This window comes from Ictalurus furcatus, chromosome 6 (genome assembly GCF_023375685.1).
Source record: "Ictalurus furcatus strain D&B chromosome 6, Billie_1.0, whole genome shotgun sequence".
Taxonomy (NCBI): Eukaryota; Metazoa; Chordata; class Actinopteri; order Siluriformes; family Ictaluridae; genus Ictalurus; species Ictalurus furcatus.
The window spans coordinates 3,626,093-3,868,656 of record NC_071260.1 but is presented as its reverse complement, the minus strand read 5'-3'; the positions used below and the strand labels follow the sequence as shown (position 1 = coordinate 3,868,656).

Genomic DNA, 242,564 nt, shown 5'->3' with positions numbered 1-242,564 from the left:
TGAAATTTTGGCTGATTGTTAATTGCCATGCAAATAATAACAAATTACACTTTCAATTCAACTGAAATTGTTTTGAATGGCATGGTGTACATTGTTGCCAAAGCAGCACGAAAATAAGTGTGACAACAAAAACAAGGGAAACATAAAAACAATATCAATAAAAATAGAAGTAAACATGAATAATAATAATAATAATAATAATAATAATAATAATAATAGAAGTATCAATAATTTTAAAATAACAGTAAAGCAATAGGAGTACTCTGCTGTCCTTATGGCACTAATACAAACGTTACAGAAGTATACTAATGCTAATGCTAGTACACAGCTATTTATTTCTGAATTCATTTCTGTCTGCCTAAAAACATGGCACAAATATATATTAACTAGAAATATCTATTTATCCATCTATCTATCTATCTATCTATCTATAAGCACACACACACACACACACACACACACACACACACACACACACACACACACACTCAGCAAAAAAAGAAACGCCCCTTTTTCAAGAATTTGTATTTTAAATAAAATTTTGTAAAATCCAAATAAGCTTTACAGATGTTTATTGGAAAGCGTTTAAACGATGTTTTTCATGCTTGTTCAATGAACCAGAAACGATTATTGCACATGCACCTGTGGAACAGTCCTTAAGACACAAACACTAAAGAGACCTTTCTACTGACTCTAAAAAAACACCAGAAGAAAGATGTCTAGGGTTCCTGATCACCTGCGTCAATATGCCATAGACCTGCTGCAGGGAGGCATGAGGACTGCAGATGTGGCCAGAGCAATAAACTGCAATGTCTGTAATGTAAGACGTCTAAGACGGTGCCACAGGGAGACAGGAAGGACAGATTATCGTCCTTGAAGTGGAAAATTACGTGTAACCATGTGTCCCCCCAGACGTGATCGAGAATTTGGAAATGCCTTGGTAGAAGAGTGAGGGAACATCTCACAGCAACAACTGACAAATCTGGTGCAGTCCATGAGGATGAGATGCACTGTAGTACTTAAAGCAGCTGGAAGCCACCACATACTGAGTGTTAGTTTTAATATTGACCCCCCCGGTTCAGGGACTCATTATAACATTTCTGTTCCTCAAATGTCTGTGAAACTTCTTCAATTAATGTCTCAGTCGTTGAATGTTTTTATGTTCATACAAATATTTACACATTTTAAGAAATTTGCTGAGTATATATATGTTGCTATAGCAAAATAATCAAAAAGGAGATCGTGTGATACTACCCCGAAGTTGATTATTTTCCTGTAACAGCACATTCCAAGGTGTTTTATTGCTCTTATATCAATTTTTATGCATTGTATATACAAATGAAATGTTGTGGGGGTTTTTTATTATCTATTTATAGGTACAGTTGCTGTGGACCATCCACAAAATAAGTTAGTTCTTGTTATTAGGTTACTCATGTTATAGCAGCTACAAACTCGCCAGTGTCTCTTGTTTCTCTCTTGAAGTTTTTCTCTGTCTTGAAGACTCTCTGTCCTGAAAAAAGTGCTGACACTAGAGACTCCTTCCATGAATGTTAAATAAACATCAGATAGGTACACTATATCAACAGTTATAGGTATTTATTCATTATATAACATGTTTTTAATCCATTTATGATAATCCTTAAATTATGTACCAACAGAGCTGCCATTTGACCAATCAGATTCGAGAGCTCAACAGCACTGTGGAATAAAAATTATTGGTACATGACAAAGCATAATAGTTCATACTGTAGCTCAAAGGCTGGAATAAAATTCTGATTATTCTGATAATTCAAGAATAATGATTAGAATAAGATTATGCAGCTGTTTGATTCTTTTAAATGTAGTGTGTATATAGCTTAAATATCACAATATAGGGTCTATAGATGTTTTTTAGCCTGCGCATGCAATTATTCTATGTACATTTGCAAAAAACTACTGCAGAATTTATTAAAGGTTTATTAAAGGCCCATAGCATATGAAAATTCCCAGAAACCCTTGTGCTTTATCACAGAGTGCCTTTGTGTGAGAATGAACACTTCCATTGTACAGTACACTTCAACACATCAGCATCAGGCTCAAATGTAGCCACTCAATCTTCACTCTCATTATACAAAAAAGATGTGAAGAATGATATATTTCTGTCATAAAGAAGAACGACACAATGTTGGAAAGAAAGAGGAAGAGTTACAGCTCAAAGTAAGAACCATACTCTATAGGTGATAGATGATGAAATATGTATACATGGGGCATCAAGAATTTTCCAGAAAACATTGTAAAGCAGTAAACTGCAAAGCAGTGGCTGTGGTACAAGAGCATTCTTTGGGTTAAAAGTGGAAAACAAGAAAACGGACAATTTCTTTTGGGGAATGTTGGCAAGTTTGCCTGCAAATGTGCAGTTGCTGGAAAATGTGCCCCTCAAAATATCATGCTTGAAAAAGAAAAAAATTCTGAGACTTGCAGCTTCAATGAGTTGCGTTGTGGATGAAAGCTATTCCTCTTCAATGAAGTAGTGATGTGTTGTTTGCAAACAAATCAACTCTTTGAGTCAGCTCTTTTAGGTGACTGTTGGGAGCTGAATCTCTGAAGAGCTGTGATGTATTTCATGCTTTTGCTAAGATGTGTTTTTATTCTGTGTTAATGATTCCGCAACACTTTTAATGGCATACCATACAAAGCATCCAGTGAATTGAAAAAAATTCAGTGAATCGTATAGTTGTTTGCACATCATAACATTTTAAAGCCAATGCTAGTAAGTGTGTATTAGACTGTTATCTGTGTGTGAGCGAAATAGCATAACGGTCTGGCTCATTATACCCTAATCTTGTATGTAATGATATGATATAGATGCAGTATAATCGTCTGAATCAATACTTTTATGAACGATAAACAGAGACAATATGATATCAGTGCAGAAATGCTGTAATAACAGCAACAGATTTTATTATTACTATAATGCAATGTAAAGTATAATGTTTTTTTGTTCAAACTCAAATGGTGGAGAAGGATTTTAATGAAACATTTAACCGATATCTGGCAAAAGAACAATAACTTTGGCCGATTACAAAAAATATGCTAAGGAGTCTTTTAGGAATCAGTGCTTATTTGACTCACTGAAAAGACATGGAATTCCCAACACTAGCATGAGATATAAACAGCTAAAATTTTCCAGCTGGGGGTTGGAGGAAACTAAGACATTACGTCACAGAAATTGTGCAACAGAGACAAATCTTAACAACAAAAGGAAACAGCATCTGCAAAGAGTTAGAAAATCATATATTGTTATTTTAAACACACATTTGACTTGAGGATTTTAAAAATATTAGCTCTCTGCCATCAGCAGTGACATGACTGAGTTCCTCTTATAGAAAAAAAAAATCATCCATCTCACATCTGATTATATTTTGTTCATATGAGATGATGTCATCTGTAATCACATGAACATCATGTGAAGGTGAATTTTACCATAATTTTCACTGAAATTGCACATTTATGTAAACACGTGTGACATCGTGATTTACTGTGATCTGATGTTAAAAAGATCACCTAACACGTGAAAAAATTATAATAATGTGAGATAATCACATGTACAATATAAAACCACATGTCATGCATGTGAACTAATATCAAACAGTCAAACAATGTCAAACAACATGCAGAAATAAAGTAATAATATGAGAAAATGTGAAAACGTGAACAGTAAATGCATAATGCACAACATGTGAAGAGTTAACACTTGAAAACAAAATAATAATGTTTGAAAATCCATCCATCCATCTTCTATACCACTTATCCTTCTTCAGGGTCACGGGGAAACCTGGAGCCTATGCCAGGAAGCATGGGGCACAAGGCAGGGTACACCCTGGACAGGGTGCCAATCCATCGCAGGGCACAATCACATACACATTCACACACAACGGACACTCTGGACATGCCAATCAGCCTACCATGCATGTCTGTGGACTGGGGGAGGAAACCGGAGTACCCGGAGGACAGAACATGCAAACTCCGCACACACAGGGCCATGGTGGGACTCGAACCCCCGACCCTAGAGGTGTGAGGCGAACGTGTAATCACTAAGCCACCGGGCGCCCTGTTTGAAAATCACGTGAAAATAAATAAATAAATAAATAAATAAAACACAAAATGTGAAAGTTAATTAGATGTGAGAAAAGTTTAAATTGGGAAAAATAGAAATGTGTGAAAATATAAAAACTCATGCAGTACACATGAAAAATTTGTGAAACTTAACGTGAAAATGTAAATTTGTGTGAGTTTCCTGTAAGTGTCGGGCTGGAGGCTCTCAAAGGGCTGTGCGGACAATAATATGTCTCCACACTAAGGACTACCCACATTTGCAGAGTACTGTACCTGGATTATATATATATAAGATAAAACATTTCTCAAAACTGGACTTTCAATCAAAACTGGATTGAAAAGACTGTGGTACATCCGAAAACACTGGCTGTGTGGTTGTGCTATGAGAAACCGCCTTTTCTGCTTTCCCTGCCTTTTGTTCTCAACGAGTGACAATGTCTGGCCTACAACAGGATTTTGTGACTTGAAAAATATATCAAGAAGCCTCAGCAGACATGAACTTCAACTACTCACATTCCGAACAGCGGAGACTAAATATTAGCGCCCACAATGCTAAGGTAAAGGAAAACCGAGAGATTTTAAAAGACCTCTTTAATGCAACTTGCTTCCTAGCCAAACAGCAATTAGCATTTCGTGCTAACGATGGGCGTACGACCTCTTCTAATCGTGGCAGCTATGTAAGAACTATTACAAGCTTTTGCTGAGAAAGATGATAGGTTAGCTAGACATTTAGGGACATTCACTGTGTTTTCTGGCTTATCAAACAGAATTCAGAACGATTTAATTGAAGCAATAAGTGATGTGATTAGAAATGATATAAAAAAGGAGATTAATGCAGCCCTATTTGTTGCTGTAGAAGTAGACGAGACAACGGATGTCACAAACAAAGCCCAGATCTCTGTCATTTTGCGTTATGTGGCCGAAAGTGAGGTGGCCTGTAAAGTGAGGGAGGCGTTTTTGGGATTTGATGATGTGAGTAATGACAGACGAGTAAAGGTAAGACCATGCATACACTGCTGTACAGTCCATGACAAAAATAAAAGACCAGCCCTTTTTTTTAATAATAACTTTTTAAATTGCAAAAAAACTGCATTTGTCTTTTCGTTGTGGACTGTATATACTTTCATTTGTATTGAATGAGTATGAATTGTGGAATTGTGATGGCAAATTAAGAACCCACGGAGGGCGCAGAGCAAATGCGCTCTCTCTCTGAGCTGCTATAAATTTAACGTTCTTCTTTGGCCAAATACGTACCTTACCTACGTGTGTGTAAAGAATGCTGATATGGGATATGAAACATAACCAGTAGTCAATGTGCAAGCAGCCAGTTGAATGGTGAATTTATGCTTCTCTGTTGAATTCATATATTTGTAAATCTGACTTTGAAAGAGAATCTCCCGGCACGTCACTGACGGCCTGCATGTTTATCTGGGAGGGGGTGAGGCTCAAGTAAAGTGTCATGGACCTGTGTAAATACTGGGGTTCGCACTACAGTAAAATCTTTGTTTTTTCTTTCATCATCTCTATTTGTTTTGGGGTATTTGTAAGAGGAGACCACATCTAAAACAGTAAATGACACTGTTGGTTTCTTAATTATGGTTAAAGGCAAGACGTGGCGCTATAGTATTTGCTTCATTTATCTTATGTAAAGACAATCTGCAAGAGCAAACGTGTTTACAATAGACACACACAATTAACACGAATATTGCACTAGAAAACAGTGTTTTGTGCTTGTGCTCCTGTCAATCAATAAACACCATTAATTGTATGCAACTAGTAAAGGAGTGCTTTCTGCTTCAACATATATGTTCACTTTCAGGCAGTGTAATGTCATTCCATCAGTTACACTGTGCAGTGCTGAAAATTTTAAATGAGACTGTTTATTTGAAAAATGGCTGTGAACTCAATGCAGAAGTGAAAATAGTGGTCAAAAATTGAAAGTTGGCCAGGATCTTTGTCACAGATTTCTATATTTTGGTTTGTGCCTTAAAATATTTTACATTTGTTTCAATCAGTAAATACTACTGAAATGTAGTGAGAGACATTCGCAAAATCTCTCTTTGGTGATAAAGGAATGCACTGCCTTTTATAGTACAATATCCTTGTCACAGTCAATGCCTTCCTTGGGAGGTATTAACTGAAATTAACAACTAATGTAGAGTCAGTAGAATTAGTTTTCACAAAGGCAATAGCCAATATATTTTTTCTTATATATTTATTATATTATTATCTTATATATATATATATATATATATATATATATATATATATATATATATATATATATAGATATAGATATATAGATATATATATATATTCCCAACCTTGGGATATTTGTAACATCAAACACCAGCAAATTACTGTTGGTTTCTTCATTTTGGATAAATGTGGGGTGCAGTGCTGTAATGCTTGCTTCATTAACCCTTTCTATGAGAAAAATTGTACATGAAGAAGTCTGTCACATTTCAAAGATGGTTATGGAAGCAATCGCAGATTTTCAATGTTTTATTATATAAACCAACCAAAACACAAAGGATACTTAGACTGATGCAAAACACTGTGGTACAGACTACACATAAACTAACTACACCAAAACACAGTAACATGGAACACAGTAGTCTAAGACAAACGTAAGACAGGGGAGCAGGGTAAACAATGGCTATATATATAAGTGTGCTCGTTAACAGAGATGTGATTCAGGTGCAGGTGGTCATGTGACATATTGTAGTACAGTGCAGTGGCTGGTGGGAACTGAAGTCCAGAGTTACTTCCTTGATATATGACAAAGTCTATGGGTGAATCTACAACTGTGGCGCCATTTAGCTCTTGTAACTCTTAAGAATTTAACTTTTTGTTTTTTAAAAAATATATATTTTTTCAATATTGAATTTAAGAAAAGGCACATTTAACTATTAAAATGTCTCCATGATTTCTTTGCTTACAGGCTGAGTAACAGCAAAGTAACAGGGTGGAAGTTTTTTCTTTTTTTTTTTTTTCTTTTTCTTTTTTAAAGTATAGAATTAGCAAATACACAAAATGTAGTTAACTATCATCCAGGTTGTCATGAGGACATTAAGGACATTCTACTGACTGTTTTTGCTATTAATAATTTACTTTCAGTCTATAATTTACGTAAGAGGGCTGTACATTCAAATGACCTCATGATGCAACCTGAACCTGCAAATATTCCAAATACTTTATAGGGGTACTTGTGTTCAGGTAGGCTTGAATAAATGTTGTAGGATACTAAAATGTACATCTTTCATATAATGTAATAGAAGATTCAAGAAAAATAATGTTTCAAACACGAGATGTTAAATGCATTCATGCAGTAATGCAAAAATAATAGGATTTGCGAATTAACCGATAACAACCGATGAATCTAAAACACACATAGGTTGTTGTGAAAGTTATTTAACCTGTCATTATAATGTCTTTTACCTTTAATTTATATGCATATTTGTAACTGTAATATCAGTTGTACACAAATGGCACCTGAATTGTGGAATCATCCCTATGTAAATGTCACCTATTTCCTCAACAGTAAAGCAAATATGAGCACCAAGGCTACAGACCATGTTAAAAAGGACATAACATTGTAAGCTAAACTGAAAAATACAAATATACGCATCCAAGAAGTAGCTTTATTAAGATTATGCTCTATTTTATAGTTTGTTACTCTGTTTTATGTGATGGTGAGAAATGTATAGCATGCTCCCCCTTGTGCCAGTACTTCCAGGAAGTGGTTTTATTAGACCGACATCTTAAGACTAATTCACAGAGCAGATCTGTGTGCTGAGGTCACTGTCAGATATGGCTGCAGAGTTTCATACCCTGCAAGCTCAACCCCCTTTTCAGAAAAGCATCTATCCCACACAGTTTGCTGTTCTCTCTCCATCTGCAGACAGAGCAAATCCAGAGTCCCTCATTAATCACAAACTGTAGAGGGGGGAAAAAAAAAAGCTGTTTGGGGAGGAGAAAACAATCTGTCCAGAATGACTGCTTAATGTTTACATGACTCAGCGCAGCTAAGTGTTTCCTTGATGCAGCAATGCATACAGTTTAAAATAAAGTACTTGGGGGTTATGCTGTTATAGGAAAATAATCAAAGAAGGGGTGATGTAATATGTCCCTAAGTGAAGAGGAGTTAGAAATTTTCCAACAATTATAATTATTAATTAATTCATGAACAATATTTAATGTTTTTTAACCATATATTGCTACATTTAACATTGTCGAACATCCAAAAAAAAACAAAAAAAAAAAAACAATGACTTCCTCTAATTGTTAGCACATTATAACAGCTATAAACAGTCATTTACCAGGCTTTTATTGTTCTTTCTCTTGAAGTTTTTTTTCTCTCTTTGAAAAAACACAGCTTGTCATGTTACCTAGACACTGTAACAAAGTACTCCACAATGAAGACTTTCCTTACTGACTGTTACAAAGCACTGACACTGAAGACACTTTAAATAAATATTAAATAAACATCTCATTACAAAAATCTTCACCATCTTAATGATTCTAGTTTTTATTTTGACCTGTTTATTATTAGCCTTGGATTATGTGCCGCATTCACTGTCCCTGTGAATGAGGTATTAATATAGAAACAATACCATATTGGAAAGTGTGAATTAATATAAAACTGTGAGTTGAATTATAGCCAGCACTAACGTCAGAGCTGCTGTTATATAAACTTCTGTCCAATCTCATTCAAGATTTTAACAGCGCTGTGGTATAGAGTATAAATATAATAGTGACAAATTTTGCAGGGTTGTATTTTGGTCAATTTTTGGTTGTTAATGTATTTTCCAGGGGAGCGCTGTGGCTTAGAGTTTAGCATGTTTGCCTCACACCTCCAGGGTCCGGGGTTCGAGTCCTGCTGGGGCCCTGTGTGTGCGGAGTTTGCATGTTCTCCCCGTGCTGCGGGGGTTTCCTCTGGGTACTCTGGTTTCCTCCCCCAGTCCAAAGACATGCATGGTAGGTTGATTGGCGTGTCTAAAGTGTCCGTAGTGTATGAATGGGTGTGTGTGTGTATGTGCCCTGCGATGGACTGGCACCCTGTCCAGGGTGTACCCCTCCTTGTGCCCGATGCTCCCTGGGATAGGCTCCAGGTTCCCCGTGACCCTGAAAAGGAGTAAGCAGTAGAAGATGGATGGATGTATTTTCCAGTTAACACTGGACATTTTCCAGTTAATACTGGCTAATCTGCAGTAATGGAGCCCATGTATGTTTTGGGGAAAATTCTATCTTTTTGTTAAGTAGAAATAGTTGCAGAAAAAAACATATTGCACTAGCTTCACTGACCATGCAGGATTTGGGGGATGAAAAGCCCTGCCATGCTCCCAGCATTGAAAAATGCGGATTATGCATGTAACATGTATCACACATGTCCGATCCAGAGAACAGTCAATCAGATAGCAACTTGAGCAAAATAAACAAGAATGCTCAATTTCAAATTTGTAAATGGCTGAAGTAATTTCATGCCGAATCACTCAGAAAACTTTGCAGAACTGCAATGGAAAGTAGAAGCCTATTGTAAGCTTCAAGCGAAGAAAGGAAAGCAAACACGTTTAACATGTAGGAACAGCGACTGGGCAGAAATGTATAAATAACACAACTAGGCTGTCATTACTCAGGCATCAGTTATTTGTAAGATAACCTGCTTGGAGCCACCTTTCATCTGTCTTTTCCTGTCAGTCAACCTCCTGAAGACTGAAATAACATTCTGCTTAAGATTTTTTTTTTTTTTTTGCATCCGTTTGCAACTGCATCTGTACAGACATGTAAGGCAGTAAAGAAGATCAGCATCAAGGATATAAGCTCTTGATATGTAGATTTCAAGTCAAAGTAAGGAAGGCAAATTTTTCAATGATAGCACGAAAATAAGTACATTAGACTGATTTTTTTTAAAAAAAATTTTTACAATGTAGGGCATACAATTTTTTTTTCCTGCTTTGGCTGTATGTTTGTTCTGGAATCATGTCATCCATCCATCCATTTTCTGTACAACTTATCCTACACAGGGTCACAGGGAGCCTGGAGCCTATCCCAGGGGAATCAGGGGAAACCCTGGACGGGGTGCCAACCTATTGCAGGGTACAATCGTGCACTCACTCACACACTACGGACAATTAGAGATGCCAATCAGCCTACAATGGATGTCTTCGGACTGGGGGAGGAAACTGGAGTACATGGAGCAAACCCCTGAAGCATGGGTGGAACATGCAACCTCCAAGCATAAAGGGCAGAGGCGGGAATTGATCCCCCAACCCCGGAGGTGCGAGGCAAACGTGCTAACCACTAAGTCACCATGCCCCTATCATATGTGATGTAATTTAAGAAAACCTTTCCTTTTCTGCCAGTTCAGTTCACCAAAAAGTGTCGTGGGGAAATGGGCAGTGATGCCATGGTGCCACCCACGCATCATTTATGATTCGAGTGATTAATTATACCCCGACTCCAATGGGAATCACATATATAAGACATGTGGGAAAGGGGGAGCATCTGGAATAAACCAGTCCACATTTTTTTCTGATGAGAAGGAGGGGAGAAAAGGAAAACCTAGTGGTTCAATTCTTCCACTGTAAAAGCATGACAACTGCATTATGCTAGGTTGTTTCATACCCTGTGATTATCATGGATTATTGACTTTTTCTTTAGCCTGGGGGATGTTTTCTCTTTTCTGCAAGTTGAGAGTCGTGCAGTACATTTACCCCCAGAGGCAATCAATCTCTCTCTCTCTCTCTCTCTCTCTCTCTCTCTCTCTCTCTCTCTGATACCCCCCCCCCGCCCCGAATTTTGATGCATATGTTTAAAGCCTGTATAAAATGCACAAATATTTCTGCAATACATTGTATATGACACAAAATAATTCATTTTAATACATTTGTGTCTGAGTGAATTACAAGTTGGGGTCGTGAGCTCAGGTTACTGACTGTCTGTGTGGAGTTTCACATGTTCTCCATGGTTTCCTCCGTGCTCTCCCGTTTACTCCTACCTCCCAAAAACATGCAGGTAGATGGACTGGTTACGCTAAATTAGCCCTAGGTATGAACGAGTAAGTGAATGATGACTGATGACTGAATGACTTACATGTTGGATAGAATTCAATCCAAAACATAAAGGTAAAATCTAGAACCCTTAAAGGTTCTTCTCTTGTCTTTCTGGGGACCCTTAAAGCTCCTACACATCGACTGATCAGAAAACAGTGTGAGATAGTTATAGGGAGAGAAAAAAAAAGTTGTTCTGAAAATTGTAGTTCCAGGAACTTTCCAAAAAAAAAAAAAAAGGACAGTTGGAAAATTCCATCTGTGACATTTAATGTATTTTCTCAGTACATTTTTATATAAGGTTTGTAAATGTCAGTGTTTTTAATTGTAAAGATGCCAGCACAGAAGTTTCCATATTACTCTTTATAAAACTGGGAAGGTTATGATGTACATAATGTTGTGAAACTAACCATTTTTACAGCAGAGGTCTTTTTTATAGACCATTACAAGAGTATTATTTGTGGAATGTTACAGCCTTAACTTTTTAGACACTGTTGAATGCTTACTGAACTTTCTAATAATGTTCTCTGATAGATGGGTAAATTCAAGAGTTAGTGTGATGCTAGTACCCAGGCACTACACTCATTATTTCATACATTATTCTAAATTTATAGTTTATAGTTACATTTAATTGAATTTCCATCTTCTTTTCTGTCTTCTCATTGCCCTTTCTTTCCATTGCTTTGTTTTTCTCATGTATAAAAAAGGAGTTGAATCATGATGATGATTAAATTCTAAATAACAAGCTGAATTCCCATCAGCGCACGGTGGCTTAGTGATTAGCACGTTTGCCTCTAGGGTCGCGGGTTCGATTCCCACCGTGGCCCTGTGTGTGCGGAGTTTGCACGTACTCCGGTTTCTTCCCCCAGTAGGCTGATTGGCATGTCTAAAGTGTCCGTAGTGTATGATTGGGTGTGTGGGTTTATGTGATTGTGCCCTGCGATGGATTGGCACCCTGTCCAGGGTGTACCATTGTGTCCGATGCTCCCTGGGATAGGCTCCAGGTTCCGCGTGACCCTGAAAAGGATAAGCAGTATGATGGATGGATGGATGGAATTCCCATCATATGTAAGATATACATTCATTTATAGCAGTGTTTTCCTTACCAGTCTCTCTTTTTTCTCTTTCTTGAAGTTAATTAACCAAAAAAAATATATATATATCAGCTTGTTATGTTAATAAGAATCCACTAAAGAGCAAAGCCTTTAGCACATCCTGAAGACTTCCCATGTCTTAAAAATGTAATAGCTTAAACTTGGAGACTTCTTCCAAACATGCTAAATAAACATCTCCTTAGAGAAAGCATCACTATATCAGCAATAACACACTTTTCTAATCTCTTTTTGTAGAGCATCCACCATATAAGCTATGACATGTAAGCTGTTACTATAACTACTTGCAGATAAACTACTGAGCTGCTGTTAGAGAAAATGAATCAACACCTTCTGACCAATCAGAACTGAGCATTCACCAGTGCTGCGGTATAAAACAACGTATTGTATTGTATATGCAATATATTACATGCATGCTTGGGCTCCAGAATGCTTGGGCTGGTATGCCAGATTAATTAAAATCTATGAGTCCAAGTATTTCATTATCTTTACTTCAGAGGACACGTCAAAGCCTCCTTCAATTCTGAGTTAGAAGTTGGTTCAGCAGCCAATTCCTGACAAGTTTCAATGTGAGGCCTAGGGAACATGAAAACTGCTTAGAATGGAGATTTTTCCACTTGAGATGCTCAACGACAATTCACTGCCATTAACTATTTCAAAGCTGTAGCATATTTGTGGCATATCTTCTGTCTCTAAGAAACAAAAATGACATGGATATTATTAACAGATACTCATTAATGACAGTGGTTAATTTAAATGGAGCTGTACTTAATATTTTGTACTATAGATGACTGTACATAATGTTTTCTATCAATTTTAATCACATTATACAGTAAGATGTGTACACCCTCTTATAGCCCCAGTTCATTCATCTTGCATAAGAAATAAACCACTTCATGACGTACTGTTATAGAATGGGGTGGGATGAGTATTTTCCGTTAACAGTATGCCCAGACATGTTATATTCCTCTTATACCACAGCAATTTGTCAATGATTTTTTTTTTTGTATAACTTATTACTTACCAAGACATTTGAACTTTTTAGAGTTAAATTTATTTTTGCAGAACCTCTGCAAAACAAGTTATCACTTATTCTCTAACAGCTATAAACATTCATTCCATCATCAGCCTCTTTTTTTTCTCTCTTTCTGTTAATAACACAAAGAAAACACAGCTTGTCATATTACAGAAAAAAAAAAACATAAAGCCTTATGTCCTGAAAACTTTCCTGTGATGGAAAGAAAGCAGCAGAGTTATCTCAACAGTTATAAAGTGCTGAAACTGGAGACTCCTTCCAAAAATGTTTACATATACTTTTCAACAATACAAGGATTACATGTTTTTTAATCCGTTTATTATTAACCTTACATTATGTGGAGCGTTAAAGTTAAATTGACCTCCCTCCTACTTAAATGTTTAAAAGTATCTTTAAAAGTCAGAACACCAGATAGTTGCCTATTACAAATTATTCATATTCTGGAAACACTATACATTATGAGATTCAGAGCTACGGGCCACTGCAACTGGAATGAAAATTTAACTCGGATAAGTCTTGCTCCATCATATTTTCCAACCCACAACTGCAAGCTCTATAGGCGTCTGAGTGGAAATGCGGCTGGTATCCTGAGACAGATGTTAGTCATCATTCCGTAGTTGAGTCTCAATGCATGACACACATTGCTACTGCTTGTGGGAGACATGCACCCATCTACCACACTGACTTCTGTTTCCAACTGAAAATGTGCTATTAAACAAGAATGAAAAAACTATAGACTGCCTTTTGATGAGAAGCACACAAATGTGTGATCACACAGGGCTTTCATCTCTCTTATATCCAAATTCTTTAGGTTTCAGACTTATTTTTGTAACCTCTTGCAGAGTCTCTGTTGAACTGCAACTGTATTTAAATGTCAAACCTGACCTCATCTCTCTGTCTTTTCCGAAAGCTCTGGAAAATCATGTTCCCTCTTGCACTCCCCCCATGGAGCCTCCCGGCCGCACTGTCTGGAAACTAAACAAATGTCTCAGCACAGCGTTCAAGCTAAAGACCACCAACCTCCCCACAAAACCAGAGATATCTCAGGAGTGAGTCACTGCCTAGCCATCTTTCGTCTCCTGACAATTTCCAGTAGGTGTAAATTATCCCCTGACCCTGTAGAACCAGTTTCACTTACCTTAACCATAAACCTCAAAGGTATTCACCCCCTATATTTATTCCCAGCTGATTTTATGTTCACTTCCATGATATGCTGAAGTCAGGAAAATTAAGTTCGTTCAGCATTTTCTTTCTTTAAAGGGTCTCCAATTTTTTACGTGAACTATTATTTCATTTTTCTGATCTAACGTCACAAGTGTCTGATCTGAATATAACACATCAGCAATGTCAGTGCCCTCCAATTGCATGGCTGCCTAATTACCTTATACTACTTATTATCTACAAAAAAAAAAAAAAAAGTTCCACTAAATTCCCGAAGTCTCAAAGATTCAGGTCAAGTTTTGAACCTCTTATATTAAAATTTTAACAAGAAATGTGTTCATGTTAAATCCTCTGAAATTAGAAAATCTAAATAAGAAATAGGTATAAGCGAATGGAGAAAAAGTTTGTGTCGATCTGGAGAACTAGACACTTGTACCAAAAGTCAAAAAGTCTTTCAGAAGACATTAAGGATCTTGGATTTATTAAACTGGAAATAAACAAAAAGCTTTAGAATTTTTTTTTAAATGTTAAACAAATAATAGAAATGTTCAATATCTTGAATATTCGATATTTCTAGGTCACTAGCTCTTACAGGTCATATTGACCATGTCAAATTATTTGTGCAAGAGGTCAGATGTTCCCTTAGACTTATCCCTTCCACTGAGGTATTCCCTAATTTCTCCATTTGGGGATTAATAAAGTATTATCTTATCTTATCTTATCTTATCTTATCTTATCTTATCTTATCTTATCTTATCGTATGTGTTCAGATTGATTAGATCTAAGATGGATTACCGGGTTTTATACAAACTATTGGAGTCAGTGCCAGCTCGAGTTCACACTATCATTAAAACAAAAGGGGACGCACCAAAGAAATTCTGAGACTAATGTAAATAAATGATTTTACTTTTCACTCAAGTTATTGCTGATGATATCGTTTGTAATGAAAAAGTTTGTATTAAATTAGAGAAGAATGCAAAAACATTTTCACTAGTGCTCTTGGCCTTTTGAACTCCGCTGAATTTGTGTTACAGTTACCGTAATATCAATTGTATAACAAATCTTGGCTTACTACAATAAATTACAGTCTCACAGTAACTGCTTCACCAAATGAGTGCACTCACCTTTAATAAAGCACTCAGTTAGAGTCTTATTACAATCTGATAGTTGATGATGAACCAGTCCTTACATACAAAGATTTAGGGATTTGATCGGACACGTTATTTTTTCCTTATTTAATAAATGCAGGCCCTTCTTAATATTGATAGCTCAAATCTAACCTATATTAATAGAGCTAAGATCTGGTGCCAAACCCCTAACAGTGATGCTAATCTCCCACTCTACTGCGTCAGCATGTCCTAAGCTGTCCTAAACAAAAGGCTGTTTTGATACCAGTTTATCTCACCATCTGTCATCATAGACAGATTTGGCCCAGTGTGTGACCAGCTTGCTTCTAAGACGTGTCATGACGACACCCTGGGAATCTGTTCCGAGGCATTAATAATCGTTAAAAGAATTTATGATTGAAAAAATCCACTTGTACAGAAGGAATTCCCACTCTTACACCATTAACACGAGTTTACTGTAGCCTTTGAGGCAAATGAATGGTCCATGAGTACCAACAAGATAAATTACAGTTTTTATATACATGCTACCATATACATGGTATTAAATACATTAGACATTGCAAAATTGTAGAATACATTGAGTATTTCCTTAGTGAAACCTCGCTGGCAGGTAAAGAGGGGTGAAAGGCTACCTAAAAGAAAATGTGAGACGACTTACCAATGGTCTTAACCAATGAAATAATTTGAGGCACAAAGGTACACAAACCCTGAACACTGAAAGTATTTATTGTTTTCTAAGGATTTTAGCCCAAGGACCTTTAGCCCTGTGAGGTCATGCTAGACACCCATGCTGGTCCATAAATGAGTCCATACATCATGATTGTAAACATGTATGTTTTTATTTTTAGATTAGTGATGGATGGATGACATTTCAGGCAAATTTACGATTTTCAAAAATAACTACTTTTTAAAGTATTATTAAAATGCTGTCAAATATTTGAATATTTGGACTGTCTTCCACACATAAACATACAAACAAAAATTTATGCCACAAAACATTATGCTTTTATTGTCTACAGTGTAAGTGTGGTCCTATATAGCACACTAAGTGACATTAGTGCATTAATGTGTGCCATCACTTTTAAATGTAATTTCATTTAACTTACAACTGTCGTCTGTTGTACTATGATACAGTCAGTCGTTTACACACAGATGATGAGAAACCAAAAAAAACCCCACCATTTTCTCATGGAGAGTGAGCCAGTGGTCCTGCTCTGGATTTCATGCATTGCAGCTGTAATTAAAGTTTTATCAAGCCCAAGTTTGACCCCTTTCAAAACTCAAACACTAAGACAAACAACAGTAACATATGTGGTAAGAAGTATCTGAAATAGTATTCCATTTGTAGCACAGAATAATTTACATTTACCAAGATCTAAATTTACCAAGGGCTAAAAATACTGCATGGCAATGTGTTAGCAGTATTACAAAAACACTATTGTCCTATGCCTTTTTGTCATAAACTGAGATGTGTTTTCATGAAACTGCATCTGGAAAAATTAACTGTCTGTTTAACTTGAACTTTCCTGCAACTGTACTAGGCATGCAATTATGTGATGACTAATAATAATGTTAAAAAATATGGATTCATCCTTATTTTAGTTCATGTTTCACTGTATTCATATTTGTCTAGTTATAAAAGGATTCACAAAGAAATCATGAAGTTTCGCAGTATGAATTTGCTATTTGAATTATTACTCTAGAATTCGGTAAATTTATTTATTTGGCTGATTGTATGAAATAAACAAAATATTAGCTAAATACTAGGTAGAATAGTTAATTCTTTGTTATAGAATACATGTAAAAGTTAGCTACTTGGTTAAAAGTCCCCAATGTGAAGAAAAAAAAAAAAAAAGAAGAAGCTACTTTTACTGAATTTTACTGGCTTAAAAAAGTGGGAACAATTTAATCATTTCAGTAACAAGTAGCTTTTTTCTCTTGGTTGTAGAAACCTCCTCTGTGTGCCTGGCATAAAGTGGTCATATGTACTGGAAAGAGACCATATATCACAAAGGCTTCCTCAACATGTGCACCAGTGGCATGCAACTGGAAAAAGACAACAGACCTGTGAAACCTAATCGGGCCTCAGAAACTGTGATCCAAGTCTTAAATGAAACAGCGTGAAAAAGCAACTCAGGCTTCAGCAGTTCAGAGAATAACTGAATAACCACCAATAGGGTTTAGACTGGTTTATAACTTGAATCCAATTGAACAAGAACAGGCCAAAATCACACCTGAATACAGCGGCCCATTCATTTTTTCATATAGGAATCGTCTTGAAGCTGTCATTACAAACAAAGGCTTCTCCACTAAGTATTAAATACATTTCAGTTAGCATGTTTAATACTTTTTTTCCCGTGTCATTCCACTTTATTACACATAACTTTATTTTTGGACTTTAATGTTGTGAATTCTTTATATTTCCAGATTTCTTGGGTAAATACTGGTGAAAATTTCATGTGAATAGCCTCATTGGAAATATATTTACTGAAAAAAAATGTTGACGCATCCAATACTTATTTCCCCCATTGTACATAGTAAAGTCACAAATGATGTACACTTGATGGTATGACCCCAGAGACAAGGAAAAGTACAGCTTGGTAGGTTAAGTTTTGAGAATGTGTTTGGATAAGCCACAAGCGTGGCTCTGACGCAGAACCCATGCTGGTTCATGCTTAGAAAAGTAGAGGTGTGGAACTATTTCCAGTTTTTCCATACTTTAATTGGGTCTGCTACAGTATTTGTTTGAGTTCTTGGTTTGGTCCACTGAAATATTTTCCACTGAAATATTTTCCTGGCTATGGATTGTTTACTGAACAACAACAACCATAAATGTTCCAATACTATTTATTGTTTAATGGACTATTCAAATAAAGTGTTCCCATGGTAAACCTTCAATTTTCTTATATGTTGAGATATTTCAACATACTGTGTTGCATTTTCGACATACAAGATTAAAAAATGATTTAGTCTGAATGTTTTTTGGTTGTTATCTTGATTTCATGCTTCCCTTGCTTTTTGTTTCATTTGGCTTACATTTTCTGAAGCTACACCATGACTGGCAACTATGACTTTACCAGAAGAACAAACTCCGAGGCTTCAGCACCGGATGAATAATTAAGTGTCTTGGTGGGAGAGCTCCACCATGTGCAGAAATACTTAGTGTGGAAGTGAGCTTGATGAGCACTACAAGCAGAAGATAGTGTGTAGGAGGATTGAACATAGAGGAAGACTATGTTCAAAATGTACTTAGAATTCATGACATATTTTGACAAAAATACTCACTTTCAAGTTCCAAGTATACTCAATAATAAGGCCATAATGTGATATTCTCTTACAACAACCTATTTCCTTGTCTGGACCCTGGGGCACAGTATAAGTAATACACTCTTGGGATATGTAATGATGAAATGTCTTTAAATTTAAGTCCTTTTTTTTTTTTTCAATTTAAGGTCTTTTGTTCTTTCATGCATTTTAGTCACACATATGCAGCAGACAGAACGCAAACATGAATTTGAGTTCAAATTATATTCCAAAGAAATCACAGGAAGGCAATAGCATTTAAAGCGTAAAGTTCGTTTACTCTAAAAGTATTAAGAGCTGTACACAAGAATTTACCATAGTTCTGGTGTTTTCCACCTATTATGGAGTGTAAGCTCGGGCTGCTGAAATTGTGCATAGCAATATTTGGCAGCTGTTTCCATAGAGACAGACTTTACTAATTGTTTCCACCCTCCGTAAATCTAGTTACAAAAGCATCTGTTGAGGGACTTGTACTTGATTAAAGGTAACTCTATAGCACCGCCGCTAAATGAATACTGAGGTTTGATTCATCACATGCAATTTTAAGTTTATAAGGCTCATTTAAGTCTAAGAAATATGGTCTGTTATAAAGGAATGGCTACATTGTTATTATTATTATTATTATTAGTAGTAGTAGTAGTAGTAGTAGTACGTTTGTCTCACAAATTTAGGTTTCAAATCAAGCCCCGTGTGCATTCTCCCCATGCTTCGGGGGTTTCCTCCCCCAAGACATGCATTGTAGGATGATTGGCATGAATGTTTGTGTGATTGTGCCCTGCGATGGGTTGGCACAATGACCATGGTGTCCCCCACCTTTTGCCCTGAGTTCCCTGGGATAGACGTCATGTGAGGGTTTCTCAAATGGTTTTCAAAAGGGTTTAGTTAAAGGTTCCTAGCCTCCTAAAAGGGTTCTAGTTTGTAAACCTTTCTGATCGGAAACCTCTATGTAGTAGGGTTCAATATAAAATTTTTAAAATTCAGAGTGACAACTGAAGAACTCTTAAGCATTCCAGATTTGACCTTTTTTTGTTTTCTAAGAGTTTAAACATGATCACTCCTGCTGACTGACCAAACTGGGTCATTAAGGCACGTTAAGACACAGGAAATACACAACTGCCAATAATTTCCTACAGACCAGACATTATTATTGTAACAAAAGCTTCCCAATTGTCTTCCTATGGATTTATTTATCTGTTCTCTTTTCTTATTTATTTCCACAGGCATTTCATATGATACAAATGAAACTTGTATAGTCTCCACTTCTGTGTTTTATAAACCTCTCACTGAGATCATCTCTAATTAGTTATAATGATGATCATGGAGCTGTGTAAATAAAATGCCCAGCTAAGTTATAATTTGACATCATTCCTATGTCCTTGGTTTGTTTCAAAGCTAGTGGAAATGCAAACAAAGTCATTATATCGCTCGAGATTTTTTTTTAAGACTCTTGGAGGATGTATGAAATTAACCTCAACTCGAGCCATGATATACATGCTGTCCCTGTCTGTCTTGGTAGACCAGGAGCTCCATTTTTTCCAGTAGAAGCTTTCTATTTAATTGTCAACCTATGTTCCTGTCCTCACTTAAGCTCACGAGATGTGGGTCGTGACCGAAGGAATAAGGTGGCAGTTACCATCTGAGATAGAGTAAAGAGCTGGACGATCTTGACAATTCAGAGTACAGCCACTGCTCCTCTGAATCCAGAGAAGTCAAGAATACCCCCTGGTTACCTGCCACTTAACGGAGAACTCGTGGCAGACCAAGGGATTATATCTCACAGTTGGCTTGGGAACATCTGGGGATCCCCAGGAAAAGTCTGGACTGATACCACCTTCTGTTGCCACCACAAATACCGCCAGAAAAAAGTGGAGAAAAATTAAAATTAATTAGAAAAAAATCAATATACAGTGCCCTCCACTAATATTGGCACCCTTGGTAAATATGAGTAAAAAAGGCTGTGAAAAATTGTCTTTATTGCTTAACCTTTTGATCTTATCTTCCAAAAATTCACAAAAATACTCTGCTCTCGTGGATATTAAATATTTGCAAACACAATACAGGTTTATCAAAACAAGTTGTTAAATATATGTGTGCAACAATTAAAAATAATAATTCATAGCAAAATATTAATTTAAAGTATATTCCCATTGCTATTTTACATTTTTTATACACCTGGGGACATGAAATTGTTCAACCATAAATTCCTGTTTCACAGGGGTATAAATATGAAGTAATACATACGCTAAATTCATAACAATGGGTAAGACCAAGGAATATAGCTTTGATGTGCGGCAAAAGGTTGTTGAGCTTCACAAAATGGGAAGTGTCGATAAGAAAATAGAACAAGCATTGAAAATGCTCATTTCCACCATCAGGGCAATAATTAAGAAGTTCCAGTCAACTGGAAATGTTATGAATCAACCTGGAATGGGACGTGTGTCTATATCGTCTCAACGCACTGTGAAGAGGACGGTTCAAGTGGCTAAAAAATCTCCAAGGATCACCGCTGGAGAATTGCAGAAGTTAGATGTGTCTTGGGGTCAGAAAGTCTCCAAAACTACAATCTGAAGTCACCTACATCACCACAAGTTGTTTGGAAGGGTTTCAAGAAAAAAGCCTCTACTCTCATCCAAAAACAAACTCGAGCGTCTTCAGGTTGCCAGACACTACTGGAACTTCAAATGGGATCAGGTTCTATGGTCAGATGAAACCAAAATAGAGCTTTTTGGTAATAAACACCAGAGGTGGTTTTGGTACACACAGATATATAGCCATATGGAAAAGTACCTCATGCTCACGGTTAAATATGGAGGTGGATCTTTTATGTTTTGGGGCTGTTTTTCTGCCAGAGGACCTGGACATTTACATGCCATCATGGACTCTATCAAATATCAACATGATTAAACAATTTTAAATGAAAACCTGACTGCCTCTGCCAGAAAGCTTCAAATGGGCCGTGGCTGGATCTTCCAGCAGGACAATGATCCAAAATATACATCAAAATCAACACAAAAATGGTTTACTGACCACAAAATCAAGGTCCTGCCATGACCATTCCAGTCGCCTGACCTGAGCCCCATAGAAAACCTGTGGGGTGAACTGAAGAGGAGAGTCCACCAGTGTGGACCTCGAAATGTGAAGGATCTGGAGAGATTCTGTATGGAGGAACGGTCTCAGATCCCTTGCCATGTATTCTCCAACCTCATCAGGCATTATAGGAGAAGACTCAGAGCTGTTATCTTGGCAAAGGGAAGTAGCACAAAATATTGAGTAAAAGGGTGCCAATAATTGTTGAACACCTATATTTAACAAATATATTGTTTCTTGATAAGCCTATGTTCTGTTTGCAGTTGTTTGATATCCATGACAGCAAAGTATTTTTGTGATTTTTTTTTAACAAAAGATTAAAAGGTTAAACAATAAAGACAATTTTTCACAGCCTTCTTTGCTCATATTTACCAAGGGTGCCAATATTAGAGGCATTGTATGCTATGTGACCTGGGAAAATGGAACAAGTTGTGCAAACTTACCAAGCTAAAATGTTCCTAAAAGTATCTAGTGGGAACATGCATGATGCATTCAAATAAGTGCATAGTAGCAAGGTCGAGACCTGGACTTGACTCCCTGACAATATCATAATCACCCCAGTATTCATTTCTGGTCTTCTGTTCGTGTAATCTGTTTACTCTGGAAAAGTCAGGAAACTAGTCAGTACTTGAGCAAGTTGGGCTTCTCTCCAGATAAGACATTCCTCTCCATAAATCAGTCATTGTATTACACTGGACGGTGCAATGCAGTGTTCAGGAGTTAACAAGAGCCCCAATTCCTCTTGTGGATGTTTGGTTTGCTTTCCTTTTGTTTTTCATCAGTGTTTTCATTGCAGTAATACTCACAGTCACTGCAATACATAATAAAGGAGCACTGATCTTCATTATAAGCTAGTTCAAGTCTCCGCATGATCTGTTTGTATTCACACTTGTATTTCTCATTGAAAGTTCAAAAGGACTGCTTCAAAGTTTAAGTGCTGGTATAAAAATCGCCAAGGTGAATTTATTAACACATTGTCTATTGCAGTGGTTTTACAATGGCAGTTTCACAAAGAACACTATTTTTTTTTTTTTTTTGCAACTTAACGAGAGCCAAAGCAGTCCAAAAGATCTGGGAGAAACCAGACAAAAGTGCATGAGAACAAAAGAACACTTCATAATCCATCCTGATGTCTGCCTCTGTGGTTTCTACCTTCCCTCTGGCTATGTTTTCTGATGACCAAGTGCCTGGCAGTTTTGTTAAGCACTGTTATAAAGGTCTACCATTCCTCTTGAAGGAGAGAAAATAAGGCCTTTCCTTGCAGACCATGATGCCTTGGGCTGGCTATAGGCCACACCATTTATGGCCAGAGCTTGCAAGAGCACAGCTGGCTTTCCATTCAGAGCGCCCTCCCCCCTCCTTCCCTTGTTCACTCCGAGCACTCCGCCTCTCTCCCCTCTCATTTTTCCTTTCCCCCTGCATGTGTTACAAGCATTCTGGTTGGGGAGTAAATCACCTTACTCTCGAGGCACCCAAAAAAACATGGCGCACAGCTGTTTCCTCTCCTTTTACCTCTGAGATTTTAAAAGTGTTCACAATGACAATCTGTACAGTGAATCAGGACTAACTTTTTAACTGTTCCTATTTTAGAAGCTTCTAGAAAAATGCTAACCTAAGATTTATACCAACCCCTTTTATGGTTTTACAGTAACGATTTGTTCCGTGATCTAGAGAGGCTCTGACTAAACATAAAGTTGTTTGTTTTTTTTTTGCCATCACAAGCTTTTGTTGTGTCTCTATAGTTTGAATTAAGCTTGTTGAAACTTGTGTGTAGTAACCAGACAATATAATATGACAAAGAAAAAGCAAAGAAAAAAAAACCAGCCAAAGTTTTCCTGCAGTAATAATCACAGCCACATGTTCTACACAGATGTTTTAGTGAACCACTATCAGCAGATTTGAAGCCGCTTTCTTGCCTATTAGTCTGTTTGCTGAGTAAAATGAATGCTTTTGGTTTGCTTGAAAGATTCAGTTACACACTGCACCTTATTGAACAGCAACAATAAAAAAGCATTTGCTCAGCGGTGAGTGGAAGCGGGCAGGGCTAAAATCTCCTTTTTTTCATTGATCATAAATATGGAGATTAAAATTTTAAGCAAACTTGGCACGTGGGGCATGGAGCATGGAGAACACAAGGCTGATGCTAAATAAATGTTTAAATATCTCAATAAATCATCAGTAACTATATCTAAACTTTTCCTCGGAGGAAAGGGCTATCTGTCCTCTTCCACATACATGAACTCGCAGAGGTCCACAAGGTCCTCAATTGTTGCTGTGATTTACAGGGGAGAGAAAGAAATGCCATACCTTTCACCCAGAGAGCATAGCCAATTTGGCTTTCTAGGACACCCATTCTATAAACAAATTCCGACCAGGTTTTTTCAAGTAACCTATAAGAATCTCTGCCCTATCAGTCAACACTAGCCAATCATGGGCATCTATGAGCTCATGCATGCAGAAGTGGTCAGATAGCACTTGAGTGGGTAACACTGCTTACGCGACTTTGTATGAGCAGCAGTTTGAAAACATGCAGATGGTTTCGCATGCCTCGGCGGATGTACGCTAGCCTTTGCCCTCTCTGGCTGGTAGATGTTGTGTGATAGCTGGCTGGTGTGTGGGAATTGGCCAAGACTAAATAAAAAAACGTTGCAGATCATTCAAATTTAGGAGCCACTTCATGTTAATACACCTAACACAGTTTTCCATCTGTGGGAGGCCATTCAAGCTGAATGGAACAACAATGACATGTTCCATGTGTAAAGGGCTGTCTGTAGGTTTGCCCCAAATACTTCATTATTTGCGAAATCTAAAGGAAAATCTATTCCATATTAACCTGCAGTGGTGCTTGAAAGATTGTGATTTTTCTATATATCTGCATAAATATGACCTAAAACAACATCAGGTTCTCACAAAGTTCTAAAAGTAGATAAAGAGAACCCAATTAAACAAATGAGACAAATATATTATACTTGGTCATTTATTTATTGAGGAAAATGGTCCAATATTACATATCTGTAAGTGACAAAAGTACATGAACCTTTGCTTTCAGTGTCTGGTGTGACCCTGTTGTGCAGCAATAACTGCATCTAAATGTTTCCAGTAACTGTTGATCAGTCCTGCACATCGACTTAGAGGAATTTTATCCCGTTCCTCAGTACAGAACAGCTCCAACTCTGGGATGTTGGTGGGTTTCCTCACATGAACTGCGTGCTTCAGGTTCTACCACAACATTTCTATTGGATTAAGGTCAGGACTTTGACATTCCAAAACATTAACTTTATTCTTCTTTAACCGTTCTTTGGTAGAACGACTTGTGTGCTTTGGGTCATTGTCTTGCTACATGCCCCAATTTCTCAGTTCTTGAAAAGATATCCTGATATTATCCTTTAGAATTCGCTCTTATAATTCAGAATTCATTGTTTCATCAGCAAGTCGCCCTGGCCCAGATGCAGCAAAACAGGCCCAAACCATGATACTACCACCAGCTTGTTTCACAGATGGGATAAGGTTCTTATGCTAGAATGCAGTGTTTTCTTTTCTCTAAACATAACACTTCTCATTTAAACCAAAAATTCTATTTCGGTCTCATCCACTTACAAAACATTTTCCCAATAGCCTTCTGGCTTGTTCACATGATCTTTGAATTGCAGACAGGCAGCATTGTTGTTTAAGGAGATCAGTGACTTTCTCCTTGCAACCCTGCCATGCACACCATTGTTGTTCAGTGTTCTCCTGATGGTGAACTCATGACCATTAACATTAGCCAATGTGAGAAAGGCCTTCAGTTGCTTAGAAGTTACCCTGGGTTCCTTTGTGACCTCACAGACTATTATAGTGATCTTTGTTGGTTGACCACTCCTTGGGTGGGGAACAGTGGTCTTGAATTTCCTCAATTTGTACTGTTTGACTGTGGATTAGTAGGGTCCACACTCATTAGAAATCATTTTGTAACCATTTCCAGCCTGATAAGTCTCAACAACTCTTTTTCTGAGGTCCTCAGAAATTTCTTTTGTTCGTGCCATGATACACTTCCACAAACATGTGTTGTGAAGATCAGAATGATAATTAACTATCAAAGTCTGATATTTTAAAACTAACTGCTAAGCATATAATTTAATAATTAACTGCTAATCTTAGAGATTCACATACTTTTGCCACTCACAGATATGTAATATTGGATCAATAAATAAATGACCAAGTATAATATTTTTGTCTCATTTGTTTAATTGGGTTCTCTTTGTTTATTTTTATGACTTGAGTGAAAATCTGATTATGTTTTAGGTCATATTTATGCCGATTTATAGAAAATTCACAAACTTTCAAGCCCCACTGAATGTTGCACATTGCTTCAGTCTGGTTGTTTGCTAGCTTTCAATTAATTGATAAATTCTAAAAACACATTTTCATGGATAGCTTTAAGATGCTTAAAAAGAAATAGCAGGTACACTTAAGTTGTTTTGACACCTTAGGTCATGTCAATGTTGATATAGCTATGTACAGTTCACTCTTTTGTCTTCACTTTAAGACTTTTAGGACTTTTAGGTCACCTCTAGCAGGGACAGGGACCAAGTCAGTCAAGCTAGCTGGTGATGCCCAAAACAATTGGGGCAAGGCCCTGTATCATGCCTCCTGTCCTACATTTACATTTCAGCATTTATCAGTCCCTCATCCAGAGCCAAACACAGAAGTGTCTTGTAGTCTATATCAAAAACATATATTCCCAAGCTAGTTCACTAGGTCAGGGACTAAGAATACCATCAAGCTAAAAACCCCTGGAGAGGTTGGAGAGGTAAGACAAGGGATTTTTAAATAGGTCAATTCAGGCACATGGTGAAGAGGTAAGTCTTTAGTCTCACAAAAGACAGTCAGTGCCTCAGCTGTTCAGACATCCAGGGAAATTTCCACCACCTGAATATGCATCAATACTTGCAGAGCAGACAGACAAAAACTCACAACCCCACAACTTCCTCAGTTAGCACATTCTGAACTACACTGGAATGAGGGTCAGACTGCCAAAAACACCTACCTTGACCAAAACACATAGGTACACAGATTGAGAAAGAAAAGTTTTACTTGCGTCCTTTTTCCCCCATTAGTAGTGAAACGTCTGAATTAAAATTGTACATATTCAAATATTTACAACTACATACTTATTTAAATGTGCAATAATGTGAAGACAGCTGAAAACAATTCTGCTCTAAATTGCTAGTCTAGACCTAGTCATGGTCTAGTAGTTGTCAGATTCGCACTGAGAATTCAGCCTGCCAGTGTGTTTTTTGTCGCAGCTCCACTGACCTCAGCAGTAAATGGCTGTGGTGGGGCAAATTCTATATTGTCCCTCAGCACCTCTGTGACAGTCTCTTTTCCTAAACAGATGTTAAGGAGAACTGCACAACAGGTAATAATGTCAGGAACAAAGTCTGTGTTTACTTCCAGGGCTTTAAAAATATGCTACACCACCTTGTCTTCATCATCCCAAAGATTCTTTCAATGAAGCAGCATGCCAGCATGACTGTGGTTAAGAAGCTGGATGATGTTCTACACTTGTCTGCTCTATGCAGTTAAAATAAAGTATCCTTTTTTGTGTGTGTGTGAAGATTGGACTGTTCTTTAAATCTCTGGGTAGCCAACAAAAGTGTTAAGAAATGTATTGTTTCTAACACAGAAATCCAGGAGATGACCTGAATAAAAACCATTGCTCTCACATTGTGACCTTATGAAAAGCCTTGAAGATATTTGTATTTGGCATAGGATACAACACTGTAGAATTCTCCATGTATGTGCTAACCATTAAAGAAAAACTAGATGAAGTTACTAGTAATGACTCAGGTCTTCAGGTCGTCCACTACATTGAAGTAAAACCTAAGAAGTGGCCTTAAAAAGATAAAATACATCAATAAATATATATATAAAAAATTAAAAATCTGCTCTAGCCATGTCTAAAGAACACAAGTAAGTGATGAATCTAGTCTACTTACTCAGGGGAAATTCATGATGTGTTTTGCAATCAGCAAAATCAACCATTTTAATCTTCAAGTCCAAATTCAAGGCAGTGGTGGCTCAACAGTTAAGGCTCTGGGTTACTGATCAGGAGGTCAGTGTTCAAGCCCCAGCTACGTCAAGCTGCCTCTTTGGGCAAGACCCTTAACCCTCTCTGTGCTGTATCATGGCTGACCCTACGCACTGACCCCAGCTTCCTAACAAGCTGGGATATGCAAAGAAAAGAATTTCACTGTGCTTCTGTGTCTGAAATTCCTTGATATTGCATTGTCAATGAACGGAATATCCAAACCATTAAGTCCTTGCTATCCCTTGTGGTTCTGAAAGTACAACTTGATCTAGGAAGGGGAGAACCTGAAACAGTTGTGCGTACTCCTGTGTACCTCCACATCTTTAATTTAATTGGGTGATGATACAGATCTAATCTGGCATTAGATACACTTAAACAAGTTGAAGTTTAAGTTAATTTGGCACGTAAAGAGAGTTATACAGTGTATAATTCTTGCAGTGAAATTATTAATTGCAAGTTCCCGAATTGTGCAAATGTTACATTACAAAAAGAAAAAACACATAAGGCAGAAATAACTTTCTCAGAAAATCCCTTGTTATTCTAAAAGACATTGTTGCAGCACTTTCCTTTTTGTGTCTCATCAAACATTCTTTGGACTCACCATTAATTGATGAGTAGAGTTGAAGAAACATATTGTTTATGTTGTCTAAAACAGCCATAGAGATCAGCTTCTTCTGCTTGAAATAATTTTCCAACACATTTTATTAAAGAACAACTTTTTATTCAAGATTGTTCATTCAAAATATTGCAACAACAAAATCATATTTTAAGGACTGGTATGGAGCAAAAACCCTTAAGCCGAATACCATGGGCCACTTTTTTGTGTTTTAACCAAAAATAGCCAGCAATGTCCAGTCCCTCCACAGTTCCTGTTATGAATATGACCATTACGCATCAAAGGTATCTATATATGTTAGAATCTGCTTGCCAGCAATTCTGGCAATTTTTTCACTCATATTGGTCGCACCAACATAGCCTCGTACATGGCAAATCTTGGTCATTGTTCTTCTCAAGTGCATTTCTTTAATCCTAAAATACTTGGGGTAAATAACTCACAGAATACAATTAAAAGCTACAATGATCAACTTGTTCTGGACATGATGGCTCAAATATTTAATTTGCCTTTCAAGGTCTATTATAAGATCTTTAAGAATTGGATCACAGCCTGCTAGTAGTTCATAGACTGTCTGAAACTTTCCACTGTATGTCTGATCCAAAGTCTCACAACATCCTTAAAAGTCTTCAGGAGGACAAGGTAAAACTAACATTCACAATGTGGTCTTAAACATTCCACCAATATGGGCAGCTTTTTATTCTCCCAGGTGGTTTCCACTTCATAAGTTACACAAGCTCTCACATGAACCTGTAATTGTATTTGCTGCCAAATCTCTAACACCCTAACATTACCCATGCATCATATCCCTGCCATCTCCGGACAGCACACAAGGCTCACAATTGGCACTGTAAAACTTCAGCGAGTATCAGCCAAGTAAGTGAAATTTTCATTTCAATCTTGGTGGTGCTTATGTGGAAACTTTTAAAAACAGATTGGGCATTACTCCATCACAGGGCACCACACAGGCACACATTTACACACTCATTCACACCGAAGGCAATTTAGCATAGCCAATCCACTTACCTATATGTTTTTGGGATGTGAGAAGAAGACCTGCAGATCCTGGAGCAGCAATGCTACCCACTGCACCATTGTTATCACCCAACAGACAAACTTAAATAAAAATGTGTTGACTGTCTTGGTGTTTGGGAGATTTTTGTCCTGATGTCCATACAATATTTTCTTGGTTGTGTACACCTGACTTTTAACATGGGAAGCTTGCAGGCCAATCTTATTATCCTCAGTGGATTCATGCTAATGATTGGGGTGTTTACAACTACAGTAAGGTCAACACATTTCTTCTGTGCATCTTTTCGATCCTCTAACCACTAAGTGCCCAATTCTGTATACAGACGCAAACAGACACCTGTGTTTAGCTAGCATTGCTCCTATAAATAGAAAAGCAAATCAACCAACTACAGATGGCCGTGTCAACTTTGGGTTTCAAACACAGCTACAAGCTAGTACACCTACAGAGTCAAAACATACTGCCTAGCAACTGTTTACTTGGATCGGATTAATATTTGGTCTGGTAAAATAAGAGGATTACACTGATTTCCTGAAAACCCACTTTGATACATTGAATGAACTACATTTGATGTTAGCTAAATAATGAATATATCATTTTGCAGTGCTGCTAATGTAACTGATGTAAGCTAATGGTTGGAGTATATTATTAAGCTATTGGAACTACCCATGAAATACAGCTAAAATAAAAAAATAAAAAGAGTGATATAAGGGGTCCAATAAACATGTAAAGTAGTCTTATTAGCCCCAGTTACACTAATGCCGTTCATCAAAGGCGTGAAAGGGGGGTGGGAGAATTAAGCATAAACATATCCTTAAATTACAGTGTTAATTTACTTTTAAGGTAAAAAATACATTAACCTAACCTAACACATTGCTGTTGAATGCTCGATTCTGATTGGTGTTGATAAATTTTCTATAACAGCAGCTCAAACAGTAGTTCTGGTTGCAAGATTTATATTAATGTGCTCATTCTAATATATTTTCATTTCTATAGGAACAACTTACTTGTATGGGAAGTCTCCAGTGTCAGTGCTTTGTAACAATCAGAGGTAAAGCTGTTCTGACACAAGAACATGTTTAGAGTTTACTTTGTGGTTTCTCAGTAACATGACAAGCTGTGTCTTTTATTTTATTAACTGCAAGAGAAATTAAAAAAAGGAGGCTATTGAAGGAACGACCATTTGTAGCTGTTATAAAATAAGTGATAACAGGAAATATTGTTTCACATAGCATGTTCCACATCATTAAATTTAACTATACATGGATTAAAAATGTGTCATTCTTTAAATAATAATAAAAATGTCATATCACAGCAAACCAGTGACTACATTTCCCATACTGCACAGTGGCCTACAAACATGGCCGACATGGACTGCAATTCCCAGAACACTCACACACACACAGAGAGCAGTCACACTCATTCTAATCACACACACCTGCATCCAATCTCACACACACTCACAACAACAGTATATAAGAGACTGTTCTAACACTATGACTTTGTGAAGTATCACATGAGTTTTCCATATACCAAGCATTTGTTCTCGGTTCATGTGGTTTTGTTTTGATCTCGTTCCTGCCCTCATTCTTGATTCTGCTTTTGCCTAGTTTATGCCTGTTTGGCAATGCCTGACCTATTGCCTGTTTTTTGACCACATTATTGTCTGATGATTTGGATTTGTTTGCATGCCTCTCTTTAAATAAAAGCTCTTATCTGCATTTGCGTTCATCTTAACGTCCATTACGTAGAATCTGTGACAGAATACTTCGACACACCATGGATGCAGCAGTAAGAAGGAAGAGACATAAGGGACATAAGGGTAATAAGGGATACCCTACCAAGACCTGAGTATTTTTTGTTTGACTGCCAGTTGCATTTTTTGAGCCTGGCACACCCCAAGCCTGACCAGAGGCAGTGGCTAGGGTTCATACTCTCCCGGCTCGTTGGCCAAGCGGAGCGTCTGGCCCGTACAGATTATAAGGAACAGTACAGTACAGTTTGTGGAACTATTAATAAAGGAGTTTGGGAGTCCAGAGTACACTCCCTACCTGGAAGAGTGTTTGGGGAAGGCCTGCCTCATAGATAAACCTTGCATGGCATTCGCCACCTATTATGAGCAGGCAAACTGGGAGGCCTCCTCCCCAAAGCTCCTGCCTAAGACCCACTAGGTGGTCTCACCTGCCGAGCTCCAGTTGGAGGTTAACATGGCGACCTCATCTCCAGAGCCCCAGTTGAAGATCAACGTGGCAACCTTCTCCCCAGAGCTCCAGCATAAAGTCAAGTTCCTGCTAGAGGACAACGAGGTGACCTCTCAAGCCATGTTCCTGTCTGAGCTCGACAAGGTGACCTCATGTCCAAGGTTGACAAGGCGACCTCCCATGCCACATTCAGGTCCGAGGTGGACAAGGTGACCTCCTAAGCCATGTTCCCGTACGAGGTCAACGAGGTGACCTCCCATGCCATGTTCTTGTCCAAGGTCGAAGAGACGACCTCCCAAGCCATGTTCCTGTCTGAGGTCAATGAGACGACCTCTCAAGCCAAGTTCCTGTCCGAGTTCGAAGAGATGACCTGTCAAGCCAACTTCCTGTCTGAGGTCAAAAAAAGGGCCTCTCAAGCTAAGTTTCTGTCCGAGGTTGAAGAGGCGACCTCTCAAGCCAAGTTCCTGTTCGAGTTCGAAGAGATGACCTGTCAAGCCAACTTCCTGTCTGAGGTAAAAAAAAAAAAGGGCCTCTCAAGCCAAGTTTCTGTCTGAGGTCAAAGAGATGGCATCCCCAGTGAAGTTTCTGTCCGAGGTCGAAAAGACGACCTCTCAAGCCAAGTTCCAGCTAAAGGTCAACAAGGTGACCTCCCACGCCAAGTTTATGTACGAGGTCAAAGAGGCGACCACTCAAGCCAAGTCTGAGGTCGAAAAAGGGTCTCCCAAGTCAAGTTTCTGTCTGAGGTCGAAAAAAGTGCTTTCCAAGTCAAGTTTCTGTCCGAGGTCGAAGAGACGGCCTTCCAAGTCAAGTTTCTGTCCCAGGTCGTAGAGACAACCTCTCAAGCCATGTTCCTATCCAAGGTCGAAGAGACAACCTCTCAAGCCATGTTCCTATCCAAGGTCAAAGAGACAACCTCTCAAGCCAAGTTCCTGTCCGAGGTCGAAGAGGGGACCACCCAAGCCAAGTTCCTGTCCAAGGTCGAAGAGGCAACCCCCCACGCCAAGTTCCGGCTAAAGGTCGACGAGGTGATCTCTCACGCCTCTCTCATGTCTGCTGACACGGACAACCAAGTTCTGCTCATGGCCGAGTCTGCTGACACGGAAAACCTTGTTCTGCTCACGCTTGAGTCTGCTGACACAGACATCCGTGTTCTGCTCACGCTTGAGTCTGCTGACACGGACAACCGTGTTCTGCTCACGCCCGAGTCTGCTGACACGGACAACCAAGTTCTGCTCACGCCCGAGTATGCTGACACGGACAACCAAGTTCTGCTTACGCCCAAGTCTGCTGACACGATCAACCGAGTTCTCCTCATGCCTGAGACTGTGGCACGGCCAACCAAGCTCAGCCTGCAAAGTCGATGGAGAACGAAGCTCAGACTCTCTGCGTGATGCCACTCAGCATCCCTATACAGCTGAGGATGCAACTCAGCCACCCTGTTCTACTGAGGAAGTTTCTCCGCCTCCCGTTGCAGCCAAGAGCTCCGCTTTGCTTCCCTACTCTGCTGTGGATGCCACTATGCCAAGGTTCTATATGGACGTCGCTCTGCCTTCCTGCTCTGCTGAGGACGTGGCTCTGCCTTCCTGCTCCGCTGAGGACGCACTTATCTTATCTGCACTTGCGTCCATCCTAATGTCCATTACGTAGAATTTGTGACAGAATACTTCGACACACCATGGATGCAGCAGTAAGAAGGAGGAGACATCATGCCAAGGTAATAAGGGACACCCTTATAGGCCTTATTACCCTTATAGGATTCGTGACAAAAAAATGTTTTAGCATGGACAATTTCCTATGGAATAAGGTGAATAAAACATTTGGGGATGTGCTGTTATTGGAAAATAATAAGCTTTAACATCTAAGTAACATTGACACTGTTTCATGTTGGCCCTCATCACACCACCCTGTCGTTGATTATTTTCCTATCATAACACACCCCCAGGCGTTATATTCCTTACTTAATAGTGTAATGTAATGTTGATTTAGAGCGTGTTACTACATGCTCCCTCCAGGCCATTTGCAATAAATAAAGTAATATGAATTATTGAATTAGCACAATCAGTAGGAAAAGAAACTGACACTTTACATTTGAGTTGCATGCAAAATATCAGGAGCTGAAATTAGCTAAGGATAATTATTAGGTACTATTATATGTATTGTACTCTATACATTGAGAATCATGTTTATCAGTGGATGAAAACAGTAAATTAATGCACTGATCAATAATCATCCCAGAAGAGATTAGTTGACGGTTCTTTTTTTCTAGTGGCATCAAAAGTGAGAAAGAAAAAAATGACAACAAAGTAGAGCGATACATAGGAATACATTCCTCAGATGAACCCAAAAGGTCAAAATAAACTGCATGCTTGATCTAAATATATGTGATACACATCAGCATTTGCACATTTGCTCAACATATGAGGTATGGTTTATACAATCTGGAAGAAGATTCCACAAGATTCACAATTTTATTTACCATACTGACTAGATTACAAATTGTAGTGAATTTATCTGATTGTTGAGAGGAACAATGAGCTAGACTCAACAATCCACTATTGTGGTTTATAGTTTAAAAAAAAAAAAAAAAAAAGCCTACAGAACAAAGTCATACAAAACAGACAGCTCACTGGGAACCACAGGAAATACCTGCAGTCATTTCGCATTTCTAGCCACTGATATAACATTTTCATATGTTATATTCATTCTTGCTTCCTTTTTAACCTTTTTTTTAGCCAAATTTGGATCTGAGCTCTATTCTTGTTCCCTCATAAGTTGTCTGTCAGCAACAACTACGTTTGCTGCCATTAAGATGGTCATAAAACCAGTCTACAGTCCTGCTTAGTAACAATTTCTGTGGGAAAAAATGGTGCACTCTTCAAAATGATTAGTACAGTATGTTAAAAGTATCAGAATGTTAAACCTGTTGTTTCATATTGACATTTTTTTAATCTAAAAAAATCTCACCATTTATTTCACGAGGAAGAATTGCTTTGTGAACAGGGTTCAGTGTGACCACACATGTCTGTGATTGGATGTTTATGAGAGAGCACTGACAAAAAGGTGTGGAAAATTAGGGTGGTCAGCATTCTTCTTATTTGAAGTTGTAAAAGAGAGAGAGAGGGAGCGCGAAAGAGAGAGAGAGAGAGAGAGAGAGAGAGAGCAAGAGAGACGGCACAAAGTTGGGCTGGGTCTGATTGCTCCTCAGAGCAGGAAAAGCCTCAGTCTGTCTTCATGGTGCAGCGATAAACGTGGACTCTTTTACCCTCTCTCCCCAATTTTTTTTGCACAAAAGGAGGCTCATGTCTTGGATATAGACATGATGAGCTTTGTGCATTCCAGGATCTTCTTATTTTTGGCTTTATCACTGGCACAAGTACTGTTCGTGAAATGCCAAGACGGAAACAGTGGTAAGTCAAGCTAAGCTAAAAGATGTACTGATATAATTTTCCTGCTTTATTATTATACGTTATATAGCTCTTGTATGATGAGACCTGTGATGAGACGATTTACCATGTAACAATTTTCAACTCCACATAAGTTGTTCATTTCTTGGACGTGCCTTATCACAGAATTGTCTTAGAACGACTCATGAATGACTCAGTGAAAGAGATGCTCAAATGTGTTCATAGTTGTTTTATCAGTCTTTCTAACTGTACGTTGGTTTTACCACTTTTCATGATGGTTTTCTCAAAGAGAGATGGCTTGTCAAGCACATGTCATGGATTCGGGATCTTCTTGTGCAAGTTAGAACTGTTGAAGAGAGTAAAGCCTTTTGTGAATTCCCCTAATTGTGAATAATTATTCTCAAACAGTTTTATCATTTTCTTCATTTTTACCAGTCATGATGTTGAGGTTGACAAGGACTGTGTGATGTGAAATGGAAACAATGCAAATGGCAATGTTAAAGTCTTTACTGTTCTTTTTTGCTGCCCACTTCAAGATAATTATTTCCCCCAGAACACTCCCCTGACATCTGCAGAATGTATTATAAGGGGTGTGAAACTCCACAGAGTGGAACACAGAGTACTCTCTTCCCTAAATTCAACAAATGACGTCCTTAGGAATTAAACGATGGGTTGGATTCAATGTGTTAAATAAGCTAAAAAGAATTAAATGATTTATTGTGGCCTTCACTCTTACTCTTAAATTTTTAAAAGAGCACAGCTTCCATTCTAATCTGGGGCAGATGTTGTGAGAGACGTGCAGGATGAGAACAAGCAAGGGAAAGGAAGGGAAGAGAGAAAGGGAGGAAAAACACATCTGGACCCAGAACACCTGAGCACTATTATTTCAGTCACGCTGGGTGTTTAGTAGATGTGAAACATATGACGTCATTTTTTCCCCCTGGCTGATGTCACTCAGTCTACCCTGAGTTTTTTTTTTTTTTTTAAACAGAGGCCTGAATTTTGAGCCTTAAAGATGACATGGTATGATGTATGGACGCACACTGAAACTGATGCTATTTTATAGCTAATTGTAATTTTTGGAACTGGAAATGAATATAGTAGTACACTGCACAAAGTGCGCCACCTGGTGGTCAATGACTGTAACCGAGGTCTGTTTAAGAACTGGCAGTTTACATACTGTACATTTTTAAAGGAAAGGCAGAATAATCTAGTCACCATTTTATATCAAGATAATAATCATATTAAAGACATTATTTTCTTCTTGAACATACAGTATATGTTCCTTTGGCAGTGGAAAGTTTTGTGTTTGTGAATGTGTTGTGAACAGGTCTATAAACATGAGATGAAACAAGATCAGACTAGTTTTCATGTCTGTGGTGATCTTTTGTGCAAGATAATTTCATTTAATAGCTCATTTTCAGCACTTGGTTGCCTGTAAAGTTATTTGCCAATGATGTACAGTGAAGTACGATTTTTTTTAGACTCTTTTTTTTTTTTTTTTACTCTCACCTTAATTCTCTGTTTAAACCTCAAACTGTTTGTCCTTTTATTTGCACAGCACTAACCATAATAACTACTTTCTAAGTCTTGTGTCACTTCAGAATCAGAATTCTAGGTTAGCAGACTTTTTTTTTTTAACTGGGTGTTCTGAGAAGGCTTTCTCGTAATGTTTGGAAATGTTACTTCAACATCTTTAGCTGCATGAACATTAACACTGACACGCTAACCGGGAACGTTGTGTGAGCACAACATTCCCAGTAACAATAACATTTTCTGTGAGATGGGATGTAATATTTTAAACATTTATTTTGCACGCTTGCTGTTGGGAATTCCTGGTTCAGTCGCAGGAACATCATAATTAATGGCGAGGATGAGCAGTTTGACATTTTAATCTTGAAGTTCTGATGCTGATTGAGTGTCTCTAAACTCACAAAATCACAACACTGAATGCTGTTGATTGTGGTTTCGAAGACCGTTTTTTGACATAGTATTTATGGACCTAGATAAGAGGCATTATGCATGATGCAAGTCTGAGCAAGAACTAATAAGTTATAATAAGTTGCAAACTGAGACTTTATATGGAAAATGGTGGATAGGAATCAAGAATGATTGCATGCTACAAGTGAAGAAATGAAAACCCAATGAAAATAAAGTATTGACCACAGCTGCCATTGAGCTTTTGGACCACAACAGTAGCATTTATGTGTTTGAAGTAAAAGAAATTACAGCTAAAATGTGGTTGTGGGAATCTGGGTTCTTTATAAATGCTGAAAGTTTTGTGGACGAGGCGTAGGAGGACTAGGAACAAAAACAAGATGCCTGTTCAGGCATACAGCTGTCTTAATATTATTTAGCTATATAATTATATAAAATTATAGGCATTTTAAATGACATGCAACCAGAAAGCTTAATGAGGAACAATTATGTAGATCTTTTTCCCCATACGTGGCATTTACATTCTCTTCATTATTCATGCATTATATTTCAGTTCCAGACTTCCTCATGAGTCATGCCATGATGCCCGGAAATGACTCCGTCTCATGTTGGCTGAAGTGGAATTAAATCTGAATGCTTCCAAGAAACTTGCACAGCTGAAAAAGTGCCATGTTACATTTGTTAGCGTGATATCTAAAGCAAATAAGGAGTGAGGCAGAACCCAAACTAAACATAGAGCTGAGAGTTTGATGGTTTAAATCCTTGTTCAGTGGCCCAACAGTGGCCAGCTGGCAACTCTGGGATTTATCTGACAACCTTCCGGTAACTAAGCACAGATCCTAAACCGCTGAGCCACTGCCACTCCTCCCACACCAAGAACATTTAACATGAAGTAGCACCTAAAGATTTTTGTGCAGTAAGTCTGGATTCTATTAATAAAGGATATAGAAAAAAAGTGAAAATGTTAGAAATGGTCCATCTAGTGAAGTTGGTCTGCTTATGATTGTTAGAAAAACCTTAAGGACAGGCATAAACATTCCATCCACACTTTGGATTACAGCCCTAATGACTTCTTCATTGTCTCTTTATCATCTTCAGCTCTTTACTTAGTATAAAAAGCACTGTAATCCTCTCTATTTCAGCCATCTAATAGTCACAAAGTCTGTCTAATAGTAATACCACTCATAAAGTGATACAATTTGTGTAACATATGGCACCATCTTAACCATTTTTGTATACATGAGATATCAAATTCCTAATTCCATCACCGTTTTTTTGATCCTCAAAATTGGTTGCAGTCGTTGTTACTTTACTTTACTTTAGTCTGTTCTAACATAGCTCAGCGTTCAAGTATGCGAACTCAACCAGGTCTGCAACAACGCGCTGATGGAAAACATGTGCTGCATTTTTGAGCGATGACTTGATGACTTGCCTCCTTTGCTTCCACCAGAAAAAAAGCTCACCACATTGGAAAACGTGATCTTCAGCTCAGCCTGAACTGGAAAAGTCTTCACATGTAACCCACAGTATCTATCCAAACCTACTGCAATACCCCTCGATGTCTGAACGGCATGGATGATAGATGTTGATCCTGTTTATGAGGCTGCTCTATGGGAACGATTTTTAAAGTAAATAAAAAGCAGAGCTGGGGGATGACTTCCAGATGTCCAACTGGTTGCTTTGGCAGTTATTAGAAAACAAACGATGGCTCCCAAAACTCAATTTGGGAAGAAGTTGTACTGCTGATGTTAGAAACATTGTGTCCGAGAACAACCGAAGTTGGAAGAACATGAAAAACCCAAGCGTGTTGTGGCATAGTCAGCTGGAAAATGGTGGAAATTATTGTGAGCTCCTTTATCATGAGCAAACCAGTCAGCTTTTGCAAACAAACCAGAAACCAATCCACTGCCCCTCCTCTCTGTATATCAAAGGGAGTGATAAGTTTCTGATTATTCACAGCCAACCATTTAGGATTATAATGTGCGAGAAACAGATGTCTAGCGAGCCATTGCCGAACATGTAAAGGTGGGTGAAAGGCAAATGGGGGTGTTAAGCCCCTGTTAGACTGATTCACAAGCTCTGCGTGTTTACACAGCTGTTTTCATTTGCCTGAAGATCATGTGGGCTTGTCTCTTTGAGTAGATTAACCATATCTAACTGTCTTTTAATCCACCACATCACCAACAAAAATTCCATGATAGATCATTTTTTGTTCCACATACCCAGATTAAAGACATCAAGAAGTGACGCGTGATCATCAGGAAGGGTGTAGCAGCACATTAACGAACACCTTTAATGACAGATATGACCATAGCTCTGAGAATCTACCAACATAAAACCAACACTTACCTTCCAGATAGCAATTTTATGTTAGCAGAACATCTTATAAATGCTATGATTCTTGGATCTTTGCGTACAATCTGTCAAATTTTCTAGGTGTTCTGAGAATGTTCTTAAACAAGACATATATCTACATTATCGAGTCAGTACAAAAACATCTTAGACTTCCAAACATTAGTTTTCCAGCACAAAATTAAATGTTACAGAAAAATGTTCGAATGTCAGTAAAGAAAGCAGTACATTATGTAAGAGACCACTTTTCAGACAAAAAAAAAACAAAACCCATAATGAAGGGTGCTGGGTTTTGATGCAAAAAAAACCCAAAACAGTTCAAGTCTCCAGAAGAACTGTGGCTGGTTCTGCAAAATGCTCAGCAAAACTTACCAGCTCATTTCTATGCACAAACTGTATCTTAGACAGTTTTTTGGTCCAACATTTTTAGCTATAGGAACGTTAATGCTAATGTTTAATGTTTAATTAATGCTTTGTGTAACTAGGAACTTACATACTTCGTTTGTGCAACTGGGTTGTGTGTCAAGGTGGTAAAAATACTAAATTTCTCAAGAAAAGCACACTTTTTTTTTTAAGTTAATTGACTTTAAGTTACTGATAGTAAATTAGATGGTAAATCAAGGAACTGATGAACATGTGAAAAGATAGCGAAATAACAGCAACTATGTCTAATCTCTCAAATATTAATTAGCATGAGAAGAACTCTGACTGTACAAATGTAGTGTAAAAGACAAACGTTTTACCTGCAAACAACACAAGTAAAGTACAAATAAACGCTTTGCATTAAGTTACTTCACACCTCCTGTTGTGTGAACGCTCTAATAAGATTGTTAAGCTAGCCATTATTACATCAGACATTTTATAACATTGCAGGAAAGTTAATGCCTAACCTTCTTCGAACTTGTCAAATACTTACTGAACAGTCTAGTAACATACTTTGCTAGCTGTTCTTCAAACTAACTTCTTTAAACCCTTAAAATCATGACTAAGAAAAGTGATTGTGCTAGTTGCATTAGCATGACACATGAGTCAGCAGAGCTGGCATAGTTTCTTATTCCTTTCCGCAGAGTCCTGTACTCGGTCATTATGTGTTCTGGATGCTGTTTAAGGAATTATGTCCTTTTCCGCTGCTTATGTGGACATGGGATGTAACTAGCAATTATCCCAATTCCTTATATCCAGTTTTGGGGACAGAGCAGAAATTTATTCTAGCTGATCTGCCAATATGTGCCATATACATGATTCAGCATTTATGGAGACATGTTGAGTTTTGCATACAGGGATGTAGGTTAGCGGTGCATCAAGAATGCTAATGATCCCCAACGTAACGATCATACTAGAAGCTAGAATTGCCAAGCAGCACATGGTGCCTTTGGTTGCACTAACTCCTTCACAAGGCTTGTTTCCCCCCAAATATCAACTGAAAGGATTACCAGATTGCAGAGAAAAGAGCTGAACTATATAAGATAAGATAAGGACAGGGAGTGAGGGAAGGTAGTATCAAGAAATTCCCTACAGCTATTCTCCATCATATCTAGCTACTTATCATGAGGGGGGAGTTTAGAAACTCAGGGTCCTTGAGATGGGCTTACAAAGCTTATACTTACAACAACAACAACAACAACAACAACAAAAAACAGGGTGAATCAAGAACCCTAAAACAATAATTATTTCCTATAGACTGACTTTTGAAGGTTGTATGTAGAAGAGTGTTTCCAAAAAGGGTTCCAAGTAAAATCTCTTTTAGGAAACCAAGAACCCTTAAGAATCCAGAGAACCAATGAAGAACAGTAACACACATATACACATGTACCCTTGTGTAGCTCATCCAGGGTTTCCCTTATCTATACAATATTTACAGGTTCAGGTTGTGACACATATTGAACACTACAGTCACTGTATTTTTAATGTATTATAAAAAAAAAATCTTCTGGCAATAATAGCAATACTGTTAGTACATGGGGATTATTTCAACACAAATGATATCTAAATCAAATTTACACTCATCATTTTAAAACTATGAACAGTCCTAAATTACTTATTGTGGAGAATTGGACAGGGAGTGAGGGAAGTGAGAGGAATCATCAGGGAGTGTATCCTGATTATTCTTTTTAAATTTCATTTTATTTTATGGCATTTGGCAGACGCCCTTATCCAGAGGGACTTACATTTATCTCTTTTATCTACAATTATTAATACCCCCCCCCCTTTAATTTTTATAAGCAATCTATACTACTTTGATTTCTCTTTCATTTATTTTATTCTTTATTATAAAGATGTCAGTTGAGGTGCCATGGACTGTACCAACATAAATATAAATATAGCAGATGTCTGCAAAGTACATATGTTTAGGGATTTTATAGTGTGGTCGTGGTTCTTGTGGATTTCATGGGCTGTAAATGTGGATGAGGATGTTTTTCTTTAACATTCAGCATCTGTTACAGCATGCGCTAAAGTTCATGTGACAAGCAAAACGTCTGAATTTAAGGTCACTGTTAGATAAAAATGATGCATTTAAATGATAACATCGATGTGGGGTCAGGGCTTGTGCAAGGTTGCTTTTTATTTTTGCCAGTTTCTAATAGAAGACAGTTCCCCAAATATCCTTTACAATAGCATCTGTGTGATGTTAAATATGTTGAATATGATGGAGTGTTCTGTCATAAGAAAATAATCAACAGGCTTGTTTAACTCCTTTAAACTGTTACCACCCCAACGTCGATAATATTACTATAACAGCATGTCCATAAGTGTTTTAATCCTCTTATACTACAGCCATTTTTATTTATTAAAGAACATATAATACTTTTTATTTGTTTATAGTTACATTTGATGTTGTGAACCATCCATAAAACAAGTTAATTCCTGTTCTTCTTACATTATAGCAGCTATAAACACTCTTTCCCTCATCAGTCTTTCTTTTTGTTTCTATCTTGAAGTTAATAAGGCAAAAAGCACAGCTTGTCATGTTACTGAGAAACCACAGAGCCCTACGTTCTTAAGTTTCCAGTGTCTGAAAACGTTATCTGACTGTTATAAAATGCTGACATTGGAGATTTGTTTGAGAACTGCTAAACAAACATCTCCTCACAGAAGCCTTCGCCATTACAATGACACAATAATAATAATAAAAAAAAAACTGTTTATTGAGTGTCTAAGTTATTACGATAAAAACTAAAACTTATTAGCACGAAAGCATTAATATAAACCTGAATGAAACAGTGCTGCGTTATTAGAATTAAGTTTTATAACGTTAAAATTTCAAAAGCAGTGCTACTGATGATTCTGAATTTAGCCATACTGTTTGCACCTTCTGAATTATTGTACAAATGTAATGGTTCAGTCTGCTTTCAGATGACAGTGATAGATCAGGTATCTTCTGTTGTCTGACTGACTGAGTAAAAAAAAAATTGATTAGCATCTCACCAAACTAAGTTTTACTATTGAATTCTTTCCTGAAGGACTTTGACATAACTGTAGTGTAAATGAAACAAACTGGGTGTGAAATCCCACACCAAAACAAAAATCACTCTCAAAGTCTGACAAAAACTCAGAGAGTGTTTTGGAAATGCAGTAAATGAAGTCATCTAAACACTTTAACACTGTGCGCTTTTTGGAATTGTAATGAGACTGTGTTGCAAATCATGGACCCATCTCGAGTCCCTCTGCACCAGACCGGTTTATGTGGAAATGTCTGCATGGGTTAGTAAGTTTTGGGCCAAGGCAGGTTTGATGGTGTTACCGTATGGAAAACAGCACTGTGCTGCCATGTGTTTTGACTAGAGACATCTGCCGTAAAGTAGAACACTCATCTTGTATTTAAGTTATAAAATTACATTTAAATCGAGTAACACATGTCTTGTTTTTAATTTGCCTTTTGTTCTTTTGGCTGAAAGTGAAGAACATGTTCTTGATCAATACACTCTTTAAATAGAAATCATGGAAGGAACTAGAAAACCGGGGCTCATGTATAATACTCTGGTTTTGGGGAAACACTTGGAAAAACCATCCATCCATCCATCCATCCATCCATTCATCTTCTATACCACTTATCCTACAGGGTCTTGGGGAACCTGGAGCCCACCCTAGGGAGCATCGGGCACAAGGCGTGGTACAGTCTGGATGGGGTGCTTGGCAATACCTTTATAAGTTATTCAGAACATTGTGGTGTGGTGTGTTGTTCATGCTTATTGGGCGTATTATCTTTTATTAAAATGCATTTAAAATGAAATCAGTTGATGCTTCTAATCTGATAAGTACAACTGCCACTTGTGATCCTAACCATATTTAACCTAACTGCATCAGTGGTACATGTGAGGATCTACATTTATTTTTTCCCATTCACATCTATTTAACCATGGACCATAATAGAACTGTTTTTCATAGAATCCAGTTTACTGTATTCTCATTTATAGGTTTATTGCTAATGTGCTATGAGGCAAAAGAGACATAAAGAGAAACCTAAAACATCTGTCCAAAGGAGGACATTCGTCACTTTGTTAGTAAGCTTGTTCTCGAGTTATCTGCCCTGCAGGAAGTTGACCGGTATTTCCTGTGGGCAGAGGGATGTTTAATGTCTGGGTCTGAACAGGGACAAATTCCCATGTGCTTTTTTTTTTTTTCCTCATAGTGCAAGGTAATAAAAACGTAACATAATTCTACATTGTACAAAAGCAATATTTTGCATAATTAATTTTTATCAAGGATGAAGTTAGCTTGCAAGATCTTATTTTGATTCCTTCAACCCTTGCCAATGAATTGGAATAATAGTTCTTACACATGAGCATTACAGCTTATCAATTTTCCTTTATTTATTGACATTATTTCTTGTATAGTTATATATTGTTATTATAATGTTGTTCATAACTAGTGCATAATATGCATTACGCTTATAATAAATGCTTGATCTTGAAATAAAGTTTATAGAAGATATACACTAAGGCTACATTGTGTGCACAACTTCCTTTACTCATAATGGACATTCATGAAGTTTGATTTTTGACTAAAGTTGAAAAACCTTCTGTTGAAATAATAAAAAAAAATGTTAGCGTTAGAGAGGTAATCCCTTCCATCCGGAATAAGCTTCTCACACAACACGCCAAACCAGCTGCTCATGACTATTAGGAAAAGTATGCATAAGCTTAAAAGAATACACTGTTTCTAGATCATGAAAACAATCAAGCATGATCCTCAGCAGCACAATTTTCACATTTTTAAACACTGTTCCATGCACGATGGACTACACTGACTAGTTTTATGAATTACTGCAAATGATAAGGTTTCCAATTTGGATGAAGACATGTCCTAGCATTTTACCTTGTTTCCAGATTGCAACATTTGTTCAGCAACATGACCTTGTAGATCAAATGAAAACACAGAGCTGTTACTTGCCGCCTACAACATTCCCAGCATGCAGATGCTTTTTTTTTTGTATGATTTAATTTCCACAGTCGAATCATGGGACCAAAAGCTCCAATGTTCACTGTCCAAAACGGTATTTAAAAATTTTGTCAACAATGTCATTCAAAGTGTGGACTTTTTCTATAAGACAGTGAAAAAGCAATTTCAGATTCGTGTTGCCATACATTGCCTTCTAGATATACCTTCTGTAAAATACAGAAAAAGTGGAGAGGCCTCTTTTTGTTACTATGCGTCATGTAATATCGGAGAAGGACTAGAAACAACATTTCCCATCAGCCATTGCACCATGTCACATGTCTCAATTCACCTGTTTCACGTTTAGCTCATTAGCAGTTGTGTGTATACAGCCAAGTTCAGCACTGCACTGTTGTCTTGCATTGCTTGTTCTGTCCCTATGTATCACGTTATGCACGTCTTTGTTCCATGTAAGTCTTGTGTTGTGCTTTGTTTGTTACTTTATTAAACGTTTCACTTATATTCTGCAAGAACAAATAAATAGATGCAGCAGATTTTTTTCAGCGTGCAAGAGGCCAATTTAGAAAGGGAAAAACCGAGGTGGGAGAAGGAAGGGAGATTCTGCCTGATCAAGGCCAATTGGGAATGACTCGACATGATGTACTACCTCAGGGAGTAGCTTGAGAAGAAGCCTTCCAGCCAGGCTGAAACCATCTCCCACCCTCCCTGCCCCACTAAGGACATCGATCTTCCTCCCTCCCCCACTGTGGATCTCGTTCAGCCTGCCAAGTCGATGGAGAATGTTGTTCAGCCTCCCTGCTCGACTGAGGACGCCGCTCAGTCTCCTTCTTCAGCTGAAGACGTTGCTCCGCCTCACAGTGGGGCCAAGAGCTCCCTTTTATTTCCCTGCTCCGCCGCGGATGTCACTACGCCAGGCTCCACTTCAGACACCGCGCTGCCTTCCTACTCCACTAAGGACGTAGCACTGCCATCCTGCTCGGCTGAGGATGTAGCGCTGCCATCCTGCTCAGCTGAGGACGTAGCACTGCCATCCTGCTCGGCTGAGGACGTAGCACTGCCATCCTGCTCGGCTGAGGACGTAGTGCTGCCATCCTGCTTGTCTGAGGACGTAGTGCTGCCATCCTGCTCGGCTGAGGACATCGCTCTGCCTTCATGCTCTGCTGAAGACATCGCGCCTTTTCTTTGCTTTGCGCTATAGGTCGCTCCCCCTTCCTGCTCCACGGAGGATATCACTCCACCCTCATGCTTCACGGAGAGCATTACTCCCCCTCTGGCCTCGCAGAGGACTTCGCTCCCCCTTCTGGCTTCGTGGAGAGTGTTGCTCCCCTCTCTAGCTTCATGGTGAATGTCGCTCCCCCCTCGGGCTCTGCCTTGAGCTTCGTTCTCTCTGCCATCACTCCGAGCTCAAGCCAGGCTGGGGATATCATGTCATCTCTCTGCGGTGCAGAAGAGACAGATCTATTTCTGAACCTCAGTGAAGACGTCAAGTGTTCTCTATCCAGCCCTGTGAGGGAATGGAACTCTGACATGCATAGGGACATCTGGTCTGGGGTTCCAGGACCCCCTCCTGAACTAATTACACGCTTGGGGAGCCGTGTGTTGGGGGGGGGTTCTGTCACGTAATATCGGAGAAGGGCTAGAAACTACGTTTCCCATCAGCCATTGCACCATGGCACAATTCACCTGTTTCACATTTAGTTCAATAGCATGTGTGCGTGTGTGTGTGTGTGTGTGTGTGTGTAGCCACGTTCAGGACTGCACTGTTGTCTTGCATTGCTTGTTCTGTCCCTATGTATCACATTATGCTTGTCTTTGTTCCATGTAAGTCTTGTGTTGTGCTTTGTTTGTTACTTTATTAAACATTTCACTTATATTCTGCATTTGCATCTACCTTTAATTTGAATTGTGACACTGTGCATCAAAACAGAATACCTTTTATTAAGCAGTCAACCTCTATAAACTCTGTTAAAAAAAGATTTGAAAATATATATTTTTTAAATATAGCATTTGATCATTTTGGTATTTATATTTAATTTGGTATTTATTCTTTATTACTATATTATTTATCATTTTATTTTATGCTCATTTTGTATATTCATATGATACATTATTAATGTTATAATTATAATTATTATGATATGTATATATATATATATATATATATATATATATATATATATATATATATATATATATATATATATATATTGTTATAATATAACAATACGTTATTATTAAGCTTAAACCAAATACTGACTAAATTTACATATCAAAGTATTAATGTTGTACCTTTTAAATAAGTTTTAAAGCTCCACTACATTACTTTTCCCGGGTAAAAGAGACAAAAGGTATAAAAGGGTACCACTCCAGTGACATGCAGTCCAGTTTAATCCCTGCATAATGTTTACTTGACCATGGCTTGTATAAAATTTGAAAATTTCACATAAGTGCCCTACCTCCACCCCCTAAAAAACTGACATCATTGGACCATGGCAGAGCTTTATGGCATGCTCGGGCCTCTTAAGAGGCCCCTTGAGAGTGCTGTGCACTTCCTTAGCCTTCAGAACATATACCTTGTGTTTGAAATGTTAAAACCAGAGGGCTCGGGCCTCGGCTTGTTCAAAATCTCTTTCTTTTTGTCTTTGTATATGCATTCTGTGAGCAAACAGCCACAAGTACCATGTGCTTTTCAAGGTAGAGAGGGACAAAGAAGCGCTAATGAAGTGAAGGGGAATCTGGTCAGCTTGGAGTAAATATTTATGAAAGACCTCCTCGTTTTGGGGCTGAGCCTGCAGGCGTAAGCAAAAGAGTTGTGGCAAAACAGCTGTGGGGACTCTGTGAGTTGTCACGTACAGACTTATTAAACAGAGAGGGTAAAAATCGTGAGAGTGGAAAAAGCACTGCAGGAAATATGGACTCGGTTTATATCCGTCAGCTGGAAAGAAATAAGAGGCATGTGTTTTATGAAAATCTAGACTGGACACATTGTATAAATGTGAATGCTTTCTTCATTGTTATTTCTTTTGTTTTTAAGAACTGCTGTAATCATAAAGACCTGTGATCATCCTGTGCTCATTTCAGCACAAACTTAGTACTGCTTGTCTTTACTCTCCTACACCTGTATACTGTACTGATTTATAATCCCACTGTCACTCAGAAGAGGAGTCTGGTTTGAGTCTGGTTTCTCTCAAAATTTTCTCCTTATGTCGCCTTAGGGAGATTTTCCTTGTCCCTGTCACCTCTGGCATGCTAATTAAGGAACCGGAATGTACATCTGGATTTCTGTAAAACTTCTTTGTGACCATATCTACTGTTAAAAGCACTAAAGAAATTAAATAAAATGTAATCAATTTTATTGGATGTTCCTATCAGGTATTTTATGTGGTTATTTTCAGACAAAAAAATACGACACAGTGAAACCTTTTTCTTGGCATATCCCAGCTTGTTGGGAAACTGAGGTCAGAGCACAGGGTCAGCCATGATACAGTACCCCTGTAGCAGAGAGGTCTTGCTCAAGGGCACAACAGTAGTAGTTTGACAGTGCTGCGGCTTGAACCCCTGACCTTCTGATCGGTTAACTAGAGCCTTAACCATTGAGCCTCCTTTTTATTTAAAAATAAATAAATAATTTTTAAAAAAAAAATGCTACTGGAAGCAGAAAACATAAAATAAAATTTTGTTCATGGCATTTTTGTCATGGCACATGGACAGTTCATCCTCCAATATCTGTACCATATTTGTATAAAGGGCAACAGTACAGGCTATGTAAATATTAATACAACCCAGTGGATAATAGAATGAATTATTTTTGGTTTATATTCAGCATCAACAGACAAAAGAGGTAATCAAATATTAAAGTGCTTATGAGACTCAGATGCATAAGTATTAAGACAACATTTTAAAACCTAAAATAACATTTATGTTCTCAAATAAGTTATGCCGTTTGAATAAATGTTTCTTAGATGTGAGGTGTACAAAAGTCTCTTATTCCCTTGTGCCTAAGCTTTTTTTTCTTTGAAGGTAGACTCTTACTGTGCTTGTATACATTCATTCTTGACATACTTAGTAGGCCTGAACTAATATGTCAGGGATAATAAGCTTTCTCAGAGCATATAAACAAATGTCGTGGTCTCAAGCGTGAAGCATAAACAGCTTACAGAGAGAGAAATGTTGTTGATCTGGGATGAGCAAACGCCACGATGCAGATTGTCTATACATTCTTGGAAGATGCATGTGCATGCGTCACATGAGAGGATATGGAAAACAAATGTTTGGATATCACCAAGACTCTCATGCACAATATGGCTGCAGATGAGACTGTGAGGATAGTCTAAAACATTTCAGACAAGTGTGTTTGTGCAGATGGATTCGATTGAGTTTTAGCTTTTGTAGTTTGGAGTTTTCTCATGAGTAAAAATACCAGTGGTATAATTTTTATGAGACAAAAGTGGGAAGTAAAAGTGAAGTGAATTTTTGTGTCTTCCCAGCGACTGACTTTTTAATGTTCATTTGAATGATAAAACTGGGCAAACAACCTGTAATTATGTTGGACTTCTGAAAAAGTTAGGGCATTGTGATCACGACCAGAAAAGCAGCAAAATTGCCACAGATGGCAGAAGAATAACCACTTGAAGATCTATGGTGTGCTTTAATCTTTATCCTGGTGTTTATTTAGAAATTCTGTAATGATACCATAGATTACATGTTATCTTGACTCAGTGTTGGAATAACTATAATTTATTTGAGAAAAAAAAGCATCAGTTGCCTGGTTATAGGGCACCCAGACTATAGTCTACATAACCACAGTGGCCTACAATAGACTGAGACTTTTCAGCACTTTCTCTCCGGTTTTTCTCCAATTTTTCTGTCCAAAATTCAATTTATTAGACCTCAAAACTGGACCCACAACCATGTCATGTTTTTGAGAGTCAAGGAGACTCTTTCCCACATATTTTACCCAATCACAGTTCAGCTGACCTCGAAAACTATTTGGTTCCAGATGCTTTGTGCTTTTTAGCCCTTAAAGTGTGTCTCTAATGAGCACAGCCACCACATGTGCTTTATTTCAGAGCAACGCACCTCCTGTTTATTGCAAAGTTCAAGGCGTAGCAGATCCTACACTGATTCCTCTCAGAGTAAAAGTAAAGCTGACAAGAGTGGGACAGTGGAAAGAAGTCTGTCCGCTAACTGGTAGAGAACTTCTGCCTTCAGGGAGTCTCAGATCACATTCAGGGAGGCTCCGGAAACTGCAAATTAAGAATGAAAGCCTGCAATGTGTCCAGAATGCGAATCTGTGTATTTATAGCTAGAATATATTGAATCTGTGTATTTATAGCTAGAATATATTGAACAGTAGATGTGTGGTAGGCCTGGCAAAACCATGTTTATTTATGTGAGTAGATGTGTCAAATGTACATTATTGACAGAAAAACCCAATTTTACATCATTATAGGCTTTTTGCCAGAATTCAGTTGCAGTGACATCTAACAGGATATGCATAAGCAATATAGTAAAGGCAAAAATATGTAATACAAGGTTTCTGGTACAACAACAGAAATGATTCCTTGTCTCTGAGTGGAAAGAATGGCATTACCTCAGTGTCATTTAGGATAATACTAGTTGATACTAGTTTATACTAGTTGAATGATATAGTTGATACTAGTTGAATGATACTTGTTGGTATTAGTGAGTATTCAATCTGCCTGTGACATTGCAACCTTGTAACATAAGGTAGCTTAAGTCTTGAAGTACTAAAAGTACAGTAGCTGGGGTTAGGAATTGGCAAATCACTCAAATTGGAAGAAAATGGGATTCAAAACCAGAAAAGTAAAACAATATGCAGAAATTTTAACAAGCTACATGGATTGGGTGGCTATTTCAGGTACATCACCCCCTTGGAGGAGATTATTAGACTGGGGTAACATGGGGTTATTGTCTTTGAGCAGGATATTCGGACAGCCTTTGTAAAACCTGTTACCCTCTCTATGGTTAATGTCTCATTTCCGACAGCACATTGATTTTCTTTCCTTGCTTCATTTTTCTTTCCACAGTGCTAACCATGTAGTTACCTACCACCTTGCTTGTTTTAAAACACTTTTTATCATACTGAAAATGCTTAACTTATCTGTCAATTTGAAATGACTCTTCCATACAGACCAGGCCCTAGTTTCCTTAAAGCAGTGTACTGTTAAATTCATCTTAAATGGTAGAGACTGTTCATTGTGATGCTCATGCTACAATTTATGTAGTGAGGTTTTTGGGAAATTTAGGCTTGGATATATCTGGGTACTTTTTGGCAAATAAGATTTTTTGCCAGAATTCAGTTGCAGTGACCTCTAACAGGATATGCATATGCAATATAGTCCTGGGGCAGGCATCTGAAAATCAAGACTAACTACTATCCTAGAAATGGTAATCAGGTCCATTTTCATTTAGGATTGGCTACTACACCTCAACATGTATCCTGTTTCCAAACCAGAGGGACATGTAAGGCTTCTTAAACCTCAAAGATGTCCAATTTCTATGTCTAAATCAGCACTTTAACCTCTGAGAAACCAGCCTGTCTTGACCAAGGAGATGGAGGTTTTGGTATAATCATAGGCCTTAAAACCACATGAGCATTTGCTGTGCACGGGAGTGTGGATGACTGAGCATCTCATTCATACACGTCTCATCTCTGATAAAAAAAAAAAAACCAAACAAACAAACAAGGGAATGTGTCTCAAAGAGGGAACATAAAGAGGTGAGTGGGTCAAGAACAAGTCTGTGAGTCCGATTATGTTAGGTCAAAGTTTTGACTGGTACACGATGTAGGAAAATATGCACATGTTTAGTTAGAATACCATTTAAGAGTTCCTCAAGTGCTGAGGAATAGTGAATAACAATCAATAGTTTGAAATATTTATGATATGGAAACACTCAGCTGTACTATTCTGCAAAGAACCTTTAAAGGTTTTCTCAGCCCCTGCAGAAGTATAGACATAGTCGACTCTTCTCTCTTCCTATACTCTTAAAAATTCTTAAAAAGTTCTTTAGAGCAATGCCATAGGATAACTATTTTTTGTGCCTTAAAAATAACCCTTTGGACCAGTCAGAACAAACTTTGGAATAATTTCATACCTTAAATGTTTATGCTTTGTTAACCAATGCAGTGAAAGGTTCTTTTGGGAACCTAACAATGGTTTTCAAGGCCAGTGGTTCTCAAAATATCAGAATAATATAATCATTTTTGAATAGTTGGATTAGTTTAATAAAACAAATATCTGTACTGAGGAGTCTATTTTACAGCTAAAAGTTGTTTGAGAACTCCTGGTCTAGCCAATTGCTCTGTACAACAGTTTCTGGCACCTTTATTTTGAAGTGTATTGTACATTCTTAGATAAAATGTTCCACAAAGCTTCTTCTTCTTTTTTTTTTTTTTTTTTTTTATATTTAAGGGTTCTTTGATTCCTAGAGCTTTCGTTCTCTTTTGAAATATGAACCTTATTTCTAAAAGTGTAGCATTTTGCCCGAGCAGTTGCTGCATAATCAAATCAAATTAAAACTAAACATCTGCTATAATGTGGACAAAAAAATGCAAGGCCCAGTGAGCAATAAATGTGCTTCATCTCTCTCGGAAACATGTCTATAGCTGTAGTTGGAAAAGCAAAATCTGTTAAATGAGTCACTGTTTCCATAGGCTCATTTTCTAAACCTTTAGAAACTGGGGCCAAAGAGAAATCCCTGAACACAGTACATGAGCATTCCCATCCTAGATGGGAAAAACACATAAAGCAATACTTTTGTTCCCCCTAGCCTTATGCAACTGCCTAATATGTTTCACCATTTATCCCCTTAGGTTCTGCGTGTTTTGGTGGAAATGCATGAAGCTGGAATAGCACTGGATTGTGTTATCTCAGGAAGCTAGAGTGTGAGGGTGTGGGAGTTTACACAGCAGTATAAATCAAATCCCAAGTGTGTTCCCTTTTACATTTGTAGTTCAAACAGGTTAAATTTTTGATAAGCTGAGCGCTTATCAAAAATTTAACCTGTTTGAACCACAATTTTTTGTTTTTTTTACAGTTAATTTATTAGACAGTCACTACCAAAGAATTGTGACTGAGCATCATTGTCATAAATTAAGTGTTAAATCTTTTTTGTGTGCGATTTTCAGGGGAAGTGACCGAAGGCTTCATTTCTTTAGATTGGACTCAAGCCCTGGACTGACACAGGATTAATTCGGAGCATAAGCAACAGTTAAATGGGCATATCAGCAAGCTGGAAAATCAGCATCAGGAGAATCGCTTAAAGGGTCATGTGCCCACTGCCGTCAGTGCGTTCAGACACGTCGGTTAAAACTGCAGGGTCTGCAATGAATTAGGGGTAAAAAAAAAAAAAAAAGTAGATTTCTCAGAAGCCCACTGGTGTGGTTTTCAGAACTGGCTTGTGAACTGCACTTCTCTCCACATAAATTTCTAATGCTCCTCAAACTCCTCTCAAAAAACACCCTATAGTGAGACAATATGTTCCAACTTTTTTGTTTTAGTTGTCTACTTCTCTGCTTGGTTTTCATTCTGTGCCTTTAAAAAAAAGACCCTAGATGTACATTATATCCTGATTACAATCAGTTGTTGTTTGATTTTAAGTCTTAGTCTACCTATATGGCACCATTGTCTTTTGGTTAGTGCTTGCATTTCAAAGTAGACATTTGCCCCCCTCACCACAAAAAAAAAAGACAGGAAATTAGAGTACACCAACATTTATGAGTCTTTAATCTGGTCTTGGAAAAAAATTCTAACCTTTCATTAATAAAAACAAGGATTTAGTCACAGAACCACTGACTCATGTGAAAACACTATAAATCATTCAGGTCAGATTTAAATATAAAACTGGTAGGGTAAGTTCCTACCAGTTCTGTGTGTTTGTGCATATCCTTCCTGGGGGGTACTTTTGGAGCATATGGTCCTTCTCAAATACAGCAGATCTCAATCTGGAATTTGGCATGACTCATGCAACATCCCAAAAACCCTTCGGGGCAAAAAGGAATTTAAGCGAGTCCACCACTTTTACACATGCAAATTAGCCTTTCACTGCAAAACAGTGCTTTATACAGCCATTTCCTGGATTTTCACTCACGGTATCTCCTGCCCTGGTTGTCTCTTGCCCAGGAGCACTTAAATATGATTTAATAATCTCAAGTACCTGTAGCTTTATGAGTTATATGACTGTTTGATCTAGTTCCCAGAGGGACTGAGAGGTATGCCTTTCTTATCAGAGAGGGCCTAGAGGGCTTTTAAAAAGTGCTGTGTTTAGTAAAAAAAAAAAAAAGTGGCTTCACTGGAAGTAGTTTACATTTTATTGGATTGGGGGTTGATCAACTCGTTTATTAGCAGCATGTTATGCTAATTTATGAACTGGTGCAAAAGAAGCACAATGCTGCACAATGTGCCAGAGCACCTTCCCGGACAGAGATGGCGGTGGCGGTGGTGACCATAACAGTATGCACAGTACTAGAACCTTATATTCATCTCCATACATACCTTTTTATAATTAAAAAAATAATCTGCTGTTCTGACAACAATAGAGTGTGGACACACCAAAAGTGTAACTGTACTTCTATATCCTTTCATTGAAATAGCTGTACTTTTTAACAAGTGTCATCAGAAACAATTATTCACTGCTGCTTTCTCTCATCCCGTGAGCCTGGAGCTGCAGATGAGATGCACATTTCTGTGGTAAAGGTACCAGTAAAGGTAGAACAGGAAGCTCATGGATGCCACCTGCTGTTTATATATTAGCTGTGGTCATTTTATCATTTAATTAAATTTAAGGTGTTTGAGATGTTTATATAGGGCACCAGATTCAGCAAATCTGTACTATTTATAGTCGCATATTCTAATACTGCAGAAATAAGCATTTTAATATAGCGTTGTGTGTTACTGGGATTTCAGCTTGCTATGTAATACACAATGTAGCAAAATAGTAATACATTATTATTAAAAACCCTATGAACTCTTCAAAAATGGTTACTTGGATCATGCTCTTATGAATCAGTTTCAGTCTGTGGAGAAAATTAGAGCACATCTACCCATTACCATTTCCCAGAAAACTTTTTTCCAGTAATTATTTTTTCTCACTTTGGTTTGGCTTTAAGAAAATGCTACAGAAAGAATATGTGCCTGTCCGATCGATATAAAAACAACGTTTCACGCTAGACTACATACTTTTGAAGCAATAGAAAATCTGCTGACCTCAGATGGTCGTTTCTTTTGTGCAGGAGATGAGCTCAGCTGCTTTGAGGACGGGCAGGTCTACACCAACCGAGACGTGTGGAAACCTGAGCCATGCCGGATCTGTGTGTGCGACAGTGGCACCATCCTGTGCGATGACGTGCAGTGTGATGAGGTGATCAATTGTGAGAAGGTCATCATTCCTGATGGTGAATGCTGCCCAGTGTGCCAGAGCACCTTCCCGGACAGAGATGGCGGTGGTGGTGGCGGTGGCGGTGGCGGTGGTGACCATAACAGTATGCACAGTATTACAACTTGAAATTAGTAATAAGAAAAGCATGCATCTATCACAGTTCTCAAATTGGGGACTGTGGACAACCAGGCGTCTGTGATTTTGAAAAAAATATATATATATATATATATATATATATATATATATATATATATATATATATATATTAATACAAACCTCAATGGAGTGCTATATAGAATGTCAACTTGTGTTTCTGTGGGTGGAAAATTCTTTATTTATTTTACACTTAAAAAGATCCTTGGCTGAAAAAAATGTGCGAGTCCCCATCTGTTACCATAGCTGAATATGATTTGATTTGATTAATGAACATGACGGACTGACCTACTTTGTGTCATGTTTTCATTTTCAGGCAGAGTGTATAAGGTAAGCTTTTTTTTGTTTTCCTGGAATCATCCTTAGCGATCAACAAATTTTGCAAAGCTGTTCTGTCCTGTTTTGTGTACTGTAACCGAGTCATCTTTCTTTTCAGGGTCAGAAGGGTGAACCTGGAGATGTACCAATTGTATGTATGATTTTGAATTATATATCACATCAACTGCATGCATAAGCTGATGTGTTGTGACATAATGTGATGTCACATTGTAAACAATACCATAATATATGTGATATCTTCCAGATAACGGGACTTCCAGGACGACAAGGACCTATGGTAAGCTGTCATTAAAAAATATTAATGGATGTCCCATGGAGAGAACTATTGTAGATGGCATATGATAACTTACTTTCATACTTTTGCCGTACATTACCGGTATCTTTAGTTCTCTGGAACACCAGATGGCACTAGAGCACATGACAACTTTATTTTCTCCAAACAAATAGATTTTCTGCTCTCTAGCAAATTAACTTGCCCATTTATGAATGATCATAAATTATAACGGACTAATCCACAGAAAACATCATAACAGACATTATTTTTTTGTTCTTAATTTGCCTTACTGATATGTCATTGACAGGGACCACCAGGTTCCCCAGGATTCAGGGGAGATCAGGGACCCAAAGGAAGACCTGTAAGAAACAACAGAAACATTTCTCGCACTAATCCAGACCATAACTAATATGGGCACATGTGAATGCAAAAAAGAAAAAGAAAAAGATTTTTTATTTTTTTTTAAATCATTCCGTGGTTGTAGGGTGTAAGAGGTCCACCTGGATACGATGGAGAGCCTGGCATTCCTGGACAACCAGGAGAACCCGGTCCACCAGGCCATCCTCCTGGAGTGAGTACTATATTATATACAGTAAATAATGCAATAAGTGTTTGCTTGCTTTTTTGATTTAAAAAAAAAAAAAAAAAAAGTCCATTCAGACCTGATGTTAACATGGAAGTTTATTAAAAGGTCTTTTTGGAAACTTTCATTACCACATGTGAAAAATTGTGGGGAAATTTGAGCAAGGCTTCTAAAAGCTTTAAATTAAGCCAGCATGCTAACCCACGCCTTTGAGAGAGTACAGCAGACTAATTCAATTATTTAAAGTAAGTGTGGCCAGTATGCCAACATAACATAAATGCCATGATTAATACTGTTTTCTGTCACTGTGATGTCACTGGTATTATCAATAATTTAATAAACCTTAATTTAAATAGACATTTAAATATAATTTAAGTAATACGTTTTATGAAACTTAAATGTGTTTATTGTTTGTTGCTTATTATGTGTTTTTTATGTACTGCATATTTTGCCATTTTGCCCATCATAAAATTCAGCTACATTACATAAATGCGTGTTTTCTAATTTCCTGCATTTTTTGTTTGCTTGTTTATTTGATCAATTGTTTGTTGACTTTTCTAGGGCCAGCTGTCCTCTCAAATGGCAGAAGGATTCGGAGGTGATAAAGCAGCAGGCCAGCATGCCATGATTCCTGGACAAAGGGTATAAAGCAGTGATTCAAACCCTTAAGTCTTAAACAACGTGAAATTTCCCTTGTCTAAAAAGCAGGTACAGGGCTAGAAAAGAGTTCATCTAAAGAATCTTATTTGACCCTGAGAAATATTATTTATGTTATCTTGTTCAAAGGACCAGTCACATGTCCTCCTAGAGCAGATCAGGCCTTGTTCAGTAGCTGACAACTTTGAGCAAACCCATGTTGTCCAAGTAAATAGCTGAGTTACTTTTTGGTATGTTTTTTAAATGATATTTTTAGGGGGAGGCAGGTGCAAGAGGACCACCTGGGCCCAATGGTCTAGCAGTAAGTCTGAAGCATGCAAAACAAAACAAATATATCAACAAAATATCATCAAAATATCAATGAATTATTAGGTTTTCAAGTTTACAACTTCTATTAACTCCAATTCTCCTTGTCTTCTTGTTTAGGGGCCACCAGGACCTCAGGGAGCCCCTGGTGAAGCTGGAGACACAGGACCTATGGTAAGAACTGTCAAACAGAAACTGGCAGTCGGCGTTCTTTCCGCTCACATTCATATTGTGTTTCAGATTGCGTCCATAATTAGTAAGTAAAGCGACAGGCCAAGCCATCCATAAAAAAAAAAAGCTTTTAGAGTGGTTTTATATATCCAAATAAAATGTCTTTAAATGTAAAATGTCTTAAACATCTTGACACCGCTTTTGTAAGAGAACTTTCAGTAACTGTTTCACCTCAAATCCCCCAGCCAGACCACCGTGGAGGCAAAAATCATTGTCTATACTGTAGATCTTCAATCTTTTTGTTGTGGCAAGCAGGGGCTACACCTGAATCCACTTGTCTAATCAATATATCTTGGTCTTCTCACAAGTATTAGATATGGATTTTATTCAGCTGTTATGAAAACCGGCAGCTACACAAACTCCCTGAGGTTAAGCTTGAAGAAGATTGCTTTAGAGCATCACTGCTTCTCAGTTCCTTCAGTGAGAGAGATGCATTTTACAATGAACGTAGAGATATAGGTCTAGCTCTGTTGTCCTGGGTCAATATTTTTGATCAAGAAATTAGAGCTTGGCCTGAGACTGGTGAATTACACATGGCCTCTATAGTGCTAGTTTGTTACTGGGTAGAATTCCCTTCTGTCATCAAAAAATTTAACACATTTGTATGAAAAAAAACAACAACAACAAAAAAACAAATCTATCGTTTTGTAAAGCGTGTGTCTTTACTGTTGACCAGGATATCCTGCTTACAGGTGGTATATCAAACATGTAGTGATAAGGTCCTTAAGCAAAATCAGCAGCTTTTATGGATATATATTTTAGATCATATATTGATTTAGTGTCACCAGAGTTTTATAAAATAATGTTCTATACAACAGCACAAAAACCTCACTAAATAATCAAAGAATGTTCCGTTATATTCTCTATTCTATAGAAAGAGAAAGAGAGGTCAGTTTTTTTTTTGTCCACCATCTTGTAATTGATGTACCGAAAGATGATTAACATGCTTTTTTCATATCACGGCACAGATAACAGCATCTCTTAGTCTGAAGTTTGAAAACTGCAGGAATATTTTATCAGCTCAAGGCCTTAATGCTAAAGTGCTAAAGGAGTTAACTGCATAAAATTTCACCAATTCTTCAATAAGTTTGACAGAATGAAAACCGCTATTACACTCCATGCCATCAATCACTCAGACCTAAGGAGAGGATATTTATAATAATAATAATAATAAAAAAACTGCTTACAATATGAAGAATGTGTCAGTGATTCCACAGATCTCAGAAAGGTTCTTGTTGAACTCTAGGGTCCTGCTGGTCAGCGGGGACCTGAAGGTCCTCCAGGAAAGCCTGGGGAAGATGTGAGTGGAATATTTACATAACATTTTGTGTCCTACACATGTGCCTGTATATGGCTATAATTTAAATGATTTGTTGATGTGTAACATTAGAGAATGTAAAGAATGTCGTGTACAACTAAAAATCTTGTCTAGGGAGAAGCGGGGACATCAGGAAGTACTGGAGAGACAGGATTCCCAGGATCTGCGGTACAGTTTAAACCATCTGTCATATCTACATTAAGGCATTACTGTTGAAGGGATATTTATAACTACATACAGGCATTAATCTTTTTTTATTATCTCTGGGTTTAGGGAGCAAGAGGTTTTCCTGGGACACCTGGTCCTCCAGGTCTGAAGGGTCACAGAGTGAGTAAAATGTTTGGATATCATCAAATCACTCAAGCCACTGCTTTACCTTTAATGTATGATCACAACAGCTTCTCCAAAAAAAAATAAATAATAAAAATAAAAAAGCTTTCTGTTCCTGTTAAGTGAGTTTCATAACTCAATTTAAAAGTTACTAGTTAATAAAAACATGGGTGATTCCATGATTGGGGTGCCAATGCCTTGTAAAAAGACATTTTAAATATATGTAGTGTTCCTTTTTTTTATGTTTGCCTGTCCCAGCCCATTAATAACTAATACATTACTTTGAAATATAATTATTAAAATCTCATTTTTACGTTAATGTGTCCAGACCATCTCAGGTTTGAAACATACTTTTCCATGAGTTGTCCATTATATGTTATGAAAAAATGTACATTTTATTTTCACTCAACCGTGCTACCTGAACGCATTCACCCCTATGAAATATTTGGAAATTTCCAGGTCAGATATTCAGTGGAAAGCTGCCTCATCCAATTTCCTGAAGATCGTGAGAAGAAGATTATTGGAATCCTTTCTTTCTTATAATCAATAATATTGTGACTGACAAGGTCACTCAACCGTACAAACCTGCTACCCAAGTTATAGACTGAAAGTAAATTATTGATTAAAAATGATCGTTTTAATAATTTAGAATGCCCTTAACGTCTTCATGCCATTAACACGGGTGCAGTGAGGCACACTTTATACATTTGGTAATTCTATACTATAAATAATTAAATAAATAAACAAACTCAACAATGTTACTCATTTAAGAGCAAAATGCTGCGACTTTCAGCCAATGCAAGTGTGTAAAAATGAGATGGGTTAACACATTTTTTGAATGGTTAAAAGCATGCTTTCTTTAATTCAATGTTGAAAATTCAGGGTTAAAAGGTTTACAAGGGCTGAATTCCACTGCAATCATAGAATCACCCAGATAAATGTTCCAGGAAAGATCAATACATTTTTACACATGCAGAATGTATACATTTATGAAACCAGATGAACACTAACTACAGCATTTTATTCTTTGTAGCAAATTAAGTTGATCAACAGTTTTGCCATTTGTTTTTCATTGAGTTACATCTGAGGAACCAATTCAATGGCACAGCATGACGTGCAGCCTAGTGGTGGAACTAAGGAAACTAAGCTTGCTCAAAAAATTTAATGTAAATCATCTGTAAGACAGATTTTTCTATTATAATGATGTCCTTTCTGTTTTACAGGGACACCAAGGTCCAGAAGGTCTAAAGGGAGAACGTGGAGCAGTTGGATCAAAGGTATAATTTGTCATTAGGTGTCTTTATTCACTGTCATGTTCAAACGTGTTTCTGGCACTTATACGGTTTGGCTGAGAGAACAGCAACTTGATTATGTTTGATTATGTTATGGTCTAATAAATCGCAGGATATTTGCTCAGCATTCCTCCATTAACATTTCATTTGTTTGTCCCTCAGGGTGAATCTGGCGGAACGGGTCCAATGGGAGTTCCCGGTCCCATGGTAAGCCAAGCTTATCGCACAATTTTTCCACAGATGAAGTGAATCTATTAGCAGTGCAGAACACCAGTAGCTCTTTCATTTCATGACCAGTTTAAAAATGACAGATAAAGCATCTTTTATATCTCAAATGCAGGGTCCGAGAGGAATGCCAGGAGAGAGAGGACGCCCAGGGCCAAGTGGTACACCTGTGAGTATAACAACAAAAACATGACAGTGCATAAAAAGTAAACAAAACAAAACAAAAAAAAACCCAAAATAATTACTCACAGCTAGTCATGCTTATCATCTTGTGCTAACAAAGAGTTATTAACACAACTCTTTGTCAGTTCTAATAATAAAAACTGCTATTAAAAAGTGCAATTTTTAGCATCCTACAGTGTTTGTGTTATCATAACCATGCTTATTTCATTTTAAAGAAATAAACTTCTAGTTCAAGTTAGCATCTATTCTAGAACTGTTTATGTTTGGACAGTAGACATTGTTCATAATAATATGTTATTCATTTTTGTTACTTTAGGGTACGCGTGGTGCTCAAGGAAATGTTGGGAAACCAGGTCCAATGGTAAGACATTATGGATTTACTAACAGATTTATGAGAGCAAAAAAGAAAGGCCTTGAATTTTGAAATTGATCTTTCAATCTTCAACATTGTTTAGGGTCCTTTGGGACTTAGCGGCTCTGCAGGCTATCCAGGAGCACCAGGTATGAAGGTAAGCAATGAGCATTAACTGTAATTCTTTATTCTAAACAGAAATATAACAAGACATCCTCAAACAATTATGTGCTTTTACATCTTAACTAAATCTTAGTCACCACCCATTCCCCCATCTCAGCCCCACCCCAACACACACACACACACACACGCACACACACGCACACACAAATTTGTATACACTAATGGTGTAATGCGATGCCAGTATCAGTAACTGTATGCTTTCCACCACCTCCCCTCCACCACCCATATTCTTATTCAGGTATATGCCAAGAATATAATAAGCATAATTTTAATAATAAGCACCAAATTAATGAATAAAAACAATGCATTTAAAAACTTGTGATTCTAAATAGTCTTTTTTTTTTTTTTTTTTTTTTTTAACAGGGTCAACCAGGACCAACAGGAGTTAGAGGCCCTGAAGGACCACAGGGACCAAGAGGAGAGTCTGGTCCACAAGGCAGACCTGGACCAATTGGCTTGCAAGTTCGTATTCAGTCAAAAGTTCATTTTGTTCTGCTCACAAAAGCAGGCTGATCTCATGTATTAACAACATCTTACTTTTTATGATGTCTCTCTGTCATTTTGAACATTATAGGGCCCAATGGGTACTGATGGAGGTCCAGGCACCAAAGGCCCAGTGGTATGAACTAGACCATTTATGATTACAGTTATGTGGTATGTCTGAAATAAAGCTATAAATTAAAGCCTACAGAAACAAACCCTAAAAGTTTGTTGGTTTTCTTCAGGGAACTGTTGGACCACAGGGGCCTATTGGTTTGCCCGGTCCACATGGTCCTCCAGGACCTCAGGGAAGCACTGGACAGCCTGGTATCAAAGGTCAACTTGTAAGTGGTACTTTATATTTAAAATTGTAATTCATAAATTATGTATCAAACATTATATAATTCAGTAATGCAACAATAGAAGCTTTTAATAAATAAAGAAGGTCTGCAACCATTCAGATTCACAGCTGCTTTTTGTCAAATGAATTCTTAAATGAGGTTTAAAGTTAGGTTTTAGAATCTTTTTGACGTTTCTGAACATCAGTGGGATTTGGACTTCATTGCAGATTATATTTTCAGTTAACCTATACCTCTGTTTAGGGAGATGTCGGTGTTCCTGGGTTTAAAGGAGAAGCTGGACCTAAAGGAGAACAAGTAAGTTAAATAGTTATAAATAAGTTTGGAATAGACTGATAAAGTGTGAGATCTGAATAAATCTCACACATATAATAATATCAAGAGGCTTTAGATTTAAGAATGTATGGACTTCATATTTTAGGGTCCACCAGGAGCACAGGGATCGATTGGGCCTCAAGGAGAAGAGGGAAAGCGTGGGCTTAGAGGAGATCCTGGATCTGTAGGTCCACCTGGGCCTGTTGGTGAGAGAGTGAGTCAGACTTTCTCTTTGTTTTTTATCACATGTTAAGAATGACCATTGGCCAGATAAAATGACATTTTATGGTTTGTTTCATTAATATTTCAGGGGGCTCCTGGAAATCGTGGTTTCCCTGGTCAAGATGGATTACAAGGAGCCAAAGTAAGTAGATAATCAAAAGAATGATACAATCCAATTATTCAATACTTCACCACAAAAAATATTAATATTTTCAATCAATTTTGACCGAAGGGTGCAGTAGGTGAGCGTGGAATATCAGGAGTTCCTGGGCCCAAAGGTTCTACTGGCGATCCGGGCCGAACAGGTGAACCAGGTCTCCCAGGCGCAAGGGTAAAATCAAAAACATTCTTCTTTTTGATAAATTTTTGATTACTATGCCCTTTTTCATTATTTTGTTGATGACGTATTGGTTTTCTGTTTTACTGTAGGGTTTGACTGGAACTCCTGGGGTTCAGGGTGCTGAGGGAAAGCCAGGACCTCTAGTAAGTTTTGCCAAACTTTCACAGACATAAATTGCTAGACTTTTCCTTGATTATTGTTAAATGTCCCTTTTGGGATAATGAGGTCTGTAGCTTTCATTACATTTTGATGTTTCTCAACAAAAAACTGTTATAACTAAGCCTGATATAACTGTGCCAAAACATAGCTTGCTGTGCTCCTTGTAGGGTCCAACAGGTGAAGATGGACGTCCAGGACCTCCAGGGTCTATTGGAACCAAAGGTCCAGAAGGATCAATGGGACTCCCAGGCCCCAGGGGCTTCAGTGTGAGTCAACTTATCAAGATCATTCTACATTTATACATAATTATTACCTAATAAACTAAATTTTTGGACTGTTCTGACATTCCCTAAGAAATCTAATTTTGCATTATGGCATATTGCATTCAGGGGGATCCAGGTAAACCAGGTGAACAAGGCTCTCCAGGACCTCCAGGGCAGCGGGTGAGTACCATCAATAATAATAATACCATTCCAAAGCATAACAAATCATGTTTGATGCACTCATCATGTAATCTTGGCTTTTATGTAGGGTCTACCTGGAAAGGAAGGGGAGGTTGGGCCACTTGGTCCCACTGGTCCTCCAGTAAGTTTGTCACTTTGCATTCTGATCCTTTATTTCTTTCAATCCTGAATTACAATGATGTCAAAACCAGCAATAACAGTCCTGGATGCTTTACTTCAATATTACAGGGACCAGCAGGTGACAGAGGAGAACAGGGGCCTCCTGGAATGCATGGCTTCCAGGTAAGGTTAATAGTAACTACTTCATAATAAAGGTTGAAACATAGAATTTCAAGATGTTGCATAGATAAATATATATTGCTCATTATGTAATCCACTTTAATGTTGTTCCTCAGGGACTGCCTGGACCAGCAGGCCCAGTTGGAGAGGGAGGGAAACCAGGTGATCAGGTAAGGTTATGTGATTACATGAATGAAATAAAATATCAAATTCACATGATCTAACTGTCTCAGTTATTTAAGAGCCAATTCCAGCACAGCTTCTATTCAAAAAAATCAATAAGAAACATTTGTTTCCTTCTTTTAGGGTATTCATGGTGAGGGAGGCCCTGTGGGACCACTTGGACCAAGGGTGAGCTATGGTTTCCTCTTTAATTCTCACTGTATCTATGTTGTATAAAATTTTCATCTCTATTCCTAATCTCTATTCTGATTTGTGCTGACTCAAAATAACAGTCTAGCAGGTCTGACATATGTCAGCGATAGTCTTTCACATCTTAGGTATATTGTAGTGTGCAATCTTTTGTTTGGGTGATTTAATCAGAAACAAAGCTAAAACAATACATGCAGATATACATATACTGTATATATGCCAGAGAGAGAGTATATACATGCAAATATATTAACCATACATGTATATGCGACAGGGAGAGCGTGGAACTCCAGGAGAGAGAGGGGAGCTTGGGTCTCCTGGATTGCAAGGACCCAAGGGTATCCCTGGAGCACCTGGATCAGACGGGCCAAAGGTAAATCTATCTATATTAGTATTATACTTTGAGTTTTAAAATCCAACTGGCTGAGCTGCATTTGAGGACACTTAGGCTGTTGTTCTGTCCATAGTTCTGTTGCCCATGTTGCTTAGAACCAGAGCTTACTGTTAGCAGACGTCATTGTACAGTGTAAGAATAGTTTATTGAGAATATTATTTAAAAAATGAATGATTTTATAATATTATTTTTGCCACCATTTCATAAAAATAATAAGCTGTTTTGTGTTGTGCCTGAGCTGTGATGAAAATCACTGTAAAACAAAACCTCTTGTGGTTTAATTTTCTTAATTCCTTCATTTTCCCACGAGAGATTAATACAATTTCATCTTTTTGCTTTATTTATCACAAACATGTATGTGCTTTGTTGGACTCAGATATTACTCATCATTTCATTCAAAAGTGAAATAATCCCACAACCAAACATAGCGTGCTAATGCATTGTTCACAGGGAAGTCCGGGGCCTGCTGGTACTGTTGGTGATCTGGGTCCTCCAGGTCTTCAAGGAATGCCTGGAGAAAGGGGAATCTCTGGCCCTCCTGGTCCTAAAGGTGATCGAGTAAGTAAAACAACAAGATGACTCACAGTTAAGTGAATGTGTTATGTGCAAATGTATAACATGTTTCACTTCAATTTGACAGGGTTCAGTAGGAGAAAAAGGTTCAGAGGGTACTTCTGGAAACGATGGCGCAAGAGTAAGATTAATCAGATTATTCCTCCATGTATATATCTCAAATTATTCTGTCCTGATAGTTTATGGTTATTTAAGAATTCCCTGCAATGTATATAGCAAAGAAGTTTAGATGGAAAAAAAAAAAAATACAAGAAGCAAGGACAACTGGGAAATACTGCTTGACTTCTTGAGCACATAGAATCTGACATAAAGGCAGATGTGGATGCTGGCACAGTTTGCATGTTGACTGAACAACGGTAAAGGAATTCTTTAGGAGGCTTGTATTAGCTTGCCCAACCATAGATAGAGTGTTTACTTTCTTAGGTCATTTACCTTTGCATGAATGCATGAAATGACGATTACATAATATAACTGTCTTTAACAGGGACTGCCAGGACCACTTGGCCCTGCAGGACCTCCTGGCCCGAGTGGTGAAAAGGTATACAGACCTGATGTACCAGAGATTCTCAACATTACTATATTCAAACACATCAGAATCTAATACATGCTTTTTACAGGGAGAACCTGGCCCTAAAGGACCACCTGGGCCTCATGGATCAAGAGCAATGCCGGTGTGTCAAAGATTTGGCTTTAAATATTATAATTAATGCTCCTGTTGCATAAATTATGACCACGTACTTCATAGTAAATATTGTATCTATATTTTAGGGATCTCGTGGTGAGCCCGGGCCTACGGGTGCTGTAGGTTTTCCTGGACCACCTGTAAGTTGATTCGAAAAATTCATCTTTTAATGCTAAAATCATACTCTGGAGCACAGCCAGTATTGATTCCACACAACACATGAATGAGTAATTGACTAGTCAGTAAAATAAACAGACTAGGCAGTAAATTAACACATTTATGCTTTTCTTGTCAATTTTCAGGGTCCTGATGGTCAGCCTGGAGTGAAAGGAGAACCAGGAGAGCCAGGACAAAAAGGAGATGCTGGATCTCCTGGACATCAGGGATTGTCCGGACCTCCAGGCCCTATGGTAGGTTAAAAAAAAATCGACAAAATAGACATTTTAGACATGTATTAAAGCCCATGCTTCTCTGAATGTGACCATGCTTAAACGTGTGTTTATAGGGTCCAGTTGGTGTGGCTGGACCAAAGGGTGGTAGAGGGACACAAGGAGCTCCTGTAAGTATACATATACATGAGAAAACATGTTCTAAGGACTTCTCATCCTTGGGGAATGAAGGTCACTAATGATAGACTCCAATCATTAGCTTTTGTGCTACAAATTTTCAACAATTATATTTAATTTTCCAGGGACCAACTGGTTTTCCTGGATCCCCTGGAAAAGTCGGTCCACCAGGTCCAACTGTGAGTATGACAACAAAAATATTGTTTGCTTAAAATACAAATAATGCATAAATACTGAGTGAATCTTTCTGCCATTTAGGGGTCTCTTGGTCAGCCTGGTCCTGTTGGTCCTCCTGGAAAAGAGGGTCCATCTGGACTTCGTGGAGATCATGGACCACCGGGACGCCAAGGAGAAAGAGGCCAAGCTGGGCCTGCTGGAAGCCCTGGAGACAAGGGGGACCCTGGCGAGGATGGACCCACTGTGAGTCTCTGATAAAACTAATGATAACTAAATGCTGATGATTAATCGAAAATAATAATATTAAGTTTTCAGTATGCAAATATGTAGCTGATGCTAATTCGACTCCACTAGATTGTACTCAAATTAGTTCCAGTAGCATTTTAGTCAATTATCATGTAAAATCTTCTGTTTAGGGTCCTGATGGTCCACCAGGTCCAGCTGGAACAACAGGACAAAGAGGAATTGTTGGTCTTCCTGGACAGAGAGGAGAGCGTGGAATGTTAGGGCTACCAGGGCCAGCTGTAAGTATCCTATACATAGTGAACAGCAATAAATATGTAAATGTATCACTTTTCATACTAATGATAAATGCACTGCTATACATGGTGCTGAAAAGATTTTAAACTGTTATAAACCATTAAGCAAAGTACAAGTGACAAGTGTATGTGGTCATACAATGAGATGTGTGACTCCAGTACAGCTCATTATTTTTTCAAAAGTAAGATGTTGAACAATAAATTCTAGAATTCAGACTAAATTTACACCTTTTCATATTAAACTTTAAATGAAAATGTGGAGTTTTACAGTAATCAGACACTAGATGTTTTCTCATGTCCCTGGGATGTACATTCCATTTCTATGAAGTATATAATATATGTATAACCATAAAAAAATATTTATGAAGAAGAATTTTTTTTAATTGTTTAAAATATTTATGAAAGGAAATTAATCACCTTTAAAATTAACGAAATAGTTTCAAGTATTTATAAAGTGAAATAAATGCAATTTAAAATTCATCTGATTTTTAGATTTAATAGTTTAATGAGATTTAATAGTTCGCATTATGTAATTATTTCATTTATTTTATTACAATTTAGCAAGTATCAAGTAGCAGCAAAAATAATTAAAAGTAAGAAAATATATTTATTTATATATTTTGTTTGTTTATTTGCTTTAAATATCATAGGTATTGCACATAGGTTTCATTTTAAATCCTTCAAACTGTTATGCAAATGCACATAATGGGATGGACATTTTGGGCTAGCGTAGCCATATATATTTTTGTCGATGGTTAATTTGGTTAATTTATACAACTGAAATTAACCAACATCACCTTTGAATATCGTACAACATACCCTTTATGATGAAACAAAAAAAGTATTTAAACCTTATGGCAAAATAACATTTCTTATCCTTTAGAAGTAATGACCTGTATATAGAATCTAGATTACATGATGATAGGGAATGGGATCTCATGCTCTTGCCTGCCTCACTTGTATATTTTAATGTACCTATATTTTGAAGGGTCCTCCAGGTAAAGCAGGAACTTCAGGATCTCCAGGAGACAAAGGACCTCCTGGGCCTGTTGGAGCACCAGGTGCTAACGGACCTCGGGGTGATGCTGGTCCTGATGTAAGTTTAATCTTTATTCTCATAGGTGTAAAATGCTAATGTGGCAAATACTGCCAGAAAGCTTGATTATGCTAGTGGCAAACAGAATATCGCATTCGCACGATTCAAACAAATCAGCAACATTAGCATTTTTGAGCAATCAAAATTAGAGCCATTGGTAAATAAGCAGACTATAGTGGTGAAAAACTTTTTTATAGTGTGTGTGTGTGTGTGTGTGTGTGTGTGTGTGTATATATATATATATATATATATATATATATATATATATATATATATATATATATATATAAGGTATATAAGGTTTATGTGCTTTATCAATTTACACATAAAATTGACAGATCAGTCACTTGGAAAAACAAAGTACACCCCCACATTTCTCACACCTTCAAATCCATAAAAAAAATTTAGGTGCCAGTGATTAGAACCTGCTTAGGGAGTGCAGGTGGAACCTGTCTTATTTATACCCCTCTCATATCTAGTGTCTGGTGTTCCCTTTGTTCTTGAGATGTGTGGTGTCATCATGCCAAGATCTACAGAGATCTGTTAGGCCTTCAGAAATAAGATTGTGGATGCCTATGAGTCTGGCAAGGGATTTAAAAAGATCTCTAAATTATTTGAAACACATCATTCCACTGTAAGGAAAATCATCTACAAGTGGCACAGATTTCAAGCGACTGCCAATTTGTCCATGACTGGCCATCCCAGCAAATTCAGCCCAAGAGCAGACCGTCTGATGATTAAGTCTCCAAGAACCCCAAAATTCAGTCACAGGATCTGCTAGTAAGTCTTGCAGCTCTTGATGTCAAAATGCATGCTTCTACAATCAGAAAGAGATTGCATAAATTTGACCTGCGTGCCAGGAAAAAGCCTTTGCAAGACTACAATTTGCCAATGAGAATATAGGCAAATCAAAGATAGAGTCGTTTGGCCACAGTAACAGCAGACATGTTTGGCACAGATCAAAGACAGCTTTTCAGGAGAAGCACCTCATACCAACTGTGAATCACGGTGGTGGAAATATTATGGTTTGAGGTTGCTTCGCTGCCTCAGGGACTGGGCAGCTTAAATTTATTGATTCAGCTATGAATTCTACATCATATCAAAGAGTGCTTGAAGATAATGTGAGGCCATTTGTCCAAAAATTGAAGTCGAACCGAAAGTGGACCTTTCAGCAGGATAATGATCCTAAGCACACGAGCAAATCCACCAAGGAATGGCTCAAAAAGAAGAAATGAAGGGTTATGGAATGGCCTAGTCAAAGCGTGTATTTGAATCCCATTGAGATGTTGTGGGGGGATTTGAAAAGGGCAGTACATGCAAGAAAACCCTCAAACATCTTGCAACTGAAAGAATACTGCATGGAGGAGGTGTCAAAAATTCCAGCAAGCCGATGTCAGAAACTGGTGGACAATTATGCAAAACGTTTACAAGAAGTTTTTTCTGTTAAAGGGGACAATACTAGCTTCTGAGGCCCAGGGTGTACTTACTTTTTCCACAGAAGATATTTGGATATATAGATGTATTGATATTTTTGTTGAATAAATGATTGCTAAAGCTATTTTTTTCTTTTGGTTTGGTTCAAGTATATCACCTTTATTAATAGGCACCCTTTCAAAGATGATCAAATGCTTGCTTGTCCAAATATGTCAAAAAAGCCAACAATTTCCATGGGGTGTACTTATTTTTTCACATGAACGTATATATGGAATATAGTTATAGTGTTATTGGTATAAAAAGGAAGATAATATTATGTAACATGGGGAAAGTGTAGTTTTATTCTAAGAACTTTTCTAAATGACTGTGAAGTTGTTTTAAACCTTATAACATCTAATGCAGCATGTGCTAGTTCCAATATCCAGCATAATGTTCTCCAGTTGGAACAACATATAATCAGGTAACCTCTGAAAAGCCCTTATTTCAAAACTTTAGTCACTGTAAGATAAAGGCCACGATTTCCTGTAGATACTACAGGGCCTCAAATGTGAGGACAAATAAGAACGTGGGCTACTGAAATGCTGCAGAGTAGCATGATGTACTAGTTCTTCCAGACTTTAGAAATAAGTCATAGTCTCAGCAGACTGGCAGGACAAATGACCATCCAAGATTTGTTCAGCTTCTCCAGACCTAGAGCAAATAGGGCATCTTTGAGATAATCTGGAGAGCATTATCAGGACATGACATTGCTGCTCACCTGCATTTCTTTATTCTTCAGTATATTGTTCAGATTAGCAAATTTTCATAAAAACTTGAAGATGGTCTTTTTGTGAGTTTGCAAGCTGTCTTGGTCTTGTTTCAAGTTATTTAAGCCCTAAATGGTGTATTGATAAATGGTTTTCTTCAAAGATATACTAACCAAACGTTGGCCTAAAAGAAAATGCTGTGGATTTTACTCTTGATGTAATTAACAAGGTAGTAAGGAGACAGAGGAAAAGAAATAGAACACAACCATTAACTCATTGTCCTTTTGACTAACAGGGACCTGCTGGAGCTGATGGTCCACCAGGAAAGGAAGGTGTCATAGGTGAACGGGTAAGATCTGAAAGCTTTGCTAAGAACATATGATACAGAACTGGATCTTTCCATTTGGATCACATTTGAATTTTCAAGCGTCTATACATAAATATACCTGCTTCTCTAGGGTGACCGTGGTGATTCAGGACCAGAGGGACTAACTGGGCCAAGGGGAGCTCCTGGTCCTCCTGGCCCTGTTGGTACTACTGGAGGCCCTGGAAAGAGAGGAGATGTGGTATGCCATATCTTTTCTTTTCAGTATTCCAAAAATGTTATGTTAATGTTAATATCATGAGTGTGCTATACAGTATATTCTGAATGCAAACCCTTTATATTTATACACAATTTCTTGACAGGGTTCAAGAGGACCCGTTGGACCTCCAGGTCCAGCTGGAAAGAGGGGACTCCCGGTAATCTTAAAAATGTTCTGACACGTGATCATATCTGCTACAGTGTAGCCTTTTTTTTTTTTAGAATGACTGCATGACATTAAATTGATCTTTCATTATGACAGGGACCTCAAGGACCAAGAGGAGATAAAGGAGAGTTTGGTGATCATGGAGAAAGAGGACAGAAGGGACATAGAGGATACACAGGTCTTCAGGGGCTTCCTGGATCACCTGTAATTTTTTTTTCCAACTCATATCTCCACCAACATTTCTCAGGCCAAAACTTATTAATAAAAAGAATATATATGCATACTATAAAAGTCTGATAAAGTTCAGGCTAACGTAGTTTGATCTCTGTGGAAAATTGAAAAAATTAATGCTCTATATTCAGGGTACCACCGGTGACCAAGGGCCATCCGGGATTGTCGGCCCAAGTGGTCAACGAGTAAGTGCATTTTCCCTATATACTATCTGACTTGCAAGTTTACAGGTTGATTATGCTAATGATACACTCTGAAAAGATGGTATGCATGTAATGATGTATTCACTATTTAAATGGAATACACTATAGGGACCTCCAGGACCAATAGGACCACCAGGTAAAGAAGGTTACATTGGACAGCCTGGGCCAATGGGACCCCCTGGATCAAGAGGAATAAGTGGAGACATTGGACCAGAGGCACGTACATCACATTTCACTGTATTTTAGACAATAGAAAAATGTCTAGATTTGCTTTGAATGGTAAATTATCAAGTGCATATGAGGCTAGGAGAGTTCTTGTTGTAGATGTGACTCATAGAAAATAATGAAAGAAAAAAAAAATGCTGTAAAATTATGTTACTGTACCATAACATGCACGAACTACTACTGATTAACCTGATTTTCATTATGCTTGAGAAAACCATTTGAGAGAATAAATCGAACTTTGGAAATTCAAAGCATAATTAGATGGAGATTTGTCCATAACACTCATACAAACTTATGCCCAGCATAAATTTCTCCTAGCCCATGTGACAATATTGCATATATTGTACAATATTACTGTAGATCAGGTTCTTAATAAAAGTACTATGTATAGTTAATTATTCGTTTTTATCTTTCAGGGACCTCCTGGAGAGCCAGGTCCTCCAGGTCTACCTGGATCCCCTGGACCACCAATTGCTGCCATGGAGGATATGTTTGGAGGCCCTCAGGATTACGATGCTGGTCCTCCTCCTCCTGAATTCCCTGAAGATGAGGCTCTACCCAAATCTAATTCAACAGACATGTTCCAAGCCGACCCAGGAGTCCAGGCCACCCTTAAGGCTCTCAGCAGCCAAATCGAAAGCATGCGCAGCCCTGATGGTAGTAAGAAACACCCTGCTCGCACTTGTGAGGACCTTAAGCAGTGCTATCCACTGAAAAAGAGTGGTAAGTCAACCACAGGACCAGTCACTGTACTGTCAAACTGTTGAACATTTTTTATTTTTTTTAATAATAATAACCAAAGATGAAAGGGCTCATGGTGCAAGTTCCCATGTATATTATATTATGAATAAGACCAGTAATTAATTAAAAAAAATTTTAAAAAAGCCTTATTGTGTGATGTACAGGTGAATACTGGGTGGATCCAAACCAAGGAAGTTCAGAGGATGCCATTAAAGTATACTGTAATATGGAGACTGGAGAAACGTGCATCTCAGCAGAACCTTCCAGCATACCTCGCAAATCATGGTGGAGTACTCCGGGAAACAAGCCAGTGTGGTTTGGAGCCATGAATGGTGGAACTTATGTGAGTACACGTTTATAGTAAACAGTTTACCGTTTACTGTCTTATAAGGCTACAGAAATATTCAGATTTGTGTTTCATTTTTTGTAAACTTTCATAAATACAGTATATATGAACAAAAAAAAGTTTATTTCACAGTTTTTGTCTACTCATCCCCACCACATTATCTGAAATGTAGCAAATTTGAAGAAGGCTTAAGCTCCTCCCTCTTGGCACAGTCACATCATGCCATATTTCACAGAGAAGCTTGATTTCTGAAATATATGTCAGTTTATGTATCATTTTTATATGCACATCAATTTCCTTTATAATCCTTATAAACTACACTAAGTAGAGTGGAAACACATGAAATCAGATTGTGTAACCCCCCCCCCCCCCCCCCCATATATATCTATAATAAAAATAAATAAAACAATAAAAAAAAAAAGTTGTTTCTTGATGAAAAACATTTATTACATTTTACACAGTCATTCCTAACAGTCATTCCTAACTCCCTAATGAGAAGGATATTACCGAGAAATTTTCCCAAGATGTTGATTAGTGTTGGATTTATTTCGAATATTATGACATTCCAATAAACATTTCTCGTAAAAGCATTTTCACAGTGAAATACATATTTGAGTTTTAATTCCATGAACAGACAAGTTCAAGGTTATTAAGACTGCAAAAACTTTGGTTAATTAAGTCTGCAAATGTATGTGTATTTAATTTGACAAATTCCATTTGCATGCATAAATGTACACAAAAAAAAATTTAAATGCAAAAAAAAAACAACAATAGTAAGAATTTCAGCAATTAACTGGCAAAGGCTATGATTATGATATTTATTTCTTAAACAATACCAATTTCACCTGTAGTGTCTTGCCTTAATTAAAAAGACCAGTGTATTAGATTGTAAACTGCAGATAATAGGCAGTAAATTAAACAAACATTACTGGCCTGCTTATACTATTAAAGCAAAATGATGTTATGATATCATATTTCCACAAACTACTGTCTGAAAATCCTTTGTTTCTCTTTAGTTCACTTATGGAAACAAAGACCAGCCAGCTAACTCAGTCACTGTCCAGATGACCTTCATTCGGTTGCTTTCCAAGGAAGCCTCACAGACCATCACATACCACTGCAAGAACGCTGTGGGTTACAAAGATGAAGCAACTGGCAACCTGAAGAAAGCAGTCATTCTCAAGGCCTCCAATGACTTAGAGCTCAAAGCTGAGGGAAATAATCGTTTCAGATACACTGTGCTGGAGGACAGCTGTTCTGTAAGTTTAGCCGGGGTATTTTTTTAAGGGTCCAAATGTAGGCATTGGTTTTCAGTCACCATGACATCATTACGAGCGTAGAGTGTATAGTCAGATTTGAGTAAAGTACACACAGTGAGGAGTTAACACCAGAATTGCATATATAGTCATTTGGAATCATATACAGATGTGCTACTCTGACAGATGCACGCAGAGACAAACTTTACTACTCCAGTCTTGAATGGAAATCAAATTCGAACGACTGAATAATGAGCAGTATTAGTCAAGTTCCACTGTCTGACTAATAGTTGTAATAACAGTTGACAATTCAATCCAAATCCCATTTTATTTGTATAGTGCTATTAACAATAGGCCTTGTCATAAAGCAGCTTTACAAAAATCTGGATGTAGATTTAGATTTCTAAGCCAGAGCCAACAGTTAAGAGGAAAAACTCACTGAGACGATGTGAGGAAGAAACCTTAGGCAGACACCAAAGGGAACTCATTCTCTTTTTGAAGCTCTGAGCTGCAAACTGTAAGAAAAAAGTTTGAGCGCTATGCTATTATTTTGACTTAATATCTGGCTATTTCAACTTAATAGTTTGTTATTTCAAGTTATTATCTAATTTGGAATGTTTTGACACATGAAAAGTAAATTCATGGATTTATTTTACAATAGTAGTCATAACCTATTCACAATACATTCGTCTTACTGGTAGCTTGTAGGGTGATACATTTTAGGTATCACAAAAATAGTGATTACTCAAAATAAGAAAGAGAAATTCAATCTCAAAATAACATCTTTCGGATGAGACGTTAAACGGAGGTCCTGGCTCTCTGTGGTCATTAAAAATCCCAGGACAATTTTCGTAAAGAGTAGGGGTGTAACCCCGGTGTCCTGGTGAAATTCCCCCATTGGCCATTATCTATCACGGCCCCCTAATAATCTCCATTTCTGAATCAGCTACATCACTCTCCTCTCCACTAATAGCTGGTGTGTGGTGGGCGTTCCGGCGCACTATGGCTGCCATCGCATCATCCAGGTGGATGCTACACACTCATGGTTGTTGTGGAGATTTCCCCCCCCCATATAATGTAAAATATAAAAATCTAAGGAATTAATGAATTAATTAACTCGCACTATTTATGATGGTTAACTTCAAATTATTCTGATTATATTGGAATATGATTAGATATATGAATCTATGGCAATCTAAACTTTTTATGTGTCTAGTATGTATAATATTTCAGGTTTGTCTGTGTGAGATTCTCCTTATCGCGATATCTCAAGAACGAGTGGTTGAAAGTTTGTAGGATTTATATGGAATTATCATTGTACCCACCAGATGACCTGATTAGATTTTGGAATTGATTCAAACAGGGCCAAAGACATAGCAAGGTCTAAGAGTATTTGAGGAGTACAAATTAGTAACAAGAAGGACTAGACTTGTTGACGACAGTGGCATCTAGTTCTGTGTGTATTAATTGTCACTTGTTTTTATGCTTTGTCATATTGCATCCATCCATCCATCCATCCACCTATCTAGCTATCTAACTCTGAATACAGGCCCGAGGGAATTATAAACTGAATTATCCAATTTCTGAAAAAATATTTAGCACTCAGAGTCAGCAATGTGTCTCACTGATTAAGTGCTCTTTCTTCTTTCTTACTCTCTTTTCACAGCAAGCAAACAGTAACTGGGGAAAGACTGTTTTTGAGTACAGGACACAGAAAACGGCGCGGTTACCAATCGTGGATATTGCCACTGTAGACGTTGGTCGCCCGGATCAGGAGTTTGGCATCGATATTGGGCCTGTTTGTTTTTTGTAAAAAAAAAAATAAATAAAAATAAATAAAAAATAGAGCAAAGATGCATTGAAGAGAATCCTGAGACTCTTGAACTGACTGCTGACAAGCTCAGCCTTGTACATAACGTACTGTGGACTGTTCCGGCCCTGTAGCAGGATATTTATTGCGCCTTTCCAATAACTGGCCCTTATTAGTGAGTTTTTAATTAAACTATTAAAATAAAATTTGCATTTGTTTGGCTCCATTTGGCTTGACTGAGATAGATGAGTGAACTCCAGTCCATCAACTGCTGTTTGAGACTGTGACATCCATTCCAGCAATTTGAAAGGCTAGACCAGTTTAGAAATGAAACACATTTAAATATTTTTGTGATAGTTTTTTTTTTTTTTTTTCTACTTTTGTTTTTAAACAAATCACATGGTGCTATAGAGGAAAATGTGTTTCGGTGAAATGCTTTATGGCATTATGAGTGGTTTCTCCTGAAAACTGTTCTTAAAACTGATATCTCTATTCTGTTACATTTGCATTGTATGACATTTGAATGCAACTGACCATTAAATACTGAATACATCGAGTCATTAGCGTAAGCTACCTCGTCTTTACAAACTGGGACAAGTCACTGGTGCCATGTAATGTCACAACACTTCTCCCAGGGAAAGAAAAAAAGGTACAGAGCAGGGTGAGGAGGTGCAAATAAAATCTCTTCAACACTGACAAACTCAGCGTCTCATTAAAAACCTGATTATTTTTTATTGTTTGTTTACTATTATGAATCTCAGTTTCATCTAAAAGTTTCATGGGTTGTTCTTGTGTCATATTTTATGTTCTGGGTTTTAACCACACTGGATTCATTGGGGATCCACTACTGCAGAACTTGAGCATGTTTTGTAAATACAGTAATATATAGATATCATCTAAGCATAAAGTAGAGTACCAATAATTTCTAAAGCATGTTCCACATTACCAGCTTTGCACTTTCCTTTTGTTTTCTGTAAAAAAAAAAAAAAAAAAAAAGTCTCTAAAAATGTTGCTAGAGTATCTTAGAAAATACAATACAAAAATTATTTGGCTGGCTGAAAAAACAAAACAAATATATATATATATATATATATATATATATATATATATATATATATATATAAATTCTCCTTCATGTATATTGCTTTGCAAATTAAAACATACATAGTAGTAAGGCCAACGTTCCTTTCTGTTGTTAAGATTATTATTTTTTTTTAAATATGCATTCAAGGTTGTGTCTATTATTCCTATTCATTTCTCTTTTCGTTTGATGCATGACATTTTTTAGCACAATAAACTGAATTGTACATTCATATGATTGACGCATTTGGTACATATTTGAGAATTAATATGGTGCATCATCTCATTTCTGAGATGTTTTCTTTAAGTTTTTTTTTCAAATACTGAAAAAAATCAATTCTTAAGAAATTCATCCATATTCAAAGATAAGTAATCTAAAATGTTCTCGCTTATAAACACTCACAACATTTCTAATGTACTCCTAAAATACATTATTCAGCAATGTCTTTGTGTTGTACTGTGTAAAATCTGAACTATTTTAATGAAATATCAGTGTTGACTATTTTGTGACTACTATTTTAACTCTGTTATTTAATATATGTTTTGTATACACTAATAAGAAATAATTGATTGGGGGGGATACGTCCACAAAGAAGCGTAATATATAAAAAGAATTTCCTAAAAGAAAAAAAAAAAAAAAAGAAAGTATTTCCCAGATCATTCCAGTGGGATGGGCAATTCAAGATGACTCCAGCTCGTTTCATTCACGCGGTCGCTGAGGAAGACGAGGTTTAATGAAGAATTCACCAGACGCACAACTACTTCTCGATTCAAATCTGAAAGACGGGACTGATGCAAACAAGCTCAAACGCTGAAAATGTGATGAGTGCAAAAAAGCAGAAACTCAGGATTATTGTGCAATTTTGTGAAGTATTTTTTGCCATGCCACATCAAAAAAAATAAACCCTTCAACATTCACACCTGGATAAATATCTGCTTTCTGATAAACTGCCTCATGAACTGTGCCGTGGATGGTCGGTTAACAAAATAGGCAAAAACATCAGACCTCACATATTACTGTCTTTAATGACTACAACAGCAAAGGCTAAAATATTGCATACAAAGTAAAAAAATACAATCAAATCAAAAAAAAAAAAAAAAAAAGGAAAGAAAACAGGTCAATATATGGACAGAATACTTTTTTTTTCTCAAAGTGCTTCCTGGTGCAAGAATATACTAAAATAGATAATAATACCAAATTAAAATGCAGTACAAGTACACATTATTACACAAACAATCCAGCTACAGAGTTATAAAATCCATCAAAAATATTAATGTCCAGTTAAGAAAATATTACAATGATTCTGATGAATAACAAGGGGGGGGAAAATGAAATGAAACGTAATCTAGAGTTAGCAAAGGGTAAGATTGATATTCCAGTATTTGTAAGTGTATTAATTAAGACGATGCTGCATGCTGTCATGAAGTGGACGTTTGTCTGATGTGAGAACAAATTAAAAGATCAACATCTGTGTAAAATAAGATCGACATCATGGTGCGCCATATGAAACCCTTCCTCTCAGGTTGTACCATCGGTTTTATTATCTACATCTATCAGTGCCTGCACACACACACACACACACACACACACACACACACACACACACACACACACACACAGACAGAGACAGACAGTCCTCCATGCCCTTGTTACAGTTCATACAAAAATAGCAATCTGGCATTCTGCTTCTCAATATACTTTCTTTTTGTAAACCAAATACCAAACGCAAATACATACAAATCTCATGGTGAAAACACTGACAACTTGACTGTAGACCCAAAATTTTGGCACTTTATTACAAATGGGTGAACAGTTAAGTTAACAAAGAAATTTCTTCCTGGCATCAGCAGCGACCGTCGAGTGGATCAAGGGAAAAAACAGTGCCCTCTACTGTTAGTCCCATTTTGAACCCCTCCTGAAAAAACAAACAAATAAACAAACAAAAAGAAAAACAATGCAATGAGTATGAGGAAACAGTCAGTAAAGTCAAAGCTATACAAACATAATGGTTAGATTTTTTTTTTAATGTAAATGATGTGACAATGGGCAAATGAACAAAAACATTTAATTTGACATATTTTATATTTAATTAAAAGTTTCTTAACACAGGAATCAATCAATTAAAAAAAAAAACCAAACAAAAAAACAACAACTAATAATACAAACAGTTTGCTGAAGACAAGCAGACTAAGGACATGGATGACTGGAACCATGTCCTGTGGTCTGATGAGACCAAGATAAACTTATTTGGTTCAGATGGTGTCAAGCATGTGTGGCAGCAACCAGGTGAGGAGAACAAAGACAAGTGTGTCTTGCCTACAGTCAAGCATGGTGGTGGGAGTGTCATGGTCTGGGGCTGCATGAGTGCTGCCGGCACTGGGGAGCTACAGTTCATTGAGGGAACCATGAATGCCAACATGTACTGTGACATACTGAAGCAGAGCATGATCCCCTCCCTTTGGAGACTGGGCTGCAGGGCAGTATTCCAGCATGATAACAACCCAAACACACCTCCAAGACGACCACTGCCTTGCTAAAGAAGCTGAGGGTGAAGGTGATGGACTGGCCAAGCATGTCTCCAGACCTAAACCCTATTGAGCATCTGTGGGGCATCCTCAAACGGAAGGTGGAGGAGCACAAGTTCTCTAACATCCACCAGCTCCGTGATGTCATCATGGAGGAGTGGAAGAGGACTCCAGTGGCAACCTGTGAAGCTCTGGTGAACTCCATGCCCAAGAGGGTTAAGGCAGTGCTGGAAAATAATGGTGGCCACACAAAATACTGACACGTTGGGCCCAATTTGGACATTTTCACTTAGGGGTGTACTCACTTTTGTTGCCAGCGGTTTAGACATTAATGGCTGTGTGTTGAGTTATTTTGAGGGGACAGTAAATTTACACTGTTACATAAGCTGTACACTCACTACTTTACATTGTAGCAAAGTGTCATTTCTTCAGTGTTGTCACATGAAAAGATATAATCAAATATTTACAAAAATGTGACGGGTGTACTCACTTTTGTGAGATACTGTAACTTTTAATACAAGTGTTTCACGTTCAAGCCTTTTCAGCACTGACATCAAACGGACAGAAAGATGACAGTGTTTTTTTTTTGTTGTTGTTGTTGTTTAAAAAAAACAAATCTGCATAAACTGTATAGACAAAGAAACATTGAATGACTTCTATGAAAATGTTCAGGACAGTTTGACAGCAGTGAATGAATTATGAATTTAAATGTGAGAATGAGACAATACAAACCATCTCTGCCTCTGTCAGCAATAAGAGGAAAGACACAGGAAACAGAGGTGTAAAATACGGCTAGTGTTAGAATAAAAAAATTGTAGAAATACTGATAAACCTATTGCAATGGAGCATTTTGATATTTAATCATTATTATTATTATTATTATTTTAAATGAGCAGAGCAGACAGGATATTACAGGTTATATCACAATCTTACTGTTTTGCTAATATTTTTTCCCTGTACATCTAAGCAGTTTATTTCTCATATACATTCACATGACAGACTTTTTTGTTTCATGTTGTTCAGATTGCTGTGCGCTGGTTGTCAGTAAGCATTTCCTGAAATATTTCACTTTGTCACATTGTGGCGAACTCGCAACTACACTTCCCAGAATGCAGTGCCAACTACAAACATGTTCGACGAGAACTACACTTACCGACCATGCACGCGCTCACGTTCGCCGGAGTACTGAGTGCTAACAACTGTGCTGCATCATAGGTTATAAAAGGCCTCGTTAAGTTCAGTGCCTCGCGAAGTAAACACCGAGCAACTTTTCCTCTGACGTTCACCAAGCTTTTGTTTATGTTTCGGATTTTTACGTTTTTTTTTGGTCGTTTTTGCCTGTATTTGGATTACATTTCCCTGCTTAGCCCATTCTGGATTGTTCGCCCAACCTACTGCTCACTTCCGGCTTCCGGCTGATCCCCGCACTCCATATATATGTCTTTATGGGCATCATTTCTCACTTACTCAATATTTTCACAATATTGTGAATATTTACTCAATATATATATATTTTTAATTTAATACAATTTTATTTTATCTAAGAATGAATATATAGTAAAATCCAGAAGACATTTGTCACATTGGGTTCTCCATTCAACCACCATTGACTTCAAAGTATGATTTAAACCCTTCAGTGTTGTAAGATGGCGCCCCCTTTTGGTGACTTTAAGGTGCTGTTTATCTGGTAACACACGACTGATTACAATCAGCAAATGTTGATGTGATGGTCAATTACATATGATGCAAATGTGTAAGACTTGTATCATCTATATGAGTTGGTAAATCACACTGGATAGGCTAGGTTGAATAATAACAGAACAGCCATTACAATATCTCTGGATATTAATTTCTTAAATTTCCCAGCAGTGAGAATCGACAGTGAGTCTAATGTTATGCAGGAACAAGCAAATTTAGCTAGCTAACACTGTAGTGAACTATTCCCAAGCCCTATTGACCACAACAAACAAACAAATGAGTGGGCATTAACGATATTTAGAGGCAAACACTGGATTTCTTCAGTTCTTCAGCCCAGTAGTCCCCGGCTAACAATGGTGGCTCAACGGTTAAGTCTCTGGGCTACTGATCAGAAGGTTGGGGGTTCAACCCCCAGCAGTGCCAAGCTGTTGGGCCTTTGAGCAACCCTCTCTGAAAATGTGCTGTATTTATCGTATGTATTTTGTATCCTAACAAGCTGGGATATGCAAATAAAATCATTTCAGTGTGCTGTAATGTATATGTAACAAATAGAAGCTTCTTCTTCTAATGGTATGGCTCCAAATAACAAATTAGCCACTGTTACGTAGGGTGATTCTGTATGCTCTTCCACAAAATGAATTCCATTGCGTTCAATGGAACGCACTAGTGAATAGCCACTTGACTTGAATAGGCACTCTATAATTTAACCAAACTATCTAAGCTCAAACATCATAAACCTGTACGATAAACGTGCTACTAGGTATTTCATTAAAAACACTCATCCTTCTCTCTGATTTTCTCACCTTCCTATCCTGCCATTTTTGGAATCCCGATTTAGGTTTATTTTTGCCAGACATTTTCTTGTCAAGCGGCAGATCAACTAAGCTCTTCACCCTCAATCGTACAAACCACGGACAGTGGACTAAACCATTATTTTGGAGGGAGGTAATGGTTGGGAAAATATGGAACCCCATAATTGTCACCATATTTCACCACACTAGGGTGCATGTGTCATAAGATTTAGCCTAATGTTATGATATCTATGACTTTTTTGCACCTTGCCTTTTATGTCCAATGGGGATCCTACTCAGGCCATGTACAGACAGTGGGCACCACATTGTATCATTTTCTATGGATATAGATTAGCATTTTGCCCCACCTTAGATTGCCACCCCTATAAAGGCACTGGTTCTAACCTAGCCACTGCATTATAAAAGGTCAGGCTATTACTGAATAATTAATAGCAGTTACTGAATGATATGCTTTCAAATTGAAGAACTGGACATTAATATGAGACTTAAAGGAGTTAAACAGATACCTAAAATCAAAGACAACAGAGTTTTGTTCAGTACAGACAGTGTTCAGGCCAAGATCAGGACTATATTCATACATCACAGCAGGGCCACAGCAGGATCTACACAGCTGGGACAACACACTCAAATTAATTACAGTGAGAGTGCAAAAGTCATGTCCTCATAACGATCCCTGACTCAGCTTTGGAGAAACGCTGGGAGAGATTGATATGAATGGAAATGACCGATGGGAGTCTGTACTCTGTGCCAGTGCCAGCACATACCGTCTGCTCCAGCAGCTGCCTATGTACAGCAGGCCATTTGCTTAAATGATTTATTTGCCCATCAATTATTCGTCCATAATTCAGAGACATGCAGTCACCTGCATCTCATCCAGCCGCGACTGGACGTCTGGGGGAAAGTCGGCACCACCGCAAGTGAAAGGGTCGAAGGGCTCGGCACCAAACAGGTCCCTTCCTGAAGGAAACAACATGGACATAATGCCATCAACAACGCTGACTAGGTTGATATAGGCATAATAAATCAAAACCAGGGTTATGAACTACAAATATAAAATCAGAGACCATATTTAATGTTTGAGAAGAGAGTCACGCTTTATACAGTGAGTACTGAGCAACTAATGTCCAGGATTGGGCTGGTCTGGCTTGAAGGGCCATAAAAAGATGATATTGGTTGATTTTCATAAACCGAGACCTGCCTTTATTTTATTTCTAAATATACATCTTTTGTTTCATGGCTTGTGATTGAACACAACAGGCATATTTTCTTAAGTTAAATGTTCAGACTTATTTAGGATTTATTTATGAGTTTATGAGCTGACTTTTTGGTTTAAACTCCTTTCGCTGATATGTTTTATCTTTTCACTTTGGTTAACAGCTTCCTACATTACCCACAATGCCGTTTGACTACTGCTGATAGTGGCACGAGTAGGATTTCTCCCTCGGTACATCTAAACCTATAGCGAGCGATGCAGCAGTGCTTTAGTCCTTAGGCTCGTCTAGCTCTTTCACCTCCTCATCTGTACACTGTGCTCACTCTGATCAGCTTCCAAAGCGTCATGCTAATACCACCGTCAATGTTGGTCATCGCTAAGATCACTAACTAGCCGAGACAAGTCTGTGCCGTACCTCAGCACCACTGCTGGACAGTACTTCTGCACGGGATTTCTCATTCATATGATGTTAAATGTAGTTGGAAAATGGTGAGTGAGAAAAGAAGCTCTTAGTTTTTTGTTTTTAGGAGCTAACAACCAAAGAATTAGCACCAGAATCTCTAAACACATCACAAATATTCCAGTCTAAACATATTTAATGCGTTTCAGGGCAGAGGTTTCGTTTAAGAGACTTTCACTAGCCATGAAAATGTCTTTATGCTCACTGGACGTGTTACATTTGCACTTTAGAAAATATAAAATGAACAACGTTTTAACTAAACTTCAATCAGAAAAGGATGAAAAACTAATGCCATGTAATCAGCACGACGCTATGACTGTAATACATTAGTGAGATGATTTAATCTGTTGACTACAGTTTTAATCAGTAACGTATAATGGACCACATCGGAGAAAATAACCTTCCCAATCTTTATCGTGAATACTGATAGAGCTCCAGCTGATGGAAATATGGTTCTAACTGAACATATTAAGACTTTGAGGATGCTTTATTGGTCACTCGATCTGTTTATCAAACACGTTTAAATCAGCAGGATGAAGAAGTGGGGAAATAGTCTTTAGTAGTCTAGATAGCAATTACACTGGATTTCATCATACATGGAAAAATTTAATGCAATCCCATTCACAACTGCACTGTCAGTGCGAGATTCTTCAGAATATCTTAATATAGAATATCTTTTCTCCTATTGGATTAAGATCATTTGGTTATACAGAGTCTAGAGGCCAGCTGATCCTAAATGTCCACCAGGTTACACTTTTATTGTTAACGGTTCAGGGTTTCAGGAGAATATTGCAGTCATGTAAAACACCATGAATGATAAATGAATAAAAGAAATACAGATTTGATTATTTGATGATTAAATGATCTCAATTAGAAGAAACTGACTGATCTCTGTCGGTCTTGCTGGAGGTGGAGGAGGTGAAGAATTACTAGCTGGGAGTGGAACCAGAGGTGCCACTGGAGAAAACGGAACCATGTCGAAAATATCCGTGGGAACTTTGGAGTTGTTACCCCCCTGCCAAAAAGATAAGCAACGGCAAGATCAATAACTTCTATATTTATAGCACTCTATAGTACAGTATTTGCAGTTTTCTTGCGTATTAACCACATCTGTTCAGATTTTATTATAAACGTTTCATCAAATAAAATAAAACAGTTGTTTCGCAGCCCTTTAATCAACTGAGCCACATAAGGAGTCTTAAAAGTCACATATACAGTATAACCTTATCTGTGTGCATTAAACAGGTAGAAATATTATAGTGTAATATACAGTGTCCCTCAGTACTATAGGCACGCTTGACAAAAAATGAGCAAAAGTTCTGCTAAATTACCAGGATATTTCAGTTCAAAATCTGGTTGCCTCTGCCAGGAGGTTAACGTTTAGCCATATATACTGTAGCTTTAAATAAGATAATGAGGCAACGTTAAACAGGGAAGTCCGCATGCGCGAACCTAAGAATATAAACAAGCTTAAATTGTTTGGCATGAAGGAGTGGACTCATCGGCTGGCTATAAAGCCTGTGCACAGGGGCACTGCCATGCTGGAATAGATTTGGACCTCTTTATTCCATGGGAAGTGGTAGCACAGGGGTTAACACATTGGGCTATTGATCAGAAGCTCATGAGTTCAAACCTAAACAAGCTACCACTGGTTAGCCCTTGAGCAAAGCCCTCAACTGCTCAGATTTATAAATTAAATAAAATGTAAGATGATCTGGATAAAGGGTGTCTGCCAAATGCTATAACTGTAACGAAGGACACTTTCCACATATGGAATGGTGATGGTTGGGTGTCCACATACTTTTGGTCATGCAGTGCATAAACAGATCAAAAGTGTCATGTTTTTCAATTAATAAAAAAAAAAAAAATGTAACTGCTGAAAAATTGCTGTATTGAAAATAGTAAACTACAGCAAGGTAACTGTAACTCCACTTCTTAACACGCTGAATCACACCATCCTGTCGTTGATTATATTTCAAAGCGATAAGCCCTGTCGTGCTTCATTCTTGGTATACACTTCCTGTCCATAGGAAACATACTCAATATTTGTAAAAATGTTATTAAGTGGATAAACCTATAAATAAAACTGTTTCTGTGCTATAATTGTTTTTTGAAACACTGACTTGGAATTATGCATGATGATAAGATTATGCTCGTGCATACAATTACAATAGTATAGAAAAGAGGTGGGAAAAAAAGAGAAGAAAATAAGTGACAGAGGAAGAGAAATAAAATGTTTGGCTTTGTTTTGTCTGTTACTTTTGGCCGAGGGACCCCTGCTCCAGTGAGAGGCTTTGGCAGAGCAGGTTTGGCGGGAGGAGGAGTCAAAACTCCAGCCGATAAGCTGGAGTCAGGAGAGCTCATTGGCGTTAGTGTGACAGAAGAGATTTCTAGACAGGAGAAGGAGGTCAGATTGTGACACCAGAAGAGAGACGAGGGTCTCTGCAGCATGTACGCCTCGTTAGTAGAGTTAATGTGAAGCAACTGCAGGAAAAGAGATCAGATAGCTCAGAGATTTTAAGAAGCAGTTACTACACAGCATTTTCTCTCTCTCTCTCTCACACACACACACACTCCATGCAGTCCTTACAGGAGGAACCGGAGCGATAAGCAGTTGTTCCTCAAGCGTTTGCAACTGTTTTTTCAATTCCGAATTTTCCGTCTCCAGCTCCTGAATCTGTGCGGAGAAGAGTGAAGTCAATTTTGTTGTTTTTGTTTTACCTTTTTTTTTTATTTTATTTTAAAGAAAGCAATTTTCAGGCTAGGTGCTGGTTGAAGACTTGAAGTGCTGTCATTACAGTGGATGTGTATGAGGAAAAAGGAAAAAGCTAGAACATCTTAAATCTTACTCTTTTCTGCAAGCTTGCTATCTGTTTCCTCGTCTCCACGTCTTTCCCTCCCGACTCCAAGAACTTTTTGTATGCCAGATCAAACGCCTGGCCAATAGTCAAAGTGATCTCTTCTGCCTAAAGAAGCACAAGGAAGACACGGGCATTTTTGGTTGTCTTAATACAGTGCAGCACTTTTCTACATATTAATCCTGCTTATTAATATTGGCATAATATAAAAATTTGTCATTTTTCAAACAGCTGCCGGTGACTTGAGTTCAAACGTTACATCAATATTTACTCCTTTCTTCCAAGGTCACCTCTGAGGTTGCCAGATTGTTCTTCAATAGAGTGTTTCAATAGAGTTTAGACCACAGCCGTTAAACATAAGCACCAAAAAAAAAAAGGGAGAGTAAATTTACTAATGTAGGAAATTGCATTTTTCTCCTTTTCTGTCAAATGTCATACAGTAGAACATAAATAAAAGAAAAACAAATATGATGATATGAATGAGAAGATGCCATGCATTGTATAAATAACCATAAAAATATATACAGCACAAAATTGGAATAAATTCCAGTACAACAATTGCCTAGATCTCTAAAAAAACAACAACAAAAAAAAAACATTTTATAGTTACATCTGAGGTCTGGATACCAATCTGTGCAATTGAAGTAATAAATCCTCACTTCACGTGCTTACGTCTGCACTGAAAACAGCCATATAGAACTAAAATCACACCTTAGCTCCCAGTCCGTTTCACAATTCAAGTGATTCGCAGCAATCACAACAATGAGCGATGAGCGTGTATCATCTTACACATTTTTCACTGTCGAACACGTAGCAGAGATGTTTGTTAGATTCGGAGTCTTTGCAGATAAACGTGAATATCCTTTTGTCTGTTTTATCGTCTGCGCAGAAGGATATCCGGTGCAACTGGCAATTGTGCTGCACTTCCTGGGAAGAGAAGACGTAGTTCATTTAATAATATATGAGAGTCAAATAAGTGATGTACTGTATGTCCACCTGAAACGCCATGTTACTGAGAAACGGGACAGCGCAAAGTCTTCCCATGTCAAACTGTTGATTAAGAAGAAAAGGGTGTAACAGGCAGTTCGTAACATTCAGAGGTAAAGCGGCGCGTTTTCCATCAAAGGAAAGTCTTTAGGGCAGAGCATTTTTGCTTTTTCTGTCTTATCAACTTCAAGAAAGTCATTTGATGAGCAGGTGCTATAGCGAAAGTGATAACAAGAACCAATTTGTTTTGCAGATATTCAACAACATAAATGGGTGAAAAGTACTATGTGCTATGCTTTATTTTTATTTATTTTTTTTTATGTTAGCTTCAGCAAATTGCTGTTGTATAAGAAGAATAAAACACTACAGGACATGCTGTTATTGGAAAATAATCCACTTCAGGGATGGTAACCGTAATGAGTAGAGTCAGGCCACATCACATCGCTGATTATTTTCCTCTAACAGTGCACCCTCAAGTGTTTTATCCTTTACAGAATAGATTTTCAAATCACTCACCACTGGGCTCATTGCTCGACATTTCAAATGTGCAGTGCAATAAGAGCATCGTGTTTTAAGCTCAGCTGAAGTTTAGTTCAGGTTTGTGGAGTGCTGTAGGTTGTACAGCAGTGAATTGATCGGGTGTTGTTCGGTGTTATAGCTATAACAGAAGGAAGGATGCTGCAGCATGAGGCACATAGCTGTACTGGAGAAAAGCGATTATTCAGAAAGGAGGAGGGGTGAAAGCAGAAGATGGATTACCCGACAGCAAACATCAATACAACAGCAGCGCATATTCTATTAAAAGATGAAAACACACCAGCTGTTTCTGTATCAGATATAAAACACCCTGAGCATCTGCATCCTGATCCATTTGAGACCACTGTAGATCATATAGACAATAACTGTGTCTGAATTTAATATGGTACTGCGCTAGGTTCTGCAGGGTGATGAAAGAGGTATCTGAAGGATTTTACAATTCTTACATTACATTAAAAAAAAAAACTTCTTTTAGATATCTGCAGGATAAATCTAAAAGAGTTGATACGGACAATCTTATTATCGAGTGAGGCAGCATTCAGATGAGTCCTGAAGATAAGTATCACAGAGTGACAGTAAATAAAAATCGATATGAATCCTCACTTCCTGGCCACATAGGTCTTTAGATCTGAGAGAGAGAGAGAGAGAGAGAGAGAGACTACAAGGCAGATACAGACTGATTATGAACACACCTTTGTTTTGGGATCTAGTATCTTCACTCCGTAGATTGAGATTTGTAACTCCACTTTAGGGATCTTCTGTCCCTCTGACTTCTTGATGTGTCTTTGAAACTGCACACATCAAAATGTATTTAGAACAGAGCAAGACCAACAACAAAACAGATTTTGCAGCTCGGATATTAAACTAACAATCTGTACAACAGTGGCGTTTATGTATTTATTTGCTAGTTTGTTTTCTGCCCATCCATCAGTATGAGCTACTATCTATATATATATACACATGCTACAGTATATGGCCAAATGTATGTGGACACCTTATCATAATATCTGTATGTGATGTGATTCTAACACACCAACTTTGGCAAACCACGTCTTCATGGACCTGGCTTTGTGCACAGGGGCATTGCACGCTCCAAAATCTACCGGAAAGCCTTCCCAGAAAAGTGGAGGCTACTATTATAACAGCAAAGGAGGGACTAAATCTGGAATGCGATGATCAAAAAGCACACATTGTCGATTTTTTGATAGGAAAAAAATGTAGGAACGAGCAACAGAGCTCATCTGATGCTGTAACGTTGTTTGCAGGTGGGTGAATTAGCCGGTTAACCGTAGAACAAAATGAAGAGCTTTTGGTCGGCAACTTGCATTTCTGATGACAAGACAGACATGAAGAGCATTTGGAATTTATGGCTGTTTTATATTTAAGTCGATGTTCGGATACGGCTAAGGAGTTCCGGGGTGAACCATGAGGAGGAATGGTCACCGGATGGTACCAGCCTAGTTTTAATAGGGGCTTGATCTTCAATAGCACCCGAGATAGTTATAGTTAATCTGTGAGGACAGGTAAGGTTCAGTGAATCACCAATCGAGCAGAGAAACAAACAGGGTCAACAGCATTAAGGTTACTGTTACGCCACGGCCAGCAGATGGCACTGCGTCACGGCTTCTGACTGGTCACGTGACTCTTTTGTTTCCGTTTGCTTCCTGCTTGGACATTGATTTAAGTCTGATCATGTCTCTGATTTGCCCCAGGTGTCCATGTTTTGGTTTGATTATGTTGACTATTTAAACCCCTCCGTGACTGCGCACTTTGCGCAGTATTATTTGGTTTACATTAGTCATGTCGAGGAAGTATGACGGTATGTGCTAACGTGTAGCATGCTAGCAGTCGTAGCTAGATGTCCAGAGTTTGTATAGTCAGTAGAGACCGCGCTCCCTGTGTTTTGTTTGTCTGCTAATCAATAAAGACTTCGACCTGCACCTGCATCTGCCTCCAGTCCCGTTTCGTAACAGAATACTGCGCCAAAAATGCGGAAGCAGCAGGTATCCATGAGCCAGGAACAGCCGAAGAGGCCAGGATTTGGGCGCTTTACCGTTCGTCCCTGGAGATGAGCAAACAGCTCGAAGAGGAAATTGCTCAGTGTAAAGCCGAGCTGCGCGCCGCGTCATCCCTCGCGCCATTCACCCCGTCCCCGCAGCTGAAGAGCGACGCCGTGCCACACAGCCAGCAAAGTGACCTGAGCATCTGGAGCTTCCCACTGCAGGGGAATTGCACCACGCTGCGCAGTCCAGAGGTGAAGGCTGGCCCAGAAATTTTTTTTGGGGGGGGGGGCAATGAGGACAGCAGAGCTCCAGCCTGAGGCCTACAGGGAGGTCTCAGCTGTGGAGCTCCCACCTGAGGTCAACATGGCGACCTCAGAGGGACAGCTTGAGGCGGCCGAGGAGGCAGTCCCGCTGTCCAGCCCGGCCGAGGAGGCCGTCCCGCTGCCCTGCACAGCCGAGGAAGCTGTCCTGCTGTCCAGCCCAGCAGAGGAGGCCGTCCCGCTGCCCTGCACGGCCGAGGAAGCTGTCCTGCTGCCCTGCCCGGCCGAGGAGGCCGCCCAGCCCTCCAGTCCCACTGGGGACGCCGCCCAGCCCTCCAGTGCCGCCGGGGGCGGCGCCCTGCGTTCCAGAGCCGGCGCCCAGCGTTCCAGTGCTGCCGGGGGCGGCGCCCTGCATTCCAGAGCCGGCGCCCAGCGTTCCAGTGCCGCCGGGGGCGGCGCCCAGAGTTCCAGTGCCGCCGGGGGTGGCGCCCAGCGTTCCAGTGCCGGCGCCCAGCGTTCCAGAGCCGCCGGGGGCGGCGCCATGCTTTCCAGAGCCGGTGCCCAGCGTTCCAGTGCTGCCGGGGGCGGCGCCCTGCATTCCAGAGCCGGCGCCCAGCGTTCCAGTGCCGCCGGGGGCGGCGCCCAGAGTTCCAGTGCCGTCGGGGGCGGCGCCCTGCGCTCCAGGGGCGCCGCCCTACGTTCCAGAGCTGCCGGGGGCGGCGCCCTGCGTTCCACTTCCAGCGCCACCGGGGGCGGTGCTCCGTCTTTCAACCCCGGTGGGGGTGCTGCTCCGCCCCTCTGCTGCCCGACGGAGGCTGCCTCGCTTTCCGTGGCAGCGAGAGACAGCTCGCACAGGGGCCCGGGACCCCCGTTGGAGGGGGGTTCTTGGTGCTCCGGGAGGAGCACCCTTTGGAGGGGGGTTCTGTTATGCCACGGCCAGTAGATGGCACTGCGGCACGGCTTCTGACTGGTCACGTGACTCTTTTGTTTTCGTTTGCTTCCTGCTTGGACATTGATTTAAGTCTGATCATGTCTCTGATTTGCCCCAGGTGTCCATGTTTTGGTTTGATTATGTTGACTATTTAAACCCCTCTATGACTGCGCACTTTGCGCAGTATTATTTGGTTTACATTTGTCATGTCGAGGAAGTATGACGGTATGTGCTAACGTGTAGCATGCTAGCGGTCGTAGCTAGATGTCCAGAGTTTGTATAGTCAGTAGAGACCGCGCTCCCTGTGTTTTGTTTGTCTGCTAATTAATAAAGACTTTGACCTGCACCTGCATCCGCCTCCAGTCCCGTTTCGTAACAGTTACGATACAATATCTACAGTGGTATGCTGATACTAAACTATGGTCAGATATAGGTAACCTTGAGTCAGATGAACAGACATTATTGAGGTTAGAAGTGCAGATTAAATCAAGTGTATGACCATGTTTGTGGGTTTATCCATCCATCTATCCATTACTCAGTGATTGGTCTGTACTGTAAAGCTGCTGTTCAGATTAGTGTATATAACAGGGAAATAACAGAAGCATATCTGCAGTTATTACACACCATTTACTGAGGCTGATGAGGGAACTCTGAGAACACAGAGAACAGGGTGCACTACTGGCACCACTGTTCACTCAGATAAACGAGTTTCAGGACTGCTATTCTTGGCCGTGTACGCACACGGTCAGTGTAAGGATAAGGTCCTAAACAGTCATTAAGCACTCACTAACCTTGAGTTTTCGAACTGCATCTCTCACCACCTCTGTTCCTTTGGGCTGATCGACCTCCGTGTTCCCCAGAAACTGAGGACATAACAAATACAGAAGTAAACAACGTGAGAAGATGACAACGTACAAGAGCAGCAGCGCAGTATGAGACCGGGGAAGTGTAAAGCCGTTATTAGAGCAACAAGACAATGTTACTGTTCTTTAAACTGTTCTAACAGATCGTTAAATAAATAATAGACCAGACACACAAGATTTTCACAAAAAAAAAAAATACTTCACAAAGGGAATGCCATAGATATATATATATATATATATATATATATATATATATATATATATATATATATATATATATATATATATATCACAGCGCAGCCCTACCTGCAAACATTCTACTCTCAATTAGAATTTCTAAGTTATAAAAAAAGAAGCTTTAATACACCTTTGATAACGACGTCAAAGCATGAAGCTCTGTCATTCTGCTTACTGTGCAACAACACACCGCGTAACAGATCTGAAAGCAGTCAAACCAGCAGTGCTGCCGATGGTGTTAAACACCGTCTAGACAAAATGTTCGACCGAAACACACTCGCAGCTTCCTCACTGCACTTCCTGGGCTTGTGTCATAGTGCCTCACGTCTTTCCTGCCCATGCTGGGGTTTAGTTCAAACACCGGTAATTACAAAACCTAATGTCCCTTCCAACGTGTGTAATTTCAGCCTGTTCAGCTGCTCTCTGAGCCATCCGCAAAGCTGCTGAAGATGAATAAATGTGATTCTACACTCCCGTCTGTCATGTAACAAGAAACTCTGGACTCCACTTCCCATCAGCCACTGCACTGCACTAGCTGTCACATGACCACCTGCACCTGACTCACGTTTTGTTAATGAGCACTCGTGTGTATATATAGTCCTTGTCTGCACTGTTTGCTGGTCTTTCGTTGTCCTAGACTCTTGTTGTTCATGTCTCAGTGTTTTGTGTCATGCCACCATGTTATACCAAGTTGTCTTTGTTTCATAGTACGTTTGTTTAAATAAATGTTATTATCTGCACTTGCTTCTGGCTCAACCTCGATTCGTGACACCGTCTCCAAGCTTCCTTATTACAGTATGCCATGATACAGAAATCAGAACAGAAATGAGTACTACTACTACCACCACCAAGAACAACAATACTTCTAAAAGTAATACAACTAACACTTACAGTAATTTACTAATACTACAACTAATAGTAATTATATTTTACTGCTGGAGCAGTCTTACAGCATTTAATAGCTCTGACAAATTGTATTCAGATACTGTGATATTTAGAAAACTGTATTAAATCTCAGTCAATAATAATAATAATAGTGTCTGAGCAGTTCACTTGTGTGGCCACTGTGAGCTGCTGTTGTGCTCCTCAGAAAACCACTCAACCACCAGAAAGCGTAACACAAATTATCCTCACCACTGAACCACAAGGCCAAGAGTGTTGCAAAAATGGCCCAGTTTCCCTCCCAAGATGTTTCACACATTCAGCCATAAATCCTTTTTTTTTTTTTTTATGAGCCTACTTTGTGATAAAATATGGATTAAAGATTGAATTAAAAGTGACAAAGGAATTACAAGGAAGACTTGACTACATCTACAACTAAATGCATAAAGCCAAATGAAAAGTCAAGTAAAATAACAGCACTAATTGTTAGATGATTTGGGTAGTAGTCACAGCAAGTTCCCGAGTTTTAAAGCTTTATCAAATAGTTTCATCACTTTTCTGTGTTTTTACGCTCTGCAGCGCAGGAGCTAATGATCACAAACCTGGATTTGAAACACAGCCTATCTAGTATACAGAGCTACAGGGTTTTGTAAACTCGACAAATGTATACTGAGGTCGGTTTTAAACAGGCAGCCAGCACAGTGATGCTCAAACGGGTGTAATATAACACTCTCTTCCTGGGTGCAGCTGTAATTCGTCTGCTGCGTGTTTTGGTACTTTGCTGAAAAATAGTCTGTGACCAACATTAGAGTATGAGTTACAGCAGATTATTTAATGGAGTGAGTCATATTAAAATTTGTCTGTAGCCCATGTGGTCTAATGATAAGTATAATTAGTGCGGTTTGAAGAATTGGACTGCAATGTGGTAAACACTTTTAGACTATAACTTAGAGGAATACAAATGACTATTTCACCGATCTGGAAAGAACTGTGAAAGGAAGTTATTATGTATATAATATAATCCAGTTTGCATTCATTTTAAAGCTATAGTCCACAGGATTTTTTGTTTGTTTTGGGGCTGCTGTGAGTCACAATATAAATCTTCTAATCCTGTATGACACATCCATTATTTCTATTTACATGTCAAATGCCAGTTCGGATATGTCAAACATCATCGTGCTCCAGATTTAGAGATGAAAGAAGTCTAAATACATGGTGACTGCCAGGAACCACAGCCAATCAGGAGAGAGTCCGGTGTTCTACTACAACAGGAAAATAGATTCATGCGTGCTGGAGTTTTAGATTTACTTGCTGAACAGGCAAGGCGTTTATTTATTCTGTAATTTGGGTGATCTCTAGTGAATGATAGTCAACTAAAAGAGAACACGGATCAGGAAGTAAAAATACACACATCAGAAGCGAGCAGAGGTGTTTTCTTCTCTACACCGATGTCTATATAGTTATAATCTAGCTAGATTGTGTCTAGCAGTGTCAGTGATTTGTGGAGCATCTTCAATGTGCTGGCAGATTACAGAGGAGAAATCAATAAGTTTTGTTCTTTCAATTAGTACTCTGTTACGATCACATTGATGCGCACAATCATTTTTTGTTGTTGTTGTTTTTTAATGGAAGCGGATAGTTATATATCAGAGATACAAATACTTGGAAAGCATCCCAAATTGCATACTACCATACTAAAGAGTTTGTCAGTGTACCATTAGTGATTATCACTTTTATTATATTTGCACGTGTGGTTTTCCTGTGCGTGGAAACTTTGTGTGTGAACATATTTCTGATGCTGATTTTAGAACTGAGCTAGACAACATTCAGAAGAAATGCTCTTCTGCTATTAGCATGCAAAGGCATATTTCTACCAGACGGGGTGAAATTCAATAATCTTCCATCCAACAGCTTTATACACTGTGTGATGAATCTCAAAAGCTTTTTTCGGCCGCAGGCATTTGGGATTCTATAATTGAGAAGTCTAAACGATGAGATCATGACAAGGCTAATGACGATTATAGTTCACTCTGAAGGTCATGCTGATTGATGTGTCATATTCCAGACAGCAGGGATAAACCCACTGTGCTGCTCGGGGTGGACGACATTTTGTTCCACATCACTGATCACTACTGGACCTGAAAGACTGTCCGTCTGTCCAACCAAATTATCCATCCATGCATCTATCAACACTAACCCTAACCCTATCTTCCCATCTCCAAATGTCTAATAATTGTTTGGAATCGAATAAGCATTTCGATCTCACCATAACACATGGGGTTTAAAATCTATTCCTGTTCATCTATCACCTGAGACAATGTGGCAGACAACAATTCCAGCCTCCTGATGAGAGAGAAACTTTGGCAGCTCAACTCCAGCTGGCATATATTAAGGTTTCTGGCTTCAATAAGACATCTGAGAAGAGCTACGCCGGAGTGAAAGGCTCTCATCCCCTAACAGCAGGTGTAGCCGAGAAGAAAACAAAATAGACAGCTTCCTGTACAGATGTGGTGAGCAGCCAAGGAAGGAGATATAACAAAAAAAAAGAACATTGTTTGTTTAAAAAGCTCCTAGCATCGTGCTGAGGGAGGGAGTGTTTGTGTGTGTGTGTGTGTGCGTGTGTGCGCGTGTGTGCGCGGACATGTGTATGGATCGATCCATTCATTTGTTTGGGTTCTGGATGATATTTTGCTTTTTTTTTTATCAGTTTATCTGTACTTCTCAAATAACAAACAGATAAGAAAGGGCTTTAATTTAGCAGCGCAGCTATGCATCCACGTTACAGCAGAACAGTGTGTGAAACACAACGAAGAGCCTCAAAATGAGAAAATGGTAATAAATGCAGATAAGCGCCTGCTGTGATTCAGTGCTACAGCAATCCTCAGATATAAAGCCAAATATCTGAGGGTCTTCGATAAATACAACATTTCTTAATAAAAATAAGATGTCTTGCTTAGCTGTCTAGGGTACACAACTTAATAACTGATCTGAACCGTGTGTAAGGAAAAATTTGCAAATGAACAAACAAGCATCTAAATGCACCACTGAAGATCAGTGCACAAAATATCTATCTATCTATCTATCTATCTACTCAGTCATTTTTATGTATTTATACATTTTTATTTATTTATTGCATATTTATAAATACATTTGATTGAGTGACTGATTGACTGACTGACTGACTGAGTGACTGAGTGACTGATTGATTGACTGACTTACTGACAGACTTACTGTCTGATTGATTGACTGACTGTCTGATTGATTGATTGATTGACTGACTGATTGACTGACTGATTGACTGACTGACCTGATTGATTGACTGACTGACTGACCTGATTGATTGACTGACTGACTGACTGACTGGGGGAAAAATTCAAGATGTTCTCAAACTTTCCACATCAATTTCTTGAAATTTCTACACTTGTACGTTAAAAAACTTGAAATGTGATATGCACTAGAGAGGCTATGTTTACGTGCAGAAATATTTAACCACACGTTGCGTTGGATTCAGAGTTGCTTTCCATGTATAGTGAAATCCTCAGAATTAACTACACATTTATGTGTTGCTTGGACAGATACGTTCTATTATTTAGTTATTTACGATTATGACCTCATACAATATTTCAGCCTGAAACGAACTTCGGATTGTAAAAACTCCGAAAAATGATTCATCGCCATATTAAATATATCACACTGAAATAAATATTTGACAAAGTCCACAAGAGGGCAGAAAAAATATGCATAGTGCTTGGAGGCAACACTTAAGACAATAATGTGAAGGACCACATTAATTATGAATTATTATGAATCATTACAAGAGTTATGACCTACACTTCAGTTTGATTTCTCATTAAAGTCTCATTAAACTAAAATAAACTCTCATTAAAACAAGAACTAAAGTAGTAGGAGTGTGAAAGGTTTGCTGGAGAGCTTGCTAAAGTTCTTGTATCAGTACAGAAGTTTCTATGATGGTTTTTTTAGTAGAAACATAGTGTAATAGTTTACTACTCAGTAGAATATAAACATTTCAGATAACGCTGAATAATAAAAAAGGTAAAGCAACATTTTATAAAAATGTAAGAAAAAACTAGGCCTAAGGCTTTTGCACAGACTTTCGCAAAAGACCAGGTGATATTTTTCTCTTCAGCCGTCCAGTTTGTGCGATCCTCTGCCCAATGTAGCATCAGACTCTGGACTTCTGCAGTTGTAGCCGATTTGCCTCAATGTTTGATGTGCTGTTCATCTGAGGCATCTGAGATGCCTTTCTGCTCACCACGGTTGTAATGAGTAACCATATGCTTCCTGAACAAGTCTGGCCATTCTCCACATCAAACCTCTCTCATCAACAAGGCATTTTGTCCACAGAACAACCTCTCACTGGATGTGTATTTGTTTTTCGCACCATTTTGTGTAAACTCTAGAGCAGGGGTGAGCAATCTTATCCAGAAAGGGCCGGTGTGGTGTGGGTGCAGGTTTTCATTCCAACCAAGCAGAAGCCACACCTGAATCTACTGAAAGCCAAGATCAACTGATTTAAACAGGTGGAATCAGGTGTGCCTCCTGCTGGGTTGGAACGAAAACCTGCACCCACACCGGCCCTTTCCGGATAAGATTGCCCACCCCTGCTCTAGAGAATGTTGTGCATAAAACTTCATCAGCAGTTTCTGAAATACTCAAACCAGCCCGTCTGGCACCAACAGCCACAACCACATGGTGAAAGACACCGAGATGACTTTTTTTCGCCAAATTGTGATGATATGCTTCGCGCTGTGTCACATCACATGCTCCTAAGTGAACTGTGAGCAGGTAATGTAAAAAAAAAATCTGAATAGGGCAACCAGAAATTCAAGCACATGCACAATGCGACTCTAAATAAACATGGGTGTATGTTTTGAACTAAAGTTGACAACTCTAAATACATCCCATAGCATCGCGAGTTGTTTCCCTCCAAATGAGTATCCCTGTTTCCAGTCTTCCCAGACCTGTGCAAGAACCCTATTTTGTTTTCCTTTCTTATAAATCACATTAATATATGGACATTTTAGCCTTAAATATATAGTCTGATGGTAAAAAGATAAATGATGTGCAATAAAATGGTTAAGACAGTCCATAAAAAAAAGACTGGGTCAATGGGTTCACAAAAAAAAACAAAAAAAAGCAACAAAAGCACACCCCATTGCTTTATAAACTGTAATTTTACCCATGACAGAGAAAGTCCTTAATACATACCTTGGCATTGTAGGCAATAAAATGCTTGGCCAGGGCCTCGGGCGTATGCATCCATGATTTATCTAGAAAGAGATCAAGCATCATTAAGTGGAGGAGCTTAAAATAGAATATGCTGCAAATGAAGAAGGCATCTCACAATTCAGAGTGTAAATCAATTTCTAACACAAGGTCAGGAAGGTGGACAATGTCTCTTAATTCAGTTAATGAGACTAAATGCCAAAATCAATAATACATAAAAGGTTTATTACAATTATTGGCAGGATGTGAGCAGATACAGGCTGGGAAAACCTCTATTGAATTCTCTAATAAAAGGGACTGTTTGGCATGAGACAAGAAAAAAAAAAATTAAAATTCTCACACACGAGCTTTGAATACAGTGAAAGATGAGCAATTACAGTCATACATCACATCTTTTTCATGTATTCAAATGTATCAGTGATCCCCACTGAGAGGGTGCAGCTTCAATCCGTGGAGAAGCCAAAAAAACCACAACGGCTGCAGCACACACAGTCTAAATATGAACAGGTCATCGGATATTCAAAGGATGAACAGTGCCAAAGCCAACATGTTTTAAAGAAAAGGACTGGATTATAATCAGAGAGGTGAACGAATGCTGATAAAAGCCGAACGCAGCCCACTGAGAGGAGTAAAAGGATGTGCTGTGTGCTGCCAGATGACACACATCTCCCCTGTGGAATACATAATCTTTGTGTTGATTTAACACACGCTCTGGAATAACGATCACTGGAAATGGCTTTATATCCCACTGCTTCAGTCAAAAGTTATACACAGTAGAATCAAAATTCACAAATATTCTCTTGTTAAACGACTGATGCTCATTCGTCCTGATGTTCTCTCTCTCACTTTCTGCTGCTGAAGATGGTTCCACATATTGCACTCCAAAAACAGTTTATTTCCAAGTCGGACCTGGATACTGTAGATTTACACCTAAGAACTGTTGCTGTAATCATAAAGACTATGCTATGCTCATCCCAGGACTCTTATTCACAATCTACTCATACTGAACATCCTGTAATCAAGTGCTTTAAAGTAATTGGAAAACCGTCTATCCACCATCGTTCACTGGACTAACTTTAGGTTTTCAAAACTGAATGAAGAAGAAAAAAATAAATAGACAGACATTAGCAATACTGGCAGTAGAAATACAGACGACTATGTGTAATTGGAAATCTTTCTCTAGAGATTAAGATGGTATTTAATAATCTGGAAGTCACTCCTGACTTGACATTCAGAACGCTTGTTATTAACGTCAATAAGACTTTTTATGGCGTCTTAGTGATAATGTCGCCAAGATCCTAGCACACAAGACATTCGTGCAAACCTTTATGAGCAATGAAACAGGCAGATCACATCCTGATTATAGATATACGGTCCCCTCCAAATGTATCGGAACAGCAAGGCCAAATTCAATAGACATTTGGGTTTGAGATCAAAAGACAAATTTCAGCTTTCATTTACATCTCGTATTTAGATCTAGATGTGTTAAACAAATTAGAACATGGCACCTTTTTTTTTTTTAACCCACCCATTTTTTTTTTCAAGTGATCAGAAATATTGGAACATGTGATTGATAGGTGTTTCTTGCTGGCCAGGTGTGCCCTATTAAATTGATTATTTAAAGAATTAATAACTACTCTTGGTTTGAGCCCAGGGTTTTGCCTGTGAAGACTGTATGTGTTGTTAAAAAGGATAAATCACCATGAAGACCAGGGAGCTGTCTATGGGAGAAAAGCAAGCTATTTTGAAGCTTAGGAAAGAGGAAAAGTCTATCAGAGGCATTGCACAAACATTGGGCATAGGCAATACTTCATCATGCAGCGAGACAATGATCCAAAACACACTCAAACAACTCAACAAAGGACTTTATCAGGGGGAAAAAGTTAAAGGGTTTAGACTGGACAAGTCAATCAGCATATCTTAACCCAGTTGAGCAGCATTTGATCTCCTGAAGAGGGGACTGAATGAAGAAACCCCCCGAAACGAACAACAACCGAAAGAGGTGTGATTGCTTCTGTGGACAGGTGTCTTTTATACAGGTAACAAGCTGAGATTAGGAGCACTCCCTTTAAGAGTGTGCTCCTAATCTCAGCTCGTTACCTGTATAAAAGACACCTGGGAGCCAGAAATCTTTCTGATTGAGAGGGGGTCAAATACATATTTCCCTCATTAAAATGCAAATCAATTTATAACATTTTTGACATGCGTTTTTCGGGATTTTTTTGTTGTTATTCTGTCTCTCACTGTTCAAATAAATCTACCATTAAAATTATAGACTGATCATTTCTTTGTCAGTGGGCAAACGTACAAAATCAGCAGGGGATGAAATACTTTTTTCCCTCACTGTATACACACACACACTCTCACACACACCCCAGAAAGAAGGAGTGTATCAATTCTATAATTTTGCTTAGATCTCTGACAATCTCGTATAAACAGTATGTTCGTGTTCTAGTATATTTCCAGTAATTTATTTACAAAGTGACATTATAGCTATAAACTCCCTCGCTCCTGAACAATTTCAGGAAAAAGTGCTGATACTGGATGCTCCTTCCTTCAGAAGGGGGAGTGGTGATTTGACGGTTAAGGCTCTGGGTTACTGATCGGAAGGTTGTGGGTTTAAGCCCCAGCACTGCCAAGCTGCCACTGTTGGGCCCTTGAGCAAGGCCCTTAACCCTCTCTGCTCCAGGGGGTACTGTATCATGGCTGACCTTGCGCTCTGACCCCAACCTCCTGACATGCTGGGGTATGTAAAGAAAAGAATTTCACTCTGCTGTAATGTGATCAATAAAGACTATCATTTCTGTGAGTTTTCCTTCAGAAATCTTTATCATATCAAAAATTTTAATCAGTTCATTTCTGTCATACAAGTCCCTGTGAATGAGCTGTTACTATAGAAGCGATCTCATCCTAGAAGTCCATTGCTGCTGGTGTTATAGACAATAAAATCACCTTCTCACTAATCAGATTAGAGAATTAAACAGCACACGGGTATAAATATTTCATAGTGGTTATTTACAAAATCCTCCACCAGAAGTCACAATGGTCACATATTCCTGGTCACGTATTCCAGGAGGCTGAAAGGCTCAACCTGCAGAGTGTGAAAAGCATAAATGAGTGTCATTGGACTATAACTGACAGACAGATTCACTGCACATGTCTCACAGACAGCTCGGAGAGATCACAGAGAGGTAAAATGTGACAAATGATCCAAAAGAAGCTGCTACAAGCTGGCCTTAGTGTCAGAGGTTTCCTTTCTGCGTTATAGTCTCACACAGACTGTCACACCTACGTCTACCTTTAACAATAAGAAAGAACAAGAGGTTTGCCGTCATGGTGAGATGACGGCTTTCGGTTTAAGTAAGTGTGTTTGCAATAGTTTGAGATCCATTAGAGCAGAGGATTTTTGTGGATTTTTTTTTTTTTTTGAAGAAAAGATCAAAAGGTTAAGCAATAGAGACAAATTTTCACAGCCTTCTTTGCTCATATTTAATCAAGGGTGCCAATATTAGTGGAGGGCACTGTATGTCTCTTTATTTAAACAGTAAGCACTTTTCTCTGTTTTGATGATGCTGTGACAGTGCAGGAGCATCACGTTTTTTTTAAACAAACAGAATTGATTAGACTCGTATCTGTTTCATTACGACATACCACTATCCAACAACCTGAACAGTGTGACATAATAAAAATCACACTCAGCTAGCAATGTTTTAGCCACGTTTGGGCAGGCTAACTCTATTTACCACCACATTTCTTAAATCTTTGCACGCAAAAAGCCAAGGCAAGGTTAGAAATGACCTAAATAAAACATTTCCATGCCATTTCAGTGAAGTACATTTACGCTTTCTTAAAGTAGAGATGTCAAAATATATTATCGGCAAAACAAACTTTCAGCTGTCTGCATGAATTCACAGTGACAGTCGATGGATGATTTCCATCTGCACAGACTCGGCAACATTCAGCACCAAACCATGGAGCTAGGCCAATTCTAGTTTGTATGCGAGCGAAATTAGAAATCGTTGCAGCCTGAAGTCTTAAATACTTCTGCCAATATTCAAAGCATGCTGTGTTCGATTTCCTTTAAACTGCCTACCCAGCAGTAAACTGTAAAAAGTAATCAAAAGGCTGGTTGATTTTTTTTTTTTTTTCTTTATAGTGAAAGATAGATGGAACTTTTCAAAGTCACATCGTCGGCCATGAAATTTAATTAAGTAAACGCCACCCACTGTTTTGTTGATGGAACACTGACAGTGATGAAGTGTTTAAATTGTTAATTATATACACAGGGAAAAGGAGGAATACCTTTCGCCTGAAAACTTCAAGAAAAGACTTCTATTCTTGGCATATGTTTGAGTGATTTTTGGATACTCCAATGTTAAAATGCAGAGCATCTACACAAAGAGTGTAAATGTTGGCAGGCCTGATACAATCTTTTTACTATCCAATGGTTTTCGAGTGGGAGGCACGGTGGCTTGGTGGCTAGCACCTGGCCTCTGCCCTTTGTGGGCAGAGATTGCAAGTTCTCCCTGTGCTTCAGGGGTTTCCTCCAGGTACTCCGGTTTCCTTCCCCAGTCCAAAGACATGCATTGTAGGCTGATTGGCATTTCCAGATTGTCCGTAGTGTGTCAGTGTATGTACAATTGTGCCTTACAATGGGTTGGTACCCAATAAATGGTGTCCCCTGCCATGTGTCCCAAGTTCCCTAGGATAGACTCCAGGCTCCCTGTGACCCTGTGTAGGATAAGCGGTATAGTAAATGGATGGATGGATGGATAAATGTGGCGCATCCCAACGTTTTAAAAACCTCTGCTCTAATGGACCAGAGCAATACTCTGAGCCTATGCAGAACATCAGAGAACATTGGCATTAAAATCATGAGATGGAGCTCAATTAGATCTAAAGTAGTTAAAGAGCCTCTGTAGCATCAGTGCCTAATTTCTCATTCCAGCATGTTTATCTGTTGAACTCTGAATGACAAAATGCGATATTATGGCAGCATTATGACAAACTTCAGAATGATCTACTGCAACAAGGCTGGTAATATATTGTGAACAAGCTTTTATAACAGCCATTATGATGCAGCTCATCTACCCCTGAGCATCAATCTCAGTTTTGAAGATGCTATTTGTGCTGATGGCCAGAAAGAATGAGCTTGAAGCTATATATATATACACACACACACAGTCATGTGAAAAAATAAGTACACCCCATGGAAATTGTTGGTTTTTTTGACATGTTTGGACAAGCAAACATTTGAACAAAACCACACGGAAAATCTGCGTTTTTCAATCATTTATTCAACAGAAATATCAATAGATGACATTCTTCTGTGGAAAAGGTAAGTACACCCTTGGCCTCAGAAGCTAGTATTGTCCCCTTTAGCAAAAAAAAAAAAAAACTTCTTGTAGGCATTTTGCATAATTGTCCACCTGTTTCTGACATTAGCTTGTTGGAATTTTTTTCCACTACTAGGGTTCTCTTGCATGTACTGCCCATTTCAAATCCCCCCACAACATTTCAATGTTATTCAAATCTGGGCTTTGACGCCGCCATTCCATAACCCTCCATTTCTTCTTTTTGAGCCATTCCTTTGTTGGATTTGCTAGTGTGCTTAGGATCATCATCCTGTTGAAAAGTCCCCTTTCAGTTCAACTTCAACATCCAGATAGATGGCCTCAAGCACTCTTTGATATGATGCAGAATTCATAGTTGAATCAATGAATGCAATCTGTCTAGTCCCTGAGGCAGCAAAGCAACCCCGAACCATAACATTTACACCACCATGCTCACAGTTGGTATGAGGTGCTTCTCCTGTAGGTCTTCAGTTTGCACCAAACATGTCTGCTGTTACTGTGGCCAAACAACTCTATCTTTGAGTCGTCTGTCCAGAGCACATTATTCCAAAAGTCCTAGTCTTTGCAATCTCTTTCTGATTGTAGAAGCATGCACTTTGACACCAACAGTTGCAATACTTACTAGCAGATACCGTGATGAAATTTTGGGGTTCTGCTCTTGGGCTGAATTTGCTGAGACGGCCAGTCCTGGACAAATTGGCAGTTGCTTGAAATCTGCGCCATTTGTAGATTATTTTCCTTACAATATTTATTTATGTGTTTCAAATAATTTGGAGATCTTTTTAAATCCCTTGTCAGACTCATAGGCATCCACAACCTTATTTCTGAAAGCCTTACAGAACTCTTTAGATCTTGGCGTGATGAGACCACACACCTCAATAGCAAAGGGAACACCAGACACTAGATATGAGAGGGGTATAAATGAGACAGGTTCCACCTGCACTCCCTAAGCAGGTTCTAATCACTGCCACCCAATCTTGAACTACTGATTCAAATTTTATGGATTTGAAGGTGTGATAAATGTAGGTACTTACTTTTGTAGGTACTGATCTGTTTTTAGTTCATTTAAATTGTGGAAATTACTACAAAATGTCAATTTTATGTGTTATTTAATAGAGTGCATCAACTTTATCAATAAGTGTTGTTTCCAAGATAATAAAATGTTTGCTTGTCAAAATATGTCAAACAAAAAACAACAATTTCCATGGGGTACATCTCAATGTTGAGATGCTGCTATTCATACAGAATCCTGATTGAGGCAATTTCAGATGCTAAACGTCTTGGACTTGGAGATTTGAAAATGAGCCACTTGGGCCACATTAAAGGCTACTGTAGCTTGTTACTATAATTATCGTCATTGTGGTTAGTCATCATAGTTTATCTTGACTCCCTCACCGGGTTTTGCTTAATGCTATAACACAGTAAATCCATGGCATATGCTTAAAGCAAAAAATACTCCTGAACATCTGACATAATAGTAAGAGCCGTTATTAAATCAAAGACCTCCCATAATGACACTAATGGTTTTAAAGGAACACTAGATTGTCACTAATTACACTGGCTCTCCATCGTTACTTTGCTCTGTAGTCATAAAAGACAAAACTGTGACTGCTTGCATTAACTGAATACTTTTCAACTGTGAAACATCCAAGCACGTCTGGGCCTTTTTATGTAAGCTTTAGAGTTTATTATGCTCTACATCCCTGGCACTGTGGCGATTCAACATTCTGTCTGTTAATTGGATGCACAGCTCTTGTATGCCATTTTTCAAAGAGTCTGTGGCCAATTAGTCCTTTTTGTGATCAGAGAAACAGCTTTTTCACTTCCCCTGACGCTCCCAGCAGGCTGAAGGACCAGCTATCAAAATTAGCAACAACAATTAAAGCCCTTCATCGGAATTTCGGAACAAAATGAGTACAGAAATCTTAAGTTTCTTTGAATTAATGAGGCACAAAGCAGGGCGTGTTGTGGGTAAGATGTGTGTGTGTGTGTGTGTGTGTGTGTGTGTGTGTGTGTGAGATAAAGGCAGTATTAAGAAACATTTTCAGGGCAGGGAATGTATTTATTTATTTATTTATTTTGATCGATGCTGAGTTGCTTAAATGGAGACACGAGAGCTGATATATTAGGAAATGCTAAACAAACAAACAAATAAGTAAAAGTATGCTTAAGCACACAAAGGGCACAAATCTACAGATAAACACATGTCAAGAAATTATTTCAAGAACATATACGTTAAATGTAAATATTTCTTAAGGCCCATTTACACCAAGAACGATAACTACATTAGTGTCCACACCAACGCACGATATTGGTCTGTTTATTCTGAGCGTGCGCTGCAGTTATATCGTCTGCTGCTTTAAATGCTCGAGCTCTTTAAAGCATGATGGATTCTGATTGGCTGTCATTGTTTTTATCGTTCATCAGCTGGAAAAGAATCGTTCTGAAAGTGATTCCAACGATATCGTGTCTCTGTGCCGTTATCGTTATCGTTGTGGTGTGGACTCTGCTATTCTTTTATATTTAGAACGATTTTTAGAACTAAATCTTTACTGTGATTGTCACAGTCATCATAATTGGTGTGAACAGGCCTTTATAGGAATGCAGCTGAGAAGCATCAACACTAAAAGCAGGTTCACTGCTTCTGGTGTGTTTTGAGGGATTGTCGTGGAGGATATTCACTTAGACAATACGACATATAAGAAGGAGCTTGTAGGTTTACCACTTCAAAAAGAAAAGTTATAAACGGGCTATCTCCTTGTTATAGTATGTTAGATTTTGTGACAATGGCCACTTACCAAAATACATTACTAAATGGTTACTAGCTAGCTAGCTAAGGAAATTCAAAATGGATTTAGACTGCAAACTGGTTTGCAGCTCAGGTTTATTTGGCGATGACTTAAATTAGTAAGAGGCCAAAATTAAACCCTAAAATGAAATTTGATAACATGCTAACGTTGGATGTAAATGCTTAGCTCCAAACAAATCTATGTAAGAATTTTAGAGCAAAATTTTCCAAACAAAACCTGGTTAGCAAACATTAGGAAATGTCTGAAAACATAAAAAGTTAGCTAGGTAATGTTCGCCATCCATCCATACACCTATGATTAGCTGAGAGAAACTGGATTTTAAATCTTTTGCCATTAGAGTTCACTGACATTTTCATTCACAGTATCACGCTGATCACGTGCAGCTTGTGTCCTGTAATCTAAAAAAGTCTTTTTTTGATAATGAGCAGCAATCATCTATAGATTAAAAATCCATGAGTTCATTAACCGCACATTCAAAATATGGTTCAAATCCTCTGACCTTAAAATTCCCGACCTGCTCATTACTCTACATTAATAATTCTGCACAAAGAAGCCAATCTTCTTCAGCTCACCCCCGTTGCTCTACTTCTCAGAGATTTATGCCACTCTAATGCGATATTTAGCTTGATGCGATATTGACCGGCTGTAATGATGAAATGCCACACCATGACTCTGCTGACTTTAGGTGTGCAGATGAAACATTAGAACATCTCGCTTCCAGTGTCGTCCTCCTAATGAGTCCCGCTCATTATCTCCCTCATGGAACTGTGCGCTAATGAATGCATCGTCACATAATGATTAGAGCTTTCTCTTCGGTAAATGTCACTCTTGTTGTGGTCATGAAATGGCAGGCTGGACTTTTGTCTCTCAGTGAAAGGGGTTTGAAGGGCATGTTCATGTCATATTGACCAGGGCGGTATCATGGTGTGTCTGAGGAAAAAACACGGCTCTGTGTGCAGGCGTCCGAGACAGCCGTGATGTCCGTGCAAGACACCAGTACAGAGTCCACCGCTGGAGTCTCCATTACTATTTTTCGTACCATTCCTAAGTATCTAAATCCTAATTATTATAATGAGCAGACTTCTAATGCTTATTAACATTCATTCTTCTTAATAAATTGAATGTAACGTAACTGAAAATGAAAACATTATTCAGAATGAACAAATACAAATATGTGACTATTTGTATACACTACTACTATTGCTACACACTATTCATTTTCTTTTTGGTTTGAAATGTTTACATGGCATCTGGTTAAGACTAGAGGTTAAAACAGTCCTGCACACGTATATATGTCAAAAATAGAAAGAAAAACGAAAAAAGCAAAAAATAAAAATCCCGTCTGGTTTAGGCCACAACCACTTTAGGTTTAAATCCAAATACAGAACCAGTTGCAGATTCTTGGTGCACTAAACGGATCCAAATCCAGATTGTGGTAATGTTACTCCCATACTGTTGATGTTCAAGACCTTAGCCAAAATCTGCTGAGTCATTATTTAAACCTCTCGAGACCTTAAGTAATGTTGTGCACCCTGCAACCTTTATTCATGATTTTCTTTTTATTCGCATCTGGTAACTCTGGAAACTGATCCTACAAACAGGAAGATGTTTGGGAAAAGAGTCATGTTCGTTCATCCTCATATGAGGACGTTAATGTCGTGAAACCATGATAAATCAGGCACATGCCGTCGTACTGAATGAAACTTTCTGCTAAACTTTTTTTTTTCCTGAGGAAAAAAACAATAAAGTGCTGTTCTGTGAACATTAGTTAAGTTCAAACAACAGCTGTAGGATCGCTGAAAACAAACTTTATCCAGAAATGATTGAGATTTTTAAAAAAGGGTTTTTTTCCCCCATTTTGTAGCAGAGTTTCATAATGACCAGTTATATAGAAGGAAATCATATGGTGACCAGATGCCAGTGTTATTAAAATCAGGGAAATCTGAGGTACAAACCGAGAAGAAGGAAAGCTCCCTCATCAGCTTGCTCTCTGATTACAGACTTTATTTCATAATAAAAAGTCAGGCAAGGCTAAATGAACCTGAACGCGGAAAACGTTAGCGGTTTATACAAAGCCACCTGAGACCCAGGCAGAGTTTGGGCTCATCGGATAAATAAGTTATTCATTCATTTGGGAGAAACGGATGAGAACAGCCAGAGGGAGATGCATCAAGCTGTTCGGTGTGGACATGAAGGTGGAGATGGCGGTAAGTGGGGGAAAAAATAATGGATGGCAACGACAGCAAGGTGAATGACAAATGAGAGAGAGAGACTGACAGAGAGGAAAAGGACAAAAAAACATTCGGCATCATGCCTCGTTTTTCCTTTGGTGGGGTTGTAGCACTTTAACACCTCTAGAGTGACTTGTTAGGGTCCCCAGGACATTCAGAGACGCAGTGATGGAGTGAAAAGGGCATTGAAGAGAGCCGACACAATCGCTCACCTTTTTTCCTGTTAAACGGACGGCTCATGCTGGAAAATGGGCAATTTCAAGCTGAACGTACCACTTGAACCTGGAGAAACAAGAACAGACATCTGAAATCAAACGAGGTGCACTGAATTTGCAAAAAAAGGAACATTTTAACAAATCAGAGCGAGGGGGGGAAAGGGGGGGGGGGCTCCTGACATTAAATCTGTCTTATGCATGTAGCATACGACTATGAAGTTATTTATTAGCTCCCCAAAACAACCTGAGCCGAGCATCACAAAAAACAAACAGCAACCAAGTGTTACTATTCCTGAGCGCTATTTCATAGACCATTTTACCATCCAGATAACGCATGAAGAGATCAGCAATTACTCTCGGCCTGAAACAAGTCCACTAATCGCTTATCGTTTAATAGACAGGTCTATTCCTTTAACCCACGACAGAAAAAAAACAACATTAAATACAGACCCAATATACAGATATAAACAGATGTTTGAACAAGATTAAGTGCTTATCTTGTTGGTTGAACTCTGCAAACTGTACATCTTTCTCTCGTCACATTTTCCACAGTTATTGATTCACGTATCCTAAGCAACAGTCAATACTAATTTTCCTGTGAATAAACTGTGCAAGAAGTCAAAGCAGGATGAAAAGAGAGAGGGAGAGAGAGAGAGAGATGCCAGTTTGACAGATTAAATCAGTATTATATCCTCCTAGCCTTGAGGAGTCACAGAAAAAAAAAGAGGAGGCTTTATTTAAAACAGTCTAATTTACTCCCATAACATGTTGCTGTAACCAGCTCTCTGTCTACAAGAACAATGTCATTCCTTTATTTATGTAGTGTGTAGTATATTAGTATATTAGACGTCTACATTCACCATCCTCTTTAATAGGAACACCTGTACACCTGCTCATTTATGCAGTGATCCAATCAGCCAATCAGGTGGCAGCAGAAAAACACATTAAATCAATGGATGGGGGGGGGGGGGGGGATTCTCTGTGACTTCAACCATGGCATTGTTGTTGGTACCAGATGGGCTGGTTTGAGTATTTCAGATACTGCTGATCTCCTGGGATTTTCACATAACAGTTTCTAAAGTGTACACAGAATGGTGCAACAAACAAACAAACAAACAAACATTGTGTGAGTGACAGTTCTGTAGATGGAAACACTTTGCTGATCCGAGAGTTCAGAGTAAAATGGCTCGAGATGCCAGGAAGGATATAGGTACTAAAAAATAATCTCTCTTTATAACCGTGGCAAGCAGAAAAGCATCTCAGCATGAACAAAACAACAAACCTTGAGGTGGATGAGCTACAACAGCAGAAGACCACATCAAGATCCACTCCTGTCAACCAAAAACAGGAATCTGAGGCTATCATGGGCACAGACTCACCCAAACGGGACAATTGAAGATTAGAAAACAAATCACCTGGTCTTTTCCCAGTCTTCAAATGTCCAGTTTTGGTGAGTCTGTACCCATTCTCATTAACTTCGTCCATATTGTTATGCATTTTAAACTTAGCCAACACTTGGTTTCGTTTTTGTTTTGGAGGGAGACCACAGAAAAGAGCACTTTTAGGAACGTCTCCATACTGAAGAAACAGCAAAAACCTCTTTTCCTACATAATATAGGATATATATATGATCAAGAACAAAAGGATGGTGAAGAAAAATGATCAGAGATGGTAAGAGACGCCAAAGAGGAACATCATCATCATCCAGATAGTAAAGTTAATAATCAAAAATATGACTTTATATAAACACCAATCTATTTTTAACAGTTTTTTGACAACAGTCAGGCAAAATGTGTTTTCTGAATAAATAACTTCCAAACTTTATAAAAGTACAAAAACTGAATCCACTACATTTCAAACTTTTTAAAGGAACGTGCAAACATAAGCCGAAATCTGCTTAATTAAATGTCAACACAATGCTCACAAACCTCTCAATGGCACGTGCATGAGCTACTACGCGACAATGGTTACAAGAAGCTAAAATCCAACATCAGAAAAAAACAATGACTTACAGTTCATCTGAAGGGCAAGATATATCCACTTTATCCACTAGCTTTATGCTTAGTTATGCTTGGCGACTATTAAGCTCCGTCTGTAAGTCACTTTAATAAAAGCTTCTGAGAAATGAATAAATAATAATGTAAGAATAGAAGAATGGACTATGCATAATCTTGAACAATGTACACTCATGTACACGCAGCTCTGAGGCTACATTCATATAAATTAGGGAAAAATAGGGAGAAAAAAAAAGAAAGACTTAGCAGTAAAATTAGCAGTATGTATATGGTGTATGCTGTGGTTTCCACAAAGGGCACAGTGTTCCAGTATAAGGAACAGGAAAATTACAGTATACTGCAGAATACGGCTTGGAAAGAATGTTTATTACATAAACACAAACCATTACATGTTCAGAAAGGTATTGACAGAACCAACAAGAATATGTTTTTGGGCAAATGTCAGTACAAATGAACAAACGTTGCATAAAGTCAAATGAAAAATGTTCTAATTAAACACCATTTGTCTAGCCTCTTTAACATCAAACAATCATTTAAAACCAACAAACTGTGTTGTTCCTTCAGCATACAATACCCTCATATAAAGGCCACTAAGGCCATAAAAACATCAGAGCTCTCAGTGCTATTCGTAAAACCACTGCATCAGTGGCATTCATAGCGCCTTCCCGAATTAGGAAAATTTAAAGCTGTGCTGTCGTGAATTACCTCTCGTCCATTCCACTCGACGTACAAGTGCCCACCTTGATGGATACAATAGTAAGGGAGCTATTGCTGATCCTCTCACATAAAGAAAAGAGTCTTTTAACGGGAGGTAAGGGGGTAAGAGGCAGAAGGGAATCAAGACAAAAGAAGAGGAATGGGCTTATAAATAAATAAGGAAAAAAAATTAAAGGTACACTGGTTAGGGGTCGAGCATCATCGGTGTATTGTTTTTATATAAATTCTGCTTATTATTATTATTATTATTCTGGCTAGGGTATCTATGGCAGCCCATAGAACTGTGTGTAAAAAGTCATGAAATTTGGCACACTGCTTTAGGACACCTTCAGTTACAAATACACCAAATCTGGGCCCTAAGCTCCAAAAGCTCTAGCGCCACCAACAGGTCAAAGTTTGGCCAAATTTCCAAGTACGTTTATGACCATACCTTTTGAACCACGTGGCCAAAATTTCAATGCCAATTTCAATTTCCTCCTAATTAAATTTTTTGCCCATCTTAGATTTTGTTTTAAAAAAACGAAATTCGCTACTCCTGCTACGAAAAAAAAGTTGTCCTTGATCACTACATGACCACACATAACACATATTTTAACACATATTATATAGGCTATGTTTTAGGAACTCAATAACTTCGTAAGTAAACAGCGTCTACATTGTTCTGCATTTTAAACTTTGCCAATACCTTGGTTTTGGAGGGAGACGATAGAAAAGAGCACTTTTAGGAAGGTCTCCATTCTGAAGAAACAGCACAAAGCCTCTTTTCCTACATAATATAGGATATGTATGGAATCCCCAAAAATCCCCTCTTTTCCTTGTGTTGTATAGTAGAAACAAATTGACAAGAATTGACAAAATCAGGGTACTGGAAAGTGCTGGATCGTGAACCAGTGTCAACCTCAACGAGTCAAGGAGTTCAAATACCTGGTGTCACTGGTCCAGGAGAATAAAGTAGCATCCACACCCAGGATTTATGACAGGATCGGCCAGTCTACCATAGCCTTTGCCTTGCTAAAGTGGTGCATACAAAAGAAAACAAACATGTACATCAAGGCCAAGATGCAGCTCTTCCGAATGCTAATCCTGCCTGTACTGCTGTACGGAATCAAAACGTGGCTGCTGCTCAAGTCAGGCATGGTTACGTTTGAGGTATTCCAAAGGTGACATTTGTAACAATGAATGTCACCTTTAGAATAAGATCATCAGACAACAATTTGAACAACAACCCAAAAGTTGCAATTCTTTGGCCACACGGGCAGGATGCACAGCAACCGGCTACCATACAAACTTCTTTGGAAGCATTTTTCCACACAATGAAAAATGCAGTGGTCAGCACATTGCCTAAGGTCATAGACTTAACCCTAAACAAGCTAGGAATGTCACCACTGATTACAAGCCTGGAAAAGTATTGTCTGAAATTCAGTGGCACTGACAGCAACATACTACGAGGTCACCATCATCCAGACACTAGCTATGGACCAAAAGATCTTATAGACTCCCACCCAATCACCCTTCAATACAAAACACAAATATGGCAGAATAGTGTTAGTATGTCAGTATCTTGGGTGTTTACAGATGCATTCTCATAAATGACCAAGTAGAAAGAGATGATGGGACGTTAGCTAACTGTTTACCAAAGGAACTGGATGAACCACGTCAGCTACCGGAGCTTCTGGACGGCAGGGCTTCGTGAATATGGGCAGACATGGGAGGCGGGGTCAAAGCATAAACAAATCAGTGCTTTAGCAGTTTATCTTGTAGCAGCTACAGCCCAACTTTTAAACAGGGTCACACTTTCTACAAAGAATTTATCTACAAAGATATTAATCTTCATTAGATTTCTACATCAGGCCATGTTTGGCTCAGTACTTAATAAGCTAAATTTTAAGCCTTTTAATGTACTTCATGTAGAGTGCATCACTGGCAAAGTCGGAGCAAACGGTGCTCTCAGCTGCATCACTTTGTAAATTTTTTATCGCAAATGAATCCAGCGATGGAGTCAGGACATGTTTCTGTGCTCCTGAAGTCCTTCAGGGAATGGTGCAGAGATACAGAGTGCCGCTTGCCAAAACCTTATCAGACCGGGTACTAAAACAGAACGGAAAACAAGACTGCCGCTGAGGCTTGTTTACGGCCAATTGAGCTGTCAGAGAGAGCAACGCAGAGTCAAGCGGACAAGGACAGAGGCATCTTGACCAAGCAGGTGCATTTATGATGCAAGAGCAATGTGAGGCGTTGTAATAAAACCATGAGGTCACTAAAAAGGGAGGAGGAATCGATCGCAGCGACATATTCCTGACGCAATTCTGAGGAAGGTGGAAGGGACAGAACACACCAAAAGGCAGCTACTCCATGGAGTTTTCAGTATACAGATTGCCGTCTCCGATAAAAGAGAGAGAAGAAAATATAATGAGCTCTACACAATGCCTGGAAAGAAAAAAACAACAAAATTTTACTTCAAGGTAATATTATTTTGCCACCTGGGTCCTCACCGGGTCCGTGCTGTCAGTCACTCTGATTGACAGAAGCTGCATTTGTGTGTTTTATCACTTCCTGACTGATGAATCACCCTGACCTAGGAAAGCATCAAACCTCCCTCTGGAATCAAACGCAACACGACCTGCCAGCCCTTTTCCCACCATTCTCCAAGACAACACCAAGAAAGACACTTCGGAAAGTTTTAGTGATAAAATACACCGCTGTCTGGAATGCAAATGGATCCAGTGATGGAGTGCAAGACGCAAAACTGCATAAACATAGAAAGCAATGAATGCAGGGAAGGAAAAGTGCAGGTATTACTGCTATACATCACATCTGGAGAATCAAGCATGACTCATTGTTTATCATTAGTCAGCTCATGCATATTAAAAAGTCTACGAAAAACTGTGCAAACTTTGGAGTGGATGGTTATTTTAGAACAAATCAACACACGGGAAACAGAACGAGAAAGACAAAATACAGAAAGGAGTAAAGCGAAAACTTTTACAGTTCTTTTGACAAAGCAGAAAAAGATCAGTTCTTTAACATGACATCCACTGAGGCTGTTTTCCAAGCAGAAATAGACTTTCAAAAGCTCTGACTTTTGAAATACATTTATTTCATTTTTTAAAGAGCTATACGAGCTCCTTTGACCTTGTAAAATTCAGCAGTCAGGAATAGACAGTTCAGATATAACACAATAATAGCCCCCCCCCCCCCCAAAAAAAGGGTGAGCAGAAAACAGCACTAAAAAATTTGCAATGCATAAAAATCCGCACCATTTTGAAGCCATACGTGAATCGACCGAGCCAGAATTGAGCACAAAAACAAGCGTACATGCATGACCGCGCCAGCCGTGCGCTAACAATCCGAACGTCAGCAATAATCTTTCAGAAGATTCTTGTGTCCGCTCTGGAATTTGGCTCGTTAAACCTCCGAAGCAAGCTGTTAAAGATGCAACTCCCTACATTCCTCACATGGTCTGGACCCTGCCGTAAACGATGTCCAGGTAGTGTGCAAAAAGAAAAAGAAAGGCAAACTTTCTTACCAACAAGTAGAAAAACAGCACTCGGTACCCTGTGCCAAGGCAAGCCGAACAACGAGGAGACTTTCATAGGAACCCGCAGAAGAATGAGAGACAGGGTGAGGCATTATACACTCCGAGAGAGAGAGAGAGAGAGAGAGCGAGAGAGAGAGAGGGAAGGATAGTGGGGAGGAAGTTCCAATGGTGCTTAATAGTTTTCAGCTGTGGGCCAGATGGGGATGCGTACAGGAGTGCTGTGAGGGGGCTGAGGAGTTTGTGAGAGTGAAAAAAAAAAAAAAAGGGTAGAGGAGGTCTATAATCTGTGACAGGGTTCTCAGGTTTGCTGAAAACGTAGAAACTGAATGACGTGTATATATGTATATGAAAAAAGGAATAGTACTGAACAAGGAACAAGTTTCTATGCTCTCATTTTTAAGCACAAATGTAGAATCTTGTCCTTGTTGTTGATCACTATTGTGTGATTTGGTAGGAAAATGTATAGAATAGGAATTAGGGATGGGGAATATGGCAAAAATATCATATCACGATTCTTAAAAACAATTCTACGGGACACATTATGTGTCACGATATATAGGTTTGCTCAAAAACTGCCAGCAACTGCAATCAGTCGTGTTGCATTTTTTTTTTTAATGACAAATAATAATAAATATTCACATAACAGTTATAAATTATTAATAAACCAATTTATAATGCCTGTATTTTGATATTTTTTGTACTTAAACGGTAATATTACAATAGTACAATAAAATCACATCAGCTGCTTTAATTCAGCTTGTAAGTATAAAATTTTATTTTTTTTTAATAAAAAAAAAGATACCATGATAGCTCAAAAAAAAAAAAAAAAAACTAAGTGTACTGGGACATAATTTATCACAACATTGATATTATATCACCACATCGCCCAGCCCTAATAGGCATGTAACTGGATTTGAATGCATTATTCACAATGATCAGATAAACAGGAGGTTCTTTGGGTTTTTAAAAAAAAAATTTTTAAGAACGTTTGATGTTTGAAAAGGTTCACAGGGAGTTTTTCTGAGATTAGAGGTGTGCATCTGGACTGGAATCCCAGATAATGCAATACAAGACATGTGAGCAGGAGGTTTAAACTTTCATGCACAAGCAAACAGTCAGATGTGAACCTCACAGAACAAACAAAGACCACGTTAACACGAATGTACGACAATCCTTGGTAACTGCCTGGTCTGTGTGGTGGTGCTTTAACTTAGGGTGCTCGCTTGTTCATATTTTGGGAACGAGAGACAAATTGTTTAGAAAATATCACAGGCAGGAAATAAAAAAAAAAATGAATAAATCTCTAGTTGAGTGATGTAGATGAGGTTGAGGAACTGTCAAAAAGAAAAAAATCTAGTTTAGGCCACACAATCTTCTGGTTTAAATCTGAAGACAGATGCAGGTATTTGGAGCTGTAAACAGATACACAAACAGATTCTTGGAGCAATTAACAGACATAGAAATAGATATTTGGAGCAGTAAACAGATGCAGTAAATGGATCCAGTTACAGATAGCGATAAAGATAGGGACATCACACCAATGGAACTCAATTCTTAACCTTGTGTTTAAGCTACGTAAACATTTCAAAACTTTCTCACGACTCAGTCAACGGGACACCAAAAAGCCTGTGGTTAGTGAGGAAAAAAACGGTGGAGGGAGGAAGAGAAATCCCCCGAAATGTGGAAGAAATATGTTCCAACATGTTCCCCAACTCAAATTTCCACTGCAGCTGCAGAACCACTTGAGCACAAACATGAGTGGGTCAGTGGATCTTCTGAGCAAAACATCCTGCAGTTTTAAAATCCTGCACCATTGTCCATATCAGTTCTACGAAGCTTTGGAGCAAAAACAAAAACGTTGGCAGTACCAGTCTACTTTTACACACAGAACAGAGAGATTAGCGGAAGTTCACGATCGGGTTCTGCGTCCACTGCGTGCATGGCCCCTGAGTGGTCTGGGTGGTGGTGTGTTAGTCTTGGCATTGCAGTGATGATGCCGACTTCAGCACATTCTGCTCTCTTTATTTTTCTCAAGTGTCGGTTTTTCCTTTTCCTTTTTTTTTTTTTTTCTTTTTTGGTTTCCATCATCTCCACCCCTCAGTCTTGTGTGAACAGCTGTGTCGACAGAGGGGGAGAGGGAGAAAAATCTCAGTTTCTCAAGGTGCTGTGTGGTGGTTAAAAACTACGTGTAAGGCTTCTTCTGAAGTGTATTCGTGACGTCTCATGCACCTGGACATCTTTAGAACAAGGGCCGTGAAATCATGGACTACGGTCTGGACGCGGGATCGAAAATATTTCAGTGGACCGAACCAATCAAGATCAACATATCACAAAACAAGCTCAGTTTTAACTTTAGTTTGTAAGCAAGTGCAGATCTGTTGTGGCTTAGCCAACCACATGAATTTATTAGGAGTGGATCTACACCGTGTTTGATGCGAGGCTCTTGATAAAAATACGTCTGCGTGTTGAACAATATGTGCAACAGACTGCATAGTCAAGTAGATTATTAGAATCATGAGAGGCTACAGGGGTTTAAAACAAAACATACTTCTTCTAAGCATGCTGTTTATCACAAGCCAATACGCTAGCATACTACCCCAGCGCTAACAACACACACACACAAATACACACGCACGCTGCACTCTCTCTCTCTGCTGCTTTAAGACAGAAATTCCCAGCTGATCTAATCTGGGTTAAAGACATGTTCACATTCACAAAGAAAGTAGAAAACGCAGGATTCAAAACACTGAGCTACAGAGAGCTATGCGACTTTTACAGCACTGCTGGCTAACAGCGGAATGTGAAATAAAGAGCTTTGTGCTTTGTGAGTCATACTCAGGATGGTTGTGATTTTTAATGCCAAACTGGGCTAGTTTTGCAACAACAAATCAGAAAAAGAGTTAGAACGTATAAAGAGTTATAATCCATTTCGTATCAACGGAAACCAAAGGCACATATTAACGCAAGTCATATTTTTGCTGTATTGAAAAGTAATTGAGATTGTAGTGAATTAGAAATGTTTCATACCGTGGCCACCCCTGGCATTTATGTAAATTATTTAACTGAAGACAGATCAATGGGTATAATGGGAGATAAACTAGCTAGCGGGAAAAAGTACGTGTTAATTCAACTCACGTTAAATTCAAACAAACGCGTTTAATCTCTTCAGAGTGTGTGGTGCTCGTAAAATGTGGTAACCTGAAGTAAAACAAAACATTACCACTTCAAATTGTCTTAATGCATGGACATGAACTAATGGTTATGCATTAAAATGAAAGCGTTATAGCCCTTCGGTCACGTTAGTTGTTTATCCGAATTGGATCGTTTAGTTTAATTGAATAACCCTGGGGTTAGAGTTTAACTCAGGAATGCCAAGGGGGAAAAAATAAAGTTGGACCACGTGTAAATCAGCTTTATATAATCTGTATAATCTATATAAATGCAGGTGATTATCTGGACTGGATGCTGATTAAAAGGAAATATTTATCCAAAACCTTGATGAAAATAGATTGGTTATGTAAGATGGAGGTCTAATTTCCACAAAATACAATTGACCTACCTCAAGAGCTTTAAGATTTTCTAAAAAAAACAACAAAAAAAAAGCTATGTTTGACGTTTCTACAGACTCTACCAGGCCTTTTTTCGTCAGTCGATCTTACATGTCCTGAAAAGCTTCTATTTGTTTTAGAGAGATCCTATTCAGAGTTTTTGCGAAACTATTTGCAAACTTGAAAGACCTTGCTAAAGTTTTTACTCCTCAAAATCCTTTCTGTTGAACCTCATTGGACCGCAGTTAATATACGAACACCAGACATTCCATTCAAGCATCTTTGTGTTATTAAATCATACAAAAGCCAATGTTATACAGGTTAATTGTCGTAGGAAAGGAGGAGACAAACTGAAGTGTGCTCTAGTCTAAAAGCTTTTGAGTCCTGAGAGGAGACACACAGCTAATATCAAAAAGACTGCAACTAAACAACAGGATAATCCAATAGGTCAGGCTCTGACATTTCCTGCTGAAACAACGAGCAAAGCAATCCAATTACGATTAGACAAAGGTTGGACCACACAACTGAGAAAGGATAATGTTTCTTTTAATAATCAGAAGATTAAGAGATGTCCAAGTCCTCATGACAGCCTAAAAGGCCAAAGTCCATCACTGTCTTTGCTTTGAGTGAATAATTTTGTATATACTGTTTGAGGAGACAGGGAAAGAGAATGGGCAAAGAACTCATGGGAGGCCTTGCTACAGTTCAGAAAGAATCTTATTTACATCCATTCAGCAAATAAAAACATATTATAAATGAGTGCAACAACACAGAATTCATAGATTTATAGGTACTTTTTTCTTTAACGCCATTCGGGTCAATGATGTGACGTCATCTTACTTTATCCATCTGTATTTTTTTATACTAAAAAATGTTCAATTGTTTTTAAATGTAGAATGCACTGTATGAACATGTTACTTACAGGTATTAAAAAAATAAACAAAGTGCAACTCATTTTTAAAGCATTTCACTCTGCTAGAAATATGTCCAACGAGTAGCCCACACACTCCAAATAAGAGAACGCTTCATGCGAGGAAAGAAAAAAAAAGGCACTGCTTTACTGGAAAACAAAAAAGGCAAACGTTTCGGTCACGTGTGACCTCGCAGTGCTGGGTGTAGGAGCCATCTTAAAATAAAAAGTTGCATAGGTCACATGATTTTTTACACACCAAAAAAAGTAAAACCCAAAATAAAGTGATATATGCTCACCACTTAATCCCCAAAGTTCTCAACAACATCAAACTGACAAATACAGAACCAAACAAAAACAGGACATAACCATTGAATCACAAGACGCAAGATGGTAACCAAATAACAAACACAAAGACAATATGAAAATAGAGAAATCTCATAGATGTATATCTTATTAGGAAAACAGGAGAATTGTAGAGTTGTAGAATTGTTAATATGTGTGGAAAAACAGAAAAGGTCTAGATATGGAATAACATATTCAAACAAAGCATGACAATTGGAGTGCTTCATTTAATCCCTTAGGGTGTATATAGTCCATATAATAAATCCATTTGGATTCACATTGTAAAACCCTTTTGTTCAAATCACCACCTCTTCTTGGACAGGAGGTATTCAGCCTCTGAATACAACAAAATTTCATCTCACTCAGGTTAAGGCCAGCATCTACAAACTCTCTGGCAACAGGGGAATGAATATCCGCCCTCAATAAGGAACTTCTGTGTTCATTAATGCGGATCTAATTGTCGATTTGTCTTGCCAATGTATTGTAGTCCACATGGACATGTGATCAGGTAGTTAACAGAAACTGATTTGCAAGTCACTCTAATTTCATATGTTCCCCGAGTAGTGGTACTCGTGAATGAGTTTGTTTTGGTAGCATTTTCACATGCTGAGCAAATCTTGCATGGGGGGAAAAAGCCAATCGAATGAGCTAAGGTGATATGTTTTTGGTCCTTGATGAAAGTGTCTGAACTAATCAAGTAATCTCTTATACTGCGGCCCCTACGATATGAAAACAAGGGAGGCTCTTTAAAAATGTTGTTTCCATGTCATCTGCTCTGAGGACATGCCAATGTTTGTTTACGACCGACTTAATTGCCTGACTATGCACAGTGTAGGTGGTGCAACACATATAAGATCTTTTGGATGTCTTGGATCCATGTAAAGGTAATATATTATTTTAAATATCACGGTCGCACCACGTGACCTTTCAGAATCCTAATCCGCCAGTGGCCCATTTGTGTACATAGAATACACCTAAAAATATTTTGAAAATCATTTTTAAATTTCAAAATAATTCACAATATATTTCTTTTCTTCTAAATCACTGATTCCCCCACCACCAGCCTATGTTCGGTTACTCCTAATGAGCCACTGATGTAACCTTTGCAGACTAGCCTCATTTGCTTTGATAGTCTTATTGATAAATAATGCAAGTCAATAGTGCAATGGCACAATGACGGATGCTAATCCAAATCTATACTGAACTGTACCTTGATGTTTGTTTCACGTCACATAACAGTACCCATTAAAGTAGGAGTTCTCTGGAGAATGTATGCTTGGGACAGAGACGCAAAAAGGGTACTTTCCGGTGTAAGATTCTTTATAGCCCTTCAAGAGGGACAAACCAAACGACCAACCCAAACACTAGACGAAACCTTTTTTCTACAAGTGTAGCAGTCTGTTTAAGTGCAAATATTAATGCAATCTAGTGAATTTTGCCAGCAACAAAAGAAAGCAGGCATTTTCTCTTGTTGAATCTTGAATGACTTTTGAAATTAGGCCGGTCATGATCATTACAATGACAATATCGACTTATCGTACTTATGGATCGTTTTTACTGACCGGCCCATTGTCAAACCCATTGTGTTTCCGTGCATGTTTGTTTACATAAGAATGAATTTCACCAACATTTTAGTCATTCACGCTGCTTCTGTCCTCTTATCTGCTCTAGGGCTGTCGAATTAAAATTCGAACTTCAAATATTCATAAAATTGAAGATAAAAATGCACATTCAAATGCAAAGATTGTGCATTCGCATTTAAGATGAAAAAATGACACGCAAGACACTAACAATGTTTTTTGAAGAAGAAGAAAAATCTAGAAAGAATTGTTCTAGTGTTTCAAATAATCCAGTATAATCAATAATGTCGGGGGCTGAGCCACTTCAGCTGCGTGGTCTGAAACTAAACAGTGAATGAACAGCGGTTAACTGACACGCTTTACTAGCGGGTTAATTAACTCAGCCAAACGCATCCTATACACGTATGAGATCAATCAGATATTTACACTAATTAAACCTAATACTACAACTTGGTCCTGCACAAAATGATGCGAATGTACAAGTGAAGTTAAATAAGGTGCTAGGTAGAATGGTAAGTCATGTTGTGAATACGCTCTTTCCATAACAACATAATAAAACACGGACAACTAATAACTAAAGCATAAAGAATTCAAAATATTGTATCACAGTAGTCTCTCACTGTGATGTTATTATTTTAGGAGATCGGGTTTTCATAAGGGCAAATTTTTTTGTTGATGCATGTATAAGTTATTATACAGCCCCAATTCCAAAAAAGCTGGGACACCGTGTAAAATGTAAATGGAAACAGAATGCAATGATTTGCAAATCTCATAAACCCGTATGTTATTCACAATAGAACATGGAAAACATATCAAATGTTTAAACTGAGGAAATGTCCCATTTAAAAAAAAAAAAAAGTGGTTTTTAATTTGATGGCCACAACACGTCTCAAAAAAGTTGGGACAGGGGGCAACAAAAGGCTGGAAAAGTAAGAACAAGAAAACGAAACAGCTGGAGGAACATTTTGCAACTAAGTAGGTTAGCTGGGAACAGGTGAGTAACATGAGTGGGTATAAAAAGAATCTTTTAGAGAGGCAGAGTCTCTCAGAGATTGTTAATCCATTTGTATGGAACTCCTTTATGTTTTCCTTCTCGGTTCAGTTCATTTAAGCAGGTGAGATCACAGGGATCATACTCTGAGATCATCTGAATGAGGCGGTCTCAGTTATGCTTTTTGTGATTTCTACGTACACTTGATGGAGATTAAAATTTTTAAAAACCTTTTCTGACCAGTCAATGAAAGTTTTATGAGGATGTTTTCAGCCTTACACACCCCTCAAGCTTTTTTTTTTCTTTTTGGTTCTTAAATTTTGTACAGTGGGGAAACGGAAACAAGCCAAATGATTCCAAAGCATGAATTTCACAGGGATTCTCAAATGACTCAAATGGACAACTTCGTTACACATCAGACATAACCCACAAACTATCATTGCACTAGGGAAAGTGAAAACATACAATTAAAGACAATGTTAATAAAGATATAAATCTGTGTGTGAGTTTTCTACATGGACCTTAAGGGGTGTAAATGGAAATTCAGTCTATTAGACATTGTTTCCTGCCTTCAAAGCCTCCCACGTCCCTCTCCACCAAAGAGAGTTCGGCCTTCCTGAAGAAATCACAAAAGCACTTTAAAGCTCCGAGCTTCAGCAGCCATCGCTCTGGGCTAAACATGTGTTTCCAACCACAAAATAATAAAGAACAGGAAACGGAGAACCTAGTGAAGCTGAGAGCTGCCACAAAAATCATACTGCTGTTTACCTGTATTCAACCCGTCTTAAAACGTGGGAAGTGGGAAGCTCAGCAGTTAAGATGTTGGACTTCTGATCAGAAGGTTGTGAGTTCAAATCCCAGAACTGCCAAGCTGCCACTGTTGGGCCCTCGTACAAGGCCCTTAACCCTCAACTGCTCAGTTGTATAAAAATGAGATAATTGTAAGTAAATTCTGTAATGTAAAGACAATCTTCTATTAGCTATAGAAGAAGCTGTATCAGAGATTAATGGGTACATTCGTTTTTAAATTTGGGCTCTTACAACTCTTACACACTCTCACTCTTGAACGTCCTGGATATGTCCTCATTTCACAATTCATTTGTAATGCCACTCGAGAACGGATAAGTGTGCGACAGTCTGGAAATAAAAGTGCATCACTTCAATTAACCGAATGAGGTGAAGAAGATACAGCATGGGCCCAAGGAAGAAAAAAACAAAACAAAACAAAAGATGTCCTCTGTGTGTTAACAATCCAGATTTCTTCAGCTTTAAAACCGGATAATTTTCATGTATCACTGAACAGAAACATTGTGGCAGAGTAAGGGCCTGTGATTAACACCGGACATAAACAAGTTAAACATTTCTACAGAACGGGCTAGAGGATTATTAAAGGATTAGCATTATTCTGTGACCATGAAATAAGAAATTTTTAAGTCTACTGAATAAGAATGCAGGAAGAAACCTGCTACTAAATGCTAGTACCAATAAAAAGTATACTTTGATAGGAAAACATGAAAACATTATTCAACTAATGTCCCGTTGTATCATAAAATAGAAAATGCTGTTGTGTTAACAGTTTCTTTAGGCCACGCCTCCTTAACCAGAACAGACACACACACACCAAAGACACACATCTTTTACTTGGGCTAAGAGACACAGAGACCACGCCTGATTCACTGAGACTGACAGACACCAAGGCCACACCTCTTTTACTTCGGCTAAGAGACAACGAGACCAGACCTCCTTCTCTGAGACTGACAGACACCAAGGCCACACCTCTTTAACTTGGTCTAAGAGACACCAGGGCCACACCTCCTTCTCTGAGACTGACAGACACCAAGGCCACACCTCTTTAACTTGGTCTAAGAGACAACGAGACCAGATCTACTTCTCTGGGACTGACAGACACCAAGGCCACACCTCTTTTACTTGGTCTAAGAGACACCAGGGCCACACCTCCTTCACTGAGACTGACAGACACCAAGGCCACACCTCTTTTACTTGGGCTAAGAGACAACGAGACCAGACCTACTTCTCTGGGACCGACAGACACCAAGGCCACACCTCTTTTACTTGGTCTAAGAGACACCAGGGCCACACCTCCTTCTCTGAGACTGACAGACACCAAGGCCACACCTCTTTAACTTGGTCTAAGAGACAACGAGACCAGATCTACTTCTCTGGGACTGACAGACACCAAGGCCACACCTCTTTTACTTGGTCTAAGAGACACCAGGGCCACACCTCCTTCACTGAGACTGACAGACACCAAGGCCACACCTCTTTTACTTGGGCTAAGAGACAACGAGACCAGACCTACTTCTCTGGGACCGACAGACACCAAGGCCACACCTCTTTTACTTGGTCTAAGAGACACCAGGGCCACACCTCCTTCACTGAGACTGACAGACACCAAGGCCACACCTCTTTAACTTGGTCTAAGAGACACAGGGCCACACCTCCTTCACTGAGACTGACAGACACCAAGGCCACACCTCTTTAACTTGGGCTAAGAGACAACGAGACCAGACCTACTTCTCTGGGACTGACAGACACCAAGGCCACACCTCTTTTACTTGGTCTAAGAGACAACCAGACCAGACCTACTTCTCTGGGACCGACAGACACCAAGGCCACACCTCTTTAACTTGGTCTAAGAGACACCAGGGCCACACCTCCTTCACTGAGACTGACAGTCACCAAGGCCACACCTCTTTTACTTGGGCAAAGAGACAACGAGACCAGACCTACTTCTCTGGGACCGACAGACACCAAGGCCACACCTCTTTTACTTGGTCTAAGAGACAACGAGACCGGACCTACTTCTCTGGGACCGACAGACACCAAGGCCACACCTCTTTAACTTGGTCTAAGAGACACCAGGGCCACACCTCCTTCACTGAGACTGACAGTCACCAAGGCCACACCTCTTTTACTTGGGCTAAGAGACAACGAGACCAGACCTACTTCTCTGGGACCGACAGACACCAAGGCCACACCTCTTTTACTTGGTCTAAGAGACACCAGGGCCACGCCTCCTTCACTGAGACTGATGGACACAAAGGCCATGCATCCTTCATTAGGACTGACACAGCACACAGAGGTCACACTTTAATTGGGACTGACATTGGGTCCATTTGAACAATGGTCTCTTCTCTCTGTTGCGGTTCTCTCTGAAGTCCAACATAGAGAGAATGAGGAGGAGCTTCTTCCCAAAGGCCAGGACAACACCAAGAACTCTTGGTCTTGGACTTGTGTGCACAACACCCACTACCTCAGCCTGATCTTGCACAGCATTATTTTGCACAAACGACTGCACATGTTCAAAATATATTAAAAATATAGTCATACTGTTACTGCCACCGATCTTTGTATCCCTCATATTATATTTCTATGGACAGTCGAAAAAAGCATTTCACTGCATGCCATACTGTGTATGGTTGTGTGTGTGTCTGTGTGTGTGTGTGTGTGTGTGAGAGAAAATGTTTATTTGACAGGTTCAAAGTTCACACACTCTTTACTAAGACTGAAAGGTGATATGAGAGGCTGACACATATACAGAGGCTGGGACTGAAACAGAGGCCATGCCACCTTTACTGGGACTGACAGGCAGTGCCAAATGAAGCTCATTTGATAATTAAAATGGTATGTTATGTGTATTAAAATGTAATGTTTGTACACCAGTAATAAAAACAACTCCGTATGCCATACCAGATAGAACCCAAGTCTATTCAGGCGCCATGTTCGAACAACATCTTCCTGAAACGCGCTGTTTTGAATGAGTTCGTTCATGCTGAAAATATTACACACAGTGCACTGATTGTCATGAATGCATCTTTACACCCATCGTTCTGCCCTGAATGTCTCTCTGTGTAACAAACAACAGCCCAATACATTCATTAGCCATCGACAGGAACACAAACTGAACTCCACAGAGATTGAGTCCAGTAAGTATGGGTACACAGTCCTGGCCCTGAGCAGTGGAATTAAAGTACTTAAGCAAGCTCACGGTATGGAGATGGAACAATTCTGTGAGCTGATGCGTTGCGGTGGAGCTTTGATGAGACAGGAACGGGGAAGTTGTAAACACTTTGACAAGAAATCCTAATTGCCAATTAAAGCCAGTTTGCTGAGGACATGAGCAAGGAGAGGCCCATTTTAACTGGCTGCCACATCCTTCACGATTCTTAAAATCATGCTTGTGTGTAAACATTTGGTTCACTGTTTTTTATTTTTTTACCACGGGGTGAACAACAAAATGAACAACAACAAAGACCTACAACAGCAACAATAGCAATAACGACACCAGAAATAACAGCAACGACAACAATTACTAACACACCAATAACAGCAGCATCAATATAGCAACAGCAATAGGACCAACAACAACTCCACAACCAACAGTAACAACAGGAAAAACAGAATTGTAATATACAACACATACGAACACGTCAAACCATTAGATTCATCTGCACAGAGGAGCAGCGCCAAAGCACAACCCACGAAAAGAAAAAGAAAAAAAACGCCGCAAGTTACTTGCAATTTTATGTTTCAAACAGAGGTGGCGACAGAGAGGCAAAAGTTCAGTACTGCAGCTTTGAGCAAGGCGTAACATGATTTTTTAAAAAAAAATTTTTTTACCGTAGTCTGTGCTGTTATACAAAAGCGAAAAAAGTGCATTGTTTTTGTATAACAGCATGGTCTCGAGTGTGTTATTCCACTTATACCACAGCGATTTCCCAACTATTAAAATGATTTAATTTATTAATGATCGTCTGACATTTTAACAGTTTATAGTTAGACTAAATGTTGTGGAACGTCTGAGAGGCATGTTAGTTCCTGTTCTCACTTAAGTTATAGTCGCGATAAACAGTCATTCCCTTACCAGCCTCTCTCTATATATATTTCTCTCGCTCCACAATCCACGAGGGACTTTTACAAGTCCCTGTGTATGAGCTGTTAATATAGAAACAATAACGTATTAGAACGAGAATATTAATATTAGTTCATATTACAGTCAGAGCCATACAGTTATATGAAAATAATGTACACCTTCTGGCCAATCAGATTTGAGAACTCTACTGTGTCATGGTACAAAAGCTTTTCTTGGGTACTGCAATTTTTCTACAAAACACTTCAAAATAATCTGTAGCCCCCACAATTAATTTGGTGAAGCCTCCCATGGAATTTCAGCAAAGTAAGGTCTAACAACATGGGAGACACTTATAGAAGTGTGGAAGAGTGGTGAGGTGAAAACCACTGCTAACCCAGAAGAACATTAAGGCTCGTCTGAATTCTGCTGAAACACACCTTGATGATCCTCAAACCTTTTGGGAGAATGTTCTGTGGACTGATGAGCTGAAAGTGGAACCGTTTGGAAGACAGGGGTCCTGTTACACCTGGCTTAAACCAAACACAGAATTCCACAAAAAGAACATCATGTCAAGCATGGTGGAGGTAGTGTGATGGTGTGGGGATGCTTTGCTGCTTCAGGACCTGGGCAATTTGTAATAACTGAGGGAAGCATGAATTCTGCTCTCTACCAGAAAGTCCGTAAGATGAAACTCAAGCGCAACTAACTAGATTATGCAGCAAGACAATGATCCAAAGTGTAGGAGTAAGTCATAGTCCTAGAAGTAAGTGAAAGACTGATCTTCAGTTATCAGAAGCATTTGGTTGCAGTTATTGCTGCTAAAGTTGGCACAACCAGATTTTAAAGGGGCAGTACATTTTTCACATGGTTGATCGGTGTTGGATAACTTTTTTTGCTTCAATAATAAATAAATAAAGACTGTATTGTGTGTTTAATCAGGTTGCCTTTGTTTTACGTTGCACTTCATTTGAAGATCTAAAACTATTTAGTATGAGATACACACAAAAAGACGAACAACCATTAGTATCTATTGTGCTGGAAGCTCTTTGTTTTTTTTTTCTCCATGATGATTGATGATCAAGGGATTTTGCATGTGTGCAAGCTCATATCTGGTTAAAGACAACAACAGGGGAAAAATGAACTTTGTGAATACTGTGATAATAGGGCAAACACTTTTTCTGTTGAGGGATATCTTTTCATAAATCACATTCCACATCTCAGTCTAAAACCAGACTGCTCCCTTGTGGTATTATGATGGTGGACCTTCATTCTGATAATTGCATCAGACATAATCTAACTAATGTTTGTAGTGCTCCTGGGAATGACCGCCTACTCCAACCCTTCTCTCTTTCTCTCTCTCTCTCTCTCTCTCTCTCTCTCTCTATGTCTCTCTGTTCTGCCCACAACCACCTTTTACTTGTTTCTAAAAACAGATGTACAGTTAAAATGTTTATGTACACCTCAAAACGAAATAGTAAAGCAACTGAGGCCAAGTTGAAGCAAATTTGAATGAAATTTCAGAAAATCAGACTGAACAAATTTCTATCCATTTCAAAATAACTATGAGGTTGTGGAGCAACAAACTAACAGTTTGATGTAGCTGCAGGATGTGAAATGACCTCAAACGTTTCAGATGTTTCTACAAAAACTCAATAAAGATGCAGGAACCAGCACAAGGTGAAAAAAGGGCAAAAACGTTGGTATGTTTTATGCATTATTACCCCAAATAATGTTTTCGTAACATTAAAAGATGAGTGATCTGTTTTACCAATGGATAAGGTGTGCATTTTATGCTATTTTCAACAAGCAGAGGATCACCGTGCCCAATCTCAGGCAAATATTAAATGCTGAGGAATTTTACTGTGGTCATAAACTCTTCTTTTTGCTGTCTGGTCAATAATCAGACATGGATCACGTTTTGCTGAGACTGAAATAATTTAAAACACATTAACAGTACAATCAGTGTGGGGGGGTACAAAACAAAACAAAAAACACAAGGCCAAAAGTGCTGACTGGACTCACACACTCCTCATTGCTATGATAGCACTCACTCTAAACCTTGCTTCATCCACACACGTAACTATGGATTCTGACGTAGGTGTATGCTTTGGATTGAAATATTTGCTATGTCAATACATACAAATTTTAAATGAACAGGAATCTTGGTTAAAATGACAACCAAGTCTAATAAATGATCTGCTGATGTGAGTTATAGAAAGCAACTTCGCAGTGGCCCGAGAAATAAAATGCACACGTAAGCTTTATGTATGAGGAAGGTCAAATGGAAAACTAGTGTTTAAAAAAAGAAAGATGACTGATTGCATATTTTAGAAAGAAAAAAAAAAACGCCAGTCTCGGAGGATTTAATAAAAGGCCGAACAGGATTTTCATGGAGGGCAAAGCCACCAAAAGTCAGTGGGGGAAAAAATGCTGATTCAACTGTACGTTTAGAGAACAGCGAGTCCACTTCTGATGGATTGCCAGACACTTACGATGAATCATTCTTCTTGTTTCACTTGAGATATAGAACAGTCATATAGCTTCATGTTACAAAATCAAGGAAAAGTTAGCATGGCATAAATCTCCCAAAGTAAGATTGTACTGAGGTTGCCAGTTGTAAGAATATTAAAGAAAAGATACGAGATATAATGAACCAACGAAAACAGAAACACTGGGATTATAACATTGTGTCTGACGTTTTCGGCACTTCATCCATAATATTTAAGTGAGATTTTATTGGAAATACTTTTAAGTAGAGATGGCACCCAGTATCTTTACTGGTCCGGTAGAGGCACAAAATAATGGATCAGATATCGGATCCAAATGGCATAGATTAGAATTGGATTTACATACAAAGAGACTTTTGTTAGGACCGATTTTATTATATTCATATTTTATGCTTTATTATATTTATAATCTTTACGATACAAGCAATTTTTATGTGAAAAAGATGAACTATGACGCGCTTCAGTTAAAAAAGGACATTTTAAAGTTTTGTAGTTTTTAATGAAAAGAGTGTCGGATGGGGGTCGATAGTGGCTGGTATTCAAGGTTTCTAAGGTTATCAAATCTAACCTTAAACCATTCCTACTTTAATGCCATACTGTTATCTTGTTGCAGTGTCGCACATCTTTAATCAACGCAATAGTTTTATGCTTTATTTCTCCTGCAGCACCCGTCAGATCGTGGAAACTAATCAGTTCATTGTAAAAGTAAAGCTTGTGCATGTGAAAGCTGTTGAATCTTACAGTGTGGTAAGTTGTTCTGTAGTGTTCTGTCGGATTTACTCAGAGAAACTCCGATGTTTAATGTACTAAGTCCAGCGGTAATCTCGAAAACAAATATGGAGATCAAATCAAATCTTTAGTCCTTTTGCTCTGTTTTTCTCCTCACCGCTACAGAAATCACACTCAGATGCAGACCAAATACAGTCCAGTAAGCTTGACAAGTGGTCCCAGGCCATTTAAAAGCAAATCCTTCTGATCGATTGCAATAAAAACACAATTTAGCCTCAATTCGACCAAACTGCAGGAAACTAAAGTGTACGTCCAAATAAATAAAGAATCAATTTCGCCCCGATACCGACTAGACAAACAGCTAATTAGGTGAGGTTATTGGACATGAGTAAAATCTTTAATTTTTTAGGGATATTAATGAGTCCTTAATCTTTAAATTTCAGTTTCAGTGCTCCAGTTTGCTTAGGTACTCTAATAATAGTGCAACCATTCAGTAAAAGCTTCTTTTGCTATGTGAGGTCCAGTATGCAGTATTCCTGTAATGCATATTTAAAACCATTACAACATAAAGACAAATATTTTCTCTATTTCTGTTCAGTTCTTTCCACCTAATCAATTCAAAATGAGCAATACGAGCTCAATAAAAGTTTCACTAATGAAGCAGTTGGGGTTCCATTTGTGTTCCAGTGATATTACATTTACAGTGCCCTCCACTAATATTGGCACCCTTGGTAAATAAAGGCTGTGAAAAATTGTCTTTATTGTTTAACCTTTTGATATTTTGTCCAATGAATTTACAAAAATACTCCGCTCTCATAATACAGGTTTATCTGATTTTTTTTTTTTTTAAATCCTTGTTAAATATAGGTATGCAACAATTATTGGCACTCCCTATGAATTCATATGAGAAAAATATATTTTAATTATATTCCCATTGATATTTAAAAACAAATTTTAGTACACCTGGGTGACTATGAGGTAAATATGAGGTAACACAGGCCAAATTCCCTTAGTCAGTCATAACAATGGGTAAGACCAAGGAATTTACCTGTGATGTGCGGCAAAAGGTTGTTGAGCTTTACAAAATTGGAAGTGTCTGTAAGAAAATAGCACAAGCATTGAAAATGCCCATTTCTACCATCAGGGCAATAATGAAGAAGTTCCAGTCAACTGGAAATGTTATGAATCAACCTGGAATGGGACGTGTGTCTATATCGTCTCAATGCACTGTGAAAAAATCTCCAAGGATCACAGCTGGAGAATTGCAGAAGTTAGATGTGTCTTGGAGTCAGAAAGTCTCCAAAACTACAATCTGAAGTCACCGACATCACCACAAGTTGTTTGGAAAAGTTTCAAGAAAAAAGCCTCTACTCTCATCCAAAAACAAACTTCATCAGTTTGCCAGACACTACTGGAACTTCACATGGGATCGGGTTCTATGGTCAGATGAAACCAAAATAGAGCTTTTTGGTAATAAACACCAGAGGTGGTTTTGGTGCACACAGAGAGGTAGCCATATGGAAAAGTACCTCATGCCCACGGTTAAATATGGAGGGGGATCTTTAATGTTTTGGGGCTGTTTTTCTGCCAGAGGACCTGGACATTTTGTTAGGATACATGGCATCATGGACTCTATCAAATATCAACAGATATTAAATGAAATCCTTACTGTCTCTGCCAGAAAGCTTAAAATGGGTCGTGGTTGGATCTTCCAGCAGGACAATGATCCAAAACATACATCAAAATCAACACAAAAATGGTTTACTGACCACAAAATCAAGGTCCTGCCATGACCATCCCAGTCCCCTGACCTGAACCCCATAGAAAACCTGTGGGGTGAACTGAAGAGGAGAGTCCACCAGCTTGATCCTCGAAATGTGAAGGATCTGGAGAGATTCTGTATGGAGGAACGGTCTCAGATCCCTCACCATGTATTCTCCAACCTCATCAGGCGTTATAGGAGAAGACTCGGAGCTGTTATCTTGGCAAAGGGAGGTAGCACGAAGTATTGACTAAAAGGGTGCCACTAATTGCTGTACACCAATAATTAACAAAGATATTTTTCATAAACATGTCGAGTATTTTTGTGAATTCTTTGAACAAAAGATCAAAAGGTTAAACAATAAAGACAATTTTTCACAGTCTTCTTTGCTCATATTTACCAAGGGTGCCAATATTAGTGGAGGGTCCATACTTATACGTATGGACAGGAAAGGTATAAGACATTTTACATACAGGTAAAGTTTTCTTCACAAATATATTATTTCTGCACTAACCTGCAAATCCATTGAACATATCCTCGAATTATCCTTTTCCATGAGTCGTCTATTATGGGTTATGAAAAATGAACATTTTGGGTTAGTTTCTGTTACCCGAACACAGTCAAACCTATGATATATTTGGATCACTATTTCACATTTGATCAGCTCTAAAGTTGCTTAAATAATTTGTTAAAATTAATTAAAATAAATGTCCCGCATCCAGCACCCCAAAACTACGAACCATGAAGAAGAGAAGAGATGAATCATGACAGGAATACTTTCACCATAAAAAAAAACTAAGTCTTTCTTTGTTCTTTTTTTTTTTGTGTGTTTTATTTCTTTAAAAACTGTTTTGAGGAAATTGACAGACAACTCAATTTGCGTATTTAGAGTAGTAAATTCATCTGATATTAATTTATTCAGCAAAACAATCACTGGTAGAGAAAAAACATCTTAAAACTGCATGTATTGGGATAAAAACGGTCTGAGCTGACAAGAAATCACAGCATCAATATTTAGAACTGCTCAAATGTGAAATAAGCGGAACGTCCCCTTTAAATTCTTTCAGTCTTTCTTTATTTTCAATGATAATGTGATACTGATTGACAATATAACTTTGAATGTAGAAATCTGTTATGATGCAACCAACAGGTCCGTGTTTAACATTCTAGGAGGACTACTTCTCATTTCCTCCACAGCCATTTACGGGCCCCCTCCTCCTGCGGGACCTGGGGCTTCATCCCTGCCTAGCCCTTACGTTAATCCGGCCCTGTTTGTATATAATTTCACCATGCTTTACAGAAAACCGGATGTAGCTTTAGATGCCTAATCAACAATTCAGATGTGACAGTGATGAGGGAAAACTCCTTGATGACATCACGAAGAAATCTTGAGAGGAACTGATCCTCTTCCGGGTAACACTCAATAGTGGGATTATAAATGGTTGCACAAGTGCAGAAGCTTGAAGCAATGAAGTTGTTGTCACTGAGCCAAGCAATGTTCTAGGGCAAGTGTTAGATGATTTAGCTATGCAATTTGCTCAGTACAAAACTTTTGGCTTCCACTATGTTGGCTACATTAACCTTCCAGCTCCAGTGTCACACTAAAGAACCAAACCTCAGACCCCCCAAAAAATCTATTTTGGCCATGGTATCACTTAGTCTTCAACTGCGCTCACATCTTTCTTAAGCAACACACAGGAACACCCCATAATGAATGAATCATACATAATACATGATGCAATATTCCATCTGTGACAATCTGAATATTTCATACCGTATATAAATATTGAGCATACAATAAACAAACCTGTATTATACAGAGAAAAATAAAGCTTAATTCCTCCCAAGTACATGTCTGTCACACAACCTCAATATTGTGCTTCGCTATATTCACAGCTTTAACGGCACTCCAAATGTCAGTCATTGATTTTGTTATATATTTACTAAAGCTTGATAAAGTTATTGGGGTGTGTGTGTGTGTGTGTGGGTGATGGAAGTCAACAAAGCTTCACAAGCCTCTAAAAAAATACATAAAAAAAATCACCCAGGCATAGAGCATTCATACAGACTATAAATAAAAGTCTAGGAAATGGAAGAAATGCTTGAAACAGAATTTGAGGGAGGTGACGTCAGCAGGGACCAGCACCAGAGACAAACAGCATTTGTAGAGCTAATCAATACGGAACGCTGAACGAGCAATATACTAGAGGAAGAAAAAAAAAAATCTATAAGCATGAAGGAAAATCCTTAGAAGGTCATTGAAGAGATACGTTAATATAATAAAGTAAAGATAAAGTGATTATTTGCCAATACAATCTCAATCATGCACTGGACAAACAACTAAACATCTACAACAACAAAAGGACTCCAGCCAATAAAGCACAAAAAAAAAAAAAATATCAAGCCAGTATATTATTGGACATTTAAATTCATTTAAAACGATATTGACTTCATCACGCAACAATGACGGTGCAATCTTTACTGCGAGCGAAATTCTGTGAGGACTCTTGAGAACTTTTGCTCCATTATACAGCAAAGCAGCGTCTATAAACAGCAGCACTGCAGTGTAAATCATATAAGTTATATAAGAACTTAGATTGCAAGAAAACACAATAAAGTGCAATCATAACAATGCAAGGAAGAGGTCTTGGGTCTGTCTATGCTGCGCTCATTCGTTTTTCATTACAAAATGATCCAAAAAAAAAAAAAGAAAAGAATACGCAACGGAGGTGTTTATAACAGTTTTTGGCTGCATGTTTGTCATCATTTCAGATTCATTTTGGGGATAAAATGAATAAATCATTATGACTGACCCGGATGTGTATCAGGAATTACTCGGTATAGGGATGACTATGTGCTTTCTAAAAATAGTAACAGCACGATGGTAAAGGATGCAGTTGTTGCAGTTTAAGGATATTTTAATCATCCAAAATGTATTTCGGCATATGTTGAGCCTATTTTTATGATAAAAAAAAATCAATTAAATAAATAAAAAAGCACACATGTAAGGGGCAGTGGTGATTTGACGGTTAAGGCTCTGGGTTACTGATCAGAAGGTCGGGGGTTCAAGCCCCAGCACTGCCCAGATACCACTGTTGGGCCCTTGAGCAAGACCCTTAACCCTCTCTCCTCCAGGGGTGCTGTATCATGGCTGACCCTGCACTCTGACCCCAACTTCCTGACATGCTGGGGCATGTGAAGAAAAGAATTTCACTGTGCTGTAATGTATACGTGGTCAATAAAGACTCCTCATATTATCATCTTAACCAGAGAATTTTCTCATTTATTTCAAAATGAGAAAAAAATAATAACGGACACAATGTACGTTTTTGAATTCACAGCCAACCCGTAGCATAGTAAGCATTCTATACGCACCACTGCGCAGCTGGAAATCAGATCTGTGTCTTAAAACAAGTTTCAGAAATCTGTCAGATCTTTAGAGTGATTCAGTGACCGACTCCAAAGCCTGAAGTGCATCGCTCAATGTAGAGACTTTCAAAAGATGCTAAAAAAGAAAAGTCGATGTAGCATGAAGACAACGGAGACTAGGGAGACTACAGACGGCGCAGAGATATCCCTGTGTGAACTCTTCTTAAATGTTGCACAGTATATTTCTTATATCTATACATAAATAATGTAGTGTGTACAGTAGAATGGTTTTTGTTAGCCCTTCTACTGTCAGTGCCTAGATTAGTGGTATAACTCAATAGAATTACTAACGTGTTAAACTTGAATAGCATTACATTATGGCCCGTCACAAGCATGCAGATGTTTTTCAGGCAAATTTTGAATTCGACGCCGCTGATCTAGAGCGATGTGAGAAACACCACCCACATTTTCTAATAAAGTGACAAGCATGTCACCAATACGATAAATACACAGAACGCTATAAACAACTACACAGAGACGCAGAGCACAAAAATATGCAAAGCTGAGCAGTGTAACAGCACGGTCGGGAGTGTGTTATTCCACGTATACCTCAGTGATTCGCCAACGGTTCCGTTTATTAATGAAGCGACACGTCACACACTTGAACAGTTTAGAGTTGGATTTAATGTTGTGGAACATCTGAGAGGGAAGCTAGTTCCTGTTCACACTTTCGTTATAGCTGCGAAAAACTGTCACTCCCTCACCAGCCTCTCTCTCTCTCTCTCTCTCTCACACACACACACACACACACCTTGCCATTTTCCTGAGAACACAGAGAAAACGGAAAGCATATCCAAGCCAAGACTGAGAGCACATACAACCAAGACTCCTTCCGTAAATGTTAAATAAACCTCTAACAAAAAAAAAATAATACTTCATCATATCGACAATTATACTAATTATTTTGTTAAACATTTTTTAAAAAGGCGTTTATTACCGGTTTTGGATTATGTGAAGTGTCTGCCATACACATCCCTGTGTGTGAGCTGTTACTATAGAAACAATAACGCATTAGAACGAGTATGTTAATATTAACCTATCATTCATGTTATCGTTACAGCCGGAACCGTGCCGTTATATGAAACCAAAAGCACACACTCTGACCAATCAGATTAGCTTTCAACCATGCTGTGTGATATTTATTATGTACAGTCCCATCTGAAAGTATTGGAACAGCAAGGCCAATTTTTTTGTTTTTGCCAAGCACTGATGACTTTTGGGTACAAGCTCAAAAGGTGAATAAGATTTGAAAGATCAGAATTCCAGCTTTCATTTCCTGATATTTACATCTAGATGGGTTTTATATACATATATATATATATATATATATATATATATATATATATATATATATATAGTACAGTGAACTGATGAGTAATAGTGTTGTGGTGCAGTATGACGTTAAGAAGGGTTAAGAGATGTTAAGCGTGGCTGAGCAGTACCAGCACAGATGCTGTGGAAGTTTAGGCCATATAACAGGAGGGTAGGGATCCCGCGAGAGACACAACATTTCCTGGTAGCAACATTTGTGCTCATGGCTTTAAAATGAGCTCGTAGGTTTGCGCAATTCACTCTGCTATTAATAAACCACTTTTCTCAACTTCAGACAAAGACTAAGCAAATCACAGGCATCCTACTATCTAAGTGTAACCCCAGTAAAGCTCAGGAGGTGTGTGACAATCTCTTAAACGTCATATCCCTGCTATATTTCTTTATTCTTAAGACTGGACACAGGTGATGGACTTAGCCCTTAGCATATTATTTCTCACCTCATTATATTCACACCACAGGAATGTCTGATTTGTTTTTTTTTTCTCTCTCGACTTGTTTGGGATTGAATTTTAACTAATGCTTTAAAAAAAAAAATATTGGTGTGTTTTGTGCTGTGTCTGTCTGATTTTGTGTAAATATAATATGTAATTACGTTGGTTTAAATTGTGTGTACGCTATGATTAATGTTGGCTGCTGTGCCACCAAGATTACCCCCTGAGGAAACATGAAGCTATAGCCATCCATCTATCCATCCATCTATCCAAACAAAGTGTGTATGATTTTTCAAGGTCTAGTTTATAATTCCTATTTTGCCGACCAACTAGCACCTTGTTAGCTGTCCATAGAAAAGACAAGGCCAGTACAGTTGAGTGCAAAAGTGCGCATACGCTTAAGCCAAAACAAAGATGACACAGAACATCTATTTGACATTTTTATCTACTTTTAGTTACATTACATGTAACATTTGTAGATTAAAAAAAGCACAATGCGTTGTCCTTTAATAAATAAAAATGTGTAACTATTAACAAATTCATGTAGTATAAGAGGAATAAAACACTTACACATGTTTGTTATTGGAAAACAAGGCTGCACTGTTAAACATTCCACTGTTTTACTAAAATAAATAAATAAATAAATAAAAATAAAATAAAAAAGTGTGCATTTCTACCAGGGTTGCCAGATTATGGTGCCAGAACTTTTGGACATAGTTCATTCATTTCACTGTAATAAATAAAACACATGTTCTGATGGATAAAATCGGACCCAATTTGGTCTGAGTCCAGGTGGTTTGTAGTAAAAGTTTTAAACTAGAAAAGTAACTGGTTGAGAAACTGACAATCCAATCTGGCAACCATGATTACTGTGTGACCTCTTGTGCAGGTGATACTTTACTTTTCACCAGTACTAACTTTATTTGTTTGACATAAATGTATGTAATGTATGTAATCTATGAATGTAATCTAAAATGTAAATTTTTAAAGTGGAAGGACAAAACAGTGTTTTATTTTTATTTTTAAATAAATCAGAGGGGAAACTTTCCCCTTGGCATTCCATTTCAGATCAAGTCCAAGTGTTGTAAGCGTTTGATAGTTCCCCATTTTCTACTGCATTTTCTCCTTTTTCTTTTGTTTTGTGTGCATTTTCTAAGTTTTAAATGAAAAATAAATCAACAGCACTGTGTTCTAAAGGGGATTACAGAAATAATTCAAGCTCTGAAGCTCTGAAAGCGTTCGTCCTTTTTTTTTTTTTTTTTGGATCTCCTGGATTTATAGCTTAGCCAGATGATTCCATTTAACCACGGTTACAAATCTACAGCATTCTGCATCATTTATGAGGATGGATTATAATACCGCACACACCTACACCTGTATTTTAGCTGCTTGAGAAATACACCTGTATATTCTGATCATGAATCATTTAATGAATTTTTCAAATGATGGTGATTCCACGTTCAAACAGTAACATCTTCTCTTAGCAACTAACACAAGACTGACTGTTTTTACCATGTTTGTTAAACTGGTTCCTTACCCAACATCACATTTGCAGGGAGAAAGCCAAGGCAAAATTAACAATTTTGCATAAATTAAAAACAAAAACAAACAAACGTCCATATTGTTTTTGTGAAGTATATTTAGGGTTTCTTAAAGAAATGTCAATGTACATTCCATCCATCTGTTATCCTACACAGCCTGGAGCCTAGCCCAGGGGACAAAGCAGGGGACACCCTGGGCAGGGTGCCAACCCATCACAGGGCACAATCAAACACACACTCACACACACTACGGACAATCTGGAAATACTGGAAAAGAAATGATTTTATATTACTGATTGTCAAAGATTCATCCACAACAGCATCTCACAAGTTTTCTCACATAAATTTGATGACGCATTTATTATGCTTTGGAAGAGAACATCATTTAGGAAATGTTGTTATGAATTAATTTTTATTTTATTTTGTGTGTGTTCAGTTGTAGTAATTTTATATACTTGTTAAGTAAAATGAAGACATAAACAGGACTTCCTACTAATATAGGCAGGGGGAAATGAGCATTTAACTTATTACAAAATGTCTTTTCGCTAATTTCTCTATTCAGAATTTGCCATCTATTCCCATAACAAAGAGAAAATAAGTCAGCTAAAGCTGGCATCCGGACGATCAGTCAATCAAACATGTGCTTTTGGCTTTAATTCAGCTTTAGAGAAGGCTATAGTATATCTCATAAATCTACCATTAGTAAACACTTATAAAGTGAATCATCATGCCTGATCTCTGTTATTACAAATAATCATTTAACCATTTGAAGCAATGTTGCCATGGACCTTAAGTCCCCAATGAAGTCTCATTATTCAGTTTAACATCTCAATGGTTGGATATACAAATAAATATAAGTAATGTTTAATTGAGGTGGATATAAACCCAATTTCAACATTTAATTAATTTCTGTGTATCAATGGCACCTGACTAATAATGGATAAGGGCATCGGGCTTGAATAGCTTCGGATGACCATCGGTGTCTGATCTGTGATATTCAGACGAAGAATTTTGATCAATAATTTGTATAGTGACTACATGCACACTACGGGTATATAAAAAGTCCGATAAGCAAGGCACAATGTGATACACGTCAGTTTACTGGTTTGCATAAATCCTGCACCTGTAATAATGTTGTATTTGTAGAAGAGAAACGCTGCTTTTCATGCCAGACTGCAATGCGCTCTGTGCTAACACAAGAACCTCGGTGATGATAGGAAGAAGCAAATCATGCCTTTATCTCTTCCCATTATGGCCTCTCGTAGGAATCAATCATAATTCAATTAGCCGAGGCAGGAGGCAAATATCCTGGCACAAACATCACACACACACACACAATCACAACAAATGACCTGCAAACTCATTAGACAACGCAAGCCTGTGGCAGAAAAACCCAGAGATATGGAGAGGATCACTGCGTGGGCTCTTTTCAGCTATGGAGAAATTCATTTTTATTTGATATCCCATTCCTCAGAGCATCAGAACCGTAGGTTCTACTCGGGTTAATAAATGAGTTGTGTATATAAATGAGAAGTGACACAGCAGTTAACGATTCTGAAAGCCAGAGAGGGACTTATGAGGAACTGATCGGGTAGAGGATTGTGCTGCATTTTGCTTCAATTAACAATAACAACAGTTGTGGCTTTTCTAAGCTCAAGATCACTGAACATAATCAGTCTGAAAGACAGAACATTCTGGCAAAGAAGCGGGGAAAGGGAAGGTAGGTCTTAGAATTGCATAGTATATTATTATTATTATTATTATTATTATTAGTAGTAGTAGTAGTAGTAGTATTATATATAATAATATATGTAGTAGTAGACCTTGTAGAGGCAGTAATAGTTCAGTAGTAGTTTTACTATTATTATTATTAGTAGTAGTACTTGTAGAAGAATTATTATTAATACTTGTAGAAGGATTAGTAGTAGTAGTAGTACTTGTAGCACTTGTAGAAGGATTATTATTAGTAGTACTAGTAGTACTTGTAGAAGGATTAGTAGTAGTAGTACTTGTAGCACTTGTAGAAGGATTATTAGTAGTAGTACTAGTAGTACTTGTAGAAGGATTAGTAGTAGTAGTACTTGTAGCACTTGTAGAAGGATTATTAGTAGTAGTACTAGTAGTACTTGTAGAAGGATTAGTAGTAGTAGTACTAGTAGTACTTGTAAAAGACTTATTAGTACTTGTAGAAGGATTAGTAGTAGTAGTACTAGTAGTACTTGTAAAAGACTTTTTAGTACTTGTAGAAGGATTAAGGATTATTAGTAGTAGTAGTACTTGTAGTACTTGTAGAAGGATTATTATTAGTAGTAGTACTTTTAGAAGAATTATTATTAATACTTGTAGAAGCATTATTAGTAGTACTAGTAGTACTTGTAGAAGGATTATTATTAGTAGTACTAGTAGTACTTGTAGAACTATTATTGTTATTATTTTTAGTAATAGTTGCAGAAGTAGAAATGTGTTAATAGCAGTAGTAGTAGTACTTGAAGTTGGGATTATACTAATTATTATTAGTAGTCGTACTTGAAGAATTATTATTATTATCATCATCATCAGTAGTAGTACTTGAAGTGTTGTTGTTGTTGTTATTATTATTATTATTATTAGGTGTCATGATTCCCCCTTGAAGCAGCGTGCTCTAAGCGCGAATGCGCGAGCACCTGCTTTTCCGTTGTTGACCGTAGTGACATCTGGACACGTGTGTTTTGTTTATGTTTCTGTCAGGTCTCCTCCCTGTTCTGTCATTGGCTGGGATTTCACGTGTGTCTGTATTGCTCTCAGCTGCTAGCGGTTTAGACGCTGATCATGTCCGCATATATACCGCGCGCCTCCCAGCACACAACGCGGAAGATTATCATAGAGTTAGATTAGTTCGTATAGCAGTCGCAGTCGCAGTCGCAGGCCATGTTTAGAGTTAGTTCACGCTGGATTATCCGCGTCCAGTTCCTCGTCATAGTTCGTTTCTCGTTTTGTTTATCGACCCTGGTTTTCCGTGACCACGACCTAGATTCCAGCCTTGCCCCGTGTATGCCTGTTTGCCAATCGCCTGACCTCTTGCATGTTTGTGGATTACGTTTTGGATCACGTTTTGGATTTGTCTGCCTGTCTCTCTTTCTAATAAACAACTGTTCATCCTGCACTTGCATCCGTCCTATCTCCACTCGAATCATGACAATAGGAGTAGTAGCAGTAGTAGAACTTGTAGTGATCATTTTGTTGTAGTAGTAGTAGTAGTAGTAGTAGTATTTCCTTCATAGCAGAATAAAAGAATAGTGTTGGAAAATGTGGAGTAAAAAGTCAAGTAGCCTCTGTGATGGACTGGAGGCATGGAGCAGCTCTGTATGATGCCATATGTCATACAGTCTGGTCAAAAACGAGAGCCAAATGCTGCAACTTATGATGCGGTGCACAGCAATAAATCTAAAAAGTAACTGAAATGTGAAAAGACGCCAAGCAGATTCAGCACCACAGAAGGCATGGCCGAACACTCAGGAAAAAAAATTAGCCACTCAGTCACCAACCATGCACAAGTGTGTGACTGATGGGAAAAGGCTTGTGGTAGGCAGGTGAAGTGGAGCACTGCTGGGATTGCTCCAGGTGTTATTCAGTTGTGGGGAACATTGGAGCTGAGCTTCTACACATCAGGTTCATGTAAAACAGCAAACTGTTCTGAGCTGCAGTACATAAGTAAGTTAAAGGAAATGGAAAAGTAAAAATCCATATTCTTTGGGATGACCCGAATAAATAAAATGCCCAAGTATTCATAAATTAAGTACATATTAATATCTGCATTCAGTATCTGGAAACTTCATTCATAAGCTCGCTGGATGAGGATGAAAATGATATACAGTGGCCTCCACTAATATTGGCACCCTTGGTAAACATGAGCAAAGAAGCCTGTGAAAAATTCTCATTACTGTTTAACCTTTTGTTCAAAAAAATTCACAAAAACACTCTGGATATCAAACAATTACAAACACAACACATGTTTATCAATATATATATATATATATCTTTTATATTTTATGTATCTAATGTCATCCTTTTTGTTTTGGAATGTTTTGTTTTGGAATGTTTTGGATCATTGTCCTGCTGGAAGATCCAACCACGGCCCGTTTGAAGCTTTCTGGCAGAGGCAGTCAGGTTTTCATTTAATATCTGTTGATATTTGAGAGAGTCCATGATGCCATGTATCCTAAAAAAATGTCCAGGTCCTCTGGCAGAAAAACAGCCCCAAAACATTAAAGATCCACCTCCATATTTAACCGTGGGCATGAGGGACTTTTCCATACGGCTACCTCTCTGTGTGCACCAAAACCACCTCTGGTGTTTATTACCAAAAAGCTCTATTTTGGATTCATCTGACCGTAGAACCCGATCCCATTTGAAGGTCTTATTGATTTATTAAATAACTTACTTTACTTACTTATTTATTCTTATACCACAGTGTTGTTGAATTCTAAAAACTCAACTAGCTTGGTCCGAAGCTGTTAATTCATTTTCTATAACAGCAGCTGTGATAGTACTGAAGCTGCAAATCACAGGTTTATAAAGTTATGTTTTCCGACGTGAGAAAATCTTTGGAACGAAAGAGATTGCAGATTCTTCACAACATTTACTGTCTATTATCTTCAAGCGGGAGAAAATAAAGAGAAGGTTGGTGAAACAATGACATGTTTTAGCTGCTATAACATAAGTGATAAAAGGTACTAACTTGTTTTAAGGACGTTTCGCAACATTAAACATAACTACAAGCAGATGAAAAAAAAAAAAGATAACGTCCGATTCTTTAATTAAAAATGAATTGTTAGTGTTGGCAAATTGCTTTCGTTTGTGGCAAAGCCAAAAAGATACTGGATGTCTTACCAATCCTGGGGTTCTGAAATCGTCTCAAATCCTCGGCTGTTTTCTCACTCATTTAAAAACTTCTTTATCATCACAGGAGCAGTGAGTTTTCTGCAGGGACCAAAATGGAAATATTCATGTAAACATCTTAAATAAAAGGAATATGCCACAAAAAATGGCAACATGGCAATTAGTGAGAGACTCTGGGGACCAGTTAGCACAACTGACTGACCTCTAGTAGATTGAATAAGCAAAAAAATGTTGTAGTGTTATAATAAAGAAACTATTGATAAGGGATTATATATACAGTCCTTATCTAAAGTTCCCTGGAAATCGCTCATAAAACAAGTAGCACTGAACCAAACCCGACACAGCAATTATAGATAAAAGAGAGAAAACAGCAAACAGCAGTGGTGATAGATGTAACATCAAAAAGAGCACATACAAGAAGCTGTAGGAAAACAAGGGACTGAAAAATCCTGCTGTATCGTCCAAAGAATTCTAAAAAACTTATCAATTGAACAGAACTATAAAAAGCTCATTGTGATCGATAGTTTAACTTTCTGTTCTGCTGTTTAGAGATGTGGCCTTAAAAAATGCATGTCTTTTCATGCAAGATCCTGAAGCCTATCACGCAGAATGCCACAGGGCTACAGAGACCAATTTCTTAGAATTAAATACATTTGTTTAAATACATTGTGGATCAGGTGGTAGAGTGGGTTGTCCACTAATCGTAGTGTTGGCGGTTCCATTCCCGGCTCGCGTGACTCCACATGCCGAAGTGTCCTCAGGCAAGACACTGAACCCCAAGTTGCTCCAGATGGCAAGTTAGTGCCTTGCATAGCAGCTCTGCTACCATTGGTGTGTGTGAATGGGTGAATGAGAACCAGTGTAAAGTGCTTTGGATAAAAGCGCTATTTAAGTGCGCCATTTACCATTTGTTACACTTCCCAGAATAACCACCAGGTGGCGCATGGCCTCGAGTGCACCCCGTATTTACGTACCGTAAGGAGTGCTACCCATCATACATGACTGGTGAGCGTGGTCTATTGGTATGATTGGATAGAGGATATGATTATAATGCCAGCAGTTGTGGGTTTGCCCACACACCCCCCCCCCCCCCCACCCCCATGTCTATATTTTCAGCAAATCTAAACAGGACACATAATGTGCAAGGTAAAGTTATTGAAAGTTTGGAAATGATCCGCTACATGCCAGTGTGTCCACTCTGACGCTCAACCACGGCTGGAAGGACTTTAAACAGTCTGTTGATATAATATAATTGTTGCACGCCGTTTCTGTCAGTTCCTCAAACCGGAATTTATTTGCACCAGCAACCAAGTCAGACTTTGTTGTCGGTTTCGCCTTCTTTCGATTGTAGTCCTTCATAGCGTGCCACACCATCTCGAGTGGATTCATATCCGGGGATTCGGCAGGAGTCTTAACCCAGTTTATACCCTCTTCAGCAATGACTCTTCTTGCAGCAGTGTGATTAGGGTCATGGTCCTGAAAAGACAAAACAAAACGGCGGTATTCTCCGAAGTTACCCCTAATATATGGGGCTGTGGTTTCTTTTATAATAGCATCCTCAAAGAAAGAACGATCCATTATCGTAGTATATAACGTGAACATATCTTGAGATCATGTTAATTGATGTCGAGCACACAGAAAAATTACAGTAAGTCAAGATCATGACTTTTATGTCGAGGTCATGAGAAAACAAGAAAGAAAAAAATGAATAATGCATGGCCACTTAGGGTTCCCGTACAATCCTGAAGTCGGATTCAGCTACATTCTCTACATCGACTTACATTGATTGTTAGCTTAGCTTTCTATCATTGTGATAATCATGCCATTTTTCTACCATTAATATATTTTATTCTCAAAACGATACTTTATTCTCATAATTCTACAACTTTATTCTCAAACATTATAATCTCATAATGCTACGACTTCATTCTCAAACGTAATAATCTCAATCTCATGATGCTACGACGTTATTCTCAAACGTTATAATCTCAATCTCATGGTGCTACGACTTTATTCTCAAACTTTACAATCTCAATCTCATGGTGCTACGACTTTATTCTCAAACGTTACAATCTCAATCTCATGATGCTACGACTTTATTCTCAAACGTTATAATCTCAATCTCATGATGCTACGATGTTATTCTCAAACGTTATAATCTCACTCTCATGATGCTACGACGTTATTCTCAAACATTATAATCTCAATCTCATGATGCTACAACTTTATTCTCAAACGTTATAATCTCAATCTCATGATGCTACAACTTTCTTTTTGAAACATGCTCTTGTGAGTGCCTGCTCAGAGCGGAACTCGAACCAGCACCGACCGGAAAGGGAGGCGGACGTGCTAAAGAAAACTCTAAGATTATAGCATACCGTAGGTCGCTAGTGTATCGTTTGAGGCCAGGGGAGTGATGTACCAGCTAGCCTCCATTACTGTTCAATTAAATTATAAAATTACTGTCACTAGAACATTAACACTATGATATTTGACCACTGTTTTATTAGAGCGTTAGCTTTTAAATAGCATATTTTAAATGTAGATGAGGTAATTCATTTAACTGTTCAATGTCATGTAATGTCATGTTCAGTACACCAAAATCAGTTTGCTCGCTCAAAGAATGTGACACGACTGCCACCTAACGGTCTTGTCTCGCCAGCATTGAGTGACATACCACAGCGTACCGCGGCGTACACGGATCACGTTCGCTTTCTTGCGCGTTTTTGATGGCCACATCTGTATTCTTAAGTCAAGACTAAACATACACATTTTGCTAATTCAATTTTTGCTTGTCTTTTGATGGCAAACAATTGCAAAAAGTACATATAGCCATAACATAGCAATATTACACAAATTAAAAATCTGGTTCATGAACAGTAAAAAATGTCTAGCGAATACGTATCAAGTATGATTTTTTTAAACTCTCTTTTTTGTTGCTTATGTTGTTGTTTTATAAATAGCCATTGTTCAACATTCAATTTTGTAAATCCAATTTCCATTTTGCTTTTAGACTACAAAAAAAATGTTCGAAAAAATCGCAAAAGGAACACATCTCAAGTAATATTTCTGAGATATAAAATATATATTATTGGATGGCAAAATTTTATTTTATAATTATACTTTATAGAATTTATTTGATACTTTTGAATCTTGCCATGGTGGTCACGCTTGGTTAACCTGGAGTGTCAGCGTTGTGTTGTGCTTGGACCCAACGCTCAAAAAAGCGACCTCAGGCCTCGCTATGTATGCAGATATGTTTGATAATAGTTTTTACACTTCCATCCATCCATCCATCCATCTTCTACCGCTTACTCCTTCTTCAGGGTCACGGTGTAACCTGGAGCCAATCCCAGGGAGCATCGGGCACAAGGCGGGGTACACCCTGGACAGGGTGCCAGTCCATCGCAGGGCACAATCACTTACACACTCACACACCCATTCATACACTACGGACACTTTAGACATGCCAATCAGCCTACCATGCATGTCTTTGGACTGGGGGAGGAAACCGGAGTACACGGAGGAAACCCCCACAGCACGGGGAGAACATGCAAACTCCGCACACACAGGGCCACAGCAGGAATCGAACCCCGGACCCTGGAGGTGTGAGGCGAACGTGCTAACCACTAAGCCACCGTGCGCCCGGTTTTTACACTTCGATTTTCAAAAAAAAAATTTATTTTGAAAACCCAAAAACGTTTCGAAAACGATCTGAAATGCTCACGTGCAAGCCAGACAATTATGCGGGGACAGGATGTTAAACTGTGATGTCGAATACCTCAAGAACAACATCCATAGTGTGTGAACTGAGCAGTAGAGAAGGAAAAATGTCACAACCAAACACCAACACAGCCAAAAGTTCGTTCATTCATTCATCTTGAGTAACCACAAGAATGTGCGGACTGACCATGAGGTGGAACTTGATACTACTTAATACTACACTAGGGCCTTATTCAAAATCTTTACTCATAGTGCAGTTTGGATCACTGGAGCCATGGATGCTGTAGTACAGCGTAGATCATATGGTCAGCAGCCACAATAAACTGTTGTTGTTTTTTTCTCCTTTTGTCATGGGAACTTACTGTCTCTTATTTTAATTCTAAAATATACAACCTAATCACAAACCCGAGTTCAGTGCTTTTTAGGTGTTAATACAAATGGTATATTAATCAGATTTCTTCATATATAACTTTGGTGAAAACTTCAGTTTAAACTCTGTTATATAAACTGTGCACCTCTAGAAGAATTCTGAAAAACAAGAACTGAAAGTCACCACGTCTATAAGGCTAAGGATTTGTTTTCCCCATGGACCTCGCTAATGGTGGCCGGTGGATTTGAGACCTCGCCTAGGCCTGACAGGTTCTAAACGTGATGAAGGACATGGAGCTGAGGGCAGCACGACTCGAGTCACTGACTTGTTCTAAACCAGAGCCCATTACATGGCCCTAAGGCTTTCCACAATCTGAGTCATTGTGTGTGTGTGTGTGAGTGTGTGTGTGTGTGTGTGTGTGTGTGTGTGTGTGTTCTCACCACACAGATTTCAGCTACACAACTTTTTTGACTTGTATGCTAGAAGCTTATTATACCTTAACTCAAACCTTTTTAATAATCCATACTGGAATTGGCACTCATTTGACAAAAACAACATAGAGGTAGAATTGGACTTGATGTCTGGGTTTTCAAGGGACACAAAATCAATTTGCAGTCTCTCAACAATAAGTCTAAACAGCTTACAATTCGGTGGAACCAAAATAATGCACTAGAAAAATCCCTGAAATGTTAAGAAGAAGAAAGCCAAACAAGCGCCTGAAGGAGCATGACTGATTACAGGACTGACAATCAACATATTCCAAGAAAAGGAATGCAAATCTACCCATAAATCCAATATGTTCCCAAAAAAAGTGCAATGCTACATCCTCTAATATTGTCTAAAAACAAACAGAGTGAGGAGAAAAGTATAGATGTTTTTTGGAGAAAAATTAGCAGGAAAAACTACAAAACATTTATATTTACATGTTCTATTATAATTTTCCCCCAAAAGCATAGGCCTTGCCTAAGCCACTGGGATCTAAAAGACTGGACAAGACAAGAGAACATGAAAAAGTTATTGTTGATTAGCCTGGCGAAGCTAAAGGACAAGACAAGGAAAGCCAAGACGTGCCATGAAAACAAATCCTATACAAACAAGAATAGGTTTTTTTGTCCTTCCCAAAAGGAAATGTGATTAAAACAATAACTGAAACATGAAAATTATGTTAAAACAGCTTGTACTTTTCTGCCAAATAAACATGATTAAATGTATGTGTGTGTGTGTGTAAAATTTTATTCAGAAAGTGGAACACAAACACAATCACGGGGAAGATGGAAGTAAATGTTGCATTTCATTTGGAAATCAAGGTCCCAGAGTCTGGAGGAAGAGTGGAGAGGAACAGAATCCAAGCTGCTTGAAGTCCAGTGTGACGTTTCCACAATCAGTGATGATTTAGGTTGCGATGTCATCTGCTGGTGTTGGTCCAGTGTGTTTTCTCAAGTCGAGAGTCAGTGCAGCGTCTACCAGGAGATTTTAGAGCACTTCATGCTTCCATCTCTTGACGAGCTTTATGGAGATGCTGATTTCCTTTTCCAGCAGGACTCTGCACCTGCCCACAGTGCCAAAACTTCTAGTAACCGGTTTTCTGACCGTGGTGTTACTGTGCTTGATCGTCCAGCCGACTCGCCTGACCTGAACCCCATAGAGAATCTACGAGAGACACCAGACCCGACAATACAGACGAGCTGAAGGCCGCTATCAAAGCAACCTGGGACTTCCAGAACACCTCAGCAGTGCCACAGGCTGATCGAGATTAAATATTTAATCTTAAAGATAAATAAATAAAGATACATTTTTGCACTTTATGTGTAATGAATCTAGAATATATGAAAGGTCTACTTTTTTTTTTTTTTTTTTACTTTTCCACGATATTGTCATTTTTGAGATGCACCTGTATGTAAAAATATGAGAATTTCAGAACCTTGGTGAAATAATTAACATAACAGAATGTCTGCCATCCTTTCTCTTTTTAACCAAACAAATCGTATAAATGAAAGCATTTCCCTCTTAAGCAATCGTGTATATCATGCTATCAAATTACAATATCAGACCTCATAAGGTCTCAGAGCTCCGATTCTATAAACTCCCACTGCGTGTAATCTAGTCTAGTTTCGCAGTTCACACTAACACATAATGCACTAATTTTCTTACTGTGTATTAGCTCTGAAACACTAGATCCCATCCTCCAGCTCAGATCAGACACAATTTCTGATCGGATCCGTTTATGTATTAATTCTGTGAATATGTATTATTCTAACTGACATGATGCAGATCATGACATGACCATGAGATGTATAGGAGGACTAAAAGAGGTAAAAGCACAACAGAGGCCAAGAGAATACGTCAAGACAGACATGCAACCAGAGGGAAGCAACAATTCACACGTTCATTTATTGTATCCTATGTGAAAAGCTTTGATGGCTGTTTTTCTGCTTCCTGACGTACGCAGTCCCAGAGAGTGAAGCCTCCCTCAGGTTCCACACGTCTGTCAGAGCCTCAGTGCCAGAGCGCTGCCGTGGGCAGATAACAGCTTCAGCCTCACACACACACACACACATACACACACACAATCTTGGAGGAGACCCTGGGGCTGAGCCACCCAAAGCATATGCAGCCTTTTTCCATCCATTAAACACGTCTCACACACACTCGATCCAAACCACTTGGACTTCCACAACCAAAAAGCTTATTAGGCTTGGAACAAATTCAGGTAGTAGCAACATTTTCACACTGAGACACCACCTCCAGTTTACACAGTGCTGCCTTAGCAGAGTCTATATATTGCAAAGAATCAATGCATATAGAGGTGAATTATGGTACAGAAGTATGCAACATGGCTGCTGTGTGTATCCTGTGTTCATTCATCATGCAACATGTGCATGTAGTGCAATACAAAGGTAAATAGAGGGGGAAGTATACTGTTTAAGGAATGAAAGACTTGGGGACGTGCAGTTATAGGAGAATAATCAATTACAGGGTGGTATGATGAAGCAGAGTTACTGTTCCCACCTTGGAATTGATTCTTTTCCAATTGCAGCACATCCTGAAGTGTTTACTCCCCCCTCTTATACTACAGCAATGTTCAATTTTTTATTATTTATTAAAGAATAAGATGGAATACGTATAATCCATTTATATTTACACTTAATGCTGTTGCATGTCTGAGAAACAATGTCCTTGTCATCACAGGTCTCTCTTTTTTTTGAGTTACCAAAACAAGTCGTATCAAATTTGCTCGGTTATTTCATCAAATGGTTTATGAGGTAGACGTGTTCACGGTGATTGGTTTTGATTTATATTTAGAATGCATGTCTTCTTATGTACACTTTTCTGGCCACATGCTTCAGTATCTTCAGAAGGCTGACTCTTCAAGTTTCTGTGTAAATGGTTTTCCGTGTCAAACCAAACTCTTGAAACATTGACACATACTGAGCTTTTCGAAGCAAGCTATCGAGAGTGGTAACAAGGTAAGGCTGTAGGAAAAGCTCTGCGATTGCTCATCTGTCATGTCAGTCAAATTGCCTCTTTCTGTAAGAATAGCTGGTTCTTGGCCATGTTTATTGACAAAACATCCCAGACTCTTTATCACAGTGGTTCATGGTTTAGTAACGTTGGTAGAAATCACAATCCACCATTATGAAATTACTATATTTATTAATGAGTTCTGATAGATTTGACTGGTCACTTGAATTGAATGGGTTTAACACCCAGGCTCAATAACAAAGAAAAAAAAAATAACAAAAAAAAAAAATAGGACAATAAATAATTTCCAACTTGGAAGTAAAGAGTTCTGCTGGTGGAAGGCTCGGGAATAGAAAGCTCTATGGCTCTTATAAATAGACAGTAAATATCATATGTAATAAAATGTTCATGAAATAATTCTCTACTAAGTGGGTCTGTGGTGGCTTTACTGTTTGAGAACCGCTGCTCTAGCAAATGCAAAACTTGCAAAACGTTGCTGTTGGAAAATTAAAATGCTCGGGATTAATCACAGTATATTTTATGTTTATCAATCGATTAAATTGCTAAACTACAGCCAACCACATCTAAGATTATAGTCCGAATAAACCGAAGTGGACAGAGATGGATTAAAGGTGAAAGTTCACCAAACAAATCAGACTTCCATACCTTGAAACATACAGACAGGCTTTTACCTTAAGGACCAATTCCATTAACCCCTGTTCCTCTTGAGCTAAGAAATTGGAGACTTTCTTCATTCCTTTAGTGTGGACTGAAGCCTCCGAGTCGGAGGCTCCATTAGTGCTCACTCCGATTAGCCAAACATTGATTTCAGGGGTCGAGTTAGGCTGCACAGTAATTTCAGGGGCCGAGTTAGGCTGCACAGTAATTCCTGGCTGGAATTAATAAAACTTGGGTCACTATAACAGACAGAGAGTGGTGTCGAATGAAATAAAGATGTGCCCAGGTGTGCATTATTGTTTTTTGTTTTGTTTTGTTTTGTTTTTTAATCCACATAATCATACATTTCGACTGATTTCATGTGATTTGTGGTTTTACTGTTTCATTTAAAAGAATTATTCTGAAAATAATCCTAAAACAGTTTCACATAACATGCCTAACGACATGCACTGCAAAAACAGACTTCTAGAAAGAAGCCAAATATTCTTAAATATAATCAAATTAGCTTGTATAAAGCAATTTTGCTTGGCTAGGATTCTTAAAACTAGCATAAAAGTCTAACCACTGAAAGAGCGTAATGGGCCTTAAAACTAGACAAATGTCAAGATTAATTAGCAAGCGGTGCTTATTACAAGCAATGGAAACTCTTTTTGGTCTCTTGATTGAGCTAACTTTAGGAATTTATCTTCTAATTTAAAATTCATAATTAAGAAAAAAAAACAGCTTACAATAAGACAATTTCTTCAAACAGCATAATAAATAAGTGATTTATTAAGACACCAGTAGTTTTGATATTTTTAGCATTTTTATTGAAACATGGAAAACAAACAACCAAAACTGTGAAAGCAAGTGAAACCATAAATGTAACAGCGGAGCCCAGGCAAAAACGTGCGGACTGTGAGAGCGGCTGTAGCACACATGATAACACACAAACATGACAACAAAAGCTCGACAATTTTGCTGAAAAACTAGGGGTACCTTTCATCCGGCTCTCTAGTTCAGTAGGTAGTGAATCAGCATATGGTGTACACGAGCTGGTGCACTTGTAAGGACCCTGTCTCATTACACTTAAGATAAGACTACGTACTCGCGTTGTAAAACATCACCAAAAATTAAAAACGTAAAGATATTTAAGTTTTATGCTACATAAATTTGTTAGCTTAATCGCACGTATTTCTGTCATAATATGTCAAGCAGAAAGGTCATTTATATATCATTACAGCCTTTAAGCACAAAAACAAAACAGCGGTGCGTGCAAACTAATCAGCTAATCACAAACTAGCACTACCAGCCTTCATTTTTACTTTTTTATTTCAGCTTACGTCTTAGCATAAAATATTGATTTACACAGTACAATAGTTCAACGATATTATCTAGACTAGCGGGCTAAAGACAGCACTGCACTAATACTGTAGCTAGCTTAGCTAATGATTGCCTCTAACAGTACATATTTGATATTGTTTTTTTCCAGAATCAGATAGCCTCTGTGTGATTTATTTATTTATTTATTTACTTACTTACTTACTTACTTACTTACTTACTTATTTTTTTTTTCCTAATCTTGGGGGGGGGAATGTTGGATGACATGTGTGCTATATTTACAAGTGCTGTGACAAGTGTGCTGTATATTTGTGAGTCTGTGAGAATGGTAGAGGGAGTGAGGGAAGACACAGACCCTCTCAATTTTGTAAGTAATACACCAGCTAATCAAGTGTGAAGAAGTTTAAGAAGATTCATTACTTCTCCAGGGTTGAGGAAACGCTTTCTATGTGGCACTGGGAAAAGAATCACTAGCAGGCTTCAGGTGCTATATTACTAGTATAAAACTGGAAGGAAAAGTGTGAGGCTGTGTTTAAAAGGTTTGAGAATAGTCACAGCAGCAGTTTGATGCATTTTTAAAAGTCAAATTTTTTATGTGGCTATATACTGAAAAAGTGTCTGATAAAATGCAAATGAAGATTCATTATCGGTGATTAGCTATTGGGAATAATGGTGATCTGTGATTGGTCATTGGGAACAATGGTGATCTGTGATCGGAAAAAATGGTGTTTGCTGATTGGTCATTAGGAACCATGGTGATCAGGGATTTGCTGTTGGTAACCATGGTGATCAGGGATTGGTCATTGGGAACCATGGTGATAAGGGATTGGTCATTGGGAACCATGGTGATCAGTGATTGGTCATTAGGAACCATGGTGATCAGGGATTTGCTGTTGGTAACCATGGTGATCAGGGATTGGTCATTGGGAACCATGGTGATAAGGGATTGGTCATTGGGAACCATGGTGATCAGTGATTGGTCATTAGGAAACATGGTGATCAGGGATTGGTCATTGGAAACAATGGGACAAACCTGTGATGTGAGCTGGAGAGCTGTATCGCCATCGTCAGTCGCCATCGTCTGCTCAAATCAGACTTGTTGCTGGGATCTTTTTTTTTTTAATACAGTCATTAAAGAAGACTAAAAAATGTCCCATGTTACAGTCAAATGTAGTGAAACATCGCTAAATCGGCAACACTGGCCAGTAAGGTGGCTTTATTTTCTCTAGTTGCACTTATTTTCTTCTACGAAACTACCAAGTCAAGTTATTATTAATGAAAGAAGATGATGGTCTTCAAAACAAGGCACCTGTGATTTTAACAAAGAGACATCATTACCTGTCTGGGATATTAAATATTTTAAAGCTCGAAGTAAGTTTAACCCATCCTCTAGGAAATATTAGTTTATTTATGAATATGACATAGTGTATATCCATATTATACAAGATGTATATACACATTACAGGACCTGAGCATAGTGATTTAGGGGTGAAAAAAAAAATCACTAAACAATTTATTGCTTCATAAATTACTCCAATGCCTAAACATTGGTCTAAATTAGTCTTAGACAAATGCTGATGCTGTCCTTTTTAGCTGTCTTCTTTCATTTTCTTGCACAATCGATGCTGAGCTCAAGTCCAGTAATAATCTATAGGAAAAGCAGATGCAAAATCCAGGTGGCTGTCTCCAAAAAATAATCCTAATTAGAGCCCACAGATGGTCCTCTTAAAGCATAAACTGGCAGGTTTATTTACTAAGGAGGGTATAAATAGCTGAGATAAGTACTTTAACCCCAGGATGCTTTGCAAATAGCAGCTCTGGTTTAAAAAAAAAATCCATGTGCAAATAGTGATGAACTCAGACATGTGTGGGCTAAAAGTAAATATTAAGACTCTCATTTCCTGGAACGGGTCATTCACTTGATATAATGTTCCTATATTCCTATAATCCGGAGTCTTTCAATGTGAGAAGCTTTTAGATGTCCAGAATTCAATCACTGTGACAGCTCTATCCATTCGTCTGATGCTCAGCTGCGCACTGCGTCTCAGTACGCTATGTTCGTTATTTTCGTTTTTGTTGTTCCATTTTTATTGTTCAATGTTTGTTTGTTTGTTTGTTTGTTTACGGCTCGTGTAAAAGTGGAAGGGATGACTGGCTGGAAGGATCTACTCCCGGTTTCGATAGCGTGGATTATTGGCCTGTTTGGATCATGTTTGCAGACGCAATCTCCTATCGACACGTGGAAGTTGGGGTTCGGATGTGGCTCGCACACCTGTACAGCCGAAAGACTTTGCTGGAGATAAATTCAAAGATGTCTCAGGAGAGGATAACGAGCAACTTTAATGGCTTGATGGTGGAAAACATACCACAGGAGATGATTAGATCGAAATGCAAAAAACGAGGAAGGAGAGGTAGCATTCGGAACCGCCTGCGCCGGAGATTTAACCGGCCGCCCAGCCGTCTATTATCTTCAGTAACCTGAGCTCATTGAACAGTACAGTGGATATAATAAGATTGTACACAAGGTACTGTAACGAATTCCGTGAGGCATCTTTGCTTTACGGATATATAGCAAACTATATCTTTGCTATAGTGCTTTACGGAGAGGTGGGTACAATCTAAAATGCCTGACTTTCTCTTTGAGGTATCTGGAATCACCTTAGTACGAGCAGACGGGGATAAAGATTCGGGTAAGAGTAAGGGCGGCCGGACGGGTGTGTCCATAAACGATAAGTGGTGCCGTGTGTATTCAGTAAAATGCAAGATCTGTGATCCAAATGTAGGTAGGAAATTCTAGGTATGACTTTAAGACCTTTTTTTTTTTTTTTTATCTGCCAAGAGAATTTGGATGTATTTTGCTGTTTGGGTTTATTTTCCTCCCAGCGGCAACCCATCGCAGGCTCAGCTATACAGATGCACCCGTGATAGTGCTCGGGGACTTAAATCAATGCAATCTGGAGTCTCTGTTACCAGGATTCGAACAATATGTAAAGACAGAAACAAGGAAAGACAATATTTTGTGAATGTCAACGATGCTTAGGTGTCTAGGTGTAGACCAGCGATACTGAATTCTGATCATAATGTCGTGTATATGACACCAGTGTATAAGACCAAACTTAAAAGAGGCAAACTGGAAAAGGAAGTAATGAGACTGTGGTCGAATGACAGTAGAGAAGCACTGAGAGCCTGTTTTGATTGGCGAGACCGGGAAATTTTTCACTAGATGAAAGGGCTACAGTAATAAGTGATTATATTTATTTTTGTGTGTGGCTGGTTATAGGAGATTAAAGTTTATCCAAATAATAAATCATATGTGACCAACGATATAAAGGAAGTTATGAATGGAAGGAAAGTAAGCATTTAAAAACAAGGACTTTAGAGTACTCAGACAGACAGAAAAAGAGTTCAAAATCAAATTGAAGGAAGCAAAAGAATCTCATAGACAGCAGTTAGAAGAAGCCTTCAGGGTTAAAAATAATGAATTTAGCTTTGCCAATGAATTGAACACCTTGTTTTTTTTTTTTTACTAGATTTGAACCTACAGGTAACTATGTCAAACGTAATGAACCAGTACATTAAATACAGATGTACCTTCTCCTTCAGAGAGGATTGTTGTGATGTTGAAGATGTTAGGAAGACATTTCAATCTACAAATAAGAGCACAGCCGTAGGACCGGATGCGATGTAGTCCGGGTCTCCTAAAGAATTTTGCATACTGTTCTTATGTTATGGAAAACGTCATACATAAAACCGTTACAGAAAATCCAAAAGAATGCAAGGATTACAGACCTGCAGCCCTCACTTCAGTAATTCTGAAATGTTTAGAAAGAATACTGCTTAAATATCTGGTGAGCACAATCAAAGAATGATTTCGATGTATGATTTAGACTGAAATATATATACGAGGTTGTTGTAAAGTCCCATTTAACACTCAGAAGTATTTGAATTAAATGACACTCGCTGATGGTAAACTCATTAGCTTAGTTTTTAGTTAACGTGTGGTCACAGTTGTAAACAGTGAGCTTACTACATTTAAACATGCTTAATTAATTAATTTTGGTTAACAGTAAATCTATTAACCAGCTGAAACATATTACTTGGGGAGCGCTGGAGAGACGAGGACCCTGTCCCACTACTAGAAATGTGCTGGGAGCTTTAATATTTTTAACGTTTTCTTAAGTTTCTTGTTTTTGTATTCTCATGTTCGAAAAAGTTTCAAAGTATACCTTAAGATCAGTGCTACAGAAGGTAATATATAATATAAGGGTTTGGGTTTTTTTTTTTTTAGTTCCTCTTATATTGTGAATAATTTGGGTTTTGTAAACGAAGTATCATCCTATGGTTTTAAATTCAAGGTTTTGTCCAATTTTGTTGCCATGTCCATTTTAAAGTCAACCCTAAATGAGGTCGAGGTAACAGATTTATATTTGAAAGGTTGAGGTTGAAGCCATCTTGATTTGCATGGAGGATCGGATCCAACAATAATGGAGTTTCTTATAAAATTATTATTAAAACGTTTATCAAAAATCGAAAGGCCATCGACTAAAAGTTGGGGACATTGTAAGGTTGAATCATTAATTAATTAATATCTACAACTGAAGGTTTAGTTAATGTTGTTATGCCATTGGGGACAGCCTTAAATATATTTTTTTTATTATTATTATTTTTATTTAAAAGTGTATAATTGCCCATTCTTGTCAATAGGCTCGTTTACAATAAATATGTTATGCTGGAACCAATTCTCCATGTACAGTGACTTCATGTTACAAGTGATATTACCATTGTTCCAGATAAAACATCTATTGGGAGAGAAATTGTGCATGTACATAAGTGAGCAGTACAGTAACGCTTGTTTGTGATAGACACGCTAAGCCGTACTTGACAGTTAATAGCCTGGATTTTTATAATGTTGGGGGCGGGACACTTCAGATTCTAGAGAGCACTTAATTGGACAGAAACTCTGATGAGAAATTGAAGTGTAGAATGATGTCATCAACATTGTTGTAGTAGAGAGAGGCTGTAAAATTTGAATGCATATATCTTTAAGTACTTGTTTATAGGTAAACTTAAGGCACGCATATTCATACTAAAAGCCTGCAAAGACAAGAACATGGTGAGGAAGAAATAGAAACAATCAAACAGGAAAAAAACGTGATGTACGACATTACGCACATTTACCCCAATGATTGTCATTTCCACACAGCGAAAAATGTCATTTGATTCATAAATCTCACTCCAGCTAGGAAGCCAAAATCGGCAACCCTGGATACCGTGTTAATATCCGTGTTAAGTGACTCAGAGGGCCCTGGATTGCACCAACAGGGGGTGACTAAATTGGAACAATGGTGTGACAAGAATGCCTTTTTTATTTATATATTAAAAAAAAACTGAAGAGATTGTATTTGGGTCAACATCCGATGCATTATACATAATGAAAATATCACACAGGTAGCGACATATAAGCGTACCTGGGAGTAATGACAGATAATATGCTATCGTGGAAAGATCATACGGGCGGTATCCGTAAAAAGACAAGGCGGGGAATTTATTTCCTTCGACATCTTAGGTCCTTCGGAGCAAGAAACCAGATTCTGTTAGTATTCTTTATACGTCATGAGTGTTCAGTATTGTAGTATTCAGTATTCAGTGTACAGTAATGTAATTCCGTATGGCACATGAGCTTGTCTGTTAGTTTAAAAACAAAGCTGTTGAACCAAATAAAAATTTGTTCAAAGATTGTAGGTCAGCATCTTGAAAATCTTCGGTACAAGGTACAGCGATTTAATCGAGTGAGACTAAAGAAGTCTTTTGTGCATCAAGCCGTCCTTGAACTGAATGAGGCACACAAAAAAATAATAACTACACTAATTGGAATGCATTTTTGCAGTTTTTTAGTGTGTGTAATGTGTATTTGTACTTTTTTTTTTTTTTTTTGGTATGTGCTTGTAAAGGACTAGTGATTTATGTAGTAATAATTGTGAATGAACATACTGTCACGCAAGAAAGATTTCATTAGAGAGCCAATATTAATACAGTCATTTATAATAAAGCTCTGATTAGAGCAATTTAATCACATGCAGGTGACATTATGAAATTAATTACACTATATCGGCACTCAGTAGTTCCAGCACATTTCATGTTTTGTATGCACATCACTGACAGTCAAACCAGAATTATTTGCACCCTTTGCAAAAAAAAAAGAAAAACGAAAAGTCACTTATTCTCACTTGACTCATTGCTTTCGATTTCCAACGATGGAAATGTATAATTTCTCCACCCAAAAATCCATCTGATAAGACCTTTCTTCATAGTAGTTTTTAAAAAAAATATATATTTACATTCACATAGTTAAAGATTTTGATTATAGTAGTCTTTAATATTTAGGACTCTAGGATTTCTAGTAAATCCCAAAACTGACACAAATCCCAGTGATAATTCTGACACAAAGTCTGGGCAGAATGAACAGGACAGGGCAAGAACAGAAAGTTAAAATCAATACATCCACCACTTTGTCAGAAATCACTGAGAGCAGCACCTCAATTTTAAAGCACTAAAAGAAAATGAGAAGTTCAAATACCGACACGACTCCAACAAATACAGATAACGTCTCAGGGATACTGGGGTGGCTGTGAAAGTAGAAATCCAATTCCTAATCGTGGCTGAGTTCTGAAAGTGGAAATGCATGCAATCACTGTGGATTAAAGAAAAGGGCTGTTTAAATGGTACATAGACCCTTGTGTTGTGCTCTTTACATGCTACGAAGTGGATTGTGAGATGAGGCGGGGTGTAGACTGCGCGGAGTGTTCAGCAGTGGAATCGAAGCATTCCTAGCACATGTGAACATTAATGTAAAGAACTTCAAATGTTATCGCCTATAGAGGGCGATGTTAAGGAAGCCCAATATGAGGTCACAGTCAGTGAATGGAGTGAATGATGTCCTTAATTCAGGTATTTATTTAGGAATAAATTATCTTGGCCACATCATTTTCAGCTCACGACATTTGCATTAAATGATTAAATGAAGTCAAAGATTAGAAATATCCTAGCAATATAACACCAATATGAACTACAGCTAGCTATTACGCTATTCCTTGATGACCATAGACCTTGTTTACATGTGATGCATTTACACGGTCATGTTTATAAGGATATAATCCTGATTCACAAGAAGCAAGAAACAAACGAGATGCATGTAAAGCAGATCCAATAGCTAAAACCGATTCAGAAAGTCTGGGCCGCCTATCATGGCTTAGTGGTTAGCACGTTCGCGTCACACCTCCAGGGTCGGGGGCTCGATTCCCATCATGGCCCTGTGTGTGCGGAGTTTGCGTGTTCTCCCTGAGCTGCGGGGGTTTCCTCCGGGTACTCCGGTTTCCTCCCCCAGTCCAAAGACATGCATGGTAGGCTGACTGGCATGGCCAATGTGTCCAAAGTGTATGAATGGGTATATGAGTGTGTATGTGAGTGTGCCCTGCGATGGATTGGCACCCTGTCCAGGGTGTACCCCGCCTTGTGCCCCGCGACCCTATGTAGGATAAGCGGTACAGGAACGGGGTGCCAACCCGCTGCAGGGCACAATCACACACACACATGCACACCCGCTCACACTCTACAGACAATTTGGAAATGACAATCAGCCCACAACTCGTGTCTTTGGACTGGGGGAGGAAACCAGAGCAACCAGGGAAAAACCCCGAAGCACAAGGAGAACATGCAAACTCACAGGGCACACACAGGGCAGAATCGAACCCCTGACCCCGGAGGTGTGAGGAAAGCATGCTAACCACTAAAAAGACAAAAACAAAACATGCATCACACATCCAATAACCTCCCTTTTAGAAATTTCTTTTAGAACCACTACTCCAGGCATGTACACTTTACCACCACTAGACATTTCAAAATGACCTCAATAACAGGGGCTGGTAATTCACAGTGTGGGTTTTATTGTCTTCCTTGTTCTGGAAATGGAGCTCACCCGTGAAACCGGTCCCCGTTTTGTTCACTGTCCATTTTTTTTTTTTTCTGTCAAGTTAAAGCAAAGAGAAAATACACAACTTCCATTATCCCTCCACCTGGACTCAGGGGATATGACTGCACTGAAATCAGTTTGGCTCTGTAATCCACTAATGTGCCAAATACGTTTCTAGCTCTGCTGCCTCTGCTTGTATGTTCGTAACTTTATCATTCACAACAGCTGTCAAACACACGGAAGAACATGACATTGCTGACCAGAACTCCACAAAAAACAACTATCTATAATTGGCAATGCACTGCTGCACACTGCTTGTTTTATTTACTCAACGTGTCAACGTCCCTCACCACCACGCACTCTTTCAGCTTGTAACAACAACTTGATAAATACGAACAAATTATCAGTAATGAACAATACTAACAGCTTACTGACTTGTAGTCAGGCTTATTGACTTCAATATATTATTGGCATTAATAACAGAATATAAAAAATAAAAAAGCAAGCCAACACAAACCCATAAAACAAGACAACAAAAAACGAATCATTTAATTATGACAAAATAAACGGAGCTGTAATTTCGGAGGACGGGCCGGTCTGTCCGCACAGAGCCGTAAGCCAGAAACAAACGCCTCAGCTGACTCGGTTTTTATTAGTAATATTATATATTATTAAATATTTTCACTGGAATAGTTAGTGAGTCAGAATAATTTGCACTTCTGGTTTTCAGGCTTTACCCTCATCAGTCTGCAATCGGTGAGTTTCATGCTCACATCTGTCTGTGCACTTTTATGGAGTTTTGTGGCTGTCACTACATACAAATCAAGCTTGGTAGTTTACTGTACGAGTGATCGGTTTTCATCAGTATACACACACAAGTACGAAGCAAATCGGCGTTTCCGACTGGTGGAACTTGTAGTGGAGACACAATTTTCCTAAAAGATTGATAAATGAGACCCAATGCAAGAATTCTTTTTTTAATTCTCAATTATATCCTTCTCAAACAATTTGGGGATTTGACCTTTCTTTTTGTTGTTGTTGTTGTTACTAACCCTAACCCTAACCCTAGGCTTATGTGTTTTAACTGCTGCATTAATACCGTGCTATCATGAAATTGTGATATTTTACCACACTGTAAAAACTTTAAACCGTAACATCCCTACGTTTTGAATATCTAGTGGCAGTATATCAAGGTGACTGGACTGGTCAAGGTAACTACAAACTCTACAAGCTGATGAAATGATTTTAAGATGATAAAATAAGCTCCGCCACCTTGAGTAGACATTTCGAAATAGCCTGGATGATGGAAAACCTACAGATGTCACATAAGGGTTTAATAATCCCATATCCGATAAGGCGGAACGTGTACGTGATCACAGACTCTTGTGGAAATCTAGGTGCGAATTCCAAACCACACCATCATTCGCACCCGACCACGACGCAGCTCAATAAACTGGTCAGCTGAACACTGAGCATGAATAAGAAACTAAACGACTTGGCTCCATGTCCCTGCGGCCAGAGTGATCAGCATCAATCACATGCTCTTCTCCCCGGTGCTGGGAGAGCTGTGACGGATGAAAGGGCCGATAATGGCAAAGCACAAAGCACTGGCACCAAGAGAGAAGAAGATGAGATGACGTTCAAAGCCTATCAGGAACAAAAAATAAGTCCTGAAGCTCTGAGAATACAATGTGCCTTCTTCGACGCCGAACAAGTGAAAAAGGTCAAAACTCAGTCTCAGATCTGTTATCCATTATAAACACCAGACGTGCCGTTTAGGCGAGATTAATGGAAACCTTCCCGAGGGACGACGTGGAAGATCGGAACATTTTTCAATATCTCCTAGCACTACATGTTACCAAGATTAATGTGCAGTATAAGATGTTATTACTGGAAAAGACATAATGCTAAACTAATACAAGATATCAAGAAGCCACAACATCACCCTCGATCGACTCCAGCCATCAGTGTTTATTAGATCATTCTCTTCATCACGAGAATCCAGATCTTCACAATAGCGTTCTCACTGAATGCATCAGAGACTATTTATTCAGCGAATCTGAAGGAACCAACAGGCATTTGACTTGACAAATCAGCACAAGAAGATTCAACATGTCCCGTATACATCCCTGGTGAAATAACAAGAAAACCATCACAGAAATTCTAATGGTTTCTTCTACAAATACCATTACATACCATCAGCTAACTATTTAAAACCATTACTTTCAAAGGGGACTATACAATACTCAGTGAGAGCACAATAAATCATTGAAATGTCTGCTTTCTTGATGTCCCTTCCATTATTGGCCCTTAATGGAATCCACTAGACATAACATGCCACCATTAGAAGGCAACCGATTACCAGTAGAGATCCGGAGGGACCATTATAGTTTCCATTAAAACCAATGCAATTCCCATTATACCCATTACAAATTCCATGGGAGTTTCTATAGTTTTTTCCCCCGCAGGGATGGAAAACACCGGGGTGGAAGAAGCAGATTTCATGTCCAGGCTATTTCATTAGTAGCTGCCTGACAAACAAGTAGCTTCAGCGATCAGAGAGAGAAAATAAAACCCTATTTCCTACTTTGTAACTCTCTTGCTAGCCCAATACACACACTGAATCATCGTGCAATTAAATATATCAAAAGAAAAGTAAAGACACTAGCCAGACATAAATATTTTTCCTTGTAATGAAAGACGACCATGACATATAGCCTTTTTACGTTGTAAATAGAGGTTGTTTGAGTTACTGTAGCCTTCCTGTCAGCCTGAATCAGTCTGGCCATGCTCCTCTGACCTCTCTCATCAAGGCGTTGCATTTACTATCATCAGCATACGTTTCATTGTGATACGAGTAAAATATTAAACCTAATCACGTTAGAGCAACCTTGGAAAACCCTAAAATGTACAGAACGGCATGTAGTCCAGGGACAGGGGTTGGGATCCTGTGCTTTAGGGTGTGGTTCAGGGCTCATAATCATAACAAAAAAAAAACAAAAAAAAACCTAGCCCATTACAGTGTGTTAAATACAAATTTTGAGAGAATCAACACAAAAGTTGAGTTACTAATTAGTTCTAGACAGTTTGGAGGATCAGGAACAAAAAAAAAATGAGGAAAATTACACACAAGACAGATTACAGCCTGTTAATTTCTCTAATGCTATCAGCAGTAATCAGTTAATTATTTGCCCAGATTTAATTACTGGAATGGTATAATCATACTGGAGAGCTGAAGCATCAGGAAAGTCAGCCTGTAATTTTGTGCTCAAAGTGAGTTAGCTTACACATTCTCTTCAGGGAGTAAACAATAAACGAAAGCTAATTACATTGTTGAAATGAAAGATGAACCTATTAATAGCTGGAGTCAGTGAGGTCACTGCCGGATGCTCAGGATAGTGAGACGTCTCCAAGCACTACGACAATGCAACCTCCTCACAGGCACTTAAGTTTTGAAAATGTCACATACTTTGCATTACTCTGATGTCATTTTAATTATTTGTTAAGACTTCGTATTCCTGAACTGACAAATTGCTAATTTATAGTTAGCAAATATGGCATATTTCCCAGACTATAAAACATGTTTTTAGCAGCTAGAAGTCTTCCGAGATCTTCGTGCTTTCTTAATGGCATGGCAAGCTGCAAATTTTTTTGCATCTATTAAAATGTTGGACTTACAGGCAGAAAATTTGTACGAAATTAGATCAGGACTGTCGCAAAGGCTTTCAGCTCAGAAAATGGCTGATATATATATATATATATATATATATATATATATATATATATATATATATGCGACAACAAAGCATATGTGTCATGGCCTGAAAGTAGCAAATCCTTCATAAAATCTGTGAAATCTCTGCATGTATCTCGGTCTGTTTCATAAGCTTGTTTTTCTCCCAAAGCAAGCAATGCACTCAGAAAAAAATAACTCTGAGGTTATATACTGTTTGTGCCCTCAATGTTTTTTTTGGGTTTTTTTTCATGGCGTAAAGGAGAGAGATGACGAAGAGAAGGGGGGAAAAAAAAAAAACCTCACAAAGCCTCGTTGCGCAGATCTGATACACTACTTATCTCTGACGTTCAAGAAAAGATAATCTTGTTTATCCAGAAAGCCAGGTCTTTCTTTTTCATCTCGGGCCTTTTATGCATCTCCCGGAATCTCTTGGGCAAATACTACCTGCAACATCAAAACAATTCACATGGACTCAAGTCTGCAAATGAACTAAAATTCACCCAACCCAACTTGGATTAAAAGGATGTGTATGGGGCGTGCTGAGTTGTCTTCATTTTTCATTAAAAAAAAAATTAAAATATAAAATATATACATTAGGCCTGCGATGGATTGGCACCCTGTCCAGGGTGTACCCCGCCTTGTGCCCGATGCTCCCTGGGATAGGCTCCAGGCTCCCCGTGACCCTGAAAAGGATAAGCGGTATAGAGGATGGAATATATACATTAGGAGTGTAACAATATGCCGTTATCTTAACAAACTTAGCATCTTATACGTGCTCAAAATATTTGTCGGTTTTCTTATTCGGATTTAAACCGGAAGTGGGCGTGGTCTGAAGTGTTACAGCTGACAATAGTAGCCGTCCAATAATATAATATGTTACCGGATTTGCTTCACTTTTTTGGTTTGTTAAATTAGAGAAAGATCAGAAATGTTCTCAGGGCATGCAATCATTATCTACTATAAAGCTGGAACGCACTTACAGTTTTGCTACGAATCCAAATGGCATCGTTCAAGCAGAGTTTCCGTATAATGACATGATATTGGCATGATATTCCGGGAAGATTTTCTTTTAATAATGATAGAGAACGATCGTTTACGAAAAAAGAAAAAAAAAATGTGCCATAAACGTAGTTTTCCAATTTTTTAAAAATGAATTAAATAATAATGTTGTGGAAAGCCCCAGCAAAGATATGATGATGCTTACAATTAAAGGAAAATGTCACAGGGATGGTATAGAGTACCAGGTTCAATCTTTTGCCAGAACACGATGACACACAATCGATTTGTCTGCCAATTTTCATGAGTTTTCAAGCTTGGTAAGCACCTAAAAAATGAAGAAATCAATCAATCAACCAATTAATTAATTAATAGTTTAAGTGATTAATTAATCAATATAAATAATTATTACATATTTAATCATCATCATTATCATTGTCATCACTGTCGTCATTTTGCCAAAAACAACAGGGTCCTTCACACCCTTGGTGCTTGGACCTTTAACACCTGAAACTGTTTCACGTCTCCCATTTCAAAATCATAAACAAACGAACGCATATACGGACCGAATGATTACCAAGATTACGGTGATGATATTTGGTTCATGACAATACATGCCTTGTGAAATTACAGTCAAAATAAATGCACATGCACTGTACTGATATGTAAGCATGGTTTGTACCTAAAAAAAAAAAAAAAAAAAACGTGTTTACACTCCAAATCTGACTAAACTTGCCAAATGTAGAGGACAGCCAAGGTCTCTGGAATTTCTTGGCATTTAGTACAAAAAGAAAATCTGAGAGGACTCCAGCAGTGCGAAGTGAGAAAGATGAAGGCCAGCAGAGGAATGAAAAGCAGAAAGAGGACAGATGGGATTTTTCTTGTTGTATCAACTAAAGGCAAGTGGAGATGTCATAATATTAAAATCAAATCAAAAAGACCCTTATGCATTGATTGGGAAATGCATGCTAAAGGAATTATGGAGTTTTCAGGGCCATTACCTGAGCTGAACTCTAATGAACATGTACTGTACAGATAGGTGACAAATTAAAGGAAAAAACAGTAGTTGTTTTTTGTTGTTGTTGTTTTTGGGGGGGTGCATTTATTTATTATGCCTTCATGCTTCAGCTCCATTTTTCCCCTTAAAGCGAAGTCTCACTGCAAATCAATACTGCAGTACTGCAGTTCTTCTGGCTGATCACTTATGATGAAAGATTTCTATCCTGATGGGTGTGGTCTCTTTCATAAAGACTCCGCCCCCATTTACAGGGACGAAGGATGAAAATCGTGTAAATCATATATTATGGACTTCAGACTGACCAGATCTCAACCTGATTGAATACCTATGGGAGATTTCGAACCGCCATCATCAAAACGCCAACTGACGGAAGAGCCGTGTTCATCACTCAAGTACAGTTCCCGTGACGTGCTGACTTTGAAAATCTTTGGCCGACTTTATTGTTTTAATTTGTTATGTGTTTGAGTGGATTTTACAGATACAGAAAACTAAGCTCAACTGTTTTTAAAATTGATACCGAATGAAAACATAACACTGAAAGTAAAATATTGCTGAATTTAATTACGAAAATAAACAGTTCTGAGTGTACCATGAAAATGTACAGTACTTTTTAAAACGAAATAAATATCTAAATATTAATATATATTAACTATTAATAAATAAAAGATATACATCCAAACTGAACAATAAATTAACACTCCAAATAACAAATAAAAATAGAGACATCCAAAATAAATAAATAAATAAATAAACACTGCAAATAACACAACAAAATTTGTCAGTGATAGTTTTAATTTCGCCTCTAGAGGTCGCACTCCTACTGTATAATGACAGCTGACCCTTCTCATCCGCTCCCGCAACGGAAGCAACCGGGAAAAACTATCGGTGTGGATGACAAAACCCATCAATCGGTCGACCTTTACACTGAAGCCGCAATTGATGACTTTGTTAGCTACATTAGCCTCACGAGTCAAGTGTAAAATTAAAATGTGCAAAATATGAAACGCACCATTGAAAAACGTTGGTGTGTTCAGAGCCAGAAAGCAGGTCGCTCTTGAACAATCAAGTCAGTCAGCAAACCCGAACCCGAGTGCACATCTATTTCACTTGCTGAAGACAAAACTGAAATCCTAGCTACAGTGTCTTTCACTGGAATCTATTACAAGGCCAGGGGTCGGTTTGTCTGGCAATTACGGATACATTTTGACTAGAAAATTCAGGAGAGATCAGAACATTCTCTTCACATTATGATCGACATCATTTCACTGGCTGCTGATAAGCAAAAAATTACGATAAGCAAAGACAAAAGCGGTGCTGTACTGTATTCAGTTCAATCCAGTCTTTCCGTACGATAATGAACACAGTTCACATTAAATGACAAGCACTGGGTTTACTGGCATATATTTTCATTCCTTTTAGACTGTTGCAGATGCTAATTAACATCTCTTCATGTCTTCCACCAGCAGTGAGCCGGTCTCAGGCGTGTTTTCCAGGTGCTGAATGAGGAAGAGTGAAGGTGGATGGAGTAAACAACAGCTTGACACAGACGTATCAGTGTATCTGGCTCTGCCTATAGTTATGCCGTCATTGCGCACTCTGATCACACTGTACATCCTTTTGTTAATCTATGTCATTAAGCCATCTAGCCAGTCTGGTACTGTTGCGTATGGTTCTCTAACCTATCCATGGCTAGCATGGCTATCTGTGTTGAAGTGAAAATGTTATTAGAACTGTTAGTGTTTAGTGCTCTGCGAATACATGTGACCCCACTTGATGTGAATGGAAAGATCTGATTCGCAACCAAGTGTCAAGCGTGACAATTTCATTTACGATATCATTATTTCGTCCGCTAAACCAAGCGGACTATTTTACAGCTATTAGAGACGCCAGCTTCTACAGTGAAAGTAAAGCATGTAGTGTCAGCATTGTCAACATAGAATTTTCTCCACCAAAAGGCTAAGGTGTACAGGACACTATTTTCAACATAATAACACCAAGGCCGCGTTCATCCCATTTCACGGTCTGTCAAACGTCCCAGTCCCTCACGGAGCCGTGTCAATGCCTGATATCATATAGTTCTTCGTCAACAGGCTACAACCTGCAAAAGTAGGTGGGCTTTCTGATCGTAATCAGTCACACTTCATATCACACCGCCATGATTCGACGAGTTAAGGGTTCCCTTGAGGAACGACTGAAGAAAATTTTCCACTCCGCCATTAAACCCACCGTGTCCCCTTGCTTCTAACTCGACATTCTGAGGTGGCTAGGGACTAACGACTCAATGTTCTGGAAATAAAGTAGACTAGAAGGGTGCTCAAAAGGGCATTAAATACGAACAGCACAAGAACCAGTGCTAATTTGTCATCCTCTGTGTGAAACAGTCATAAAATCAGGCACAACCTTGAGTCATTACCTGAACATGGTTGTTTAAAGTTTTTGCCGAACATTTCGCTGAGCTCGATGAGAGAAAGACGCCGCTTCAGACCCATGAATGATGTCCAAAGGTCTCTGACCGTGCTCCTGGCTTTCATTTATTTCTTTGATATGTGGGTTTGCATATAAAAGAGCTTCGTTTGATTATTTATTCCATTCACGTAAGGATGGACAGAGAGCACTTTCATCTGCGTCTCTCAAAGTAATCTATATCGACAGCCAGAAGTTCAAAACCTGTTCAGAACAAAACCTCGTCACCAGGTGCCAGGTGACCTTTTTTATTTTAACACGTCAAGGACAGGAAAGCGGGTTGTTAATTTTTTATTCATGTACTCCAAGCTATTCAGACTGTACCCCTTTTTGCAAATCTGCTTACTCGTGCATTAAAGATTACACGCCAAATTAGAGGCTGACTCATGTACAATGCATCAGTGATAATGTGAATTAATCCACCTCCCAGACACTAAATTTTCATTTATTATTCTCTCAGATAGATGTGGCATTTTTAAAAAATTTCTTTGCAAAAACTGTTAGACACTCCATTCTCCCTGACATCCCTTTTCTAAATGGACTTTTTTTTTTTTTTTTTCCACAAGTATCAGCATCTAAATGGTTTCAAATGGAGTTTGAGCCTGAGGCAAGCAGCTGTCAGCTCACGAGCGCTGGTGCCAGTCTGGAGCTTTAAAACACAGCCATTGAAAAGTTACAGCTCCAGTTTGAAGCTTGGCCAAAATTCAGTCAGTTCCACTGCTAAGGCCATAATAGGCTTTAAGCTTCTTCTGCTTTCGGCTGCTGCGTGTTCCTCCAGTCCATTCCTCGTGCACATCTAAAGCACTTTTCACGAACATCAATTACGGCTAATATAAAATTCTAGTATGTTAACCGAAAGTGATTATAGTGGCCAGTGCTAAAGGTTCTCTAGACCAGAGGTTCTCAAATTGGGGTCTGTGAAGCATAGTCAGGGGTATGTGACTTTGTAATTTAGTTAAATCGGTAGAAATCACAATCGACCATTATCCAAGCTATTATATTTATTATCGAGTGCTTATAGTTATTTACCTAATTACCTGTTCACCTAAATTAAATGGGTTTAATCCATCCAAAAATAATCAACGGCAGTCCGACGTGAAGCCGAGTTACTCTTACCAGCCTGAAGTTGATTATTTCCCAATAAAACAATGTTCTATACACAAACTTTTTTTTTTATCATGTTGTACTTATTGTCTGTTTATAGTTACATTCAACGATATGGAACATCCGCCAAAACAAGCTCCTGTCATCACTTACGTTTTAGAAGTCATTACCTCACCACGGTTTTCTTTCCTGAAGTTAATAATAAGACAAAAATCACAGCTTCTCATGATTCTGAGTAACTCCAAAGTACCTTTTTTTTTTTTTTTTTTTGGCAAAAAGCACTCACACTGGATACTCCTTCCATGAATGTTCAATAAACATTTCATAGAAAACTTCGGCATAATAACAATTGCGCACTTTTTGAATCCATTAATCCGTATGTGGAGCGTCCACTGTACAAGTCCCTGTGTAAGTTGTTACTATTGAAAAGATAGCGTATTGGAATGTGGGATTTGTCTTACCACAGACACTGCCTTAGACAAAAATGAATATGTTTTTATAAGATGTTTTAAGGCTCTGGCAGTTTCCGTCCACATTTTTCTAAGCTTTTAGTTTTCAACCAAACCAAATTGTTCTTGCTTGAGCCGGAATTTGGTGGGGTGTGCTTTTCACAGAGATTGATTTAACGTTGTAGGTCATAAAAATCTACAATACTATAAACCAGTTTATAGTGTGCTCATAGTTTCCCACAGAAAAAGATCAATAAACCAATTTATTTTGGCATTTCTACACACACATAGGGAGCATTACCATAAAAAATATATATATATTTCTATTGTGTTCATAATCTTTGAGGTCATGTTGTTGTGATCCTGTATCCCATAAAAGTCCAGTGAAAAGGAATTAGCCAAAAAGATGATATATTGAAATACTGAAAGCAAAACTGACTATACTGTGTTGATGCAAGCATTCCTTTCTTTTCACAGTACCATTTTGGTACAAACCACCTGTGCACTTAACAGTAACGAAATATATCACGGCATACCGAAGCCGGCGTTACACTGTGCTTTCATGGAAGAATATCACACGTCTTGTGGTATCATGTGGTAATTTTGTTTAGGTCTATCGTTAGAGGATCTTCATCATATAATCTGACATGGAGAATATACATTATCACATAATCTGTTATAGAATTCAGCTACAATTTTCTAAATCATCTCATACACCATGACATGTAATAATCTTAAAAGACCGCTATCACTACACAGTCTGAGACGGGCTTTAGATTGAGGTGACAACGATGACATTTAACTGTGGTCTCAAACAGTGCCTGAGTGCCTTTGTGTTTCAGTTTTCACACCGTTGCATCGACAGATCGAGTCGTGCAGTGCAAGCAGGTGTCAGATTACAAGGTTCCTCTCGTTCTACAGTGTAAACCTGGCATTAGACCAGGACCGTCAAGTGTTCACATCTGTCTCAGCTCACTGAATGAATGTTTGATGGGTCCATACTAAACGAAGTAGGTGTGAATTCAGTCTAAAACACAGCATCATGGTACCAAATACACAAAACCTATCAAACGCATACAGATAATTCGATTTAAATTTCTTGAAATGATTCAAACACCTGAGAAGATATGTCATATGAACATGGATGTGGTCAAAACAAACCAAAATGCCAGAATTAATGTAAAGGTCATAGGTCAGACAAATGGTGCGTATGCCTGGCATACGGTTTTCTATTATTTTCTTTTATTTTTAATTAACTGTTATGGGAAACTTTCATCAATCCATCCATTTTCCAAACCGCGTGAAGCACCCCAAAGCACAGGGAGAATATGCAAACTCCGTGCACACAGGGCGGAGGCGGGATTCGAACCCCCGACCCAAAACATTCGAACCCCCCAACCCTGAACTAAAAACATCAGTGTCCAAAATCTAAAAACTTCCAGATCCCATGTGTGCTAGGCCTTAGAAATGTCACCTTCTCATAAAGATGTGAATTCTTAAAGCAGCTACCCCTGCGTTTCCTGATAAGAAATTCCCGTTTTCTATGTAGGAGAAATTATTTTGCAAATGTATAATGAACAATCTGGGGGTTTTCAGTAGCTTTAAATGAAAGCACTGATGTTTTCTTTACAGCCCTGGTGCCTATGTGACTGAGGAACTCCTATACTTATCAAGTATGGATGGTGCCATAGCTACAAAGGGCTGACAAGAGGCAACACTCAGGCGTTACCACAGGCAAAGTGCCACCAATGACAATGGGCTGACTGGTGGGTGAAGGAGAAATGCAAAATACTAAATACAGTAAGGCTTCATGTACTGCACTCCTTAGAGGACCAGAAAAGCTGTGTTTTGAAAGCAGTAGGTTGGAGATGTGATGAATCCACTTGACAGGATTTTATTCACCGCCTGCAGTCCTGTATGCTGTTAAGCGAGTTAGACTATCAATATGATGAACTGCAATTTTTCAGTCAAGGCACAGTGCTGAAGTAATCTTTTGATTTGAGCCAAGTGAATGGGCCATTCTTAAAGACTGCAGGCTCCTCTTTCTTGTCAATCTTTTTGAGCAAACCAATTTCCTCAAAAAAAAAACAAAAAAAAAAGGGGGGGTTGCGGTGAAAATGAAGGTGCATCAGGATATACTACAGTCTGGGATAGGAAAGTTTTTTTTTTGTTTTTTTTTTTTAATACATATGTATAATAGTGCATACTATGCTCTTTATTAAGTAAAGAAAAAAGGAAATTATATTCCAGCAAAGTCTTTCTCTTCGAAGTGTCTTCCCAGCTGAATTTTAATTTTAACATCAAAAGGCAATTTTTATTTTTTATTTTTATCAAGTATGTAAATTTATGCATATTTAATTAGACACTACCTGGTCTGCATGAATACATTTTTGATTTATTTATTTATTTTTTTATTTTTATTTTTTATTTTTTTATTTTTTTAATAAAGGCTCCAATACAAAACATATTCATTTGCCCTGAGTTGCCCTTGAAATCCGAACTGGTGTTTCAGAGCTTTTTGTACTTGTCCCTTAGTGTTATGGACACCAATATGATAGTATATCTGAAAAAATGGACACAGATAAGTCTGGAGAGATTCTCCTCCTAATATTATAGTTCTGTGAAAGTATAAACACTTCAGGGGTAAAAAAGGTTTTTTTGTTGTTTTATTTTTTTTTTTTTATGATGATGATGATTCATAACTAGTCACAACTTCATGATCGCCCAATTTAAATGCTCTGTAGAACCATACACATGTATGTCTTGCTATACATTAGTAGCTTGTTAGCAGTAAACATGCTTTGTCAGTGTGTTTATTTCTGGCTGTGCTTCTTCCCACACACTCTTCCCTTTTTCTAATCATCGCTTGGTTGAGAAAAAATAAATGGTTGGAGTTTATTCATTTCGAAGAGGGTGGGTTTGGTGGCGTGTTTTACCTCTAATAAAGTGAGAAAGCAATTCCATCTTTATACAGGTACACCATCTGGGCTTCTCCAAACAGTAAGAGGGTTCTGATAATCTCTTTGCTGTTCTATATATTTAGCTAGCTTACTTAGCTACTGTCAGGTTTGTTCAGCTTCCGGGGCAGAGCTTAATTTGCAGGATCCGATACCGCTAAAATTTAGCACACCTGTGTTACGGAACCTTTTGATGTGGATCCGTCACTTCTGCAGCCGGATGCGTAAAGTCTTACACAGCAATATTATCAAAACAAATAGTTTTAACGTTTAATTCTGCAAAAGTAAAATAGAACAACAACTAATAAAAATGCTAATCATACTGTATATTAACGCCAATCAATAGCCTCTCTTTCACATAAAGTAATCATTTCAAGTTCAAAGGTCACCTGAACACATTGTCACGGAGCATGTGCTGTAGAGTGTGTCATGGCGAAAAGAAAGCAGTTATCACTAACAGCATTTTTTAAGAACACAAGCAAACAACGACAGTGAGAAAACGGAGCAAAATACTGAAAAGGCAAGAGTCCAAGCGAACGAGCTGCAGCTGGTCACTGATGAAGCAGTTTACCGACCGTTCCCACGACTAGCAGTGTTAATGCTAGCCTGATCGTGGAAGGTTTTTAGAAGAGCGCACGAGGCTAAACGTTGCCAACCTGCGCATGGCTTTGAAACTAAGATTGACTGCCCGGAATTAAATAGAGTTAGCCCATATACAGTCATGCAGGCTTTTAGGGAATACAGGGCCTCAAATAGACAAAAAGTTCCAGAAGGACTGAGGCAGTTGTTGGCTACTGATCCATAATACCGCAGCGATCTCGAGTGGAGCGCGAGCGGGGTTTCTCCAAAATGAATCTCATTTGTAGTTCGCAGTGTGAATCCATTCTCATGCCCACCATCTCGTCTCGGATGTTTCTGAACATCGCCGGTCCACAGCTTACAAAGTTCAATCCCGAGCCATTTGTGCGCTCAAAACGGAGCGCCTACATACGGGCCTATTGTAGCAAATGTAGCTTCGTTTTCGAAGTGCTTTGGGCAAGAGTGTTGAGGTGACAGCACATAAATTGATAGAACGTGCAATCCATAAATGCTTCCCTTAGTACTGAGAACACTCCCTGCTACTGTCGCTACGTCGCTGTACCAGTGTGATCAACTACATACGTCTACCTATCAGTATTGAATATCGTTGGCTACGTGAGATTCTAGAAGCACTTTTACATGTCTGTAAGTTCAGGGACCGGGACCTTATTGCGTGCCTCTCGACGTCCCGGATCACTACACGCTTATTGCTCAGGGACCTGCAGACGTACAAATTTCAACACTCCGACACCGTTTCAGAAAGAAACGCGTCAACGTACGGAATCAAATCACAGCAAAGACGCCATTTCACGGAGACGTATAAACTGGGCAGGATTTTTGGAAGCATTTTACACTGTGAAATAAGATCTCTCCAGGTTTTTACACAAGTTAATCGGCTAATTCTGAATTCAGCATCAGGCAATGCAGGAATAGCTCTCCAGGAATCTTCTCCAGACATAAGAGTCTCATGGAATTTTAAAAGTAATCTAAAGTGTGTAAATCATATGTACAGTAATTCACAATGGCTTCAGAATGCAACAGCACAGAGCTCCTTATAAATCCTGATGTCACTGAAAATCAATAGCAGTGCTCTAATGGAACAAAATAAATCTTGTCTGTTTTAAGGGAGTGCCCTTTTCCAGGCCTTTGTGAAAGCTGACTTGGCTCTAGAAGATTACAGCAACCACATGAATAACTTTCTTCCAGGCAACAGAGGCCTGTTGGAATTTTTTCCCAATGATCCAGGACTGTTAGACTGAGATAAGCTGCAGCACGATGATGGAATGGAGCAGCATGGCCGTCCTCCACTTCAACAGCCATCAAAAGCACACAAGAAATGCTTATCGTGAATGATACAGCACCTAAAGCTGAGTGAAAAGAGCTGTCCGTGACGATTCCAAGAAGTTCGCAATCATCACTGACAAATGAAGTGATGTTTGTGTTCGAGCGTGTTAGTTAGCACTCTGGTGACATTTAGAACAAAAACTAATTATAACCAAATGTTCGTGAGTTGGGAAATCTGTTAGAAAAGGAAACTAGTGACGTAACGGGCGAGCCAGCAAAACATGCTCACAGTACGAGTTACGTGTCATACTATTTAGGCTCGATAAGCACCATATAAACAGCCTTTTAAACATTTTAATAAATCCCATTTTTGTTGTGTAACATTTTGTAATGAACAAACGTTTTAAGATCGTAGCGGCTGCTTGTTTCTTTAACTAATAATGGAGCGTTTTATAAAACTCAAAGCAGTAAAAGTACCGATGCTTAACAATGCCTGTGACACTCTCAGTAAAGTGAATCGTTACATGAAATATGCGAGGGAGCGCGCATCTTGGTGATCCGACACCATCAACAAGGGATTCCAACACAATGAAAACGATAAAAAATACTTATAGCTGTACAGAAGCTCTTCTCCACTGCATCCATAGTCAATCCAAGCTATCTAATGTACTGTAACTAGCTAATTAGCACTTGATTTAAAGGGGTTATGACATGAGAAATCAAATTTCCTTTGATCTTTTGACATATAAGAGGTCATTTTACCATTAAAATATCCTGCACGTTTCATAGCTTAATACGTCCTCCCCGGTACAAAAAGAGCATTTATTTAACCGAGCTCGTTTGGATGTGGCGGGATCTGTGAGGTCACACGGGCAAATTCATTTGCATATGACTGCCCATACAGCCAAATATCGACACCTAAGTTTATATCACCGGCGTGGTTGGCCCCGCCCACTGGCACTCAGTCTCTGAAAACAGTTCAGCATATCTTACTGCAGGATGCGTTGATAATTAAATCCTAGGCAAAGATGTTAGCCAATCATAGCAGTGGGTGGTTACACTGACGTCTTAAAGGTAAAGGACACAAAAAAGTGATCGTTTCAGTCAGAGGGTCGGAGACAGGGTGGAAAAAAGTCATAAATTACTCAATTGTGTGTTGTTGTTTTTTTGCGCAAAAAACTGTACTAATATTATAATTACACCTCAGGGAAGATAATAAAACATATAAACATATATATAAAAAAAGTCATGACCCTTTTAAAATGAAAAGGCTAATGTTACACTTTACATAATGAAAGAGTCCAGTAGCCGAGGTACACGAACATGCATGTGTGTGCTTTTCATGGCCAATGTTTAAAATAAAGAAACAAACACAGAGCTAAATAAAATGTTCTGTGATAACCCTAATTGTAATTACTATATGTATATGTAACCTAATATGTAAGAACTAAGTTCTTCCTTTTATATCGGTTCCCCAGTACAGTGTTGCCATGCAGCAGCAGCGTACTCCTTCTGAACAGTTGCTAATCTTGATTATGATTGGTGAGGAATTATTTAAGAAATAAGTTTGAATTAAACCCACCTTGTAGCGTTAGCATTATTATTAATTTACTCCGCTCGACGACGCTGTGTCTACACGAGCGGGTGAAAGTTCGGGTCATTTTGCGGATCAATAAAAGCTGGCGGTTGTGAGATCAGGAAGTTGAGAGAAGCAGATGATGTACAGTGTTACTCTTGTCATCATAATGGCTTCTCTGCAGTATTTACACACTTGTTCGGTTGACTGAGGAGATGAAAAGCAGTGTGAAAGCAACTGTTGCGCAGTGTAGATGCGTTTTGGACTTCCTGTAGATTTTATTCTGATTGTATTATACAACTCCGAACAGGTCACTTGCACCGGTGCGAATAAATATTTATTCACAGTTGCACAAAGTACTGTTCAGTCGCAAATGTGAGTGAAATTTTCGTACTGTAGTGCCGTGAGTTTATCTGCGGATTTTTTAAATTTTTTTTTACTGTTCGGTGTGATGAGGTTTAATGTCCGACAATCTCTGTAGTGCCATTTAGCATCGTGCTAGTGTCATGATTTCCCCTCGCGCAAGCGCTGGAGCTCGCAGTGAAACTGGCAGCTCGAGCGCTAAAATGCTAACCCCTTTTCCAGGTTTTGGCGTTACAACATGACGTCATCCCTGCGCCGCTCTATGGTGATTGGCTGCAAGTTTAGGAAGCGCTTGATTTGATCTGCAGCGGAGTTTTCTATGAGCAGAGGACGAACTTTAAACGTCAATATCGCAGTCGATCATGTTCATTTAATCGTGGGCCATCAAAATCGTAATCGCGATCGATATCCGATTAATTGTGCAGCCCTAGTATTTATGCATAATTTTTTATGGATGCACAAAAATCACCGAATTAAACTGCAGTCCTAAATGAATAATAAAAATGCACTTTCAGGGCACCTTGTGGTTTCTGTTACTCGCTGCCTTTAGGAATATTATTTTACTTGTGTTTACTTTTGATCATAGTGTTTTAATAAGTCATTACAGATCTTATTCGTGCTCCCACATTCTACACTGCGCGTGATCAGCAACGTGGCCTCGTTACTGTCACATCACTTCCGTTATAATAAACGACAGAATTTACACTGGAAGTGCGCTAATACAGCATATAATGACAATAAACTTAAATTAAACTAAACCTTTTAAGCAGCTTACAGCAGTTTCCCCTGCCCCTTACACACAGTGGAGCATTTTGGATATAAACATGTTTATACTCGTGCAGCACTGTGTGATCTCCGCGGTGTTTAATATAAAATGCTCCCTTGCTTTAGAGGACTTTCTTCCTCAGTCACGTGACGATTTCGCCTCCGTCTGAAGGTGACTGAGGTCATGTTGGGAATAAAAGGTAACGCTGACAGAAAGTAAACTGAAGAAAGCCATTGTCTGTGACTCGGGTGTCTGCTAATGGTAGCGTGCGTATGACGTCATGCGCCGTCGCCTAGGAAGTACTTATACTTCCGGTTAGTAAAAAAAAATCCACACACTAGACACTAGTGCATAGTGTAAGTGTACAGTACTTCATTTGGGACACAACTTGAGTATTTACTCTCCGGAGCGTTTTTTCTGAACAGAAGTAACGTAATGAGTAAATCTCCCCCGTGCCACGCGCTGACCAACTAATCCATAATGAGATTCATTGACAACGATTTTCATCATCGATTATTATCGATTAGTTGTTGCAGCTCTAATTACAATACCCCTTATTATTCTGTCTTTATACAGACCACTCATCCTGGTCCTTGTTTATTTACCTCCTCGTACTGTTCTCAGTTGTTAGCTGCTCTCTGCTTCTGACCTTTACCTGAATGTCTGGATATCTATTATGCATCATAGCTTGGTGCTTTCATCTATTTGTGTTTTAAAACACAACCATGCACTCTGACTGCTATTCTAAGATTAAAGGGAATAAACATGCTTTGAGTACACACTTATATATCCTGCACACTGTATCTCCATGTTACATACAGTATCTTGCGTAAGCATTCACCTCCCTTTGAACTTTTCCACCTTTTATTGGCATTACATGCCATGAATCTACACAAAATAACCCATAGTACAGATCTGGTCCACTGATTAGTGCACACTTTGCCCAGTGGCTGACTTTTGGTGGATTTTTATAACCAATCCCTGATTGATATTTTTTCCAGAACTCTGTCCAAGACTTGTTTTGATAGCTTGCTGATCTTCATAATGCTGTTTGTTTGGATATGTTAGGTATCTCAGGTAAGAGCGGTTTAGATGACGTGACACATCAGTGCTGTGCTCGACTTAGAAGTGGGACAAATGGTATAGTGGTTGTTATAGCTTTAACAAGCGAATAGGTCTGTATCTTGATTGATCTAAAGTAAATACTAGTATATACCGCAAACCAGTTAAAAGTTAAGAAGTGCTACTTTGTTTACTGTTGATGTTGAGCGCAGCCATGTTGATTACAGAACTCAGGGTTGAGGAGACCTTCTTGACTTTCCGAGTATGAATTCCAAGTTGAGGGGGCATTTTCTTTGCTAGTCTGAGGTGGAAAAATTCCAACTTACGAGATTTAGTTGAGCGCAGCACCGCTGCACACACTCTATTCAACTAATTTTGTCTTACGACGGCGACAGCCTGCACAAGAACATGGGTTTCACGACAATGGGGTTGAATACTTATGCAATCACGTTTCCTTTTTTTATTTTATTTTGCAAACTACATTGTTTTTTTTCCCCACTTCAACTTTGATATTTGTGTCGATTCATGACATATTGTAGAATCCCTAATTCAGTACCACATTATAACATTATATACAAAATGCTGAAAAGTTCAAGGGGGAGGGGGTGGGCGGGGTGCATACTTAGCACGTCTTTTCATGCAGTGCCTTGCATAAGGATGCTAATCAAAGGCAGGCAAGGAAGTAGTGTAATTAACACAACTGATATGGACTATAAAGAGAGTGGAGCGTTGTTACAGGATGTGAAAATGCACAGACCGAGGGCTCCTTAAATAAGTGATGGAAAGTGCTAATGAAACTAAGCATTCAGCCCAAAACTCGTTCCCTAAATCCCAAACAGAAACTGTCCAGAGGAATTTACACAGCAATACTAAAACTTCTGCCTGGAAGTAGATTTGCACTGGCTCTGTGGTTTGGGATGGCATTAAATATTAGTCTTAAAGGTTACCCATTGGATATTAAATAATTAATTTGATCATGTTTCTTTAACAAGATATGGGAAATTGGCCAAAAGTACAAGCCAAGCTGAATTAAAGAAAGAGACATTAAGTAAGTCAATGATTAAAGTTGATTATTCTTATTTTATTATTTTCCCTATAAGAGCATGTCCCTCAGTGTTTTGTTCCTTTTACAAAGCAGCAATTTGTCCCTATTACAATATTTAATTTTTAAGCTCCTACAGCAGCTCTAAACAGTCGTTCCCTCTCCAGCCATTTTCTTTTCTCGCTCTTGATGTTAATAAGACCCAAAAGAACCTCCTTTATATGTTCCTAGGAAACTAGAAAGTGTAAACTCCTCTTCTGAAGGCTCACTGAAAACTTACTGACCGTTACAAAGCACTGACACTGGAGACTCCTTCCATGAATATTAATAAACGCCTCCTTACAGAAAACTTCACCTTCATTCCGTCCTTTATTCTTTCTGTCTGACTTGTTAAATAACGTTTTGTTTAATCCAGTTATTATTAGATTATGCTGAGCTTCTGCCATAGAAGTCCATGTTGAATAGCTGTTACCATAGAAACGATAACGAATTAAAATGAGTGCGTTAGGGCAGTGGTGGCTTGGTGTTTAAGGCTCTGGGTTACTGATCAGAAGGTTGTGGGTTCAAGCCCCAGCACTGCCAAGCTGCCACTGTTGGGCCCTTGAGCAAGGCTCTTAACCTTCTTGCTGTATCATAGCTGACCCTGCGCTCTGACCCCAACTTCCTGACATGCTGGGGTATGTGAAGAAAAGAATTTCACAGTGCTGTAGTGTATATGTGATTAATAAAGACTCATTATCATTAATAGAAACCTGTGATTTGCAGCTGCACTACTGTCAGAGTCGCTGTTCTAGACAATTAACACAGAGAATCGAGAATTGTCTTATAATGTTTGCTGCTCTGTTGGCTTTATTTCTGAAATGACGGCTAAAACAGCACTTGTTGACTAAAGGGATGTCTGCAGCAAGCGTGCTCGCTAAGCCACGATGTTAATTAATACTGTCTAAGTGACTCTCAAGACAAAGACTGAACACCACAGAAGAATATTCTCCATCATACACAGAGCACAGATGTTCATTTCAACCCTGTTATTTCAACCCAGCCATTATCTCCCGAGTAGAAAGCGAGACTTCATGAGGAGTTTTCTTTTGTTACAAATGATCAGTTAATGGACATGCGATTTCTCTCACATTCGCAATCCACACAGCTAATTTCACAGAATTATAGCATAATATAACATCATGGACAAACCATTGAGCTGAGACAAGGACAGCGATTCTGAGCTCCTATACGCTTCCCCTGGGATCAGTGAACAAACAAACAAATCCCTTCAGAGAACATCACGACAAACAGCCAATATCAGCACAAGAAGCCAAGCTACATGATGAACTGGCATCATTATAGAGTGAGATAGTAAACATGTTTATCGTGACTTGTATTGTGATTTTCGTCAAGGAGAGTGAATATGTGCTTCCAAACAATTTCATTTATCCATCCCTTTATTTATTCATTTTCTTGTCTATTTCTTCATTTATTCCATTATTCGTTCCATCATTCCTTCCCTCCCTTATTCCTTGCATTCTTTATTTAATCATTCCTTCCCTTTCATACCCTCCATTCATTCAATCATTCATTCCTTAGTTCATCCTTCCTTCCATACTTTCATCGCTCCTTCTGTCCAACATTCTACCTGTCCTTCTTTCTGTCTTTTACTTCCTTTCTCCATCCCTCTGTCCATTCCTTCCATTGTTCATTCCTTTTCCTAACTTCCATCCTTTCGTCATTCCTTCTCTCCTTGTTTGTCCTTTATCCTTCCTTCATTTCATCATCCCTTCCAACTATTTCATTCCGCCACTCTCTCGTTTCTTTTGCCCTTTATATTACCTCATCGTCCCTTCCTTCCGTCCTTTATTTCACCATTCCTTATATCTCTTGTTCCTGCTGTCCTTTAGGTCACCATTCCTTCTATCATTCCGAGTCCTCCCAGCTCCAGGGTCTCGGGTTTGATATAGGGATAGCTTGTTAAAAAAAATCTCATTAGGAACCCGTAACTGGGGGACGAAAAAGAAAAATCTTCTCGATTCGAACCTGATGAAAAGGGCCAACTGGTCGATACGAATAAAGTTATATGGAAAAATCTGTAACAGACAAGATATGATAACGCTATAGATCTTCAGGAACACCTGCTGTTCTTCCTTTCCAAGATGGTGGAATTGCCCTACGGAAACCTGCTGCTGCTGCGATGTCTGAATAGTTTACCTAATGACACTTTGGACAACTAAATTAGTAATTGAGATTAATTAAATAGTAAAACGTGAGGTGGAAAATCTGTATCGCTTAAGCCTACCCAGAAATGACGACCAATAACAACACAATTTCCAGCGTGCCAGTTTCAACCCTGTTAATTTCTTTAAAATAAATAAATATATTAGTAAAATAAATGTAGTATTATTTCTTTCAAATAAATACTTTCTAAATCATAACTTCTCCGAGGGACGGGGGGGATGGGGAAAGGGATATTACCCAATTTCATGCAATATCACCCAATTTCATCCTGAACAAAGTCCCCTGCTAGATTTTTACACAAGTCCAATCACTTGAATGTCTTCAGAATACAAATGAGAGTTTTACAGGCCTCATAGCTCTCTGCCACACAGATTCACCCCGAAAATGAAAAGGAAAGAACTTTTGCTTTAATCCCAAACTAGGCAATCAGAAAATCAATGGCGCAGGACTTATGATATTTCAACGGGCCATTAAGGTTTCCAGTATGGACAGCCCCAGGAAGGCAGTGATCACCAAAGGGTATAAATTCTAGGACTCTAAATAATGGCTGCACCTAGGAGCCTCTGCTATAATGAGATTTATCTCCCATGAGTCACGTCTTACGTCCTTCAAATCGTGTTTGGAAGTCAAAGGTGCGATGCGGTGCCACGCTGATGTAGGCTGCAGGGCCAGAACTCCAAACCTACACTCCCATCGACCGCACACGGTCCTCGAGTAATGAGGCTAAATCAGCATAACGAGCAAAAGTAATTAGGTCTCATGCCCCATGCATAAGCGTGTGCGGTTATTTCACGGTCAGTTCTTACATCTCCACACTAAATGTGAATGTTTGAATTCTAAAGTGGAGCCATGATTATAAATGTAAATAGTTTTTACATGATTCTTTTAAAGAAATGGTTCCAAAAAAAAAAAAAAGCTAAATAACATTTTTAAACAGTTCCCCTTAACTTCAAATGAGAATCCATCCAAGACATGTTTGGTGTCTGCTTAGCTTTTTAAGGGCTAATGTAGCTAACAAGTAATGGGAGCTTATAACTAGTAGTCTGACATTGTTTATCATAGGCTAATTTCATAATAGAGCAGAAAAAGTCTGAGTCAACCTTATATCATCCAAGTTCAACCTCCCAACTATTAAATTCTGACGCTGCCATGGACTGACACTAAACTATGTGCTGAGGAAGAAAGTGATTCTGTTTTTAAACTGTCTTTAGCTCCACGATGTTGTTTCTTCCTTCATGAGCTGAAGATAGGCGTAACTTCTTTGGGTTCTTTGGGGACGAGGCATCTGGAGGTGGCTGGAGAGGTTAATCTGGGCATGGAAAACTCTTCTACATGTGCCAGTGGAGGCTAGAGACCTGCATATGGCTCACTTCTGCTCTGCTGTCAATATATGTTGGATGTTCAAGGGCAAGTGCCTCCAGCTGGTAGGGTCAAAGCTGAGGCCCTTGAAGATGGTCTTCAGGAAGTCTTTGGCTATTTTGTGCTTGCCCTCAAGTAGTTCAGTGTACAGCAGCTGTTTCAGCAGGAAGCTCTCAGGCTCATCCGGGCCAATCATGCCTGGGTCTCCTTCAGACGGGTGTGGATGGTAAAATTAGTAAATGGTCTGCACTTTTATAGCGCTTTTTTAACCTTAGCGGTTCCAAAGCGCTTTACACTGGTTCTCATTCACACACTCGCACAACAATGGTAGCAGAGCTGCCATGCAAGGCGCTAGCTTGCCATCGGGAGCAACCTGGGGTTCACTTCGGCATGTGGTGTCACGTGAGCCAGGAATCGAACCGCCGACCCTACGATTAGCGGACAACCCAGTCTACCACCCGAGCCACAGCCGTCCATGGATGCTGGGGATGCGGGCAAACTTCAGGACTTCCATGAAGGGCGGCTCATTTCAGTGGAAATGGTTGAGCTGATTGGCATGTGTGGTACATAAAGTCCAGGTCTCACTGGTGTAGAAAAGAGTGGTGAGAACCACCATACACTAGAGCTTTAGCTTTAGTGTGTTACACAGAGCCAGACATGGTTCAACATGGTTTGAGGTCAAATTGTTGAAAATTGCTAAACCTATAGGTAAATGATGGTGTAAAATAAAATGGATTCAAAAGAAAAAATCTCTACGATACTCCACTAATAATTACATTACCCCATTCCTGCCATGTAAAACCAATCCCGTCCAAATATGGCTTAAGATTATAAAGCGTCCCCCATTAAAACAAAATTTAGATATGCCAACACTGCTTAATACGTGCAGGGATACAGAAAGGCGTTGTACATTGGGAGTGTGCTATGACATCAACCTAAATGACAGTCAAATATGTTTGTTTTTTTCTTTTAACAGAGAATGTGTTGATTACAACGATATATCACAATGTTCCGTTAAAGAAAAATGCCAAGACGTAAACATCACGTATGATAGATAGGTTAAAGTTGATTTGAAGAAGAAAAAAAAATTCAATAAAACATAAAATAAAAATACCATACTCCTCAGAAATACTTAACATTTTAAAGTTTGTTTATGTCTTTATTTGTTTATCTATATGTTATTACCATTATTTTAGTTGTAGCTAAAGGAATCCTGAAAGTCAACAGCATCCTGAACAACATGTGATTGACATGACCTCATTGCCAAAGCATTGATGTGTCTCTGTTTTTCAGCAAGAACTTCTCCTCATTTACATTCTCACTCCTGTGTATATTTGGCACTTTGCCAAGCAGCATTCATTACAAAAAAATTATAAATAATGCAAATCTGATTAATGGTTATGTTTCAATACTCCACCGAAGTTTCAAACACTGAAATTGTTTTGTCAGCTGTTATAACAGTCAGTGCGTTTACATGGACAGCAATAATCCACTCTTAACCCGATTAAGACCATACTGTGATTAAGAAACTACCATGTAAACAGCAATTTTTAATTACTTTAATCTAATTAAGGTCATACTCATAGTACGCACTAATCGAATTTAGACAGGTGGAGTACTCCTGTTTCAGTCGCATTATGGACGTGTATTACAGACATGTAAACACCTTAATCACATTATGAACGTCGTGTGGGAGTTTTCACCGCATTTTGTGACGGGACACGATCACACACGCCAGTTTTACGTTTTACGGCGAACAAGAGAGCATGGTTGCGTCCCAAACCGCATACTTGCCTACTATAGGCCTGTAGCGGGGAAAAATACATGTATCTCGGCTACTATGTAGACGGTAAATACGTGGTTTGGGACGCAGCCTACGGCTTCAAGCAGTTGTCTGTTAGCACGTACGGCATGACAAATAATTAAATGCACTTAAAGCGTTCGTAAAAAAAAAAAATTTAATAAAAACATCCAAAACTGTATGTTGATACGTGAAATTCTGGAGGGACGGCGTGGCGCGGCGACGTAATGACACGGCCTGTTAATCTAATTATGTTCTATAACATTCTAAAAGCGACTCATGTAAACACCTTAATCACATTATTATCTTACTCAGAGGAAGGTCAATAATTAGATTACTGCTGTCCATGTAAACGTAGTCACTGTTCAAAGCTAAATGTTACTGTAATCTGACAAATGATTGGCAGTAATGGAATTCTGGATCATCGCTCATGCAGAAGGACATATGACCTACTTGGTCCTCAGGCATCAAAGTAGAGTAAATATTTGTAGCAGTTGTACAAATGAACCCGATACATACTGACTGCTTCTGTGCAGTTATACATATATACATACATATATATATATATATATATATATATATATATATATATATATATATATATATATATATGTCTATTAAGGTACAAGAAGCAGCAGTCAGACTAAATGGTATGTTTACACTAAGTGCCTCCTAAACACTGACTGCTAACATTATTCACCCATCTGATTAAAAGGTAATAGGAAAGGTACAGCCAATAAATAACTTCTTTTCATTTTACGGAATTTTTATTTTCCGTAATTTCATTCAAAAATTCATTAAACATAAAGTGACACATTTCAAGCCTTTTTTGTTTTAATCTCGATGATTATGGCTTACAGCTCATGGAAATCGAAAAAAAAAACGGTATCTCAAAATATTAGAATAAAGAATTTATAATACAGAAATGTCGGCGTGAGAAGAGCCCTAATCAGCTAATTAACTCAAAACACCTGCGAAGGTTTTCTGAGCCATTAATCTCTCAGTCTGGTTCAGTACACACAACTCAAAAAACAATTTTATACACACTGCAAACAATATTTCTTTGAAATCGGCTTAATACCGGTTATGAATTTAAAATCCCTCCCCGTTCTCTGACTGAACACGCATCGTGTTAGTTATTAGGAATGTCACAACCATCAGTTAAACAATCTACCGTGCTATTAAGCACACAAAGCATCATTACTGTGAGCATGTAAAAGGAAATTCTTAACTACAGTAATTATTTTCAATGTTCACTATTATTAAACAGCTTCAGGTGAACTCGTAAACTAGGGCAATTAAGGCAAGTTACAATGAAGTCAGTGGGGGCAGTACGTTTTCAATACAGTCCTTTCACAAATCACTTGTCTAAGGTAGAAACTGTAGAGCATGTACAGTGGATATAGAAAGTCTGCACACCTGTTAAAATGGCAGGTTTTTGTGATGTAAAAAAAATGGAGAGAGAAAAAAATCACTTTTATTGTGAAATTACACCATGTAAATATGAAGTGACAAACAGTCAAACACTGTTTTTCGGGGGAAAAAGACAAACAAAAAACTTCCGATATCCAGCCTGCGTAAGTGTGCACACCCTTTTATAAGTGGGAATGTTGCAATGTGCAAAGAATCAACCAATCACATTCAAACTCGTGTTAAATAATAATTAGCATACACCTGCCATCAATTAAAGTGACTGATTAACCTCAAATAAAGTCCAGCTGTTCCTATAGGATTTTCCTGACATCTTCTTGGTAACATCCAACAGGAAAATCCATGAGTCACAAAGAGCTTACAAAGCAGGTACGGGATCTCACCGTTGAACAATATCAATTTCCAAGGCACTGGATATTCCATGGAAAATATGGCACGATAGTGACACTACCAAGAACAGGACCTCCCTCAAAAAATTGATGAGGAGATCAGAAGAAAACAGGTCAGGGAGGCTGCCAAGAGGCCTACAGCAACATTAAAAGGAATTGCAGCAATTTCTGGCAAGCACTGGCTGCTCACCACGTGACAACAATCTCCCAATTCTTTAAATATCTGGGCTACGGTGGCAAAAAAAACAAAACATCCAAGCTCCCAAAACCACCAAAGTTGAACCTTTGGGCCATAATACCAAAAGATATGTTTGGCATTAAAAAAAAAAAACAGTTCATCACCAAAACCACACCATCCCCACTGGGAAGCACGGTGGTGGCAGCATCATAATTTGAGGCTGTTTTTCTTCAGCTGGAACTGGGACTTTAATCAGGGTGGAACGAATAATGAATAGCTCAAAATACCAGCCAATTTTGGAAAAAAAAACCTTAAGGCTTCTGCTAAACCATTTAAGATGAAGAGGAATTTCACCTTTCAGCATGACAACGGTGCAAAGCAAACAGGGGTAACCTGAAGAGGGCTGTGCACAGGAGACGCCCAGCCAATTTGACAGAGTTCGGATTCTTCTGCAAGGAAGAATGGCAAAATCTTGCTAAGTCAAGATGTACCAAAATGACTCTTAGCCAAAAAGATTGAATGCTGTGAGTAAATCTAAAGGTGCTTTAACTAAGTATTAGTTTAGGGGTGTGCACACTTATGCAACCAGGTTATTATACATTTGTATTTTTCAGTAGAAAAGGTTCTGACATGATTTATCTTGGTTTCATTTTTTTATATCACAAAAACCTGCCCTTTCAACAGGGATGTGTAGACTTTTTATATCTACTGTATATGCAGGGTTCTACTGGATTTACCAAGCTTGTCTGTTTTGGGTTAAGCTGGAGACACTAGAAAAGTGCTTAGGCAGAAAAGGAGAAAAGTTTTCAACGGTAGAAAAGTGACTTTCTTTTGTCCTATTTTAGGAAAAAGGTTACATACAGTAATGACTAAAGCGTACATTTCGAATGTCTCTATATATTAAATGAACTGTACCGCTAAAACTGCGTATATACGCGCACTCTAGTTTCTACTATGAAGGGGGTGGGGCTTCCATGTTTTCAATATTTGGACATTATCTGGGCAATATTTTGGGGTTATACAGTGTGATAACCCCTAGCAGCCTACTCCGCTTTAAAAACGCTGAGTTCTTACGCAAAATATGCAACCGTTGGCGGGTCTGAAAATAACTGTCATGACCAAAACTGTTGTTCTACCTGTACTGTCTCGCATTAATCGATACATTTAGTGAATACTTGTTTTGGGAAAATGCCTTGATATTTTTAAATGCACTTGAGTGAGGATCACTCTAACTCATTTCCAAATGCGGTTTCGGTGAAAAAAAAAAAGTTGTAAAAGTCTCGCATCACATTTTAAAACGCGAGCACCTAGATCCATTTAGGTAAACACATAATAGCTAGGTGTTATTGTAAACAGTGAGTTTTCAGAGACGATGGAGCTGAGGAGGCTGTAACCTCCGCTCAACTTTCAGAAAAGTACACGAAGCATACCGCAAATCCTCAGTGATGGGGGAAAAAACAAAAGTTTGAAAAACTGTTTGGTGAGCCAGATGAGATTATGTTAGTTCAGTTCACGGGTTCAACTCGATCGGAGAGAACAAGTTGACTTTGCAGCAGCTGCATGAATAATGATGAGCTTCATTGGATTCCTTATTCTGGTGCCTCATTATCTACCTGACAGGAGGGATGAAGATGTTGGTGCCGAGTCAGATCACGAAGGACAGATGAAATGGCCATGAAATAAGTAATGTGCCGAATGACTACAGTAAATGAGACAGATTATGTGTAAAACAATAAGTAATTTCGCTCATTATTCTTTGTATAATTAATAATTGACATACTGAGCCAAAGGGGCTACATTAGGCCTGGGAATGTTACTGGTGTTAATACAGTGCCATAATTCTCACACCATCAACACAGACATTTACATGCTTTAGCTCTATCTAATGTTACCTAATTCTACCTAATATCTACCCCTAATGATTGCTATCTAGTTTTGTTTTGGCAAAATGTTCTAATGTAGATTTAATTTTTCTAACATTAATTAGGATATTCTTTGATTTTAGAAAATGTTCACAACGGATAGATAACTGGTTTTGATTGGGGATATTGTCATATTCTAGTTTTCACCTTCTTTCCAACATTAGCTATCTAGTTTGTTTGTTTTTTTGTGGGGGAAATAAATCAATATTAACTAGCTAATTTCTTCTGGGGTGTTCTTTTGTATTTGAGGATGTTTTTGCAACATTAAAAAGCTAAAAAAAAAAAAAAAAGTTTTGTCTGGGGATATTCTCTAAAGCTCACCAGGTTTTGTTTAGGGGAATTTCTTAGATTTAGCATAAGACATTCTTTAACTCTAGCTAGGTTATATTTTGGGGGGGATATTCTCTAGCATTTTCTAGCTAGTTTTGATTGCGGATATTCTCTAGTTAGCGGTCTTTTGTTTTGGGGAATTTTCTGTAACACTGGCTAGCTAGTCTCATCTAGGAATATCCTACATTAGATAGCTTTGTGTCTGGGAATTTTTCTCTAACACTGGCTAGTTACTTTTGTTTGGACATATTCTCAAATGTTAACTAGCCTTCGGTTTGTGGAATTTTCTCAAATTTTAGCAAACCTAGTCTGAGGATATTCTCCAACACAACATAGCTTTTATTTGGTGAATTCGCACTAATCTTAGCTAGCAAGTTTATAGCTTGCTAGTATTGTTTGGAGATGTTGGAGATTTCTTACTGGTGTTCTTTTTATAGATAAATCTCAGCTGCAGTTTGCATAGTGTGAAAGATCCTACTGCTTTCTTTACTCACATCTCACAGCCAGCAACAAGCAGCTTTCCTGGTGTATAGAGTAATTTGGCAAGAATCATACCAGTTTTGAAAATGTTCATACACTCACAAGCCTAAGCTGCATTTGAATTAGATGTATAATCCTGTTAACTTGGGCTGATATGAAGCTTGTGAATTAAACAGCTTACCCACAAATCCTTTTAACTGGAAAGCAGATGGACGAACTGACCCATTTTGCCAATATAAATATTTTACCAATACGACGCCTACAGCAAGTTGTATAGCTCTAAACAGATGGCTCTTCACACTTGTCTATGAACTCGAGGATGTGCTGGTCTGTGCACTTGCCTTCAGCAGCCATTTATAATGAAAATGAGCATCCAATTCGATTGCCCGACTTAAAATGAAGTCTAAGGCCACCGCAAGAGTGAAAATGGGGCTAATTTTCCAGATTGGCTCACGGAACGTAGATACAATGTATCACAAAAATGTCATTAAAAAAAAAGGAATGCAGGTCTGAAAATCAGGCAGCGTTCTGATGGCACAGAGCACTTGATGTACAGCCAGGCCTAAAATGTGGAAAAATATTGGCTTGTACTTGTACAAGAAGCCTCTGGAAATGTGGTTTCAACTATTTTAAATCTGTGATACTAGATTTGTCACTTAGAGAGAGTGGACACTACACATCTTTGCTATAGAGCTGTGCAACAGTGACTGTATATATGACTGGACAACATGGCATCATTTACTCCCATTATGAGGTTTGGAAGCCTAAATTTGGTCAACTTGAAAGTTACCATCTTTGGAGGCAGGGCATGCTCAGTACACACTGCTGGTTGGCCTGTGGGTCCACCTCTAGCCCACTCATACTGGTTGTTCTTCACGTCGGGAACGTTCATGCCAAGTGATATTACCTGAAATTAAGCTGGCGCATCGAACTCTACCTTAAAGTGGTAAGTATAGCGTTATTAATTAATATATCAAATGCTAAATTGTGGTTGCATAATTTGCACAATTACATTGATTTTACTGCTGCCAGGAAAAGATTTCAGAGCACTGAGTCATGACTAACTGAACTACTATGTCCTAGCTAGCTGACATTGGCTAATTCATCATGTTATTCAAAGTAATCTAAGTAATTGAGTATACAGAGAGCCAAAGTCTGCGGTCCAAGACTGCTAGCACTAGCATCCAAACTCATAAACCAGCCTTTTCTGGTAGTCTGATAGTGAATCCCATGCAGTCGCGCTTATCCGCCTTTTCAATGATTATTCCATATGAGAGGAGTTTAAAAAAAAAAAAGCAAGGACGTAATGAGCATAGTTTCGTATTTTATAATGAAAGACATGCTTCCAGTTAGAACGGTGGAAAAACCAGGGTTCGAAAGGCTAATGAAAGCGCTTGATCCCAGGTATGAAGTCCTTGGATGAAAACATTTAGTTAAATTTTTGTTTCATACAATTTATTTATGTAGCACATAAAAATAAAAACTCCAGTATGGCAGTGTAATTGTGCAACAACCATAATGTGTATGTTGATCTTTTGTGTTATGCTTTTCTAAAATAATTTTTTCCATTGCCATGTTGGTTGTGGACAGTACCACCGTGTTGATTAAAAAATAAACCAAATAAATAAACCAAAGTTTGGTCAGATTTTGTTTTGGGGAATTTTCAGTAGATTGCTAGTTTTGTCTAGGGATAATCTCCAACATTTAACTAGCTTTGATGTTTAAGAATTTTCTCATGAAAAAAAAAAAACATGAGAGCTGTCTATCATGTGACTGTCAAGTGCAGCTGGCAATGTTGTTTCTTTCTACAGTATATTGTATGGAACAAAAGGAAGGGAGGATGGGTTGGTGAGATGCTAGCAGTGAGGATTGCCTGTTCTGCAAAGAGAACTGGAGGTATAATGCAAAGAAATGTAGCTAATTATACTATAACGTAGCTAAAGTATTCCGTGTGTAGGTTTGTTTTTATATGTAGTGTTCCTAGTAACGATTTCAGCATGTCATCATTTTGTAATACTGTAGTTTCCTCTCAGGATTTCACTGACTGCTGCTCAATGCTGTTCTAGCTACGTGTTTTAGAGGTGCTCAGACTACATGATTCATCACAGAGAATACTGAGCATGCTTGAAAACATTGGCGCAGCTGTGACAGCTCGCATACTGAGAAAATCATGTCATGCAGCGATGTTTTTTGCTGAGCTGTGGGTGGGCTGGGTGGGGGGTGTTGCAGATCCCTGAAAACTGGTCTGCAACTGGGAAACTGGGGCTAAAATCATGACGTGTGCATTCAAGAATTACTAATCATTCACCTAGGGTAGATTCAGAAAATATGTAGCTATAACTTAATTACAGCTGCATGCTACATGCTACAAAAACGTACCTTTTCCACCTCATCATGCTGTGTGAGTGAATCAGATCAGATAATGACTAGAAGTGACACCTTCCTGGCAGCATGAATAACTCATGAGCTCATAGAAAGGAGAATTTCCACAATTTTTTTTTTTTTTAGACACCCTATAAGGCAATGTGTTCATTTCACTGGAACATATGGTTCTCAAGGGAAAAAAGTCCAGAAGCGTGTTTTTTTAGGATATGCACTTAATTGCTACTTCACCCCTTCTAGCTCAGCTGTTTAGCACAGCATTGTATTGCAATAGCGCGAAATGCTCCTGTTACCAGCTTTCGAGTTTTAAATGAGCTTTACTGTTCTCACGTTGAAATCCACACTATCACACTGAAGCCCCACTGTGGTGACAGACTAATTACCCTGAAGTCGAGCGTCTACAGCACTAGCAGTCTACAGTACAGCATTAGCAGTCTACGGCGACTGCTGAAGAGTGTGATTATCTTGTCACAGTAAAGACACTGCTAATTCCTGATTCTTTCACAGTGTAATAATGTGAAGTACGACTACTAAGAACATGAAAAACAGGTAAACTATTGTGCTAACACAATTGTGCTAGCTTCTGAGACTGAGAGAAGAAAAGGCAGAGAAAAGAATGAAAGAAACAGACACACAACAACAAAATCAAGCAAAGAAACAAAAGAACAAAAAAAAAAAAACGTCAAACTTGATGGCAACTGTGTTGGCAGGGAAGACTCCGCCACCAACAAGTCCAGTTTTTCTTAAGGATGCATCGAAATTTCAGCAGCCAAAACTGGCATTTTCCGTTTTGGGCCGAAAGAGAAAATGGGTGAAAATATATGGGCCGAAAATATGCCCGGCCCACCCCTCGGTGCTCAGCGCTCAGATTTCATTCTCGATCTGGCCGACGGTTATCACGGCGCTACCCAGCACAGGGCGATCATGTCAGCGGTTTGGAAATACTTCGAGGTTTCTGATAAGGAAATCAAATTTGCCTTCTGCAGTGTTTGTTCAGCAGAAACGTCAAGAGGGAGTACGGTGCCGAAGCACTTTCCCACGACAGGTTTGATTACACCACCTGAAAACACGACATCCCATTCAATATACAGAGTACAGCAAAACAACAACAACAGAATAGATGCCTTCCGCCATTCGGTGTTTTGCCTGTTGTTTTCATTAAACTGATTGTTTAGCATATTTAAACTTTTTGTATTTGCAAGATGCTAGCCTAGAGCTGCTCAGTTCATTACTTGACTGCTGTTTTGCAGATCAGAATAGTTAACGTTACATTATTTGGATAACTGGATAAAAATCTGTTAAATTTGATTGTTACAGAGCTGAATGAAGAATAATATATTTAATATTGTTTTTGTTTTGGTGTGTTAATTTCAATAAAAGTGTGACAATTTTATTGGCTTGTAGTTTTTCAATTCAGATTCATTCAATTCATGAAATGAATTCAAAAGTCTAATATTAACACAATTACACACACAAAAAAAAACAATTTTTTTATGGATTTAATAATAATTTTCCTTTCGGTGCATCACTATTTGTTATTAATTTGTCCTACTCAAATGCCCCTCAAATATACTTCAAACAGGAAGAAAGTTATTGAAGAAAAATTATTTCAGACACGTGACCTTGCTGTAACCCTGACCCTGTGTGGATCAATTCCTAAGTGTAATCAGTTCATCTTCTGGTTAAAGTGATAATTCCATATAAATCCTACAAACATTCAACCACTCGCTCTAGAGATATCACACTAAAAGGAATCTCGTAGACGGACACTCAACCCGTACTGTTTCTGTCACCGCTCTATCACTTTTTTATATTTTTCCTTTCCTACCTGTATAGAAGTAAATCCTGGTTTATGTGACTTCTATCGTTATGTGTATGGGTGTGTATGTGCCAAATAAAATCTTGAAAGAATTTGAAAGAAAGAAAGAAAGAAAGAAAAAGAATGAAAATATTGAATGAAAGAAAGAAAGAAAGAGAAAGAAAATGAAAAGACTGAAAGAGAGGAAAGAAAGAGAAAATGAAAATATTGAAAGACAAGAAAGAAAGAAAATGAAAAGACTGAAAGAGAGGGAAAAAAGAAAGAAACAAAGAAAATGAAATGACTGAAAGAAAGAAAGACAAATTGTAAAGATTGAAAGAGAGGAAAGAAAGAAAAGCTAAAAAGATTGAAAGAAAGAAAGAAAGAAAGAAAGAAAGAAAGAAAGAGAATTAAAATATTGAAAGAAAGAAAGAAAGAAAGAAAATGAAAAGACTGAAAGAGAAGAAAGAAAGAAAGAAAGAAAGAAAGAACGAGAAGATTAATAGATTGAAAGAGAAAGAAGGAAAGAAAGAACAAGAAAGAAAATGAAAAGACTGAAAGAGAGGAAAGAAAGAAAGAAAAGGAAAAGTCTGAAAGAGAGGAAAGAAAAAGAAAATGAAAAGATTGAAAGGCAGAGGAAAGAAAGAAAGAAAGAAAGAAAGAAAGAAAGAAAGAAAATGAAAAGACTGAAAGAGAGGAAAGAAAGGATGAGAAAATTAATAGATTAAAGACAGGAAAGAAAAAAAGAAAGAAAATGAAAAGACTAAAAGAGAGGAAAGAAAGAAAGAAAGAAAGAAAGAAAGAGAAAATTAATAGATTGAAAGACAAGAAAGAAGGAAAGAAAGAAAATGAAAAGACTGAAAGAGAGGAAAGAAAGAAAGAAAGAAAGAACGAGAAAATTAATAGATTGAAAGACAAGAAAGAAAGAATGAAAGAAAAAGAAAATGAAAAGACTGAAAGAGAGGGAAACAAAGAAAATGAAATGATTGAAAGAAAGACAAACTGTAAAGACTGAAAGAGAGAGGAAAGAAAGAAAAGCTGAAAAGATTGAAAGACAGGGGAAAGAAAGAAAGAAAGAAAGAAAGAAATGCTGAATATGCTGTAGAACCTTCTCTCCATAATGTTTACACTGGAGCCTGATAGAAGGGAAGAGAAAATGAAATCAATTAGCGGAATACGATGACCAGACGGCTGCAATAACGTGTGAAGCAATCATCTGGGTTTGTAGTTAAAACAAACAGAAACTCTTCTGTCACCCGTTAATTTAATGGCCACCTGGATCCGAGAGTTTTGTCCTGGAGTAGTGTAAAAAACGCATTACACACAACAACTAGGAAAACTCTTACTGACGTTTCCTCAGGTATCACTACGGTTATGCTAACACACCCCTTTCTGCATGGAAAATCTTGATCTTTTTGACATTCCACTTAGATTTAATCAGTGTGATATACGCATACACCACACGATTTACCACAGTTTATAATTAAGTTGTCTTTAAAATGTAATTAAAATGAATTCTAACATTTTAATAAAGTGAAAAAGTCTGAAAATTGGTTGTTTGGTGTACATTACATATGAGACTTCATATTAGCTTTGCTATCAGATCAGCAGTTCAAGCTAACTCTACCAGCTACATACACCCACCAGAGGCACCAATATTAGCCAGTATATCTATATATATATATATATACACATCTTATAACTGGTTAACACTAGTACAAATGAAGTAACGCACAAATCAGTGTAAAAATTTGTTGTTAAGCTGATTTACATGTCACCAGCTCTGTATTAGATTTGTTAGCCCGAGCTAAATGTACTTGCTACAAACACTCTCATGACACACCAATGATCTCTGCTACTTCAGAGCTTTACTGTGCTTAGTAATGTCTCTGTGCACATTAAATGACAGGGTGTTTATGACAGAATTTGAGCCACGCAGTATATATGAACTAAATACAGCTAAGAACTAAAGTTGTGAAAGGGAGAAATTGAAAAATGTCGTATCATACATGCTAAAAGATCGGTCCAAGGAATCATTCGCAGGAACTGTTTTAATTCGCATAAGGTTGAGAAAACCTCATCTCGTATGTCGCTCGTCGTGATGTCGCGTCGCTGCTGAAACCGCAGCTCTGTCGTGCAGGTACCTAGAAAATGAATGGTCGCTTGTCGCTTCGTCACTCGCTAGTGTGAACCCAGGCTAATACTGCTATCTTGCAGAACTCAAAATAACTACGTTTACATGGACAGCAGTAATCTAATTATGGACCTTATTCTGAATAAGACGATATTGTGATTAAGGTGTTTACATGAGTTTAGAATACTCCTTTCAAGTTCCTGTTTTACATGTTATAGAACATAGATCGATTAACAGCACACGTCATTACGTCACCGTGCCACGCTGTCCGACGTTCCCTCCAGAATTTCACGTATCGACATACAGTTCGTCTTCGTTATGAGACCGTATACAGTTTTGGGTGTTTTTATTTTTAATTTTACAAACACTTCCAGTGCAGTTAATTATTTGTCGTGCCGTACGTGCAAATAGACGACTGCTTGAAACCGTGGGCTTCGTCCCAAACCACGTACTTACCCTCTATATAGTAGCTGAAATGCATTCCTACTTCCATTACCTTCCTACTATATAGCAGGTAAGTACGCGGTTTGGGACGCAGCCGTGCTCTCTTGTTTGCCGTAAAACGGTTGAGCGCTGTCGTGTGTGTACGTGTCCTGTCGCAAAATGTGGTGAAAACTCCCACACGACGTTAATAGTGTGATTAAGGTGTGTACATGTCTGTAACGCACGTCGATAATGTGACTAAAACAGGAGTACTGCACACGTCTTAATTCCATTTGTGTTTACTTCGAGTACGACTTTATTCGGATTAAGGTCATCAATAATCGCTGTTTACATGATAGTTTCTTAATCGGGTTGATATCGGATTATTGTTGTCCATGTAAACGTACTGATTGTGTCTATGAATATAGGGAGCCACATGCAGACCACAGAAACTACTTATGCCTTTACTTATGCCTTTCATTTATTTATATCGACATATATTTATGTTTTGTTTGTACATTTGTTTCTATGTTTAACCCTCTTACCCCGTATGGCCGAAAAACCGGCTTGCCCGTCTTTGATCTATTCCTGTAAGGACGATATACCGGCTTGGTCGTCTATGCCAAATCCCCGTAAGGCCGATATAGCGGCTTTACAGTGTAAACGTTATCCCCGTAAGGCCGGTTTACCGGCATTACTCTGCTATGATTCCTTACTTATTTAATTATTATTTTTTGACCCAGAAGGTTGATGACGTCATGACGTCACGACGTGATTACGTTATTACGCCGGCATTACGATGAAGATCCAAGCGTGAATATTGGTGTAATAGTAGAAGTGAACTAAAAATGCCAAAGCGAAAAGCTAATCGTGTTCCTGCTAAAGTTACACCTACAGTGAACACAGGTACATCTAAAACAGTGAAAAAAAAAAAAGAAAACATACACAGTTACACAGGCTAGAGCGAGGATTCTAGATAGTGACAGCAGTGAAAGTTCAGGCGATGTTGAAACCGAAACCGAAACTGATAGAGACGCAAACTCTCCTGATTCAGACCCTGATCCGTCTTCATCTTCAGCGTCAACCAGTGCGACTGACACTGCAGGGGTCTGGAGTCATAACCTGACCATGTCTGTGCATTCGTGAAAACACTACCTGCTGGTCTGATCATCACCAGAAACTTGACTTTTGGCGCTAAAATGCATTTATTTATTTATTTATTATTTACTTGAATTTATTCAAAGGCATTGACCACGCTGATGCTCATATGGTACTTCTAAATGAGCAGAAGGATTTTAGCGAGCATTTCTCGTCATTTCTCTAGTTAAGAATTGTGCTCTAAATGGAGTAAAAAGTAATATTACACAAATACATTATTATAAGTTGTTTCAAGGCCTAAAAATGTTCAAATTAAAATGTTGATTTTGGGGCCAATTTTGGCCTGGGAACTCAGGGTTGGCGTGCTGTTTCGATGGGGAATATAGGGTTGTGGGACATAATACTGTGGGAACTAAGGGGTAAGAGGGTTAAAATGTACAGTGAGCAAGGCGCTCATTAAGGACTGAAGGCTGAAACCAAGGTACCTCTTGAACAAGCCTTACCACAGAATTAGCCCCGCCTATTTTTTCCCCTTAAAGCCAAAAGCGTTAACATTTGAGAAGGAACAGTTGCTCAGTACTGCAGAGTGTAACCAAGAGGACCAAGTGTGACCTCATTAGAAAACTCAAGATTCATGCTTCCTAGGAATTTAGGACAAGTTCTCCACAGCAAAAAAATGACCTGAACTTGACCAGAATACAAACGAACACGCTGGGGGGAAAAAAAAGAGACAAGGAAGTAAAATAATTGTCATGTTACTACTACACAATAACAGATTTATTAAAGTGTGTACACTATACAAAACACTGTAAAAAGGGAGATGTGGAATAAAAGACTAAGCACTAGATGTCCAAATGGACTCAAGGAAATAGGTCAAACTAAAGTTTTCCATAACAACAGTGACCGTGAGGGAGTCAGCCGCAGTGCTCCTGCTGATTTAATGGAGAGAAATGGAAAGAAAAGGTCAGTATAATGGAGTTGTGAACCTGGAGACGGACTCAAGAATGTGATCCCCCCCCCCCGCTAGCCGGAACTACAATATTAGTGTGGCACTGTTGTTTAAAAACAATGATATGAAGTTACTTTAAACTATTTCTCAGTTGGAGTGGACCTGCTTTGGTTTTCATGCCTTAACGTTCAAGAAACACTTGGCTGGTGAGAAGAATTATAGGACACTCATTAGTCACCAATACGGTGAGCAATGAGGCCTTCAAATGTAGCCAAAATAAGGAGCGTTAGATTACAGGTGTCCTTGTTCTCCATAAGTAACACAGGGTCATGATGATATTTTGAATTAGCAGCAAAGAGAGTCTTGAATAAGTAGGCAATAAAACATAATGGGGCATGCTGTTAATAGTCAATGACATGTTGGGGTCATATAATCAGACTATCCCAAACTTGATTATTTTCCTACAGCAGCATGTCCCAAAAATTGTTTTAATTTGAACTCTTATAGCACAGCAATTTGCCGATGAGTGCAATTTTTTTATAATTAAAGAACAAACGAGTCGTACTTTGTATCCGTTCATAGTTACGCTTCATGTTGTGGAAGTTGCTTCCTATTATCACTTCTGTTATGGCAGCTATAAACGGTTATTCCCTCACTAGCCTCTCTTTTTTTTTCATCTCGCTCTCAAAGTTAATAAGACAAAAAAACAACAACTTGTAGTTCGACAGAGAAACCACTAAATGCATAGTCTACGAATTAACTGTCACTATGCACAGAACTGTAGAAATCATTACGGATTATTACATTAATAAGCGGATTAATATGCGACCTGTGATTTGCAACCGTACTCCTGGCATAGCTCCTGTTACAGAAAATCAAACGACAGCTTCTGACCAATCAGAATCCAACAACAGTGGTACACAGTAATATATTGCATAATCAGTTATCAGCAGTGTTGGGTAAGTTACTCCAAAAAAAGTAATCCAGTACAGATGACTAATTACTACTTTCAAATTGTAATCTGATTACATTACTGGTTACTGTTTTTTTAACAATAAATTTGTAATGCACGTAACGTCATTTTATTGACATCAGTGACTGTAATCAAATGGTATGAAGTTAAAATGTAATGCGTTACATTACTGCGTTATCAGAAAAAGTCATTAGAATACAGTAACGTGTTACACCCAACTCTGGTTATCGGCACATCTTGAGAGGACCGTCACAAGCCGAGACAGAGGTCTCGATCTGTGCAAAACGAACACGGTGAACCTGAGACTGGACTGTAAAGGCCAACGAGGGAAAGTGCTTTTCTTCAAAGTCTTGGAACGGTGGATGATGTATAGGCTGGTACGAGTCCACTGCGAGTCCACTGCAGTACTGTACGCCTCAAACACCCTTCAAATATACATCAAACAGGAAGGAAGTTATTGAAGAAAAATGATTTCAGACATTTGACCTTGCTGTGACCTTGACCCTGTTTGGATCAATTCCAAAATCGAATCAGTTCATCTCCTGGTTACGATGATAATGCCATATAAATCCTACAAACATTCAACCACTCGCTGTAAAGACACTGCATTTGAGTCTCGGATGGATGGACGGACAGACGGACAACCTTGTTGGAGGAATAAAAAGACAGAGTATGGTAGAAATGTAATGTTATTCAGTACATGTTATACAGAAGTGTAGTGTTAATTGCATAAATAACATTAAACAATATAACGTAAATGATATAAGCATTATCGCATTATAAACTCCCTTTTCAAGAGTACATCACAGAACTCCTTTCACTACAAACAGCACTTTAGTGCAAGGTTGGTTTATCATTTGCAGTGCGGCTCTCGGAATTTACAGCCCCAAAGAGTGCTTGGAAATCCCAACAGTACAAAAGTTTCACGGAAAAATATTCTATATAATTACTTCTACAAGGAAGTGAAATGAACTGAACTACACTACTGTTAAAACGTTGTGCCTTTTCTATTCATAACTTCATAAGCCCCCTGGTGAATCCCACCAACAAATCATAATAAGCAAATTTACAGTATATAACTCCAATTTCCACTCCAACAAAATTATCTTCCCCATTAAAGGCAGATATTTTAAACCGAGGGTGCAGCCCCAAAAAGGCTCAGACAAAGCCAGCCCAGGTCCTCAAACTATACACAGAAAATAGAAGACGACACGAAACGAGCATTTAGCTCATTGTTAAATCAACTCTTAGAACTGCCTGAACACACAAAACAGCTACTTCCAAGTACTTACTGGCCTGAAACACTTCATTAGCACTGGATTGGATTTGACAAATCTTTTCAAACCGATCCACTGAATTCTTTCATGTTGTAAACGTCTGCGATGCTAACTGACACAAAACAGATCCTACATGTGAACATAAGATTTAACCTGACTTATACTACAGTGTTGATGAATTCTCAAATCTGATTGGTCAGAAAGTGTTGATTAATTCTCTCTAAAAGCAGCTCTGAAAATAGTGCCAGCTGTCATTCAAATCACAAGTTTACATGAACACACTTATTCATACACGTTACTGTTTCTAGAAAATCAGCTCACTCACGGAAACTTATGAGGCGGCTGTGGCTCAGGTGGTAGAGCGGGTTGTCCGCTAATCGTAGGGTTGGCGGTTCGATTCCCGGCCCACGTGGCTCCACATGCCGAAGTGTCCTTGGGCAAGACACTGAACCCCAAGTTGCTCCTGATGGCAAACTAGCACCCGGCATGGTAGTTCTGCTACCATTGGTATGTGTGTGTGTGAATTTGTAAGTTAAAAAAGCACTATATAAAATGCAGACTATTTACCATAACCATAATCCGAGTGTAATAATTTTTTTGTAACAGATTTCAAAAAAAAAAACTTTTTTAACAAACCCCGCTGTACATTTACTGATCTGATGAAGCTTTCTCTGAGGAGATGTTTAACATTTATAGAAGGACTGTTTGATTAACACTTCTCTATCGAAGCATTTCACAGTTCATCACTTTCAAAGATGAATATTGTTCATTAACACCCGTAGTTCAATCCAGATGTTTCTCACTGAACTGTAGGCGTTCAATCCAGATGTTTACTCAAGACTGCAACAATTTATTGCCGTGTGCTAGACAACTTACTTCAATACAATCTGTATTTTAACACCGTGAGTTAAAAGTCTAAGCATGAGCTCAACTCAGTTCCAGATGTGATGTTCAATACAAGAGTACCAAAGGATTTCGCTTGTAAACCGACAGAAGTTGCGCAACAATGTTTCAAAAATGAATCGGCATCAGCTATTTCCAGGATATTCTGTCATGTTTTCAAGGTTAAGTAACAAGTAACAACAGTGCATTTCCCGCAATGCTGAAAGCATCCATGTTAGCAAATGAACCTGCTGCTGTGAGAACCACACACACACACACACACACACACTGCAGTATATAAACCTCTATAACTGTTTAAAACTAACTCAAACTCAATGCACTGTTTACACAGCAAACACACAAACTCTATATCAATGCCCAGCTGCACAGCTTTTACACCAAAAGCCCAAACAAAGCTCGCGCACTTTCCACCACTGTCACTTTTCCCAAAGAAACAAACAAATACATCAGAGCGCGAGCCTGTGTATAGCTCTGACTTTTCCCTGATTTTCTTCTTATTTCTCAAAGCGTATTATTGTTCAATAGTATTGTTATTATTATTGCTGTTGTTATCTTACCAGAAAAAAGTGGAAATCCTGCAGAACTATGCGCGTGAGAGAGTGTGTGTGCGTGTGTGTGTGTGTGTGTGTGTTTATTGAGCTCGGCTCCAAAACGCTTTCTCCTCCTCAGCAAGCCAAACCCACTATCTGTCTGACACACACACACACACACACACACACAGAGAGAGAGAGAGAGAGAGAGAGAGAGAGAGACACACACACAGAGAGAGAGAGAGAGAGAGAGAGAGAGAGAGAGAGAGAGACACACACAGAGGGAGAGAGAGAGAGACACACAGAGGGAGAGAGAGAGAGAGAGACACACAGAGAGAGAGAGAGAGACACAGAGAGAGAGAGAGAGAGAGAGAGAGAGAGAGAGTATGGAATGCCACAAGTGACAAAACGTCTCAAAATGCACCTGAGACACGTTTGGTGATGTCATCTAGCTCCCACTTGAAGATACTGGGGGGGGGGGGGGGAACGGTTCAACAAACACAATTTTCTATTTCATTGACGATTTTATTGTTCTGCTTTTATTCTTTTTAGACTTTCTACTTATTTTTTCTATCTGTTTTTTATTATTATTATTCATTCATCTTCAGTGGTTATATTTGGAGCCTATCCTGACAACACAGGGAATAACGCGGGAATACACCCAACATAGGACGCCAGTCTGTCACATGGCACCATGCACACAAACACGTGCACACACATGCACACACACATGCACGCACCTAGAGGCAATCACAGTGCTGTGAAAACGTATTTCTTCTGTTTTTGTGTATATCTCATACAAAATAGTTTTAGATCTTCAAATGAAATGCAACAAAAAACAAGGGCAACCTGATGAAACAGACAATACAGTGTATATTTATTTATTTATTATAATTGAAGCAAAAAAAAATAATTTTCTAACACCTATCACAGATTTGAAAAACTAACTGCCCCTTAAACTTAAAATCAGGTTGTGCCACCTTTAACAGCAATAACTACAACCAAACGTTTCCGATAACTGGAGCCCAGTCTTTCACTTACTTCTAGAACTAGGATTTACTCCTATGCTTTTGATCATTATCTTGCTGCATAATATAGTTGCATGTGAGAGGAAACCAGAGAACCCTGACAAAACCAATACAAACATGGGGAGAAAATACAAAGAAACATTTTATTTTGTCCAGGTGAGCGTTGGGAAGGGTCTTGATTAGTCCAGGTGAGTGTTGGGAAGTGTCCCGATTAGTCCAGGTGAGTGTTGGGAAGGGTCTTGATTAGTCCAGGTGAGTGTTGGGAAGGGTCTTGATTAGTCCAGGTGAGTGTTGGGAAGAGTCTTGATTAGTCCAGGTGAATGTTGGGAAAGGTCTTGATTAGTCCAGGTGAGCGTTGGGAAGGGTCTTGATTAGTCCAGGTGAGCGTTGGGAAGGGTCTTGATTAGTCCAGGTGAGCGTTGGGAAGGGTCTTGATTAGTCCAGGTGAGCGTTGGGAAGGGTCTTGATTAGTCCAGGTGAGTGTTGGGAAGGGTCTTGATTAGTCCAGGTGAGTGTTGGGAAGGGTCTTGATTAGTCCAGGTGAGCGTTGGGAAGGGTCTTGATTAGTCCAGGTGAGTGTTGGGAAGGGTCTTGATTAGTCCAAGTGAGCATTGGGAAGGGTCTTGATTAGTCCAGGTGAGCGTTGGGAAGGGTCTTGATTAGTCCAGGTGAGTGTTGGGAAAGGTCTTGATTAGTCCAAGTGAGCATTGGGAAGGGTCTTGATTAGTCCAGGTGAGTGTTAGGAAGGGTCTTGATTAGTCCAGGTGAGTGTTGGGAAGAGTCTTGATTAGTCCAAGTTAGTGTTGAGGAAGGGTCTTGATTAGTCCAGGGGAGTGTTGGGAAGAGTCTTGATTAGTCCAGGTGAATGTTGGGAAAGGTCTTGATTAGTCCAGGTGAGCATTGGGAAGAGTCTTGATTAGTCCAGGTGAGAGTTGGGAAGGGTCTTGGTTAGTCCAGGTGAGTGTTGGGAAGGGTCTTGATTAGTCCAGGTGAGCGTTGGGAAGGGTCTTGATTAGTCCTGGTGAGCGTTGGGAAGGGTCTTGATTAGTCCAGGTGAGTGTTGGGAAGGGTCTTGATTAGTCCAGGTGAGTGTTGGGAAGGGTCTTGATTAGTCCAGGTGAGTGTTGGGAAGGGTCTTGATTAGTCCAGGTGAGCGTTGGGAAGGGTCTTGATTAGTCCTGGTGAGCGTTGGGAAGGGTCTTGATTAGTCCAGGTGAGTGTTGGGAAGGGTCTTGATTAGTCCAGGTGAGTGTTGGGAAGGGTCTTGATTAGTCCTGGTGAGTGTTGGGAAGGGTCATGATTAGTCCAGGTGAGTGTTGGGAAGGGTCTTGATTAGTCCAGGTGAGTGTTGGGAAGGGTCTTGATTAGTCCAAGTGAGCATTGGGAAGGGTCTTGATTAGTCCAGGTGAGTGTTAGGAAGGGTCTTGATTAGTCCAGGTGAGTGTTGGGAAGAGTCTTGATTAGTCCAAGTTAGTGTTGAGGAAGGGTCTTGATTAGTCCAGGTGAGTGTTGGGAAGAGTCTTGATTAGTTCAGGTGAATGTTGGGAAAGGTCTTGATTAGTCCAGGTGAGCGTTGGGAAGAGTCTTGATTAGTCCAGGTGAGTGTTGGGAAGGGTCTTGGTTAGTCCAGGTGAGTGTTGGGAAGGGTCTTGATTAGTCCAGGTGAGCGTTGGGAAGGGTCTTGATTAGTCCAGGTGAGTGTTGAGGAAGGGTCTTGATTAGTCCAGGTGAGTGTTGGGAAGGGTCTTGATTAGTCCAGGTGAGTGTTGGGAAGGGTCTTGATTAGTCCAGGTGAGCGTTGGGAAGGGTCTTGATTAGTCCTGGTGAGCGTTGGGAAGGGTCTTGATTAGTCCAGGTGAGTGTTGGGAAGGGTCTTGATTAGTCCAGGTGAGTGTTGGGAAGGGTCTTGATTAGTCCTGGTGAGTGTTGGGAAGGGTCATGATTAGTCCAGGTGAGTGTTGGGAAGGGTCTTGATTAGTCCAGGTGAGTGTTGGGAAGGGTCTTGATTAGTCCAAGTGAGCATTGGGAAGGGTCTTGATTAGTCCAGGTGAGTGTTAGGAAGGGTCTTGATTAGTCCAGGTGAGTGTTGGGAAGAGTCTTGATTAGTCCAAGTTAGTGTTGAGGAAGGGTCTTGATTAGTCCAGGTGAGTGTTGGGAAGAGTCTTGATTAGTTCAGGTGAATGTTGGGAAAGGTCTTGATTAGTCCAGGTGAGCGTTGGGAAGAGTCTTGATTAGTCCAGGTGAGTGTTGGGAAGGGTCTTGGTTAGTCCAGGTGAGTGTTGGGAAGGGTCTTGATTAGTCCAGGTGAGCGTTGGGAAGGGTCTTGATTAGTCCAGGTGAGTGTTGAGGAAGGGTCTTGATTAGTCCAGGTGAGTGTTGGGAAGAGTCTTGATTAGTTCAGGTGAATGTTGGGAAAGGTCTTGATTAGTCCAGGTGAGCGTTGGGAAGAGTCTTGATTAGTCCAGGTGAGTGTTGGGAAGGGTCTTGGTTAGTCCAGGTGAGCGTTGGGAAGGGTCTTGATTAGTCCAGGTGAGTGTTGGGAAGGGTCTTGATTAGTCCAAGTGAGCATTGGGAAGGGTCTTGATTAGTCCAGGTGAGTGTTAGGAAGGGTCTTGATTAGTCCAGGTGAGTGTTGGGAAGGGTCTTGATTAGTCCAGGTGAGTGTTGGGAAGGGTCTTGATTAGTCCTGGTGAGTGTTGGGAAGGGTCTTGATTAGTCCAGATGAGTGTTGGGAAGGGTCTTGATTAGTCCAGGTGAGTGTTAGGAAGGGTCTTGATTAGTCCAGGTTAGTGTTGGGGAAGGGTCTTGATTAGTCCAGGTGAGTGTTGGGAGGGGTCTTCTTTAGTCTCTATGAGTGTTGGGAAGGGTCTTGATTAGTCTCTCAGTGTTGGGAAGGGTCTCGATTAGTCCTAGTGAGTGTTGGGAAGGGTCTCGATTAGTCCAGGTGAATGTTGGGAAGGTTCTCAATTAGTCCAGGTGAGTGTTGGGAAGGGTCTTAATTAGTCCAGGTGAGTGTTGGGAAGGGTCTTAATTAGTCCAGGTGAGTGTTGGGAAGGGTCTTAATTAGTCCAGATGAGTGTATTGAAGGGTATTGATTAGTCCTGGTGGGTGTTACGAGGGGTCTTGGTTAGTCCTGGTGGGTTTTGAAAGGCAGCAGTATGTTGTATAGTCTCCATCAGGGACAAACCTGTTATGGAGTCTGGTGGCTGTGGTACAGATGCTCTAGTACATTCTGTCCAGTGGAGAGGTCATCTACAATGCTGGTGGCCTTGAGGATGCCTTGTTGTAGGAAGTGTCAGTGGTCACTAGAGAGACCCCAGTGATCTTCTCAGCTGTTCTCACAGTCTGTTGTAGGGTCTTTCATCTGAGACAATGCAGATCCCTGGTCAGCAGATCTCTATTGGAGTCAGGAGGATTTTGTGTGTGTGTGTGTGTGTGGGGGGGGGGGGTTCCTTCCTCATTCTCTGCAGAAAGTGAAGACACTTCTGTGCTTCCTTGGCTCAGCAGCTGGTCTTGAGGGTCCAAAGATCTTGGTGCTTCTGACTCTTTAGTCTGCACATCAGAGACTGGGGAGTGTGTAAGAAGCACTATGTTCTATCACAATTCCATCTCAAGTCAACAATAGTCTTCTTTTTGTTTGTTGAGATATAGAATGTTGTCTTTGTACCACTCTGCAAGCTGCTCCACCTCCTCTCTGTATGCTGCCTTGTCATTGTTGCTGATGAGGCTCACTACTATTGTAGTATCATCAGCAAATTTGATGATGGGTTTTTAGTTGTGCTCTGCGGCACAGTCGCGAGTCAGCGCATTCCATTTAGCCTTGTCCAATTATCATTTCCATTTTCAAGCTGCAAGTATCAGATGTAATGGGGTGTCACATGGGGACATGAGCATGTGCATGAAGCCACACCTTGGAAGGGCAGCAGATTTATCCCTATTCCTACCACCACCAGAGGGAGTATTGCACTTCCGTAACTTAATTTACACTCTGGTTCAAAACAAACAAGAACAAGGCAGTATTTGAGAGATAAATCCATGCACCTTATCCTATAAGATCCACTGCACCACTACCGCTCCATAATTACATTCAGGCCAGTAATGGTATAGTACAGTACATTGAATCTAATGTGTTTAATTTTTAAATACAAGGAAAATCACAAGCTTATATCGCAGTGCTTGTTCTAATACACGGTTTCATAACATGAAAAGTTCAACTAGCAGAAAAGGGCTAAATTCAGGTTTGGCATGCATCAACACTGCAAGACATCAGAGATGTAAAACAGCATCCTGACACTTACATAAATGTGGTATGCTCAGGACAACCTGCTTAAAGAGAAACACAAAGAATTCAGATGGAATGGTACCGCTCATGTTAATATCATAAAGTTTCCACTGAGATCTCACACTGCTTTCTGTTGCACTCAGTAGGGAAGAGATTTGAACAGTTCTGAGAATGTGATTTTTCTGCACATGAAAAGGAAAAAGCTGCTGGATTTATAGTCCAACTGTTATTCTAAAAAAACACCCTGCCAACTTTGTTCCAGTTAGCAGGTGTTCCAAGATTAAGTTCATGAATATACAAGTTAGTTGTTAAGAAGGTGTTGTAAAACTTTTTTGCAATAATAAAAACACCAGAAGCTTTGGTATGCGTCATTACCATGAGGCGTTTATTTAAAATGCAATCTGAAGGATGAACAAAGTGACATTAAACTTTAACAAAGATATCAAACTGGATAGCAAGCACACCAAGTGCAGTACAATATTGTCCACTGTCTTGTTGAATTGTCATAGCTTTTGAATATCTCAGATTCTCAGACCACACTACAATGCGAAAATGGGGTTTTCAAATTTATCCACTTGGGAGAGCATTTTCCAAAAGCTCAATTTTTGCTGGACAAATGCACTGTCTCAGTGTGGACAGAAGGCCAAAACTTTATCCAGATTTTGTGGGTGTAGCCGCAGACACTCATTCACACCTAGGAGAAATTTATCTTAGCTAACTCACCTACAGCCATGTATTTGGGATGTCAGGAGAAAACCAGAGAACCAAGAGAAACCCATATTTTTACATATGTGTCTGTGCCAAATTCTTAAAACATCCCTCTAATTTACTAATGCCATGGTGAAGTTCATCCATTTTTCAGATTTCTGAAGTGTAGTTATTTTCAAAAAAACAAATCAGTCATAAAAACGGTATTGGCAAATGTCGGGGTGGAAAAATTTTATTTGGTTTCGGTGGTTAAGTTCAGGTGGAAAAAAAAGTGCCATGTAAATAAAGATGAGGATTTTATAATATTATTATTAGTATTACTATAACAATAATAATAATAATAATAATAATAATAATTATTATTATTATTAGTAGTAGTAGTAGTAGTAGTAGTAGTAGTAGGAGTGTAGTAGTAGTAGTAATAGTAGTATAGTAGTAGTATAGTAGGAGTAGGAGTAGTATTATTGTTACTAGTTTGATCTTTGTTCTTGATGTCCAAAAGCTATTATTTCTAGAAATAGTAAATCTTATGATTTAAACTGCATCTTATATGTGCTGCAAAATGATTTCTGGTCTCTTGGTAACATATTATTCCCTACAAAAAAAACCCTTATGTTTTAACTGGTTTTGGGAAAAGGAAAAGGGTTGTAACGGTGCTAATTATACTTACGTAAAATAAAAAAAAGCAGGGGAATTCCTATTTAACCACAGACAGGAGCTCAGACATGCTCTGAATCATCAGAAGTCATTATCAGAATCATTCAACAGGAAGCCTGAATATCCGTTTCATACGTACAGTACGTAATAGATTCTGGTTAATGACATTGCCCATGCTTGGCCACAGCATGTGTAAGATTTTCCTTGAAAGTAGCCACAACATCTCTTTATTAGGGTTTAGAATCACAGTCACAGTCTAAAGTAGAGGTCAGAACACAGGAACACAAGGTAAACTAAGTAAATCCATCTCCAAGGTCCAAACACAAGTAACGATGTCAGAAGACAAGCTCTGTAAACAAGACGAGGTTGGATATGACAGCACCCAGTGATAAATTATATCAAAAGGAGGTGGTACAAGACGCAGCAGAAACCCAGACAGTTAAAGAAAGAAAAGCTAGAGGTTAAAATCGAGGCAGAGATTTAATGATAAGAACGCTTGAGGTTATGACTCCTGGCCTTTAAACTGAAGAGAAAACATCAGTGTCCGCCCAAAGTGCCAGAACCCTAGCAATAATAAAGATATCTAAAAAGAAATAAATATTCACATTGGCATTAAATATTCTGCAAATGTAAGCAATATATATATGTGTGTGTATATATATATATATATATATATATATATATATATATATATTTTCTGTTCCACATGCCTCACTACTGGTTTTTCCACTACCTGGATATTCAATGTCATTTTCATCTAAATGCCCATAACTTGGTACGTATGGTCATTAAGCTTGGTACTCAGCAGCAATCTACATACTTAATATGATTTTTTCAGTCATGTGTGCTTTTAAACCAACAGCAATAACACATTATTGCTACATATTCAGAATCACACTGTTTCATTACAGCGCTGCGTATCACCTACAGAGATTATATTGCAAGTGGCATTTAAATTAGAGGAAGAAATATATGGTCTATTGAACACTCTTATCTTCATCAGTGCTGCACACGAGCAGACTGAGTGGGGGTACAATGGCTGCACTGAAATGGTTTTACAGGTCAGTGAACCAGGATTTGTTTAAGAACTGATTAACAAGATACTGTAGGCACAAGCTTTCTGTCTGTGTAATTGCAGCTTCGATTTTACAGAGCATACTACGAAGGAAAGGTAATGAGGAATCCTTGCGTATAGATTAAAGGTGCAGTTTCTAATGTTTCTGCAGAACAGATCCAGGGTGGCGGGGTCTCAGGGGTCAGCTGGGGGTGATTGGAATTGACCGTTTACATGCACCAGGAGAAAAGAGGGCAAGGAGTTGATCCGTAGAGGTCATAAAGTGGTTCAAACACAGAAATACGACTATTGTAAAAAAAAAATAAAGGAAAAATCCACTCAAAATTTCTTGCCATCTAAAACTTATTCCATAAAAAATAAATATAATATATTCTAATGTTAGCCCTTGTTTCATTTCTACCTTTCTACCTATTCTAGAGCAATGCAGCGGCGCTTTAGTGCATTTTTTTTTGTCCAGCTTTCTCACCTCCTCATCTGTACATTTCACTCAAACAGATCACCTTTCAAACCTTCATCTTTCATGCAAATACTGCAGTCATCGTGCTCGTCATCTTGTAGAATGCTCACTAGCCAAGTCGAGTCTATGTCGTATAGCAGCATTGCATTCTGGGATTTTGAATACAACATTTGCACCAACTTCTCCACGACTTCTACTCTGGATTTCTCATTAATACGATGTTGGACGTCATTGGAAAATGGTGAGCGAGAAAAGAAGCTCTTGCTATTTGTGTGTGTGTGTGTGTGTGTGTGTGTGTGTGTGTGTGTGTGTGTGTGTTTTAGGTGCCAACAATGAAACCTAACTGTTATAACTTATGTGTGAGATCGTTGAACTTTCTCCTCCAATTAAACACCATTGTAACTGCACTAGCAATAACAATGCCCCTCACCCAATGACATCAGAGCAGCAGATACCCACTAACTTCTCAATAAATAATGAACGTACAACACCAGCCGACAAAGTAGCACCACAATTTCTAAATACATCCCAAATATTTCAGTATTAACATATTTAATGTGGTTCAGGCTGTCTTTAAATACGCAACAATAAAAAAAATATATCAAAGGATCTAATTAAACAAAAAACTGTATTAAAGTTTACATGCGTGACATTGAAGATAAAATCTGGTGCACTTGAAAGACTGTGGTTCATTTTATATTGGACTTTTTATCTTTCCCTCTTTGTTTTCTCTTGAGCAAAATGTCAAAAGTGATCAAGCATGATCAAACTTGAGAGAGGACAGAGAACAAACTCTAACCGAATGAATTTCAAAATATATTCTGTTAAATTTTCAGATTACTGGAGATTGAATATTCTTGGTGAATATTAAAGAAACCATCTCAGTGCAGGAAGTGGATTACTTTATGGGATTCGGATAAGAGAGGGCTAAAATGGGTGCTGAAAGAGCCAGCTTTCTTCACGGTGAGTGAACTTGTGTTTCACCTTTTTTTGGAAGCCAAAACCACGAATATTTAATCTAACTCATTTTCTATTTCATGTACACTTTAGACGATCTTTAAATGCTTCAGTCAACTGCATTTCTAAACCACTGTGTGAGTGTACAGAGTGTAAATACACTTGGTGGTTGTTTTATCAATTTTGAATGGTTTGTACATTCAAAATGGTTCATAAATTTGTCCAGTAAAACCAGCTGTGTACTTTTTAAGTGCACCAGGGTTCATATTCAACCATCATGGATTTTCACTAGTTAGGCCCATTTTACACAAGCAATACGGCTGACATACGAATATGGTCAATTCACCTCGCAGACGCCAGAGGGCTCGACACACTACTAAATAATGATCCATTAATGTTGAGAATAAGTGTAATGAACAGGACTCGGGAGATGAGGACGAAGATCCATGTGCGGAAGGTTTAATTACAAATGCGGTGGACAGTCCAGAATCAATGTCAAAACACACAAAATCTCAAACACAGGAATAGAGAGACTAACGGGTAAATCAAAATAGGTGTTACACAACGCAAGCTTCAACAACAACAAACAGCAACAATAGAAATCACTAGAAATATGTCTCTACGTACGATATAAACAGTATTTGTTGAGTTGTTGGCAAGACTTCGCAAGGATATAGGGTTTGAACTGGCTCTATATCGACCGCCTCAAATGAATATATTAATGAGCACAGGAAGTGATGTCATTGTTCCTACTGATGTCATCTGGTTGGCAGTAAACATCACTCAAAACGCTAGAGACATGCACCACGACCTTTTTTTAAAGAAGACTGGTAGCTTTGAGCATTTTGCAGATAAGATTGAAGATCTCTGGGCTGAGTCCGAAATCACATACAGGTAAGTACTATGACAGTACGTACTGCATTCGATTCAGTACCTGCTTGGCTGTCGAGACAGTACGAAATTATATCGTACTGACATACTACATACGGACGTACTACATCCGCCGTGCTGGCATTGCCGTGTGACCTACAACTTTAAAAGAGTAGGATTTTTTTTTATTGACAGGATTTATTTTTATTTATTTGATCTTACGTGCCAGTCCCGTTGCCTTACGGGATAGTGCAGTGTGCATTGCTTCCATACTGCAGAATCTCTGCGGAAACAGTAGATCATCCAGGTATTCTTTCTTTTATAATGTTAAATCTCTCAGTATACGTCTAACTTTCTGTGCGGCTGTAATAGGTGAATTTCCCTCTGTGATGACTAAAGTGATCTATCTAGCTACTCTATCTATCCATCTATCTATCCAAACTTAATCAGAAAATCGAGTCTTATGTAAAACTGTTGAAAGAAAATTGCTCAAGTCCCCTTTAATACAGAATTCCTGACTTAGATCAGTTGCATAAGAGGTTCATGAAAGTATTTTAGAATGAATTCAACAGTAATAACTGCTTTACAATGTCAGTAGGTTGAGCACGAGTTCAAATCCCAGAATTATTGGGTCTTTAAGAAATGCCTGAATCCCTCAAATGCTCTGTGGTGTGTTGAGATTGTATTCTGCTTCACTTGTAAGGCCTTTGGATAAAGGCGACTACTAAATGAGGAAATGAAATGCGCTGATGTAGGGTCACAGAATCATTACAGATTCCATCTGACAGCTCAGAAGGGATTTTTTTTTTCCCCAAAGAAAACCGTGTGCTTTTAGAATACAAGTTGGATCTAAGAGATTAAAAGGCCTGGATACTCACCTGCATGGGAACAGACAGGGGATTTGAGCTCCTCTTGCATCTGAGAGCTCACCAGCTGCAGGAGCTTATGGAAATAATTCATGAGGCTGTATAGAACAATGATAATCACTTATGGCTCAGCATTTGAGAAGAGGGTTGCCAAAAAGCCTACAACCCACTAAATGTAGCACCTGAGTCTTATCAAGCATCACTGGAGCTACAATTGCTCAGATAAGACCAGATACCCATTTGGCCATTCATGAAATCAATGCTGTTTAGTGGAAAAAAGTGGAAGAAATACCCTATACAAACTCTCTGCGGTCCTGGAGCTCTTTTCATACTTGATGACATCATGAATTCTACCAAGAATATTTTAGCCAAAAACCTGAAGTTAAGCCTTTGTCATAAATAATTATTAAGCAGGATAATGAACCAAAACATACTAAATCAACCTAGAAATAACTGAAAAGGTAGTCCAGGGACCATCTCAGTCTCTGGACATCCACATGCACAGAATGAAAGAAATTGAAATGTTTTGCATGGTGGAGAGTCGAAGATCCTCTACAAGTATCTCCAAACTTGTTAGATATTACAAGACTCAAATATTAACAGTGGTGCCAAAGATTTTCCAATCCATCCCTGGCTGAAATGATGGTATGAACTGCATTGTGTAAAAAAAAAAAAAAAAAAAAGAATCTGCACATAATCCACAAATGTTTGCTCATGTTGTTATTTAATTTCTATATTTATTTATGGTCATTTTAACAAAGGGTGCCAATAATTCTGGTGTCAACCCTAGTATACAGTAAGATGATTGAAGACACAAGTTCAACATTGATATTTTGAAATAAGCGACACAATTTCATGTCCATTGCTACGTATACGCTATATTGCTCAGACTATAAGATCCACCAAAGTCTATAAGAGTCAACTTCTTAAATTCTGAAATATTCATCTGTACAGTATACACAGCACGTTGTTTCAGTACAAGGTGTGAAGACGCATTACTGTAGTAGGGATTTTTATTTTACATATCGTTTATTAAAGTTAGGATAGCAACAGCATAACCTAGTGGTAGGTTCCACCTACTGTACATAGCTGCATGTCTCTCAGTCATGCTGAGAGGGTACGTTTATATTTGACTGCAAGTTCAGGATTTCTTAATCCTCTTGCTGAAGCATGTGAACTCAGTTGGTACCTGGGAACCAGTCTGAGTCAAGCTTTACCTTACTACTGTAAGCTTAACATGGAAAGATTCTGAACTGAAGGATCACCAGTTCATCGCAGGGAAACTTGAGAACCCAGAGGAAACCCACACATGGTAGAACATGGGAAACTCCATAGAGACTCCACTGAGCTCGGGATTGAACCAGAAACCCTGAAGCTGTGAGGCTGTAATGCTACTCTCCGTACCACCTTGCTGATACGATGATGCGTTTATTATTTTGCACTGCAAAAAATGGAATTTCTTTTTAGATTCTTTTTCTTTTTTTTTTTTTAAACAAATGCTCAAAATTTGCTAAATTACCTGCCAATAGAACAAGACTATTCCAAGCTTGAAATAAATAGTGGGTTATAAATAAAATCCACAATTTTTAAACTATAAATAGTGGGTATGGGTTTGAAGCATGTAAACTGGAAGTCTACTTGTTAGCTACATTAGCCACAGCGAAAAAACATCCATCCATCCATCCATCTTCTATACCGCTTATCCTTCTTCAGGGTCACGGGGAACCTAGAGCCTATCCCAGGGAGCATCGGGCACAAGGCGGGGTACACCCTGGACAGGGTGCCAATTCATCGCAGGGCACAATCACATATACACTCACACACCCATTCATACACTGCGGACACTTTGGACATGCCAATCAGCCTACCATGCTTGTCTTTGGACTGGGGGAGGAAACTGGAGTACCCGTAGGAAACCCCCGCAGCACGGGGAGAACATGCAAACTCCACACACACATGGCAGCGGCGGGAATCGAACCCCCGACCCTGGAGCCATCTCAACCAGGTACAACAAAAATGTATACAAAAATCTGTGGTAAAATAATGATCTGTGATGAAGTAGTCAACATGTAGGACTAAACTCCAGCTCTGAAATGTTCTGTAATGGTTCTATGTAGTACAGTTAACAAGTATTTAAGACTTTATGTTGGAGATTTATAGTGTATGAGTGTCGTGGATGTAGAGTATTATCTCCTAGACACAATCAGCAGCTAACAGCACCATGCTGTAAAGTGAGTGAACTGGATAATAAATCAGGCAGCCCAAAATTGCAGGTTTATTCTGGGACATTAAGAGTGTCCTTACAAGATGGAGTGAGATGGAGAGGAAAGGAGAGGAGAGGAAAGGAGAGGAGAGGAAAGGAGAGATGAGTTCAACAACACAATGCGCAAAACTATTTCCTAATCTTGTGGAACAGCAGCACATTTCCTATAAGCAGAAAAAATGATCTTATTGTCTACGGTAGAATAAACAGAGCACAGTTTCTATTGTGTTTGGAAGGGGGTTACAAAACCAGCCAGGTAAAGGAAACCTCCGCACAGAAACAAATTCATTGTTTATACAACAGGTAGTTGGTCCGTCCAAGCGTGCATATATTTCCTATAACCTCACGGAGATGTTTCACTGAGTGTATCACTCCAATGTTCTTCAGAAAAAGAACTTCAGCTGTAGGATGTTGAGATCCATCTTTTCACACTGAGGATGACCGAGGGACTCGAGAAAGCGACACAATACGTTATGAGCCGGGGGGGTGTAAACTTTTAAACAGGATGATCGGTGTAATTTGTCATTATTTTGTTTCAAGATTTAAAAAAAATTTATTTAGTACTGTCCATCAGAAGCTACACAAGATATTTATTAGTCAAAATTATAAAAAATTGACACTGATCATCCCTTTTCAAAAGTTTACACCCCCCTGGCTCTTAATGTATTGTGTTGCCATTGATAATGTTGATAATGTGGATAATGTGGACTGAGATGTTAAGATTTTGTGCTTTTTATCTGAATTTTTAAATGAATAATGAATTACGTTTTATAAAATCTTTTTTTTTTTTTCTAATCTGTGAAAATGCATTCAATGCATGTTTAACCATCGTTAATCCTTCGGCACATTCACACAGGCAATTGTATAAAGTGTGAGAGAGTTCTACATAGACTTATTTTTCCGCACAAGTAAAATATATCACAATGAGGAAATATGGAGGCTATACATTTATAATTAAGTAAGACTGGTGCAGCTGCCAAAAGCAGAGATGAAGTTGCCAGAAATTTGATGACTGGTAATGTATTTGCCCTATGCAGCGAACACAGTTAATGCCTACATATATTAGTCCTGTACTCAGGATAATGTATAATATTTGGCCCTGACTGGTGGTTTGCAGCATTTTCTTTATTACTTCTTAATTCTGTAATTATGGTACAGTGGAGAGGGATGTACTGTAGATGAAGATAAAATACATGATACAAAGACACTGCCTCTGATGAGGCTAATGTTGCGATCAAATAATGTCTCAACCAAAATATTTCCCATCAATACTGGATGAGCGCAATTCCACACAAATGTCAAAGTTCCATGGAAAAATAAAGTTCCTGCGCACAGGAATATACTATTACTATTACTCCTACCGTATTTCACAGTGTTTAAGTTAAATTCTAGAGAAAATCTCATCGTTGAAACATCAAATATATGGAGTACAAAACCCAGGTTTTTCCTATGAAAATGATGTACTTCCCCAATGAGAACTATTTTCAAATCTATACTTATTGTGTTCATTCCGCTCTCTTACACGTTATACATATGATATTGTGTCTGCCACAAAAGTTTTGGTCCATTTATCTATAACGCTGGTAAATTACGGTGTATTTGAAACGTAAGTTTTTAAAATTTGTCTGCATTGTCCTCGAGAGGTTAAATAACAACCTACAGTATGCAAATGGACTCATTCATCCTAAACTTAACTCTACTGTGAGACATTTTGTTAGCCAGTGTGAGTGCAAATGTCACAGCCATAACACTGGAACTGCCCCATGACTAAATCTTTAGAAAATTACTAATTTATATGTATATATATATATATATATATATATATATATATATATATATATATATATATATATATATATATATATATATATATTAATAATTACATTTTACATAATGTAAGCTATATTGGAGTATAATATCAATATTTTCTCATGTTGTGTTTCAAGATAACTAATCGCTAAACACATTTATCAAAATGTAAACGTAAAAAAGTATACTTTTTTTTTTTACTAAGTACAGTTTTAGTACACACGTTTTAAACAAATAATTTAAAATGTTTGAAACGCTGAATTAAATTTAAAACAATTGAATATTTCTTTTACTCGAAACCACTTTTAAAAATACTTTCATAATGCATAAATGGACATAACATTCAAGTACACGTTTGGCTAGGTAAGGTAAGGAACATGTTAATTAAAGGGTAATATTGTATATCGAAACATTATTTAAAATCAATTACGTTTAGATACACATTTTGAAAATACGTAAAAGCGTATATTGAATAAAATAAACGAAGCAACAAATATAATTTCCAGCTTTTTAGTTCGATTTCATCTTTAAACTTTAGAAGGTGGATCCTAAAACTCAACTGAAGAAAGAATTTATTCTGCTTGTCCAAGATGGCTGCTCCTAGAGGGTTACAGCGTTCAGTTAGATAGCAACGTTTTCTGAACGTTTATACAATAGATCTATAGTTTACAGATTATATTTGAGTAGTTCTCTCAGAGAACTTGAATAAAACTCTACTGTGCTTGTGTGGTTCAGTCTTTTTTTTTTTTTTTTTTTTTTTTTTGCCATACAAATCAGCACAAAAAAAAAAAGTCAAGATTAATTACATTTCTTTTTAAATGGTTTGCCAGCTTTAGAGGATATGGTAAGTCACTCGGATGACGCGTATCTTCAGATGCCTTTTTTCTTTCACGCTTCTGTTTTGTAGCAAAACCTGTACAGACACAAGGTGGCAGATTTCAACTAATGACTCCACAATGACAGCACTGCATCTCTGTAATATTCCCACATGAATCACACAGAGAGAAAGGAAATCATATACCGTTCCTGAACACTAAGACTCTACAATTATTACAGTATTACTGTAGTAAGATATTACTACAGTAGGGCTGTAATGACAGGAATGTGAGATTAATCTGTTACACTACGGGCTGCGTTCACACAGGACGCAAACTTGGCCCAAATCAGATTTTGTTCTTCAAATTTTAGACTTGCATGGCTGTGTGAACAGCAAAAACATATTAAATCTGCCATTTTTAATACCGATTTGGGCAACTTTCCTACGTGGTACTGAAATCCGATGCGTATCTGATACATGCCGACGCGACCTATGTCTAAACAGGCAGATCGGAACGTATGTGACGTTTATATCGTTCCTCATAATTTTGCTCTACCAGGAAGGAAAAATAAAAGGAGGATAAAAGCGAAGGACGATTTCAGTGGTGGGATAGTGAGGTAAGAGACCTCAAACATTTGGGGTGTTGTTTGCTGCACATATCACAAGCGCTCCATATTTGAAGAGATCTCAAAAGAAATGGCCATAGAGGAACCTGGCTGCAATGCCAAAGGAAAGTTCAATGTTTGAAAGCAAAATTGAAAGAAACCATGGACACGAATCAAAGACATAGTGTAATGATCGGCTATGATGATGTCATGTGGGGTCAAGGGACGTGGTCGCGCGCCCTGCTCTCTCACTCTCTGTGACCTCCACATCGAGTAAGTTAAGGTATCATTTTTGGGATGTTTTACTCGGTTAATCCTCTTCTAATGACCGACCTGTAACCATGCGTAAGCCTATGGTATCCTGCAGTGTAATAAACGAAGAACAGCACTTTCACTTTGTGTCCGGCTGAGTTATATTCACTTTCCTGAGAAACCCGTGAGGATCTAGCCGGATCCTTACAATAGCCATGGCTGAATGACTTGCCCTTTTTACAGCAAGCTTGAAAATAACACATGACACATTTTTTCTTTGCGCATGCGGGTACGTTTAGGAGCGTGATCTGTTCAGACTAATATAAGATAAAGGCCACATTGAAAACAAACAAACAAAGATCCACTTTGATTGATATTAATAGCTAGCGCATAGATGTAGCGTATCTTTTTCAGAATGGGGGAAAATACCTTCCTCAAGGGTTCGTTGAATTATTTATAGGTCGTTTGTCTCCTAACCCTCTAACCGAGTTCTACTTGGAACCCTTTCGGATAGGAAAACATTCTATCGTAGGGTTCTACCTTCCAGTCGAACTCAAGCGCTGTTTGATTGCGGTGAAAAAAAGTGACTCGACTCTTTGGGTGCAGCTGGTAAACCGAGTCGTTTGGCATAAACGGACTTAACCGAAGGATAGCTGTATTGCTGCTCTGATTCATTCTCAGAAAACTGACTAGTCGCAGTGGGACGGAATATCCATTGCAAAGGTATCAAACAATCCTGTTTAGAGAGACCGGGGTTGTGTGTGTACAAGAGCCATAGAAACAACTTTCTGCAAGTTCTTAATGACAAAACTCATCTTTCTTAACCGTATATTGCTCGATGAATGAAAATGGCTCGGAATAAATGCATGTTGCTGGTGTTATAATTATTTATTTAAATCATTAAATGTAACAAATTTGGAATTTGGATGGTGCAAAAAAATATATATTTCTGAGTAAACACAAGATGAAATTGGCAGTTTTTATACGGATCTGATGAAATCGAGCATTACAGGAAATGATCAAGGTATTCTATGGACAATACAATGGTTTACGTATCCATTTGTTTGAGCTACAGTGGCTCAGCCAATCAGCTTTTAGGACTGAGATAATAATAAAAAAATTCCCACCATGTTATTATGATAAAAATGGCATAAAAACCAACTGTATGGTAAGTATTTGTAAACTGAACCACATAGATGCAGTTACATGGCCAGTATTTAGCATTGTTCCAGGAATAAAGTTATTTTGTTGAAGTGTTATTGAGGCAAAATTCCTTCCAAATGGTAATGAGTGATGCCTCATCGACAGACTAACGAGCATGCTTTTATATGAGGACAAATCAAACCGATCATAATGCTACAGAAATCCATCGAGGGTGAACATATTTTCATATCATCTCTGGTTTTATGGTGGATTTATACCCAAAATGCATATTTTTAGTGTTCGGGAAAGAGAGAGAGAGAGAGAGCTACGGAGAGATCAGATGGAAACACTTTTCTCATTATATCTGGCCTGACTTCATACATCATACTGGAGTCTGAAGTGTGAAAACTGTTTGCATCTTATTTTAATCCCCACTCAAGGAAAAAGCGTAAGAATCGAGAAATAAGATTTTCCAATCTCATAAGTGCCGGTGACACTCAGGCTGAGAAGGAAATCCTGTTAACAAGGGCTCGGCTGAAGAGACATATTACAAGTGGCTCAAGATTTCTCGCTCTCCTCGGGTTAAACCAGGATATCACCAAGACCATTGGTGCAACGACTAATATAACAAAGAGGAACGAGTAGAGAATTGGGCCGAGTCACACAGCTAATGGCCAACAGCAGCCAGGATACATGTGTCATCTCTCGTCTGTGGTCTTTGACCTCTTTTTTTTTTTTTTTTTTTAATTCTTTTTCATCTGAAGGATGAGCTGAGGACAATTCTGACCACAATGTGAGGCCAAAATATCTTTCTCCAAGGCTCTGCTGTGCAATCTCACATAGGCTGGGCTACTAAAGCCCAGTGCACAGAGGAGTTACAGTTATTAGTCACAAAGCAATCAGTCTAGATTAGGGATGTCACGAGAACCGATACTTCGGTACCAAGTCGGTACCAACACTCTTAAAACGTGACTGTACTTGTTTTTCTGCAGTACCGTCAGTGCGGATTCTAATGAAAGTACCGAGGTTGCAATTCTTCCGGACCTGATGGGGGCAGCAAGTGTTTCAGTTGGTCCACAAGTGGTGAAGAAGAAGAAGACCGCCTACAAGCACACGGGAAAAACTACAGTTTATCTCCGCCCCGACTCGGTCAGAGGAAAGGTGGTATGGAATATGGAAATACTTCGCAATTCGAGGCGGATGACAACAAACATGTAATTGATGCTCTGAAGTCGATGCGCAACCGATGCTATCGTTCATTTCAAACAAAGCGAGGAAACACCTGGAATTTGGCGAAGCACCTGAAAGACTGTCCTATATTATGTTTGTTTGAGGCAGCTGGCATTGTTTAAATTTTATACCACACCGTGGTATCGACTTTGGTATCGAGTATCATTTACCTTTTGTGGTCTCGGTACCGACTACTAGATTTTTGGTATCGTGACATCCCTAGTCTAGATATCAATAAAAGAAAAAGATAAATGTTTTAGCCCTTTTTTTTTTTTTTTTTTTTTTTAAAATAACCGAGATTGTCTTAAAAATGTTTTGAGAAAAAATTGGCTTTGCATCTAGGTTGTTTTATACTCCATGAAGCATAATACTTGCTCCTATACTATTCTATACTACAGTGCTGTTGAATTCTCAATTCTGATTGGTTGGAGAAGAATAATTAAAATGAATGGTTTATACGAATGGGCTTGTTCTAATACGTTATTATTTTTTATAGTAACAACTAAGTGCTAGGGTCTTTTATTACAGACAGTCTACATGATGTAAGATTACTAATACAGGTGCATCTCAAAAAATTTGAATATCGTGGAAAAGTAATTTAAAAAAAAAAAAAAAATTAATTCAAAAAGAGGAACTTTCATATATTCTAGATTCATTTCTAGATACTTTTTCATCTGTGGCCCCTGGATACTACTCTTTTCCAAATCTTTTCCAAAACACACAGCCACCACATATTTAAATACTTCATCGAGCAAAAATGTAGACACTAACCAGACTCAGTGGGACACCATGCACACACTCGTTTACACCTAGGTGCATTTACTGTAGCATAACCAGTACTGTAGCAAAAACAGACATGTTTTTGAGAGGCGGAAGAAACTGGAGAACCCAAAGAAAACTCAAGTGGACCCAGTTACCAGAACTCAGGATTGAACCCAGGTCCCCGGAGTTACCATGTCGCCCCATGGGCGACAAGCATAACACCATAGCGCTGCCTTATTACTCTATGGTCTCTAACTAATAAGAGGTTCATTATGTGGAAGTCTGTTTAAGCCTCAGAGGAGAATTAGCAACATTAAACACTTTTCAGCTCCATGACTGTATTAAGAAAGAAAGAGAGGAAGAAAAAAACCCATACATTCGCATCAGGAAAAGATTGATATATGTTTGGCATCTGCAGTGATGAAGCTTGACCAGAAAGAATCATAAGCAATACACTCGCTCTTTAATTGTCAAACTCACACCAACAGCACAAAAAGTAGAATTTGAAATTGTTCAGATACAGAACTAACTAAAATAGGAAAGACCAGTGGAGGTGAACAAAACTCAGTCTGGACGAAAATAAAGTCCAGATAGTGAGATGGGAGAACAAATTCCAGCACGGCAAACCTATAAACACATTTCTTCACCAGCAAACACTTATTCTATATATAAAACAAAGACAGTAAACACTAATACGGGTACGCAAATGAGCGTCTGCTATGCGGATGCGCATCGACGCTACACTATTAAAAGAAATGTTCTGGTTACAAAGCAACACTTTGTCTAAAGAAGTTGCACATTGCTAGAAAATTAAATAAAAATGTGTGCCAGAGTGAAAGTTAACTGTGGAACAGCATGGCTCTGATCTAAACAGGTCGTTTGTGGTGGTAGAATAGAAAATGCCAACGTTATGACAGCTTATCAAGGCTGGGAAAATGTTCCTCATGTTGTTCTGTTCCAAAAATGGCCCTGAGCGATATCCTGTGCTAGCATGCCTCTGTTCTCTCCACTGAATGTCATTCAGATCTATCCCTCGCTCACACGTTCTCCTGTGTTTCAGACACATTATACCACATATGGACTCATATATATCCATAAAACACTCATTCAGTCGAGTACAGTACATTAGGAGTGTAATGGCACCTTAATAGAGTGTGCAGAATCCTGTCCTCCCTGTCGTGTCTCGCCTTAAACACGCTGTTTATTCTAGGGTTTTTTTGCTTTACTCCGTTTCCCTAGAGAAACTTAATACCAGTGAGGGCTTGAGGAACCACCAAGCGAGATGTCACCATAGCAATCTAATTTATGTAGTGCAGATGACCTGAAAAAGCCTCCGAACTGGCACTGGTCCAGACATGTCCTCAAAAGGCTGAGGGAGAAAAAAACTAACACCGCTTCAACCTCCCTGGATTCCAATGAAACACAGCGACGGTGCCGAGTCATTGGGATCGCGGAAGTTCTGTTTTCCCTGTAAGTTATTTTGAAAAAACTGCTTATCTCTAGGGATTTTCTTACGAAAAACAAACAAAACCTCTGGAAGGTGGAAACACTGATGACGAGAGGAGGTCAGAGGAGAATGGTCAGACTTGTTTGAGATGACAGGAATACTACCATAACTCAAATAAGCACACCTTACAACCGTGGTGAGCAGAAAAGCATCTCAGAATGTGCAACATATCAAACTCTGAGGCTACAACAGGAGAAGGTCGCATCGGGTTCAACTCCTGTCAGCCAAGAACAGGAAACTGAGGCAGCCTTGAGCTGCCGCACAGGATAGCTGGCATTGCCAGGATCTGAATCTCTTGATGATTGGGTGAACGCTTTTCTATTCCGAACCCCTATAAAACTGTATAGTATGTTAAATACTATCACATGTCATTTTAACGAGCTAGTAATAAAGGCAAACCCAACAGAGAAGGACAACTGCTCTGTAATTTTATTAATTACAAAACAGCATGGCAAAATCCGTGCAAATTTTCAAACCGAGTCACAGAATGAGAGGCATTGTTTATTGTGGTTGGATTGTGTAGTGAAAGTTTGTTTAGGGGGAATTACACTGTTATATCGCACAAGCCTAAAACTAATAAACCAAAACAGCAGCAGCAGTAAATTGATCTGGAAATTGTTTATATCAGGACTTGAATATTAAAATAATGAGAAAAAAAACAATAAACACGAACTCATTTTGACTGACTTTTCACTAATATGTTTCCAGCTTGCTCTTTCTAATTCACTTTCATCCTTTTGTTGTGTGTATTTGTGTAAATATTTACTTTTATCATTCTCTCCCAAAAGTTAAAGCTAAAAATACATCACTACTACTACTACTACTACTAGTAATCATCATCATCATCATCATCATCATCATCAATCCATATGTTGCTTCCTGTTTGAGTATGACAGAGTGTGTCCAGGCTCTTGAGTGTACAGATATTCTCAGTGTTTGGCACCGTCGACTGCCCCTAATATGAGACAGGACAAAAGTAACAGAGTAGTCACACTCTAACAGCATGCCGTATATTAATGCTTGATTAACATAACAAATCATAATTTGAAATAATGTACAACTGGATCAGCATGTCTAGATTTGCCTGAACGTAGTAAAAGATTAGAGGGAAAATACGTCTGTCACCGCTATCTTGACATTTGATTATAAACTAATCGAGTAGATGTATGTCCATTTCTCGAAGGCGCATAACTCCAGCAACTCGATCAAAGCGTGACATTCGAGTGCGAAAATCTCAGCTAGCTAGCAAAGTTTCAGACATCGTTAAGGAGATTGATTGACATATTGAGCAAGGCAAGGTTAAATAATTTAAAAAAAAAATCTCCATGTGTTACTGTTAAAAATATATTGCTGAGATAAAAAATGTACCAAAATATAAATATTTGGCTGAAAAAGTCCATTTTGGCCGTTTAGTAGTTTGGTGGTATTGGGATTAGTGGTTAGCACGTTCGCCTCACAATCCAGGGTCGGGGGTTTGATTCCCACCGTGGCCCTGTGTGTGTGGAGTTTGCATGTTTCTCCCCGTGCTGCGGGGGTTTCCTCCGGGTACTCCGGTTTCCTCCCCCAGTCCAAAGACATGCATGATTGGCGTGTCTAAAGTGTCTGTAGTGTATGAATGGGTGTGTGAGTGCGTAAGTGATTGTGCCCTGCGATGGATTGGCACCCTGTCCAGGGTGTACCCCGCCTTGTACCCCATGCTCCCTGGGATAAGCGCCAGGTAACGAATGAAGAATAATCCGCTGCCTCTAGTGATTAATATTGGTATCACATGCTAACTGTCTGGAACAAAAAAAAAAATCCCCAGACAGACAAAAACGAGTGCTGTTTTGAATAAAATCATTAAATGGATGCTGAAACAATTTTCTCAGCTGCTTGTTATCTTCACGCAGAGCAACAAGACATAAATATAGTGGCAATTTGACATTACAGTTTCCATTACCGACACTTGATAATGTCTATTATTTGTTTCCTATGTTATGTGTTAACCTCTCTAATTACATTGGTGAGTAATGTTTGATTCAATAAAAAATATACACTTTTCCAAACTGACAAAACATTTACTGTATATACTCAGACTTTTGGAGCAGACTGTAGTTTCAGAAAATGGCATCATGAAATGAAGATGGAGATATGCAAAACAGCATGCCTTTCTGTTTGCTATCTCAAACAGGGACATAAATAAACTAAGTGAAGTCTTTCAGTAAGAAAAAAAAGGTCGAAACAACTTACAGATTGACTGTCCAACTCAAAATCATTATCTGCCTGCCTCAGGCTGACAACTCATCTAAGAAAGGCTTTTTTTCTTTCCGCCTTTTGACTTGTATGTTATTGAAAATGCAATTTTTCTGAAAATGAAACATGCTGTCAGCTTTAGGCAATGTGGCCGCTGTCATTTTCTGTGGCCTTTGAAAGAGTTGCTATTTTATGTACAGGTCAGACTGTTAGGTATCACTCTGTCCAAAAAGAACCTGATGGATTGTGGGATTGCTGCTCGTTACCGAGTCTCCATGTGCGACTCTGACGAGCACATAGGCAATACTGACCACGTTTCAAGCTCATGTGATGTGAATGCACACGCGTCTGGAGGCAAAAATGAACAACATCGCTTGTATATTTTAGGTATTAGCTTAAACTATGAATTAGATACACTTTTAAAAGCAGAGAGTATGATGATCGTTGCTGCTTGGGGTTTGAACTCGATATGAAACAAAAACTATAGTTGTGTTGTCTTAGAAATAGTTGTATCTCTATTGTCCTTTGTCCTTTACCTGTAAAAACTTTACTTGAAAAAGTTTTCCCAGTGCATATTCTTTTTTTACGGCATTTGTGTTTTTCGAAGCATAGCGCGTTTTCTCGAGGATTATCGGGCTGCGCTGAGCGCGTACCGATTTCAGATTACGGACGGAGCGAAGTGGCATTGGGGAGTGTTTTATAAGATGGCTGACAGGAGGCACATGTAAACACAAACGAGCACTCTGGACCATTACACGGTCTTCCAAACAGGTTTTCTCAGCCGTGTAATACACTCGTACCGAGGCCATGGAGTAAACATTTTTCTTTTATAATGTTCTATGTATTTTCCAGGTTATTTGTACAAGCAAGATATTTCAAAAAAATGACTATTGCATCTTTAAAAGTACGTCATATACTAAACTTTATTCTGATCAAAATGAGCAAAGTATTCTTTTTCTTTATTGCGTAAAGGATTACTATGATGAAAGATCCTTCCTTGTTGGTCAAATAATGACATTCAAACATTTATTGACATTTAAACTGTTAAACATTTAACAGATTTCTGTGTAATTGCAAGAATTTTATGCTACCACTTTAAGAACCGAGTGGGTGTTTACCACTCCCCTAATCCAGTATCTGTTATACTTTATAATTCATCGTCATCCGAAGCCTGACTCATTCAATGTTGTGTATATGCTGCAATGTAGCTGGTCACTAACTCTAGCCAACCGCACCAGCAGGCAGAATCCGATACAGTGTGGTTCTTCTGCAGTGGTGGAAATGGATAACAAAACCTTCAAGGCTGAAATGATGATATCATCTTTAAAGAGCTGACTTGCTTTGGGGTGAAATAGAGGATGGCACTGTAGTGCACTATATCCTTGGCTAGGTAAAAATAGATAAATAAATTATAATAATACAGGTGTTGACAGTTTTAAGACCATGTGCGCTGTAAGCCAAAACCCTTCTACAACCCACAGACAGAAAAAAAAAAAGAGATTTCTATTCTAAGGCAAGGCAACACAATGCGGAGATTAATGATGGAGAAAGACGAAAGAGAGATTTCTGTTTCAGTCAAAAGCATATAATTAGTGCGAATGTTTCCTTCAGCTTCGGTAATATGCTTTACCTCAACGATGTTGATCTAAAATATTAGCTTGGTTGATGTTTTGATGATGGTGGTGATTGAGATGCCGTCTAACACATCAGTCCAATATCTCCCACAGATGTCCAATTAGATTGACATGTGATGAGTGTGAAGATCATAGGATATGGTTTACATAATTTTCATCCTCATAAAATGAAGCGACCACACCCATCAGGGAGTATTAGTGACTGGGAGACCGGCTGGAAAAGTAACATTTACGGACATCTTAAGACCTGCTTCCGACCCCCTGTCTCGGGAGTATTGGACCACTCTCAGTCCTTTTCAGGCCTGTTTTCTAAATTACAACACGCATATTCAAGCACTTTTTTTTTTGGATTTTTGACATCAAAAGCCTGCCTATTGTTGATGTGCCAGTTTGGTTGCAGTGAAGGGATGGCTCCTGACTTTGGCAGCTCTACGTCTCCCTGCCAGCTGAGGCTCAGGATAATTATGTATGAAATCTGGCACTGAACCTCTGGGGCCGAGTCACTCTACTTACACGTGCCAACTTCTCCTGATCTGCCAGCTCGCCTGATGGAGTACTTCCACTCGTTTATGCAAAGTAAAAGCTGTGCATCATTGTTGCTCTCTCTGACAACCACATTATAGATGTCTAAAGCGTCTAGTCTTTTGCTTTTTAACAAGGCCATTTTTATAGAAGGCCATGGATTTAAATATTTAATTAATTCCCATGATGATGAAACGGTAATTTTTTATATGCTGCTTTTCTAGTGCTCTTGACCTGTTTTTGTCTTGCTCATGAGGCAATGAATGTTATTTTACAATTATTATAAGACCATTTTCAAAATTTAAAAAAAACATTGTTCATCATGGTAATGACACTAATTAACTATCTGATAATTAACTATTGTGACAACAAATATTTCAGTCACTGGGTAGCATGATATGATGATCATATGTTGATATAATCATTAGTTCTGGGCTGTTGAAATATATTTTGTCATGAAGTTTAAGAAGTCTTCTTCTTCTGTAGGCTACTCCCATAAGGGGCCTCTACAGTGGATCATCCATCTCCATTATGGAAATCCAATTTAGGATCTGCATATTTGATTTGGCACAGATATTTACACCGGATGCCCTTCTTGACACAACCCTCTATTTTATCTGAGCTTTTGACTGGCACTAAGAATGCACTAGCTTGTGAACAATCCCAGTGGCTCGGTTTTAGTGCCTATCACGGGGCTCAAACTGACAAACCTGTGATTAAGACAGCAACGCACCACTTCAATCTACAGTGCTCGAGAAAGAGGTCTCGCAACACGGCACTTTAGGCAACTTTGGAGCTCTACTTCTGGTTAAAACAATGCCACAGGTGTTGCTACAGAGCTCATTATTTTTCAGTTGATAATTTTTTGCATAGTTAGAGACTTTGTTTATTCAATTATAGTTTTGAGAGAGCTTATAAATGTATTCATTTATTTTTAAGATCTGGAGAACTTGTAATACATTTTGTTTACAATATGAAACCTCTGTTTGTAGCAACTTTTTTTTTATTATTATTCAATTCATTCAGAAATAATCTTTTCAGTCACAATTTTTCTTCCTTCAAATTTTCTTCAAAATATTCTGAAAATCAAATTTAATCATAATTCGTGAAGCCAGTATTGTTTATCGAAACGAATTGCAACAAGAGTGTATCATTACACCCCTACTACTAGTATGTTGTGGGGGGTTTTTTTGTTGTTTTTTTTTTGGATAGTGTGAGGTAACCAGAAAACCTGAAGGAACTCCACATTTACACAAGGAGAACATGACCAGAAACTCAACACAGAGAGTAACCTGAGCTCGGTTCCAGGCAAGCTGGAACTGTTATGCGGCAAATGTTACTCACTACACCACCATGCTGCATATTTAGTAAGGTTTATTGATTTAAATAGCTCAATTTGTGCTATATTATGTTTTCTTATGGTTTCGTTAATGTGCTTCTCTTTATGCTTTCATGACAACTTTGAGAAAATGAACATTAAATGAAAATTTTTTATTTTTTCCTTACATGAATTGTGCTGTGCAAAATTGTCCCCAAAAAGCAATCAATGCATCTGGTTAATGACCTCTGAAATTCCAAAAACAAACAAACGAATAAAACACTAGAATAAAAGTAAACTTATGTATGTATGTATGTATGTATGTATGTCCTTCATACAATGTTTGGGTCAAGTTGACTGGCATACACACACACACACACACACAAACATGCACACACACACATATACACACTCACTCACTCACACATAGACATACTGTACACACACATACACCTATTACATTGTTACAGTCCAAGCACAGAGAAGCCGTCTGCTTACCCTTTCCTGCTCTCTTTACCCTGTTTATTGTGAAACAAATAAATTACTCTACATCAAAGTGCATACTTCAACTACAATTCTCCACCAGTAATATGAGCAAAAGAGCCAGAGGAGCCCCACGGCCAGCCGGTAGAGGAGCCCCACGGCCAGCCGCCAGAGGAGCCCCACGGCCAGCCAGTAGAGGAGCCCCACGGCCAGCCACCAGAGCACCACGGCCAGCCGGTAGAGGACCCCTACGGCCAGCCGCCAGAGGAGCCCCACGGCCAGCCAGTAGAGGAGCCCCACGGCCAGCCACCAGAGCACCACGGCCAGCCAGTAGAGGAGCCGTACGGCCAGCCGCCAGAGGAGCCCCACAGCCAGCCGCCAGAGGAGCCCCACAGCCAGCCGCAAGAGTAGCTCCACATCCAGCCGGTAGAGAAGCTCCACAGCCAGCTGCAAGAGGAGCCCCACAGCAGACATATATGTCCAAGAATGGCCAGATTGAATGGTCTTTATGTCCAATGAGAGAGCCCCCCTGCTCAGCTGCTCACATAATAAGGGCCCGCACGCATTCCAGTGACTCATGTTCATGATTTCAGGTCATCCTTTGAGCTGCTGATTCGTGACACAATTCAGAAAATCATTCTGGATATGACCAACCTTGAGGGGAGACATGTTTACATGGAGCAGTGGAAAGAAATGGACAATACACATTTACAGGCCTCCTTTGAGATCCTCATCCTTGTAGGTGTCAGCTGCAAGTCTTTGGGATGCTGAGACTGGGAGAGTGATTTTTAGAGCCACAATGTCTCTGGACAGCTTCCATACATTCTCGAGGGTTATCAATTTTGATGACCGGGAATCAAGACCTGCTAGACAGCGGAGTGACAAGTTAGCAGTAATCCGCACTTTGTGGGACAAGTGGATGGACCTGCTTCAACTTCTTTACAACCCTGGGCCCAATGTAACTGTTGATGACCGGCTTGTTGGTTTTAGAGGCCCCTTTAGGCAGTATATGCCCTCCAAACCACTACCTGTGATGCTGTTCCTTCTTATGCATGGAACATGCAAATTTATACAGGGAAGCCAGATGGAGGAGCCCCTGAGAGAAACCAGGGGACACGGGTGGTGCTGGATATGCCACAGGGCCTCAGTGGCCACAACATCACCTGCGATAATTTTTTTTTACATCATACAGATTGGGACAGAGGCTGCTCAAAAGAAAGCTGACAATGGTTGGGACAATAAAAAACAAAACAAGGCGGAGCTCCCACCTCAGCTTCCAACTGTGAAGAACAGGTCAGTCCATTCTTCCAACCCTGTGTTTACGGCCACCACTGTCTTGTTATCCTTTATACCCAAAAAGGGCAAAAATGTGATGCTCATGAGCACCCTACACAGGGATGGAAGGATCAGAGGACGGGAAGACCGTAAACCAGACACCATACTTGATTATAACGCCACCTAAGGATGGGTAGACAACTTGGACAAGCTGCTGTCCTGCTCCAGCTGCCAAAGAAGAACTTTACAGTAGCCACTCGTGATCTTCTTCAATATCCTGGATGTCTCAGCCTACAACGTGTGGATAATCTCACCTGGATACTGTAGATTTGTACTGCTGCTGTATCATATATATATAAAGAGACTGTCTTGGGCTCATCCTGGGACTCGTATTCACAATCTGCTCAGTACTGGTTGTCTTTACACGTCTATACCGGTATAATGTAATCATTTATAATCACACTGTCCTCTGCCACCCAGATGACGATAGGTTCCCTTTCGAATCTGGTTCCTGTCAAGTTTCCTTCCTTATGCCTCCTCGTGTCATGTCACTTTACTACTCTCTCCCTCTGGCTTGTTCATTAGGAATCAAATTTTACATCCAGATTCCTGTAAAGCTGCTTCGTGACGATGTTTATTGTTAAAAGCGCTGTACAAATGAAATGCTCAGATTTTAACTAAATTCGAGGGATTCGCTGATTTTGAACACTTTTCAGTGAATATCGCAGAGCTCAAAACACCTGCGACTGTCAGTCACTCCAGATTCATATTTCAATTGGTTCAGTTATCTTTGGGTAAAAAGAAGACGGGTTCTTTTGGCATATTTTTGAGTGATAACTCACACAAGCATACACGTAATCCCAATTCCTACACGGAATGTATGAAGGTTTACTTTCAAATATGACTCCTAAATTCCTGACCTGATATTTGGCCTTTATTTTTAGACACGTATACACTTGTTCACACCTGTACATCTACAGTATATATACAGAGTATTCGTACTTTGTTGCGGCACCTGTTGGAACTCAATCCCTTAAAAACTGCTGTATTTTGCTGTATAGATCTCCACCTCATGCAGTAGTTAAGGCTTTGTCCTGCTTAAAACTTTTAGCATAACATGCTTATTTGTTTTAACATCTGCCATTGCCGCTGATGTGTAAACATCATGGGAAAACCAACTGCACGTTTCACCCAGAGGGAAAGATCCGATCCGACGTGCCTCCTGCTTACAGCCAATAATCTACAGCCAGAGTTCAGATGGTATCGCTGCTGGCATGGCTGGAGCAGCTTCTGTCCGTCTCTGAGGCTGTACCCTTTCCAGCTTGGCACAAGAGCTGGCTGCTGTGACACTCACATCAGCTCTGTCAGCCAAGAGCCGACAAAGAAATAGGATTGTAGCGATGGAGGTTAGACTACTCATGCTCAAACTAATCACATCTGCAGTGGCGGCTTGATCACACGCACAGTGAGATACGTGTTGTGTATTTTCAAGCACACGCCTGAAAGCGTGGCATGCTGTCACTAATTTGTTGTAAATGACACATTCTGATGCTCAACAGGCTGTGCATTGTCTCCACATTTCCTCTGAGTGTAGTAAACAAACGCTGCTGCCAGCGTCACTGATACACCGAGACGTTCATAGAAATCAACAGGAATTGTAGTACAAGCCAAATCATCCCAGATTGGACATTTAGCAAAAGCTAATATTATTTTGCCTAAATATATTTCTTAAACATTTTCTTCACTAACATACGCCCGGGATACTCTTAGGAAAATGGTCCTTCAAGACCTTCATTGGATTAGTAATGGTTCTCAGCTTCAAACAAGGGCTCTATTTGAAACTCTTCTGCTAGAGAAGCACCATTTTGCATGGTTCCACATAAGACCTTTAAGCGTACTAATTGTTTTTGAATGTACAATTCTGTACAATACAGTTCAGTTGTTTTTATTGACTGAACAGTCCCTCCAGGATTTTGCGATCACAGAAATGAACGCAAAATCAAGGAAACTCCACAATATTCGCAGGAGCTTGCAATGTTTCAAAATTACCACAGATTTTTTTTTTTTTTGTAGATTTGAACCAAGATGCATCATGTGACATCATCACAACGCGTCATGTGACTTCATCGCAACGCGCATTCAGCCAAAGCCCCCCTTCGATTCACGTGTGCGAACATGAGTACAGCTAAAAAGTCTCATTTACCAACAAACATCACCGCGAAATTTTCTGCAATTGCAGTTTCGCCAATTCAAGTAGTCTTTCCACAAAAAAAGCACAAGAAACGCCACAAGCTGCATCGGAAATTTAGCAAAAAGCCACAGCAAAAGATTCTTTACATTTACTTGTGATAAAAACTGTAAATGTTTTCCTGGGTCCTGTCAGGTATTCCCATGACCCTGTGCCTGTTTTTGACCACATTTTTGATATTCGTTTTGGATTTGTCTGCCTGCCTTTAAATAAAAGTTTTTACTGCAATTGCATCTGTCTTCCCTTAAAAAAAAAAAAACTATATATATATATATTCTTATAATAATTCTTATATAATTCTTCTTCGAACAGAATTAGAGTCACCGGACTTGGCTGAGGATTAAGTGTTATATCAAAGTCACACAGTTGTGAGTGGGCTTTCGCAAAAGAACATTGTGAAAGCACACAAAGCTGGTTTTGTTCTTGTTCTCTGCCACTACTACAACGAATCGCCTTTTCAGCTGAGGCTGTGACCTTTCTGGATGCTCCGAGGCAAATGTCAGATTTCAAAAAAGTTAAGCAGGTCTGATTCGCAACTAGAAAGTCACTGTGTTGTTCCTGAAACACTCCATGTAGCAATGAGGTCTTTTGCTGTTGGAAGAGGTCCAATGTCTTGCTTGTTAGTGAGAGAGAGAGAGAGAGAGAGAGAGAGAGCGTATTTGTTTTTCTTGGCGATAAAGGTCACCATGCACTTTAGCCAGTGTGCGTATCTTTTTTTTCACACATATCCTTATTTTGTGAAGTTTAATGGTCCTCAGGACTGACGAATGAAGACGTGTGTGTGCGTGCTTCTTAAATACTCCTTGATGTTACAAGTCAGTACTCAGCTGTCATTTGCATTGATCAGTTCATATTAATTCACATCACTGCCTTCCACGACATCGGAATTTAACGGCAATTTCATTCTTTCTACAAGCTCCTAACATTCGAAAGGTAATAAAGGGTATGTATTAAAGAGTATTTATGGATTATTGTTGGAACTTTATAGTGGCTAGAAAGCATGGTGCTTACTAAAGCACAATGTTGTAGAACATTGTGCTTTAGTAAGTGCGATACATTGAAAACTGTTGCTATGTTTACCATTATTCTGTTTAGAATTGATTCATTGTTTTGATTCAAATCTTAGACCATTGAGCTTATGTATTGCAAGTAATGGGCTCAGTGCACAAACACTTTGGGTGCGTTTCTTGGACAATTAATCACACAATAAACTACCTGCTCTAACGGTAAACATTGCTCACGCATATTAACCACTTTATCAGCATATAAAAGTGCTGCTGTGTTTATTATCTGGAAAATGAGTGTTTTTGGGGTTCAACTAGCTGATCTTACAGACGATCAGAAGGTGCTACAGACGTTCATATGTTGCGAAATAGAAATTCAAAACAGAAATACTTCTAAACAGTGAATTCAAGGCGTCCATTGTAAGTAATTATCCAGTGTTCCATCCATCCGTTTTCTGTACCGCTTATCCTACACAGGGTCACGGGGAGCCTGGAGCCTATCTCAGGGGACCTGGGGCACAAGGCGTGGGTACATCCTGGACGAGGTACCAACCCATCACAGTATCCACAGTTTTCATTTCACAAAGTTTATGTATAGATATACTATATTTAATCTACAATTTGTAATTCTTTGGTTATTGACCTTACAATATTATCATTAATGTTGATGTAATATACTATATAGAGTATATCCACAAGTATTTGTACAGTGACACAATTTTCATAATTTTGCCTCAGTGCACCACCACAGTGCATTTGAAATGAAACAATCAAGAAGTGTAGACCTTTATCTTTAATTCAAGTGGTTAAACAAAAACGTTGCGTTAACGGTTTAGGAATTACAGCCATTTTCTCAGAGTCCCTCCATTTTCAATGCCTCAAAGTCATTGTTGGTATGTATGGCTGCCAATGGAACTGGGTCACTGGTGTTTATTGATGATGTGACTGCTGATAGAAATAGCAGAATGAATCCTGAGGTGTATTGGGCTATAGTTTCTGCTCAGATTCAGTCAAACGCTGCAAAACGGATAGGACGGTGCTTCACAGCACAGATGGATAATGAGCCAAAACTGAGGCTGAACTAATGAAATCCAATGAGGTAAAAGAAGAGGAATCCATGACACATACAGTACATTATCATTATCTACGTTTATTCATCACATCCTGCTCCACAGCTTGGATTTCAGCCTCACCTGACATGTGGATTTCTTGAGCATGAATTTGCCTGCATTCCCTCCGTCTGCCTGTTTTAACTCCTGCTAAAGATCAGCATTGATCGTGTTAAACTTCTGCAATTATATCCACACGCCTGTCTGGAGTCCTGCTTGCAAAAGCAGTGGATATACAAACCCATAAATGATTTTCTCCATCCCCGGAGTCCATTAGATCATCAGCCTAGTCAGTCTGAAACTGAGCTAATCCTTCAGATATCCCTCCACTGAATCCTAAAACTGTGAAGGAGCCTGGAAATGAGTCCTAAATGGAAACGAATCTCCGTCTCTGGCTGTCACAGTAGAAATTAAATACAGATTTAGAATTTTCTTGTTGCTAATAACATCATATTTTGATGTGTTTAAATTTAACTACAGTGTACTGTTTTTTCCCCTTGACTCTCCAAAATTGATGGGAGCGTACTCTATTTACTTCATTAGTCATGGGTTTTCATAGGTACCGATCGAGACGTGCTCCACATATTACAGGGAAAAAAATTTGGTGTGTGTGTCTGGCAGATTTGATTATAGAAGTCTAACAAAATGGACTGAGTGACACTAAGCCTTATTCAGTCTTAAAATCATGGGTCTGAGAGATTTACCAAACACACACACACACACACACACACACACACACACACACTCTTTCTGCATACTGATAGTATCAGCAGTGGATGGTTTCACTACTAACGGAGGAGCGGAGGAGTGTGACAGCATCTTAGAGAAACACTTCATCTTGTATCGCCTGCAATCCAAATTATGCATCTTTATGCACAGCGTATGTGTATGTGTGTGAGAGAGAGAGGGAGAGAGAGCTAGAGGGAGGGAGGGAGAGAGAGAGAGAGAGAGAGAGAGAGATTTTGAGAGTACATTATTCAATCTAAAGTTTGTAATATGTGTGCAAAACATATAGAATTGCAAAGTACAATTGGAATTCATCAAAGGTTGAAGTGTTGAAGCTTAATAAACTTTAACTGATCATAATCGCCATTTGTGGCATGTAACTGTTAATATAAATTCAGACACGTGTACAAGGAATTTGTCTTGGAGAACATGCAATATTTAATATGCAATATATAATATACGTATATGGGCCATTCTACAGAATTGGTGCAAACTGCTGTGCCACAACTAAAAAACACACTTAAAAAGCTTTTAATTGTTCAAATCTTAAATCTTTATTATCTCTTGAAACCCACAATAATATTTAAAATATCAGTAAGCGTCATATATTTAAAATCTTCATTTATTGGGTACTTTCAATTGGGAGGTGGCTGGCCCGAACCCCAACCCCTAAATTTCAACTTGTGAAAAATGATACTGAAATAATTTGTGCATTTTATTCCATTGTTGTTTTTAAAAATATATTTTTTGATTTTTTTTTTTTTAAAGTGAAGCTCAAAAAAATGTTTCTTTAATATTTTCTTTGTGAATCTTGAAACTTTAGGTACTGAATTTTCATGTCAGTATGTTTACATCCATTGGCTGGGACTGATTTTAACCACACCCCTTCAGTTCTGATCAGGAAATGTCCCTCTCTCTCCTAGCTACATGGTGAGTAGATAGGTCCCATCATTTTGAGGTAAATGTGTTCAAAAGTCTGAAAATCTGTCTGTAACTTTAATGAAAGTCACCACCAAACACCTTTTTTTCTGCAATTAAGCAAACTTTTTAAGGTGTTACTCCATAAAATTTTGTTTTTATGTGTGTACAACTGTTCAGAACTGTGCTAGCTAACCACGTACTGATTAGCATCTTGAGCTAGGCTCAAAAGTATCTAAAACTGTCGGTACCAAAACAGTCACGACCGAAACATGTGGTGAAGTTTCGCTTGTGACTTCATTGTTTTGGTATTGACAAAAGGGAACACTTAATCCTTTATTTGGAAGAAATAAACTAAATTTTAGTACAGTTATGCAAATCATTGTAGCTGTGAGATAGAGGGACACAGGAATATTTCCTGATCAAAAATATAGGGGTGTGGTTAAAATCAGTCCCAGCCAATGGACTAAAACATACACTGTTTTGGAGCACCAATTCTGTAGAATGACCCATATACACAATATACAATAACAGTTTGCACAACATCAGCAGTCAGTAGATATAACTGCGGTGCACTTGGCTGTACATTCATTCATTCCTTAATTTTCAGTAAGTGCTTTAATCTGGTCAGGGTCATGGTAGACCTGAAGGCTATCCCAGAAATACTGGATGGGAGCCGGGACTACACCCTGGATCAGATGTCAGTCTATCACAAGCCACCATGCACACATTCACATCGAGGACCAGTCCAGAAAGATGCACTGACCCTCATTTTCTGTCAAGTCAAACAGAGAATTGAGTTTTGAGTTTATTAGGGTGAAATAAAAGGTATCAATATGTGTTCAACTTAACAAACATTACAGAAATATTTATTAGGGATACTACTGAAAAGTTTCAGAAGTGAACATTTTTTTTTTTGGTCAAATGGTATTTAATTTGTTTCTTTATTCTCCTGAGCAGAAAAATATGAGTAGTGTGGAAGCCTTTCATGATTTTTACAGGGGACGTTAGACAAACAATTTACATTCATCTTATGACTTTTCTACAAAGCAACTTACAATTGAGACAGGATACAACTGAGCAGGTGAGGGTTAAGGATCTTCCTCAAGGGCTCAACAGTAGTAGTTTGGTGGTATTGGGATTAGTGGTTAGCACGTTCGCCTCACAATCCAGGTTCAGGGGTTCGATTCCCACCATGGCCCTGTGTGTGCGGAGTTTGCATGTTCTCCCCGTGCTGCCAGGGTTTCCTCCGGGTACTCCAGTTTCCTCCCCTAGTCCAAAGACATGCATGGTAGGCTGATTGGCGTGTCCAAAATGTCCGTAGTGTATGAATGGGTGTGTGAGTGTGTATGTGAGTATGCCCTGTGATGGATTGGCACCCTGTCCAGGGTGTACCCCGCCTTGTGCCCCATGCTCCCTGGGATAGGCTCCAGGTTTCCCCATGACCCTGAAGAAGGATAAGCGGTATAGAAGATGGATGGATGTCTTAACTACTGAGCTACTGAGTTGAACAGTAAAGACCCACGTCTAAATTGAAAAGGTAGTGTTGTGTTTAGTATTTTTTGCTGCATTTTTACTTTTACCCCCCCAGCTAAACTATATATTCCTCTTTGGGTTTGGCAGCTTTGGAGACACAGAAGGAAGATGTGATGAATGATTCTTTGATGGCAGCAAAAAACTGAACCAGCAGCATTGTGAGCAGCCCAAATTTCCTGATCTGTCTTGCATGTGTTGTCAGGCTTTCTTGATAATTGTGGTTAGTTTTGTCTTCCCATTTGATTTCCTATTGGATGACTGTGCCTATGAATGTGTAGGAATTTGCTGACTACAGAGTAACGTAAGGGGAGGAGTTGGGTGTATTTTAATCCATACCCAAATTACCATCTCCTCAGTTTTCTATACATTCATCTTCAAGTTGCTGGCTTCATACCATGATACCAGATGGCTAACTTTATACTGCGGTATAAAGACTAATCACCATTTGAGATCAAGCCCACCGTCAGCAAACTTGAGAAGCGTGACTGATTCACTGCTAGAAGTATAGTCATTGGTGTAGAGTGCCACCGAGTTCGAACAAAAGAAACTTTTTTGAAATGGAGTTTGATTTTGATCAATTAAATGACGAGTTATCAAGTTATTTGTCATCGGCTCCTGAGCCAATATATTCCATTTGTGGCTTTATTTTACACTGATAGGCGATGTCCATATGCATGGCCACTAGGTATGAACAAAACTAAGCAAATGTTCATTTCCATAAATGCCACATTTTGTGTAGAAAACTTCACACAATTTAAGCACATATTTATACATTGTAGACATGTAGAGACACACCAAAATGTGTCTCCCCTCTATTTTAGACAGTTTGAAATGATTTGGTTTGTATACGTAGACTCATGTGGAAAAAATAACTACAACCCTTGGAAACTGTTGGCTTTTTTGACATATTTGGACAAGCAAACAATTGATACTCTTTGAAACGGTGCCTATTAATGAAGTCGATATACTTGAACAAAACCACAAGGAAAATGAACTTTTTCAATCATTTATTCAGCAGAAATATCAATAGATATGATATTCTTCTGTGGATAAAGTAAGTACACCCTTGGACTCAGAAGCTAGAATTGTCCCCTTTTGCAGAAATCACTTCTTGTAGGTGTTTTGCATAATTGTCCACCAGGCTTGCTGGAATTTTTGACAACTTTTCCATCCAATATTCTTTCAGTTGCAAGATGTTTGAGGGTTTTCTTGCATGTACTGCGCATTTCAAATCACCTCACAACATTTCAATGGAATTCAAATCCGGGCTTTGACTAGGCCATTCCATAACCCTCCATTTCTTCTTTTTGAGCCATTCCTTGGTGGATTTTCTAGTGTGCTTAGGATCATTATCCTGTTATTATTATCTTCAAGCACTCTTTGATATGATGCAGAATTCATAGATGAATAAATGAATGCAAGCTGTCCAGTCCCTGAGGCAGTGAAGCAACCCCAAATCATAACATCTCTACCACCGTGCTTCACAGTTGGTATGAGGTGCTTCTCCTGAAAAGCTGTCTTTGGTCACCACCAAACATGTCTACTTTAACTGTGGCCAAACAACTCTATCTTTGATTCGTCTGTCCAGAGCACATTATTCCAAAAGGCCTGGTTTTTACCTGTATTCTCCTTGGCAAACTGTAGTCTTGTGCTAATGTTCTCTTTAGACAGCAATAGCTTTTTTTCCTGGCACCCCTGAATTTGCTGAGACGGCCAGTCCTGGACAAATTGGCAGTCATTTGAAATCTGCACCATTTGTAGATTATTTTCCTTACAGTGGAATGATGTATCTTTTTAAATCCATTCCCAGACTCATAGGCATCCACAACCATTTTTTTCTGAATTTTTTTTTTTTTTACAGAACTCTTTAGATCTTTG

The 242,564-nt window shown here is 38.6% G+C and overlaps 2 protein-coding genes across 6 annotated transcripts; one reads left to right on the top strand and one right to left on the bottom strand.

Annotated features, from left to right (window-relative positions):
* The first annotated feature begins 35,009 nt into the window (after positions 1–35,009).
* col5a2a (collagen, type V, alpha 2a) lies at positions 35,010–76,769 on the top strand. Its single transcript, XM_053626261.1, has 54 exons — positions 35,010–35,294; positions 55,234–55,482; positions 55,849–55,862; positions 55,969–56,001; positions 56,116–56,148; positions 56,453–56,506; positions 56,630–56,716; positions 57,290–57,370; positions 57,642–57,686; positions 57,812–57,865; positions 59,169–59,222; positions 59,355–59,408; positions 59,514–59,567; positions 60,794–60,847; positions 61,025–61,069; positions 61,203–61,256; positions 61,587–61,631; positions 61,726–61,779; positions 62,169–62,267; positions 62,380–62,424; positions 62,531–62,629; positions 62,888–62,941; positions 63,066–63,173; positions 63,270–63,323; positions 63,414–63,512; positions 63,611–63,664; positions 63,848–63,946; positions 64,070–64,123; positions 64,212–64,265; positions 64,373–64,426; positions 64,540–64,593; positions 64,730–64,774; positions 65,070–65,168; positions 65,640–65,747; positions 65,830–65,883; positions 66,247–66,300; positions 66,380–66,433; positions 66,531–66,584; positions 66,747–66,854; positions 66,950–67,003; positions 67,136–67,189; positions 67,269–67,430; positions 67,604–67,711; positions 68,715–68,822; positions 71,298–71,351; positions 71,461–71,568; positions 71,690–71,743; positions 71,848–71,955; positions 72,114–72,167; positions 72,294–72,401; positions 72,827–73,133; positions 73,316–73,494; positions 74,514–74,756; positions 76,420–76,769. The coding sequence occupies exons 1-54, from the start codon at positions 35,204–35,206 to the stop codon at positions 76,564–76,566; spliced, it is 4,506 nt and encodes a 1,501-aa protein (XP_053482236.1). The 5' UTR covers positions 35,010–35,203; the 3' UTR covers positions 76,567–76,769.
* Positions 76,770–78,650: 1,881 nt separating this feature from the next.
* Positions 78,651–204,520, bottom strand: gulp1a (GULP PTB domain containing engulfment adaptor 1a). Of its 5 annotated transcripts, none has more exons than XM_053626255.1 (12): positions 204,421–204,520; positions 144,885–144,974; positions 109,765–109,834; positions 99,140–99,201; positions 92,720–92,791; positions 89,427–89,525; positions 88,000–88,137; positions 87,202–87,318; positions 86,943–87,029; positions 85,238–85,367; positions 83,542–83,636; positions 78,651–79,559 (listed from the first exon to the last, which is right to left on the bottom strand). In XM_053626255.1, the coding sequence occupies exons 3-12, from the start codon at positions 109,790–109,792 to the stop codon at positions 79,488–79,490; spliced, it is 900 nt and encodes a 299-aa protein (XP_053482230.1). In that variant the 5' UTR covers positions 109,793–109,834; positions 144,885–144,974; positions 204,421–204,520; the 3' UTR covers positions 78,651–79,487. The 5 variants fall into 5 exon arrangements, with proteins under 5 accessions (XP_053482230.1, XP_053482233.1, XP_053482232.1 ...); XM_053626258.1 differs by lacking the exons at positions 144,885–144,974; positions 204,421–204,520 and adding exons at positions 86,612–86,836; positions 116,026–116,547; XM_053626257.1 differs by lacking the exon at positions 144,885–144,974.
* Between the last annotated feature and the right edge of the window lie 38,044 nt (positions 204,521–242,564).

What these genes read in the sequence shown, in the direction of transcription:
- col5a2a (XM_053626261.1), top strand. Translation starts at nt 35,204, where the DNA reads ATGATGAGCTTTGTGCATTCCAGGATCTTCTTATTTTTGGCTTTATCA. An exon ending in CAGGACGACAAGGACCTATG is followed by an intron (nt 56,149 to 56,452) that starts GTAAGCTGTCAT and finishes TGTCATTGACAG; the next exon opens with GGACCACCAGGTTCCCCAGG. An exon ending in CAGGCCCCAGGGGCTTCAGT is followed by an intron (nt 63,947 to 64,069) that starts GTGAGTCAACTT and finishes TATTGCATTCAG; the next exon opens with GGGGATCCAGGTAAACCAGG.
- gulp1a (XM_053626258.1), bottom strand. Translation starts at nt 109,792, where the DNA reads ATGAGCCGTCCGTTTAACAGGAAAAAAG. An exon ending in TAGCAAGCTTGCAGAAAAGA is followed by an intron (nt 87,030 to 87,201) that starts GTAAGATTTAAG and finishes TTCTCCGCACAG; the next exon opens with ATTCAGGAGCTGGAGACGGA. An exon ending in TTATCGCTCCGGTTCCTCCT is followed by an intron (nt 86,837 to 86,942) that starts GTAAGGACTGCA and finishes CTTTTCCTGCAG; the next exon opens with TTGCTTCACATTAACTCTAC.